This window comes from Pithys albifrons, chromosome 18 (assembly GCF_047495875.1).
Source record: "Pithys albifrons albifrons isolate INPA30051 chromosome 18, PitAlb_v1, whole genome shotgun sequence".
NCBI lineage: Eukaryota > Metazoa > Chordata > Aves > Passeriformes > Thamnophilidae > Pithys > Pithys albifrons.
The window spans coordinates 13,474,358-13,759,586 of record NC_092475.1 but is presented as its reverse complement, the minus strand read 5'-3'; the positions used below and the strand labels follow the sequence as shown (position 1 = coordinate 13,759,586).

The following is a 285,229-nucleotide window of genomic DNA, read 5'->3' as shown; positions in this document are numbered from 1 at the left end:
GTGCAGAACATCATTCGTGTGTGCCAAAATATTAATAATTCAGAAAACAGAGATGCTCTTTCATAGCTCCTTTCTGCAGAATTTTAGGGCTTCCTGCCTTGTTTAGAATCACAGAATCACAGAATGGATTGGGTTGGAAAAGACCTCCGAGATCATCGAGTCCAACCCTTGGTCCAACTCCAGTCCCTTTACCAGATTATGGCACTCAGTGCCACGGCCAAGCTCAGTTGAAAAACCTCCAGGGATGGGGAATCCACCCCCTCTCTGGGCAGCCCATTCCAATCCCTGAGCACTCTCTCTGCAAAGAATTTTTTCTCATCTCCAACTTCAATTTCCCCTGGCAGAGCTTGAGCCCATCGTGCCCCCTTGTCCTATTGCTGAGTGCCTGGGAGAAGAGACCAACCCCCACCTGGCCAGAACTTCCCTTCAGGCAGTTCCAGACAGTGCTGAGGTCACCTCTGAGCCTCCTCTTCTCCAGGCTGAACACCCCCAGCTCCCTCAGCCTCTCCCCACAGCACTTGTGCTCCAGTCCCTTCTCCAGCCTCGTTGCTCTTCTCACTTGGGTTGGAAGAGACCTTGGACATCATCAACCCTTGATCCAACCCCACTGTGATCACCAGCCCAGGGCACTCTGTGCCCTGGGCTGGTGATCACAGTGGGGTTGGATCAAGATATGGTGGATTCCCTGTCCCTAGGGATGTTTAAGAGGACACCCAGTGCCACATCCAGTCCCTTCTCCAGCCTCGTTGCTCTTCTCTGGCCCCGCTCCAGCCCCTCAATCTCTTGCCTCAACTGAGGGGCCCAGAACTGAACACAACACTCAAGGTGTGGCCTCCCCAAGGCAGAGTCCAGGGGAAGGGTCACTGCCCTGGGCCTGCTGGCCACGCTAGTTTGGATCCAGGCCAGGATCCCCTTGGCCTTCTTGGCCACCTGGGCACACTGTTGGCTCATGTTGAGCTTCCTGTCCCTCAGTCCCCCCAGGTCCCTCTGCCTGGCTGCTCTCCAGCCACTCTGTGCCCAGCCTGGAGTGCTGCAGGGGGTTGGGGTGTTTTCTCAGAGCTCTTACTCAGAACAACGTTTCTTTAAGGAAAAACAGTCACCCTGCACTTGCATTTCTAGAGAATTCTGACCCTTTGAATCCTGAGCTGTTTAAGTGCAAGTTCAGTAAAGCTTGTGCAGCTCTGCAGCCTCCCAGGCTGGACCATTTCATGGTCCTTCTGACCCTCACCACCTTCAGTCTCACATTTCCAATATGGTTTTTTAACTTCAGTTAAAATCAGAGATATAAAACAGTCCCTGCACAATTTCTCTGCTCAAAAGAGCGAGCCCATGCTATAAACAGGGCAGAGATGTTGTGTCATTCCATGTGGGAGTTTCCAGGGCCAGGTTGGAGCACCCTGGGGCAGTGGGAGGTGTCCCTGCCTGTGGCACTGGGTGGGCTTTGAGGTCCCCTCCCATCCAAACCATTCTGGGATTCCATGAACTGAGTTCACCACAGAGATGGGACAGGTCTCAGAGACTCCACAAATTGCCCTTCCTTTTTCCAAATAAAAAGGGAATGTTGAAACGATTTTCTCTACAGCTCATATTAAGTTTTTAGGTCCCAAACTGTCCCATGACCCTGGGAGGATTCTCTGCTCTTCGTTTGCCAACAGACAGCCCAGACAGCAGAGATTCCCTGGTGCTGCCAGCCCTGGTTGCTCAGGGGGTTCTGCAGTGCCCCCCAAAGCCCTCCCTCCCTCTCTGCCCAGTTTGGGGTCTGCAGAGCCTCCTCATCCTCTCCAGGGCACATCCCAGCTCCTCTGCTTCCCCATTTCCCAGCCAACAGAGGGATGAAGCCACCAGGCAGGGATGGCTTCTCCTGCATCCCATGTTCACTCATACAAATAGAGGGGACATTTGGCACTGAAAATGCTGGAATCATTCAGAAAAAGCAGATCTTGGCCTGACACTCACCTCTTTTATAGCCAAAGCAATCCAGGCAATCCTGTACAAATGTGTTGGACAAAGCAAATTGAGGTAGAATGCAATCACTTCCAAGCATCTTGATTACCGTCAGGAAGGGGCAGAAAAGCAAAGAACACAGAATATTGCAGCTGGAACTGGATCCAAATCACTAATCCTAATTAGTGCAGTGCCTTTATTAAGGCTGGTCCTTATGAAATGACAATAACTTTACATGTTGAAGTGTTTCTATTTAGAGACACAGCCCTTGCTACAAAAATCCATGATGAATAAATGAAACCACTCAAACCAGCCTAAAATGTTTCTTCTTCCTTCTGGAATTCTGTAAATCCCATCAATTAGTGAATATTCAAAAGCAGAGGGAGAGAATCCTGGGATAGATGAGGAGCCACCACTCGTCAGGGGGAATATGGACATTATTTTATCCCAAGCATTCATTTCATACAGACAGTGCTTATCACAGAACTCACACAGAGAATAAAGGGATCAAAATATCCTGACAGGTTGGGGGACTGGGAGGTGTCTCAGCTTTAACAGCCTTGCTCTGTTAGAGGCCCAGAAAAGCCAGTCATGGAATTTATAAATAGTTATAAACACACAGAAATATATATAGTGAGTCAGACATGGAATTTATAGATAGTTCTGAATACATAAAAATATACATAGTGATAAATAAATATAATAACCAAAGTTAGAGGTTCATGAGTGAAACACCTTCAAAAGTGATGTGTTCTAAATGAAATTGTGGGTGGAGAAGGAACAAAGAACTGCAAATGAAAGGTGGCACCACACACATGAAGAGCTTATACCAAACCAGCAAAGAGTATTTGCTTGTGAAAACCAGTGTACACTTCCTCATTCCTTCCAAAATGATGCATCTAACAGCACCTTTTGACAGAAAAAAGCACAGAATTCTAAAGACTTTTTCCTATTTTTGTGCATGGGTAGCCCATCTTTTACACAGGGGCCTCTAATTTTATTTCTCTGGAATTATTCCTTGTTTGCATCTACCAAGCAAAGTGGAAAAACACCCCCTAAAATACAGCCATCAGAGCTCTCCTGCTTGCACAAGCAGCAGAGACAACAGGAGTTCACACTGGGCATGAGATGAGATGAACACCTTGACTGGAAAACCTCCAGGGATGGGCTGGCAGTGCAGGTTCTCTGCCCTCTCTCACCCCAAATTAGGATGATTTCAATGAAACAACGTGCTGTGACATTGGTTTCATATTATGTTGTGTAATTCTCATTGAAGATTTAACCAGAAGATCCCAGAAGGTCAGCAGGAAAGAGGCAGAGAACAAGAAATCTTCCAAGGTAGGTGGTTGTTCTGAAAACTTTGTAGAATTAGAAGGGTTTGTTTCTTCTGGAGTTTCCCTCAGTGCATTCAGTTGCCAGTCCCTGAGTTAAATAATTTACACACAGCTTGAAGCTCCAAAAACTGTAAAAACACAGGTAAAATAATAATGGTGGAGAGAAAACAAGAAGCTGTGGCTCCTCCATCCCTTAAGATGTCCAAGGCCAGGTTGGATGGGCTGGTGGATGTGCTGGTTTAAAGGGAAACCAGCAGGAGAAATGAACCCAACACAAAAGAGATTATAAGGCAGAGTTACAATTTAATAACAATATTACAGTAAATGCAATGGCACAAAGAGAAATTGGGTTTAACCCACAACCCCAGCAGTGTAACCCAGCCCCTGGGGCACAAACACAGGGGGGTTTGGTGGCCCCTGTGCTGAGCCCCACGTGGTTCCTCCGAGTCCAAAGGAAAAGGAGGTGAAAAACCTGTTGGTGCAGATGATGGCACAGTCTGGTGGAGAGTGGGGGGCTCCTCCTGTCCAGGGTCTGCTCCTCCTCTGCATCCAATGAGTGGTTCCCCAAGTCCCAAACCCCAAGATTCTCTCCCCTCTGGTTTGGGTGGGAGCCTCCAGTGCCTCCCCCAGGGCAGGGAGTTCCACACTGGGGGATCTGACTCTGGCAGTCAGGGGGGATTTTGGAATCGTTGCTGGCCCATGGGCAGAGCTGAGCCCTCAGGTGGGTGTGGAGGTGCCAAGGACTCCCTGCAGGGCAGTTCTCCCAGCTCCTCTGCCAGGCTTCTTTCCCAGCCAGCTCCCAGCCTGAGGGCTCAGCTGTGCCCTGGGCAGCTGCTGCCAATGGGCCATTGGGAACAGTTGCTGGGCAATGGCAGAGAGGGTTTAGAATGTACAGCTTTGGGCACACCCACACAGGGAGAAACTGCTCCCACCTGCTGAACTGGGACAGTGGAAGGTGTCCCTGCCCTGGCAGGGACTGGGACTGGATGGGCTTTAAAGATCCCTTCCCATCCAAACCATCCCATGACTCTGACCTCTAAGGGTGCTCCAGAGATCCCTCCCAGGCACCCAATGGTCCCCAGTCACAGAGAGCAGCACTCCTTGGGGAGGCTGAGAGACCTTTTCCAGGTGACTCACCTGTGTGTGCAGTTTGGGATTCCCCTGGATGAGGAATCCCTCCCTGAGCTCCCAAGGCACCCTGACAGCGCAGCCACGTGAGGAGGAGCATTGCCAGGTCACCTCCTGCTTTCCAGCCCCCCAGCCCAGCAAACCAAGAGGTCCCACCCCACAGAGTGACAGTGAGGTTTCACTCTTGCTTTTGAAGAGTTTGGGGATCCTTAACTGTTTTTTCTGATAATCTCATCATCTCTGTATGTTTTCCCATTCCTTTCCTCGCTGCTGCCACAGTCGTCCCTACAGTGTTTTCCACCACTCTGTCCACTCATGGTCAAAACAGGAACCTCAAAGGTTTATCCTTCTGCTCAGGAGGTTGGTCTGAAGCCACCATTTCCCCTGACCCAGTGCCACCACACCCCTGCATTGCCAGTCCAGGCCTCACTGCCAGCCACCACCTCGTCCCCTCCAGTCAGACCCTCCCTCTGTTCCCCCTCTCCACCTCTGTGACCTCCCTCACTTCACCTTCCTGGGAATTCTCATGCTTTTGTCTTCCAGAAAAACGCCCAGCGCAAGCCAGCCCCAAAGCCAAGGCCCCCCCCAGCTGCCAACTGTGTGCCCACCTTCAAAGCCTGCAAGCCCCACCTGAGCTCCTGCTGCAACAACTGTGCCCTGTGCAAGTGCCGACTCTTCCAGGCCATCTGCCAGTGCCTGATGTTGAAGCCCAAGTGCTGAGCCAAGCTGGACACACCACAAGGCTCCTGCCTTTCATCAGCTCCCCAAGAGGGTATTTCAGATTGCCCCACTTGGGGAGCAGTCCAAGCAGAGAGCCTTGGAGTTTGGATTTGCCCCTCCTAAAATTTAATGGACAATTCTTTTTTTTATGGGGCTATAAAGCTTCCACAACCAGGGTGTTATTTCAGGGAACAGACAACCATGAGGACTGACAGCCATTTGGTATTTTCAGCAATAGAACTGTGCTTTAAGGTGAATTCTGGATTCTTGCTGCTTTAGGATTGTGTTTTGGGGATTTTGGCTTTTTTTTAAAGGATCCTATAAACCACAACTTGCAGAACCAGCACCACAAAATCTGGCCCAGTGACACCCAAATGCCACACTAAACCAGGACTGGTTAAGGCAGGGAGGGACTAGAGCTTGGCTTTGCCCACAGGGCCATTCCAGCACCAGCCAAAGTAACATGCTGAAAATGCAGGTTTGGGGGTTAACTCCCTTTTCACAAAGTCAACAAAAAATCAGGACAAGAATTTATGGAGGTTATTCTACTTGAAAAGGTGGACCCAAGACAATAAGCCATTTTTTCCCTCATCCTCAGCAGAGGACCTTCACCTTCAGGGTTTTCAGTCCTTGCAGTAACCAGCACTCCCAGGTGTAGAATGCACACTTGAACCCCAATGTGTCTGTGCCTTGCAATGTAAAGCTCAGAGGTTTTTCCCCAGCCATAGCCATGGAATCAGCTCCTCAGCCCTTCTCCTCCTGCTGCCAAGGATGTGGTGTATAAAGCCCAGGGGCAGGAAGACACCTCCACAGCTTGGAGGAAGAAAGGAAAGCTCAGCCAGAAATGAGTGTATATCCCACATGTCCATCCCAAAGCAAACCACTCCAAGCACCCAATCCCTTTCTTTGCACAGGCAGCTGCCAGCACCCAGCCCAGGGCTGAACTCAGCCACCAATCCCATGTGCTGCAGGCAGCCAGTGACCACAGGGGGAAAAGAACCCACAGCAAAGGCTGTAAAGGCCCCCAGACAGCTCGGGGGGTGTGGGGGGAGCTCAGGGCAGCAGCAAACAGGTGTCTAGAAGGCTTCTTTCTCTTGGTCTTGAAGCTCTTTGCCTCAGTCTCAAGGTATCCAAGATGGCACAGAAGGAAACCCCTCCTTGGTTAAACTGGCAGGAGAACAAGGAGGGAGCAGCCTCAGAACAGTCCCCAACATTGAAGACTCTTCATCTGCCAGACTCTAGGTCTTGCTTTTCACCTCCTCTGTTCTGTACTCCTGCTCCTGTATCCCTGCTCCTGTACACTCTTCTGTGGTACTCTTTGACTTTCCCTTCATCCCACTGCTATTCCCACAGGAGTCATGTTCCCTCCAGGGCTAAACCCACCTCTCCATGTTCTCTCCACCTGCCTACACAGGGGCCCTACCCAGGCCCTTCAGCTTTCCCAATCTCATGGTTTCTAACCATGAATTCTGAGTCCCCATCATGAATTTCCTAATCCTCTGTGCAGGTCTACTTGAGAGGAAATTCCTTTACTGATTTATTTCTAACCGCAGCTGAGGCTACAAAAGTCATCCAGGAAGGCCAAGATGATGCAGGTACACCTCAAAGGCTCAAACTTCATGAGGTTTTTTTCTTACAATAATCAGCCCAAAGCCCAGAATTCAAAACACAGGTCAGATGTTGACAGAAATTTTTGTTCAGTCAGGGACATAGAGATGACAGATTAATCCAAGAGAGAGCCCTAACGAGGCCAGGACATCACTCTGTCCCTTATCTCTTATAAAATACATCACTTGACAAGCTTGAATTCTTGTACATTTACAGAAGTATGACTTTGAATCAGCTCTCTTGGCTCAGGGATCTGTGAGCCACTCAGATAGGATAGAGAGGGGATGAGAAGGAAGAATGACATGTTACAATGGACTTAGAAATTTGGCCCTTTCTTTTAGTAGGTGAAGATTCAGGTTCTCATCAAGTTGTTTCAAAATTCTCATAACTACAAGAAACTCTCTTTGGCTGGTATTAAAACCACATCAATAATCACACAACTTCTCACGTGGAAACAGTCCTGAAAGTCCAGCTGGTCAGAAGAACTGTGTTTTACCAGGGTGGGGAGCAGCAGGAGGAGAGGGAAGGGAAGGAAGGAGAGCCAGAAAGCAGACAAACAGCTGCTTTCTGGACAGCAGCTCCCACTCCAGCTTTGCAGAATCATGGCATGGCTGGGGACAGCAGGAGCCTCTGGAATCCAACCCCCTGCCCAAGCAGGGTCTCCTAGACCTGTTTACCCAGGACTGTGTCCAGGCAGCTTCTGAGTTTCTCCAAGGAAAGAGACTCCCCCACCTCCCTGGGCCACCTGTCCTCGTGCTCAGTCACCCTCACCACGGAAAATAGGAAAAAAAAAAAGGTATTTCCTCATGTTAGACTCTCTCCAGTATGTCCATGTCTGCCTTGTGCTGGGGAGCCCCAAACTGGGCACAGCACTCCAGGGACAACCCCCCAGTGCTGAGCAGAGGGGCCACCCCCTCCTTGTCCTGCTGGTGCCTCCTCCCAGCACAGCCCAGGACACAGCTGACCTTCTCCTCTGCCAGGGCTCATGGTCACTTGGTGTCCTCCAGGTCCCCCAGGGCCTTTGGTGTCCCAGCTGGGTGTCCCCAGCCCATCCTGGTGCCAGGGGTGGTCCCTTCCCAGGGACTGCAGCACTTTGTGCTTCTCCTTGCCCAGGGGCAGGAGGTTCAGGCCATTTCTCCAGCCTGGCTCAGTCCCTCTGGCATTGCAGCCACTGCTCCCAGGCTGGGCACCAGGAAACCTTCCCAGGGAACCCTCTGCCCCATCACCCAGAGGTGCAGCACGACTTGGGCTGTCCCCAAGGGCTGTGGGAATGCCCAGAGCCACCTGAGGAGCCACAGCCATGGCAGCAGACCCAGCTAAGGGCAGGTTGGGGGGGTGGGCAGTGCCTTAAGGGAAAGGAAAGACTCTGGCAGACCATTGAGGGAATTTGTTTTTCAACATATATCCAGATATTTTTTAATATAGCATTTATCTGTAGTGCATTCTTAAATTTGATTTATTAATAAGCCTTCTCTGTAACAGGAATTCATTAGGAAGGTCTGGCTTTCTCTGCCTTTCATCTATCACACCAAAGAATATAGGTAATATATATTTTATATAACCAAGTACTCTGAAATCGTTATTAGCCTTTAGTGACTTGACTTCTCTGGGTAAAGAGCAAATTGCATGAGGTATTGACAGGATACAGAAATCAATAAAATATGTACACCAAATATTTGCTTAAGTGTATTTCGTTGGAACAGCTATTTCTGCTGGGCAAGAGTTGCCCCAGGGAGCACCTGAAAAGCCACCAGCACACAGAGGAGAGGCTTTATATGACAGGGATGGAGCTGTCACCCACCAAAATATCTCCTCTGAAGACTTGCTGGAATGCAGAGACAGCCCCAGTGATGCTCCATGACAGTCACTGTGCTCCTAGAGATTAATGGGAGTTTTATCCTAATTTCAGGAGGATTAAGCACAACTAAATCACTGTTTGCTTTTCTGAGTGTTGCCTGTCTTGTGTGAATCTAAAACAGATACTGTATTTTCCCATCCAAAGGTTGCTCATTGTCACACTCAAAGCCCATAAAATGCAAGTTTATCCTGGCAGAATTAACATCTTGATGACTCTACCAAAATAGTTTTAAACATGTCACAGTTACCCTGAAACTGCCTGGGAGACCCCAGAAGGAAACCCACCAACTCCCCATAGCAGCCTTTGGGAATTCTTCCAGAAGGAAGGATTTGATGGCAGGGAAAATGACTTTTCCAAGTTCTCTGGATGAGGCAGCACTATCTGTGGTGCTGCTGCAGCTGAGGGGGGTGAAACACTGGCTGAGGTCCCTCTGAGATGAGGACAGTGCTGACCTCACGATGAATCTGAAGAAAACCAGATGGAGATTTGTACAACCAAAGTGAGGAGCCAAGGAAGAGGTTGCACCAAAGTTGGTTCTGGGGGAGCTCCTTTGCCCAGGGCACAAATGACCTCGTCTCAGTCCTGCAGCAAACCCTCAGAGGACACACTCCTCCTGCAGCCTGGGGGTCACTCCCTGAGGGGATGTGGACATCAAATGGCACTCAAGGTCAATGCAAAAAAGCATTAAATCATTTTTCAACAGGGTATTTCCAGATTAATTAGACCATTCTGTGACCAGAAGTGACACACTAAATAGACTAGTTCAGCACTTTGTCCACATTTAGTGTCCTACTTAACACATGAGTTCAAGTTCAGAATCACAGAATATGCTGAGGTGGAAGGGACCCTCAAGGATCCTCGAGTCTGACTCCTGGCCCTGCACAGGCCCATCTCCAGGAGTCACACCCTGTGCCCCAGAGGATCATCCAAACACTCCTGGAGCTCTGGCAGCCTTGGGGCTGTGCCCACTGCCCTGGGGAGCCTGGTCAGTGCCCACCAACCTCTGGGGGAAGGACCTTTTCCTGATATCCATCCTAACCCTGCCCTGACACAGCTCCAGCCATTCCCTGGGTGCTGTCCCTGCCCTGGCACAGCTCCAGCCATTCCCTGGGTGCTGTCCCTGCCCTGGCACAGCTCCAGCCATTCCCTGGGTGCTGTCCCAGGTCCCCACAGAGCAGAGCTCAGTGCCTGCCCCTCCTCTGCCCCTCCTGAGGAAGTTGCACCTGCACTGAGGTCTCCCCTCAGTCTCCCCGTTCAACACACCAAGTGCCCTCAGTGTCCTCACATGCTGCCCCTCCAGGCCCTCCCCCATCTTTGTTGCCCCCTTTGGAAAGTCTCCAATGGCTTCAGCCCTTCCTTACATTGCAGTGCCCCAGACTGCCCCCCATTGCAGGTGAGGCTGCCCCAGAGCAGAGCAGAGTGGGACAATCCCCTCCCTCAGCCATGCTGGGCCTGATGCCCCCAGGACAGGGATGGCCCTCCTGGCTCCAGGGCACTGCTGACTCATGCCCAGCTGGCCACCAACCAGGACCCCCAGGGCCCTTTCCTGGCACTGCTTTCCAGCATCTCATTCCCCCTCTGTCTGCACATCTGGGGTTGCCCCATCCCAGGGGCAGAATCCGGCACTTGCCCTTGTTGCCCTTCCCATGGTTGGTGATTCCCAGCCCTCTGCTCTGTCCAGGTCTCCCTGCAGGGCCTCCCTGCCCTCCAGGGACTCCACAGCTCCTCCCAGTTGGGGACTTTGGCAAACTTGCTCCGTGTCCCTTCCAGTGCTGCATCCAAGTCACTGATGGAGGTGTGGAAGAGCACAGGGCCCAGGATGGAGCCCTGTGGAACCCCACGAGTGACAGGTCACCAGTCTGATGTCACCCCAGCCACTGTCACCTCTGTGCCTGACACATGAGCCAGTTGCTCACCCACTGCACTCAAGCCTGAAAAAGGAAATCACAAAATCATAGTATCATCTGGGTTGAAAGAGACCTCTGAGATCATCAAGTCCAACCCTTGATCCAACCACACTGTGTTTACCAGATCATGAGACTCAGTGCCATGTCCAGTCTCATCTCAAAAACCTCCAGGGATGGAGAATTCACCACCTCTCTGGGCAGCCCATTCCAATATTTAAACACCCTCTCTGTAAAGAATTTCTTTCTGATATCCAACCTAAACCTCCCCTGACAGAGCTTAAGCCCCTGCCCTGCAGGGGGGTCTCACCTGAAGGGGCAGAGGGGCAGAACATCCCTGCCCTGCTGCCCACACTGGGGCATCAGCCCAGGGCACAGGGGGGTTCTGGGTCCCAGAGCATGTGGCCACTCACTCTTAAACCTGTAAAACAGAGAAGTTTTACAACCAGAGAGAATTTGGTGGAATTGTCTTCCCCTTCACCAGCAAATTGCCCTGATCTGGGGACCAAGACAGCCACATGCCAGTCTGGCAGGATGGGCCAGTTTAGGTTCTTCTGCTCCCCGGAACCAAGTTATTTCCTGCCTCTTGCACAGTTACATTGAAGGGGGTGGGAGGAGGAAGATGACATTTTGTCCCTTGCCAAGTGACTTGCTGTCCCAGTTCAGCAGGTGGGACCAGTTTCTCCCTGTGTGGGTGTGCCCAAAGCTGTGCATTCTAAACCCTCTCTGCCATTGCCCAGCAACTGTTCCCAATGGCCCATTGGCAGCAGCTGCCCAGGGCACAGCTGAGCCCTCAGGCTGGGAGCTGGCTGGGAAAGAAGCCTGGCAGAGGAGCTGGGAGAACTGCCCTGCAGGGACTCCTTGGCACCTCCACACCCACCTGAGGGCTCAGCTCTGCCCATGGGCCAGCAACGATTCCAAAATCCCCCCTGACTGCCAGAGTCAGATCCCCCAGTGTGGAACTCCCTGCCCTGGGGGAGGCGCTGGGGGCTCCCACCCAAACCTGAGGGGAGACAATCTTGGGGTTTGGGGACTTGGGGACCCACTCATTGGATCCAGAGGAGGAGCAGACCCTGGCCAGGAGGAGCCCCCCACTCTCCACCAGACTGTGCCATCATCTGCACCAACAGGTTTTTCACCTCCTTTTCCTTTGGACTCGGAGGAACCACGTGGGGCTCAGCACAGGGGCCACCAAACCCCCCTGTGTTTGTGCCCCAGGGGGTGGGTTACACTGCTGGGTTTGGGGGTTAAACCCAATTTCTCTCTGTGCCATTGCATTTATTGTGATATTGTTATTAAATTGTAACTCTGATTTATAATCTCTTTTGTGTTGGGTTTGTTTCTCCTGCTGCTTTACCTTTAAACCAGCACAGTTGCACAAAAGGCCAGTGCCACCTCAGCCTCACCAGGAACAGCCATGCAAGGCTGGCAGATGGGACATGGCACCTTGGAGACCAGTCCCACCCAGAGGGCCACAGTCAGTCCCACCCAGAGGGCCACAGTCAGTCCCACCCAGAGGGCCACAGTCAGTCCCACCCAGAGGGCCACAGTCAGTCCCACCCAGAGGGCCACAGTCAGTCCCACCCAGAGGGCCACAGTCAGTCCCACCCAGAGGGCCACAGTCAGTCCCACCCAGAGGGCCACAGTCAGTCCCACCCAGAGGGCCACAGTCAGTCCCACCCAGAGGGCCACAGTCAGTCCCACCCAGAGGGCCACAGTCAGTCCCACCCAGAGGGCCACAGTCAGTCCCACCCAGAGGGCCACAGTCAGTCCCACCCAGAGATCCCCTCAGCAGTCCATGGTGCCTGCAGATGACTCTCTGAGGCAACACAAAGGTTTTCTTGGCAGACTTCTCAGATGATATGCAGATGGCCAACACATGGCCAAGACCCCTGCCAGGAGGAAAAGGAAAAGGAGGCTTTAGTCATTTCTGAAGGATTTCTCCAGTGAAATGAGAAACTTTGCAGTTGCTGCATGGCATATGCACACATCTTTCTGTCCAGGAAATCCTTTGAGATGAAACCCTGCCCCAAATCTGGGAGCCCACAATGGCTGTGTTAGTGTCATAACCCAAGGCACATGTGGTTTTTATTCCATACAGATAAAGGCAGGAAAAGACTAAAATACATCCCTTCCCAGTGATCCAGTCCTTCTGAATGAGGGAAATCATCTATTGACTTTAATCTATTGGATCTACCTAATAACAGTGTTCTTGTGGTGCCCTGGATATTCTGGGCAATTTCTTCAGCAAAAATGTCAGCTGGGATCTCCTCTGGGCTTCCCTTCCCCCTGCACAGCTGCCTCAAAGAGAGGGACAACAGTGTGACACAACAGGAGCAGCCAGAAATCCTCCCTGAGAATACACAGTCTCACTCCTCCTGGTGCTCCATAACAAACAAAGGTGGCATTTAAATATATTTATATAAAAATTAAAATAAAAATTCATCCAAGGCTAATGCTCTTCCACCTATCAGTGAAATGCAGCAATTCTTAAAGTCTTCTAGAATGGAAATGGGAGCAAATGCATTTAAATAATTGAGCAGCCAGGGATCCCTCCCTGTGAAAAGGCTCCACAAATACCTGACAGAGCCAGACTATTTTAAACTAGAAACTTTCATTAATTAAAAGATCTCCTTGGTGTAAAGCTGGGATTCAGTTCATATCCATTTCTCAAATTGGGAAGCAAATATTTGGAGCACTAAATGAGCAGATCAGAGGCTTTATTTTAACATCCTCCTTCACTGCTTTCTTCTAAGTCAGGAGTTTGCTCAGAGCTGTTGCTCTTTCTTTACAAAAGGCGTCTCTTTGGCAGGTCAGACCCCCAGAAAGGGTCAAAAGGAGTTTGTAACCTGTTGTTAATAATATACACATAGGAGAGAAGCTTTGGAGGGGAGGAAAAACAGAACCACCAAATGTTTGTTCTGAGTGGAAACAAGTCAATAATGCAAAGCAGAATCCCACAATAAGCCCTGGCTTAAACCAGAATCTGGGTGTGAGCCCCACTCCAAAGCATTTCAGGTGCTCCCAACATCTGCAGGGCTGTTCAGTCACTGCCAAAACACTGCTGCTCCACCAAGGGAAAGGGACTGTGGCATATTTAATATTCCCTGAAGGAAATAATTTTCCAGCTGATGAAACCAAACCCAGAGTGCTACAGAAAAGTACCAGGTTTGCTGAGAAGCGTCTACAGATGGAACAACAAACAAAAACTTTGCTACAGACTTTCTAAATGGCCTAAAGAATTTAATCCCTGCTCTGGAATCTCAGGGAATTAGACAAGCAGTCGAGGTGTCAGTCCCCATCCAGCACAAGGATGTTGCAGAACCTTAAACCCTTTTTGTTTTCACCCTCTTCACTTCTGGAAGTGTTTTTTTTTCACAGGCCCTTCATTTTTTTCCTTCTTTGTTGTTTTGTTTATTATTTGCTTTCCCTAAGCTGGAGTGCAAACCACAGGCACGAAGGGTGATTTTAATAAAGAAAAGAACTAATTGTAATTGATGCTTCTTACAATTGTGCAAAGCTGCCCAGTGGCAAACAGCTGCTGCAAACTCTGCTGGGGCTTCACAGGCTACATTTACTGTATTTGATGTGTCTTTAAAAGCCCCACAGGCTAAAAAACCACAATTAGCTCCTGAGAAACTTTGTAGTATCTGCAAGTAGAACGTCTGCAATGAAAACAAGCACAGCCATGAACCTCAAGGTGCATTTTTCCCTCCTCTGTTCTCTGCTGCAGTGCTCCCCACCTCCCAAGGCACTCCCTGCACTTCCACCCATCTCCACTTCCCAGAACATCCAGATCTGCAAAAAAACATAAAGAGCAGGGCCTGGGGAAAAATGTGTTGCAAACTGAACAATCAGGGAGTTCTGGTTGAGCTGAATGGAGGAAAATGCACAGCCCGTGCTCTCTTAGCACTTCTGACTCAAAAATGGGAGCAGGAGGGGCCATGTTTGCAAGAGGAGAGGATTTCCACTGGTAACAGCAAGGGCAGCATTGACAGAAAATTAATCTGAAAGGCTCTTAAGGAAATATCACAGAATCATAGAATGGATTGGGTTGGAAAAGACCTCCAAGATCATCAAGTCCAACCCTTGGTCCAACTCCAATCCCTTTACCAGATCATGGCACTCAGTGCCACGGCCAAGCTCAGCTGAAAAACCTCCAGGGATGGGGAATGTGGAAAGTTACAATTGTTTATCAAACAGGATATGCTGAGCTTGCAGCAAATGTCTATGACCTAAGAAAATGTTAAACTGCAGACTGGCTTGTGTAACTAACACGAGTTGCCAGTTTCCACAGACTGATTCCGAGAATCACCCCCAGCAGAGATAACCACATAAGGAAGGAGGTGTTCTAAAGACACTTGAGGAAGATTCCTGCCTTCGGCCTCGACGACCACGAAGAGGCAGAAAAGACCCCTTAGCAACAACAAAAACATGTGCAGAGTATTACAGCAAAACCACGAGCACGGAACTGAACTGCTGCTAAAAAGGAGGAACTCGGAACTGAAGGTGTGCCAGTTGGTGCCAGTTGGTGGAACAGACATTCCCCCTGGCCGCCCAGCGCTGCATTCTGCCTACTTGCTTGCTTGCTAATTACAATAAATTTTTATTGGCTTGAATAAAAGACATGTTGGTCTCAATTTATGACAGGGAATCCACCCCCTCTCTGGGCAGCCCATTCCAATGCCTGAGCACTCTCTCTGCAAAGAATTTCTTTCTGATGTCCAACTTCAATTTCCCCTGGCAGAGCTTGAGCCCATCGTGCCCCCTTGTCCTATTGCTGAGTGCCTGGGAGAAGAGACCAACCCCCACCTGGCCAGAACTTCCCTTCAGGCAGTTCCAGACAGTGCTGAGGTCACCTCTGAGCCTCCTCTTCTGTTCAAAACTTGGCTGGTTACTTGAGTGCCAATGATTGGGATCAAGGTCTTGATGCCGTGAGTGACCCCTCCCCCCAAAAACAGGACTCTGAGCCACGTTAGTGCAGGGTAAGATAAAAAGTGAAGGTCCTTTAATATCACAGGGCCTACAGCCCACAGGAATACATGACATGCATGTGCTCCAGTTCTTGTTTCCATGGCTTTTATAATAAGATCCCTCCAATCATTGCTTTACACATTTCTCAGTCCAGCCCCAGTCCCACCCCTGGTCCAATCCCCTGGAATTGGGTCTGGGGTCGTCAAGACCCTCTGTCTTCATCAGCTCCTCTTCCTCAGGCACACAAAGGTCTCTTGGAGCTCATCCAGTTCTGGCTTTTGGGTTACTCTGACCTGTGTTTATGTTTCGTTCTGTGGTCCTTCTGATATCCTTCAGCTCTACCTTGGAAAGGAGTCTAAACAAGATTAATTAACTAAAGGAATTTGAGCTCCCTGTTCTGGGACAGGGGTAGTGATAGAAAGGCATTAAACTGTTAGAAATAATAACCCTCTAAAAATCTACAACTACTGTGTTCCTAAAATCTAGAAACAGAAAATCAGAACAAAACCCCCTTTGGCATCAGTCTTTTTTATGGTTTTCCACAGGCTAAAGAAAGTGGCCATGCAAATAACATAGACCAGGCCATTCCCAGCACAAACTTAAGGACATTCTTGGATTTTAATATTGTAGATATTTGATTTTAGTATTAAGATGTAACTGATGTTGGAAACAGTAAGTTTGTATTTAAAGCACACTTTTTAGGTCTTAACTAACAATGCAGTTTTTAGTGTTTCAAATTCTCATCCAATAATTTTGTGGTTTCCCTGGCATTGGTAATAATGCAGTAATGAACATGTGATTACTTGTGGCCAAACCAAAGCTGTCTGAAGAGCAGGAGCACAGCCCTTCTTCAGTGATGGCATTTTGTCCCCAGGTGCCATCACTGGGCAGGGCCACACTGGCCAAGGTGATGGTGCTGAGCCCACCTGCACCAAAGGCAGTGGCTGCTGCTGGACTGGAAGGTGTTAAAAAACAAACTGCAATTGGCCACAGCAGCAAATTAAAACTCTTCCCAGTGTGGCAACCACGTCTGGTTTAGAACTACTTTACTGCTGAGGGGTTTTGCCTGAGCAAGTAGCAAAAAATAGCAGAAAAAGCCCTGCTAAATTAATGGCCAGGATTGGCTAATTTGAGAAGCAGCTGTTAATGAGGGTGCACTCAGACATTTCCCAGTTCTCAGCCAGGGGTTGCCGGTATTTGAGGGATAAAGGGGGTGGGAGGAAGCTGCAAATCTGAGTGAATTCCTGTTGTATGGAACAGAGCACACTCCCCCTCCCCACACTCGTGGGACACAGCCCTGCTTTCTGCACTGATGCAAATCTCACTCCTTCCATTTCTGCCCCTCAAATTGCTTCTGTTTTCTTCAAGGACTCCGTTGGAATTCCAGAACCAGGATGCAATTTGGGTTTGTCAACACTTGAAACCTGCTGTTGATTCATATTTGCAGTTATCCAACTCCCAGTGAAGGGGCTGTGATGAGAAAATCATTTAAGCCTCATGGCCATGTGTATCCCTCAGCTTCCTACACTGGCCTGATCACAACCTGGGACAGAAGGTGGCATTTCCACCTGTGCTGGTTTAAAGGTGAACCAGCAAGGGAAATGAACTCACCATGAGAGAGATTATAAGTCAGACCTAAAATTTAATAATAATATTACAATAACAACACTGACACAAAAGGGAAATTGCTTTCAACTCACAAAACCCCAGCAGTATAACCCAGTGTCCTGGGGCACAAACCCAAGGGGGTTTGTTTGCCCTTGTGCTGAGACCCCTGTGGTTCCCCCAAGTCCAAACCAAAAGGAAAAGAAAAAACCTGTTGGTGCAGGCGAGGGCTGTGGTCTGGGCGAGAGCGGGGATCTCCTCCTGTCGAGGTCCTGCTGCTCCTCTGGATCCAACAAGAGGTTCCTGAGGTTTTCTTACCCACCCCTTATGTACCCTCAGGGAGCACCCAGTCCCTCCCCCTGGGCGGGGACTCACACAATGGGTGATTAACTCTGGGAGCCAGGGGGTGTTGAACTGTTGATGGCCCATTAGCAGCTCCGCCCCCTCAGGCTGGGCGTGAAGGTGATAATGGCTCCCTGGGCAGCTGCTGCTAATGGCCCATTGACCTTGGGGAATGAATAGAGGGGGTTGAATACACAGCTTTGATCACCCCCACACAGGGTTAGCTGGTCCCTCCTGCTGAACTAGGACACCCCCAGCTCTGGAAGAGCTTGTTTAAGCTCTGCTATCATTCCTAGTCTTATCTCTGACATTTTTATCCACGTGCAACTTTCTGAAATATAAACATGGAACAACTAAGTAAGGATTTAGTCTTTGTTTAAATAGAAGCAACTAAAATGTTGTGTACACATGATGGTCTGGGTCAAACCTATTGACAAAGTTTCCAGGGTGAGATGTGATTCAAGAACTGTAACAATGCTTTAAATTCTTTTTGAACTCAATTAACCTTCAAGTGCAGGAAAATCTGAAGTGGAAAAAGGGACTTGTCTGCAAATGTTGAGTCTTGCAGGTGCTTTCTGCACCTCTGTAAGAGGAGCAAAGGCTGATGGAGAACAAGGAATATTGATCATGTGCAAAGGCAGAGTCCTCAGTTCCTGGGTGTGCAGGAGGAGCTGATCATGAACCTTGTTCTGGCTTTTCAGGACCAAACCTGCTTTCCCCTGCTCATTCTCATCCACATGTAGAGCTTGGCCAGGCCATGTGTTCATTTTCATGGCTTTTTAAATAGACAAAGGCATTTTCTCCCTTTTCCTCCTCCTTTCCACCTGTTTTGAAAATGGTACCTATCAAAAGCTCTGTCTGCTTTATTTCCAAATGGATTTTTTTCTCTGATTTTTGTCATGCAATGCAATAGGAGGGACAGAACCAGCTTTAGATCTCCAGGGAGCTCCCAGGCCACAGCAGGACGGCAGAAATCCGACCATAAAAGCTGCAATTCCCAACCTGAGCATTTCCCACACCCAAAGTGCTCCCTGAGAGGACACTCTGTGGTTACATTGAATCATAGAATCACAGAATCACAGAATCGATTGGGTTGGAAAAGACCTCCAAGATCATCGAGTCCAACCCTTGGTCCAACTCCAGTCCCTTTACCAGATCATGGCACTCAGTGCCACGGCCAAGCTCACCTTAAAAACCTCCAGAGATGGAGAATCCACCCCCTCTCTGGGCAGCCCATTCCAATCCCTGAGCACTCTCTCTGCAAAGAATTTCTTCCTGATCTCCAACTTCAATTTCCCCTGGCAGAGCTTGAGCCCATCGTGCCCCCTTGTCCTATTGCTGAGTGCCTGGGAGAAGAGACCAACCCCCACCTGGCCAGAACTTCCCTTCAGGCAGTTCCAGACAGTGCTGAGGTCACCTCTGAGCCTCCTCTTCTCCAGGCTGAACACCCCCAGCTCCCTCAGCCTCTCCCCACAGCACTTGTGCTCCAGTCCCTTCTCCAGCCTCGTTGCTCTTCTCTGGCCCCGCTCCAGCCCCTCAATCTCTTGCCTCAACTGAGGGGCCCAGAACTGAACACAACACTCAAGGTGTGGCCTCCCCAAGGCAGAGTCCAGGGGAAGGGTCACTGCCCTGGGCCTGCTGGCCACGCTAGTTTGGATCCAGGCCAGGATCCCCTTGGCCTTCTTGGCCACCTGGGCACACTGTTGGCTCCTGTTGAGCTTCCTGTCCCTCAGTCCCCCCAGGTCCCTCTGCCTGGCTGCTCTCCAGCCACTCTGTGCCCAGCCTGGAGCGCTGCAGGGGGTTGGGGTGGCCAAAGGGCAGGACCTGCACTTGGCCTTGTTGAACTCCATCCCATTGGAATCAGCCCATCTCTCAAGTCTGTCCAGATCCCTCTGCAGAGCCCTCCTGCCTTCCAGCAGGTCGACACTCCCTCTCAACTTGGTGTCATCAGCAAATTTGCTGATGATGGACTCAATCCCCTCACCTAAATCATCAATAAAGATGTTAAACAGGACTGGACCCAACACAGACCCCTGGGGAACACCACTGGTGACCAGCCCCAGCTGGATGCAGCTCCATTCACCAGCACTCTCTGGGCCCGGCCCTCCAGCCAGCTCTTAATCCAGGAGAGGGTACACTTGTCCAGGCCATGGGCTACCAGCTTTTCCAGGAGTATATTATGGGAGACAGTGTCAAAGGCCTTGCTGAAGTCCAGATAGACACACCCACAGCCTTCCCCTCATCCACCAGGTGGGTCACCTGATCGTAGAAAGAGATCAGGTTGGTCAGACAGGACCTGCCCCTCCTAAACCCATGCTGGCTGGGTCTACCAGGCAGGAAATTTGGGACACTGAGCTGTGACAATTGGGCTCTATTCACCCAGTTTTGGGGGGATTTTTCCAACTGGTTTGTTCAGTACCTGTTGAAAATGTCTGCAAAAACTGCCTTCAAAACAGCAAAGAGTGGGAGTAGCTGGGAGAAGAACAGCTCTGCCTTCCCCTGCCCCGAAACAGCCCCTGGAGAGTTCAAACTGCCCTTTATAGGGAAAGCCCAAGCGGTTTCAGCCCCAAACCTCTGCAGGTTTGAACCCACAGCTGCCTCATCCTCCAATGCCCTGGGAAAAAAAGATGCCCCGAGCCGCTGTGCCCCTCGGATCCTCCTTCCCGAAAAGGGGGCGGGAAAAGGGGGGAAAAAAACTCCCGGTTTATCAGCCCTGCGTTCTGCGCCTCTGCCACGAGGAATTCCGAGGCTCCGTGCCTGTGCCGTGGGGAACCCACGAGGAGTGCCGGGCACGGGGGATGCCCTGCCCGGCCCCTCGCTCCGGGCCCCGCGGGGTGCCCTGTCCCGGGATGCCCTGTCCTGGGATCCCCCTTCCTGATATCCCCTTTCCCGATATCCACTTTCCCGATATCTCCTTTCCCGGGGTGCCCTGTCCCGATATCCCCTTTCCCAGGGTGCCCTTTCAAGATATTCCCTTTCCCGATATCCCCTTTCCCGGGATGCCCTTTCCCGATATTCCCTGTCCCGGGATGCCCTTTCCGGATATATCCTTTCCCGGGGTCCCCTTGCCCCGATATCCCCTTTCCCGGGATGCCCTTTCCCGATATCCCTTGTCCCGATATCCCCTTTCCCGGGATGCCCTTTCCCGATATCCCTTGTCCCGATATCCCCTTTCCCGGGATGCCCTTTCCCGATATCCCTTGTCCCGATATCCCCTTTCCCGGGATGCCCTTTCCCGATATCCCTTGTCCCGATATCTCCTTTCCCGGGATGCCCTTTCCCGATATCCCTTGTCCCGATATCCCCTTTCCCGGGATGCCCTTTCCCGATATCCCTTGTCCCGATATCCCCTTTCCCGGGATGCCCTTTCCCGATATCCCTTGTCCCGATATCCCCTTTCCCGGGATCGGGGGTGTCTCCTGGGCGCGCGCGCCCTCTGGCGGCGCCGGAACGAGGTGCGGGCAATTCCCTGGGGATTCCTGCGCAGAAAGGATGGATCCCCAGGATGGGGAGTGCTCCGAGGAGGGTGGGATATCCCGTGCCTCTGGCGCTCCGGGCTGAGCCCACAGACTGTTGTGCCCATGGCTATTCCCGTGCCACCTCCTCACCGCAGCACCCCGGGGATCACGGGAGCACAGAGGGGTTTGGGTTGGGAGGGACCTTAAAGCCCATCCAGTGCCACCCCTGCCATGGGCAGGGACACCTCCCACCAGCCCAGGTTGCTCCAAGCCCTGTCCAACCTGGCTTTGGGCACTTCCAGGGATGGGGCAGCCCCAGCTGCTCTGGGCACTCTGTGCCAGGGCCCACCCACCCTCACAACCTGGAATTCCTTCAAAAATCCCATCTAATCCTGCCCTCTGGCAGTGGGGAGCCATTCCCCTTGTCCTGTCCCTCCATCCCTTGTCCCAAGTCCCTCTCCATCTCTCCTGGAGTCCCTTTGTGCCCTGGCAGGGGCTCTCAGGTCTCTCTGTATCCTTCTCTTCCCCAGGTGACCCTCCCAGCTCTCCCAGCCTGGCTCCAGAGCAGAGGGCCTCCAGCTCTTGGAGCATCTCCATGGCCTCCTCTGGACTCCCTCTAATACCTCCATGTCCTTCTTACTTTGGGGCCCCAGGGCTGGGCACAGGACTCCAGTGGGGTGTTCCAGGAGTGGAGTAGAGCAGGACAATCCCCTCCCCTGCCCTGCTGCCCACCCTGCCCTGGAGCCAGCCTGGCACACTGTGCCTTTTTGGGCTGTGAGCTCACAGTGCCAGGTCATGTCCAGGTTTTTGTCCACCAGAATGAGGAGTTTTGATGGGGACAGACTGACAGAGAAGCAGCACTCCAAGCAGGTCTGGAGATGTGGGTTTGGGGACAAGACATGTAGGTTGGCTCCTTGTTCAGGCCAACCAACCTTTCCCATCTCATAATAAATCTTGATACAGCCCATCCTTTTGTTAATCTCTCCATGGAGCTCATTGTTGGTGACACAGACAGAAAAGCTCCCAAGTGAGGAGGATGATGGACATTTGGTGTTCTATGTGCAAGGGACATCCCAGCCCCTGGCATGAGGTGGAGGGAAGAAAAAAATCATTGTATTTCTTGATTTACAGATTATTTAGGATTGGATACTGGAGAAGGTTCAGGGAATAAACCAGTCCAGGAAGAAAATGGCTTAAAGTGGGAATGATGATCACCTTGCTCTCTGTTTGTCTTCCCTGCCCAGAGCCCATAGCCATCACCCCCAGGAATACCAACAAGGAGAGATGGAAATCAACCCCTCAGGAGCTTAAGGAGATGTATCACTGCAGTCCTGGGCACAAGGGTTAGACCCCACTTAGGAGCAGAGTCTTTCCTGCAGGAAAACACTTCCAGTAAGCCCTTAAGAACTCCAGACTTCAGGACCAAGTCCCCTCAGAACTGTAGCTGGGAGGAACCTCAGCAGACATTTATGGCTGATGGTCATAAATGCCTCAAGGTGTGACCTAACATGCCATTGCTCCAGGGAGTAAACACATCCCTGGGCCATGGGAGTGGGGTCCTTGGGAACAGAGACTTCATATACAGCTTGATAGTGGCAGGCTTGGGAAATGAATCTCTGGTTTGGACAGAAATGCTTTGTGTACTGAAGCCAAAGGGAAATGGGGACCAGGAGGCTTTGAGAGGGCAAAGCAAGGCAAGGCTGGACTGGGAGGAGCACTGTAGGCTGCCTGAATCCTGGATTCCAGAGGGCAGGCATGACATAGTCCTGGGAGCAGAACTGCATCACAGATAACTGACTGGAACTCCAGTTTTTCCCAGCCTTTGGCATATTATTCTTCTAAGCTGTCAAATACTACAAAGTTCAGCTTTGGACTGTCACTCTTTTTTATGCTGCTTTTGTCTCTCTTTTACTCAAACAGCCCCAAAGTGACTATCTAATTTAAACCCATTGCTTAAATTGTGCCATGAGGCTCAAACCTCTGACTTTGTGTGCAATTTCCTGTGGTTGCAGCCCAATGTAATATTCCCTTAATTGCTTTAGGTTGTTTGAAAATGACTCTACTCTTTAATCCAGTCAGAAACAATGAGGAATCCTTTTTGGAGTGAAAAATGGATTTTTGGATGATTAATTATGGGTCATTCTGCTTCCTAATAAATAACAGTGCTTGGGGAGTTATTTCCCATTTTTCTCTCAAAACCCTGGTGAACAATCTGCCTCGAAAGAAGGTGAGTACAGATCTATTTTATTATTTAATAACAGAAGTCAATCATTCCCTGAGCTTCTCCAAGAGCACAGACCTGTTTGCTCCAGATTTTCATTGAGGGTCCTTCCTGCTGTTCCATTCTCTTTTGGTGGAAAGAGGGCTACAGTTCTCTCCTACAGATACTGTAAGCAGAGGGCAGTTGTTAAACCTGTGCCAGGAGTTTACACCCAGCTATTGACACCATTAATGCCACAGACTTTAGACTACACTTGTAAAAATGAAATTACTTCCTGAGGGCCAGAATTCAGTGCTATGAACAGACTTAGTAAAGACTAACACAAGACTTCAAGCAAAATCTACTCTAAAACTCAATATCCCTGTGCCTTACACCAACACTGTTGAAGAGTGAACTTCAGTCTGTGCAGATGTTTGACCATCATCCAACAGTGGCCAGAGTGGATTCCCCCCTTTGGCTCCCCAGGAAATCCCACAAACATAGCTAGGATGGAGCATTCCATAATCCCTCCTTAAGGTAGATGTGGTGCCTGCAGGTTTTGGCACTGTGTGATGATTGAGCACCACAGGGAGCTCCAAAACAGGGCAAGGCAAATTCCCAAGGTGTTTGTCTGGAGGGCTGGGGACACTGTCTTGGTTTGAGATAAGCAACTGCCAACCCCCCCAAGCACAGAGAGAAAAGCCTCCCTCCTAACACCAGGGAAAGGGAGGAAAAGAGAGGGGAAAGAAAAAAAAACACTTCAAACTACGTTTATACTAAAACTACATATATTTTTCACAGAAAGAAAGAGACAATTAGAAGAGAGTACAAATATACACTCACACAAGTCTGCAACAACAAAGTCCAGTTCCCCACCTCAACTTCTGAACGAACACACAAATTCTACTGTCTTAACTCCACATTACTTAAGAAGAAGCTTATTCCCCAGGGAGACAAACCCAAGGAGAAAGGAGAGACCCAGAACAACACATTTTACTTTCCTGAGATACCCTGTGAGCCAGTGGTGGGCCTGGTCCTCTCCATCCCCCCGGGACAGCATCGTGTGTCCTCCCAAGAGGAGGCTGAGAAGCCACTGCCTTAACCACTCCCACACTGGTTCCTACTGCCCTGGAGATGATGCCATGATGTGGGATGGAATAAAAAGTTACTGGCTAGAAGAGGTCAGCTGTTGGCTCAGCCCAGCTCAAGTCAGCTGACAGCTTCAGCCCAGTCCAGACTTCAGAGCCCAAATCTAGGCCCACCTGGGTGAACCCATAACAGACACTCAGAGGGAAGACTCACCCACAGCCCCCACAGGAGTGTTTATTGTGACTCTGATTTTCCCTGGGCCATTCCCCCAAATTCAGGGTTGCATCTGAAGTTTCTTCATCCCAGACTGTGATTGCTCAGCCCTTCACTTGGGTAACTGCACAACACTTCCAGTGCACTCAAGTTCTGAGCTTTAAGGATCAGAGTTTTAGTTTCTGAAGTTAAAAATCTACTTGACATGTTGCTTTATATCTCTTCCATATGTCACCATTGTTGCTCACCAATAAAATAAAGAAGAAATCTTTTAATCCGTGTGTTTCTGCAAGTTCTTTAACCCAGACTGTGCTTTTCTTACAAAAGCTCATGCAGGATTTTCTTCCCCAAATATCAGGTCAAAGACACAAGTTTGCTCCTGGCCAAATGTAATTAGTAACAACTAATTAACAACTAGTGCACTGGCACTCTTCAGTTTCTGGAACTTATTTAATTCACAAGGAAAGCACTGAAGAAAACAGGACAGGATAAATGCTGAATCCTGAACAGTTTGTTTGCACAGGAGGGGGAAAATTCAAAATAAGGTGATGTGCCCAATATGCCTTTGATTTGGTGTGTCTGTGACCAGGAGCTTCAAAGACAGCACTTGGGGTTCTATCTGGACATCAGGTGCAACTCCAGCCCAGCACTTCTGGCAGCTCCCACAGCTTTGGCACTGAAGGTTTCCAAATATTGTGTATCATGCACAACACTGTGTTATGGATTATTCATTGGGAATCTCATGGGGTTTGACCATTGGATATCTTGGAGCATTTGCCACCAATCATACACATGGTCCCCAAGTACTACTGACAAAGAAAAGAGAGCAACTTGTTCTAGAATGTGTTCACAGATCTGTCATGGGTGAGGCATCAGGGGAATCATCCAGCTGTGTTTGGCACTGATGGAAGTGCTGCACCCTGAACTTATGGAATAGGTACATAAGTGACTGAGGTGCAGGAGACAGCAATGAAAATGAGAACAAAAAGGTTGGAGGGGCTGGATTTGAAGCTTCTGAAAAAGGAGACTGTGTGGGCAGGATAAGAAGGGCACAGCAATATTCCAAAGGCCTGTGGGGTATCACACAGGGAACAGTGAGCTTGGGTGTCCTCAGGGACACTGCAACAGTCACAGGGAGAAAGGGGATGAAGTTTTGCTGTCAGGAACTTGAAGGGGCTGCAGAGGGAATGGATGATACAAAACTACCATTTCCTGTCTCAGGGCAGGAGGTTGGGCTAAGGGAGCTCTGGGCAGTGAGGAGGGTGTGGGGCAGTGCCAGTGCAGCCACCAGCAATCCATGTGCTCTGGCTCCATGCCAAGGAAAAGTGTCCCAGTGTGAACAGTCTCACATGACAGGGATAGCAAAGCAAACTCCTGCAGCAAAAGAGGGAAGAAGAATTTGGTGGGAGACCATTTTCAGTGTTACAGCAACACCCAACGTGTCTGCTCAGCTGGTCAACAGCGTCTTCTCTGTGGTGAGCAGTGACAGGACCTGAGGGAACAGCTGGAGCTGTGCCAGGGCAGGGGCAGGTTGGATCTCAGGGAAAGGTTCAAAGGTCCTTCCCCCAGAGGGTGGTGGGCACTGACCAGGCTCCCCAGGGCAGTGGGCACAGCCCCAAGGCTGCCAGAGCTCCAGGAGGGTTTAGATGATGCTCTGAGGGACATGGTGGGATTTTTGGGGTGTCTGTGCAGGGCCAGGAGCTGGACTGGATGGTCCTTGTGGGTATTTTCCAGCTCAGAATGTTCTGTGATTCTGTAATTAAAGTACAGCTGTCTGCAGTACCTGAAAATCCATGGAATCCCTGCAACATAACGTAAGAGAACATAACAAAGACAGAAATGGGACAAATATCGAGGGAAATGTGGTGGTACTGAGGCAAGAAAGAAAAGTAATTTCATGAGTTTAACAGAAAAATATTGTTGTAATCCTGGGAAAAGCTCCAAGTGCTCCTGTCCTGGTGCCTGCTATGTCTCCAAAGTGCTGGTTTGGCATCTGGAGTGTGCTGGGCACCCTCGTTACCAGCCGAGGAAGGAAAGGAAAGGAAGACCAAGAGGCAGTTGTTTCTTGCAGGGGGTGAGAAAGTGAAATGACACACTGTGCATAAACTCCCACAGGTTTACACCACATAATGGGAAGTTATTGCCTCCAAAAATCCAAAGGGTCAGGAAATATTAACATGTAGAGCCCCCTGTAACAATGTTTGGGGCCATGGCTTTGTCTGCTTCAACACCAAATCTGGCATGAAATGGATGACCTTGAAGATGCAGAGCTGGTTGGGAGGCAGAATTTGTACACTTTGTGGTAAATAACTCTTGTCATTAGTGCCGTATTTTTTATTAGGATGTATTAGGGAATGGAATGAGGAAGGTGGCCCTGCCCACGGCACAGGGTTGAAATGAGGTGATTTTTAAGGTGCTTCTCAACCCAAACCTCTCTCTGATCCTGTGACTGAGGGATTGGAGTACTGACACGAGAAGCTGAGAGAGCCTGGGTTGTCACACTTAGGGGGAGAAGGCTCAGGGGGATCCTATCAAAGCGTATAGAGGGGGCAAACAAGACAGAGCCAGGCTCTTCTGGGTGACAGAAGAGCAGCAGACACAGGCTGACATACAGGAAATCCTGCTTAACATAGAAAAAAGGTTTTATTGTGAAGATAGAATAGGTTGCCCAAAGAGGTTGTGGCAGGCACAGCTGCAGTGCCATGTCCAGCTCTGGCTCCTCAGCACGGGACAGACACGGAGCTCCTGGAGCGGGTCCAGCGCAGCCTGCGGAGATGCTGAAGGGCCTGGAGCATCTCTGGGAGCAGCCAAGGCTGAGGGAGCTGGGGCTGTTCAGCCTCCAGAGGAGACACTAGAGGGGACCTCCCCATGGCTGGCAGTGCCTGCAGGGAGGGGCAGAGCAGGGACTGGGCTCTGCTCGGGAGGCCCAGCCATGGCACAAGAGGAACAGGCAGGAACTGATGCCCAACAAGTTCCACCTGAACATGGGGAAGAACTTCTTTGCTGTGCAGTGACCCAGCACTGAACAGAGCCCAGAGAGGGTGTGGAGTGTCCCTCACTGGGGATATTCCAGAGCTGTGTGGACACAATCCTGTGCCATGTGCTCTGGGATGGCCCTGCTGGGCAGGGAGGGGGCACCAGATGCTCCAACCCGACCCTTGCGGGGCTGTGGCCCTGTGGGACCCTCCATGGACACTCCGCTCCCTCCGTCCCCTCGTGAGAAGTGTGAATGTGATTCGTGTCAGTAAAAACGAATGGGTTATTGAGGCTCCTATAGTGACATGAGAAAAAACATATGGCCAGCCAATTAAACAAAAATGCCAACGTACACCCACATGGAGAGATGAACAAGATGGTGTTAAATCACTTTATTTTCTATGACTTTGTCAAGGACCACAGGAATTGTAACAAGAAAGTTGAAGAGTTAAAACTTTCCCACATCTAAGGGGAACAGAATTTATGGTGTGGTTATCACTAGAGTTGTAAAAGTGATTTAGCTATAGTAGTATATGTTAAACTGCTTAACAAAGTACTTAAAATGTTTATGCATGAGTCGAATTAATATGTATGTAGAGACTAAATAAATGTTAGCGTTACACTGTGTTTGGTGTGTGATGGCAAAGCAATACCTGCGACCGTCACACCGAGCATGCTGAAATTGCTTTTATCATATAATAAATTCTAATAAAAAACCTATGACGTTGAGACGACGTTTCTCACGCCCTCAGCGCTCCCGCTCGTCCCCTCAGCGCTCCCGCTCGTCCCCTCAGCGCTCCTGCCCGTCCCCAGCGGGCCCTCCATCCCCTCAGCGCTCCCTTCGTCCCCTCAGCGCTTCCTCCATCCCCTCAGCGCTCTCCCCGCCCGGCCCCTCAGGGCTCTCTCCATCCCCTCAGCGCTCCCTCCATCCCCTCAGCGCTCCCTCCATCCCCTCAGCGCTCCCTCCATCCCCTCAGCGCTCCCTCCCGTCCCCTCAGCGCTTCCTCCATCCCCTCAGCGCTCCCTCCATCCCCTCAGGGCTCTCTCCATCCCCTCAGCGCTCCCTCCATCCCCTCAGCGCTCCCTCCCGTCCCCTCAGCGCTCCCTCCGTCCCCTCAGCACTTCCTCCATCCCCTCAGCGCTCCCTCCGTCCCCTCAGCGCTCCCTCCCGTCCCCTCAGCGCTCCCTCCCGTCCCCTCAGCGCTCCCTCCATCCCCTCAGGGCTCTCTCCGTCCCGTCAAGGCTCTCTCCATCCCCTCAGCGCTCCCTCCATCCCCTCAGCGCTCCCGCCCGTCCCCTCAGGGCTCTCTCCGTCCCCTCAGGGCTCTCTCCGTCCCCTCAAGGCTCTCTCCATCCCCTCAGCGCTCCCTCCCGTCCCCTCAGGGCTCTCTCCGTCCCCTCAGCGCTCCCTCCATCCCCTCAAGGCTCTCTCCGTCCCCTCAAGGCTCTCTCCATCCCCTCAGCGCTCCCTCCATCCCCTCAGCGCTCCCTCCATCCCCTCAAGGCTCTCTCCGTCCCCTCAGCGCTTCCTCCATCCCCTCAGCGCTTCCTCCATCCCCTCAGCGCTTCCTCCATCCCCTCAGCACTCCCTCCACCCCCTCAGCACTCCCTCCATCGCCTCAGCGCTCCCGCCCGGCCCCCTCGGCTCTCCCGCCGCCGCCCGGCGCATGCGCAGCGCGGGACGCGCCGCACTCACACGCGCATGCGCGGGCGGGGCGGGCGCGCGGCGCTGATGCAAGAGCCGAGCACGGCCTGACCCTGCGGGCACCGAGCGACACTCACCGCGATAGAGCGACAGAGGGACAGACAGACACACCGACACACCGCACACACACATAGCTCCGGCCGCCGACATGTCCGGCGACGAGGTGAGAGCCACGGCCCGCTCGCAGCCGCGCCCAGGGCCTGTGGCCGCGCCGCCATGTGGGCACCGGGCCTGAGGCCTGAGCGGGCGCGGCCTCCTCCCTGAGCCGGCCTGGGCTGGGCTGGGCTGGGCTGGGGGTCCTGCCGGGCCGGGCCGGGCCGGGCTGGGGGTCCCGCTGGGTTGGGTGTCCCGTCGGGCCGCGCTGTGGATCCCGCCGGGCCGGGCTGGGCTGGGGGTCCCGCCGGGCTGGGCCTGACTGGGGATCCTGCTGGGCTGGGCTGGTCTGAGCGGGGGATCTTGCTCGGCTCGGCTCGGCTCGGCTGGGCTGGGGGTCCCCCCGGGCCGGGTTGGGGGTCTCGCCGGTCAGGGCCGGGCTGTGGGTCCCGCTGGCCTGGGCCGGGCCGGGCCGAGCAGCCGCGGGGCGGGGGCCCGGCCGGGCCCTGAGCTCGGGGGAGCTGCCCCAGTGCCGCCCCCGGGCAGGAGGCAGAGGCGCCGCCGGCGCTGCCCTGGCCTGCTCCGTGCTCTTGCAGCGATACGCAGCGTTCGGACAGTTTGCTTAGCCCTGTCTCCGGAGCTTTAAATCTTGTTCCTCTTCCCAGAGGACTAAGTACCTCCATCTTAACAAGTGATAGCTTCGGACTTCCCGGGGCTGCTGGTGCTGGCTTGGCCTCCCTTCCAGGGGGGTAGACACGGCTGTCTCTGAGGAGTTTTTCAGGGGTGTAGTTGCTGCCTTTAGAATCACAGAATCACAGAATTGATTGGGCTGGAAAAGACCTCCGAGATCATCAAGTCCAACCCTTGGTCCAACTCCAGTCCCTTTACCAGATCATGGCACTCAGTGCCACGGCCAAGCTCAGTTTAAAAATCCCCAGGGATGGGGAATCCACCCCCTCTCTGGGCAGCCCATTCCAATGCCTGAGCACTCTCTCTGCAAAGAATTTCTTTCTGCTCTCCAACTTCAATTTCCCCTGGCAGAGCTTGAGCCCATCGTGCCCCCTTGTCCTATTGCTGAGTGCCTGGGAGAAGAGACCAACCCCCAGCTGGCCAGAACTTCCCTTCAGGCAGTTCCAGACAGTGCTGAGGTCACCTCTGAGCCTCCTCTTCTCCAGGCTGAACACTCCCAGCTCCCTCAGCCTCTCCCCACAGCACTTGTGCTCCAGTCCCTTCTCCAGCCTCGTTGCTCTTCTCAGTTGGGTTGGAAGAGACCTCGGAGATCATCAACCCTTGATCCAGCCCCACTGTGATCACCAGCCCAGGGCACGGAGTGGGGTTGGATCAAGACATGTTGGATTCTCTGTCCCTGGGGGTGTCTAAGAGGACACTCAGAGCCACATCCAGTCCCTTCTCCAGCCTTGTTGCTCTTCTCTGGCCCCGCTCCAGCCCCTCAATCTCTTTCCTCAACTGAGCGGCCCAGAACTGAACACAACACTCAAAGTGTGGCCTCCCCAAGGCAGAGTCCAGGGGAAGGGTCACTGCCCTGGGCCTGCTGGCCACGCTAGTTTGGATCCAGGCCAGGATCCCACTGGCCTCCTTGGCCACTGTGGTGGGGAGAAGGGCAGGGTTAGGTGTGGGAGGTGATAACTGTCTCTGGGGGAGCTGCCCTGGCCCAAGCCATGAAGTGGCTGCTCCTGCTCTTGTGTCATCTCTGGCTGTGTTCAAAATACCTGCGTGGCTTGTTTTCTTTAAAGCAAAGTGGTCACTCAGGCAGAAGGCAGGCAAGTCATGGTTTGTCCTACGTAATAAAGGAGAACTGGTGTAATTACTGACACTTCTAAAGGGAGCTGAGCCTGACTTACTCAGCTGCTTTAACGTGGAGAATGAATGTGCTGCATTTGTGTGCCTGGAGCTGCAGTTCTGGTGGCCTGGCTGTCCCTGCACTCAGCAGTGCTTGCATCAGGTGCCGCCTGACTCGGGTATCTCAGGAGCTGTTCATGTGGAGAGGCCTGGCCTGGGTTTAGTTTCGTGTCAGTAACACTGTTTTTCTTGCATAATAAATTTCCTGCAATCTGTAGGACAGTAAAGTTGCCTCTCTGAGTTGCCTTGTGTGCCAGACTGACAGAAATAAAGATGATGGCAGGTGACACAGTTGGACTGTCACTGGGAGTGCTTCAGGTTTGTGTATTTTCCACTCTGGTTGTTGGGAGCCAGGTACTTTGGTACTGAAGTTAAATTGGGGAACCTTTTTAAAGCCTGTAAAGTTGAGGAGGGTGAAGACAAATTCCACCATAAACTGGTGTAGATGGTACAAACTTCATTGTGTTCAAGTGTAGCTTAAAATCTTCAGAGCTGTGAACAAATAAAACTCCCTGGCAGGAGCATCAGTGGGTGGTGCCCAGAGCTGTGGCAGGTCTGGTTTGGGAGAGGAATCAGTCTGGTAACATCTGTGTGGTTTATTGAAGGTCCTACAATGTACATGATCCCACTGGAGAAAGTTTTGTGAAGCTCCAGGCAGTAATTTTAGAGATTGCTGTGTTTGGAGCAGCCAGAAAATGTAGTTGCTGATTTGTTTTAATAATTTTGCACCCCATCATAGACATAAGTCAGTGCAAGGATTGCTGAGCTCACTTGATCAGGGCAGGGTTCCTCTTTGCTTCCTGGACATGCCTGTGTTTGTTCAGACTGAGGAAATGGGATTTATTTGTGACTTCTCTTAGAATCCCCAGCATTTGCCACTGTCCCAGCAGCTCACAGGAAGGTTGGCTCCTGTCTTCACTGCTGCATTGGCTCCATGAAGTTGGGATACTTTTTTCCTCCCTCTGTTCTTGCTGATTTCTCTAAGTTGAGATTTGGACTGTAGATATTGGAAATAAGGAGCAGGTATGTGTGAGAAAGAACCATTTGGTCTACGGAGAAGAAAACCCCACATGGGAACGTGGCCCTGAGAGCAGAAGCAGGATGGGAATTTATAACCCTTTTTGCACACAGAGCATTGATGTTTGGTGTGTTTGGACTGGGGGCTGCAGTTCCTTCAGTAGGAAACTGCAGCTTGGTAGTTTCTCAGCACTTAAATGGCATCATAACTAAGGGAATGTACTGAGTAGAGAAAAGGAACAAAGAAAGTTCTGAAACAGTTCCAGACATGGAATACCCCAGTTATCAGGCCAGTTCATTTGTACTGTGCCTTGTCAAAGTGTTAACTTGGCTTCAGTGTGGTTGGGCTGGAGCCACAGTCTGTCCCTGTGGGCACAGCAGGTCCTGTGGGGTGGGTCAGGGTGCAAGATGTCCTTCACAGAGGGAAGGGTGATTTGAGGTGGGTTGACTGGTTCCTTGTTAAAAACCCTTAGATCTGATCAAAGCACGATCTTATCTTTGCTTCACATGAGGAAATAAAAGCCTTTTGAGGGGCTTGCAAAGCATCTTGATGGAAATGAGTCAGGCACTGTGCCTGTTCCCAGAGCTGGACTGCCATGGAGGCAGCTTTGCCTCTGTCCCAGCAGGCTGGGGAGGTTCCAGACAGTGCAACCAGTTGGGCATACTCTGATTTCTGGGCATGATTCACAGCAGTCTGAGGAAGCCTCAGGAAAGCCCCCTGGCAGAACTCTTGAGAGTGTGTGTAACTAAAGACACTCTTGAGCAGTTTGAAAGCCGTCAGTGTTCCATATATGTGAACACTTTTCTGGGGTGCTTCAGACACCCCTGTGTGCAGTTCACTGTCTCTAAGAGTCCTTGTGAAACATGCACTTTCCAGAAAACTGGAAGAACATCACAAGAATATCATGTGCAGGAGAATGAAAAGTGCAAGGACAAAATTGTTTTGTGGGGAGAGGGAAAGCACCAGACTTGCAGGGTGTAACTAAAGAAGTTGGAGATAAAGTGCTGGTACTTTCCTGATGAGGGTATTGGTGATGCTGAACTGTAACTATCTGTGAGAACACTCTTCCATCACTGGATGAGTCTCATTAAGTGTCCAGAGTTGTTTGTTGTGTTAAATACATGCTGTGGTGTGACTGTACAGGCAGATGTAACTGAAGTGGCCAAGAGCTCTGATGCCAACCTGCATCTGAGGTGACAGAAGTGACAAGCACTGATGTGTTGGAAAACTGGAGAGCTGGTGTGTAAAGTACCTCGGGTGTGCAGATGATGAATAGGTTAAAAGTGAATCTCTGAGGTCAGTGCCTTTCTCACACTCACACCAGGTGAATTAAGCTGCTTTGCTGGCTAAGGAGCTCATTACCAGCTTTTAATCCCTTGGTGTCTGAGGTTCAGCCTCTCACCCGTGGTGGGGAAGGCAGGACCTTTGCCATTTCGTGGTGTTGGGAGGTGATTCAGGTCTTGCTGTGTCACCAGCCCCTCTAGGTTTGCCCCCAGTGCAGGGTGTTCTTGTCAAGGGAGTTGTTGACAGGTCTGGTCTTTAATAAATCTGGAAATTAATGTGTCTCACAGGTGGGAGTGAGGCATGACCAGACTGTGCTGTGGGTGGGCTTCAGGTTTTTCTGATGCTGAGTGTGCACAGTCTTAGAGCAAAATTGGAGTCCAGAGTGGTAATAAAATGGAGCAGGAGCTTGTCTGTCAGAGCCACAGCTGGAGTGTGTGTTCAGCTGAACTCCCAACTGGATGGCAGGAAACTTAGACCGGAGGAAAAGGAGCAGAAACTGTAAACTCAGGCAGGTCTTCCCTTGCAAACAGCTGAGACTGGAGGCAAGGAGCAGTTTGGGAAGTTGAAGGAATGATGAGAGGAACTTCAAGGTGTTCTGAATATGAAGTGGGGAGGTGATTATTGTGCTGCTAAGGAACTCTTGACTTTTACAGATGATTTTTGATCCTACTATGAGCAAGAAGAAGAAGAAAAAGAAGAAGCCCTTTATGCTGGATGAGGAAGGAGGAGGAGACACACAAGCAGAGGAGACTCAGCAGTCAGAAACAAAGGAGGTTGAACCAGAGCCAACAGAAGACAAAGATGTTGAGGCAGATGAAGAAGACAGCAGGAAGAAAGGTGAGATGACTCTGTAGATAAACTCCACAGTGGCATTTGGAGAGTGCAAGGCCTCATTTCAGGAGTTTGGCAGCCCAGGGCCTGGTTTGTGCAGAGGTTTGGAGTGATCTCTGCTGCCTCTCTGGAGGGCACATTTGCCTCCTGCCTGAGCTCACGTTCACAGACACCCACCAGGCTCCCAGTGGCTTATGCAATGCCCATTTTCCTGACTCAGACACTCTTTTTGTGTGAGGCAGTGAAAAGAGACTCTCCAGAATGGTTGGGGGGAAGCTGTAAATGTTCCACATGCAGATGTTGCAGTAATTCCACAATTATGGCTCTTTTTCATTGGAATGATTAGGCAATAGTGTGAGTAACAGCAACATGGTTCAAAAGGTTCCCAGGTTTTGGATGTCTGAATGTGGTAACTCGAGTGTTCTTTGGAATCTTTCAGGAGTAAGTGTGAGATTGTGGCTATAACCTCACCTTCTAAATTGAGGCCAATGTCATTTCACAATGACCTGATTCAGGGAGTTCTGTTCACTTAAATCCAGTTTGTTGATAAAATTGGCTCCTGCTGGAGACCAAAGAAACAACACCTTCCTCCTGGAGTTTTCTTCTCAGTTTTTTCCAAGCATCTGTAATGACAAAAGTGACTAATTTCTCTTGTACAATATAAAGATTAAACTCTTAAAATATCAGAAAATGCAGTTAGAAGGTGCAGAAACTAAAACAGTACTGAGTATTTGGGGGCAGAGGGGAATGACCTGTAGGATATCCACAGGTCATGAGGAAGAGGAGCTGATGAAGACAGAGGGTCTTGACGACCCCAGACCCGATTCCAGGGGTTGGACCAGGGGTGGGACTGGGGCTGGACTGAGAAATGTGTAAAGCAATGATTGGAGGGATCTTATTATAAAAGCCATGGAAACAAGAACTGGAGCACATGCATGTCATGTATTCCTGTGGGCTGTAGGCCTGTGATATTAAAGGACCTTCACTGTTTATCTTACCCTGCACTAACGTGGCTCAGAGTCCTGGTTTTGGGGGGGGGTCACTCACGGCATCAGTTTGGCTGCAGGTCATTGCTTGTGTCTTACTGTGATGTTTTAAAGGTTTGGATGGAAGTTACAAGTTCTTGATGTCTGAACTGTCTCCTTTTTTAAACAATCTTTTGGTTTTTTAGATACAACAGATGACTTGGATGATTTAAACTTCTTCAATCAAAAGAAAAAGAAGAAAAAAACAAAAAAGATATTCGATATAGATGAAGCAGAAGAAGGTGTAAAGGTTTGTTATCTTGAGTGAGGCTGAAAACTTTCTTGCTTTCATTTTCCTGGGATTGGCAGTGCAGGAGTTGTTTCAAGTCTGTTGTGTTCATACTGAAACTTGGTGTCAAGAGCAGCTTCTGATGAACATGTTGCTCCTGCAGGGCTTTTGTCCAGAGGTGGAAAATCCTGACTGCTCTGCACAATGAGCAGGTGGTTCTGTAAGGCTTGGTTGGCCTCAAGGTTAGTTGTCTTTGGGGCTGCAAAAGCAAATGGATGTCAGAAGAGTCCTTAAAGGCCAGCCCTGCAAATCCAGTGCACATGTGTGCCAAGAAATCTGTTTTCCCTCTGGTGTTGCCTTTGGAAAGGATTGGCCCCTGTGCTGTGTTCCAGAAGGTGTATGAGATATTTTTACTCTTCTCGAGTTTTATTCCAAGCCCTGTTTTTGTATCACATGTCAGTGGAACTGGCAAGCCCAGAGAGCAGGAGCACAGAGAAATGTTGTGTTACATGCAAACCTCCTCTTTAGATTCTGCCTTTGGGGGAAGAAAATGTCCCTGTGATCCACCCAGACAGAAAAAATACTTGCTCTGTGTTCTTGCCATGTGCAGAACTGTGATAAAAAGTTGGAGTAGCTGCAGGTGGCAGGAGGGTTTTTGCTCCTTTATGCCCTCAAATGGCTGTTGCCTTTAAGTATAGTATGACCTTGTCCTTGCAGTTAGCCCAGAGGGTAAAAATGTGGCCCTGCTCTTGGCAGAGTGCAGGGCTCCCCTTAACATACCTGATTCCATTGTTCCCTGTTGCATTGCAGGGCTGTGGTGGATGTTACCAGGATTCACCAGGTGTTTCTGATGCTGTGCAGTGCAGGTTGGTGTTTTATGCCCTAAACTGTAGTCCTGTTTCCTTGCAGGAATTGAAAATTGAAGGAGATGTGCCAGAGACAGTAGAACCTGAAGATGACCTTGATATCATGCTGGGCAATAAAAAGAAGAAAAAGAAGAATGTGAAGTTCCCAGATGAAGATGAGATAATGGAGAAGGAGGAAGGTAGAAGTATAACCTAGCTCAGTGAGATGCTGCAAGTGAAATGTAGTCCACCTTGTAGGTGAATAAGTTCTGTTCTCAAGTGCCTTTTTTGTTCCAAAATTCACTTTATTGCCTTTACTATTAGCAGAAAAACGTTCTGTATAAGATCTTTATAAATTTCCCATAAGTGCTGGTGTCCCTTGCAGACAAACAGAGAAGACTTGAGGCCACATCTTAATGGAAGCTTCTTTGAAGTCCCTTTTAGAAACAGTGCAAACACGAGGTTAACCAATGTTTCTTTTATAATGAATCCCCAAAAACTTTCTTTACAGCATTTGAGGATGAAGACAGCAAAAAAGATGATGGCATTTCCTTTAGCCTTCAGTCAGGACCTGCATGGGCAGGCTCAGAAAGGGACTACACATATGATGAGGTAATTCTGCAAAGACTCCTGAGGAACATGTGCCATGTTGACCTGCATCAGTGGAGCCTGGTGCTCATATTGCCTATTTCTGACTTGAAGGACTTGTATTCATGAACAGAAAAATAACAGAGCCTGTGTTATGTCACAGTTAATGATGTGGGGCAATAATGGTGCTGATCCAGACCCCCCTGCAGGGGGCTGAGGGGCTGGGAAGTGTGGGGGTAATAATGATGGTTCAGACCCCCCTGCAGGGGGCTGGGAAGTGTGGGGGGCAATAGTGGTGATGGTTCAGACCCCCCTGCAACGGGGCTGAAAAGTGTGGGGGGCAATAGTGGTGATGGGTCAGTGGTTCAGACCACCCTGCAGGGGCTGGGAAGTGTGGGGGGCAATAGTGGTGATGGTTCAGACCCCCTTCAATGGGGCTGAAAAGTGTGGGGGGCAATAATGATGGTTCAGACCACCCTGCAGGGGGCTGAGGGGCTGGGAAGTGTGGGGGGCAATAATGATGGTTCAGACCCCTCTGCAGGGGGCTGGGAAGTGTGGGGGGCAATAGTGGTGATGGTTCAGTGGTCCAGACCCCCCTGCAGGGGGCTGAGAGGCTGGGAATTGTGGGGGGCAATAGTGGTGATGGTTCAGACCACCTGCAGTGGGGCTGGGAAGTGTGGGGGGCAATAATGATGGTTCAGACCCCCCTGCAATGGGGCTGAGGGGCTGGGAAGTGTGGGGGGACAATAGTGATGGTTCAGACCCCCCTGGAATGGGGCTGAGAAGTGTGGGGGGCAATAGTGATGGTTCAGACCACCCTGCAGTGGGCTGAGAAGTATGGGGGGACAATAGAGATGGTGCAGACCCCCTGCAGTGGGGCTGGGAAGTGTGGGGGGACAATAGAGATGGTGCAGACCCCCTGCAGTGGGGTTGGGAAGTGTGGGGGGACAATAGTGATGGTTCAGACCCCTTGCAGTGGGGCTGGGAAGTGTTGGTGGCAATAGTGGTGATGGTTCAGACCACCCTGCAGGGGGCTGGGAAGTGTGGGGGGACAATAGTGATGGTTCAGACCCCCCTGCAATGGGGCTGAGAAGTGTGGGGGGCAATAATGATGGTTCAGACCCCCCTGCAATGGGGCTGAGAAGTGTGGGGGGCAATAATGATGGTTCAGACCCCCCTGCAGTGGGCTGGGAAGTGTGGGGGGACAATAGTGATGGTTCAGACCCCCTGCAGTGGGGTTGGGAAGTGTGGGGGGACAATAGTGATGGTTCAGATCCCCTGCAGGAGGCTGGGAAGTGTGGGCGGACAATAGTGATGGTTCAGACCCCCTGCAGTGGGGTTGGGAAGTGTGGGGGGACAATAGTGATGGTTCAGATCCCCTGCAGGGGGCTGAGGGCTGGGAAGTGTGGGGGGACAATAGTGATGGTTCAGACCCCCTGCAGGGGGTTGGGAAGTGTGGGGGGACAATAGTGATGGTTCAGACCCCCTGCAGTGGGGTTGGGAAGTGTGGGGGGACAATAGTGATGGTTCAGACCCCCTGCAGGGGGCTGGGAAGTGTGGGGGGACAATAGTGATGGTTCAGACCCCCTGCAGGGGGGTTGGGAAGTGTGGGGGGACAATAGTGATGGTTCAGACCCCCTGCAGGGGGCTGGGAAGTGTGGGGGGACAGTAGAGATGGTTCAGACCCCCTGCAGGAGGCTGGGAAGTGTGGGGGGACAATAGTGATGGTTCAGACCCCCTGCAGGGGGCTGAGGGCTGGGAAGTGTGGGGGGACAATAGTGATGGTTCAGACCCCCTGCAGGGGGTTGGGAAGTGTGGGGGGACAATAGTGATGGTTCAGACCCCCTGCAGGGGGCTGAGGGCTGGGAAGTGTGGGGGGACAATAGTGATGGTTCAGACCCCCCTGCAGTGGGGTTGGGAAGTGTGGGGGGACAATAGTGATGGTTCAGACCCCCTGCAGGGGGTTGGGAAGTGTGGGGGGACAATAGTGATGGTTCAGACCCCCTGCAGTGGGCTGGGAAGTGTGGGGGGACAATAGTGATGGTTCAGACCCCCTGCAGGGGGTTGGGAAGTGTGGGGCAAACCCTGGGGCAAGCTGGTTACACTGACATTTCTCAGAGCACATGAGGACATGCTGATGGGCACAGACAGTGTGGTATTCCCTGTGACTGCTGTTCAGGTGTTCAGGAGCTGCTTCCTTTGGGAAATGCAGGTGCTCACCTGCTGTCAATCCCTTCTCTTGCAGTTGCTCAACAGAGTATTTAACATCATGCGGGAGAAAAACCCGGACATGGTGGCTGGAGAGAAGCGGAAATTCGTCATGAAGCCCCCCCAGGTCGTGAGAGTAGGGACCAAGAAAACATCTTTTGTCAACTTCACAGATATCTGCAAATTGTAAGTGTGCCCTTTGGGTTCCCCAGCACTAGCAGGAGGCTGCACTGCTCTGTGCTGTGTCAAGGGCTCCTTCTCTGGCAAACCACAAGTCGGGGGAAACTGTTCCAGTGCTCTGGGAGAAGATCTTTAGGAAAATGACTTATTTTATACTTAAATTATGTAAGTGATTGCTGTGTGGGCCTCCTGGACTGAAATCTTGTTGAGTTCATTGGCTCCTATCAAGGGTGGCCACCAGTGATACTTATTTGCCAGTGTTAAACAGGAGCGTGGGGAAAGTTTTCTAAATTGGGCTGACTACAAATACTGTTGTCTTGGTAAATGGTATGGAGGCCAGTAATGTTTTCCCACTGTTTTCTTCAGTGCTTTCTATGTCTTAATTATGTCTTGTGAAAGCAGTTCTGTTCTTTGTGAGCACTTCTGGGAATGCAGCTCTGATGGGTTTCATGTGTGCCAGAAAACAGTCCTGCTGAAAGCCTGGGGAGTGTACTAAAGGGTATTTTAATGGCAGCTTTAAGGGTATTTTAATACTTTTTTGAGGGGATGGGAGAGTAAGAATGAAAAATCTCAAATAGAAGACTTATTTTCATTAGTTACTGTAAGTGTGAGTTTGGTTTGGGGGGAAATGGTGGAGTTTTGGGGTTTTTTTGAACTGGTCAGGTTTCTTGTGTCCTTGTTCATTGTCTGTGCTGTTTGGTGCAGACCCTCTGGCACTGCCCCCATTTAAACTTGATAATTTTACCCTGCCAGTCCTGTATAAACACCACATTTCTCTGAAGGGGGAAGGTTAAACATCTTCTTACTTTGTTTTTAGATTACATCGTCAGCCAAAACATCTCCTGGCATTTTTGTTGGCAGAATTGGGTACAAGGTAAGGCTGCTGGGCTGTGTGTGTGCTCAGAGTTGGTGCTGATGAAATGCAGGATTTGGGGGGTTAGGTTTGTGTGTATGTGCTTGAACATCAGGCTTTTCTTCCCTGCACTCCAGTGCTGTGCTGGCTGATGGAAGAGTTGGATTTTAGTGAGGAGATGTGATCTTCAAGAAGATCATCTTGTTGTGGTGTGCTGTCCTTTCTGGTTATTTAGTCATTGCTTTGTTGTAGCCACAGAGAATCAGAGTCTGTTTGCAGTGATATGTAACAAATGCCCATTTGACTGGGGCTTTTGACTGCTCCAGATGACTTAAAAAATTAGAAACCATAATGTGAAAAAAACAATCAACTAAATCAGAATGCTTAGAAGATGATCCTACTAGTCATGTTACACCTTACTGGAGAGTTGTGTTGATTCTCAGCTCAAAGTTCTTCAGATTAGAAAGCTCAGCTAGGAGGCTGATCTGTGCTGGGGTTTGCTTTTGCTTGGGGAAACTTCCTGCAGGTTTTTAAATGCCTTTAGAATTTTGCATTTTTTTTCCTCCAGAGTAGTTCAGGCTCACTCTTACCACTCTTATCTTCCTTCCTGTTCCTGACTTGTTTTAATGCTTCACATCTTCTGCAAATCAAATAATTCATGTTTTTTTTCTTTTAAATTAGTGGCTCAATAGATGGTAACAACCAACTTGTAATCAAGGGAAGATTCCAGCAAAAACAGATAGAAAATGTCTTGAGAAGATATATCAGTAAGTAGAACTCCCTTTTGACCTGCAGATTTTTCTCATGTGATGATTCTGGGCTTAGAAACCACAGTTTTGGGGTTAGAATAACCACATGTCAGCTCTGTCCTGCCTTAAAACATGCCAAGGGACTCAGAGCATTTGAGAGGTGCTTGTTTCCATCTGAGCTTCCTTTCTTGGCTGTGATGAAGGCTGTGGAAAACACAGTAGTTGTTAATTTGGAAGGCTGTTGCACATGTTAATTAGCAGATGCAGCCTGTGTGTCACTGCTGGGCAGGGAACTCAGATTACATGGCACAAAACTGCTGCTTTAGTGCTGGGCCTGTCCCAGAGTTCTGACTCCTGGGAATGCTGCAACAGCAGAGGGACTCAGGGAACAACAGGGGGAAGCTTCAACTGGTTATCATTGTTCCTACACCAGTAACACCAGTGCCAGTGCATAATGTCCCCTACAAACCCTCACCTTTATTAACCTGGGAACAACAGGGGGAAGCTTCAACTGGTTATGGTTGTTCCTACACCAGTAACACCAGTGCCAGTGCATAATGTCCCCTACAAACCCTCACCTTTATTAACCTGGGAACAACAGGGGGAAGCTTCAACTGGTTATCATTGTTCCTACACCAGTAACACCAGTGCCAGTGCATAATGTCCCCTACAAACCCTCACCTTTATTAACCTGGGAACAACAGGGGGAAGCTTCAACTGGTTATCATTGTTCCTATACCAGTAACACCAGTGCCAGTGCATAATGTCCCCTACAAACTCTCACCTTTATTAAGTGGGAAGCTTAAAATGGTTATGGTTGTTACAATACCAGTGCATTATGTCCTGTATGAACCCTCACCTTTATTCACCAGGAACAACAGTGGGAAGCTTAAACTGGTTATGGTTGTTACAATACCAGTGCCAGTGCATAGTATCCATATGAACCCTCACCTTTACTAACCTGGGAACAACAGGGGGAAGCTTCAGCTGGTTATGGTTGTTCCTACACCAGTGCATTATGTCCTGTATGAACCCTCATCTTTACTAACCAGGAACAACAGTGGGATGGTTAAACTGGTTATGGTTGTTACAATACCAGTGCCAGTGCATAGTATCCAGATGAACCCTCACCTTTACTAACCTGGGAACAACAGTGGGAAGCTTAAACTGGTTATGATTGTTCCACCACCAGTGCATTATGTCCTGTATGAACCCTCACCTTTATTCACCTGGAACAACAGTGGGATGGTTAAACTGGTTATGGTTGTTCCTACAGCAGTGCCAGTGCATAGTGTCCATATGAACCCTCACCTTTATTAACCTGGGAACAGCAGTGGGAAGCTTAAAATGGTTATGATAGTTCCAAAACCAGTGTCAGTGCATAGTGTCCCATATGGACCCTCATCTCTGTTAACCTGGGAACAACAGTGAGAAGCTTCAGCTGGTTATCATTGTTCCAACACCAGTGCATTATGTCCTGTGTGAACCCTCACCTTTATTAACCTGGAACAACAGTGGGATGGTTAAACTGGTTATGGTTGTTCCTACACCAGTGCCAGTGCATAGTGTCCATATGAACCCTCACCTTTACTAACCTGGGAACAGCACTGGGAAGCTTAAACTGGTTATGATTGTTCCAACACCAGTGCATAGTGTCCAGATGAACCCTCACCTTTACTAACCTGGAACAACAGTGGGAAGCTTAAAATGGTTATGATAGTTCCAAAACCAGTGTCAGTGCATAGTGTCCCATATGGACCTTCATCTCTGTTAACCTGGGAACAACAGTGAGAAGCTTCAGCTGGTTATCATTGTTCCACCACCAGTGCATTATGTCCTGTATGAACCCTCACCTTTATTAACCTGGAACAACAGTGGGAAGCTTAAACTGGTTATGGTTGTTCCTACACCAGTAACACCAGTGCCAGTGCATAATGTCCCCTACAAACCCTCACCTTTATTAACCTGGGAACATCAGTGGGAAGCTTCAACTGGTTATGATTGTTCCAACACCAGTGCATTATGTCCTGTATGAACCCTCACCTTTATTAACCTGGAACAACAGTGGGATGGTTAAACTGGTTATGGTTGTTCCTACACCAGTGCCAGTGCATAGTGTCCAGATGAACCCTCAAGTTTACTAACCTGGGAACAACAGTGAGAAGCTTCAACTGGTTACTATTGTTCCACCACCAGTGCATTATGTCCTGTGTGAACCCTCACCTTTATTAACCTGGAACAAGAGTGGGAAGCTTCAACTGGTTATCATTGTTCTACACCAGTGCCAGTGTGTAATATCCCCTACAAACCCTCACCTTTACTAACCTGGGAACAACAGTGGGAAGCTTAAACTGGCTCTGATTGTTCCACCACCAGTGCATTATGTCCTGTATGAACCCTCACCTTTACTAACCTGGGAACAACAGGGGGAAGCTTAAACTGATTATCATTGTTCCTACACCAGTAACACCAGTGCCAGTGCATAATGTCCCCTACAAACCCTCACCTTTATTAACCTGGGAACAACAGGGGGAAGCTTCAACTGGTTATCATTGTTCCTACACCAGTGCATTATGTCCCACATGAACCCTCACCTTTATTAACCTGGAACAACAGTGGGATGGTTAAACTGGTTATGGTTGTTCCTACACCAGTGTCAGTGCATAGTGTCCAGATGAACCCTCACCTTTATTAACCTGGGAACAGCAGTGGGAAGCTTCAGCTGGTTATGATTGTTCCAACACCAGTGCATAGTCTCCCACAAACCCTCACCTTTATTCACCTGAACAACAGTGAGAAGCTTAAACTGATTATTGTTCCAACACCAGTGTCAGTGTGTAATGTCCCCTACAAACCCTCACCTTTATTAGCCTGGGAACAACAATGAGAAGCTTAAAGTGGTTATTACTGTTCCACCACCAGTGCATAGTGTCCAATACAAACCCTCACCTTTATTAGCCTGGGAACAACAATGAGAGGCTTAAACTGGTTATTACTGTTCCACCACCAGTGCATAGTGTCCAATACAAACCCTCACCTTTATTAGCCTGGGAACAACAATGAGAAGTTTAAACTGGTTATTACTGTTCCACCACCAGTGCATAGTGTCCAATGCAAACCCTCACCTTTATTAACCTGGGAACAACAATGAGAAGTTTAAAGTGGTTATTACTGTTCCACCACCAGTGCACAGTGTCCAATACAAACCCTCACCTTTATTACCCTGGGCACTGGGGGCAGGGTTTGGGTGCTCATTCTGAGTTGGCAGCCCCATTTTTGAGCAGTGTTTCGAGCCAGCTGCCAACCTACAGCTGAGGAGGTGGTGCCTTGCTGCTGTTGATGCCTTGCCTGTCCCTTGGTGCCCGCAGAGGAGTATGTGACGTGCCACACGTGCCGCTCCCCGGACACCATCCTGCAGAAGGACACCCGGCTGTACTTCCTGCAGTGCGAGACGTGCCACTCGCGCTGCTCCGTCGCCAGCATCAAGACTGGCTTCCAGGCTGTCACAGGCAAGAGGGCACAGCTCCGTGCCAAGGCTAACTAGGCTGCTCACCCACCCTGCAGCTGGCCCAGAGCGCTGGGCACGTGGCACTGGACAGGTTTCCGAGCGCAGCGGAGTGACCATTGTATTAAAACGAGATTGTAAAAAAAAACCGGCGAGAAATTTGGCTTTTGGTTGATTGGGCTGTGAAATTCTTGCAAGATGCAGATCCTCAAGCTGTTCACATGCATTTGCTCATTGAATCTCTTTTACCAACTGTAAGGGACGTGGTGGGAAAGGAAGTGCTTTTTAATCCGTTCAGACTTCTGTAAAACACAAGATAAATTAAAGATACTGTAACAGTGAGTGTCCTGCATTTGGATTTTTCCTTCCTTAAACACTGGGGGGAATGCCTGGTGTCTTGTTCTGGACATCATGTCACTGAACTATGTCCAAGACCCAGAATGAAATCTAAGACAGAGGTTATTTTGCTTTTCTATAACCAGCTGATTTTTAGTTAGGCTGTCATTAAACAGGGAGACCAGTCACAGAGTCACAGGGTTGATGTGCCAACGTGGGACCTGCTGGTGCTTTCACAGCCATGGGGGCACAGACAGGGACACCAGGACATGTTGGCACTGCTTCAGTAGGCACAGAGTAGGTCTGAGAGAATTCAGACAGCAGATTGATGCTGAATCTTAACACAGAATCAATAAACTGTACTGTAAGTTTTCATAATGGCATAGTACTAAATTTTGCAATTTCTAATAGAGAAATGTTTATATTTCTGAAGTCCTGCACTCTTCATCACTTTAAATTGAACCTAAATGCAGCAAAAAAAGAAATTACCTAGGTCTAGATGTCACTGTGCGATGGCTGCAACCCAGTCTTCTCTAAATCCTGAATTTACAGAGGATGCTGCCAAGTAGTTTGAGTTCCAAATTAACTCATTTTCCTTCTGGATCATCCCATGCCCTTCCCTCTGCTCTCAGCCTGTCAGGAGTCTGGGGACACACACTCAGTGCTGTCCTGGCTGGTTTTGCAGTGCTGTAGAAGGTTTGTTACAGCTGTCCAGTACAGAGAGCCAGGTGGGGAGTGAAGTCCCTCCTGGGGACCGTGAGGGGGACAGTTGTCACTTGATTGCCACAGGGTGAGGGGAAGGTGTCAGCACTCAGGACCTCAAGCACCCACCCCTGCAGGGGAGCAGAGCTGCCTCCTCCCCAGGGGAGAGGCTCCTTCTGAATGCAGCTCAGCAAAAATCAGGCACCTGAAGGGTTTGTACTGTTTTAACCTTTGTTAATACAGAGCACAGTCTTGCTGGGAAGTCACTCACTTGCTATTTGAGAACTTGACAGCACTGTAAGGCAAAAATCAAGGTGTTATGGTTGGTTTCCTAAAAGCATTTTGAATTTCAAGTGAGCTATAACAATGTTGGATGTATCTTAAAGTGAATAAAGCCAGGATCAGTGCCTCTTGTAACATTATTGGTGTATTCCTGTTTCTTCCTCTAGCAAACAGTCTCCTGTTGGGAGTAACACCCTTTGCAGAAGTGCTGGTTGCCTTTTTGTTTTCTTAACTTGCTCTTGGGACACACTGAAATAGCTGCAGAGCAATGATACTTTCTAATAACTTGCTTTTCCTGGGCCAAATACCTTTAACATACTTAAAAAAATACAGTGTGGCTTTGAGCTGGTGCTCTATTTTAGTGAATTAAATACAAAGTTTGGTTTCAGAACAGTTGGTTCAAAAAGGTTCAGGTTAATAAAGGAATAAATAATTGTTCAAACCTCTCAGTTGTGAGCTCTGGCTTGCAGGAGACCTTTAGAGGTGTATTTTATGGATGCCTTTTGAGTCTGCATGAAATCCTGAATCTGAGTGCAACATCTTGAACTGCAGGCTCTGGTTTGGCTGTGGAATAACCTCACTGATGCAGGAAGAGTTGTTTCTAGAGCAGATGTTAGTTGGGGTTTATCATTTTATAAAGAACTTCTTCCAATGTACATTCCAAAAGTGCATGGACACAAATGCCTCTTGCTTAATTCCTCATTCTGTAGGAAAGCAGGTTAGTTTTAAAACCTTTGTTGTTTCCCCCAGCCCTGCTCTGGGGAGTTATCCCAGAGTTTTCATGGATTTCTTTCTCCCCTGAGGGTGCAGCAGGGCTGGGTGATGGCAAAGCTGCTTGTCCCCTGACTGGCACCAGCCTCAGGTGACGTGGCTGGGTCAGAGTTCCAGAGTGGACTGGGCTGGAAGGGACCTTAAGGACCATCCAGTGCCACCCCTGCCACGGGCAGGGACACCTCCCACCAGCCCAGGGTGCTCCAAGCCCTGTCCAGCCTGGCCTTGGACACTCCCAGGGATGGGGCAGCTTCTCTGGGCACCTCTGCCAGGGCCTGCCCACCCTCCCAGGGAAGAATTCCTCCCCAGTATCCCATTTGACCCTGCCCTTTGTCAGTGGAAGCCATTCCCTTTGTCACTCCAGGACCTTGTCCAAGGTCTCTCTCCAGTTTTCTCGTAGGATCTTGGTGTTTCTAATGTGGTTTTACAGTCCTTTGCTGATAATTTTCATTTAGAACAGAAAAGGGAGATTTCTTGCCTTCAGCACAGGGAGAACACTTAGATGTGATCAAGTTTGAAAACAGGGCACAGAAGGCAAGCCAGACATTCCCAGTTGCTTGTTATGTGGCCTGCAATGTCCCACTCCTGCTCCTGGCCCTGCTGCAGGCCTTGGGCTGGGTTTTGGTTCAGCACCAAAACAGCCTTTTTTCCCACCACAAAGGTGGAAAAATAAAAATCAAGCTGAAGATGTTTCTCTTCCCTGCACTTCCCAACAGCCCCAGACAGCAGAGGGAGGAGGCATCGCTGTCCCTTCTCTTCTGGAGGGGCTGTGCAGACACTCTGGGCTTCTCCTGAGCTGCTGATTTGGGCTTGGGGCTGTTGAGGTTCCCCTGGTGGCTGCTTGGGGCTGGCTGGGGGCTCTCCAATATTTTTTATACATGACTGTTTTTCATTCCAAGCCTTCTCCACTTTCCCAAATCCATTTAAAGGGCATTGTTTCCCTCTCCACTTTGTTCTGGCTGAGGGAGGTGCCCACCAACCCCTGCCCCTGCCCAAGCCCATGCTGGGGTTTGAAGGGTTTTGTCTGCACCCCGTGGGGATGCTGTGGGCACAGAGGGGTCTCCTGAGCTGGCCCAAATCAGGAGACAGGATGCTTTGGCATTTTTGGATGCTTTTCCAAGCAATGTGGAGGGCCCAAGCACAGGGTGAAGATGGAGGAGGGGATATCCCATTGAGCATCTCCCCATGGATGGCTCAGGATCCCCCAGACAGTGGTTGGGCTGACCCCTCCTGCATCCTGAGCCTGGCACAGAAAATAACCCACTGGCAGCAATGGAAAGGTGCTGAAGTTGAGTGTTGGAAGGTGTTTTCTTGCTGAACTGGAACAGCACATCCTGGACTCGTGGCTGAGCCCTTCCAGCATCCTACTGGGTGTGTTTTCCTGGCAGAGCATGGACAGACTCCACCAGGAGCCCTTGGGCTTCCTGACTACATCTCCAAACGTTTCCAAAACTTTCTTGAGGAGAAAGATGGAATTAAATGTCCTGCAGATAACAGGAGGACAATGCAGGAGGGCTGTAATCACTGCTCCACAGACAGCAACTGGCTCTTGCCAATCCCCAGGGAATGTCCCATTGCAGCTGCAGCAACTGAAGTGGTTCCAAAGTGCTGCATGAATTGGGAGGGTGATGCTCATCAAAGTTAATTGAAGTTTAATTAAAGTCAGTGGAGGCTTTTGTTGCATCTCCTGACTCAAACTGAAGGATTACAGACATTCTGGCCCCACAGATTGTCTCTCATGGCCAGAAGCACATGAAGGGAGGAGCTGGGACTGCACTAACCCTGCTCTGCTGCTCTGACTGTCTCTCATGGCCAGAAGCACATGAAAGGAGAAGCTGGGACTGCACTAGTCCTGCTCTGGTGCTCTGACTGTCTCTCATGGCCAGAAGCACATGAAGGGAGGAGCTGGGACTGCACTAGTCCTGCTCTGGTGCTCTTGACTCTCCATGGCCAGAAGCACATGAAAGGAGAAGCTGGGACTGCACTAATCCTGCTCTGCTGCTCTGACTGTCTCTCATGGCCAGAAGCACATGAAAGGAGAAGCTGGGACTGCACTAATCCTGCTCTGGTGCTCTGCCTTTCTAGGCCAGCCTGTGAAAAGCAGACCCCAAAGCTTCCTGCACATCTGCCCATCCCACCCAGAGCAGCACCTTGCAGCCCAAAGTGTGGTGGCAACCTCAGACATTCCATCTTTTCTTTGCAAGGCTTTGAGACTTTGGGTTTGTGTTCTACTAAGCCTATGCTGCTCTTGCCACCAAACACTGATGGGAGGGCAACAAGCAGAGCAAGCAAATGTGAGGAACCAGGTGAGGTCCAGGACACCTGGAAATGAGATCTTCCCCCTGTGGGGTGCTGGGGAAAGCCTTTCACAAAGGGTTTTTTTTTCCCAGTTCACTCCATGGAAACTGTGTGTGTTCATCTGAGCTGCTCAGTTTGTGTTGGTCATTTGAATTCAGAAGAAGATGTTGAATTAACTGTTGCCTTCGGGGATTTCTGGGGAGAATGGCCTGGCCCAACCCTTGTCTTCCCACATCCCAGCAGGGCAGGGACAGTCTGCAGGGAGTGACTGTGGGGGGACAGTGGGCCATGGCAAAGGAGGTTGGATGCAGGGAGGGTGGGACCCCTTTACATTCATTCAAGAGCTAATGAGATCTGACACGTCTCTTTGTGCCATGGATATCTAAAAGGCCTTGGGCAGGACCACACATCCTTCTGTTAGCCAGGACAGTCCTCAAGGCTCTGGATGCTGCTGTCCCTCTGGGCCAAAAATGAGAAGATGGGAAAGGAAACTGGCCTGGCTCAGCATTTGGCTGGAACTGAGTTAAAGGTTTTGACCTTTGGAAGAAGGGGAGGCAACTCAGGAGGGCCACAGGGGTGTCATGGGGTTATGCAGGGACAAAATTAGAAGGATCAAAGCCCAACTTGATCTGGCTACTGCCATAAAAGACAATAAAAATGCTGCTGTAAATACATCAGCAACAAAAGGAGGGCTAAGGAGACTCTCCATTCTTTATGGGGTGCAGGTGGGGGTTGGTCTCTTTTCCCAGATAACAAGTGACAGGATCAGAGGAAATGGCCTCAGGTGGAGGTTTGGGTTGGAGATTGGGAAAAATTCTGCACTGAAAGGGCTGTCAGGCATTGTATCCCGAGGGCAATGGTGGAGTCACCTCCCCTGAAGGGATCTAGAAGGATGTGGCACTTGGACCATGGGTTGGTGGTGGCCTTGGCAGTGCTGGAGGAAAGGTTGGACTCAATGATGGCTTTTCCAACCTCAGTGACTCTGACTGTGCTCTTGCCAGGGGTCTGTTCTGTGCCAGCAGGTTTGGGCTGGGGGCATGAGGATGGGCAGGCTGTGGTTCCACCCCTGGGCTCTGAGTGCAGGACAGTGTCCCCCCTCATGCCCATGGGAGGGTGGGATGGGGAGCTGTGGAGCAGGAGCTGACAGTGCCCAGGCACACACCTGGACAGCTCTGGTGGCTTTGCAGCCTGTGTGTGTGCCCACTGTGAGTGCCCTGCAGCCCTTGCAACTCCCCAGCCCTGGTGCTTTCACCAGCCCTTCCCCAGGGCTCTGCCCTGTGCCTGTGCCCTGCAGGGGGACCTGCCCTCACCCTGCCCTCTGTCCCACCCCTGGGTGACACCTCCTGCCCCATGTCCCCTGCCCACCTGCTGGTGACACTTCCTGCCCCCTCTCCCTCTCCTGAGGGACCAGTGGAGTCAGGAGGAAACTCTGCTGCCAGTTCATGCCCTGAAGGGGTGAAGGGCTGGGGGTGTGTCCTTTTCCCACCCACTGGCTGCACTCCCACCTTCCTGTGTGGATCTCCTGGATAGTAGAGAACCCAAGGAGCACCAAAACCCCCAAACTCATTTTGTTGAGGCCCCACCTACAGCCAAGAGCAAAGTTAATTACCATCTGGGGCTGCCCAGGAGCTCCCAAAGTCCCTTGCTCTCCCCCCAAAATAATTAATGAAACCAAACCAGATGTTTGTTGGGAGACCTTGGCCATGCTCCAATGGCCTAAAGCTGGAGTGACCCAGCCCCAGGCTCCAGGTCCTGCCCCACAGCCACTCAGAGCTGGGGACACAGCCCAACAGGACTAAGGCAGGGCTGACTTGCCTCTTCTTCACAGCCATCTTGAATTCCTTTCCTTGTTTTTTCCTCCCCTCTGTCTTCCTCCTTCTTCCCTGTTGCAAAAACATGCAACCATTAGGCTGCTCCTGCTGCTGCTTTCCTCATCTTGAAGTGAAGGGGTGGATGGATGGATGGATGGATGGATGGATGGATGGATGGATGGATGGATGGACGGACGGACGGACGGATGGATGGATGGATGGATGGACGGATGGATGGATGTGTGGACGGATGGATGGATGGATGGATGGATGGATGGATGGATGGATGGAGGGATGGATGGGTGGAGGGATGGATGGATGGATGGATGGATGGATGGATGGATGGATGGATGGAGGGATGGACAGATGGATGGATGGATGGATGGATGGATGGATGGATGGATGGATGGATGGATGGACGGATGGGTGGGTGGATGGACAGGTGAAAGGAGACATGGATGGATGGATGGATGGATGGATGGATGGATGGATGGATGGAGGGAGGGAGGGAGGGAGGGAGGGATGGATGGATGGATGGATGGATGTTCAAACGTCCTCAGACTCACCATGATCTCGAGCAGCTGCAATAGGCAGCTTTGCCCTGCAGTGCTGAGTGACAGGTCATCCCAAACTCAGCAGAAAACCTTCCAGGACTCAAAATGAACTCTTCAAAAGCACTGAAAGCTTGGTAACAGCTGGATTCCACCTGGTCTGGTAGAAATTTTCCCTGCCCATGGCAGGGAGTTGAAATGAGATGGTCTTTAAGGTGCCTTCCAACCCAAACCATTCTGGGATTCCATGATCCTTCCCCATGGTGGTCACTGGCACCTCCTGACACTGCTCTCCATTGTGCCCAAGCATCAGTGGTACTGTTGGCTTGTGCAAACTGGAACAGCAGCCAAATTCTTCCAGCTGGACCAGTGCAAAGTCCAGAGATGAGAGGCCTGGATCTGTCCCCTGCTCTCCTGCATCAAGGGAGTTTGCAAGTGTGCAGGGGAAAAGCCCCAGAGCCCCTGTGAGGGCAGATGTTTGACTCAGCCCAGTGGGATACCCCATGGTAAGGGAAAGCAAATTCTGAGAGGAAAGCTGAGGCTTAGGAAGGGAAAGTCCTGTCTGAAATAGAAGAGAAAAAAGTGTGTGTGTGTGACAGAGAGAAAAGGAAGGGAAAACAAATTTGGTTTCCTTCTTTTATTATACAGGATTGTATGTACAAGGTCACCTTTCTCCCAAACATCAGCATCACAGTCAGTTCATAGCCAAAGCTGCAGCTCATCTCTCCAAGCCTAGAAACAGCTCTCCAGGGGCTCAGGACAACACAGTGCAGGCACTGCAGAGGGGTCAGAGTGGGGAAAGCACAGTCATCCCTTCCATCCCTCCCCAAAGAGCCCAGCTAGGAAATGCCAACCCAACCTTGTGCTTCACCAGCCATGGGGGCTGCAGTGTTGCCCCCTGGGCCTGTTTGCCCCTTCACCCTTGGGAGAGATGCCATGGCTGAGGTGGGAGCACTGGGAACCACCCGGGGCCATGCCTTGTGTGGGAGGGTTGGACCAGGAGAAGGGGGTGGGTTCCAAGCACTGGGGTGGGAGGGTGTGTGTGTTCTGGAGGGGAGGGAGGTGGGCAGGACACGCCAGACCTGAATAAAGTGCTGCAGTGAGTTCAGTCCCATCTACTCCAGGACAACTGGGCAAGCCCAGGAAGGAGGAACAAGAGGAGAAAGGCTGAGAGCTCGTGGGTGCTGTGGCAGGAGGAGCTTCCCATGCTGGGCCTCGTGCTGGCTATGCAGCCCCTGCTGGCAGGGCAGGGCAGGGCTGGGCTGGGAAGCAGCTGGGATTTGGGAAGCAGGGGAGGTGCTGGCACACCCACATGCATCGTGCTGGGGCATCCCCTGTGCCCAGCCTGGCTCACACTGTGCCCCTGCATGGGCACACCAGAGGTGCCAGGTCGGGATGGAGACCCAGTGAGACAGGCAAGAGGAGATGTGGGCACCCCGGGGAAGGGGCTGATGTCTCTGGCACCAGGATGCAGAGGTGGGTGCTCCACATCCCTCCCAGGGAGCAGCTGGTCCAAGCACAGGGTGTCACTCTGCAGGGACTGGCTCAGCCTTCACACGGTGGTTCCTGGTGGAGAACGAGGAGACCAAAACACTGACGGTGACGTGGGCTTTGTTTCTTCTGCTTGGGACCACTGGCTTTCCTGCAGCTTCCTCTGCCCTTCCCTCTTCAAGCAGCTTCCCACTGTGCTCCAGCACCGACTCCTTCCCAGCTGGAAGTGCCCATAGAGGAGCCAGGGCAGCTTGTGGGGCAGGAGCCAGGACAGAGGTGCCCATTCTGGAGGACAGCTCAGCCCACACCCTCCTCCTCATCAGCACCCCCAGTGCAGGAACACAAATCCTCCACACTGAGGCTGCACTTCTCCCTCAGTCAGGAAATCCTCTGGCTCTCACCAACGTCTTTGCTGGGTTGGGCTGCAAACAGCTCCAGAGCCCCCTGTCTCCCTGGGGACAGTCTCCTGCTGGATCTCCAGCCCGTGCTGGCTCTGGGCTCTGGGCTGGGCAGGTTGGGCTCCTGCCCCTGCAGGCTGCAGAGCTCCGAATCCACGGCAGGGGGAGTGGGATCCGCTGGGATGATGAGTTTTCCTTGTCTTTGCTTTACAGATGGATGGAGATGTCGGGCCATGTGTCTCCTTTGAATGCCAGGGAGAGGTGACAGCAGCACTTGGATTCAGCTTGTCTTGCTCAACGTGCCAGGACAGGGTTTAGCCTCGTGCTTTCCTCACACAGGTGCTCACTGCTGTTCTGAGCAGGCTGCAAGGAGAGAAGGGAGGGACATCACTGTCCTGGAATCCCAAAGGTTTGTCATCTAGGAAAGGGAGCGAGGGGCTGGCCAGGGAGCCAGCTGAGCAGCCAAGCTGCCTGCCAGGAAAACACAGAGGATCCATGGAAAAGAGCACCCTCTGAGGCAGGAACCCCCCATCCCATCCCATCCCATCCCATCCCATCCCATCCCATCCCATCCCATCCCATCCCATCCCAGCCCAGCCCAGCCCAGCCCAGCCCAGCCCAGCCCAGCCCATCCCATCCCACCTGGAATGGGGCTTGGGCTCAGGAGCAGCCCTGGAAAGCAGAGCAGGAGCTGTACCTGGTTACTGTAGTCTGGCATCCTCCACATCTGTGTAATGGCTGTTCTCCTGCAGGGCAAAGGGACCACAAACAGTCAGTCAGTCACCACGTGTCCCCCTGCCCTGCCCCTCCTGTGGGGACCAGCTGGTGCCCTGCTGGGGGACAGCAGTGCCAGGGTGCTCAGGAGCTACAAACCCACGTGCCATGGCCACCAGGTGCTGTGGCTGTGGCTTCTGGCACACAGCAGTGCCAGGCAGAACCAAAAACTTCCTCTGGCTCCTTACTGTAGAGTGGCTCTGCCAAGCAGACCTGGGATGTGTGTGATTCTCTCCTGGACTTTGAAGTGAGAGCATCACAGAATCATCTAAGTTGAAAAAGGCTTCCAAGATCATGAAGTCCAACCATTAAGTCAGCACCTTCATGTTCACTTCCCTGGGCAGCTGTTCCAGTGCCTGACCACCCTTTCTTTCAGGGAAAGAATTTTCTCTAATATCCAACCTAAACCTCTCCCTGGAGCAACTTGAGGCCTTCTCCTCCTGTCCTGTCCCTTGTTCCCTGGAGCAGAACCTGTCAGGTCATTGAAGAGAGCGAGAAGGTCCCCCCTGAGCCTCCTCTTCTTCAGGCTGAGCCCCTCCAGCTCCTTCAGCCCCTCCTGCTGCTCCAGACCCTTCATCTCAAAGGGACTGGGATGAAATCAGGCCCACTTTCCCCTGTGGGAGTCAGGGGGCTGAGCTGGGCTGCACCACAGGCAGCCCCTCCCCTGGACAGGTCTGGGGGCTGTGCCATCAGGTGCCATCAGGTCATGCTGGTCATGCCCAGCACCTCCATAAGGTTCCTGTGTGTGCCTGCACAGCTCATCCTTTGGGAGCACTGGAGAGGTTCACCTGTGAACCTGGAATGGCCTGGACCAGGGGCTAGGCATTCCCAGTGACTGGAATGGCCCAGAAATGCCAAGGGGCATCAAGTCCACAATGGCAGATCAGTGCAATGGCTCTGCTGTTGAACACAGGAACTGGTCCCAGTCTGCAGCAAAACTCCTCATCCAGAATGATAACCCTCAAAAAATACCTCCAAAGGCCACAGGAATGGTGCCTGGGGCCTGAAGTGCTCCCCTGGCAATGGGGGTGTGGAAAGCATGGCATGCTGTTGGATTTGAGCACCTTGGAAGTCTCTTCCAACCTTTATGGTTCTATGGGGAATCTCCTCCTGGAGCCAGGGCAGCATCATTAGAAGAACGAGGAGCTCAGCAGGAATATTTAACCTTCTGCACAGGCCAAATTGGGTGGTATTTTAGAGATGGCAATGGATCCAGGGCATGTCTGCAGGGGACACTGGGAAGCCAAAAGGAAAGGCAAGGGAGCCCAGCCCAGCCTGGCTGGCAGCAGGGTGGGTGACAGGGCACTGGGGGACATAAAGAGACTTTTACCATCAGGGAGACCACCAGGGGCTTTGCAGAGAGACCCCATGGGGGAAAAGCCTTCTCATGGGAGGGACAGCTGGAAACTGCTTCAAGGAGCTGGGAATGGAGGAGCTGGAGATGGAGACTGTGCTCCAAGGAGCTGGGGATGGAGACTGTGCTCCAAGGAGCTGGGGATGAAGGAGCTGGAGATGGAGACTGTGCTCCAAGGAGCTGGGGATGGAGGAGCTGGAGATGGAGACTGTGCTCCAAGGAGCTGGGGATGGAGACTGTGCTCCAAGGAGCTGGGGATGGAGGAGCTGGAGACTGTGCTCCAAGGAGCTGGGGATGGAGACTGTGCTCCAAGGAGCTGGGGATGGAGGAGCTGGAGATGGAGACTGTGCTCCAAGGAGCTGGGGATGGAGACTGTGCTCCAAGGAGCTGGGGATGGAGGAGCTGGAGATGGAGACTGTGCTCCAAGGAGCTGGGGATGGAGGAGCTGGAGATGGAGACTGTGCTCCAAGGAGCTGGGGATGGAGACTGTGCTCCAAGGAGCTGGGGATGGAGGAGCTGGAGATGGAGACTGTGCTCCAAGGAGCTGGGGATGGAGACTGTGCTCCAAGGAGCTGGGGATGGAGGAGCTGGAGATGGAGACTGTGCTCCAAGGAGCTGGGGACGGAGACTGCTCCAAGGAGCTGGGGATGGAGGAGCTGGAGATGAAGAGTCTGCTCCAAGGAGCTGGAGATGGAGACTGCTCCAAGGAGCTGGAGATGGAGACTCCCCAGAGAGGGAAGTCTGCAGGCTTGGGACTTCTGGCCCCAGAACAAAGGCTCCTTCTCTGCAATGCCAGAGCAGGCTGTGCCCTGGGAACAGGCTCTTCAGGAGAGCCAGGGCAGGTGGTACGTGCTCTGGGCAGCCAAGCTGCACACACTGACCCCAGGGAGCCTGGCAGTGAAACATTTCTGGTCTCAGCAGCACTTCAGGACCAGAGAGGTACAGAAAACAGAGATGGAAGGGAGATGCAATTGTCATCCTGTTCATCTCCCTTAATGAAGGCCAGCTCTTCCCAAACCACTGCCAGCAGATGTCTGTCCACTGTTGCCTTATCCCAGCACTGGCAGGAAGTCCACATTTTTTGTTGACAGGCTGTGTGCTACTTTATCTTCATTAACATCAGCAAGTTGCCCCCTAATTTCTCCCATCTGTTTCCCTTGGTGTAATTCAAACCATCCCTGTCCTAACTGGCCCAGAGCTCGAGCCTTTCCTCTCCCAGTGCCTGTTGTGATGTCTCCCCTTCAGCAGCTCTCCCAGGATTTAGCAGCAGGGATGGACTCAGCTGCAAGGACTCAGAACTGAAACAGCTGCAGGACCCTGCTCAGATCCCCCATCCATCCTGACTGAGGAAGGACAGAGCAGAAGAGCCCAAACCAGCAGTTCTGGGGAGTGTCTGGTCACTCCAGATCAGAGGAGGAGGAGAGGGATGCTGAGCTTCAGCCTCCCTTCTGCTGCCAGCAGGGCTGGGCTGGGCAAGGAGCAGAGCTGTTCCAGGGCACACTCTGTGCCCCTGCCATGCCAGCCCAGCTTCCCAAGGTTGTGGACCACCCCAGTACCCTCTTGCTCCTGACTTGGGTCTGGAGATCATAGAAGCATAGAATCAGCTGGGTTGGAAAAGACCTCTGAGATCATCAAGTCCAACCCTTAATCCAACCCCACTGTGATCACCAGATCATGGCACTCAGTGCCACATCCAAACTCAGTTTAAAAACCTCCAGGGATGGTGAGTCCACCCCCTCTCTGGGCAGCCCATTCCAATGCCTGAGCACCCTCTCTGTAAAGAATTTCTTTCTGATATCCAACCTAAACCTCCCCTGGCAGAGCTTAAGCCCCTGCCCTCTTGTTCTGCTGCTGGTTGTCTGAGAGAAGAGACCAACCCCCACCTGGCTACAACCTCCTGTTCTCATAAAATCTGGGATAAATGGCAGTGCTGCCAGTGGTGACACAGTGCCCTGTAGGGCCCTGTCACCCCCAAGCACAGGGCTCCCATCCAGAGGCTTTTTAGGCACACATTTGCCACTGGGTTTTCCAGGAACATCCTTATCAAGGGCTCAATTTTTGTGTCATGGAATAAAACCCTCTGGAGGGCAACTCTGGAAAGGAGTCTGGGGGGACAGAACAAGGGGAATGGCTTCCCACTTCCAGAGGGCAGGGTCAGAGGGGATATTGGGAAGGAATTCTTGGCTAGGAGGGTGGGCAGGCCCTGGCATAGGTTGCCCAGAGAAGCTGTGGCTGCCCCATCCCTGGAAGTGTCCAAGGCCAGGCTGGATGGAGTTTGGAGCAACGTGGGACAGTGGAAGTTGTCCCTGCCCATGGCAGGGGGTGGAATGGGATGGGCTTTGAAGTCCCTTCCAACTCCTGTGATTCCATGGATGTCTGGTCAGCTGAAAGGGCACTGTGAATGCACAGTCAGCAAAACACACTTAATTCAATAATTGTTTAAATCCACCTAAGAATGACCTGGGAGCAGAGCAATTTAGTTTAAACAATTAGCAGTTGTGCAATCAAGGATAAATGTGCTCTGAATTTCAAGAGCCAACCATGTTTCTTCAGCACCTCCACATGCATTTGAAAGGGCAGCAGAACAGTTTGGAGAACAAGCTGGGGACAATCACAGGATTTAAATACACCGACTTCCTTGGAGGAAGGAAAAACCTGTTTTTCCTGGAGACTTGGCAAGTTCCAGCAAAACTGTGGTGCACTGCTGAGCTGCTGTGGGTGGGAGGATGCATCTCCAACTCTCTTACCAGTTCATCTTCACCCTCCTCCCGTGCCAGCCCCTCCTCCTCGCCCTCGTCCCCGTTGAGCGGCTCCTCCGCGGTGGCCTCGGCCTCGGACGCCGTGTCCTCCTGGGCCACCTCACTCTTGCTGCTCTCGGCCTTCTTCCGAACCTCTGGGGGGGCAAGAGAGCCAGGCATGGGCTCAGGGGCTGGGGGGCACTGCCAGGGGCTGGGGACACCAGTCCAGAGGGGTCAGGGGCTGGGGGACACTGCCAGAGCAGTCCAGAGGGGTCAGGGGCTGGAGGGCACTGCCAGAACAATCCAGGGGGGTCAGGGGCTGGTGGGCACTGCCAGGGGCTGGGCACACCAGTCCAGAGGGGTCAGGGGCTGGGGGACACTGCCAGAGCAATCCAGAGGGGTCAGGGGCTGGGGGGCACTGCCAGGGGCTGGGGACACCAGTCCAGATGGGGCAGGGGCTGGAGGGCACTGCCAGAGCAGTTCAGAGGGTTCAGGGGCTGGAGGGCACTGCCAGGGGCTGGGCACACCAGTCCAGAGGGGTCAGGGGCTGGGGGGCACTGCCAGAACAATCCAGGGGGGTCAGGGGCTGGGGGGCACTGCCAGGGGCTGGGCACACCAGTCCAGAGGGGTCAGGGGCTGCAGGGCACTGCCAGGGGCTGGGCACACCAGTCCAGAGGGGTCAGGGGCTGGGGGGCACTGCCAGGGGCTGGGGACACCAGTCCAGAGGGGTCAGGGGCTGGAGGGCACTGCCAGAACAATCCAGGGGGGTCAGGGGCTGGTGGGCACTGCCAGGGCCTGGGCACACCAGTCCAGAGGGGTCAGGGGCTGGTGGGCACTGCCAGGGCCTGGGCACACCAGTCCAGAGGGGTCCCAAATTCACTGGGTGCATAAATAATGAGCTTGGGGAGTTTCTGCAAAGGGAACGTTTTGCTGATTCTGAGGAAAATGCCTGAGAGAGACTGGAGAGGGCAGAGCAGGTTCCACATCGCTCTGGGGAGAGTGGGAGTGAGATGGGATGGGATGGGATGGGATGGGATGGGATAGGGATGGGATAGGGATGGGATAGGGATGGGATAGGGATGGGATAGGGATGGGATAGGATAGGGATGGGATAGGGATAGGGATGGGATAGGGATAGGGATGGGATAGGGATAGGGATGGGATAGGGATAGGGATGGGATAGGGATAGGGATGGGATAGGGATAGGGATGGGATAGGGATAGGAAAGGGATAGGATAGGAAAGGGATAGGATAGGAAAGGGATAGGATAGGAAAGGGATAGGATAGGATAGGATAGGGATAGGAAAGGGATAGGATGGGAAAGGGATAGGATGGGAAAGGGATAGGATGGGAAAGGGATGGGATGGGAAAGGGATGGGATGGGAAAGGGATGGGATGGGAAAGGGATGGGATGGGAAAGGGATGGGATGGGAAAGGGATGGGATGGGAAAGGGATGGGATGGGAAAGGGATGGGATGGGAAAGGGATGGGATGGGAAAGGGATGGGATGGGAAAGGGATGGGATGGGAAAGGGATGGGATGGGAAAGGGATGGGATGGGAAAGGGATGGGATGGGAAAGGGATGGGATGGGAAAGGGATGGGATGGGAAAGGGATGGGATAGGGAAGGGATGGGATAGGGAAGGGATGGGATAGGGAAGGGATGGGATAGGGAAGGGATGGGATAGGGAAGGGATGGGATAGGGAAGGGATGGGATAGGAAAGGAAAGGGATAGGATAGGATAGGGAAGGGATAGAATGTGGATAGGGATGGGATGGGATGGGCTAGGCTAGAACACAGTAGAGTAGAACAAATTAGACTAGATCAGAACAATAGAACAAAAACACCAACTAAAAAAGGACAAGCTGCATGACAAAAGGAAAAAACCTCATCCTTTTCAAACCCAGCCTGGGGAATTCTGGTATGTAATTCTGGCCTGTGTTTCTCCCCTGGCTCCTGGGGGTGACCCCTCATCCCCAGAGCTGTGGTGCCCAGGGGCATGGCCACAGCCACTGACCTGCAGACACCTTCTGCTCCTCAGCAATCTGCTCCAGGCGGCCCAGCAGAGCGTCAATGTTGGATTTGATCTGTGTCAGCTCCGTTTTGATGGTCTGCAGCTCACTGCTCTTCACTGGGAGGGAGGGAGGAGGGAGACAAGGCAGTCAGTGCCCTGCAGACCACCCACACATCCTGCCCAGGGCACCTCGGTGGGCAGGGCAAGACCATAAGGAGGAACCCCATGCTGGAAACACGCTCCTCACGCCCTGCTGTGGCACTGCCAGGGAGGCTGAGGGGCTGCAGGGCACTGTGTGCACCCAAAGGGGCCTGTGAGCTGCTGCCCAGCAGCTGGTGGGAACTGACACCCACCTTTGGCACCTGCAGGTGTGCCCACCCCCTCCCCAGCTGTCAGGCTGCTGTTTCCAGCTGTGCTGGGCTTTGGAAGGCTTGCCCTGGGGGCATGTGCCCGTGGGTGGGTGTCTGGGGGTCCCTGGGCACCCCAGCCCACCCCCAGCACACACTCACACTTGAGCTTGGCCGAGCTGTTGGCGATGGCAGCCGACCTGGCGAAGAGCTTGACGGGCAGCGTGGCCTTGACGCGCCGCACCAGCGGGATGGTGACACGGGGCCTCTTCACTGGCACCACCCTGGGCACGGGGGACACTCTGCCCCGGTACTCGAAGAGCCTGAGGAGGGAGGGAGAGAGGGCTGCAGGGGGTGAAGCAGCCCCGCAGCACCCCCAGCCCTGCCCTGCCACCCACAGGGTGGTGGAGATCCAGGGCACCAGAGCCATCAGTGCCCACCACGGGGCTGGGCTGGACCACCCTGCCCCCACATCCCTGCCCACGCTGCAGGGGAGGTCTCACCCCCAGAAAGCCCCTGGGCTGATGCCTCCCCTCTCACCTGTCATAGAAGTCGTCTCTGTAATAGTCGTAGTCGAAGTCGTAGCCACTGCAGAGACAGAGCCAGGGCAGCACAGGTTAATCACTGCTGCCAACTCATTAGTGTTACTAATTACCTCATTTCCTGCTGAGTGCCCCCAGGTCATAGAATCATAGAATCAGCTGGGTTGGGAGAGACCTCTGAGATCATCAAGTTCAACCCTTGATCCAACCCCACTGTGATCACCAGATCATGGCACTCAGTGCCACGGCCAAGCTCAGTTGAAAAACCTCCAGGGATGCGGAATCCACCCCCTCTCTGGGCAGCCCATTCCAATGCCTGAGCACTCTCTCTGCAAAGAATTTCTTTCTGATCTCCAACTTCAATTTCCCCTGGCAGAGCTTGAGCCCATCGTGCCCCCTTGTCCTATTGCTGAGTGCCTGGGAGAAGAGACCAACCCCCACCTGGCCACAACTTCCCTTCAGGCAGTTCCAGACAGTGCTGAGGTCACCTCTGAGCCTCCTCTTCTCCAGGCTGAACACCCCCAGCTCCCTCAGCCTCTCCCCACAGCACTTGTGCTCCAGTCCCTTCTCCAGCCTCGTTGCTCTTCTCTGGCCCCGCTCCAGCCCCTCAATCTCTTGCCTCAACTGAGGGGCCCAGAACTGAACACAACACTCAAGGTGTGGCCTCCCCAAGGCAGAGTCCAGGGGAAGGGTCACTGCCCTGGGCCTGCTGGCCACGCTATTCTTGATCCAGATGGGGCTGTGTTACAGCCCTGCCCCCATGGGAGCTGCACATGTGACAGCAAAATGTGTGTCATCTCCATTCCCACCACTGTGGGGGATGCCCAGTCTTGTTCCCCTCCAGTGGCACCCCCTGGGCATCCACAGTGCCAAGTCCTGGGGAGGGTCCAAACCCACCCAGGGTGGGAGGGAGGATGTGCCTCCAAGATGCAAAGTGGGAGCTCAGCTGAGACTCCTGGGAGGTTTCCACAGATGGGCTGTGGGTGGTGGGAGGGCTCCTGGGCTCTGCTGGGTGTGCCTGTGCCACAGCAGTGCTGGCACCACCCAGGGGTGCCATCCCCAGCACACCTGAGTCTGAGTTGTAGGGTTCTCCTCATCCTTCTCACTTTTGTCTTCTTTTAGTAGGACAATTGGCAGTTCTCTCATGACTTCCCTTTTTACTACACCCACCCATAACCCTGATACTGATTTTAGTCTTTGCTTGCCAACACCACACCTCCTAACTGCTGACTCAGCACCCCAGACTGGCATCAAAACAATGAGAGTTTATAAATAAAACACATTTTGGGGCTCTTGTTATTTGGATTTGGGTTCTTGAACCTGCAGGGCACTCTTCAGACACCTTTTCAAGTTTTCTGCAATCACAGGAACAAGAAGTTAATGAGCTTCTCCCTTAATCCCACGACTCCAGAATGTGGGGCTTAAGTGAAAACCTTCACTTCTTCTGGACGTTGTGGCAAAGTCTGTAGAGCTGAGGGCTCATTTTGACACCCCCCAGACCTACTCAACCTCCCACTTGTCCCTCCCATTCCCTCTATCCCTTGGTCACTGTTCCCCAAACCAGGTTGCCTTGAGGCTTCCCCTGAACACCTCCTTGGTTCACCTCCAGTTGTCCCAGGGGCTTCCCACTTTCTTCCTTTCTTCTCTGCCTTTCCCTGCCATTCTTCTCCTCCTCTCTTTCCAAGTATCTTTCCCTGAATTGTCCCTGTTCCCTCTGCTCCCCCAGCACCCAGCTCTTCTGTGCCCCACTCCTGCTCCCTGGCTGGAAGTGCTGGGGCTCCTTTTGGTGCCACTCCTCAGGATCTCTGATGTGCCTGAAGCAGGTCCTGCCCACCCTTCTCCCACCAGCCCCAGGTGAGCCCATGCCCAGGCAGAGTCCCACAGGTGTTGGCCAACCTCGGATCAGCTGCTGCTGCTCTTGCTGGTGAGCACCAAGGGCACTGCCAAGGACCACGAGCCCTGGGGGCAGAGCTGGATGTGCAGCAGCATCCCAGGGGCTGGGGGTGGGCACAGGGAGCTTGTGGTGTGCCAGAGGACAAAAACCAACCCAGAGGCCTCCCTGCAGGGAGGTGATGTGGTGGAGACCTACCTGTACAAGGCAGAGGCTGCTCTCTTCAGCCCTTTGGGTCTGTTGGGTTTGGGCTCCCCAGCCATGTTGATATCTGCAAGGAAGGGACACACAGCTGTCACCTGGCATGTCACATGGCACATGTCATGCCTGTGGGCACCCACCCCTGCCCACGGAGCAAGGCAGGAGTGCACAGCCCTGCCAGGGCACAGACGAGCTCCTCCAGCCCTCCCAGCCTGTTGCCACCTATTTTGGCACGTCTGGGGGTCTGCTGGACCTCCTCAAGAAGGCATCTGGCAAACCTCTTCCTGCTCCTTTACAAAGCCACCCACCAGTCACTGCGAGGTGACCCTGCACTTGGTCCAACCCACACACACAACCTCAGGACAGCTGCTGGGAGATCCTGGTGCTGCTGTGATGAGGCAGCACAGAAACTGCTGCCTGCTGGTAACTGCTGGCATCCATCCTGGCCCCCTCTGAGTGACCAGGACAGCTCAGCACGGGCCAGGTGGGCACTGCTGTGGGTTGGGCTGTGGGTGCAGTGGTCTCAGAGGAGCATCTTCTGCCAGGGGAGGGGAATGAGCTCCTCTAGTCCACTGAGAAGGCTTCTCTCCTTGGCCTCAGAGCCAAACATTTTTGACATGAAAAGAAACCTGAGAATAATTGGAGAGAGGCATTTCACAAAGGTATGGAGTGACAGGACAAGGGGGAATGGCTTCAAACTAAAAAGAGAGCAGGTTTGGAGTAGATATTGGGAAGGAATCCTTTACTGGGACAGTGGTGAGGGACTTGGGTTGGAAGAGATCTTCCCTTAAAGCTCATCCAGTCTCACCCCTGCCCTGGGCAGGGACACCTTCCACCAGCCCAGGTTGCTCCAAGCCCTGTCCAGTCTGGCCTTGGACACTCTCAGGTATGGGGCAGCCACAGCTTCTCTGGGCACCTGTGCCAGGGCCTCACCACCCTCCCAGGGCAGTTTCTCAGTGATGCCCAATTTCTGGTGCCAGCAGCTTACATCAAGTCAGCTTTCAGCATATCAGGCCATTTAAACCCACACGAAATGGGGAGGAGGTTGGGCTTTGTCCAGTGACCATGGCAGGAGGAGGGGATGGTGTGGATCCAGTTGCCAGTGCAGAGCTCCCCTCAGGAATGGCACCTGCCCCCTGCAATGTGTCTGGAGACTCTGGAGAAGGCACAGAGGTTGCCAGGACCTGCCTGGCAGAGCAGTCCATGTCCCAGCACAGGAGGGGCTGCAGCTGTAGTTTCAAACCCCCCCGTTCTGTGATGCCTTCAGTGTCTTGTTGGTCAATCAAAATGCAAGTTTGATTGTTTGCATAACTGGTGACAAGTAAAAACAGGAGAACTGCTCCCAGACTCCTTGGCCTGAGAGCTGCCCTTGGCAGATGTGAGCCAGGAAGATGCTGCTTGCTCTGCCCACTCACTCTGGGATGTGCTGGAAACCAGCCCCTGAGGGACACGGGGTGGCACTGGGGACAGGTGACCTGGCACATCAACAAGCTGCTGCCCTAGTGCAGGGTGGGGGTACTTTGCCCCTGAACCAGGCCCTTGAGCCACGATCATGGTGGGCCACGACCCTCCTGAGCTCCTACCACACCAAACTGAGCCTGGCAGGGGTGGGCTGGAGCTCATCCTGAAGCTGGATGGCTGAAGCTCGTCCTGCTGAACTCACTGGCTGGGGCTGCCAGGGCAGAAAGCACTTCACCTTCCTGTGCCCACCTGGGCATCACCATCACCTCAAAGGACCCCCCCAAACCCTGCCATGAACAGGGGCAAGGAGAGTCTCTTCAGCAGCACCTCTGCCACCCCCAACCTGTCCTCCCTCTCCACAGTCTTGCATGACCATCACTCCTCCTTTCAGGGGAAGACTCTCAACCTTGATTTTCCAACCCCACTGTTCAGCTCCTCTCTGCTGGGATCTCCTGGAAGGGGAGAATCCCAGTGTTTCTACTACCCCATGGCCAGCAAAGGGAAGCCTGCTGAGCTCTTTAGTGCTCAGAGTGGCCCATGAAGGGAAGGCAGATGAATTCCCACCTCATCCAGGACATGGAGAGGATGCCCAGGTACAATCCAGTCCCTTGCCTTGGACTGCCAGACCTCTGAGACCAGCACAGAGAGGAGAAAGAGGTTCCTCTCATGACAAACTTGCACCTCTCTCTTCAGCTAAACGAGCCAGTGCTGCCTGTCTCCTGTACCTGTGTGGAGCATCACTGGGCCACGTTCATCCTACCTGCAGACTGCACCTGTGGGCATCACCTGGGCTGGCAGCATCCCTGGCACGCTGTGCTCCCTGGCACGGCTGCAGCTCCACTCTCTGGACCATCAGAGAAGCCAGAAGTTTCTCGTCTCCAGATACACCTGAGCTGGAGCAGCCCAATGTCTCAGGGAGCAGCTCCAGCAGGAAACGACTTATTCCCCCCTGCTGTGCCTGAAGCAGGGTGGGAATGGGCTGCAAATTGCTTTTCCTGCTGCCCAGTGCCCACTGCTGGCGGCAGGCTTGGAAATCATCATTTCCATTAAAAATACTGTCTCCAGTTCCAATTCACAGCTTAGAGCTGGTGACAAGAGTTCCTCAGCAGGTGACACTTCAGAGCAATATCCAAAGCAAGGCTGCAGCTGGGGGGGTTTGCTTGTTAGTTCTCATCCCACAGCAGTACAGACATGAGGGAGGAGTTATTTCATCTGTATCAGCTGCCTGAAGTTGGGCTGAGCTGGTCTGAGTTAGACTTAACAGCTCTCTTGACAGGTTAAGGTAAGGCCTGGCCCAGGAGGGGAATCACTGCATGGTTTGGGTTGGGGGCACCTTAAAACTCATCCAGTGCCATCCCTGCCATGGGCAGAGACACCTCCCACCAGCCCAGGGTACTCCAAGCCCCATCCAACCTGGCCTTGGACACTTCCAGGGATGGGGCAGCCACAGCTTCTCTGGGCACCTGTGCCAGGGCCTGCCCACCCTCACAGGGAGGGATTCCCTCCCACTATCCCACCTAACCCTGCCCTGTCAGTTATGAAGTCATTCCCCCTTGTCCTTTATTTCATACCAAGCAAGATCTTTTCCCACCCTTGCTCTTCCCCATCAGTTCCAGGACAAGGACATGGGATGATTCAGAACTGTGGTTCAGCTTCTACAACCACAGCCCACACAGAGGTTTGGGGCAAAGTGTCACAGCCCTGAGGGCACTGCCATGCCTGATTGGCCATAAGTAGCTTCTCTTCTGAACTCACTCCACATGGGAGCCTTTGACCCCTGCCTGGAGGTGCTGTGGCAGTGCTGGGCTCCAGCTCTGGCCATGGGTCCTGCTGCCCCTGCCCAAGACCTGCCCTATCACCATGACCCTGCTCCATCATCACTGGGTCATCTCCGACCTGCTCACCATCCCTGACCATGACCTGCAGATCCACATCCAAGCCTGACCTTGGACTGGCCATCCCTGACCATGACCTGCAGATCCACATCCAACCCTGACCTTGGACTGGCCATCCCTGACCACAACCTGCAGATCCACATCCAAGCTTGACCTTGGACTGGCCATCCCTGACCACGACCTGCAGATCCACATCCAATCTTGACCTTCGACTGGCCATCCCTGACCATGACCTGCAGATCCACATCCAACCCTGACCTTGGACTGGCCATCCCTGACCACAACCTGCAGATCCACATCCAAGCCTGACCTTGGACTGGCCATCCCTGACCACGACCTGCAGATCCACATCCAAGCTTGACCTTGGACTGGCCATCCCTGACCACGACCTGCAGATCCACATCCAAGCTTGACCTTGGACTGGCCATCCCTGACCACGACCTGCAGATCCACATCCAAGCTTGACCTTTGACTGGCCATCCCTGATCACGACCTGCAGATCCACATCCAAGCCTGACCTTGGACTGGCCATCCCTGACCACGACCTGCAGATCCACATCCAAGCCTGACCTTGGACTGGCCATCCCTGACCACGACCTGCAGATCCACATCCAAGCCTGACCTTGGACTGGCCATCCCTGACCACGACCTGCAGATCCACATCCAAGCTTGACCTTTGACTGGCCATCCCTGATCACAACCTGCAGATCCACATCCAAGCCTGACCTTGGACTGGCCATCCCTGACCACGACCTGCAGATCCACATCCAAGCTTGACCTTTGACTGGCCATCCCTGATCACGACCTGCAGATCCACATCCAAGCCTGACCTTGGACTGGCCATCCCTGACCACGACCTGCAGATCCACATCCAAGCCTGACCTTGGACTGGCCATCCATGACCACGACCTGCAGATCCACATCCAAGCCTGACCTTGGACTGGCCATCCCTGACCACCCCCTGTGGAACTGTGGCAGGAGAGCCTGCCCTGATAAGGCCTCAGATCTGGTCAGAGAATGCCAACAGTGCAAGGTCTCATGCCAGCTCTCTGTGGTGAGTTACTGCTGGTGCCAAGGGGCTGGGTTTGGTGTTGAATTATGCCAAATCCAACCTGGTTCACCAACTTCAAACACACATCCTGCTTTCTGAAGTTGGATGTCACAGATAAGCTGGTGACTGGTCTGGAAATGGGTGACTGTGAGTCAGTCACTTTATACTAGGAAAGTCCAGTCCCCTTTCACACAGGCAGGTTCTTCTGATATAATCCTTCTGGGGTGTGTGTGGAGATTCCTCCCTTGGCTGGGGATGCCCTCCAAGGACACTCCTTGAGGTTGAGAGCAGAAATCTCCCCACGAGCTTTGGTCTGGGTGAGTTACATCAAATTTCTACTTAATAACTATTTCTTTTTGCTGTCTTTAATATAATTGCTTCAATAATTATTTCAATGTAGTGCACTGTCCTATCTCACACTGTATTACTGGTAGTGTTAGCATTTATATGGTGGAGTAAACCATTCTGATTGAGATCTTTTGTGTGATCACTTGTAATAATAATAAATGATTCATTTTATCTAAATATTCTCACTTTGCCATTATGAAAACCTGTGGGATAAAACTGGTTCAATCTCACCTCTTGTAATTCCTCTTAAATTTAAACTGTTGACAAAATCCCAGGCTAAGATTGGATTCAGCCCCACTTAAGACTCCTCTCTGAGAAGGAGATTAGAAAGCCATGGGGTCCTTTCTTTCAGGGCTTCTTTAATTAATTCTGTCTAAGCCTTCCACTCCCCCCATGGCAGCAGCTTCTCTTCTGAGTCCATTCCCCACGGGAGACTTTGGCCCCTGCCTGGGGCTGCTGTGGGAGTGCGTGGCCATGGATCCTGTTCCTGCCCCTGCCCCAGCCCTGCCCTGTCTTCACAGCCCTGCTCCATCACAACTGTGTTCCTTCTGACCTTCTCACCACCACTGGACATGACCTGCAGACTCACACCCAAGCTTGCCCTCGAGCTGGTGTCCTGGTGCAGCAACAGGGACCACTGTGTGGGTGTGCCCAAAGCTGTGCATTCTAAACCCTCTCTGCCATTGCCCAGCAACTGTTCCCAATGGCCCATTGGCAGCAGCTGCCCAGGGCACAGCTGAGCCCTCAGGCTGGGAGCTGGCTGGGAAAGAAGCCTGGCAGAGGAGCTGGGAGAACTGCCCTGCAGGGACTCCTTGGCACCTCCACACCCACCTGAGGGCTCAGCTCTGCCCATGGGCCAGCAACCATTCCAAAATCCCCCCTGACTGCCAGAGTCAGATCCCCCAGTGTGGAACTCCCTGCCCTGGGGGAGGCACTGGGGGCTCCCACCCAAACCTGAGGGGAGACAATCTTGGGCTTTGGGGACTTCTGGGACCACTCATGGGATCCAGAAGAGGATCAGACCCTGGACAGGAGGAGCCCCCCACTCTCCACCAGACTGTGCCATCATCTGCACCAACAGGTTTTTCACCTCCTTTTCCTTTGGACTTGGGGGAACCACGTGGGGCTCAGCACAGGGGCCACCAAACCCCCCTGTGTTTGTGCCCCAGGGGGCTGGGTTACACTGCTGGGGTTGTGGGTTAAACCCAGTTTCTCTTTGTGCCATTGCATTTCTTGTGATATTGTTATTAAATTGTAACTCTGCCTTATAATCTCTTTTGTGTTGGGTTCGTTTCTCCTGCTGGTTTACCTTCAAACCAGCACAGTTGGCCATCCCTGACCACCCCCTTTGGAACCACCACCCCTGGACCCCTGGCACGGCGGAAGGTGCCACTCACCGAGGGTCTGGCCGGCCAGGACGCGCCCGTTCTCTCCCAGCACGGCGGCGCGCGCGTGCCGCTCGTTGGAGTACTGCACGAAGGCGTAGCCCTTGTGCACGGAGCAGCCCACCACGCGCCCGTACTTGGAGAAGATGGTCTCCACGTCTGACTTCTTCACCACGGCCGTGTTGAGGTTGCCGATGAACACCCGGGAGTTGATGGACTTGGGGTCATTCTTGTTCGTGATGTTGCTCGTCTGCACCTTCAACGACATCTTGGACGCCTGGAAGAACAAAGGGGGAGTCAGGAGGGTGTGCCAAGGGAATTGCCAGGGTCTTGGAGAACAGGGATGGGGGACAGAGCTCTTGGTGAGCCTGGAGGGAGAGAACCAGCTCCTCAACTTCAACTAGTCACAGCAGGGGCATCCCACCTCTGGGGGATGTCACCTCTGAAGGATCCCAACTCTGAAGAATCCCACCCTTGGGAGATCCCATTTCTGGAGGATCCCACCTCTGAAGGATCCCACCTCTGGGGCATCCCATCTCTGGAGGATCACATCTTTGGGGGATGCCACCTATGGGAGATCCCATCTCTGGGCGATTACACCTGCCAGGTGACTGGCACAGTCCTAAACTCTTCCTGGAAACCAACTGATCATCTGACACCTGGTTGGTCCTGTGCAGCATCAGCAGTTGGATTTCAATGACCCCTGTGGGTCCCTTCCAACTCAGGGTATTCTATGATTCTAAAGTTGCTTTCAGGGGAGAAAACAAGATTTAAAGCAATTTTGCATCTAAGTAAAAGCTTTAAAGTTACTATACAAAAGCTTTTACCTCTCCATACCTAATTACAACTCAAAGAACTGCTCTTTTTGGAACAGTTGGCATTCAGCACCTGGTCCATGCCTACTCTGCCCAACTCTCACCACACACAGGTCCAGCCTTGATCCCACAGACCCCCTCCCACACCTGGGAGAGGATTGCCAGGGTCTTGGAGAAGAGGGATGAGGGACAGATCTCTTGGTGACCTCTTGGAGAACCAGGTCTTCAACCTCAACTAGTCACAGCAGGGGCATCCCATCTCTGGGGGATCCTACCTCTGGGGGGTCCCACCTCTGGGGGATGCCACCTATGGGAGATCCCATCTCTGAGGGATCCCATCTCCAGGAGATTCCATCTCTGGGGCATCCCATCTCTGAGCAATCCCACCTATGGAAGATCCCATCTCTGGGGGATCCCATCTCTGGGAGATCCCATCTCCAGCACCACGGGTTCTGGGGCATCCCATCTCTGAGGGATCCCATCTCTGGGGCATCCCACCTATAGGAGATCCCATCTCTGGGGGATCCCACCTATGGGAGATCCCATCTCTGAGGGATCCCATCTCTGGGAGATCCCATCTCCAGCACCATGGGTTCTGGGGCATCCCATCTCTGAGGGATCCCACCTCTGGGAGATCCCATCTCTAGGGGATCCCATCTCTGGGTGATCCCATCTCTGGGAGATTCCATCTCTGGGAGATTCCATCTCTGGGGCATCCCACCTATGGGAGATCCCATCTCTAGGGGATCCCATCTCTGAAGGATCCCACCTCTGGGGGACGCCACCTCTGGGTGATCCTTTCTCTGAGGGATCCCACCTCTGGGGGATCTCACCTATGGGATCCCCCCCCCCCACATCTGGGAGGAGATTCAAGCAGCGAAGCAGCCGCCGAGCTCCTGCCCCACGTGCCACCTGCGCTCTGCCTGCACCCTGGGCTGGGCTTTGTGCGAACAGGAGGTGGCACTGTGAGCCTGGAAATCACGAACCCACCAGCTCAGCTGGGACTACTCTAACCAGCCTGTGTGGCTGCAGGGCATGGCCCTCCAAGCTTCTCGCCTCGGGTGTCTCCTGGGCAGCCCCTGAGGACAGGTTTGTGCTCTGAGGACTGAGGAGAGAGGGACAGGGCCGGAAGGTGTGTGACATTCCAGCTGTTCTGAGCCTGTCCTGCTGCCACCTCTGCAGCAAAGGCCGCAGCTGCCCAAAGAGATGGGCTGCATTTCCACCTCCCAGCCCCAGGGGCTGCCTTGGCATCGCTGCTGTGCTGCCAGCTGGGGGGGAGGGGGAGGTAAGGAAGGCGTTCTATGCTGCACATTGAGGTGCTGCTCTTGCCCAGCCTGTGCCAGCAGCACCCACAGGTGCTCCTACAACCAAGGGCAATGCCACCAGGGTGCCCTCAACTTCTGGAGGTCCCTGAGCCCACCACAGGGCCATGGTGTGCCCTCCCTGGTGCTCCCCAGTGGCTGCCCTGGCACTGGGCAGAGCTGAAGCCCTACCTGGCTTTAGAGTTGTTGCTTTCTGGGCTCAAAGCCCCAGGCTGAGCAGCTTGGCCCGAGCTGGGGACAGTGGCACCTGCCTGGCTGGAGAGGTGCAGCTCCTGAGGACCCTGTCCCTCTGTGCCCAAGCCCTGGCAGGCTCTGCTTGCCCCCAGCCCAGCCTGCCCAAGGCACTGGCACCGTGGGATGCTCTGGCTTTGCTGAGCCTAAGCCAGAGTTCCCTTTCCCACACTCCCCACCTGGCAGGCAGAGCCTGGCAAAAAGCCACAGTATTTTGGGGATAAATCCAACCCTTTCCAAACACCCTTAATGCTCCTTCTTCCTTGTCCTTTCCTGCACAGACCTTCCCACAGGATTTCTATCTCCTCTGAAACCTGTGAGGGGGCAGAACACCTTGACACCAGTTGCCAGGGGAGTCCCATCTCGGCTCCTCAGGTGATGGATGTTCTCCCAGCCCTTGGCACACCCAGCAGGGGCTGCTCCTGCCCACAGTACCCACACAGACAAGCAGCTCAGCACCACGGGCTCTGCCTTCCCAGGATTTGAAACTCCAGTGCAGGACAGAGACAAGGGAGACTCACCCCCCCCACCAGCCCTGAGCTCTGCACAGCCCAGCTCTGCCACCTGCACACCTCCACCTTTTCCATCTGGGAGCACAAAGATCTGGACACTCCATTCCTTTCATGGAATCTGGGAGCACAAAGAGCTGGACACTCCATTCCTTTCATGGAATCTGGGAGCACAAAGATCTGGACACTCCACTCCTTTCATGGAATCTGGGAGCACAAAGATCTGGACACTCCATTCCTTTCATGGAATGTGGCAGCACAAAGATCTGGACACTCCATTCCTTTCATGGAATGTGGCAGCACAAAGATCTGGACACTCCAGTCCTTTCATGGAATGTGGGAGCACAAAGAGCTGGACACTCCACTCCTTTCATGGAATCTGGGAGCACAAAGAGTTGGACACTCCATTCCTTTCCAGCTGCCACCTGCACACCTCCAACTTTTCCATGTGGGAGCACAAAGAGCTGGACACTCCATTCCTTTCCTCACTGAAAGCCACAGCACACTGGAGACCCCTGGCAAGTCTGAGCCTCTGTGTGAGGAGGATGAGACTCCACAGTAAATCTCCTCTCGTTCCAAACTCTGGGACTCCATTAACCTGCCACTGAGACTGGAAATAATCTTCCTGCTAAATCCAATAAAAAAAGGAGTTAGACTTTGTCTGAGTCTGGCTTGTTATATTTTCCCTTTCATGCTTATGGATTAAAAGAGCCAGAGACTTGGGTTTCATTGCCTTAAAAACAATTCCTGGCAGACAGAGTCTTCCTAAAAACACTGGGAAAAAGAGCCAAAGGACAGGACTTGTGAAGGAATCTGAGTGAATTCAATTCTCAACCTTTGGCACATGGTACCCAACCTCTTCGGGTCGCTCCAACTTCCAAACCATAAAACCACCCTTGTTTAATGGTCTCTGGAAGAGGTTCACAAAGGGAGTTGTGATTCCTGGTGCAGATGGAGAGAAATGGTGGGGTTTTCCATCAGTTTCTTCACTCGGAGTCCCCAGCTTGAGCCTCAAGGACTCATTTCACAGAAATCCCAAGTATCTGCACAAATGCCAGCTGGAGGCTGCTCTGGCATGGCCATTCCCCAGGGAATCTCCATCCTGAACATGCTGGGACCTGCAGAGAGCCTGCACACGTGGGGGGTATCTGCAGCCAGGTAGCCATGGGTGGTCTCTGCTAGCCCAAGGACATGTCAGGCCTGCTGTGAACCCCTGGCTGTCCCTGCCCTGGGGCTTCAGGGATGTCACACCACAGTGACTTCAGCACGTGGCTCTACACTTGGTGACTCCCAGGTTCCTGGAACTTTTGTTTCAGAGCAGTCATGCCTTGGCACCTCTTACACCCACCCCAGGCCACGCCACATGGACATCCTTGGCCTCTCCTGGCTGCCTCCCCTCTGGCTGATGCACTCTCACTCTGACATCCTTGCTTCTCTGCTGAGCCTGTGCCAGTCTCCAACCCATTTTGCTACATACCCATGACCTTCCTTTCCCCCAGTCCCAGTTCCTTGAGGAACTCCCCTGCAGTTGCCCTCTGGGCAGCCTGTGAGCCCTCCTCCCTGCCCCTGGAGCCCACCATCCACCCTGCACTGCTCTGGGAGCCTCCCATCCAGCCTTGCATTCCATCTGGAGGCCAGGATGCTGCAGGAGACCATGGCAAAAGCCTTCTTGAAGTTAGGGCAGACACCAACCCCATCATGTCCTTGGCCACACACTTTGCCACAGAAAGTGAGCAGGTTGGCCAAATCTGGCCTCAGCATTTCTGCTGCAGGCAGGAGGAAAGTTCTCCTCCTCAAAATCAAATCAAACACACCCCTGGCTCTGCCCTCACACCCCACTGCTGAAGAGCTTTACCGCTGCTCCCCCAAAGCAGACAAAGCCCCAACCCTTCCCAAGGACTGCCCAGCCCAGCTGGGTGTTTTTCACAACAGCCCAAGGCTCTGACCAGCTGTTTGCAGCTCCAAACTCCAGTTCCAGCAGGGACTGAGCTCCTCAAGCCTGTGTAGGAGGGGTGTGGGTTCAGCTGCCCCTGTGCCTGGGATGGAGCAGCCTGGCTGGAGGATTCAGGTAGGATGGAGGTGGGGGATGAGGGTATCAAAGTGTTTCCCCCCAGATCTGGTGGGCTCTCCCCTCTCAGTGGGTGCAGCTGTCAGTGGGGAGGTTTGCTTTAAAAATTAAAGACCTGGATGAAGTCCAGATGTTTCTCAGGTGGGCACAAAGGTACCAGATGGATCTTCAACTGGAAGGAAACCTCCTAAGGCACCTCCCAAGGTAAGACCTGTGTATCCTAACCCCTATCCCATATCAATGTCTAAAATTCTTTTAGTTATTTAGACTCTTTTCAGGGTAGAAGGTTGAAGAATACCAGAAGGCCTGCAGAGTGAGACAAACATAAGCCAACAACCTTGGGGTCTAAAGAATACTGGAAAAGCTCCAAGGGCCCCATGTGTGCTGAGGAAGATGAAGATGAAGAACAGAGGGTCCCACTGTCCCCCAGCCTCAAATACTGATTGGATGTGCCCAGGGGCAGGATGAGGCTGGACCGAGAGATGTGTGAACTGGTGATTGGGTGGACAATATTAACCCCACAGAAATCAGTGTTCAGGAGGGGTGTCATCGTGTATCCCTCAAAGCTCTAAGCCTAGACATTAAAAAATCTACCTCTTTATCTTATCCCACACTAACTTGGCTCGGAGTCTGCTCTTTGGGGTCTCTCAAGGCATCAGTGGAGGTGTGGAATGTGGGGGAACCTGCACCTCTCCTGGTCCCTGCTGCCCGTCCCCACCTCCAGGCCTGGTTCTTGTGACCTTCCCACACGCTCCCTGCAGCTGGAGCAGCACGTGCTGTGCCTGTTGCTGTGCTGTCCCATTTCCTCCCCACCTGAGGCACCAAGTGCTACCAACCCCAGCCTTCAGCTGCAGGTGTTGGAGAGGACAGAGGAGACTCTGGGTGATGGGGTGGGGAGCTCAGCACCCACCTCCCTGGCACAACCTGTCCTTGGCAGCCCCAGTGGCTCTGGGGCCAGCTGGGGACACGGCAGGAGCCGTGCCTGGGGTTGGTAGTGCAGGGACAGGGCCACCAGATGGCACAGCCAAGGTCAGGCAAGGAGAGGGCAATGGGAATGCTCTGCAGGGCCATCTGCCCACTCACAGCTGGCCCTGCCCAGCCAGGTGCCAGGCATGTGACAGGGGGACCTGGCACGGCCAGGGAAGGGAGCTGTGACTCTGGGCTGCCAGCACAGAACTGATCTGAGCTTTGGGGCACCAGCACTGCTGTCTCCCATCTAACAAGTGCCTGCCCAATTCTCACTTTGCACCTGGCAACCCCTTGGCACTGTGTGGTCCAACACCCTGTGCAAAGCCCTCTCCTGCTGCTCAGGCAAGCCCTGCATTCCCTGGAGAAACAGCCTCCCTTGTCTCCCGTCCTGGTTCAGCAACTGAGACCACTGTGTGGGTGTGCCCAAAGCTGTGCATTCTAAACCCTCTCTGCCATTGCCCAGCAACTGATCCCAATGGCCCAGTGGCAGCAGCTGCCCAGGGCACAGCTGAGCCCTCAGGCTGGGAGCTGGCTGGGAAAGAAGCCTGGCAGAGGAGCTGGGAGAACTGCCCTGCAGGGAGTCCTTGGCACCTCCACACCCACCTGAGGGCTCAGCTCTGCCCATGGGCCAGCAACCATTCCAAAATCCCCCCATGACTCACAGAGCAACCTGGGCTGGTGGAAGGTGTCCCTGCCCATGGCAGGGAGACTGAAAAAGATGATCTTTAAGGACCCTCCCAACCCAAACCATTTTGTGAGTCTATGGACTTAAAGGCTAAGTCAGGACTTCACTTATTTGTAGGGATTGGACAGTTGTCTCTTGTACTGTTGGCAAACCTTCTTCCCTTCCCACCAGCTCAGCCTCTCCCAGTGCCCATCCTTCTGCAATGCCATGCCTTGAATCCTTTCCACATGAAGGTTCCAGTGCAGTTTGGTGACTCCATGGAAGAAGCTCAGACAAGCCCCATCCTGATGAGTGGCCCTTTGCCCAGGCTGGCTCCAGGAGGGCACATCACACAGGCCACTTGCCCTCTCCTGGCCCACTGTGCCCACCAGCATCATCCACATTCTGATGGCAGCATTAAACTGGAAGACAAAATCCACCTAAGGAGTGATTGCACCTTCTTGCAAGTGGGCAGCAAGATGAGTTTTGGGGAGTGCCAGGGCAGTTCATGTGCCCCAACACAGACGAATGGGCAGGGCTGTCCCACAAGGAGCATCTCCCTTCAGGGGCCACCAAGCCAACTGCTTGGCTCTGAGGGGGTCAGAAGAATCACAGAACCATGGAATGGTTTGGGTTGGAAGGGACCTCAAAGCCCATCTCATCCCACCTCCTGCCATGGGCAGAGACACCTTCCACCAGCCCAGGTTGCTCCAAGCCCCATCCAGCCTGTCCTTGGACACTTCCAGGGATGGGGCAGCCACAGCTTCTCTGCCCAACCTATTTTCTGACTAAAACAGTCCTTTTAGCTGAAAAAAGGGCACTTTGAAAGTGAAACAAGAACTACAAGCCAAAGGGACCTCCTGGTGGCAGTGCCCAGCACCACTGACAGCACAGAGCTGCACATGCCCTCAGAATCACGTGCCCTGCCAGCTTCAGTGCCAATCATTGCTCCCCAGAGAGCCCCCAGTAATTTGCTGGTGAGTCCCCAAACAGCAGAGCCAGGCTCTGATATGTTAGTTTAATAACCAACACAAACCCTGCAATCTTTTTAATAACTTCTGAGTCCCCAAGTCCTGCCCAGAGACCCTGAGGGCTCAGCTCTCCTCATGGAGAGCAAGAGGACCCTGCTCACTGCTGGGCTTCAATAAATAGAATAAACCAGAGGGAAAGCAGTTCTGGGCTTTTCTGGGAAAAAAAGATCCAATTCTACCAAACATGACTGGGAAAGGACCAGCAAGTTATTAAAGAAAGGGGACAGACAAAGATGTCACAGTTATTAGGCTGGTTCTGCAGGACCATGGGGAAAACTCTGCAGTGCTGAGAGCTGCAGATGAGCTCAGCAGGACCAGGCTGAGAAACTGGGGGGGCCTTTGCAAACCTTGTTCCCCCTGTGAAATGCAACCAGGCACAGCCCAGCAAGGGGGGATCCTTTCCCTGCAGAGGGAGAGGCTCCTCAGCCCCCCTGAGTGATGCTTTGGGCTGTCCCCTCTCCCTCGTCCTGAGTGATGTTTTGGGCTGTCCCTTCTCCCTCGTCCTGAGTGATGCTTTGGGCTGTCCCCTCTCCCTCGTCCTGAGTGATGTTTTGGGCTGTCCCCTCTCCCTCGTCCTGAGTGATGTTTTGGGCTGTCCCCTCTCCCTCGTCCTGAGTGATGTTTTGGGCTGTCCCCTCTCCCATCAGACAGGGGGTTCTTGTACAGGCTCTGAGAACTTTTCCAAATGCTTCCCAGGGCTCCACCTTGAATCATCAAGGTTGCAAAAGGCCTCTAAGAACATCAAGTCCAACCATCAACCCAGCACCACCAAACCACATCCCAAGTGCCAATAGGACACTCCCAGGGCTGGTGATCCTACCACTGCCCTGGGCACCCTGTCCAAATGCTTGACAACCCTTTCCAGGAGGAATTTTTCCCTAAGATCCAACCTAAACCTTTCCTGGCACTGCTTGAGGCCACTGGTATCCCTCCTGACTCAGCCCAGCCCTGTCCTGGCTGAGGCTTTGTTGGTGGCAAGGACTGATCTCCACCCAGTGCAGAGCTCCCTGCTCTGAGCAGGTAGCCCAGTTCCAGCCCAGTTTCCACTCTGAGTTTTCCTGGGAAGTGATGCCTAAAGGGTTTTTGATTTTTTTTATTTTTTTTTCATTTTTATAGATTTTAGAAGTACTTGTAACTGTAGTAAAATGTAGATTTAGTGTGCTGATATTTCTAACAGCTTAAGTCCAATGTTTATACGTGCCAACCTCTGCCATTTATCAGTAGCTCAAATTCTTTTAGTTGTTTAGACTCCCTTCAAGGCAGAAAGCTGAAGAATATCAGAAAGGCCTGCAGAATGAAACATAAACACAAGCCAACAACCTTGGGTCTAAGAACACTGGAAAAGCTCCAAGAGCCCTGTGTGTGCTGAGAAAAAAGAGAATGATGAAGACAGAAGGTCCCACTGACCCCTGACTCAAATGCTGGCGAGGTGTGACCAGGGGCAAGAAGGGGCTGGGCTGAGAGATGAGTGAACTGAGGATTGGGTGGACCATATTATAAGAACCATAGAAATCAGTGTTCAGGAGGGGGGTCAACATGTATTCCTGTGGGCCCTGGGCCTGACATTAAAGGACTTTCACTTTTATCCCACACTACCTGGGCTCAGAGTCCTGCTTTGCTGGGTTCTCCCATGGCATCAGAAGAATGAAATGTTGTTCACACCTGAGCTCAGGGAGACCCCACTGCTGTCCCAGCTCTGGCCAGGCTGGAAGGACACAGGTGGTGATGACTCTGCACCCCCTGCTCATGGGAGAACACCAGACAATGCTGCCTTTGCAAGCACCTGGAAAGCCTGAGGAACTGGGACTCCCAGCCCTGGGTATAACCTGAGCTCAGTGTCTGCTGCCCAGCCTGGTCCCCTCCCCCTAGTCAGGTACAGGATGTGCAAATTTGCTGCTGACACCAAGTTGGGAGGGAGTGTTGACCTGCTGGAAGGCAGGAGGGCTCTGCAGAGGGATCTGGATGGACTGGAGAGATGGGCTGATTCCAATGGGATGAAGTTCAACAAGGCCAAGTGCAGGTCCTGCCCTTTGGCCACCCCAACCCCCTGCAGCGCTCCAGGCTGGGCACAGAGTGGCTGGAGAGCAGCCAGGCAGAGGGACCTGGGGGGACTGAGGGACAGGAAGCTCAACAGGAGCCAACAGTGTGCCCAGGTGGCCAAGAAGGCCAAGGGGATCCTGGCCTGGATCCAAACTAGCGTGGCCAGCAGGCCCAGGGCAGTGACCCTTCCCCTGGACTCTGCCTTGGGGAGGCCACACCTTGAGTGTTGTGTTCAGTTCTGGGCCCCTCAGTTGAGGCAAGAGATTGAGGGGCTGGAGCGGGGCCAGAGAAGAGCAACGAGGCTGGAGAAGGGACTGGAGCACAAGTGCTGTGGGGAGAGGCTGAGGGAGCTGGGGGTGTTCAGCCTGGAGAAAAGGAGGCTCAGAGGTGACCTCAGCACTGTCTGGAACTGCCTGAAGGGAAGTTCTGGCCAGGTGGGGGTTGGTCTCTTCTCCCAGGCACTCAGCAATAGGACAAGGGGGCACGATGGGCTCAAGCTCTGCCACGGGAAATTGAAGTTGGAGATCAGAAAGAAATTCTTTGCAGAGAGAGTGCTCAGGCATTGGAATGGGCTGCCCAGAGAGGGGGTGGATTCCCCATCCCTGGAGGTTTCTAAACTGAGCTTGGCTGTGGCACTGAGTGCCATGATCTGGTAAAGGGACTGGAGTTGGACCAAGGGTTGGACTTGATGATCTCGAAGGTCTTTTCCAACCCCATCCATTCTATGATTCTATGATCCCACGCCCTCAGACTGCATGGAGGGCATGGAGCAGGAGGCACAGAGAGCAGTCAGGGCAGGTTCCCTGGGGCACATCTGCACGACACCAGCAAATAATCCAGGCTGGCACCAGGAGCCTGTGGCAGCTCTGCAGGAGGAGTGATCCACCCTGATGCCCTCCACAGGGAATGTTCACGTCAGTGCCACCCCTCCCAGAGCAGCTCTGGCACATGGGCTGATGCCACCTCACCTGGAGCCTCAGGACCTGCAGGGAGGGGACGCTGCTGACTCTGCCCACAGCAGAAAGAATTTTCTTGACCTCTCTAGAGGACCTCTCTAGACTAGTTTTCTTTGAGGGATGTTCTACAATTTTGGGATTCTCCCCTGGTTGGGATTCTCTTCTGGCTGGGATTGTCTCCTGGTTGGGATTCTCTCCTGCCTGGGATTGTCCCCTGGCTGGGATTGTCTCCTGCTGGGATTCTCTCATAGTTAGGATTCTCTCCTGGTTGGGATTGTCTCCTGCCTGGGATTGTCCCCTGGTTGGGATTGTCTCCTGTTGGGATTCTCTCATGGTTAGGATTCTCTCCTGGTTGGGATTGTCTCCTGGTTGGGGTTCCCTCCTGGTTGGGATTGTCTCCTGTTGGGATTCTCTCATGGTTAGGATTCTCTCCTGGTTGGGATTGTCTCCTGCCTGGGATTGTCCCCTGGTTGGGATTGTCTCCTGTTGGGATTCTCTCATGGTTAGGATTCTCTCCTGGTTGGGATTGTCTCCTGCCTGGGATTGTCCCCTGGTTGGGATTGTCTCCTGTTGGGATTCCCTCCTGTTGGGATCCTCCCCTGGTTGGGATTCTCTCATGGTTAGGATTCTCTCCTGGTTGGGATTGTCTCCTGGTTGGGGTTTCCTCCTGGTTGGGGTTCTCTGCTGGCTGGGATTATCTCCTGGTTGGAATTCTCTCCTGTTGGGATTCTGCCCTGATTGGGATTCCCTCTTGGTTGGGATTGTCTCCTGTTTGGGATTCTCCCCTGGTTGGGATTCTCCCCAGATTGGGATTCTCCCCTGGGAGCTGCAGGTGCTGCTGCCTCCTTGGGTGGATTCTGAGAGCACAGGATCAGCTTCTCACAATCTGCCCTCAACTCTCCCCTTGCTGTGCAGAGCCTCCTGGTTTTTAATTTTTAATTAAAACAAGTCATTCTGAACTGGAGAAATCCTGCCAATCCTTTGAAAAACTGGCTCTGGTTTCAACTGCAGTGCTACTGAAATCCTTCATCAAGCAGCCATAAATAATCAATAGCTGCTTTAATAAGTATTTAATCAGCTGTTAAAGGTGCAATGGTCACAAAGTCCAGCAGGTCAGCACAGAATTTATAGCTGTGACTCGTTACCATCTGTCCAACATATTATTCATGGCTGTAGAAGAATCAAAATCTATTCATTAAAGCCTTAAATCCTTGCCAATAAGTGTGTTAAGGGGATGACCTGGAGGTGGCCACTGAGAGCCATCAGGCAGCCCCAGAGCAGCCCCCAGAATCACAGAATTATAGAATTGATGGGGTTGGAAAAGCCCTCCGAGATCATCAAGTCCAACCCTTGGTCCAACTCCAGTCCCTTTACCAGATCATGGCACTCAGAGCCACATCCCTGTCTGTCCCCACAGATCTGGGGCTGCTCAGCTCAGTGCACACTGCTGGGTCATGCCAGAACTGCTCATCTCCATCACCTTTGGAGGGGGTGTTTTATCCCAAAGAATCCTGGAAGGGTTTGTGTTGGAAGGGACCTTTAAAAACTGACCTGTCCCAACCCCCTGCCATGGGCAGGGACACCTCCCACCAGCCCAGGTTGCTCCAAGCCCTGTCCAGCCTGGCCTGGGACACTCCCAGGGATGGGGAGTCCATCATCTCCATCTGCTTGGTGAGGCTGAAGTCTCTCTTTGGGCCACATCAGAGCCACATTGTCCCACCAGCAGAGCACCAGGACAGTGAGGAGCACCCCAAGTGCCCCTGAGCCTCAGTCCTGCCCTCCTCTGAAAACCAGGATGTCTGTCACCCTCTGACAAGGATAATCAGGCAGGGATCAGCCTTGGTGGGTTCAGGTTGTGTCTCCAGTCCCACACCATCAAAATTGCATTAAAACATGGCAGGACATGAGGCCAAAAAAGAGATCCCACTGGCAGTATGAGCCAGAAAGCAGAATTCAGGCATCATCTTCTTCCAATGGATCAGCTCAACAACCCCCTGCAGCACCACAGGCTGGGCACAGAGTGGCTGGAGAGCAGCCAGGCAGAGGGACCTGGGGGGACTGAGGGACAGGAAGCTCAACAGGAGCCACCAGTGTGCCCAGGTGGCCAAGAAGGCCAATGGGATCCTGGCCTGGATCCAAACTAGCATGGCCAGCAGGCCCAGGGCAGTGACCCTTCCCCTGGACTCTGCCTTGGGGAGGCCACACCTTGAGTGTTGTGTTCAGTTCTGGGTCCCTCAGTTGAGGAAAGAGATTGAGGGGCTGGAGCGGGGCCAGAGAAGAGCAACGAGGCTGGAGAAGGGACTGGATGTGGCACTGAGCGTCCTCTTAAACACCCCTAGGGACAGAGAATCCACCATGTCTTGATCCAACCCTACTGTGATCACCAGCCCAGGGCACTCTGTGCCCTGGGCTGGTGATCACAGTGGGGTTGGATCAAGGGTTGATGATGTCCGAGGTCTCTTCCAACCCAAGTGAGAAGAGCAACGAGGCTGGAGAAGGGACTGGAGCACAAGTGCTGTGGGGAGAGGCTGAGGGAGCTGGGGGTGTTCAGCCTGGAGAAGAGGAGGCTCAGAGGTGACCTCAGCACTGTCTGGAACTGCCTGAAGGGAAGTTCTGGCCAGGTGGGGGTTGGTCTCTTCTCCCAGGGACTCAGCAATGGGACAAGGGGGCACGATGGGCTCAAGCTCTGCCAGGGGAAATTGAAGTTGGAGATCAGCAGAAAAAAATTCTTTGCAGAGAGAGTGCTCAGGGATTGGAATGGGCTGCCCAGAGAGGGGGTGGATTCCCCATCCCTGGAGGTTTTTCAACTGAGCTTGGCCGTGGCACTGAGTGCCATGATCTGGTAAAGGGACTGGAGTTGGACCAAGGGTTGGACTTGATGATCTTGGAGGTCTCTTCCAACCCAATCCATTCTATGATTCTGTGATTGTATGAACTCTCTGGGTTTCACCCCCTCAGAAGGAGCTCCTCAACAGTCCCTTGAGTGTCTACTTGAACACCATCTCCCCATTCACACTGAACTTTTCTGGACTCTTCCATGAAAATTGGTTTTAAGTGAAGGCACTTTTCCCCTACTAGGATCATCCTCTGATTTCAGAATATGCAACAAGTGGAGTTTCCAGGAGTCTCTGCTTATAATCGCCTCGGAAATCTCTCGTGAACAGACCAACATTCTTTTTGACAGCAGCAAAATAAATTTTAAAGGTCAATTGAATCTGATAAGCCCAGCCTGGCAGCCCTTTCAGATGCAGAATTCCATGGATAACATTTAGGTTATGTTCTAGAACGGAAACAAAATCCTTTGGGGGAAAGAATATTTAAAAGAAAAAAAAAAAAGAAAGGAATAAAATGAAAAGGAAACAAGAGTTAATGGAGAATGTCACCCCCAATCCCACTGGTGCAAAGTCTGATGATTGCCCAGAGGTGATGGACAATGCTACATGTATTAATCTAATTAATGGCCTTTTTTACAGGCATCTGAAGGCAGCTCATTAGTGTGTTACTGAGATGCTCATTAATGGCTGGCCATGACTAATTTCTTGAGAATTCTTCTTTAATTCTTTATCACTCACAGCCTAACAGGAAAACACGATGTTTCCATCCCCCTCCCCCCCGTACCCAGTGGAGAAAGGCTCTCATCAGCCACCCATGGGCTTGATGCTCCTTAATGAACAGCCTCCCCAGCAGCCCCCTTGTTGTTTTAACAGCAAATGATTTATTTATGAGGAAAAACAAGTGAAGTTGCTGGGAACTTCCTCAGCTGGTAACGGACTGGCACCGTGTCTGCTGCTTTGGGCATCTGCTGCGTGTGGAGGGGGGAGATGGAGGGCTGGGAGAGCAGCACTCCTTCCCACTGTGGCCACAGAGGAGCCTCGTGGCCCAGTCCACAAGCCCAGGGCTCTCCTCCTCATCCCAAACCCCTCTGGCCCTGTCCCAGAGCCCTGCCAGGCTCCAGCTTGGGGCCATGTCCACCCCTGCTCAGGGCATGGAGCACCTTCCTGTGGGAAGGACACGTGGGTCTCTGCCCATGGGGCACCACTGGGGGCTCCAGGAGGAACCCCATTTCATGCTGCCAAACCACCCCTGGTGTTGGGATTCCTACATTTTCAGGCCAGCAAACCACAGACAAGTTTGCAGGTGCTGCTGAGATAAGAATGGAATTTGTCCAGAGACCTTGAGCTGGTGCAGAAGCAAGAAATGAAGGTGCAGAAAACCCACAGAGTAACATTAATAGAGCTGTTTTATAAAGTCAAAATAAGCTGCATTAAGACTGTTTAGATCTAGCAATTTTTGGGAAATACAAATTACTTGATAATTAGCTATAGCTGGGTGATGTTGGAGAGTTTGGGTGGTGTGTGTGGGATTTAAGATTGTGTGTAACTGTGTGAAAAAGCAGCTCTGAAACTTAAATATCCCTCCTGAAACTTGAGTATTCTTGCATAAGAATAGTTTAAATATTGTTAGTGTGAACATAGTTGAGTCCTTGTCCCTTTTTCCCTTCTCCTGCTCCTCTTGCCTTCTCTCCACAACTACTCATGATGAAGAGGACTGAGAAATAAAACAGTATAAAGAGTGAAACCCACATAAAATGAGCTGCAGTCAAGTGACTTATTTAACAACAGGGGTTGAAGCCCCTGAAAAGCCCCTAAAAGGCTCAACTGAGAACTGTCTGTGGGGATCAGGAGTCGTGACAACCAAGTTGATTTAGTCCCCTGCCAGAGCCACCCAGCTCCCAGAGAGGAGATGGAGCAGCTCTTACTGAGCCCTGCTGGTGTCTTAAATGAGCACAGAATCCTTGAGGCTGGAGAAGACCTCTAAGATCAACAAGTCAACCATTAACCTCATCTAAACAGCTCCATCATGATGCCACAGCTTCTTTAACACACCAGTGCTGCTGTTCCAGCCAAACTGGTCCTGCTCATCCCCCAGGCTGGGTGAGGACAGTCCTGTTCCTCCCAAGCCATGGGGGCTGTGGCTGGTTCTTCCATCAGGGATTTCCACCTCACCATGTGGCTCCTGCCCCTGGGGATTTTAGCAAAGCCCCAAGTGCCAGGAGACTCAGCAAGGTCCTGAGCTGAGGAGACCTGGAGAGCAGATCCAAGGGGTCCCTGGGACCCAGCCCACACTGCTCCTCCAAAATGCTTGTCCATGTTTTCCAAACCACCTGACTGTCCTCCCACTTGCTAAAGGGTTTATGTCATGGGTGCCACCACAGCCAGACACTGCCAGAGGTTGGACTGGTGGCAGTGGGAGCAGGATGGGGATGAGGAGCCTCAGGGGGCACAGGCAAGAGGAAGCTGCAGGTCCTTGGCACACCAACCAGCTGAGGGCTCTGCCATCCCCCTTTCCTCTCTCTGAGTTAATTATCAGCTGTTTGCCTTTCAGAATGATTGCAGCCACATTCAGCACACAGAATGACATCAAGGATGAAGACACAGATCCCTGCAGAGCTGCTGGGACGTGCCTCCCACTCCTCCTGTGGGGGGATCTGCTGAGGTTTGGTTGTCTGAATGCCACCTCTGAGGCTCCACAGGGGTTGGGGAGGCACCCTCTGCCCAGGGAAAGCACCCCAGATGGGTTGCAGCTGGCACTGATGGGACAGGGGGACCTGGAGAGCAGCTGAGCCGCTCGAGGTGCCAACTACAGCGAGACCTACACTGGCAGCAACTCCTTTTCCTCCTGGGAAACAACAAATCTGCTCCCTATTTCCAGGGTCTGTGCCTCCCCAGCTCTCCATGGATGCCAGGACTAAGGGCAGCCTGGTTCTGTGGAGGGCACAGCTGCTCCAGGGGGCTGTGCCACCCTCCAGCCCATGGTCTGGGGATTTCCCACCCACGTCAGCAGGCGCTGGGCCAAGGCTGCCCATGACGAACGTCATCTGTGCCCTCATCCTCTCCATCAGCATCAGCCTGCCAGTCGTGCATGCCAGGGGGGTGTGGCATGGCTCAGGACTGCCAGGACTGTCTGTTTGCATCCCTTTCCACCGTGACAGCCCTTCCCTGAGACAGCATCACTTTCCCTTCCCTGGCACAGCATCACCTCACTTCCCTGGGACAGCATCACCTTTCCTTCCCTGGGACAGCATCACCTTTCCCTTCCCTTCCCTTCCCACCGTGACAGCCCTTCCCTGGCACAGCATCACCTTCCTTTCCCTTCCCACCCTGCCAGCCCTTCCCTGGCACAGCATCACCTTCCCTTCCCTGGGACAGCACCACCTTTCCCTTCCCATCCCTTCCCACCCTGCCAGCCTTCCCTGGGACAGCATCACCTTCCTTTTCTTTCTTTCCTTTCCTTTCTTTCTTCTCTTTCTTCTTTCTTTCTTTCTTTCTTCTTTCTTTCTTTCTTTCTTTCTTTCTTTCTTTCTTTCTTTCTTTCTTTCTTTCTTTCTTTCTTTCTTTCTTTCTTTCTTTCTTTCTTTCTTTCTTTCTTTCTTTTCTTTCTTTCTTTCTTTCTTTCTTTCTTTCTTTCTTTCTTTCTTTCTTCTTTCTTTCTTCTTCTTTTCTTTCTTTCTTTCTTTTTCTTTCTTTCTTTCTTTCTTTCTTTCTTTCTTTCTTTCCTTTCTTTCTTTCTTTCTTTCTTTTCTTTCTTTCTTTCTTTCTTTCTTTCTTTCTTTCTTTCTTTCTTTCTTTCTTTCTCTCTCTCTTTCTCTCTCTCTTTCTCTCTCTCTTTCTCTCTCTCTCTTTCTCTCTCTCTTTCTCTTTCTCTTTCTCTTTCTCTTTCTCTTTCTCTTTCCTTCCCACCCTGCCAGCCCTTCCCTGGGACAGTATCACCTTTCCTTTCCCTTTCCCTTTCCCTTTCCCTTTCCCTTTCCCTTCCCTTTCCCTTTCCCTTTCCCTTTCCCTTTCCCTTTCCCTTTCCCTTTCCCTTTCCCTTTCCCTTCCCACCCTGCCAGCCCTTCCCTGGCACAGTATCCCCCTTCCTTTCCCAGAGTTTGGCTCCCACACAAGGGGCTGAAGACACAGACTCCCCTGCTAATAACAGTGAGATCAGTAGCCCATCATTGTTTGTTGATTATGGTCACTCTTTTCTGTAAATGAAGTTCAAAAGTCATTCAAAGATTTGTCAGCTGTGACTCAGGAGCCGTTCCTGCTGCAGGGGAGTGAAGCAGTGACAAATCCCCTCCAGGGCCATCTCATCTGTGGTGTGGGAGGAGTTGCCACGTTCCAATCACCGGGACCCACCGAATCCATAACCAAAAAGCAGCAGAAATCCCCTCCCAGCTGCTGGGGCCCAGAGTCAGAGCTGGAGGGTGCACTGCCACAGCACCAGGCTGAGGGCCTTGGGCACAGCAGGCACTTTGCATGTGGCTTTCTCAATGTTAATGAAGCCTTGGGCCCACCCTTAGGGAGCTGGAGCATCTCCTGGCTCCCCAGGCAGGAGAGAGGGCTGAAGGGCTGCAGGACCCGAGGGCTGGGACCAGTGGACAGGACCAGCATCCCTCTCCTGAGGAGGAGGAGGATGGGGCACAGAGAGCCCCTGTTTGCCAGGAGAGCAGCTGGGGGTGTACCAGGGCACCTTCTCACCCAGCCAGCAGCACTGCCATGGCCTGTTGGCTCTGCCCTGGGAGGGGGGTGGCTCCCAATGGATCATCCTGATGGAGACACCCACTTGAAGTCAGATTTTCCTGCCAGGGGGGCACCAAGCACTGCCTGGCTCTGTGGGGACCCTGCAGTTCCTCCCCTTGCCCTTCCCATGGGATGCTGAACAGCTTCCCTGCCCCAGGCAGGCACTCCTGCATAAGTGCTGTGGGGAGAGGCTGAGGGAGCTGGGGGTGTTCAGCCTGGAGAAGAGGAGGCTCAGAGGTGACCTCAGCACTGTCTGGAACTGCCTGAAGGGAAGTTCTGGCCAGATGGGGGTTGGTCTCTTCTCCCAGGCACTCACAATAGGACAAGGGGGCACGATGGGCTCAAGCTCTGCCAGGGGAAATTGAAGTTGGAGATCAGAAAGAAATTCTTTGCAGAGAGAGTGCTCAGGGATTGGAATGGGCTGCCCAGAGAGGGGGTGGATTCCCCATCCCTGGAGGTTTTTCAACTGAGCTTGGCCGTGGCACTGAGTGCCATGATCTGGTAAAGGGACTGGAGTTGGACCAAGGGTTGGACTTGATGATCTCTGAGGTCTTTTCCAACCCAACTGATTCTATGATTCTGTGATTCCTTCTGCTCCCACTCCCACCAGGCTCCCAAAGACCACAGGGAAAGCCAGGCCACTGGCCCTGAGTCATGGCAGGAAGGTAGAAGCTCTCTAGGCTTCTGCAGCACCTTATCCCATCTTCTCCCTAATCCCTGCCCAGGGATCAGCCCCAGGGTGGGGGTTACAGGCAAGGCTGATGCCCACCAGCATCTCCCAGTGCTCTGCCACAGCTGGGGAAGGGCACACACCACATGGTGTCAGGGGACAACACACAGCATCTTGAGAACACAAGAGCTTCTCAAATCAATTAGATCCCATTAAATGGCAATTTGGCCCTCATCACACACTCAGCCTCCTCTGCCAGAGGGGTAATGGCCCGTGGATATTCACTGCCTGTTTGGCTTTAATTAGCTGGGCCTGGTGGAGGGAGCTTTCCCAGTGGCAAACTTACCATTCCCAGACAATAAAGTGTGTCACTAAACCCTCGAAGATGAGCTGTTCTCCAAGCTTTCCTCCACCAGACCCCACTAAGGTGCCCAGGCAGAGCCACTCCAGGGGCAGGGATGTGGCACTGCAGCCATGGGGCTGCCACCACAGACCAGACTGCCCTGCCAGGAGCTCTGTGTGCTGCACTGGCAGTGGCCAATGACTCACCAACCCCACCAGAGGTGGAAAAGAACATCCTGTGTGTGCCTGCCATGCTCATGCCCCAAGGTTCGTTGTCCTCCATCCAACCTCCTGACCACACATGGGAAGCAGGCAGGGGTTTATCCTGTGTCCCAGTTCAGCAGGTGGGAGCAGTTTCTCCCTGTGTGGGTGTGCCCAAAGCTGTGCATTCTAAACCCTCTCTGCCATTGCCCAGCAACTGTTCCCAATGGCCCATTGGCAGCAGCTGCCCAGGGCACAGCTGAGCCCTCAGGCTGGGAGCTGGCTGGGAAAGAAGCCTGGCAGAGGAGCTGGGAGAACTGCCCTGCAGGGACTCCTTGGCACCTCCACACCCACCTGAGGGCTCAGCTCTGCCCATGGGCCAGCAACGATTCCAAAATCCCCCCTGACTGCCAGAGTCAGATCCCCCAGTATGGAACTCCCTGCCCTGGGGGAGGCACTGGGGGCTCCCACCCAAACCTCAGGGGAGAGAATCTTGGGCTTTGGGGACTTGGGGAATCACTGGTTGGATCCAGAGGAGGAGCAGACCCTGGACAGGAGGAGTCCCCCACTCTCCACCAGACTGTGCCATCATCTGCACCAACAGGTTTTTTACCTCCTTTTCCTTTGGACTCGGGGGAACCACGTGGGGCTCAGCACAGGGGCCACCAAACCCCCCTGTGTTTGTGCCCCAGGGGGCTGGGTTACACTGCTGGGGTTGGGGGTTAAACCCAATTTCTCTTTGTGCCATTGCATTTATTGTAATATTGTTATTAAATTGTAACTCTGAGTTATAATCTCTTTTGTGTTGGGTTCCTTTCTCCTGCTGCTTCACCTTTAAACCAGCACATCCTGTCAGCCCCATTTCATCCTGTTTAACTCCATCAACCCTGATCCTCTGCCAGCAGAACTGGCTGCCTGGGCCTGTGTGTCCCACCAGTGACCCCCAGAGCTGTGGGCACTCAGCCCAGCTCTGTTTGCCCTCCTGGCTGTGCAGGGCACCTCTGACTGGCACCGAGGGCTGTGAGCAGGAACATCTGTCTGGGAGTGGTGGCTCCACAATTATTCATCTGAACAGCAGCAGTCATTGGAGAAAGCAAAGGGAGAAGAATGATTTCATTTTCATAACCTTGAGCTCCCCCTGCCCTGCCTGGATGGGTTTGCCTCCATTATTCTCGTCCCCCAGGGGCGCAGACACCACGGTGCTCCTGCTCCAGAGCTCACTGTGTGTCTCCCACACTTGCTCAAGGCTTGGGCTCAGCTCTCAGAGGCCCAGGGCTTGTTCCAGTGTGATGGATGAGGAACCCCCCAGGGAATCTCCTGGCTAAACCCTGAGCTCCCAGCCCACACTGGCTCCTGTGTGACTGCTCATCTGCAAGTGCCAAATGAGCTGCCTGTGAACTGTGTCCTCCAGCTGCCCCTCGTCCCAAATGCCAAGGGGGCTCCTGGCACCCCTGTGCCCACAGCCCAGAGCCAGCACTGGCTCTCTGATGAACTGAAGCTGATGGAGTTAAAGGGGAATTCCAGCTGGTTCATGAACCTTTGGGGCTCACTGTGCTGGGGTTTCACCCTCCACTCTGCCAGGGTGTGCACAGAAACATCCCCCCTGCTACACCCACAGACTCTTGGGGCACCCCAACTGCTCTGGGGACAGTCTGGGTCTGGGAAAGGCAAGGAGGCTTCACAATGTGAAGTATTTCTACTTTACAGAGGAGTCAGACGTGCCAACCCCTCTACAACATGTGGTTCTTGCTTAGGAACTCACTACTACACAATACCAACAATAGAGACAGAAAAATCCATTTTTAAGTGTTTTCCCAACACTCCTTCACCCATCAGACTTTGATTTGTGAGGTCTCAGTGACAGCTGCTTGGTACTTTGCAGGTGGAGTCTGGAGTGGCAGTGGGGCAGACCTTGGCACTCCCATTTAATGACTCTACTGGGAACCCCCTGGTGCCCAGCACCTTCTCCTGGCACCAGGTGATACTGTGAAACCTGTTCTGAATTTGCAGACCACAACTCCCACAATGCCTTTGCAGTGGAGAACAGCAAAGGTACCCCAAACACTTTAGAATCTTAAAATCCCAGAATTACTGGAGTTGGAAAAGCCCTCCAAGATCAGGGAGTCCAATCATTAACCCAGCACTGCCAAGTCCACCACCAAACCCCGTCCCTCAGCCACGGCAGGAATAAAGGGAGGGGTGTTCATTTTAAAAATGCCCATTTCTTTACAAAGCAAACTAGTGAAGAGGGTGAGGGAGGGAAGGTCTGGCTGCTGAGTTCATGGGCTTGGCAAGAACTCTCTGCATCTGCTGCTGTGAGGCAGGTGATCTCCAGGAGTCTGCAGAAACCTCTGGGAAGAGGCTGGATGGGTTCAGGAGACTCTCCATCACCTACTGAATGTGTTGGCCCTCAGGGGCCCTGAGGGAAGTGGTTCCCCACAGAGACCCCCTGGTTGAGGATGTCCCACCCATGGGATGTCCCATCCCATCCTGCCCCATGGGAGTGTTGGGATGGACCAGAGCTGTGATGGGCAGAAAATGATGCCTTGTTTTCTGCCACCTGCAGCTCATGGGGCACCACCTCACCTTTAGCACAAACAAAACATCTGTTTTCCAAAGGAAGAATTCCCAACAGTTGTGTTTCTCTTCCTGGCTTTGCAGAGTGTTTCCCACAGCACTCCATGCCCAGATGACCTCTTGCTCCTGAGTGGAGAGGAGTAAATGTCACTGCACCACCTCCTCCAAAGTTATTAATTTCTCCTCTCTGTGGCTCACAAATATTTTCTGTCTCTGTCTGGCTGCCAGTTTGGAAGGACAGCTGAAACTGGGAGGGCTCAGCATGATCATCCTTCATGGAAAGAGGTGGAAACCTCACCCTTTGGGGCAGCCATGGGAGCACCTTCCATGGGAAGTCTGGCAGAAATCCACTTCCTTTTATTATGATCTGTGACCTCCCTGTGCCACAGTCCCCATGAGTTGCTTTCTGGGTTCAGAATAAAGTCATGGAGATTTGTCCAGGGCTGTGAATCACCTGAAAAGCCACCTGTAAATGCAAGTGCTGACAGGGATATCTGCCCTAGATAAAATCTGTAAGACCACTCATGGCAGTCCCCTCACACACATCTTGTCAAGCCAGGAGAGATGATTTGACAGCAAGATCCCAGGCTGGGGTTATGGAGGTAGTAACAGTGTCAATGAGCTTGGACTCCTTTAAGATGTTTGACTGAGGGCACAAGATTTCAGCATGAAAGGTGAGCAGTAAAACACCAGCCTGGAGAGGGAGGTGCCCACCCAGTCACCCCACCAGGGAGGCACCTGCTTTGGGGAAACAGGACCTTGAGTCTGCTGTGGGAAACCACCACAACTTCTGAGCAGCAGCTCCATGTCTAAGCCATGGATGAGACAATTCATGCCACCATCACATTTCAGGTCTACCCTTTTTGAGCAATAAAACACCTCTGGAAATTGCACTGCTCACTCTATTTAATTGATCAGTCTAAGCCTCTGGGAAATGAAATGCAGCTGAATGAGGAGGAGATGGGCAAACAGCAGCAGTAAATAGGCCCAGATGTGAAAGTTGCAGTCAAGCTCACATTTGACCACCTTGATGCTCTGCACAGACTGTGCCTTGAGCTTGTGCCATGGGGTTTGCCCTCTGCCAAGGGCAGCACAGCAGCACTGCCCCTGTCCCTGTGTGGTGTGGCAGTGAGGGAGGGGATGGTCCAGCCCAAACGTGCTGTGCTGGAGATGGCTAAAGCTCCCAGAAGGTGGCAGAGGGTTTAGAACGAGATCCCCTTTGTTCTTAACCAGCTTTCAGCTTCTGGAAGCATCACCCACAGCCTGGGCACTGCCCTCCTGTGACCTCCCTCCCGCAGGTGGGCAAAGTGTGACCTGGGGCACGGAGCAGGAGGGCATTACACGGGCATCCTGTGCCATCCCCACCCCTCCACAAAGCTCCCTGCTGCCTGAACGTCTCCTGACTAGGAAGATTAAAGGGATTAGCAGCTTAGGAACGATGAGGCAGGGAAGTGAGGAGCTTTAACAAATACCCAGGTCTTGATTTACAAAGGGTGTTTCAAAACGAAGGGAGTGAGGATTTGCTCCCACAGGCAAGTGGGAAAACAGTATCCTGGAAGGAAGGTCATTTGTCCAGTGAAATGGTTGGCCCATCCCACGTGGAAGCACTGATGCTATGGTAGGTGGTGCAGAGACAAAGCATCTCTGCTTTGCTCCCTTGTACATGAGGTGCAGAGAGGGCATGGGGTGTTGGGCCAGCAGAGAACATGGTTTAGGGGCACAGCAAACAGAGCACTGCTGGATAAAGCTGGGCAAACATTTCCATATGAGTGGCTCACTGACTAAAACTCCTATTTTGGGGCAGGCTGAACACTGCTCTCAAAGCATGCAAACAGTCCCACTGGAGCCCCTGCAGAAGGAATAAAGTGCAGATCTTATTTCCACAGCCATTTGGGCAGTGTGTTAGTTCAGCACTGGCAACACCCTGCCAAGCTCTCCCCTCTCCCACCTCCCTGTGCTTTTTCCCACACTAACTGGTGACTCAGGTTAGTTAAACATCCAGTCCTGGGAGTATTGCTGTGAATTCCCACTAATTCTTCTCTGCACAGCTGCAGAAAGGAACCACAGAAAAATCATGGAATATGCTGAGCTGGAAGAGACCCCAAAGGATCATCCAGTCCAGCTCCTGGCCCTGCACAGACACCCCAACAATCCCACCCTGTCCCTCAGAGCGTTGTCCAAACCCTCCTGGAGCTCTGGCAGCCTTGGGGCCGTGCCCACTGCCCTGGGGAGCCTGGTCAGTGCCCACCACCCTCTGGAGTAAAGCTGGGAAAACATTTCAGAATCACAGAATCACAGAGTCAGAATCCCAGACTGTTCTGAGTTGGAAGGGACCCACAAGGATCATCGAGGCCAACTCTTAAGTCAGTGGCCCACACAGGGGATTGAACCCATGACCTTGGCATTATTACAACCAAGTTTTAACCAACTGAGTCCATATGAGTGGCTCACTGACTCAAACTCCTATTTTGGGGCAGGCTGAACACTGCTCTCAAAGCATGCAAACAGTCCCACTGGAGTCCCTGCAGAAGGAATAAAGTGCAGATATCTTATTTCCACAGCCATATGGGCAGTGTGTTAGTTCAGCACTGGCAACACCCTGCCAAGCTCTCCCCTCTCCCACCTCCATCCCTGCCCTGGGAGGGTTGAGCTTCTTCCCACACTAACTGGTGACTCAGGTTAGTGAAATATCCAGTCCTGGTTAAATCAAAATTTAACTGAGCCTGTAAAAAGCAGGTGGGGAAAGAACTCGTGGAAGCTTTTCCAAGCAGGGTTTGCAAGTCAAGATTATGTTTTTCCCTCTCCATTCTCCCCAGGTGCAGAGAAGGGAAGAGGAGGGTGGTGGTGCCACAGAAGCTGCAGGACCCTGGCTGGGTACCAGCTCCCTGAGATGTCCCTCCCCAGGCTTCTTTCTACCCGTTTCTCCTTGGCCCTGAGTGCAACTCCTGCAGAAGGAGAAGCAATTCCCAGTGCAGGTGCTCTTCTGTGCTGGCTCTTTCAGGCACAGAGTTCTCAATCTCCACTGGCTCATGAACTTCAGATAATTGTGCAAGCCCAGGAAGCCCAGCAGAGTGTGTGCCACCCCAGTGACAGCCTCATGCCTGGAGAATCACAGGATTCCTGAGCTGGAAGGGACTCCCAGGGATCATCCAGTGCAGCTCCTGGCCCTGCACAGACACCCCAACAATCCCACCCTGTCCCTCAGAGCGTTGTCCAAACACTCCTGGAGCTCTGGCAGCCTTGGGGCCGTGCCCACTGCCCTGGGGAGCCTGGTCAGTGCCCACCACCCTCTGAGGGAAGAACCTTTCCCTGAAATCCAACCCAACCCTCCCCTGGCACAGCTCCAGCTGTTCCCTCTGGTCCTGTCACTGGTCACAGAGGGCAGAGGTTGGAGCTGCTCCTCACAAGGAACCTGCAAATCCTGATGAGGTCTGATGTCAGTCTCCTCCAGACTGAGCAAGCCAAGTGACCTCAGCCACTCCTCAGATTCCTCCAGACCCCTCCCCATCTTGCTGGGTTTGTGGAGACCATGCCCAAATGCCCACCAACACTGCAAACACTGCAGCACTCCTGGAACCCCTGTCAGACCCCAGCACCAAGAGGGACTCACAGCAGGACCCCTCCCTGCAGCACTGTCCAGACACTCTGGAACAGCCCCAACCTCTGCTCTGCTGTGCCTCAGGTATCAGAGAACCACGGAATGGTTTGGGCTGGAAGGGACCCAAAGATCATCTCCATGGGCAGGGACACCTCCCACCAGCCCAGGTTGCTCCAAGTCCCATCCAACCTGGCCTTGGACACTCCCAGGGATGGGGCAGCCACAGCTTCTCTGGGCACCCTGTGCCAGGGCCTGCCCACCCTCACAGGGAAGAGGATGGTCACTTCTGCCAGGGGCACTTCTGCCCACGGTCCCAAGGGTGCTCCAGCCCTGCACTGGAGGTGCAGAAGGGTTGCTTTGGATTTGCTGTGTCCACCATCACCCATGAGCACAACATCAAAGCACACGAGGCCTCCTTCAGGGCAAGGAAAGGTGATGAGAGGAAGAGTCACCCCCCCAGGGCTGAAGAGCCTTCCCTACAGGTGACCTGTTGTCCCTCTGCAGTCACCAAGGCAGAGCTGACAGACAGACAGGAGAATGCACCCTGGGAGATGCCAGGGGGATGGGTTTGGGTGGCTGAAGGGCTCTTCCCCTAATGCAGGTACCTCCCTGAGCCATGGAATAGGTTGGTGCAGCTGAGCCTGGGCCAGGCTGGTGCCTCAGTGCCACAGGGCAGGTGGTGCCAGGGCAGGGATGGCACTGGGACCATCCACCATTCCTGAGTTACCTCATGGGCTGGAGCAGGGGCAGGAGGGGTGGCATGTGATGGTCAGGCCAAAAGCCATTTGAAATGATTTTGATGGATCTGTCTGTGACCAACTGACCTGTCACAGAGCAGAACTGGAGTCACACACTCCTCCTGCTCCTGAGATCCACTCAAATTCCAGGTGCTCTGGTGCAGAGCAGGAAGTAAACATGACATGCAAAGGGAAGGAGCAAGTCTCAGAATCACAGAATCAACTGGGTTGGAAAAGACCTCCAAGATCATCAAGTCCAACCCTTGGTCCAACTCCAGTCCCTTTACCAGATCATGGCACTCAGTGCCACGGCCAAGCTCAGCTGAAAAACCTCCAGGGATGGGGAATCCACCCCCTCTCTGGGCAGCCCATTCCAATCCCTGAGCACTCTCTCTGCAAAGAAGTTTTTTCTGCTCTCCAACTTCAATTTCCCCTGGCAGAGCTTGAGCCCATCGTGCCCCCTTGTCCTATTGCTGAGTGCCTGGGAGAAGAGACCAACCCCCAGAAGTCAAAAGGGTTTGGGTGTCTATAATGAATTTCTCAAAGGCTGACAATGTGAGATGATCAGAAGAGTTTCTAAGCTGATTCAGGAGTTTTGTTTCAACACAGACACAGCCTGATTTCCACCAGACAACACCTCCATCCTCAGCCTAGACCAGCCAGTCTCTCCCTCCCCACGTGGCTACCACAGCATCGAGTCTCCTGTTCTGTGCAGTCCCACCAAGAACACACCTGGCCATGGATCACAGAATCACAGAATCACTAGGGTTGGAAGAGACCTCTGAGATCATCAACTCCAATCCTTGACCCAACCCCACTGTGATCACCAGATCATGGCACTCAGTGCCACGGCCAATCTCAGTTGAAAAACCTTCAGGGATGGAGAATCCACCCCCTCTCTGGGCAGCCCATTCCAATGCCTGAACACTCTCTCTGTAAAAAATTGCTTTCTGATCTCCAACTTCAACTTCCCCTGGCAGAGCTTGAGTCCATCATGCCCCCTTGTCCTACTGTTGGTTGTCTGAGAGATGGTCCCTGAGAGCCCCAACACTGAGAGCAACAGCAGAGCTGAGCCCCAGCTGGTTTTGCCTCTTGGCTCCCAGCTTGGACCACCACAACCAGCAAACTGGTAGTTCAGGTTGTTTGAAAGCAGTAACAGGGGTGCAGATGGGTGTAGATCCTGCCACAGATATTTATGGAATTCAGCCAAAAACCACACAAAAAACAGGCCCATGCCAGAGGGTGTGAACTGAGTATTAAACCTGTTAACCTACTTACACTTCAAAACCCCTGTGCAAACTTCAGTTAAGGCAGATTAGGGCTGGTAATGGAATTCAGAGGTTTCAGATGTTTCAATTAAATTCCTAAATCCCACTCACAGAGGCGAGAAGGTGAGCAGCAAGGATGCTCCACAGGGGTTTCCAGCTCCCAGCAGCCTGACCATGACTGTAAGGGCTTTGGAGACACATTGGCCCTTGGAAAAACACTATCCCTTGGATCCACATTGTCCCTTGGATCCACATTGTCCCTTGGACACCTGCACTATGCCTTGCACAGAGAGGCTGTGTTTATATTTGGTGAGGCCACACCTTGAGTGTTGTGTTCAGTTCTGGGCCCCTCAGTTGAGGAAAGAGATTGAGGGGCTGGAGCGGGGCCAGAGAAGAGCAACAAGGCTGGAGAAGGGACTGGATGTGGCACTGAGCGTCCTCTTAAACACCCCTAGGGACAGAGAATCCACCATGTCTTGATCCAACCTCACTGTGATCACCAGCCCAGGGCACTCTGTGCCCTGGGCTGATGATCACAGTGGGGTTGGATCAAGGGTTGATGATCTCCGAGGTCTCTTCCAACCCAACTGAGAAGAGCAACGAGGCTGGAGAAGGGACTGGAGCACAAGTGCTGTGGGGAGAGGCTGAGGGAGCTGGGGGTGTTCAGCCTGGAGAAGAGGAGGCTCAGAGGTGACCTCAGCACTGTCTGGAACTGCCTGAAGGGAAGTTGTGGCCAGGTGGGGGTTGGTCTCTTCTCCCAGGCACTCAGCAATAGGACAAGGGGGCACAATGGGCTCAAGCTCTGCCAGGGGAAATTGAGGTTGGAGATCAGAAAAAACTTCTTTGCAGAGAGAGTGCTCAGGGATTGGAATGGGCTGCCCAGAGAGGGGGTGGATTCCCCATCCCTGGAGGTTTCTAAACTGAGCTTGGCCGTGGCACTGAGTGCCATGATCTGGTAAAGGGACTGGAGTTGGATCAAGGGTTGGACTTGATGATCTCAGAGGTCTTTTCCAACCCAATCCATTCTGTGATTCTGTGATTTCCTAATCTGAACTGTGGTTCCCTTCTCCATAAAAATCCATAGTCACTGTAACCATTCCCTAGCAGTGCCCTGCTCTGGCTCTCCCTCATTACCCTTATTTGGAGGTGGAAGGACTCTGCTGCTTTCTGAGAGTTGCTTGTGACTTATACCTAAGGTTGTCATAGAATCATCACAGAATCAGCTGGGTTTGAAGAGACCTCTGAGATCATGAAGCCCAACCCTTGGTCCAACCCCACTGTGATCACCAGATCATGGCACTGAGTGCCATGTCCAGTTTATCAGCTCTGGTGTGTCCAGCAGGACCAGGGCAGGGACCACTCCCTGTGCTGGGCACTGCTGAGCTACCTCCAGTCCTGGGGGCAGTTTTGGTACCCTCATGACAAGAAGGACACTGAGGGGCTGGAGAGTGTCCAGAGAAGGGAATGGAGCTGGGAAGGGGCTGGAGAACTTCTGAGGGAGTTGGGTGGGCTCAGCTGGAGAAAAGGAGGTTCAGAGGGGACCTTCCGGCTCTCTCTGCAATCCCTTCCAGGAGGGGAGAGCCGGGGGGGGGGTTGGGCTCTGCTCCAGGGAACAGGGACAGGAGGAGAGGGAACAACCTCAAGTTGCTCCAGAGGGAGATTTAGGTTGGATATTAAGAAAAATTCTTCCCTGAAAGGGTGGTCAGGCATTGGCACAGACTGCCCAGGGCAGTGGTGGTGTTCCCATCCCTGGAGGTGTTCAGAAGGTGTGTGGCTGTGGCAGTTTGGGACATGGGGCAGTGGTGGCCTTGGCAGTGCTGGGGAATAGTTGGACTCGATGGTCTCAGAGGTCTTTCTCAAAAACTAAACAATTGTGTGATTCTCCTGCTTTTCAGATGCTCTGCAGCAGCCTCAGAGGAGTGGCTGGTGGCCCCAGGGGGCACAGGGGTGTGAGGGCAGTGCCCCTCCACCCTGGGCACCAGAGGGCTCTGGCTGCAAAGGGGCAGCTCCTCCACCACACCACCAACAGGGGTGTCCCTGTGTCAAGTGCCTGGTGGCACCGACCACCCCTGGCTGAGGGCAGAGTCCCCCTGTGTGGGTGCAAGAACTGGGGGTGCTTCTTGTACCCCTGGCTCTACCTGTGCCCAGGGTGTGCCCACTGGGGACCAGCAGTGCTCAGGATAGAATCACAGAATGGATTGGTTTGGAAAAGACCTCTGAGATCATCAAGCCCAACCCTTGCTCCAACTCAAGTCCCTTTACCAGATCATGGCACTCAGTGCCACGGCCAAGCTCACCTTAAAAACCTCCAGGGATGGGGAATCCACCCCCTCTCTGGGCAGCCCATTCCAATCCCTGAGCACTCTCTCTGCAAAGAATTTCTTCCTGCTCTCCAACTTCAATTTCCCCTGGCAGAGCTTGAGCCCATCGTGCCCCCTTGTCCTATTGCTGAGTGCCTGGGAGAAGAGACCAACCCCCACCTGGCCAGAACTTCCCTTCAGGGAGTTCCAGACAGTGCTGAGGTCACCTCTGAGCCTCCTCTTCTCCAGGCTGAACACCCCCAGCTCCCTCAGCCTCTCCCCACAGCACTTGTGCTCCAGTCCCTTCTCCAGCCTCGTTGCTCTTCTCTGGCCCCGCTCCAGCCCCTCAATCTCTTGCCTCAACTGAGGGGCCCAGAACTGAACACAACACTCAAGGTGTGGCCTCCCCAAGGCAGAGTCCAGGGGAAGGGTCACTGCCCTGGGCCTGCTGGCCACGCTAGTTTGGATAAGCTATTTTGGATTGCCCAATCTGAGCAGAGAAACGCTGATGGTTCAGAGAGGAGGCTGAAAAACTCCTGCTTTGGGCTCCCCAAACCACAACAGTGACTTGACAGAGCACTCCTGAAACTTTGCAGACTCTGGGGGAGATTTACAGAGCACAGGGAGGAGGGAAATATTTCTTGTGGAGCAGCAGCAGCGAGCCCAGAGAAGGCAGGACATGGGCAGGAAGCAGCACCATCCATCAGCAGGGATGGGCACGACAACTCATCTGTTTGCTGCAATCCCACTCCCAGCCAAGAAAAATGAGCCATCCTAACAGGAATTATGTGTGGCAGGGAAGGACAAACTGCTCTAATCAGATCAACAGGGGCTCAGATAACTCCTGGGAGAACCTTGGCACCCAGCTCCATGTGGAGAGTGATGCTGGGCTGGGAGGATGCTCCTGGTGGGACATCAAGGCACTGACACTGCACACCCTTCCCTCCTCCAGGGGGCATAAATAACTCCTCAGAGAGCAGCCAAAGCACCTCCAGAATGCTGATTCCCTGGGGCTAATATTCCCTGGCTCCCTGCTGGAAAGCCAAAGCCATTTGATTTAAGCCAAAACATAAATAAGAAGTTCCCCGGTGTCGGGTGAGGTGAGGCAGAGGATGGTGGGGAGGAAATATGGAAGCAATGAAAGCTAAAGCTAATAATGCAAGTTGCTGAGACTGACTGGCTCCCAAAAATGCCTCCTGAAGGCAAAGGTTTCATCTGGGTCTCCAGTGTACTGTTATTTTCCTCGAGTGAAGTGTGAACTTTGGGGTCAACAGCATCACCTTGAGCTCCTCTCAATTTGCTGACTCCAGAGCAGCAAAAAACTTCTTCTACTGCTGTGTTGGCACAGATGAAACCCCACACCCAGAGAGGTGTTTGTCTTCCAACTCCTGGGTCCCCCAAGACAAGAAGAACATGGAACTGCTGCAGCATGTCCAGAGGAGGCCATAAAGACGCTTTGCGAGCTGGAGCTCCTCTGCTCTGGAGAAAAGCTGGGAGAGTTTGGGATGTTCAGCATGGAGAAGGCTCCAGGGAGACCTCAGAGCCCCAAGGAAAAGACAAATACACTCAGTCCAGGAGAAACAGGGCCATGATTCCAATGGGATGAAGTTCAACAAGACCAAGTGCAGGTCCTGCCCTTTGGCCACCCCAACCCCTGCAGCGCTCCAGGCTGGGCACAGAGTGGCTGGAGAGCAGCCAGGCAGAGGGACCTGGGGGGACTGAGGGACAGGAAGCTCAACAGGAGCCACCAGTGTGCCCAGGTGGCCAAGAAGGCCAAGGGGATCCTGACCTGGATCCAAACTAGCGTGGCCAGCAGGCCCAGGGCAGTGACCCTTCCCCTGGACTCTGCCTTGGGGAGGCCACACCTTGAGTGTTGTGTTCAGTTCTGGGCCCCTCAGTTGAGGCAAGAGATTGAGGGGCTGGAGCGGGGCCAGAGAAGAGCAACGAGGCTGGAGAAGGGACTGGAGCACAAGTGCTGTGGGGAGAGGCTGAGGGAGCTGGGGGTGTTTAGCCTGGAGAAGAGGAGGCTCAGAGGTGACCTCAGCACTGTCTGGAACTGCCTGAAGGGAAGTTCTGGCCAGGTGGGGGTTGGTCTCTTCTCCCAGGCACTCAGCAATAGGACAAGGGGGCACGATGGGCTCAAGCTCTGCCAGGGGAAACTGAAGTTGGAGACCAGAAAGAAATCCTTGCAGAGAGAGTGCTCAGACATCAGAATGGGCCGCCCAGAGAGGGGGTGGATTCCCCATCCCTGGAGGTTTTTAAGGTGAGCTTGGCTGTGGCACTGAGTGCCATGATCTGGTAAAGGGCCTGGAGTTGGACCAAGGGTTGGACTTGATGATCTTGGAGGTCTCTTCCAACCCAACTGATACTATGATTCTATGAGGATTGAAAGCCCCTCCTGTCAGAGGTTTCTCTGGCTGCAGGTCCTGCCCAAGGGAGGAAGAAGCCAAGCTTTGCCCACACAGGGTGTGCCAGACCATGCCCTGGCAGCACTGCCTCTCCCTGCAGCATTCCCTGCTCCTGTGATGTACAACATGTGGGAACCCTCATCTATCCACTGAGCAGGCTCATTTATACAGGGCTTGAAAAATAGATGCTGTATGAAGTGCAATTTGGTGTTTGTAGCAGAGCTCTGTCCCCCTCGGGGTGTCAGGGCATTTGATTAAAGCCCTTTTATGGGAAATCAATATTTTCCTCATTATAACTTTCATTCTCAGACCTAAAAACGACTGAGATGGACTTGTAAGATGCTGCACTACATCGCTGCTCACAGCCCTGTTCATTAGGGGAGGGATCCCACAGCAGCAGGTTTTCTTCCCTAAGCACTGCCAGAGGTGAACAAGCAGCCAGGGATCTCTCTCCAGGGGTCAGGCACTGGTGCAGCAGGGATGGGAATGTTTCCTGCTGGGTTAAAGAATCCCACCTGGAAAAACTGGCTCAGCTCCTCCCAAGAGCCCAGGCAGCACCTTGGACAAAACTTTTCCAAGGCCAGAACAGCCTAAAGCTTTGAGTTACATCCAAGGGCAGCAGCTGCTCTGCTCTCCTGAGACCCCACCTACCAGTTCTGGGGTCCTCAGCATGGACATGGAGCTGCTGGAGCAGATCCAGAGGAGGCCCCAGAGATGCTCCAAGGGCTGGAGATCCTCTGCTCTGGAGCCAGGCTGGGAGAGCTGGAGGGAGGGGGTGCATCTGGAGAAGAGAAGCTCCAGGGAGAGCTGGAGAGGGACTAAGTGCCTAAAGGGGCTCCAGGAGAGCTGGAGAGGGACTGGGGACAAGGGATGGAGGAACAGGACAAGGGGGAATTGCTTTCAGCTGAAGAAGAGCAGAGTTAGGTGGAATATTAGGAAGGAATTCTACCCTGTGAGGGTGGGCAGGCCCTGGCACAGGTGCCCAGAGAAGCTGTGGCTGCCCCATCCCTGGAAGTGTCCAAGGCCAGGTTGGACAGGGCTTGGAGCAACCTGGGCTGGTGGGAGGTGTCCCTGCCCATGGCAGGGGGTGGGATGGGATGATCTTTAAGGTCCCAGTCCAAGCCATCCTGTGATTCTATGACACAACTCTGTGCTCAGTGGAATGGGATAAAATGAATACAGCACTGACTGGAGATTCAGGAGACACAGAAATGACTTCTGGTCCTGCCTCTGCCCCCTGCTCTGAGCTTTGGTTTCCCCTCCTGCACATTGGGGGCTAAGGACACTGTCCCCAGTGGGGTGACAGCAGCACACAGACATCCCTCAGGAGCTGGAACAGGGTGGGTTGTGCTGGGGTCTGGCACAGAGTGTTACCAGGGGCACAACCCACCTGTACCCCCGTGGGTGCTGCCCAGTCCCCCCTGCAGCAGCCACAGAGGCAAAACAAGCAGCAATAACAGTAAGGAACAATATTTACTGATCCTTTCCCCTGATTTAGGTCTAGAGGTTGCTTTGACTCCATAGTTAGTGCTGAAGACATGGGAAGAAGGTGCTCCTCAGGGTATGGACCCACCATGCACAGCACCAAAGGAGGTGGGGATAGGATTGTCCAGGACAAACTGGGGCCAGAAGAGACACTCTTACCAGAGAACTGGCCCATGTTTGAATCTAATTCAAAATAATAGAATTATTGAGGCTGGAGAACCCCTCTAAGATCACTGAGTCCAACCATTCCCCAGCACTGCCAAGGCCACCACGAACCATGTCCCCAAGTGCCACACCACATCCACATGTAAATTCTGATCAAATTATTGTAAAACCAATTTCCTTTCTGCTTTACACCAAGGAGTAACACAGACTTGTCCAGCACTGCTTCTCTTTTCAATTTTAAATTTAAAGTACCACATTCCAGTTGATTGTTGGTTATTGGTTATGGTGCTTTTGGGAGCCACAATGAGGGATGTGAAGGCAAGATGAGGCATAAGGAGAGGCCAGGCCCTGTCTCAGTGGGCTGAGAGTCTCCAGAGCTGTGCTCCTTGCTCTGGACCACTCAGGACCTCCAATGTGAACTCCTCAAAGACCAGAGGACACTTTAGGACCTTCTGTTCAAAGCAGTTCCACCAGCAGAGACAGCAAAGTGACAACAGGACAAACTCCTCAACGAGGTGAAAGGAAAAAGAGACTGGAGATGGCAGAAGGAAGAGGCAGAGACCCAGCATCAGCTGGGGGAAGAAATGTTCCTATTTCCTATTGTTTATTTAAAAAAAAATAAATTCATTAACAGTTAAATTAGTTCATAAACATTTAATTAAAGGACTGAATATTTACTGCTTGCTCCCCAGGGGTTTGGAAGTGGGGAGGAAAAGTTTGCAAACACTTCCCAACTCTCCCATTGTTTGTTCTTGGAGAAATGTCAGATGCTCACAATGTATCTGAGGGGTTGGTGCCCAACCAACCACAGATGGATAATGATGCTGCTCTGCAGTGGGATGTGCATGAGGAATGACTCCATTGAGAGGAAATCCAAGTGGGTTGGGATGAATGGGAACAGACAAAGGGATCACTGTAGGGACCCAGCTGGTTATCTGGGGCCAATCTCCCTCTGGGTGAAAGCTGGCAGGGCTCAGATGGGTACCAGCTGCTGGAGGCAGCCAACAGCAGCCTGGACCTGCTCTGATGCCCATCTGGGCTGTGGATCTGCCATGGCACTTGGCTGAGTCAGTCACACAGAGCCCAGGAAAGAATTAATTGGTCTGGGTAAAGACACCCAGACAAGGAATACACAACAAAACCAGCCATCACTGCTCCAAGGGACAGAAAACAACACCCCCAAAGATGTTCCTCAGGTCAGCCTTGTCTCTGTGTCCACATCCAGGAGGAAACACCTAACACTGGGATGGTGAGGGGCAGCTCTGCCTTCCAGAGCCCACGTGGCCAATGGCTTGTCCTCCAGGGGCAGGGACATCCATCCACCCATCCAAGAGGCAGAAGAAGCCCCTGGTGCCTCTGACCCTGCCCCTGTGATGTGCACAGCCCCTCACACTCCCCTGCCCCAACCATTTTTGGATTTGCCATGGAGGGATTTGCACCATTTTGAGAAGCTCAGGCACCAGAAGGAGCCCTGCTGCTTCCCAGCCCAGGCAGCATTTACAGGCAGGGGTAGGGCAAGGAAACTTTAGGAGATTTATGCACTTTTTTCCTTTTCATAAGTGTCATTTTCTATCTCCTGACCTCAGGCTCACTTTGGCACGTGCCCTCCCAGACACCAGGCTGGAGGATTAGTGGCAAGCAGCAGGGTGGCTTTATTGCATTTTAAAGGTATTAGGAGTAAACACAAAGTCTCTCCTGAGTGCCCCAGTGCCATGTGCCCATCAGGGTGCCCCCAGCACTCGGGCCAGGCACACCACGCTGAGGGCATCCTTCCTGCCAGGGCAGCTCCTGCAGGGACAGGGGGACATCAGGGGCAGCCATGGGTAGGACACCCAACACATGGCCCAGAGCAAACACCCACCTGAGCCCACCCTCCTGGGCTGGGTGGGATGTGTGCCCCCTCAGCAGCTGTGGTGCCACAGGGTGGGGCTCTCTGGGGCTGTTTCTCCCTGCGTGTGCAGTGTGAGCCGTGGCACAGCTGAGGGAAGTGCAGGTGACACCTCCTGCCTTGCTCAGCCCCCACACCTGCACTGGAGGGTCACCAGGTGATGGGAGATGTGTCTCCCCAGGGTCTGGGTGGGTTTTCAGGGACCACTTCTCTTCTCATCTCTACTGTATGTAGATTAGGATGGTTCCCAGGACCACCTTCCAACATTCCACCATTCCCTTTCCCTGTTCTCCTGGGTCATCTCAGAGATCCCTGAGGGCTGGGGAGTGCAGACCAAGGCAAAGAGGGCACTCAGTTCATCTGACTCCTCTGCAGCCTCTGTTTCCAGCCCCCTCTCTCAGTCAGCACCAGGCCCACATCAGCCTTAGTATTCCTCCTCTTATCAATGTTATTGATGTTTTTATAAAAGCCCTTCTTGTTGTCCTTGACACCTTTGGCCAAGGACACCACCCCTGGCCTCAGGACAAGGATGAAATGCAGGGCAGAAGGATGAGACTGGGGCAGTGTGTGTGTTCCAAACCTGCTCCTGACAACCCTGAGAGCTGCTCATGCTGCTGCACTTCAGGGGTGAACTCCTCTCAGCTCCATGAAGATGAGAACACCTCTAAGAAGGTCTTAACAACCCTCTTGGGTAAGACTGTACCAGGAGCACAACCCTTTTCAGATATCAGAGGAGACATAAGAGGAAGTGGGAGGTTCTGAACAATGCAGGTGCAGAAAAGCTTTCAGCCCAAGTTCATTACACATGAGAAGATCCATGTCTCAGTCGGACATTTCTCCTGCCCAGACTCTCTGGTGCCTGGCAGGGTGTGAGGTCTGAGCCCCTTCCTGCCATTCCAGCAATCACAGCTCATGCTCAGATCCACCACCATCAAGGAGGAGCTCAGTCTGTGCTGAAAGTTTGGCACAATGGAGAATCCAGGGCCTGAGAGCCAAAGCTGCTCTGCAGGAGCTTCAGCAGCAGCAGCTGCAGGTGGAACTCCAGGTCCTGCCCTGCCCTTGCAGAAGTCAATTAACTCTTGACTTCAGTGCAGCAGGATTAGTCACAGAATCATCATGGAATCAGCTGGGTTGGAAGAGACCTCCGAGATCATCAAGTCCAACTCTTGGTCCAACCCCACTGTGATCACCAGATCATGGCACTCAGTGCCACGTCCAGTCTCACCTTAAAAACCTCCAGGGATGGGGAATCCACCCCCTCTCTGGGCAGCCCATTCCAATGCCTGAGCACTCTCTCTGCAAAGAATTTCTTCCTGATATCCAACCCAAACCTCCCCTGGCAGAGCTTGAGCCCCTGCCCTCTTGTTCTCCTGCCTGGGAGAAAAGACCAACCCCCAGCTGAGTACAACAACTCTTCAATGAGTTGCAGAGAGGGAGAAGGTGAGGGAGAAGGTGAGGGAGAAGGTGAGGGAGAAGGTGAGGGAGAAGGTGAGGGAGAAGGTGAGGGAGAAGGTCTCCTCTGAGCCTCCTCTTCTCCAGGCTAAACAACCCCAGGTCCCTCAGAGGAAACACCAGGATGACTTCAGTTGGTTTCATTCACCCCCTGGAAGACACGGGCAGGTGACAATGCTCAGGCAAGGAATTCCTCCAGAAGGATTTCCAAACTACCAAGGATTTATAAACCTTTGGATTTGCAGGATGAGGGAAAACTCTGGGTCTGAATTTTAGGCACCTTCTCCAAAATGCCCTGTGATATCAGGGTGACACATGGCACCCTGGCACACACAGGGGTTGGGTGGGTGACACATGGCACCCTGGCACACACAGGGGTTGGGTGGGTGACACATGGCACCCTGGCACACACAGGGGTTGGGTGGGTGACACATGGCACCCTGGCACACACAGGGGTTGGGTGGGTGACACATGGCACACACAGGGGTTGGGTGGGTGACACATGGGATACACAGGGATTGGGTGGGTGACATGTGGCACACACAGGGCTTGGGTGGGTGACACGTGGCACGCACAGGGCTTGGGTGGGTGACACGTGGCACGCACAGGGCTTGGGTGGGTGACACATGGCACCCTGGCACACACAGGGCTTGGGTGGGTGACACATGGCACACACAGGGGTTGGGTGGGTGACACATGGCACCCTGGCACACACAGGGCTTGGGTGGGTGACACATGGCACCCGGGCACACACAGGGCTTGGGTGGGTGACACATGGCACCCTGGCACACACAGGGCTTGGGTGGGTGACACATGGCACCCGGGCACACACAGGGCTTGGGTGGGTGACACATGGCACCCTGGCACACACAGGGCTTGAGTGGGTGACACATGGCACGCACAGGGGTTGGGTGGGTGACACATGGCACCCTGGCACACACAGGGGTTGGGTGGGCGACACGTGGCACACACAGGGGTTGGGTGGGCGACACGTGGCACGCACAGGGGTTGGGTGGGTGACACGTGGCACCCTGGCACATACAGGTGTTGGGTGGGTGACACGTGGCACCCTGGCACACACAGGGCTTGGGTGGGTGACACATGGCACCCTGGCACACACAGGGGTTGGGTGGGTGACACGTGGCACCCTGGCACACACAGGGGTTGGGTGGGTGACACATGGCACACACAGGCGTTGGGTGGGTGACACGTGGCAACCTGGCACACACAGGGGTTCTGTGGGTGACACATGGCACACACAGGGGTTGGGTGGGTGACACATGGCACCCTGGCACACACAGGCGTTGGGTGGGTGACACATGGCACCCTGGCACACACAGGGGTTGCTGCAGCTGCTGCTAATGGCCCATTGACCTTGGGGAATGAATAGAGGGGGTAGAATACACAGCTTTGATCACCCCCACACAGGGTTAGCCGGTTCCTCCTGCTGAACTAGGACATTATGAAAACATTTTCTTGAACAAGTTGCTTCCATCACCAGGGCTGTGCTGAGGGTTTGCTCTGAATGTCCTGAAATTTACTGTCTGTGCACTCAAAGCTTCAGTTAAAACTCTCACTCAAAGGTGATTTAAAAAAATTCTCTTCTATTTCTTAATCTGGGGTTTACTGACATATCTTTTTTTTTCCTTGTATTATCTGATATTTGTAGAAAAGAAGGTCTTCAAAGTATAGAATTCCACAGAATCCCACTAAGTCACCAAAACCTGTGATTCTAAGATGTCAAACTGATTGCTCCTAATTCTGGAAACTCCTGAAGCTCCTGAGAGGATAAACAGATTTAATAAACACCTTCCACTCTCACAGTCTGAGTATTTCAGAGCAGACACATTCCCAGCAACACCACAACAGCTTTGTTAGGAAGATGCTGATTAGGTGTCAGGCATAAACTGCAGATGAATGATGGCAGATCCTTAATGAGTTCAAAGTCCATGAAATCATTTTCTTCCCTGGATCAGCTCGAATTTCAAAGCAGAATTCCTATGGGACCAATTTACTGGGAGTGCAAAGAGGCTTTTGTTCTGCATTTCCCAGACACTGCACAGGCTGCCTGACCCAGCCTGTGTTTGCTCAGCCCTCATTTCCTTACCCACAGAAGATGCTGAATGGCTCAGCTGGAAGCTCTGGGGAGCAGCTTTCTCCTGACAGCCTGATAAGACACAGTTTGGTGCTATTGCTTACAAAAGAGAAAAGAGAAATGTCCTACCCAATGAGCACTTCCCACTGACTTCTCAGGCTATCCAGGGATTTTTGCAGGGCTGTTCAGTGTAGTCTGGATATGGAAAGCTCTTCCTTTTTCTATGTGTCCCAGTTCAGCAGGTGGGAGCAGTTTCTCCCTGTGTGGGTGTGCCCAAAGCTGGGCATTCTAAACCCTCTCTGCCATTGCCCAGCAACTGTTCCCAATGGCCCATTGGCAGCAGCTGCCCAGGGCACAGCTGAGCCCTCAGGCTGGGAGCTGGCTGGGAAAGAAGCCTGGCAGAGGAGCTGGGAGAACTGCCCTGCAGGGACTCCTTGGCACCTCCACACCCACCTGAGGGCTCAGCTCTGCCCATGGGCCAGCAACCATTCCAAAATCCCCCCTGACTGCCAGAGTCAGATCCCCCAGTGTGGAACTCCCTGCCCTGGGGGAGGCACTGGGGGCTCCCACCCAAACCTGAGGGGAGACAATCTTGGGCTTTGGGGACTTGGGGAACCACTCAATGGATCCAGAGGAGGAGTAGACCCTGGACAGGAGGAGCCCCCCACTCTCCACCAGACTGTGCCATCATCTGCACCAAGAGGTTTTCCACCTCCTTTTCCTTTGGACTCGGGGGAACCACGTGGGGCTCAGCACAGGGGCCACCAAACCCCCCTGTGTTTGTGCCCCAGGGGGCTGGGTTACACTGCTGGGTTTGTGGGTTAAACCCAATTTCTCTTTGTGCCATTGCATTTCTTGTAATATTGTTATTAAATTGTAACTCTGCCTTATAATCTCTTTTGTGTTGGGTTTGTTTCTCCTGCCAGTTTACGTTGAAACCAGTAGAATATGGGATCATTCCTGGAAGAGCTACAGAGCAATCACCCCACTGCCTTCCCTACTGTGGACCCAAAGCACAGAGAACATACCAGGTCTCCAGGCCCTGTGTAAACCAAACAACCCCAGAGAAGGTGGCCCCAGGGGCAGGATCCATGTGTGCATCCATCTCCCTGGGCTTCAGAAGGAACTCAGAGCTGCTGTTGAGTGGCTGTTGTTGGGTGGCTGCTCTGGGATCATAGAATCATAGAATGGATTGGGTTGGAAAAGCCCTCCGAGATCATCAAGTCCAACCCTTGGTCCAACTCCAGTCCCTTTACCAGATCATGGCACTCAGTGCCACGGCCAAGCTCACCTTAAAAACCTCCAGGGATGGGGAATCCACCCCCTCTCTGGGCAGCCCATTCCAATGCCTGAGCACTCTCTCTGCAAAGAATTTCTTTCTGATCTCCAACTTCAATTTCCCCTGGCAGAGCTTGAGCCTCCCCTTGTCCTGTTGCTGAGTTCCTGGGATGGCTGCTCTTGGGTGGCTGCTGTTGGATGGCTGTTGGGTGGCTGCTCTTGGGTGGCTGCTGTTGGATGGCTGTTGGGTGGCTGCTCTTGGGTGGCTGCTCTTGGATGGCTGTTGGGTGGCTGCTCTTGGGTGGCTGCTGTTGGATGGCTGTTGGGTGGCTGCTCTTGGGTGGCTGTTGGGTGGCTGCTCTTGGGTGGCTGCTCTTGGATGGCTGTTGGGTGGCTGCTCTTGGGTGGCTGCTGTTGGATGGCTGTTGGGTGGCTGCTCTTGGGTGGCTGCCTTCAGCCCCCCAGAATTCCAGTGGGAAATAACCAGCCAGTTCCAAACCTCTTGGAGGAACATGACGCCTCCTCCTTGCTCCATCAAGCACAGGAACACCCAAGGTGCTGGCCCAGGTCCAAGCAGAGATCCATCCAACCTGCCTGGGTGGTGCACAGGGCAGGTGTGTGCAGGGTGACACCACAGAGACACAAGAGGGCACCTGAAGAAACACAGCTGAGGAACATTCCCATGCCTGGAAGTGTCCAAGGCCAGGTTGGATGGGACCCTGACCAATCTGGGCTAGTGCAAGTGTCCCTGCTCATGGCAGGGGGTTGGAGCAAGATGAGCTTTGAGGTCCCTTCCAGACCAGACCACCCTTTGGGGACATGGAACAGGTTGCCCAGAGAGGGTGTGGAGTCTCCCTCACTGGAGATATTCAAGAGCCACATGCCCACAATCCTGTGTAATGTGCTCTGTGATGACCCTGCTTGAGCAGGGAGCTTGGTCAAGATGACCCACTGTGGTCCCTTCCCATCTTATGATGTGATTCTGTGATTCTGAAACGTGGCAAAGAAGGTGGAGCAGGGAACTGCAGCCCTGCCCTGCTCTTTCTGCTGTTCTCCTGGCACCAGAGGGGCAGGGGAATCCTGGCTGGCACTGAGCCTTGGGAGGACCCTGGGCATCAGAATACACAGTCCAGACCAAGGACCTGCCCTGCAGTTCAACCAGGGCCAGATGCTGCTGTGCCACAGAACCCATCCTACCCCAAACAGCTTCTGCCAAACCCACCCCTGGCTCAGCAGGATGCACTGAAGATGAGGACATTCATTCTTCCCAAACTTCTGTGCATGTCCTGCAACTTCCACACTAAGACTCTGCCCCAGACTCAGCCAGAAAACAATGGGCTCAAGTGCTGCTTGGTCCAAACCTCTCCCTGGAGGTGTGAATGCCCAGAGTTTGGGTTTTCCTGCAAGGCAGAAGGGCTCTGCCCTCCAGCTCAAGGCTGGAATGCCCATGGTGGAGCACAGAAGTGGCTGACACCTTCAGAGCTGCCATTTGCAGCCCAGAGTGTTTAAACTGGCATTCATTTCCATGGCTTGGGCAGTGCCAGCAGCTCAGCCTGTGGCCTCATTCTGGCCTCAGGATGTTCTGTGATGAAGCATCTCAGCAGCTTCAGCTTTCCCTCAGCTCCTCCAGGGGAACCACTCAATAGGATGGGGTCTCACTGACTGCTGTAAGCTGGTCCTTGCTACCCACAGGATCATCCTGGTGCTCCTTGGAATCCTGAGCTCAGCTGGTTAAAACTTGGCTGAAATAATGCCAAGGTCAGGGGTTCAATCCCCTGTGCGGGCCATTGACTTAAGAGTTGGACTTGATGATCCTTGTGGGTGCCTTCCAGCTCAGAATAATCTGTGAACCTGTGAATCTGTTCATCCTCATCCACCCACCCAGCAGCACCCCCCAAAGCTCTCCTGTGTCCCACATGTGCTCACTTCATGTCACCTCCCTGACCACCAGACTCTTCCCAAGGCTTTGCACCAGCAAATGCACCTTTCAGCTGCCCTGTTCCCCACAGGCATTTTGGCAAACATTTCCACAGAACTTCCACTAAAACCAAGACAGGCTTCATTTCCTGCACTTTCCGTATCTCCCAGAGAGTGAACAGCTCATGGAACCAAAAAGTGAGCAGATTTATTCACACCACTGGGTAAACACAGACTGGAACACACTCACAATTCTATTGCCGTGGTGCCAACCACCCACCACAGGGCACTGAACACCCTCCACGGGGCAGGGAGGAAATTCCAGGCCCTCTGATCCAGGCTGGATGCAAAGCACAGCTCCCAGAGGTTTGGGATGCTGGGAACTGCTGACAGAGCCAAGGTGGGATCTCCAAGATCATCTCCTGCAGTCCAATAGCAGGAGCTGAGGAAGGAGCTGGAAACATTCCCTGTGGCTATTGCTGTGGATTCCCAACTAATTCTCCTTCTCTCCATGGCTGCAGAAAGGAACCACTGAAAAATCATGGAATATGCTGAGCTGGAAGGGACCCCAACCTGGGGACTGGGGGGGACTGGGAGGGACTTGGAGGGAATTGAGGGGACTGGGAGGGACTGAGAGGGGTTTGGGAGGGACTGGAAGGGGATTGGGGGAACTGGGAGAGACTGTGAGGGGATTGGGGGGACTGTGAAGGGATAGGGGGGACTGTGAAGGGATTGGGAGGGACTGTGAGGGGATTGGGGGAACTGGGAGAGACTGTGAGGGGATTGGGGGGACTGTGAAGGGATAGGGGGGACTGTGAGGGGATTGGGGGGACTGTGAGGGGATTGGGGGGACTGTGAGGGGATTGGGAGGGACTGTGAGGGGATTGGGAGGACTGGGAGGGGATTGGGGGGACTGGGAGGGGATTGGAGGGACTGGGAGGGGATTGGGAGTGACTGGGAGTGACTGGGAGGGGATTGGGAGGGACTGGGAGGGGATTGGGAGGACTGGGAGGGGATTGGAGGGACTGGGAGGGGTTTGGGAGGGACTGGAAGGGGATTGGGAGTGACTGGGAGTGACTGGGATGGGATTGGGAGGGACTGTGAAGGGATGGGGGGACTGGGAGAGGATTGGGAGGACTGTGAGGGGATTGGAGGGACTGGGAGGGGATTGGAGGGTATTGGGACAAACTGGGTGTCAGGGTAAGGGGGTGAGTTTGTTCTGGCTGTCAGAAGAGGTCGAACCAGGTTCAAGCAGCAGCAGAAACGAGAACTAAGAACTTGATTTTTAGTTACAACTTCACTTTTAGCTTTGCTTGTGCTTTTCTCTTGGCCACACCTCTGTGCTGCCTTGCACCATGTCACACACTGGCAGCACTGTCCCTTCCAACACACCCTAAATTCTGGAGCTGGGCAGAGAAGAACAGAAAGTGTCTCTTGCCTTCAGAAAATAAAAGACTATTTTGGATGGAGCAGCAACATTGTTGTTCCCCCCAAAGCACTGGGAGCCTTTCTCCCTATGCACACACATGCACAGAGCTGCTCTCGGTGCTCTCAGCAACCCTCTGCCTGCAAACAGGGCAGAAAAACTCCTCAGGAGCCAAGACAGCCACCAGAGATGATGATTAGACCAAGAAACTAATAAAAAGAAACCTCTCACAAGTGACCAAGGCTGTGATTCAGAGGCAAAGCTAAGCTTCAGGATTATCCCACTTAGAGCTTCAGAAGAAAATTCAATTAAATTCCAGTCCACCCTGCTTGCCACCTTTGTTGGGATGCAATGGGCATACCAAGGAGGGCCTGTCTGAGTGGGGAGAGGAGCAGAGTGGGAAGGAGAAGTGTCCAGGGATGGGAGACAGGAGATGTGTCACCTAGAGCAGATCCTGGAGCAGCTGGAACATACCAGTTGCAGGAGGCAATTTAAAATAAGGAATTATGAGATAGAGAATGCAAATCTAGAGAAACAAAAGCCAGAAATTCATTCCTTTCAAAAAGAGAGGGTCAGACAAGGTTAGCAGCAAGTGGTGCCCAGTGAGGTGGGCAGCACAGCCTGGCCTGGCATTGAGCTGGGCAGCACTGGCAAGCAGAGCTTGAGAGTCAGTGGTTCCGGGAGTTTGCCCCTTGGAATGCCCCTGTGCTGCTGGCATGGGGCTGACAGAAATGGGGGGCACAAACCCAAAGCAGTGACCCACCTGGAAACACCTCCCTGAGCTCACTGCCCTGGAGGCCTCCCATCACCAGCTCTGCTGTGCCCTGGGTGCTCTGTGCCCTCCCCTCCTAACCCAGGGTGTGTCTCCCTCCAGGAAAGCTCCTTGGGGAGCATTGCTCTGCCTTGGCTGCACAGTGTCCTTGTTGAACAGCCCACAGCTGCCTGGACACCAGAGCAGTGTGTGACCCACAGGGCCAACATTCCAGAAGGGACCTGTTCCCACCTGGACACCTGTGTGGCCATGGGGGGACTGGCTCTAAATGTCAGACAGGTGGAAACACTGAAGCTTCAACTGGAGGTATGAAAAGCATATTGGCATCTGACAGGGGGCTCCTCGTTGTGCAAACACATGAAATACTCTATCAAACGTTAAAAGACCCAATCAACAAAAAACCAAAACCCCAACAGGCTCCTCCAACATTCCAGACAGAATTCTTGCTGGTCATGAAGTGCTGCCTCCTAAAGGTACAGGCAGTCCTTATTAATGTCCCAGTTCAGCAGGTGGGAGCAGTTTCTCCCTGTGTGGGTGTGCCCAAAGCTGTGCATTCTAAACCCTCTCTGCCATTGCCCAGCAACTGTTCCCAATGGCCCATTGGCAGCAGCTGCCCAGGGCACAGCTGAGCCCTCAGGCTGGGAGCTGGCTGGGAAAGAAGCCTGGCAGAGGAGCTGGGAGAACTGCCCTGCAGGGAGTCCTTGGCACCTCCACACCCACCTGAGGGCTCAGCTCTGCCCATGGGCCAGCAACCATTCCAAAATCCCCCCTGACTGCCAGAGTCAGATCCCCCAGTGTGGAACTCCCTGCCCTGGGGGAGGCACTGGGGGCTCCCACCCAAACCTGAGGGGAGACAATCTTGGGCTTTGGGGACTTCTGGGACCACTCATTGGATCCAGAGGAGGAGCAGCCCCTGGACAGGAGGAGCCCACCACTCTCCACCAGACTGTGCCATCATCTGCACCAACAGGTTTTTCACCTCCTTTTCCTTTGGACTCAGGGGAACCACGTGGGGCTCAGCACAGGGGCCACCAAACCCCCCTGTGTTTGTGCCCCAGGGGGTGGGTTAGACTGCTGGGGTTGTGGGTTAAACCCAATTTCTCTTTGTGCCATTGCATTTATTGTAATATTGTTATTAAATTGTAACTCTGACTTATAATCTCTTTTGTGTTGGGTTTGTTTCTCCTGCTGGTTTATCTTTAAACCAGCACCATTAACCAGCAACTGCAGCAGAAAACTCGAGTGACAACCGAGCTCAAGAGGGAGAATCCCCCTCAGGGACTGTTCCCAGCGAGGTGGGACCAGGAGGTTTGCAGCAATCTGGTCCTGCTGAGAGAGGGTGAGGGACATGCAGACACTGCCTGGGCTGTAACTTCACCAAGCAGAGCAGTTCAGGTTAGCAAAGCTCTACTCAACACCCAAGCCTTCAGATTCTGACTTTCAATCAAGTGCTTAATTAACAGAGCCCAGAAAAGTGGGGGTCTGAAATTTAATGAGCCACTCAAGGCAGAGCTAAGTGCTTGAGATATCCAAGCTTCAAAAGACATGAGAGAGTGATGAAAAAGGGAAGACTGTGTAAATATAACCCCTCCTGGGGTCGACTGTAAGGTCTGCTGGAAAGAAACGAGGGTGCACCATGTCTGGAATGGCTCTGAGACAGGGGTAGGAATGTTTATTAAGGGGCTTGATCCTCAAGGGCTTCAGAGTCCCACAGTTTCTCTGCTGTCAAGAGGATACCCCAGATTTCCATCTGCTGTGAAGGCTGTCTCCTGCTGTCCCCTTCCCTGGGTGTCTCACCATCAGGACAAGGTTCCTCTCAGGGGAACCAGCTTAAAGGTGCAGGGAGGTGGCCAACAGCTCTGGTGGAAACTTCAACAAGGTTTCAGAAAACTGAGTCACTTTGGGTGACTCCTTTTCTGATGGGAGGATCAGAGAGACAAATCCCCCCCCCAGCAGAGCTGGAGGTGCTCTCAATGCTGGTGGCCCTGGGGACATCCCTCTGAGAGAGCTCCTGGGTGAACAGCTCCTCACAGGCACTGCCCACCTGACCCCACCCTCAGAGCACAGCAATGGGACAACCAGGGAAAGGAGGGACAGCATCAGGGAGCAAGGGCAGGAGAAAGCAACTTGAGATTCCTGGAAATGTCTGTGTGCACCTGCCTTCAGCCTGAGCCTGGGCTGGCCTGTCCAAGAGGGGTTAGAGATGTGGCTGGAGAGGTTGGTGAGGCTCCAGCTCAGGCTGCTGGCTGAGGAGAACTGCTCTGGGCAGTCTCCTGCTCCTCATCTGAAAGGCTGATGGGTGTGATCACGTGATAAATCACAGAATGAATCCCAGAATGGTTTGGGTTGAAAGAGACCATAAAGACCATCTCATTCTACCCCCTGCCATGGGCAGGGACACCTCCCACCAGCCCAGGTTGCTCCAAGCCCTGTCCAACCTGGCCTTGGGCACTTCCAGGGATGGGGCAGCCACAGCTTCTCTGGGCACCCTGTGCCAGGGCCTGCCCACCCTCGCAGGGAAGAATCTCCTCACAATATCCCACCTAACCCTTCTCTCTGGCCAGTCCCTGTGTCCTGTCCCTCCATCCCTTGTCCCAAGTCCCTCTCCAGCTCTCCTGGAGCCCCTTTAGGCACTGGCAGGGGCTCTCAGGTCTCCCTGGAGCTTCTCTTCCCCAGCTGAACCCCCCCAGCTCTCCCAGCCTGGCTCAAGAGCAGAGGGACTCCAGCCCTTGGAGCATCTTGGTGACCTTCTCTGGACCTGCTCCAGGACATTCACATCCTTCTAATGTTGTGGCCCCCAGAGCTGGACACTGCTCCAGGTGGGGTGTAACCACAGCGATGGGTCAGTGCTGGGCAGTGGGGCCAGATCCTGATCTCAGCAGGAGAGATGCCACAGGGACCTCCTCAGTGGTGCTTGGGTGGCTCCAGGGATGGAGTGCAGGATTGTCCCTGCTCACTGTGGGGCTGCCAAGCAGCAGAGCTGAGAAGGACCACCTGGCAAAGCCACAGCCAGGGCTCATTCCTGCTCCATAAGGGGGTGGCCAGCAAGCCATGGCAGGTGGCTGTGACCTGGGGCAGAGCTTTGAGCAGGGCTGGCTTGAAGGTGTGGACCCTGCTCAGACCCTGCTGCATCCTCCTGCCAGCCCTGAAGATCCTGAATCCCAGGAATTTGGGAGTTCCTGCTCAACAAGCATCTCCTGGGGGGTCTGGGCAGGGCTGGGGGTGAACAGTGGAGGGTGAGGTTGTGGGCATGGGTTGGTCTCTCTTGGCAGGACTTTTGCACTTCTGATTTGAAAACTAAAACACCCAATTCAACATCCAAATTTCACAGATTAAAAGAAGTACAGCATGGAGCCAAAAAATGATTCAAGGGTTGAAGAAAACGCTTGACAAAGAGAAATTAAAGACTTTGTTCTGTTTATCTTATCAAAAGGGATCTGAGGAGGTGATGTGATTACTCTGTGGAAGAACTTTCATGTGCAGACAATACCAGATATGAAAAGGCTCTTTTTAATCAAAAGGCTAAAGGCAGAACAGGAATAAATGGCTGCAGGTGGAAGCCCAAGCAATTCATATGAGATAAAGGGCACAATTTGTAACAGGGAGATGATTAACCACTGGCACAAGTGGCAAGAGGGGCAGGAGGGTCTGACTGGTGACATCTTAACTGTGTATGTGTTTGGAGACACTTTAATCCTGCCCGGGTTGCCAGTCCCTGAGCTGGCCTGGGCAGTGAGGGACCCCCAGGAGGCAGAAGGGATGTTGGAGTGATGGTGATGGGCTGATCTCAACACCTGTCCCAGTTCAGCAGGTGGGAGCAGTTTATCCCTGTGTGGGTGTGCCCAAAGCTGTGCATTCTAAACCCTCTCTGCCATTGCCCAGCAACTGTTCCCAATGGCCCATTGGCAGCAGCTGCCCAGGGCACAGCTGAGCCCTCAGGCTGGGAGCTGGCTGGGAAAGAAGCCTGGCAGAGGAGCTGGGAGAACTGCCCTGCAGGGACTCCTTGGCACCTCCACACCCACCTGAGGGCTCAGCTCTGCCCATGGGCCAGCAACCATTCCAAAATCCCCCCTGACTGCCAGAGTCATATCCCCCAGTGTGGAACTCCCTGCCCTGGGGGAGGCACTGGGGGCTCCCACCCAAACCTGAGGGGAGAGAATCTTGGGGCCTTGGGGAACCACTCATTGGATCCAGAGGAGGAGGAGACCCTGGACAGGAGGAGCCCCCCACTCTCCACCAGACTGTGCCATCATCTGCACCAACAGGTTTTTCACTTCCTTTTCCTTTGGACTCGGGGGGAACCACGTGGGGCTCAGCACAGGGGCCACCAAACCCCCCTGTGTTTGTGCCCCAGGGGGTGGGTTACACTGCTGGGGTTGGGGGTTAAACCCAATTTCTTTTTATGCCATTGCATTTATTGTGATATTGTTATTAAATTGTAACCCTTACTTACAATCTCTTGTGCTGGGTTTGTTTCTCCTGCTGGTTTCCCTTTAAACCAGCACAACACTCTACAGACCCTCCAGGCTTCTCAAGGAAATCCACCCCCAGGGAACCCTCTGGGTTAACACTGCACTGTGGGACATGACTCTGGGATGTTCCTGGTGCCCCCCAGCCCAGCCAGATGCCACCTCCCGTGCCCCTGGGCTCCACCACACACTCTGCAGAAGGGGCTGGAAGCGCTTGCCTGTGCCAAACTGCATCAGGTGAAATGTTTTATTTGCTCCCTTAAATCACAGCCCTGGGTTTTTTATGCTGCTCCCAACACAACCATCTGGAGCTCAGCTCTATTATTTGCAGCATTTCACACCCCGAGAACACACCCTGCCAATCTCTCCTGGTTCTGCTCTTTAAGTACAGCAAACAATTACACTCAACTGCGCTCATCAGGCAGCGCTAATGAGGCTCGTGGCCACACTCCGCTGGCAGCAGCTGCTGCACATCATGGCATGGAGCTGAGAGCTCCAGGGCCCTGCAAAGCCTCTGCTGGAACCCAGGAGAGCAACTCTGGGGTGGTGCTGCAGGGGGAGCCCTGCCCAGCGCTGCCCCTCTCACCACCACACACCAACTCCTGGTGGGCCCCAGCTGGAGGTGCCAGGAGGACCCCACTGAGGGCAGGGCATGGTCAGCACCTGCTCCTGGAACTCACTGTCCACCACACAACCATGGAATCCTGGAATCATTAAGGCTGGAAAATACCTCTCCATCCACCCAGCATCACCACCATCATGTCCCACCACACAACCACGGAATCCTGGAATCATTAAGGCTGGAAAATACCTCTCCATCCACCCAGCATCACCACCATCATGTCCCACCACACAACCATGGAATCCTGGAAGCAAATAGCTCTCTATTAACCCTGCACCACCACCATCATGTGCCCCCTGCACAACCATGGAATCATTAGGGCTGGAAAATAGCTCTCCATCAACTCAGCACCACCATCATGTGCCCCCCACACAACCATGGAATCATTAGGGCTGGAAAATACCTCTTTACCAACCCAGCACCACCATCACCATGTCCCCAAGTGACACAACTATGGAATCCTGGAATTATTAGGGCTGGAAAACAGCTCTTCATCAACCCAGCACCACCACCATCATGTGCCACATCCCCATAGTTTTTGAGCACTTCCAGGGATGGTGACCCACCACCATCATGTGTCCCCCCTCACAACTATGGAATCCTGGAATCATTGGGGCTGGAAAACAGCTCTCCATCAACCCAGCACCACCACCATCATGTGCCACATCCCCATAGTTTTTGAGCACTTCCAGGGATGGTGACCCACCACCATCATGTCCCTCCACACAACCATGGAATCCTGGAATCACTGAGGCTGGGAAATAGCTCTCCATCCACCCAGCATCACCACCATCATGTCCCACCACACAACCATGGAATCCTGGAATCATTAAGGCTGGAAAATAGCTCTCCATCCACCCAGCATCACCACCATCATGTCCCCAAGTGACACAACCATGGAATCCTGGAATCATTAAGGCTGGAAAATAGCTCTCCATCCACCCAGCATCACCACCATCATGTCCCACCACACAACCATGGAATCCTGGAATCATTAAGGCTGGAAAATACCTCTCCATCCACCCAGCATCACCACCATCATGTCCCACCACACAACCATGGAATCATTAGGGCTGGAAAATACCTCTCTACCAACCCAGCACCACCACCATCATGTCCCCAAGTGACACAACCATGGAATCCTGGAATTATTAGGGCTGGAAAACAGCTCTCCATCAACCCAGCACCACCACCATCATGTGCCACATCCCCACAGTTTTTGAGCACTTCCAGTGATGGTGACCCACCACCATCATGTCCCTCCACACAACCATGGAATCCTGGAATCACTGAGGCTGGGAAATAGTTCTTCCTCAACCCAGCACCACCACCAGGATGTCACCCCTCTCACAACCATGGAATCCTGGAATCATTGAGGCTGGAAAACACCTCTCTACCACTCCAGCACCACCACCATGTCTCCCCTCACAACCATGGAATCCTGGAATTATTAGGGCTGGAAAACAGCTCTCCATCAACCCAGCACCACCACCATCATGTGCCACATTCCCATAGTTTTTGAGCACTTCCAGGGATGGTGACCCACCACCATCATGTCCCTCCACACAACCATGGAATCCTGGAATCACTGAGGCTGGGAAATAGTTCTTCCTCAACCCAGCACCACCACCAGAATGTTACCCCTCTCACAACCATGGAATCCTGGAATCATTGAGGCTGGAAAACACCTCTCTACCACTCCAGCACCACCACCATGTCCCCCCTCACAACCATGGAATCCTGGAATCATTAAGGCCAGAAAATAGCTCTCCCTCAAACCATCGTGTCCCCAAGTGTCACATCCCCATGTTTTTTGAGCACTTCCAGGGATGGTGACTCCACCACCACCCCAGGCAGCCTGTGCCAATGCTGGACAACCCTTTCCATGAAGACATTTTAACTAATAACCAACTTAAACAGTTCCTGGTGCAATGTGAGGCCATTACCTACCCCTGGGTAAGATCCTGCCCGCTGGTGCCACCCTGCACCCAGTGATGAACTGGGAATGCCACAGACTGACACAGGTGAGTGGCTCTGGCCCCTCTGGGAGCCCCAGTTCAACCAGTGAGGTGTCTGTTCTGGGGGTTCTCTCCTCTCCAGACCATTGCCAGGGGCAATGCAGCCCCAGAGAGTTCTTTCTTGGGGGCTGAAGAAGCAAGGGAGGGTTGGCACATTCCCTGACCCCCAGGGACAAACATCACCCAACAATGTCTGTGTGTGGCTCTGGGGGCAACTGGGGAGCCCAACCCTCAGCTGGCACCCCACAGCTGGTGGGGGCACAGCCTGCCCTGCCCTGCCCTGGGCTCCTTCCTGCAGAGGATGTGCCCTGCCCCTGGAGTGCAGTAACACAGTCCCTGCTACTCACTGCTCTGATAATATTTACCCACAGGCTGCCAAGAGCTTCTCCACAGAGCAAATATTTGTGTGTCACACCCTGCCAGCACCACTAACCCAGAGCAGGGTCCTTGGGAGACAGATCAACAGGGAGCTGAACTTCTGAGAGTGCTCCTCAACAGCCAGAGCCCCAGCAAAGGCCACCAGCTCCTCTTCCACAGGTGTGACAAGGGGGACATGCCTGGGACACCTCAGGGTACCTTCTCTGCTGCCACACAGCTGGCCCTGAACCAAAGGATGCTGCTGAGATAGTCTCAAATCCAGCCCTGAGCAGAGAGGACACAACTAATGTCTAACAACTCCCTTGTGGAAAAGCCCAGCACAAAGTGGGAGGCTTAAAAAATTATTTCTGTCAGCACAATCCATGAAACCTCCTGGGTTTGGCTACTTGGACCAGGAGACAGCAGGGTTTGGGGAGGTCTCCAGTGAAGCCAGTTGTTGCCACTGCTGGGAAGTGCCAGAGGGCACTGCTGGCACTAGTGGGATCCATCCCCTGTCCCTATGGCTGGGAGTGTCCTGCCCACTCCTGCAGACCCCAGAGCTGCTGGATTTGGGCACCATGGGCTGCCCCACATCACTCCTGCCCACAGGGACATGAAAGCCCATGCCTGGATCCAGGGAAAACTCCAGCCCAGGCTCCCCAGAAACAAAGCAATTACTGCTAATTGGGAGGTGGACAAATAGAAAATGGTTGAGAAAGGCTTTTGGGCCATAGGCTGGCACCGAGGATGGAGGGGAGAGGGTGAACCACCACCCTTTCAGGGAACCAAGGCAAACATCTTCAGCATCTTAAGGAGGACATTTAGTAAGTGATGTGCCAAAGTGCAGTGCCCTGGTTGTGTTTCAAGCCAGGAAAGGCTGGATATTTCCCCAGCATCAAAGGCCCCAGGTTTATTCAAGTTTATTCCCCACGTGCCAATTTGTCACCCTTATCTGCAGCAGCCCACACTGGGCTGGAAAGCACCTTTGGCCCTTGAGGAAGAAGCCTGTGCTGTGAAAGGAGATGCAGCTGTCCCAGTTCAGCAGGTGGGAGCAGTTTATCCCTGTGTGGGTGTGCCCAAAGCTGTGCATTCCAAACCCTCTCTGCCATTGCCCAGCAACTGTTCCCAATGGCCCATTGGCAGCAGCTGCCCAGGGCACAGCTGAGCCCTCAGGCTGGGAGCTGGCTGGGAAAGAAGCCTGGCAGAGGAGCTGGGAGAACTGCCCTGCAGGGACTCCTTGGCACCTCCACACCCACCTGAGGGCTCAGCTCTGCCCATGGGCCAGCAACCATTCCAAAATCCCCCCTGACTGCCAGAGTCAGATCCTCCAGTGTGGAACTCCCTGCCCTGGGGGAGGCACTGGGGGCTCCCACCTGCACCTGAGGGGAGACAATCTTGGGCTTTGGGGACTTGGGGAACCACTCATTGGATCCAGAGGAGGAGCAGACCCTGGACAGGAGGAGCCCCCCACTCTCCACCAGACTGTGCCATCATCTGCACCAACAGGTTTTTCACCTCCTTTTCCTTTGGACTCGGAGGAACCACGTGGGGCTCAGCACAGGGGCCACCAAACCCCCCTGTGTTTGTGCCCCAGGGGGTGGGTTAGACTGCTGGGTTTGTGGGTTAAACCCAATTTCTCTTTGTGCCATTGCATTTCTTGTAATATTGTTATTAAATTGTAACTCTGCCTTAGAATCTCTTTTGTGTTGGGTTTGTTTCTCTTGCTGGTTTCCCTTTAAACCAGCACAGCAGCCAAATGAGATGCACGAGGGGAGCACGGAATGGAAGAGGCAGAACTTTGGGAAGAGGGGGCAGAGCAGCCTGGGTGAGGAGGAACAGCTGCCACAGGGAGGGGCTTTGCCAAGGAACCCCCTCACTTCCATTGGAAAATCACCCCCTGCCTGCAAGGGCTGGAGAGCGGCTGGAGAGGAAGGGCAAAGGTTGTCCCTGAAATATGTGGAATGAAATGACAGAGCTTATAGGAAATGAGTATCAACCATGGCCTTTTCTTAGATTCACAATTCCCTCTTTCTCAGTAAATGTTACAGCTTTCATGCTTTTATTAAAAATGAGGCAGCTCCAAAATAAGATACTTTCTATGACAATTGTCCCATCCCTGGGAGTGCCCAAGGCCAGGTTGGACAGCGCTTGGAGCAACCTGGGCTGGTGGGAGGTGTCCCTGCCCATGGCAGGGGTGGAATTGGATGAGCTTTAAGGTTCCTTCCAACCCAAACATTCTGTAATTCTGTGATCTTCAAGGTCCCTATCAACCCAAACCACTCTCTGATTCTGTATCAGTTCTCACTGAAAAAGTAATTTATAATGTGAAATACTTGAATTAAAACTCACTCTTTTTTAATTTTTCTTCTGTAGGATAAACCCTCCAATGTTACTGTTATGGAGAGCTGTGGAATCTCTAAAAAGTGGCCCTCCCACCAAATTCTGGGATCATGGCATTCTGGATGTATCCCACTCCCCAGGACTTCCCTGCAAAGACACTCTCAAGTGCTGATTATCTGCAGTGTTGGGCAGCAAAGTGCAAAGTGATGGACTCTTGGCTGTGCTGCTTCCCAGGAGAAATAAACAAAAGTGCTGCTTTGCCCTTTGTGGCCTTGATTAGAGCTGGGTAAAAGAAAGAGGAAAAAAAGAAATCACAGGAGGAACTCAGAGTTGCTCCTCAAGAAAACCCCAGCCCAGGGTGGGAGGAATTCCTGTTAGTGTTCCAAAGGCTTGCAGTGGGATGGGGAAGGTTTAGGAATTCCTTATGGTGCTCCCAAGGCTTGCAGTGGGATGGGGAAGGTTTAGGAATTCCTGATGGTGCTCCAAAGGCTTGTAGTGGGATTAGGAAGGTTTAGGAATTCCTGATGGTGTTCCAAAGGCTTGCAGAGGGATGGGGAAGGTTTAGGAATTCCTGATGGTGCTCCAAAGGCTTGCAGAGGGATTGGGAAGGTTTAGGAATTCCTCTAAGTGTTCCAAAGGCTTGTAGTGGGATGGGGAAGGTTTAGGAATTCCTCTAAGTGTTCCAAAGGCTTGCAGAGGGATTGGGAAGGTTTAGGAATTCCTGATGGTGCTCCAAAGGCTTGCAGAGGGATTGGGAAGGTTTAGGAATTCCTCTAAGTGTTCCAAAGGCTTGTAGTGGGATGGGGAAGGTTTAGGAATTCCTGTTAGTGTTCCAAAGGCTTGCAGAGGGATGGGGAAGGTTTAGGAATTCCTGATGGTGTTCCAAAGGCTTGCAGTGGGATGGGGAAGGTTTAGGAATTCCTGATGGTGCTCCAAAGGCTTGTAGTGGGATTGGGAAGGTTTAGGAATTCCTGTTAGTGTTCCAAAGGCTTGCAGAGAGATGGGGAAGGTTTAGGAATTCCTGATGGTGTTCCAAAGGCTTGTAGAGGGATTGGGAAGGTTTAGGAATTCCTGATGGTGTTCCAAAGGCTTGTAGTGGGATGGGGAAGGTTTAGGAATTCCTGTTAGTGTTCCAAAGGCTTGCAGAGGGATTGGGAAGGTTTAGGAATTCCTGATGGTGCTCCAAATGCTTGCAGTGGGATGGGGAAGGTTTAGGAATTCCTGATGGTGCTCCAAAGGCTTGCAGTGGGATTAGGAAGGTTTAGGAATTCCTGATGGTGCTCCAAATGCTTGCAGTGGGATGGGGAAGGTTTAGGAATTCCTGATGGTGCTCCAAAGGCTTGCAGTGGGATTAACACCCTGTGGCAGCAGGAGAAGCTCTGCCCCAGCACCTGGAGGCAGGAACAGCCTGAAGGACCAGGGCAAGGGAGCCCAAAGAGACAACTTGTCCCACAAGCTGCTGAGGGAGCAGAAGCACTCACTGCAGGGAGCAGCATCCTGGGGAAGACCAGGAGCAACCCTGGTGGCCTCTGCCACCCCAGCCTTGGCACAGGACCCACCCAGAGAGCTGTAACTGTGACCTTCCCCACAGGCTGACCAACCTACAGGCTCTGCCCAGAGAAGCTGTGGCTGCCCCATCCATGGAAGCATCCGAAAACAGGTTGGATGGGGTTTGGGGGGCAACCTGGACCAGTGGGATGTGTCCCTGTCCATGGCAGGGGGTGGGCAAGATGGCCTTTGAAGGTCCCTTCCAAGCCAAACCATTCCATGATTCTATAGTTTTATCCTGCTCCAACACCACCATCCCTTCTGCACTTCCAAGCCCTTAAAGCTCCAGCAGCCTCAGAGCCCAGAGACCACCACAGACCCCAGGATCACTTTCACTGTCACCAGGACAGGAGATGGTGAGGAGGTGGGGAGGGCACACACCTGATCTCCTGGTGCACTCAGCAGACCACAGGTTTGAGGTGAGAACACCTGCACCACAGGGAGAGGCAGTGCAGGCAGGACAGGCTGGCGGGACCTGCCAGACCCACATGGCACACAGGAGTCTTTTAGTGAGGAGACACCAGGAGGCAACTGCTCTAGAGGGACAGCAGTCAGGAGATCCATGTTTTATCCATGCACACCTTTCCCTTGGCTGTTCTGCCCACCTCCCAACATGCCCTCATTTCAGTGCCATCCATGCCCTGCCATGCCCTTACACCCATGCCCTGCCATGCCCTTACACCCATCCCTTGCCATCCATCCCCACCCCCTGCCATGCCCTTACACCCACCCCCTGCCATGCCCTTACACCCACCCCCTGCCATCCCCACCCCCTGCCATGCCCTTACACCCATCCCCATGCCCTGCCATGCCCTTACACCCATGCCCTGCCATTCCCATGCCCTTACACCCATGCCCTGCCATCCCCATGCCCTGCCATCCCCACCCCCTGCCATGCCCCTGCACCCACCCCATGCCATCCCCATGCCCTGCCATGCCCTTACACCCATCCCCCTGCCATCCCCATGCCCTGCCATGTCCTCACACCCACCCCCTGCCATCCCCACCCCCTGCCATGCCCTTACACCCATCCCCATGCCCTGCCATGCCCTTACACCCATCCCCATGCCCTGCCATGCCCTTACACCCACCCCCTGCCATCCCCATGCCCTGCCATGCCCTGCCATCCCCATGCCCTGCCATGCCCTTATACCCATGCCCTGCCATCCCCATGCCCTTACACCCATCCCCTGCCATCCCCATGCCCTGCCATCCCCACGCCCTGCCATGCCCCTGCACCCATGCCCTGCCATCCCCACGCCCTGCCATGCCCCTGCACCCACCCCATGCCATCCCCATGCCCTGCCATGCCCTTACACCCACCCCCTGCCATCCCCACCCCCTGCTATGCTCTTACACCCATCCCCCTGCCATCCTTGTGCCCTGCCATGCCCTTACACCCATGCCCTGCCATCCCCATGCCCTTACACCCATGCCCTGCCATCCCCATGCCCTGCCATCCCCATGCCCTGCCATGTCCTTACACCCATACCCTGCCATCCCCATGCCCTTACACCCATACCCTGCCATCCCCATGCCCTGCCATCCCCATGCCCTGCCATGCCCTTACACCCATGCCCTGCCATCCCCATGCCCTGCCATGCCCTTACACCCATGCCCTGCCATCCCCATGCCCTTTCACCCCTGCCCCCAGCATCTTCCCCTTCTCTCTGATGGAAATGCTGATCCCAGACAGCTGTGGCTCCTCCTCCCCAAAGAAATCCTGTGCCAAACATTGTGATTCATCACCTGAGTAAGAGCAGAGCCCTTCTTAGTCCAAATGTTGATCTTTAATCTCCAGAGGCTTCTGCCACCTGGAGTGTGACTTCACTCCTAATTAATGGTGTTAACAAGTCTGTCTGCACTAACAAGCTTCCAGAGGGTTTTTTTCCAAGAGCTCTGTGGGAATGGCACCAGCATCACATTCCCTTTCTGAGGGGAACTGCTTTGGAGAGCAGAGACCACCTCTCTGGGCTGAGACACATGCCTGTTATTCCCTGGAATTAGGGCTATTCCATGGCATTCCATGGCTCTGGAGACCTCACCACCTGTCTCCAGAGCTGTGAGCTGGTGTCATGGTTTCCTTCCCTGGGCTGGGTTTCTCCTCCTCCAGGGGGCAGGGAACACAAGCTGCTGTAGCCACCAGAGATAGTCTGGAGTTTCCTTTTCTGGGAAATCCATGCAGGATAGGAGGAATCACTGCTTTCATCTACCCACTGGAGGGGCACTGTGGGTAAGTAGGTCAGCCTTTAACCTCTGTTTTTTAGGAGAGATCATGGAATCACACAATGGTTTGGGTTGGAAGGGACCTTAAAGCCCATCCACTCCCACTCCCACCCATGGGTAGGGACACCTCCCACCAGTCCAGGTTGCTCCAAGGCCTGTCCAGCCTGGCCTTGGACACTTTCAGGGATGGGACAGTCTGGGCAACCTATGCCAGGGCCTGATCATCCTCAAAGCCAAGAACCTCTCCCCAGTAAAATGTCCCCTCTGGGAGCTTCAAGCCACTCATGAATCCCAAATTAATGCCTGCAGCCAGAAACCTCCTCTGCCCCAGAGGGCTCTGCCCACATTCCAGAAGGGAACATGCAGTAGGCTCAAGCCACCTTGGCTTGGAGATCCTCTGCTTTTCCTTTCTGAGGTCTGGACCCCCAAACCTCCCTGCTGCTCTCCCTGCCCATGGCACCACCAGCCCCATAGTCAGCCCATCTCTGCCAACAGCAATCCCTGGGCAGAGCTCCTGGTTAGTCTGAGCTTTATGGAATATAGATCTGTGTCCTGCCCAGCTCCGAACTCTGCTGACTCAGAGGAAAGGGATCTTTAATGAGCCCCCAGATAGCTGTATTTTTCTTACCTAAGTGCTCACAAATTGCATGCTATGACCAATTAAACAGACAGTCTCTCATTTTTACACAACAAACATAATTTGTAATTCCAGAATGTCAATAAAGAACCCTTCCTTCCTTTTCATATTCCACAGCATCTGCAGCTCAGCTCGGTAATTTTGAAGTCAATAATTAAAAAGAGGGGCAATTAGGGTATTAATTGGGAAGCACAGAGTTACTCCACAGAACATATTCCATATTTCTGCCTTGCCTGCTCTGCCCTGACTGCTCTGAGCACACTGAGTGCTGCTCCAGCTGCAGAGCTGGAATTTTCAGAGCAACACACCCCTCCCTGCCCACCCTTTCATCTCTGCTGGGCTCCTGGAGATAAACACAGAGCCAAGAGATGCAGCTGGTCCAGGGAGGGGAGGGATGGACCCTGCAGGGATGAGCAGCATTTACCTTGAACTGAGCTGTGTTTGCTGTTTGGAACGAGGTGGGGGAAAACCCCTGTGGGGAATTACACTGGGAAAGGGGGAAAAGAATTTTCTAAAGAATTGTTGTCCACCACAACCATTCAGTTCCATTTTATACATTAGACATTTTGTTTCCTGCCTCCTGCCCTGGGTTATTTATGGAACTGAAAAATGGATGTGGCCCAACAGAGAGCAGGTTCTTGGTACTAAACATCAGTGGTCCAGTCACCAGCTCAAGGCTCTGTTCAGACATCCATGTGTTCCCTCCACTGGGAGGAGGATCTGGATACAGAACTCCTGAGCCAGGCTGTGGTTGGTGGGGGGTCCTGACCCTCCCCAGAGTCCAACCCTTCCGCAGCACTGCCAAAGCCACCATGTGCCCAAGTGCCACAGCCACACACCTTTTGAACACTTCCAGGGATGGGGACTCCACCACTGCCCTGGGCAGCTGTGCCAGTGCCTGACCAAACTTTCCATAAAGAAATTTTCCCTGATATCCAGTATAAAATACCTCTGACAAACTTGAGGCTGTTCCCTCTCCTCCTGTCTCTGTGCCCTGGAGTAGAGCCTGACCCCCCTGACTCCCCCCTCCTAGCAGGGATTGCAGCAAGTGAGAAGGTCCCCCCTGAGCCTCCTTTTCTCCAGGCTGAGCCCCCCCAGCTCCCTCAGCTGCTCCAGCCCCTTCCCCAGCTCCACTCCCTTCCCTGGACAGGCTTCCCATGCTGAGTGTGCCCATGAGTTGTACCCACAGAGTGAGATGACCAGGAATTCCCTCACTGCAACATCTGAAAAACAAAAATCAGAGAAGAACCCAAATCCTACACTGCTCCTGAAAATTCCCAGCAGCTCCAATTGGGGCTGCTCCATGTCCAGACCTTATGTCCCAGTTCAGCAGGTGGGACCAGTTTCTCCCTGTGTGGGTGTGCCCAAAGCTGTGCATTCTAAACCCTCTCTGCCATTGCCCAGCAACTGTTCCCAATGGCCCATTGGCAGCAGCTGCCCAGGGCACAGCTGAGCCCTCAGGCTGGGAGCTGGCTGGGAAAGAAGCCTGGCAGAGGAGCTGGGAGAACTGCCCTGCAGGGAGTCCTTGGCACCTCCACACCCACCTGAGGGCTCAGCTCTGCCCATGGGCCAGCAACCATTCCAAAATCCCCCCTGACTGCCAGAGTCAGATCCCCCAGTGTGGAACTCCCTGCCCTGGGGGAGGCACTGGGGGCTCCCACCCAAACCTGAGGGGAGACAATCTTGGGCTTTGGGGACTTCTGGGACCACTCATGGGATCCAGAAGAGGAGCAGACCCTGGACAGGAGGATCCCACCACTCTCCACCAGACTGTGCCATCATCTGCACCAACAGGTTTTTCACCTCCTTTTCCTTTGCACTCAGAGGAACCACGTGGGGCTCAGCACAGGGGCCACCAAACCCCCCTGTGTTTGTGCCCCAGGGACTAGGTTAGACTGCTGGGTTTGTGGGTTAAACCCAATTTCTCTTTGTCCCATTGCATTTCTGGTACTATTTTTATTAAATTGTAGCTCTGATTTATAATCTCTCCTGAGCTGGGTTCCTTTCTCCTGCTGCTTTACCTTTAAACCAGCACACCTCAATTCCTCTCTGCACTCTGCACACAGGAGGCACCACTCAGGCTTCCTTTCACCAAGGTCCTGCAACAACAAGGTTCTTCCCCAGCCCTCCTTTCAGAGGGTCTCAGCAGACTTTCTACAGCCAGCAAAGGCAACTGCAGCTTCCTGCACCACCCCCCAGTCCATCAGTTCTGCCAGTCCATCAAGCCTTGACCCCCCCGGAGCACCAACTCCATCATTTATACTCAGCTGGTGAGCATGAGAAAGGAGAAGCTCACTGACAGGCTTGGCTGGTCCTTCCTCAAAACTCTCCATCCATTCCATGCTTTCCTCTCAGATTAATGAAGAATATCCCCTGCTCTGACAGCACTGAAAAATGAACATCCCACAGAGCAGCATCACTGTGTGCTCCTGATTCCTGCCCAGCCCTGCCTTAGAGAATCCCTGCCCTGTCCATTTGTGTTTCCAAGGCACAAAGGAGAAGCTCCAGTGCAGCTTTGCACCCCCTGCAAAGACAGATATTGCTGTTTATTTATAGCTCCTTGGTTGCACAGAGCCTGTGGAGAGGGAAGAGATGTCATTCCCAGGCGAAGGCAGATGTATTGGATCAATCCCTACATGGAAGGGCCTGGGGTGTTTCACAAAAGAACCACAATTCACAAGAGAAGATAAATTATCTGAAGGGATCCAAACACATCCTTGTCTGTCAGTTACTGTCTTGGAACAAACTTCACAAAAAATAAAGCAGAAGCTTCTTTTTTAGGTCTAGCAGCAAAGCACAGCTTTCTTCTCCAGGTTTTAGGAGAAACCTGGGGCAGGGACAAAGGGAGTCCCAGTTTCAATCTCAGCTCTCCTTGGCTGTATCTCTGACACACCACCCAAATGACCTCCAGCATCTTCAAAAGTTTCCTTTGGTAGCTGGGAAACAACAGCTCTGCTGCAAACTGCTGTACCATGGAATCAAAGAATGGTTTGGGTTGGAGGGACCTTAAAGCCCATCCAGCGCCCCCCCTGCCATGGGCAGGGACACCTCCCACCAGCCCAGGGTGCTCCAAGCCCTGTCCAACCTGGCCTGGGACACTCCCAGGGAAGGGGCAGCCACAGCTTCTCTGCCCAACCTGTGCCAGGGCCTGCCCACCCTGCCAGGGAAGGATTTCTTCTCAATATCCCACCTAACCCCACCCTCCTTCAGCTTAAAGCCATTCCCTGTCACTCCAGGCCTTTGTAAAATGTAGGGGAGGGGGGAAATGGGAAGGATGGGGAGCTGCTCCTGCATTAAAAAAGGGTATTTCTGCATCTGCAGGTGGAGGGAAAACAAAGCTGGTCTAAATTTCCAAGCACTGACAGGGTCAGCACCCCACAGACTCCCACAGACACCCCCAGACTCTCACAGACACCTAAAGACACCCCCAGACTCTCACAGACACCCCCAGACTCCCACAGACACGCCCATACACCCACAGACACCCATAGACACCCACAGACACCCACAGATACCCACAGACACCCATAGACACCCACAGACACGCACAGATACCCACAGACACACACAGACACCCAAAGACACCCCGAGACACCCCCAGACACCCCCAGACACCTACAGATACCCACAGATACCCACAGACACCCAAAGACACCCTGAGACACCCACAGACTCCCACAGACACCCTCAGATACCCACAGACACCCTCAGACACCCATAGACACCCCCAGACACCCCCAGACTCCCCCAGACACCCACGGACACCCCCAGACACCCATAGACACCCACAGACACCCCCAGACACCCAAAGACACCCCCAGACTCCCCCAGACACCCACAGACATGCCCAGACACCCCCAGACACCCATAAACATCCCCAGACACCCACAGACACCCCCAGACTCCCCCAGACACCCCCAGACACCCCCAGACTCCCACAGACACCCACAGACATGCCCAGACACCCCCAGACACCCATAAACATCCTCAGACACCCACAGACACCCCCAGACTCCCTGACAGCACCAGGGACTGCCCCACCTTCAGGGCTCATGAGGTGACCCTACCCACAATATCAAACCCAAATGAGGAAGGAAGAATGGAGAGGATAAAGGAATTAAAGAGATTTATTAGAATAAAATCAGTGGAACGAACAAGTCCAGCAACAGGCTGTGGCTGAACATGGAGGGTGTGCCTTTGGCTGGAGCTGAACCCCCATGTCTCCTGCCATCCCACCCCTGTGCTGAGGGCAGCAGCAGCTCCCCAGGGCACAAACAGCTGCAGGGCCACCCTGCCCAGCTTTTATTGCCATGCTAAAGCCAACTGTGCCAGTACCTCCCTGTGGAACCACAGGTGTTGAAACCAACCAACCAAACCAACAGACCCAACTCGTTCCTCTGAGCCTGTCTGAGACCTCCTAAGCTTCACATGACCCAAACAGAGCTCTTTGTGTTCCCTCATTTGCCATGTGGGGATAATATCCCAGGGCTGTTGTACTTGAGGGATTTGATGGCCTGGGAGTCAGGAGATGGAATCATAAAATCATGGAATATCCTGAGCTGGAAGGGACCCACAAAGATCATCCAGTCCAAGCCCTGGCCCTGCATAGACACCCCAACAATCACACTCTGTCCCTGTCCCATTGTCCAAACACTCCTGGAGCTCTGGCAGCCTTGGGGCCGTGCCCACTGCCCTGGGGAGCCTGGTCAGTGCCCACCACCCTCTGGGGGAAGAGCCTTTCCCTGAGATCCGAAGGATGGGACCCTGAGGAGCCTGGTCAGTGCCCACCACCCTCTGGGGGAAGAGCCTTTCCCTGGGATCCAAAGGATGGGACCCTGGGGAGCCTGGTCAGTGCCCACCACCCTCTGGGGGAAGGACCTTGTCCTGAGACCCAAAGGATGGGACCCTGGGGAGCCTGGTCAGTGCCCACCACTCTCTGGGGGAAGAGCCTTTCCCTGAGATCCAAAGGATGGGACCCTGGGGAGCCTGGTCAGTGCCCACCACCCTCTGGGGGAAGACCCTTTCCCTGAGATCCAAAGGATGGGACCCTGGGGAGCCTGGTCAGTGCCCATCACCCTCTGGGGGAAGGACCTTTCCTTGAGATCCAAAGCATGGGACCCTGGGGAGCCTGGTCAGTGCCCACCACCCTCTGGGGGAAGAGCCTTTCCCTGAGACCCAAAGGATGGGACCCTGGGGAGCCTGGTCAGTGCCCACCACCCTCTGGGGGAAGAGCCTTTCCCTGGGATCCAAAGGATGGGACCCTGGGGAGCCTGGTCAGTGCCCACCACCCTCTGGGGGAAGGACCTCTCCCTGAGACCCAAAGGATGGGACCCTGGGGAGCCTGGTCAGTGCCCACCACCCTCTGGGGGAAGGACCTTTCCCTGAGACCCAAAGGATGGGACCCTGAGGAGCCTGGTCAGCGCCCACCACCCTCTGGGGGAAGGACCTTTCCCTGAGATCCAAAGGATGGGACCCTGGGGAGCCTGGTCAGTGCCCACCACCCTCTGGGGGAAGAGCCTTTCCCTGAGACCCAAAGGATGGGACCCTGGGGAGCCTGGTCAGTGCCCACCACCCTCTGGGGGAAGGACCTTTCCTTGAGATCCAAAGGATGGGACCCTGGGGAGCCTGGTCAGTGCCCACCACCCTCTGGGGGAAGGACCTTTCCCTGAGATCCAAAGGATGGGACCCTGGGGAGCCTGGTCAGTGCCCACCACCCTCTGGGGGAAGGACCTTTCCCTGAGATCCAAAGGATGGGACCCTGGGGAGCCTGGTCAGTGCCCACCACCCTCTGGGGGAAGAGCCTTTCCCTGGGATCCAAAGGATGGGACCCTGTGGAGCCTGGTCAGTGCCCACCACCCTCTGGGGGAAGGACCTTTCCCTGAGACCCAAAGGACATGAAACATCCAACCCTGTCCTTTGCTGGAGAGTTTCAAACCCACCCTTTGTACACTCTGGTCCTTCACCAGCTCAGTCACAAACATGGAAGTCCCATATCCAAGCACAGCTCTATCCAGAGTATTTTTTAGCACAAACAGCTCAAGGAACTGTGCAGATAATCCCAGTCTGGAGCCACAGCATGCCTTGTGCTGTGGAAACCAGGGAACAGCTCGGGATTTTGCCTTGCTGTGTGTTTTTAACATACCTATGGTTCCCATCCTCTGCCCTCTCCCACTTCTGGGCTCAGCTGGCACACAGATAGAGATGACAAAATAACTGTGGATCTGCACTAATGTGCTTTCCAGACCCACTGGGGTAATGATAGGAACTGTCTGTCAGTAATGGACATTTCTGGGTAGTACATAAGAGCCCTCAATTGCTCATAACCACGAGGCAAAGCTGGGGGGCCCCTCTTTGTCTGAGCCTGTGCACACCCAGCTCAGGCACAGGGCAGCCAAAAGGCACAAGGAAAGTAATTTCTTCCTTCTCCTCTCCCACAATTTCCTCCCTATTTCAATGCAGAGGTGGAAGAAGCCTCAGAGCAGCAGCAGAGCTGGGCTGTGAGCAGGGAGGGCTCTCCAGGGCAGGTTCAGCTGCACCTTCCCATCTCCAGGATAATAAAGGGCAGGAATAAAGGGCTGCTGAGAGCACACACAGCTCTCCTTGGCCACAGCTGCAGCCTGGTGGAGTCTGTGCCCCCAGGGGTCCATCCCTGCCCATGGAACACCCTCCTGCCTGTGGGAAGCTCAGCAGAGAACCCACACCAGGTCATGGCCATCAAACCCCTTCCATTTGGAGAAGGCTCCTTGGAAAAGGACCTTTTCCTTATCCCTAAATGGCCCAGAGTGACCCCAAGGGTCCATCCCTGCCCCTGAACCCCCTCCTGCCTGTGGGAAGCTCAGCAGAGAACCCACACCAGGTCATGGCCATCAAACCCCTTCCATTTGGAGAAGGCTCCTTGGAAAAGGACCTTTTCCTTATCCCTAAATGGCCCAGAGTGACCCCAGGGGTCCATCCCTGCCCCTGAACCCCCTCCTGCCTGTGGGAAGCTCAGCAGAGAACCCACACCAGGTCATGGCCATCAAACCCCTTCCATTTGGAGAAGGCTCCTTGGAAAAGGACCTTTTCCTTATCCCTAAATGGCCCAGAGTGACCCCAGGGGTCCATCCCTGCCCCTGAACCCCCTCCTGCCTGTGGGAAGCTCAGCAGAGAACCCACACCAGGTCATGGCCATCAAACCCCTTCCATTTGGAGAAGGCTCCTTGGAAAAGGACCTTTTCCTTATCCCTAAATGGGATGGGAATTACCCAGAGTGACCCCAGGGGTCCATCCCTGCCCCCGAACACCCTCCTGCCTGTGGGAAGCTCAGCAGAGAACCCACACCAGGTCATGGCCATCAAACCCCTTCCATTTGGAGAAGGCTCATGGGAAAAGGACCTTTTCCTTATCCCTAAATGGTCCAGAGTGACCCCAAGGGTCCATCCCTGCCCCTGAACACCCTCCTGCCTGTGGGAAGCTCAGCAGAGAACCCACACCAGGTCATGGCCATCAAACCCCTTCCATTTGGAGAAGGCTCCTTGGAAAAGGACCTTTTCCTTATCCCTAAATGGGATGGGAATTACCCAGAGTGACCCCAGGGGTCCATCCCTGCCCATGAACACCCTCCTGCCTGTGGGAAGCTCAGCAGAGAACCCACACCAGGTCATGGCCATCAAACCCCTTCCATTTGGAGAAGGTTCATGGGAAAAGGACCTTTTCCTTATTCCCTCAATGGGATGAGAATTACCCAGAGTTAATGTTGAGACACTTGGGGTAGAAACCAAGCATGAGCAAGGGGGTGACCCAACAAGCAGCAAACCCAGCCCTGTTGGATCAGGAATTACAGGGCAGCAAGGTCAGGAATGGGGGTGGAAACTCATCCAAGCAATTCTGAGGGGCAGGGAAGGGCAGGAGATGGTGCTGGTGAGATCAAACTGGAGAAATCAATAATGGCAGAGGACAGAGGGGGCTGAGGGGACACGGGAAGGGATAAATTAAAGGCTTGCCCAGGTGTTATGATGGCTAGTGAACAATAAATTAAATCAAAGAGGGCAACAGGGACAAGCAAGGCAGTGTGAAAAATTAATTAAAAGGAAGAGAGGCATAACCAAGGCATAAAACATGGGTGCTGGAGGAAAGATTAGAGGGCCAGGCAATGCAGAGCTTTGGGAAGTGTAGAAAGAGCCAAGGCAGAGGCTGGGAAGGCTGGAAGGGCCAGATAAACAAGGCAGCTGCATTTTCAGGACTCCAAGAAGCAGGAAACCATGGGAGAAGAAAGGAAGCATCTCCCAGCCAGAGGCAGCACTGCCAGGGTAGGGGTGGTGGCATCCCAACCTCCAATCCTCAGCTTTTGGAGCCAAAATGCAGCAGCAACAGTGACTCCCCTCACCTGCCTGCTCCTGGTCCCCTTCCACCAACCCAGAGGCCCAAGGGAGAGGGCACAGGGGCTGCTGCAGGATGGGGCACTGCAGGATGGGGCACTGCAGGATGGGCTGTTTGAGTTGGGTCTCTCCCATGGGTGTCTGCTGAGACACAGGAAAGGGGTGAACAGCTCAGACTCCATCTGGCTGCCTCCAGGACTCCCCTCTGGCTCTGACAGGAGCCCACTGAGTCCCTGCAGCCTTCCCTGCAGGCATCCCCATCTCCCAGCAGAATTCCCCTACACCTGAGCTGTTGTGGCCCATTTAGCCCATCCCAGGGGTGGATGCACCTTCTCCAGGCTGCTGGGCCATCAGGGAGGGTGGAATGAGACGAGCTGTAAGGTCCCTTCCAACCCAAATCATTCTGTGATTGCATGAAACAGTTACATGGATATTTTCTGGCTCTACAAGTGTCCCAGTTCAGCAGGTGGGACCAGTTTCTCCCCGTGTGGGTGTGCCCAAAGCTGTGCATTCTAAACCCTCTCTGCCATTGCCCAGCAACTGTTCCCAATGGCCCATTGGCAGCAGCTGCCCAGGGCACAGCTGAGCCCTCAGGCTGGGAGCTGGCTGGGAAAGAAGCCTGGCAGAGGAGCTGGGAGAACTGCCCTGCAGGGAGTCCTTGGCACCTCCACACCCACCTGAGGGCTCAGCTCTGCCCATGGGCCAGCAACGAGTCCAAAATCCCCCCTGACTGCCAGAGTCAGATCCCCCAGTGTGGAACTCCCTGCCCTGGGGGAGGCACTGGGGGCTCCCACCCAAACCTGAGGGGAGACAATCTTGGCCTTTGGAGACTTGGGGAACCACTCATTGGATCCAGAGGAGGAGCAGACCCTGGACAGGAGGAGCCCCCCACTCTCCACCAGACTGTGCCATCATCTGCACCAGCAGGTTTTTCACCTCCTTTTCCTTTGGACTTGGAGGAACCACGTGGGGCTCAGCACAGGGGCCACCAAACCCCCCTGTGTTTGTGCCCCAGGGGGCTGGGTTAGACTGCTGGGTTTGGGGGTTAAACCCAATTTCTCTTTGTGCCATTGCATTTCTTGTAATATTGTTATTAAATTGTAACTCTGCCTTATAATCTCTTTTGTGTTGGGTTTGTTTCTCCTGCTGCTTTACCTTTAAACCAGCACATCAAGTCACAGGGGGAAAGAAAGACTGGGCCAAGTCTGGCTCCCACCTGCTTTGAAAGCAGCTTTCTTTGCACTGAACAGGCTGCCTGGGTGCTAAGAGGATTATAAGCACAGACACCTATGCCAGAGGAGGGAAGAAGGAAGAATAAAGGCATTCAAAGCTGTGACAAGCAAGTGGATAATAAAAGAATGCAGGAAACTCTTTGGATGGAGCAGGAAGAGCACAAGGAAGATCAAGGCACAAGGAGCAGATTCAGAGTCAACCAACCCAGAAGAAGCACAAGGACTTTCACATGTCCCAGTGGACACTGATCAGGCAGGGAGTGCTTTGTAAGGGAAGTAGGACAAGAAGTAATGGATAATTAACAACATCAGAGAGCTCAGAGCCCCACAGACCTCCCTGTGCCCTAAGAAACTTCTCCTTGGCTTCTGAGCAGGATTGTAGGAGCCAAGGGATGTTCTTTGTACCCCACAGAGAACAGGGAGCAGGTTCTGTCCAAGGGAAGCTCTGATGTGAACAGAGCAAGAAAAGGGTGAAGTTCTTTTTTCTCTCTGCAACTCCCTGCCAGGATGGGGCTGGGCTCTTCTCCCAGGGAACAAGGGACAGGACAAGAGCAAACAGCCTCAGGTTGTGCCAGAGGAGGTTTAGCTTGGATATCAAGGAAAATCTCTCCCCTGAAAGGGTGGCAGGCACTGGCACAGCTGCCCAGGGCAGTGGTGGAGTCACCATCCCTGGAGGTGTTCCAAAGGTGTGTGGATGTGGCACTTGAGGACACGGTCAGTGGTGGATCTGGGAGTGCTGGGTCCTTCCCAACTTCAGTGATTCCACATTCTGTGAGGAGATAACCCCTGGGAGGTGAGCAGGGAGCAGGCACCACCTCCTGCTTTCCAGTATGGCAAACCCAGGCCTTTAGGGAGAGATGTGGAAGAATGAAACAAGGTTTGATGGTAAGGCTCTTCTCCAGTGTAATGGGAAAAACAGCCAAGAGACCAAGGCTCTCATGGGCCCTGCTTGTCCCTGTCCTGTGAAAGGGGCAGGAACAGCCCAGAACCAAGGGCTTGTCTTAAAAAAAACACAGGAGCTCCTGAGCTGGAAGGGACCCACAAGGATCAGAGTCCAACCCCTGGCCCTGCATAGACACCCCCACAATCCCACCCTGTCCACCCTGAGCTGGAAGGGACACACAAGGATCAGAGTCCAACCCCTGGCCCGGCACAGACACCCCAACAATCCCACCCTGTCCACCCTGAGCTGGAAGGGACCCACAAGGATCAGAGTCCAACCCCTGGTCCTGCACAGACACCCCAACAATCCCACCCTGTCCACCCTGAGCTGGAAGGGACACACAAGGATCAGAGTCCAACCCCTGGCCCGGCACAGACACCCCAACAATCCCACCCTGTCCACCCTGAGCTGGAAGGGACACACAAGGATCAGAGTCCAACCCCTGGCCCTGCACAGACACCCCAACAATCCCACCCTGTCCACTCTGAGCTGGAAGGGACACACAGGGATCAACCCCTGGACCTGCACAGACACCCCAACAATCCCACCCTGTCCACCCTGAGCTGGAAGGGATACACAAGGATCAGAGTCCAACCCCTGGCCCTGCGCAGACACCCCAACAATCCCACCCTGTCCACCCTGAGCTGGAAGGGACACACAAGGATCAGAGTCCAACCCCTGGCCCGGCACAGACACCCCAACAATCCCACCCTGAGCTGGAAGAGACACACAAAGATCATCCAGTCCAGCTTCTGCCCCTGCACAGACACCCCAACAATCCCACCCTGTCCACCCTGAGCTGGAAGGGACACACAAAGATCATCCAGTCCAGCTTCTGGCCCTGCACAGACACCCCAACAAACCCACCATGTCCACCCTGAGCTGGAAGGGACCCACAAGGATCAACCCCCAGACCTGCACAGACACCCCAACAATCCCACCCTGTCCACCCTGAGCTGGAAGGGACACACAAAGATCATCCAGTCCAGCTTCTGCCCCTGCACAGACACCCCAGTAATCCCACCATGTCCACCCTGAGCTGGAAGGGACACACAGGGATCAACCCCTGGACCTGAACAGACACCCCAACAATCCCACCATGTCCACCCTGAGCTGGAAGGGACACACAGGGATCAACCCCTGGACCTGAACAGACACCCCAACAATCCCATCCTGAGCTGGAAGGGACCCACAAGGACAATTCAGTCCAGCCCCTGGCCCTGCACAGACACCCCAACAATTCCACCCTGTCCCTCAGAGCGTTGTCCAAACACTCCTGGAGCTCTGGCAGCCTTGGGGCTGTGCCCACTGCCCTGGGGAGTCTCTGCAGGGCTCACCCACCAGAGGAAAGCTGGGACCCAAACCAGCCCTCCAAGTGACCCAGCACATCCCAAGGTCATCCTTACTGATCCTGCATTTTTAATGGCACCTCCAGCCTCAGCAAGAAATGCAGAAGAAAGGATTTTAGCAGGGAAAAAAAAACCCCACCCAACCTGAGACAGCTCCTCATGAACAGGGTGTGTGGCACCATCCCACACCCTCTGGATGTCACAGCCCAGCCCCTCCAGGCAGCAGCAGGGCCCTCACATCACACAGCCTGGCAAAGGTCACTGCCTCAGGAAGCAGCACATCTGCTAATGAAATGCTGCAGAAAGGGGATGGTGAAATGAGCAACTTTTTGGCTCTTTTCCTGCAATCTCCTGCTCAGGCCAGGCTGGAAGCAAACCTGGGGCCTGGATTGGTATGGATGAAGGAATCTGGCCATCTCTCTGCTTGTCTTCTCTGCCTTTCTTGCCAACCCTTCTTGCTCTCCTTAGAAACCAGCATTAAAATCCATGCTCACACGTCACATTTGATGCATCTGCCAAGGTCAGAGCCATCAGATCCCATCAGGCACATCCAGCCCTGCAAAGGGAGGCCGAGGGGAGACGTGCACAGAGACATCTATTTTTGTATTTTCATTTGAAGGCATCCCCTTGACTTCTGCTTTCTGACTCATGTTGCAGCTCCAGTGCTCAGGGAAGCAGCCAGAAAGCAGGAGGTGGTCAGGAGAGGACAGGGGGAAGGAGCAGCACTGAGGTGGCCCCTGTCTGCTGTCCCCAGTGTCCCAGCATGTCCCAGCAGCTCCTGGAGCAGCATGTTCATGGGAATAACACCATTCCAAGCTGGAGCACAAAAACTATTCCCTTTGGGGCTGAGAACTGAGAGCCTGGGGAGTTCCACTGATTGGAGGGGAGGGGACACTTATGCTTATTTTACTTGCATTTTTTTATGTTTTGTGGTGGGAAACAACACATAATCCATGAGTTTCCAGATGAGAGAATTATTGTATATAACACAATCCACAGACTATTCTGAGTTGGAAGGGACCCACAAGGATCATCAAGTCCAACTCTTAAGTCAATAGTCCACATAGGGGATTGAACCCATGACCTTGGCATTGTTACAACCAAATTTTAACCAACTGAGCTGATCTCAGTGGTCACTTATGCTTATTTTACTTATACTTATTAATTGATAATGTTATTATTGATATACCTGTCATAGAACTTGCTTAATCGTATGAAATTCACTGTATAAGACACAGTGAACTCACAAGGTACAGACCTGTCCTTGAAGGTGCCACACCAAGAGGCCCCAGAGCCTCTCAGACCAATTAAAACAGCCAGAATACCCCATGAAACGAAGATAAATCAGAAAACATGTCAAAAGAACAAGAGAAGTCCAATTAGACCAGCTACAGTTGGCAACAAGTCCAGTTTGAAGCAGTTTTGAGCAAAAGGTAAAATGTTGATGACAAGAAGAGTGCTGACTTTATCCCCAAAGACCATCAGGGACCCTTGCCCTGAATTCCCAGGAGGAAAAGTGCAAGTGCAAGAAGTGACACGGGGTGGAGAAAATGGAAACCAGTTCTTGAAACTCAGTATAATAACCCTGCTTTTTCTAAGAGAATAATGTTTATGCATGAAAGAAAAATAAATATGTATAACATAGTTGTGTATAAACCAGTTGTTAAGTCAGACAGGTGTGTTTTTTGGAGGAGCTTCCCCTGTGCACCCGGGCCTGGGATGAACATCCCTCTCTATAACCTCACTGGATAGAGAGTCTTCTTTCTGCAAATCACCACCTGGGGACATGGGTTGGTGTTGGGTTGGCAGTGTTGGGTTAATGGTTGGACTTGCCCTTAGAGGGTTTTTCCAACCTTAAAGATTCTGTGGTTCTCAATCCAGGCCCAGCTCCTCAACCTGCCTTGGATGGCTGGAGTCACTGACCAGGGAATCTGGGAGATCACGGAGGAGACCCTGACCCCTGAGGCAGACACTTCCACCAGCATTACATCCTGTGCCCTGCCCTCTCTCTCTCCAGACAGTGGGCAGAGTCTGAGTCTTGCCAGGAGAAAACACCTTGCAGGTGATGGGGAAGACAAGACAGGATGAAGAGGAACTGGTGGCTCAGCAAGAGGAGAAAACCCGTCAGCAAGAGGAGAAAACCCATCAGCAAGAGGAGAAAACCCATCAGCAATGCCTCTGCCCATCAGCTTGTCGATCTACAGGATTTAAGGTGTTGATAAACACAACCCCATCCCATTAGAATCCCAGAATCATAGTCAATTAGGTTGGAAAAGACCTCCAAGATCAGCAAGTCCAACCCTTGATCCAACCCCACTGTGATCACCAGCCCAGGGCACTCTGTGCCCTGGGCTGGTGATCACAGTGGGGTTGGATCAAGATGTGGTGGATTCTCACTCAGTGCCACATCCATAGAAACACAGAATCACAGAATGGATTGGGTTGGAAAAGACCTCCAAGATCATCAAGTCCAACCCTTGGTCCAACTCCAGTCCCTTTACCAGATCATGGCACTCAGTGCCACGGCCAAGCTCAGCTGAAAAACCTCCAGGGATGGGGAATCCACCCCCTCTCTGGGCAGCCCATTCCAATGCCTGAGCACTCTCATTCTCACTGTGAACACTCCCTTGAGCTCCTTACAAACCCCCTCCAGGTGGGTTCCCATTCAGGGATGCTCCTGTGGGACAGGGCAGCTCTGACATTCCCTCTGCAGCAACTCAGACACTTCTAAGGATTCATTCTGCAAACATTCCCACCCCAGTTCTGAGCACAGTTTTCCTCCCCCAGAGCAAGAGGAAGGGCTGGTGTCATCATCTCTCAGCTGCTGTTTACACAAGCAGGTATTTGGGAGAAGATTTGGCACTTTCCCTTCACACACTGCCTTGATCTGAACTACCCTTCAAGTCTTGAGAACCTCTGAGAAAGAGAGAGTTTCAAAAAGCAAATCTAGAAATGAAAAAAGAACAAATGCCCCCAATCAGGTCATTTAAATCGACATCACATTTGGATAAGATCAAGATTTGCAGGAAACTGAGTGTTCATTATGAATCACTTGCTCAGCTCTTGAAAGAATCAAACACTCTGGTTGATCACAGGGAGCCAGCTCAGCTCCAGACATGAATTGTTGGCTCAGAAAGGAGTTGTTAACCCGTGGCTTTCTTTAAGCTTCAGTGTTTTGACTGAATTTCCAGGTTTGACATCACACACGTGCTGGAGTTTGTGGTTCCTCCAGGTTTCACACCCCAGAGCAGCCACAGGGCAGTGCACAGGACCCTGTTTGTTGTGTGAGCACAGCTTTGGTTTCAACCACACCCAACACTCTGCTCTTCTCAGAAACCAAGAGACAACTGAGTTACAGGACTTTTTGTTGGCTGCACCGTCAGCTGGAGGCAGATCCTGAGCAGGAGGCTCTGCCCATGGCCTGTCTTGCCTCCATCACTTGACATCTTTCCTATTGTCTTGGCAGAGCAACTGAGAGCTCCAGAAAATTAATTTGCTTATTTAAAAGCCCAGGTAGCCACAGTGACAGAGCCATGAGGCTGTTAATGAAGGGTTAATTAGCATCTCCTCTTCCACTCACTCCCCCAGTGTCCATCTCTGAAGGCTCCATGTGAAGAATGGCAGTTCAGTGTGACAGGACTTGGCTATCCCTGGAAAACCTGATCCCACTGACACCAGCCAGGCCCAGCTCCACCACAGAGACCTCCAGAATTGGCTGGGACCAGGAGCTGAGCCTGCATACCCCACTCCTGGTGCTTGGAACTGCTAAACCACCCCTAATCACAGAATCATAGAATCCATTGGGTTGGAAAAGACCTCCGAGATCATCAAGTCCAACCCTTGGTCCAACTCCAGTCCCTTTACCAGATCATGGCACTCAGTGCCATGGCCAAGCTCAGTTGAAAAACCTCCAGGGATGGGGAATCCACCCCCTCTCTGGGCAGCCCATTCCAATCCCTGAGCACTCTCTCTGCAAAGAAGTTTTTTCTGATCTCCAACCTCAATTTCCCCTGGCAGAGCTTGAGCCCATCGTGCCCCCTTGTCCTATTGCTGAGTGCCTGGGAGAAGAGACCAACCCCCACCTGGCCAGAACTTCCCTTCAGGCAGTTCCAGACAGTGCTGAGGTCACCTCTGAGCCTCCTCTTCTCCAGGCTGAACACCCCCAGCTCCCTCAGCCTCTCCCCACAGCACTTGTGCTCCAGTCCCTTCTCCAGCCTCGTTGCTCTTCTCTGGCCCCGCTCCAGCCCCTCAATCTCTTGCCTCAACTGAGGGGCCCAGAACTGAACACAACACTCAAGGTGTGGCCTCCCCAAGGCAGAGTCCAGGGGAAGGGTCACTGCCCTGGGCCTGCTGGCCACGCTAGTTTGGATCCAGGCCTGGATCCCACTGGCCTTCTTGGCCACCTGGGCACACTGGTGGCTCCTGTTGAGCTTCCTGTCCCTCAGTCCCCCCAGGTCCCTCTGCCTGGCTGCTCTCCAGCCACTCTGTGCCCAGCCTGGAGCACTGCAGGGGTTGTTGTGGCCAAAGGGCAGGACCTGCACTTGGCCTTGTTGAACTTCATCCCATTGGAATCAGCCCATCTCTCAAGTTCATCCAGATCCCTCTGCAGAGCCCTCCTGCCTTCCAGCAGGTTGACACTCCCTCCCAACTTGGTGTCATCAGCAAATTTGCTGATGATGGACTCAATCATCTCATTTAAATTATCAATAAAGATGTTAAACAGGACTGGACCCTACACTGACCCCTGGGGGTCAATCAAAAGCACCCCAGACATGTTGGGAGTGTCCAAGACCAGGCTGGATGGGGCTCTGAACTCTGAACACCTGGTCCAATGAAAGGTGCTCCTGCCCATGGCAGGGGGGTGGGACTGGAGGAGCTTTAAAGTCCCTTCCAACCCACGCCACTCTGTAGTTCTCTCCTCTGCTTTCACAACAGACTAAGAGCCAAGAGCAAGGCTTCTCTAGCCCCAAATCCACCTGCTTCCTGCTGGGAGAAGTCATGGAGTGGGGGCTCTGCATGAGGACAGTGCTCCTCTCACCTGCATCTCCCAGCTGGGCTCCACAGCCCATCCACCTGGGCAACTGTGAACCTGCTCCACACAAAATCCCCTCCAGATGGTAGGGAACATCCTCCAGCCAAGCCCTCAGAGGGCACAGGCCAATAGATCACACCCAGCCCAGACAGGCCAATCCCTGCAGAGAGCCTGCTTAGAAAGGAGGTTTAACTGGCTCTTGGCACTTTCTCACAGTAGATAAAGGTTGGGGAGCATCAGCCCTGCAAGGACTTTGTGTCTGTGTCCTCCACAGCCCAACCTCTGATGGTTCTGATGGCTCCTGGCACCTGGGGAGCTTCTGGAATGATTCCAACACTACAGTGAGACCTATGAGTGATGCCACCACCCACTCCTTTCCCTGGGAAAGGCATCTCAGGCACCTCAGTGCCCCAGTTTGGCTGTTGCAGACTGGACCATGAGCCCAGTGAGGTGCATGTCCTGCAGCCTCCTCCCCCCTGGGCACTGCCCAGCCTGCCCAGCCCCTGCCCCACTGGCCACTGCCACCTGCAGCCTCCTCCTGACCTGACAGCCCCTCTAAATTAGGAAACCTCTTACATCCTTCCTTGGCCCACAAGGTGCTAAAAAGGTCACTCCAGATGGCAGCTTAAAGGGCCACCAAGTGCCACCCTAATCCTGGCAGGACAGGACAGGACCTGCCAGGGCTCAGAAAGGCCCCGAGCAGGTGATTAGAGTCGGGATTGATTTGTGCTCAGACATGGTGATGCCCAGCTCTGCCACTGCCCCTGCCCAGGACAGACACAGAGTTTCAGCCACCCAGGGTCTGCACTGTCTGGAACTCCCTGAAGGGAAGTTCTGGCCAGGTGGGGGTTGGTCTCTTCTCCCAGGCACTCAGCAATAGGACAAGGGGGCACGATGGGCTCAAGCTCTGCCAGGGGAGGTTTAGGTTGGAGATCAGGAAGAAATTCTTTGCAGAGAGAGTGCTCAGGCATTGGAATGGGCTGCCCAGAGAGGGGGTGGATTCCCCATCCCTGGAGGTTTTTAAACTGAGCCTGGCCGTGGCACTGAGTGCCATGATCTGGTAAAGGGACTGCAGTTGGATCAAGGGTTGGTCTTGATGATCTCAGAGGTCTTTTCCAACCCAATCCATTCTTTGGTTCTGTGGATGTGGCACTGAGTGAGAATCCACCACATCTTGATCCAACCCCACTGTGATCACCAGCCCAGGGCACAGAGTGCCAGAGTGATCACAGTGAGGTTGGATCAAGGGTTGGATTTGATGATCTGAGAGGTCTCTTTCAACCCAACTGAGAAGAGCAACGAGGCTGGAGAAGGGACTGGAGCACAAGTGCTGTGGGGAGAGGCTGAGGGAGCTGGGGGTGTTCAGCCTGGAGAAGAGGAGGCTCAGAGGTGACCTCAGCACTGTCTGGAACTGCCTGAAGGGAAGTTCTGGCCAGGTGGGGGTTGGTCTCTTCTCCCAGGCACTCAGCAATAGGACAAGGGGGCACGATGGGCTCAAGCTCTGCCAGGGGAAATTGAAGTTGGAGAGCAGAAAGAAATTCTTTGCAGAGAGAGTGCTCAGGGATTGGAACGGGCTGCCCAGAGAGGGGGTGGATTCCCCATCCCTGGAGGTTTTTAAGGTGAGCTTGGCCATGGCACTGAGTGCCATGATCTGGTAAAAGGACTGGAGTTGGACCAAGGGTTGGACTTGATGATCTCCGAGGTCTTTTCCAACCCAATTGATTCTATGATTCTATGGCTGTGGCACTGAGTGAGAATCCACCACATCTTGATCCAACCCCACTGTGATCACCAGCCCAGGGCACAGAGTGCCCTGGGCTGGTGATCACAGTGGGGTTGGATCAAGGGTTGGACTTGCTGATCTTGGAGGTCTTTTCCAGCCCAATTGTTCTATGACTTTATGATTCTATCAGGAGGTGTCCTCTCATAATGGGACACTCCCAAGGCTGCATGGATGGACTCAAGAACAGGTATTTTCATGGCCTTCCCTATATTGCTGAAATAATGGGCATTTTCATCAGCCTCCCTCCAGTTCCTCTCAGGGTTCTTCTCCAAACGGTTGAATGACAGAAATTCCCACAGTTTTTAGTGCCCCTCCCAGGAAACAGGAGTTTTATTAGTCAGCCTTTACTCTGTGTGCCACCAGTAACTGGAGGGAGAAGTGAAAAACAGAAAAGCAAATCATCAACCAGCAGCATTCAGGAGTTCAGGACTCCTAAGCCAAGAACTCACCAGAGAAAAGTTTCCTCCCCTTACACCAAATGCCTTGGACAGAAAGAAGGCTCCACAGTTCAAAGCATTATTTAATATGCCAGCAGCCCAAACAAAACTTTTTAACACTTCTGGCAGTGCTCTTTGTAAGAAAGAACGTCATCAATACTAAATAAATCATGTGTTTCTTCATCCACACTGAATCCCTTCATCTCATTTGCTGAGTTCAACCCTGGGCTGTGGAATTAGGGCACAGTAGTTGTCTTATTCATGCAGAAAAGGGGTTTTAGCCAGTTCAGTTGTTTAACATATCTGTATGCCAGGACTTTTTTGTCCTACTTTGTGTCAAAATACTCCCCCTACCACCATGGGCAGATACACTGAGGTAGAGCAGGAAATGGTTTGAGACAAATCAAAAGCAAACCCAAGTTCCCTTTATAGAATCATAGAATGGATTGGGTTGGAAAAGACCTCCAAGATCATCAAGTCCAACCCTTGGTCCAACTCCAGTCCCTTTACCAGATCATGGCACTCAGTGCCACGGCCAAGCTCAGCTGAAAAACCTCCAGGGATGGGGAATCCACCCCCTCTCTGGGCAGCCCATTCCAATGCCTGAGCACTCTCTCTGCAAAGAATTTCTTTCTGCTCTCCAACTTCAATTTCCCCTGGCAGAGCTTGAGCCCATCGTGCCCCCTTGTCCTATTGCTGAGTGCCTGGGAGAAGAGACCAACCCCCACCTGGCCAGAACTTCCCTTCAGGCAGTTCCAGACAGTGCTGAGGTCACCTCTGAGCCTCCTCTTCTCCAGGCTGAACACCCCCAGCTCCCTCAGCCTCTCCCCACAGCACTTGTGCTCCAGTCCCTTCTCCAGCCTCGTTGCTCTTCTCAGTTGGGTTGGAAGAGACCTCTGAGATCACCAAATTCAACCCTTGATCCAACCCCACTGTGATCACTCTCGCACTCAGTGCCCTGGGCTGGTGATCACAGTGGGGTTGGATCAAGACATGTTGGATTCTCTGTCCCTGGAGGTGTTTCAGAGGACACTCAGAGCCACATCCAGTCCCTTCTCCAGCCTCGTTGCTCTTCTCTGGCCCCGCTCCAGCCCCTCAATCTCTTCCCTGAACTGAGGGGCCCAGAACTGAACACAACACTCAAGGTGTGGCCTCCCCAAGGCAGAGTCCAGGGGAAGGGTCACTGCCCTGGCCCTGCTGGCCACGCTAGTTTGGATCCAGGCCAGGATCCCCTTGGCCTTCTTGGCCACCTGGGCACACTGGTGGCTCCTGTTGAGCTTCCTGTCCCTCAGTCCCCCCAGGTCCCTCTGCCTGGCTGCTCTCCAGCCACTCTGTGCCCAGCCTGGAGCGCTGCAGGGGGTTGGGGTGGCCAAAGTTCCTGATTTTGCCTTGAAGAAATTCAGGTGAATCTTCACATCTCTGCTATTTCCAGGATCAGATTTCCAAGTAAAGTCAGCAGTGTGAAGCTCCTGGATCCTTATTTGCTGTCCAAGGTATCTCCTCTCCTGAGGTCCATCACACAGAGCTCCCAGCTGTGTGATAAAGAAGTTTGACCTGATCACACTTATTTTTTTTCCCTTCTTATATAAGTTCCCAAGTTAAAAACCAGCTGGGATACCAAATAAACCACCAGGACTATAAACCCTGCTGAGCTGGAAACTGAAGATCCCATCCCTGGAAGTGTCCCAGGCCAGGTTGGACAGGGCTTGGAGCAACCTGGGCTGGTGGAAGGTGTCCCCGCCCATGGCAGTGAGTGGCACTGGATGGTCTTTAAGGTCCCTTGCAATTCAAAACATCCTGTTAATCTGTGATTCCTGCTTTCATCCATCTGCCTGGGAACTGGAAGGGAAAGTCATGGAATCATAGAATGGATTGGGTTGGAAAAGACCTCCGAGATCACCAAGTCCAACCCTTGGTCCAACTCCAGTCCCTTCGCTAGATCAGTCCACTGTTGAGAACATTCCACCACTCCACCTTCATGCCTGAAAACTTCATTCACCCTCTGCTGGAGCAAACTCCAGGTTTTCTTCCCCTCCAGTCCTGCTACTCTGGTCCCACCAAACCAAAGCTCCCAGCAGACCAGAGATGTCCCAGCTCTGGTTCTCCTGGACCTCAGGGCTCAGGAAGCACAGCAAGGTTCCAACAGCCACAGTCTGGACCATGATTTCCCAATCCTCAGGTCATGCTGAGCCCTAAATCCTCTCATCCTTCCACCAAAGCCCTTCTTCACAGAGGTGCTTTCAGCTCAGCCTACCTGGCCAAGCTGGGCCTGGGGCACATCCAAGATCATGTCCTTACAGTGCCATGGCTGGTGGCACTCTGGAGATGGGTCTCTTCCTGAATTGTGCCCAGAGGACACTGCTGTACCCACTGAGGATGGGGAGCTCCTCTGTCCTGACCAAAGCACTAACCAACAGACCCGGGGCACCACCCTCAGCCTGCCCCTGCCACCCCATGTGCCACAGGGTGCCCTGCCCGCCCTGTGCAGACACACCCCCGGGGCACCACCCTCAGCCTGCTCTGCCACCCCATGTGCCACAGGGAGCCCTGCCCGCCCTGTGCAGACACACCCCCGGGGCACCACCCTGAGCCTGCCCCTGCCACCCCATGTGCCACAGGGAGCCCTGCCCGCCCTGTGCAGACACACCCCCGGGGCACCACCCTGAGCCTGCCCCTGCCACCCCATGTGCCACAGGCACCACCCTGAGCCTGCTCTGCCACCCCATGTGCCACAGGCTGCCCTGCCTGCCCTGTGCAGACACAGCCCCAGGGCACCACCCTCAGCCTGCCCCTGCCACCCCATGTGCCACAGGGAGCCCTGCCCGCCCTGTGCAGACACACCCCCGGGGCACCACCCTCAGCCTGCCCCTGCCACCACGTGTGCCACAGGCTGCCCTGCCTGCCCTGTGCAGACACAGCCCCGGGGCACCACCCTGAGCCTGCCCCTGCCACCCCATGTGCCACAGGCTGTCCTGCCTGCCCTGTGCAGACACACCCCAGGGCACCACTCTCAGCCTGCTCTGCCACCCCGTGTGCCACAGGCTGCCCTGCCTGCCCTGTGCAGACACACCCCAGGGCACCACCCTGAGCCTGCCCCTGCCACCCCGTGTGCCACAGGCTGCCCTGCCTGCCCTGTGCAGACACACCCCAGGGGACCACTCTCAGCCTGCTCTGCCACCCTGTGTGCCACAGGCTGCCCTGCCTGCCCTGTGCAGACACAGCCCCGGGGCACCACCCTGAGCCTGCCCCTGCCACCCCATGTGCCACAGGGTGCCCTGCCCGCCCTGTGCAGACACACCCCCGGGGCACCACCCTCAGCCTGCCCCTGCCACTCCGTGTGCCACAGGCTGCCCTGCCTGCCCTGTGCAGACACAGCCCCGGGGCACCACCCTGTGTCTGCTCTGCCACCCCATGTGCCACAGGCTGCCCTGCCTGCCCTGTGCAGACACAGCCATGGGGCACCACCCTGAGCCTGCCCCTGCCACCCCATGTGCCACAGGAACCACCCTGAGCCTGCTCTGCCACCCCATGTGCCACAGGCTGCCCTGCCTGCCCTGTGCAGACACAGCCCCAGGGCACCACCCTGAGCCTGCTCTGCCACCCCGTGTGCCACAGGCTGCCCTGCCTGCCCTGTGCAGACACAGCCCCAGGGCACCACCCTGAGCCTGCTCTGCCACCCCGTGTGCCACAGGCTGCCCTGCCTGCCCTGTGCAGACACAGCCCCAGGGCACCACCCTGAGCCTGCTCTGCCACCCCATGTGCCACAGGCACCACCCTGAGCCTGCTCTGCCGCCCCATGTGCCACAGGCTGCCCTGCCTGCCCTGTGCAGACACAGCCATGGGGCACCACCCTGAGCCTGCTCTGCCACCCCATGTGCCACAGGCACCACCCTGAGCCTGCTCTGCCACCCCATGTGCCACAGGCTGCCCTGCCTGCCCTGTGCAGACACAGTCCCAAGGCACCACCCTCAGCCTGCTCTGCCACCCCGTGTGCCACAGGCTGCCCTGCCTGCCCTGTGCAGACACACTCCAGGGCACCACTCTCAGCCTGCCCCTGCCACCCCATGTGCCACAGGCACCACCCTCAGCCTGCTCTGCCACCCCGTGTGCCACAGGCTGCCCTGCCTGCCCTGTGCAGACACACCCCAGGGCACCACCCTCAGCCTGCTCTGCCACCCCGTGTGCCACAGGCTGCCCTGCCTGCCCTGTGCAGACACACCCCAGGGCTGTGCCCAAGCTGTGGGCACCAGTGCCTGCATCAGTTGAGTGGGGTTCTCCAGGTCCCAGACTTAGCCCATTGCCTAGAGGGGTGTGCTCCCCCCACTGTCCCCCAACCACGGGGCCCCCAGGGAGCCCTCAAGGACCCAGACACAGAGACCACAGGAGAGAGAGAGTTTAATGCTCAAGGGTGAAGGTTGATACGGACCTTGGAGGGACCCAAAACGTACCAATAGGAACCAAAGGGGGTTTGGCTCTGGGCCAGTAGGAATAAGGGGGTTACAAGCAATAGAAAGGGGCACATAACATCCAATCAGAGCACTTTTTGTAACTTACAGACCCCCTGATACATTCCTGAGGGGTCAGTAACAGTTCTCTCAAGGAATTTTGGGAAGGAGAAGCAGTGACTTTGCCAAAAAGCCAACAGAAACCATTTTGTACATTTAAACAACATTAAAACCCTCAGTTGTTAAGACATAAGAAGTGGCTTCTCCATTTTCTTCACAGGTCCACTTCTGACAGGGCTTTTCCCATTGCAGACATTGTAAGTGGAATGCTGCCTGTGCCCACAGCAAACCGTGTGTCTGCCCCAGGCACAATGCTCCCCCTGGGAAGCACTTCCATCCACTGCTCCTGGCAGTGCCCTGCTCTGGGATGGGCACAGCAGAGTCCACCTCCAGATGGCTCAGAAGTCACACTCAGATTCACCTTCGCCACAACAAACCGCAGGTAGAACTTGCAGAAGCAATTCAAGCCATGAATCAGAAGGTCAAAGACACCAAAACCAACTGTGTCCAGAAGGACCAAACCTGCCCTGCAGGGTGTCATCAAAGCAATCCTGTCCCTGGCACTGACAGCACTGAGGGCCATGGCAGGTGCCCAGCACAGCCATGAACTTCTAACTACCTGAAGACCCACCCCAGGGCAGAATGAGCCCAGTGCCAGCAGGGTCATGGGCACAAACCTCCAGCCCGGCCCCACAATGGAGCCACTGGCACAATCCATCACCTCTGTGCTGCCCCAACCCACTGGTGCCACACACAGCTGGCAAGGGCAGGGACCTCTCCCACTGCTCCTCACATCAGAAAGGATCTCTCCCATCTGAAAGGACCTCTCCCACCACTCCTCACATCTGAAAGGACCTCTCTGACCATTCCTCAATCTGAAAGGAACTCCTCCACCGACCCTCATATCTGAAAGGATCTGTCCCACTCCTCCTCACATCTGGAAGGATATCCCCCACTGTTCCTCACATCTGGAAGGACCTCTTCCACCATTCCTCACATCTGAAAGGATCTCCCTCACTGCTCCTCACATCTGAAAGGACCTCTCTGACCATTCCTCAATCTGAAAGGACCTCTCTGATCATTCCTCAATCTGAAAGGACCTCTCTGATCATTCCTCACATCTGAAAGGATCTCCCTCATTGTTTCTCACATCTGGAAGGATCTCTCCCACTGCTCCTCACATCTGAAAGGACTCTCCCACCATTCCTCAATCTGAAAGGACTCTCCCAACATTCCTCAATCTGAAAGGATCTCCCTCATTGTTCCTCACATCTGGAAGGATCTCCCTCATTGTTCCTCACATCTGGAAGGATCTCCCTCACTGTTCCTCCCATCTGAAAGGACTCTCCCACCATTCCTCAATCTGAAAGGATCTCTCCCACCATTCCTCACATCTGAAAGGATCTCTCCCACCATTCCTCACATCTGAAAGGATCTCCCTCACTGCTCCTCACATCTGAAAGGACCTCTCTGACCATTCCTCAATCTGAAAGGACCTCTCCCACCATTCCTCACATCTGAAAGGATCTCCCTCACTGCTCCTCACATCTGGAAGGACTCTCCCACCATTCCTCAATCTGAAAGGACCTCTCCCACTGTTCCTCCCATCTGAAAGGACCTCCCTCACTGTTCTTACATCTGGAAGGATCTCCCCTACCATTCCTCACATCTGGAAGGATCTCCCCTACCACTCCTCACATCTGAAAGGATCCCCCACCATTCCTCACATCTGAAAGGATCTCCCCTACCACTCCTCACATCTGGAAGGATCTCCCCGACCATTCCTCACATCTGAAAGGATCCCCCACCATTCCTCACATCTGAAAGGACACAAGGACACCAAAGGACACCCAGACACACTTACCAGGACTGGTGGGCACTGGGGGTCTGTCAGTCCTGCCGTCACCGTGCCCGGAGCAGAGCCCCTCTACGCTCTCAGCCTCACCCTGCAAGAAGCAGGACACAGAGGGGTGGTAAGGGCAGGTCCCAGCACTCTGTGCCCTCAGCAGGGCAGGGAGGGCAGAGCTGGGAGGCAAAGCTGCTGGGTGTCTGCAGGATCAGAGCCAGGACGTGCCCAGCTAAGACTCTGAGCTGCTTAGCACGGAGCTGGAAGTGGAGCAGACAGAGGTGGTTGGGTTTGCTGGGCACTGGGGGACCTGCTGGGGGTGGCTCAGGGTGCCCTGGGCACCAGAAATGCCCAAAAACTGCTGCGTCAGCTTAACCCGGGCAGAGACAAGTAAATCAGCAGGCAGGAATTTAGGATGATCATGACTGAGATTTGCTCAGGTAAAAGAGAGTTTCTTCCACCTGAAATATCCCACAGCAAAACTTGCTTGTGGTTTTATTTATTGTTTGGTTTTCCTTATGGAAAATGTGGTTAGAATGTGAAGAGTTTGCTTTGGGTTGGACAAGCCTGAATTGAGCTGTTCTGTGGATGGAACTGGGATTGCTCAGCCTGGAGAGGAGAAGGCTCTGGGGTGACCTTATTGTGGCTTTTCAGCACCCAAAGGGGCTTCAAGAGATCTTCCAAGACAGGGACTTTGGACAAGGCCTTGGAGTGACAGGACAAGGGGAATGGCTTAAAGCTGAAGGAGAGCAGGGTTAGATGGGATATTGGGAAGGAATATCCCACCCTGTGAGGGTGGGCAGGCCCTGGCACAGGTGCCCAGAGAAGCTGTGGCTGCCCCATCCCTGGAAGTGTCCAAGGTCAGGTTGGACAGGGCTTGGAGCAACCTGGACTGGTGGGAGGTGTCCCTGCCCATGGCAGAGGATGGGACTGATGATCTCTAAGGTCCCTCCAACCCAAAACACTCTGGGATTATGAACCTATTCCATGATGCTCAGATATTTAGGCTGACTGATGCCATGGGAGGGCGGGAGGGCAGCAAGGGCTCCTGCCAGTCACCACAACCGTGCTGGTGAGCAGTGCCAGCTCCTGCCAGCCTGCCAGGAGAGACCCTCCAGACTGAGAGGCTCAATTCAGTCCCAGCTTTGCCACAGCACTGCAGAAGGTCGGACTGCAATGAAGCTTTTAATTACAACAGAGGAAGTACTAAAGAGACACAAACAAAGTGCTGGGCACCAAACAACACCAAGGGCACACCATCCAATGAGCTGCTCAGAGGTGACAGAGTGGCCTCCACACTCAGAGGATAATCCCTCCTGCACAGCGGGCACAGCTCTGCATGGCAAAGCCACCACAGTGCCAGAGGTTAAAAGCAGGGGAAGCTGCCACGAGGCCACATTGCCTGTGACCCAAGAACCCCCAAAGCAATCAAGATCACAGAATCATAGAAACAGTTGGGTTGGAAGAGACCTCCAAGGTCACCAAGTCCAACCCATGGTCCAACTCCAGTCCCTTTACCAGATCATGGCACTCAGTGCCACGTCCAGTCTCACCTTAAAAACCTCCAGGGATGGGGAATCCACCCCCTCTCTGGGCAGCCCATTCCAATCCCTGAGCACTCTCTCTGCAAAGAATTTCTTTCTGCTCTCCAACTTCAATTTCCCCTGGCAGAGCTTGAGCCCATCGTGCCCCCTTGTCCTATTGCTGAGTGCCTGGGAGAAGAGACCAATCCCCACCTGGCCAGAACTTCCCTTCAGGCAGTTCCAGACAGTGCTGAGGTCACCTCTGAGCCTCCTCTTCTCCAGGCTAAACACCCCCAGCTCCCTCAGCCTCTCCCCACAGCACTTGTGCTCCAGTCCCTTCTCCAGCCTCGTTGCTCTTCTCTGGCCCCGCTCCAGCCCCTCAATCTCTTGCCTCAACTGAGGGGCCCAGAACTGAACACAACACTCAAGGTGTGGCCTCCCCAAGGCAGAGTCCAGGGGAAGGGTCACTGCCCTGGGCCTGCTGGCCACGCTAGTTTGGATCCAGGCCAGGATCCCATTGGCCTTCTTGGCCACCTGGGCACACTGGTGGCTCCTGTTGAGCTTCCTGTCCCTCAGTCCCCCCAGGTCCCTCTGCCTGGCTGCTCTCCAGCCACTCTGTGCCCAGCCTGGAGCGTTGCAGGGGGTTGGGGTGGCCAAAGGGCAGGACCTGCACTTGGCCTTGTTGAACTCCATCCCATTGGAATCAGCCCATCTCTCCAGTCTATCCAGATCCCTCTGCAGAGCCCTCCTGCCTTCCAGCAGGTCGACACTCCCTCCCAACTTGGTGTCATCAGCAAATTTGCTGATGATGGACTCAATGAAAACACCCTCTGATTTCCCCAAAGCCACAATTCTGTACCAGTTGGGAACTGCTGAGGGCAGAGGAATTGCAAACAGATGGTCTTTTGGGAGGGTTTCCAAGACGTGCCATTCCTGCACACCCAAGGGCTTCAAGGGATGGATCCATGGCATCAAGGTGCCCCTCTTACCTCCCCAGGGCTGTGCCACTGGCACCAGCAGTGGCATCAACTAAGGAGTCCAGGAAGAGCAATGAGGGACCAGCCTGGCGCTGGAGAAGGCACACAGACACCTGGATGTCACCTTATGTGGTGACCTGGCATCCTGATATGGACATTGCCACTTACCTGAAACATTCCCCACAGCCCAGTATTCTGGAGACTCTACAAATCAGCACCGATTTGCTGCTAATAAACAAGATCACCTTTAATTTTGCAGGCACCTCCTACTTCATTAAACCTGAAGATCTCGCTCTCCAGGGGTTTGCTCCTCAGCAGGGGCAGGAAATGAAAAGGCAGAACATGCAATTTAATTGGGGATGAAGCTCCATCTCTGCACTGCCTATCACAGTTATGTGTCATTTAAGACAAGAGTGGAGCAGGTGGGAAGTGGCACCAGCTCAGGATGGGCATCAGAATGGGTGACACCAACAGCACGTCCCAGGTGGAATCAGATGGTGCAACTTCAAAACTTCTGTTCCATTCGGGTTCTTTCTTCCTTTGTTCCCTCAAACTTCTCTGAACTATTCAGTTTTGAAAAGGGTGAGAAGAAATGGCACCTCTGCAAAGCCAAGGGGTTTGAAGGGAGCAGAAGGTTGTGGCAGCACCATGTGGGGCACAGCAATGGGGCAGGGCTGGTGTTGGTGGTGGGGAGGATGGGCCAGGGGTGTCCATCAGCACAGCCACCAGTGTTCAGGTGACATGGGGTGGCACTGCTAAACCTGCTGCCCCTGCTTCTTCCTCTCTGGGCACCACTTTGCCTCCCTGTGCTGTCCTTGGGTGCTTGGAGGTGACACCACCATGGAAAGGAATCACAGAATTATAGATTATCCTGAGTTGGAAGCGACCCACCAGGATCATCCAGTCCAAGTCCTGGCCCTGCACAGACACCCCAACAATCCCACCCTGTCCCTCAGAATGTTGCCCAAACCCTCCTGGAGCTCTGGCAGCCTTGGGGCTGTGCCCATTGCCCTGGGGAGTCTGGTCAGTGCCCACCACCCTCTGGGGGAAGAGCCTTTTGCTGAGATCCAACCTGAACCAACCCTGGCACAGCTCCAGCTGTTCCCTGGGTCCTGTCACTGGTCAAGTGCCCTCAAGGTGCTGATACTTGCTTTAGGAGCTGGGTTGGGTGGGAGGTTTCTGCTTTCCCTCAGCTCTCCAGCCCCTCTCTCCATGCTCCAGCACCAGGAGGAAGAACACAGTAAATCATTTTCATGAAGTTGAGGGTTTCAGTCAACCTTTTGCAGAGAGCAGAGGCAAAGAAGAGTAAGGAGAGCCCATGGATGGGTTCTGCTGGTTGTTACATGGTAAAGGAGACCTGGACTTTGATTCTGCAGCTGCTGGGGAGTGTTTGTGGAATTTAAGGCATCTCAGTTGGCTCAAACCTTTCCAAACCAGCTCCCACACTGAGGCTTTGCCATCTGAAGCAGCTCAACATCAGAATCCTCACATGTTCCTCCCTGTTGAGAACTTCTCCAGCTCTCCATGCTGGCTGGGAGGTTGGACCAGCTTGTGCCCCAGACGCTTTTCTGCACCAGACCAGTGGGTGAGTGGGAGCTGAGTGATGGGACAGACCTGGCAGGACACCTGGAGAGACCAACCCATTTTCCAAGGCAGAGTAGTTCAACTGGGAGGAAGGGGCAGCACTCCAGGCTCCTGCTCTGCTGCTTGGTTGGACTGAGGGACTGCTCATCCCTCCTGCAAAAGAGATGCCTGAACTGTGAGTTTGAGCAGAAATCTCTGCCCTTCCTGCTCTTCCAGACGTTCTCAGTAACAACCTGGATTGATTTAAATCTATTTTTCCAACAAGCACCTTTTCTATACCTGGTATGATGGGAGATAAAACAGGAGGGACCCCTTTAACTGCTGCACTTTAATTAGTTCCTGTGGCTGTCAAAGCCCTGCTCTCACATTCTCATGCAAATGCACAGCCTTTCATTCTAAGCAATGCCTCAGTTTGCCTTCAGCCTTCCAGTGAACCTTAAATGTCATATTTTCTCCCCAGAGAATCAATATTCAGAGAATCCCAGAATGATGTGGGTTGCAAAGGAACTTAAAAGATCTTCTCATTCCACCCCCCTGCCATGAGGGGGATCTTCAGACCCTCTAATTGTCCCTGACCTGCTCATTTGCCTTGGGTTGGGTTTCTTCAGACACTGAGCAGATCGGACACTTTTTCTGGCTGAACTTTTTGGCCAGGATGCTGCTCAGGGAGTGCACTGGGAACTGGCTCTGCTCCCACCTCCCTCTCACACCTTCCTGCTCCAAAAGCCACAGGGCTCCCAAACATGGGCTTGGCAGCAAGACCAGGCCAGAGCATCTTCTGCAGCAGAGACATGAAACCCTAAATCCCATCCTAGCCCAGGATGGGAGCAGGGGCAGGAGAGTTTTCCTGTTCCTCTTCAAGAGGCAAAGGCACAGCTCCCCTTTGTTCCTGATTTTACATCATGACATCTCCACCTCCTGCCTGTAGGTTCTCTCCTGCTCTCAGAAGGTCACCAGGCCAGTTGGAGAGACATTTTTCACCCCCGTGCCAACCCAGAGGCACCTGGCTGGCTCCTGCCAACAAAACTCATCAGTGGGCAACAGCACTGGCCTTTACAGGAGCAGCCAAAAATTCCAGGGCTTCAGGAGCAGCTCCTGGTGCTTCCCCAGACTCCCTTGGGCTCCAGCTCTGGGTTCACCCCCTCTCCCTGGGGCTAACAACACTCCCAGGTTATTATTCCCCTCCCAGGTGGCCATGCAGATAAATGGAGTGATGTTTAGAAATAATCCATTACGATGGGCACAAGGGCTGGCTCAGAAAGGAATGGATGTGCCTTCCCTGCATCACCACTGGCTTCAGGGAACAAAGCCAAGCATGGCTGTCACCTGGCAGGGACAGAGCCAGGATTTTCACCACACCTGTGCAATAGCTGGGCATCCTCACAGTGTCTGGGCTGAGCAAATTGAGTGCAATAGAGTGCCCAGAGGAGCTGTGGCTGCCCCAGCCCTGGAAGTGTCCAAGGCCAGGTTGGACAGGGCTTGGAGCAACCTGGGCTGGTGGGAGCTGTTCCTGCCCAGGGCAGGGGGTTGGACTGGATGGGCTTTAAGGTCCCTTCCCACCCAAACCATTCTGGGATTCTGTGAAATGTCCGGGGCCAGGCAGGTCAGGAGGGATCAGCTACTCCTCACTCAGCTGTTTTGTTATCTGGATGGGGGAAACCCTCTGGAGAACAGTCCATGGGTCAACACCACTCACTTTTAGGAATTTAGGAATTAGGAACTACAGAGTGCCCTCCCCATCCCAAACACCAGCACAGGCATCCCCTGGAGCCCATCGCTCACCCAGCACTGCCACTGTGCCCCTGCCCATGGCTGTGCCAGCCCCTGGACATGCCCACAGCACCCCAGCTCTGGGGAACTGGGATAACCCCAGACAGATGGCAGAGGGAACAGAAGCCCTGAGCTGCCCGTCCAAACCTCAGCAGGGCAGACAATTCCTCTGTACACATTTCTCCCTGTCCCAGTTCAGCAGGTGGGAGCAGTTTCTCCCTGTGTGGGTGTGCCCAAAGCTGTGCATTCTAAACCCTCTCTGCCATTGCCCAGCAACTGTTCCCAATGGCCCATTGGCAGCAGCTGCCCAGGGCACAGCTGAGCCCTCAGACTGGGAGCTGGCTGGGAAAGAAGCCTGGCAGAGGAGCTGGGAGAACTGCCCTGCAGGGACTCCTTGGCACCTCCACACCCACCTGAGGGCTCAGCTCTGCCCATGGGCCAGCAACCATTCCAAAATCCCCCCTGACTGCCAGAGTCAGATCCCCCAGTGTAGAACTCCCTGCCCTGGGGGAGGCACTGGAGGCTCCCACCCAAACCTGATGGGAGAGAATCTTGGGCTTTGGGGACTTCTGGAACTATTCATTGGATCCAGAGGAGGAGCAGACCCTGGACAGGAGGAGCCCACCACTCTCCACCAGACTGTGCCATCATCTGCACCAACAGGTTTTTCACCTCCTTTTCCTTTGGACGCGGGGGAACCACGTGGGGCTCAGCACAGGGGCCACCAAACCCCCCTGTGTTTGTGCCCCAGGGGGCTGGGTTACACTGCTGGGTTTGGGGGTTTGTGGGTTAAACCCAACTTCTCTTTGTGCCATTGCATTTCTTGTAATATTGTTATTAAATTGTAACTCTGACTTATAATCTCTTTTGTGTTGGGTTCATTTCCTCTGCTGGTTTCCCTTTAAACCAGCACACTCCCCACCCCCAATTACCAGCTCAGTCCAGTGGCTGATTTTACCCCACTCAGGTCCAGCAGAGCTGCTGCTGCTGCCCGTTGTGTGGATGCCACCCAGTCCCTAAATCACTGGCAGTGCCCCTCTCCCCGTGTGCCCTCCCAGTTCATGCCAGCCCCAGCAGCACCAGGGCAGGCTGCAGATTGGCAGGAGGTGACATTTCTCTTTGGAGTAATTTGCAGTGCCTTTCTTGCCCGTTTGATGTAGTCATTTTGTTCTCTGCGCTGATGTGACATTAATTATTGTTAAATATTCTTATCTGTTACACACAGCTCTGTTTGGATAAAGGGCAGTGCATGAACCCCTGACAGTGCTCGTTGCTGCCATGCTCCAAAGCCAATTTGTCATCCTCTCCCTTCAATACCCTCAGCTTAGTTTCACTCTATTTTGCCATTAATTCAGGCACAGTAGAGGGCCATTAAAAATGCAGAATCTCTCAGCTGTTCATCTCAGCACTGGGACAGGGAATCTGGGGAGCAGCAGTTGCCCAGGGAGAGCAGGCAGTGATGCCCATGGCAATCCAGCAGCAGGAGCTGCGTGGCTGACCCCCAAAGATGCCCAGAGTTCTGCTTTAATGTGAACAGCTCCACCTTGTACAGCCCCCAGTGCTTCCCCCAGCCTGCTGTGCAGTGGCAAACAGCAGAATCCAGAGGCCCTGGCACAAATGCCCAGAGCAGCTGTGGCTGCCCCAACCCTGGGAGTGTCCAAAGCCAGGTTGGACAGAGCTTGGAGCACCCTGGAATACTGGAAGGTGTCCCTGACTATGGCAGGGGGTGGAACGAGATGGGCTTTAAGTTCCTTCCAGCCCAAATCATTCTGTGATTCTGTGAAATTCAAGTTGGCTACATAAGAAAATGTTTTCCTGAATAGAGTTGATTCCAGCACCAGGGCTGTGCTGGGGGTTTGCTCTGAATGTCCTGAAATTTACTGTCTATGCACTCAAAGCTTCATTTATATTTGATAAAACTTCCCTCAAATTTGATTTTAAAAAATTCTCTTTCTTAATCTGGTGTTTACTGCCATATCTTTTTTTTTCTTGTATTATCTGATATTTGCAGAAAAGAAGATTTTCAAACTACAGAATTCCACAAAAGATGGAATCCCACAAATTGCCCCATCCCTGGGAGTGTCCAAGGCCAGGCTGGACAGGGCTTGGAGCAACCTGGGCTGGTGGGAGATGTCCCTGCCCATGGCAGGAGGTGGGATGAGAGGAGTTTTGAGGTCTCTTCCAACCCAAACCACCGTGGGATTTGTGACTCTATGCTGAGCCCACACCACCCTCTCTTGGCAGAGGACAAGAAGGACAAGCTCAAGCTTCCAGCATGGAAGCAGGTGGCATCATGATCCATCTTCCCAAAGCCCTGGGAAGCAGCTGGACTGGCACCAGCCTGCCCACAGCAGGCAAAACCTGCACCTGCACCTGTTCTGCCTTGCTTTTCATCCCTCTGCCTGCAGAATTCCCACCCTGGCACTGCTTCCCACAGAAGGTGGGGATGGGATAGAAGGGCACCTGCGTGGCACTCGCCTTGGCAGCCCTCGGAACAGCATTCCCACAGTAAATCCTGAGCAGGGTGTGGAGCTCTGGAGCAGCCCATGACCTTGGGTGGCTCTCCCAGGGCACAAGGTGGTCATCCAATCCTCCAGGGGAAAAGGTGGTCATCCAACCCTCCAGGGGACAAGGTGGTCATCCAATCCTCCAGGGACAAGGTGGACATCCAATCCTCCAGGGACAAGGTGGTCATCCAATCCTCCAGGGGACAAGGTGGTCATCCAATCCTCCAGGGGACAAGGTGGTCATCCAACCCTCCAGGGGACAAGGTGGTCATCCAATCCTCCAGGGACAAGGTGGTCATCCAATCCTCCAGGGACAAGGTGGACATCCAATCCTCCAGGGACAAGGTGGACATCCAATCCTCCAGGGACAAGGTGGACATCCAATCCTCCAGGGACAAGGTGGTCATCCAATCCTCCAGGGACAAGGTGGACATCCAATCCTCCAGGGGACAAGGTGGTCATCCAACCCTCCAGGGGACAAGGTGGTCATCCAACCCTCCAGGGGACAAGGTGGTCATCCAATCCTCCAGGCACACACGTCAGCACGACACAAACACCGGAGCTCAGGGCACACAGCCTGTCACAGGGAGGGCACGGGGCTGCCACGGCCCTGGCACAGGCCCCAGCTCATCTTCCCCTGGCACAGGGAGCACAGGGAGTCCCCAGGGCCTGAGCAAACCTGTTCTATCTCCTGAAGCTCCTGCACTTTTATGCCTCCATGCAGCCAAGTGCTTAATGCCAAGGACCCAAACAGCCTTAATGCCACCCAGGGAGTCATTCAGACACTTAAACTGGATTCCAACCTAAGCCAGAGCCTGAGTGAGGACTTGGAGAGCAGACAGAGGGAGCAAAGAGGATGAAAAGAGCTGAGCCCACAGGCCAAGCAAGACAGGGATGAGGGGATGCTCACACATGGCAAGAGGCTCCCAAAACAGGGCTCAGCTGGCTGGAAAGGTGCTGCAGGAGTAGGGAAGGATGCAAAGGTGGATTCAGCAGGACTGAAGGAGTGCACCATGAATCATGTGCTCCTTCCAGCACTTGGCAAATGGAAGAACATCTGATCCTTTATTCAAAGTGACATTTAATTTTGCATTGTGCTAAATCATTCTGCACTTTTGAATAAAAGAGAATAAACTCCCAAACTCATCCCCCTCTCAGTGAAACACAAAGAAACAGTGCTTGGTGCTGAATGTGATTGTGTAGAGTTTTTTCCCCTTCACTAAGAATCACAGAATAATTAAAGTTGGAAAGGACCTCTGAGATAAATGAGTCCAACCATTAACCCAGCACTGCCAAGGCCACCACTAAAGCACGTCCCAGGCACCACATCCACGTGGTTTCTGAGCACTTTCAGGGGTGGTGACTCCACCACTGCCCTGGGCAGGCTCAGCCAGGTGTTTGTTCATCCTTTCTGTGAAGAAATCTTTCTTAATTTCCAATCTAACCCTCTCCTGGCACAACTTGAAGCCATTTCTACTTCTCCTGTTGCTTGAGTGAAGGGACAGACCCATCCCTGACTCCCCCCTCCTGTCAGGGAGTTCTAAAGAGTGAGAAGGTCACCCCTGAGCCTTCTTTTCTCCACCCTAAACAACCATCTTACTCATCCCAGCCCCAAGAAGCTCCAGGACAAATGGATATCCACCTCCCAGGTCCCCAGCTCGGCCACACTGCTGAAGTTGGGCGCAGGGGAGGGTCAGAGCTGCCTTCACACTCCTGCAGAGGGGTGAGGAAACACAGCCCCTCTCCAGCCCTGGGACAGGCTGTCCTGCAGCTAAAAATACAGACACGAGCCAAACAGCCAAGGCCAGCAAGAGGCACTGGTGGGGTCACTGCAAACAGAGCCTGGTTATTTCTGGAGCCAGTGCCCATCCCTGGGAGGGCAGAGCTGCACACAGGTGGTGATGGACACGCTCCTGCAGCTGCAGGGCTCTGGTTTCTCACACACCCAGGGCTTCCCTCCCCAGGGCAGCCTCACACTTTCCTGACATTATTCCCTTCCTACCTGAAGGGAAGTTCTGGCCAGGTGGGGGTTGGTCTCTTCTCCCAGGCACTCAGCAATAGGACAAGGGGGCACGATGGGCTCAAGCTCTGCCAGGGGAGGTTTAGGTTGGAGATCAGGAAGAAATTCTTTGCAGAGGGAGTGCTCAGGCATTGGAATGGGCTGCCCAGAGAGGGGGTGGATTCCCCATCTCTGGAGGTTTTTAAACTGAGCTTGGCCGTGGCACTGAGTGCCATGATCTGGTAAAGGGACTGGAGTTGGACCAAGGGTTGGACTTGATGATCTCGGAGGGCTTTTCCAGCCCAATCCATTCTCTGATTCTGTAATTCTATTTTTAGCTGCTGCCCAAAGCAGGGGCAGGGGCAGGGCCACAGGGAAATGGGAATCACTGCCCTGGTGAAGGCTCTTGGAGCCCCAGCAGGGAGCTCAGGGTGCAACGCTCAGACCTCAAACCTGCCCAGGGCTGGTGGGATCCAAGGTGGGAGTATCTCCCCTCCCAAAGGCTCCACCAGCAGCCTGAGTTGGGTGGAGGTGCCCAATGCCTGGTGCAGGCTGGGGCTGGGGGGTGTTCCCCAAGGCACCCTCCCCAGGGCTCCTGCCCTGCAGCACACCTGGCACCTGCCACACCGGGGTCTGGCTCTGCCCTGGCAGTGCCACTGCTCAGGACACCACTCTGGGGTGTGTGCTCAGCACTGCAGGCACCTCTGCACTTCGGGGGCCAGGCTGGGTTTGGGAAGGGGGGTCTGACATCGCTCAGGATGAGCAGTCGGGCTGACCATCACTTGCTTTGGGCCATTTTTGTATAATCATGATTATTATTTGTCTTTATTACTGTATTTTACTTTGTTTTCAATTATTAAACTGTCCTTAGCTCAACATACAAGTTTTATTTTGAGTCACCTCCCCTGAAACCAACCCTAACCCTGACACTAACCCTGACCCTCTCCACTGGAGAGCACGACAGACTGACCCACAGCAGAGCAGACTGACCCACAGCAGGGCACACACGGACCCACATCAGGGCACACGGACCCACAGCAGGACACACTGACCCACAGCAGGACAGACTGACCCACAGCAGGGCACACTGACCCACAGCAGGACACAGTGACCCACGGCAGGGCACAGTGAGCCACAGCAGGGCACACACTGACCCACAGCAGGGCACAGTGACCCACAGCAGGGCACAGTGACCCACAGCAGGACACACTGACCCACAGCAGGGCACAGTGACCCACAGCAGGGCACACAGTGACCCACAGCAGAGCAGACTGACCCACAGCAGAGCACACTGACCCACAGCAGGACAGACTGACCCACAGCAGGGCACACTGACCCACAGCAGGACACACTGACCCACAGCAGGGCACAGTGACCCACAGCAGGGCACACACTGACCCACAGCAGGACAGACTGACCCACAGCAGGGCACACTGACCCACAGCAGAGCACACTGACCCACAGCAGGACAGACTGACCCACAGCAGGGCACACTGACCCACAGCAGGACACACTGACCCACAGCAGAGCAGATTGACCCACAGCAGGGCACAGTGACCCACAGCAGGGCACACTGACCCACAGCAGGACACACTGACCCACAGCAGAGCAGACTGACCCACAGCAGGGCACACTGACCCACAGCAGGGCACACAGTGACCCACAGCAGGGCACACACTGACCCACAGCAGGGCACAGTGACCCACAGCAGGACACACTGACCCACAGCAGGGCACACAGTGACCCACAGTAGCACACAGTGACCCACAGCAGGGCACAGTGACCCACAGCAGGGCACACACTGACCCACAGCAGGGCACAGTGACCCACAGCAGGACACACTGACCCACAGCAGGGCACAGTGACCCACAGCAGGACACACTGACCCACAGCAGGGCACACAGTGACCCACAGCAGGGCACAGTGACCCACAGCAGGACACACTGACCCACAGCAGGGCACACAGTGACCCACAGCAGGGCACAGTGACCCACAGCAGGACAAACTGACCCACAGCAGGGCACACTGACCCACAGCAGGGCACACAGTGACCCACAGCAGGGCACAGTGACCCACAGCAGGACACACTGACCCACAGCAGGGCACACTGACCCACAGCAGGGCACACACTGACCCACAGCAGGGCACAGTGACCCACAGCAGGGTACACACTGACCCACAGCAGGGCACACACTGACCCATGGCAGAGCACACTGACCCACAGCAGGGCACACACTGACCCACAGCAGGGCACAGTGACCCACAGCAGGGCACATAGAGTGACCCACAGCAGCACACAGTGACCCACAGCAGGGCACACTGACCCACAGCAGGGCACAGTGACCCACAGCAGGACACAGTGACCCACAGCAGCACACAGTGACCCACAGCAGAGCACACTGACCCACAGCAGGACACACTGACCCACAGCAGCACACAGTGACCCACAGCAGCACACACTGACCCACAGCAGGGCACACACTGACCCACAGCAGCACACAGTGACCCACAGCAGGGCACACACTGACCCACAGCAGGACACACTGACCCACAGCAGGGCACAGTGACCCACAGCAGGGCACACACTGACCCACACCAGAACACACTGACCCACAGCAGGGCACAGTGACCCACAGCAGAGCACACTGACCCACAGCAGGGCACAGTGATCCACAGCAGGACAGACTGACCCACAGCAGGGCACACACTGACCCACAGCAGGGCACAGTGACCTATAGCAGGACACACTGACCCACAGCAGCACACACTGACCCACAGCAGCACACACTGACCCACAGCAGGACAGACTGACCCACAGCAGGGCACACTGTCCCACAGCAGGGCACACAGTGACCCACAGCAGCACACACTGACCCACAGCAGGGCACACACTGACCCACAGCAGGGCACAGTGACCCACAGCAGGGCACACTGACCCACAGCAGGGCACACTGACCCACAGCAGGGCACACAGTGACCCACAGCAGGGCACACTGACCCACAGCAGGGCACACAGTGACCCACAGCAGGACACACTGACCCACAGCAGGGCACAGTGACCCACAGCAGCACACACTGACCCACAGCAGGGCACACACTGACCCACAGCAGGGCACACACTGACCCACAGCAGGGCACACTGACCCACAGCAGGGCACACACTGACACACAGCAGGGCACACACTGACACACAGCAGCACACAGTGACCCACAGCAGAGCACACTGACCCACAGCAGGGCACAGTGACCCACAGCAGGGCACAGTGACCCACAGCAGGGCACACTGACCCACAGCAGGACACACTGACCCACAGCAGGACAGACTGACCCACAGCAGGGCACACTGACACACAGCAGGGCACACACTGACACACAGCAGGGCACAGTGACCCACAGCAACACACACTGACCCACAGCAGGGCACAGTGACCCACAGCAGGACACACTGACCCACAGCAGGGCACACTGACCCACAGCAGGGCACACTGATAAACACCAGGATTTAATATGGGTTTCACAGCCAAAGTTTTTGAAAGTCCCAGGAGTGTTTCTGGGACCATTTTCTGACTGATGGGGGGGCAGGAGTGGAAGGGGGGGGCCTCTGTTTATTTTACTTAGGGCTTATGATGCTTATTTTGTTTATGCTTATTCTACTTCTGCTCCTTTTGTTCATGCTTATGTTGTTTATGCTTATTTACCTGGGCTTTATGATGATGCTTATTTTCTTATTTTACTTCTACTTTTCTACTTATCATGGAATTTGCTTAGTAGCATGAAATTACTGTATAACATGCAGCAAAACTCACACACTGTCCTTGAAGCTGCCACACCAAGAGGCTGCTTGGACTAATTAACACAGCCAGGATACCCCATGATAAATGAGAAAACATGTCAAAAGAACAAGGTAAGTCAGTTCTGGGTCCCTCAGTTCAGGAAGGATATTGAGGTGCTGGAGCGGGGCCAGAGAAGAGCAACGAGGCTGGAGAATGGACTGGAGCACAAGTGCTGTGGGGAGAGGCTGAGGGAGCTGGGGGTGTTCAGCCTGGAGAAGAGGAGGCTCAGAGGTGACCTCAGCACTGTCTGGAACTGCCTGAAGGGAAGTTCTGGCCAGGTGGGGGTTGGTCTCTTCTCCCAGGCACTCAGCAATAGGACAAGGCGGCACGATGGGCTCAAGCTCTGCCAGGGGAAATTGAAGTTGGAGATCAGAAAAAATTCTTTGCAGAGAGAGTGCTCAGGCATTGGAATGGGCTGTCCAGAGAGGGGGTGGATTCCCCATCCCTGGAGGTTTTTAAGATGAGACTGGATGTGGCACTGAGTGCCATGATCTGGTAAAGGGACTGGAGTTGGACCAAGGGTTGGACTTGATGATCTCAGAGGTCTTTTCCAACCCAATCCATTCTATGATTCTGTGATTCCTTCATTAACCACAGGGAATTTACACCTGAGACAGCACTGAGGAAAATCAATTATCTACCTGTTTAACCTCACTGCCCTGCTATTATTCCCTCTGTCCCATGTTTGGCTCCACTCTGCCATCTGACAGGAATCTGGGCATGACAATGCCCAGGGAGAGGATAATGTCACAGGTTCTTTGCAAGTGATTTCAGCAACAAACCACTGCAAAAACATGACTAGAAAACACCAGAGCTGTAAGTGCAGCTGTTCCCTCTGCAACTGGAACCCAACATGGATTAAGGTGTGAGAAACCATGTCCTGATGTCCTAGTTCAGCAGGAGGGACCAGCTAACCCTGTGTGGGGGTGATCAAAGCTGTGTATTCTACCCCCTCTATTCATTCCCCAAGGACAATGGGCCATTAGCAGTAGCTGCCCAGGGAGCCATTATCACTTCACACCCAGCCTGAGGGGGCGGAGCTGCCAATGGGCCATCAACAGTTCAACACCCCCTGGCTCCCAGAGTGAATCACCCATTGTGTGAGTCCCCGCCCAGGGGGAGGGACTGGGTGCTCCCTGAGGGTACATAAGGGGTGGGTAAGAAGACCTTGGGAACTTCTCATCGGATCCAGAGGAGCAGCAGGACCTCGACAGGAGGAGATCCCCGCTCTCGCTCAGACCACAGCCCTTGCCTGCACCAACAGGTTTTTCTTTTCCTTTTGCTCTGGACTTGGGGGAGCCACAGGGGTCTCAGCACAAGGGCAAACAAACCCCCTTGGGTTTGTGCCCCAGGACACTGGGTTATACTGCTGGGGTTTTGTGAGTTGAAAGCAATTTCCCTTGTGTGTCAGTGTTGTTATTGTAATATTATTATTAAATTTTAGCTCTGACTTATAATCTCTCTCATGGTGAGTTCATTTCCCCTGCTGGTTCACCTTTAAACCAGCACACCTGACAGGAATGCTGCTGGACCTCTGGGATAAGCAGGTTCTTCATTTTCAAGGTCATGCTTGGAGCAGCCTGGCCTAGTGGAAGCGATGGATCAAGATGATCTGGAAGGTCCCTTCCAACCCAAACCATTCTGGGATTGCAGGCACCGAGCTGGAGCTGAAAGGAAGATCAGCTGAGCAGGACATGAGGCCTGAGGAGCCACCTGGCCAGGAGAGCAGCTGTCTGCTCACTGCAGTGCTTTGTGCTTCATCTCACTGCTGATGGCAGAGGCACCTCCTGGGAACAGGAGCTGAGAAGTTCTCCCCATCAGGCTTCCCTCACACAGATGCTGTTGGCTCCAGGCACTGCTGCAGTGCTGGATGCTGAGAAGAAAATATCTCCAGTGTGGGATAATTAATTTTTTTGTCCTACTTTGGTCTCTGGGAGCACATCAGATCAGGTAGAACTGATGTGGACATTAAGGAAAGGTGCCTCTGCTGCTCCACAAAACCCACCAAGAAGCCTGGAGAGTTGGTCATGGTGCCCAGACCATGGTCCTTCAAAGCTCTGGGTGGTTGGGAGGGTCCCTTCTCACCCCCATTATCACAGACAACCCCTGAGAACCTCCCCACAAAGGAGCCAATGTTGGCAGTGCAGCCTCCACGGGACCTCCAGGCATGTCCACCCCTCCCAGCACTCACCCAGCTCCAGCCAGAGGTGGCTGTTAATTCTGCACTGAACTGGGGGGTTGTTGTACACAAGCAATTCCTTTTCTGTAATGAAATGGGTGTATCATTCTGATTAGGCACAGTCGTTACATCCAGCCTTTAATTAGATTTGTGTAATTAGAAATTCACTGAGTTACTTCACACAGTGGGATAGAGTTTTATGAGATGGTGACAGATCTCTCTGTAGCTCCCAGAGCTCATTGACAGCATGAACCCAATGACACCTCCAGCTGTGGGACGTTCCTGGGGTGTGCAGAATCAGAGAATCATGGAATGAACTGGGTTGGAAGAGACCTCTGAGACCATCAAGTCCAACCCTTGATCCAGCCCCACTGTGATCACCAGATCATGGCACTCAGTGCCACAGCTAAGCTCACATTAAAAACCTCCAGGGATGGGGAATCCACCCCCTCTCTGGGCAGCCCATTCCAATCCCTGAGCACTCTCTCTGCAAAGAAGTTTTTTCTGATCTCCAACTTCAATTTCCCCTGGCAGAGCTTGAGCCCATCGTGCCCCCTTGTCCTATTGCTGAGTGCCTGGGAGAAGAGACCAACCCCCACCTGGCCAGAACTTCCCTTCAGGCAGTTCCAGACAGTGCTGAGGTCACCTCTGAGCCTCCTCTTCTCCAGGCTGAACACCCCCAGCTCCCTCAGCCTCTCCCCACAGCACTTGTGCTCCAGTCCCTTCTCCAGCCTCGTTGCTCTTCTCTGGAGCTGTGCAGAGTGATGAGGTCTCTCCCCTCTGTAACATCAGCCTGACTTCGCAGGGCTGAAAGGCCCCAATCAAGCAAGAACACGTGGAAAATACCATGACCAGCTCCTGCCAACATCTTCATGTCCTGCAAAGACACTCACCTGCCAACCAGCACAACCAGGAGGCTGATGCTGATGTTTAACTGCACTGGAGGCACCACAGCAGCCCCAAACACCCAGCTGGGCTCAGCACCAGCAGATGGAATGGCCCCAGGTCACCACAAGGGCTTGGGCACAGGAATGGGACATCACTGGAGGCACCACAGCAGCCCCAAACACCCAGCTGGGTTCAGCACCAGCAGATGGAATGGCCCCAGGTCACCACAAGGGCTTGGGCACAGGAATGGGACATCACTGGAGGCACCACAGCAGCCCCAAACACCCAGCTGGGTTCAGCACCAGCAGATGGAATGGCCCCAGGTCACCACAAGGGCTTGGGCACAGGAATGGGACATCACTGGAGGCACCACAGCAGCCCCAAACACCCAGCTGGGTTCAGCACCAGCAGATGGGAATGGCCCCAGGTCACCACAAGGGCTTGGGCACAGGAATGGGACATCACTGGAGGCACCACAGGAGCCCCAAACACCCAGCTGGGTTCAGCACCAGGAGATGGAATGGCCCCAGGTCACCACAAGGGCTTGGGCACAGGAATGGGACATCACTGGAGGCACCACAGCAGCTCCAAACACCCAGTTGGACTCAGGACCAGGAGATGGAATGGCCCCAGGTCACCACAAGGGCTTGGGCACAGGAATGGGACATTCACATACCAAATGCAAAGTCATTTGGAGAAATCCTAATGGATCAGAAGGCTTTTCCAAAAGGCCACACAGGCAGAGGGGGTGCAGACCCACAGGACTCAGGTGCAGCTCCACTGGGAAGCCCCAGTGGGACGTGGCAACCAAGTTGGTTGTCCATTTTTGGCTGGTTTCTCCCAGGAAATGGGAGGTGAGATGGGAGAAGCTGCTTTCCACAGGGTCAAGCACCAGGTCAGGTCAGATGGAAAATCCTCTGAACTAAAGACAGACTGTAGCCCAAACCCTCCATTACCAGAAGCTTTGCACCAGTTTTCTGAAATGCAGTTTATCATTTTGCTCAGAGTTTCAACAGACAGGAATTTTTAAGGAGATAAAAAGGCTCCTCTAGTTGTGAACCTGAGCTGGGCAAAGACACGTCAGATGGAGCCACACAAAGTTTGCTGAAAGCCTTGAAGCCATTGCAGAAGGCAGAGACTGTGCCAAAGGAGAGGAGGAAGAGGAAGAGAAGATGAAGATGGGGGTGTTTTAAGACCTGTGACTCAAATTTGGGAGGGATGCCAGGGGCATGGTGAGGGTTTGGCAGTGCCAGTCTCAGGGTTTTTCTTTTCAGAGCCGATTTTAGGCATCAAGACTGTCCCACACAGAGATCACGGAATGGCTGGGGGTGGAAGAACCTCATTCCAGGAAAGGATGCCACCCACCAGAGCAGGTTGCTCCAAGCCTGACCAGGTGTTCTTCTCTCCAGCCAGGTGGGGACACTGAAACCCAAAGCTGTTTTAATTCACCCCAAGCAACTTGAGGCACAGTCAGAGCAGAGTCTGGACTCACCCCCTGGCACTGCAGCTCTCAGAAGCTCCCTGAGCTCCTCCCTCTGTGGTGGCTTTGGCCCAGCACTGCACCAGGCCCCCCTAATGGGCTGAGTGCTCCCTCACCCACAGCAAAACACACCAAGCAGCCAGGAAAGCAGCAAGGAAAGGCTCTCCTGAGAGACCTGAGCCTGAGTTCTTTCCATCAGAGCGTTTTTCCAGATGGGGAAATGAAGCAGAGACAAGAAGTGGCTCCCAGGGGTGGAGTTATCTCCTGGTAAGTGAACAGAACAGCTTCACCACCAGGTTCCCACACAGCTCCCTCACAATTCTGAGTGATATTTGCACCTTGAGGAGCTCCTCCCACTGAAGCAGGACAGTGTGGCACAGGAGGGCTCAGCTCAAGGACAAGGTGGCCACTGAGGGGATGAGTCACACCTGCCCTGGGCTGGGCCAAGGGTGGCCAAAGGGCCCAGAGCTTCTGAGAAGGTAAAACCTACCCTAGCTCAGCCCCCAGGCTGTGACAAGTTATGGCAGGATTTGGAAAAAAGCTGGAAGAGAGAGAAAACAGGAGGTCTAAAAGCAGAGGTGACAATGTTCCAAAACTCATGGCTTCTTCTGAAGAGCTTTTCCCATGATCTGCTTCTCCAGCAGCAGCTCTGGCAGGTGGGAAAGGGGGAAGCAGCTCCACCACCAACTCACTCACAAGGACATTAACTTTTGATTAAGGAGCTCCAAAACTCATGGCTTCTTCTGAAGAGCTTTCCCCATGATCTGCTTCTCCAGCAGCAGCTCTGGCAGGTGGGACAAGGGGGAAGCAGCTCCACCACCAACTCACTCACAAGGACATGAGGTTTTGATTAAGGGGCTCCAAAACTCATGGCTTCTTCTGAAGAGCTTTCCCCATGATCTGCTTCTCCAGCAGCAGCTCTGGCAGGTGGGACAAGGGGGAAGCAGCTCCACCACCAACTCACTCACAGGTTTTTGATTAAGGGGCACTTTAAAGAAGGTGCTTGACAAACATCTGAAGGACCCTCAGACATGTTTGTGTCTGGAGAGAATTTAAACAAAATGTTTAATTGCACAGCCAGGTGAGAGTCAAATCCTGCAGTTTGTTTGGTTCCCCTTCCACAGCTGTCCCTCAGGTGGTTCCTGCTGCTCCACCTTCTCCAGACCTGTGTTGGACTGAACCTTCTCTCTCCACCTGCAGTCTGAGCTGCTCCTCTGCTCCTGCAATCACAGCCCCAAGGGACTCTCAGGAACTCTCCACCTTCTCAGGCCAATCACAAACAGGCAGCACAGCTTGAGTTTCAAACACTGCTTAAGGTTGAACAACTCTGAGAGCTCTTCATCAAAACCACTTGAAGGAGCTTGGGAGAAAACTCATATCTGGTGCAGCAGAGGAACCTGAAGCCACCAAGATCTACAGCACTCAGGAATATTGTTTTCTTCAGGGTTTTCTTTATTTTTATTTCTGTTGTTGTTGTGATGGAAACAAACTGTCCCTGGCACTTCCCACAGCTGAGGAGCTCTCACCGCTCCCAGGTGAGTTCATCCCTCAGGTTTCTCCCTGTCTTTCTCCCAGTCCCAGGATCCAGAATGATGGACCTGCTGCACATTGTCCAAAGGGGATGGGCAAACTGAGTGTTGCCTCCGGAGTTCCCAGGTGGTGGGTGAGGAACCTCAGAGCTCTGGACATGCTCTGTCTGCCTGGAGGGATGTTCCTACACCCCAAAGGAGGGAAAGGGAAGAGCTCAGAGGGAGGTTTGGGGAAGGAATCCTTGGGAAAATATCCCATTGGGATAGGGAAACCTGATGAGGAGCAATCCATGGGGTCAAGCATGAGCAGCCCCTGCTGGGAAACACCAGCCCAGCCCAGCCAGGACCACTGACCTCCAACACCATCCCCAGAGCTCCCTCTACTCCTAAAACACCTTCTTCAGCTTCTCCACTCTGAGACTGGATTAGGGACCTCCAAAGGTCCCCTCCCATCTGACCTGCTCCATTCTAGAGCTCAGGAGGACTGTTGGGATGGCAGGACTGTCCCCTTGGCCATGGGGTGCCTCAGTGAGGGCACCCCCAGGCTGCAGAACAAGGGGCAAAGACATAGGGAACTGGAACAGTCTGGAGCTAACTGGAAATGGCTGTGCTGAGGGGCAGGAACACCCCCTGCCTCCTGACCAGCCTTCTGCTGGAGGTGGGGAGTGACAGACCTCTGGAGGAAACCTCAGCCCCTCCTTGAGCCCTCCTTCCACCCCACCACGTGTGCTCTGGGTAACACCAGCCCTGCTTTGGGCATGGCTGGAGCTCCCCTGTCCTGCCTCCTGCAACTCCAAACTTCCCCAAATCCAAAGCATGACCCTCCAAACATCTACAGAATCCAAAGCAGGAGCTGCAACTTCACACTTCCCCAAAATCCAAAGCACGACCCTCCAAACTCCCACAAAATCCAAAGCATGACCCTCCAAACTTCCACAGAATCCAAAGCATGAGCTCCTTCTGCAGCTCCAAATTTTCCCAAAATCCAAAGCATGAGCTCCTTCTGCAACTCCAAACTTCCCCAAAATCCAAAGCATGACCCTCCAAACTTCCCCAAAATCCAAAGCATGACCCTCCAAACTTCCCCAAAATCCAAAGCATGACCCTCCAAACTTCCCCAAAATCCAAAGCATGACCCTCCAAACTTCCCCAAATCCAAAGCATGACCCTCCAAACTTCCACAGAATCCAAAGCATGAGCTCCTTCTGCAACTCCAAACTTCCCCAAATCCAAAGCATGACCCTCCAAACTCCCACAAAATCCAAAGCATGACCCTCCAAACTTCCACAGAATCCAAAGCATGAGCTCCTTCTGCAACTCCAAACTTCCCCAAAATCCAAAGCATGACCCTTCAAACTCCCACAGAATCCAAAGCATGAGCTCCTTCTGTAACTCCAAACCTTCCCAACTGGGCAGGGGCCAGTCTGAGCCAACATCTGCACACTGTGCTTATCCCACCCCAAACTGGGGCCAGTCTGAACTGCCATCTCCTGGCAGCTCCCAGATCCCAGACTGAGCAAAGAGCCTCCCAAATTTTGTGCTGGAAACGCTCCCCAACATTTTGCCTTTGCTGACGGAGCAGGTTTGGTGCAGCCTCTCTCTCCTCAGGCACAGGCAGCTCTGTGTCTAAAGCCATCACTCCTCCTGCTCCCTGAGCTCCTGCCAAGCACTGCCCAGGCTCCCCAGGGCAGTGGGCACGGCCCCAAGGCTGCCAGAGCTCCAGGAGGGTTTGGATGATGCCCTTGGGCACAGGGTGTGACTCTTGGGGATGGGCCTGTGCAGGGCCTGGGGTTGGACTGGAGGATCTTTGTGGTCACTTCCAGTTCAATCACGGAATATCCTGTGACAGAAACAACCAGAAGTTGGTCCCTGGTGCAGGGCTGGGCAGTGGTGCCACTCTGCTGCCCCACAGGGCTGCCCCCAAGGGTGTGCTCTGACTTGCCACCATGCACACAGGAGTTATTTGGATCTTCAAGCACGTGGCAGTGCCCCAGGAGGTGGGAATCCTGTGCCCCCTGCCTGCTACACTGTATTGGCATCACACACTCAGAACCAGGAACTCCTCAGAGCCCTTTGCTCCACAGTGCTGGGCCACATCTAAAACATGGCCCTGGCACAGCCAAGCCCATCTGGGGGCAGCTCAGATCTGGGCAGCCTGGAATTAATGCCCTAAACAAGGTGTCTGCTGTCTCTTCAGCAGAGCCTGAGACTCCTTCAGATGAGAATATGACCCTGTGGGATCTGATCTGGCCCTTGGAATGGGAATTATTTGCTGCCTGATGCCAGCAGTGCCTCTGGCATGGTGGCATTTGGCTGCAGATTAGCAGGAGTTTCTTGGTTTGAAGGAAGGCAAAGCCACATCCCAGCCTGAGCAACTGGACCAAACTTTAGCTGTGCTGCAGGGACAGAAAGGGGCTGCCCCAGCCCAGGCTGGAGCTGGCACTGCTGGGGCTGTGGGTGGCACCCCGTCCTTGGCACAGGGCTCAGGGGGTGGGAGAGGTCCCATTCTGTGCCTTGGCAAGGGGGAGAAAGGTGCTGGTTTCTGGTGACTGAGGGGTGTCATCTGGGGAGGGCTCAGCAGGTGACACTTCAGCAGGAGCTGCTCTGCACATCTGGGCTGGGTCTGTCACTGCTGCACATCTGGGCTGGGTCTGTCACTCCTGCACATCTGGGCTGGGTCTGACCCTGCTGCACATCTGGGCTGGGTCTGTCACTGCTGCACATCTGGGCTGGGTCTGTGACTCTGAACATCTGGGCTGGGTCTGTCCCTGCTGCACATCTGGGCTGGGTCTGTCACTCCTGCACATCTGGGCTGGGTCTGTCACTCTGAACATCTGGGCTGGGTCTGGCACTGCACATCTGGGCTGCTCTGGCACTGCACATCTGGGCTGGGTCTGTGACTCTGAACATCTGGGCTGGGTCTGTCACTGTGCACATTCCCCCTGCCCTGGAGGACAGCCCAGCCCAGCCCAGCCCAGCCCAGCCCTTCCCCAGCTCCCTCAAATACACCCAATTAATTAGAGGCCTGAATTCATGGGGTTAGAGCCAATTAGCTCCATTTGACCCAGATGCTGTAAGCAAAGTTTTTCTAATATATTTGAGCTCGTTATCACACAAATTCATCTTGGTGCCAGGTGAAAAATGAGCTGTCTCAGAGCAGCTGTGACCTGTGACCCCATGGGATGAATTTTCATCCTTTCTGGGGGTGCCAACGTGCTCAGCAGCCAAGAGCCAAGGAGGAGAGCCCAGCCTTGTGTCTGCAGCTCCTCCAGCCAGGAGCAACCTCTGTGTGTCCACAGAGATGTACACACACCCATCACCTCCTTCCATCCATCTGCTCCAGGCAGAACCTCCTCAGGAACAACCTTTGTGCCTCCACAGAGATGCACACACACCCATCACCTCCTTCCATCCCACCAGGCAGAACCTGCTCAGGACACAAGCTGAGTTTCATGATGGGATCCTGGCCTGGATCCAAACTAGCGTGGCCAGCAGGCCCAGGGCAGTGACCCTTCCCCTGGACTCTGCCTTGGGGAGGCCACACCTTGAGTGTTGTGTTCAGTTTGGGCCCCTCAGTTGAGGCAAGAGATTGAGGGGCTGGAGCGGGGCCAGAGAAGAGCAACGAGGCTGGAGAAGGGACTGGAGCACAAGTGCTGTGGGGAGAGGCTGAGGGAGCTGGGGGTGTTTAGCCTGGAGAAGAGGAGGCTCAGGGGAGACCTTATCACTGCCTACAACTACCTGAAAGGATGTTGTAGCCAGGTGGGAGTTGGTCTCTTCTCCCAGGCACTCAGCAATAGGACAAGGGGGCACGATGGGCTCAAGCTCTGCCAGGGGAAATTGAAGTTGGAGATCAGAAAGAAATTCTTTGCAGAGAGAGTGCTCAGGGATTGGAATGGGCTGCCCAGAGAGGGGGTGGATTCCCCATCCCTGGAGGTTTTTCAAGTGGCACTGAGTGCTGAGGTCACCTCTGAGCCTCCTCTTCTCCAGGCTGAACACCCCCAGCTCCCTCAGCCTCTCCCCACAGCACTTGTGCTCCAGTCCCTTCTCCAGCCTCGTTGCTCTTCTCTGGCCCCGCTCCAGCCCCTCAATCTCTTGCCTCAACTGAGGGGCCCAGAACTGAACACAACACTCAAGGTTTGGCCTCACCAATACAGAGTACCTTTGTGTGCCTGAGGAAGAGGAGCTGATGAAGACAGAGGGTCTTGACGACCCCAGACCCAATTCCGGGGGGTTGGACCAGGGGTGGGACTGGGGCTGGACTGAGAAATGTGTAAAGCAATGATTGGAGGGATCTTATTATAAAAGCCATGGAGACAAGAACTGGAGCACATGCATGTCATGTATTCCTGTGGGCTGTAGGCCTGTGATATTAAAGGACCTTCACTTTTTATCTTACCCTGCACTAACGTGGCTCAGAGTCCTGTTTTTGGGGGGGGGGGTCACTCGCCATCAGTTTGGCAGCAACCTCAGCAACTGGGGGTTGGAAAAAAAACAAAGAACCCTCAACAAAACTTCCCATGTTCCTGAAGAAAAATGTACAATTACAGGGCTTTTTTCTTCCTAATGGGAAATGTGAAAGCCAAACAAAGGTTTGATCTTTTCTTTTTGTCCCTTTGAACCAGCATCAAAAGCATCAAAATAACCACCAAAACAAACCATGTCTCATTTTATTGCCATTCCCAGCAATGTGAATGGAGCTGCAAAAGTTCTCAGTGAGGGGAAAACCACCAAATCCTCCACATTTGGTTTTATTCCATGAGTCCTTCTTTCAGTCTTTTGGATGTTCTTGTCAAGATGTCAGATATTGAAGCAGCAGAATCTCTTACAGATGATTTCCCACCTCCAGGAGCCCCCCACAGCCATCACACCTGAGCAGCAGCTTCAGGGCACTGCTCTGGGCTGCAGGACAAGGGCACAGAGATCACAGAATCACAGAACCATAGAATTGATTGGGTTGGAAAAGACCTCCCAGATCATCAAGTCCAACCCTTGGTCCAACTCTAGTCCATTTACCAGATCATGGCACTCAGTGCCACATCCAAGCTCAGTTGAAAAACCTCCAGGGATGGGGAATCCACCCCCTCTCTGGGCAGCCCATTCCAATGCCTGAGCACTCTCTCTGCAAAGAATTTCTTTCTGATCTCCAACTTCAATTTCCCCTGGCAGAGCTTGAGCCCATCGTGCCCCCTTGTCCTATTGCTGAGTGCCTGGGAGAAGAGACCAACCCCCACCTGGCCAGAACTTCCCTTCAGGCAGTTCCAGACAGTGCTGAGGTCACCTCTGAGCCTCCTCTTCTCCAGGCTGAACACCCCCAGCTCCCTCAGCCTCTCCCCATAGATGCCTTCAAAGGGAGCCACAAGAGAGGAGAAAGGTCCCCCTCTACACTAGAGGACATTCAGCCTCCAAATTCCTCACTGCAGGTCCAAACAGTTGGGTTTCTTAATGACTGGTAGACCACAAGCCCCAGGAGGTGTCACAGTGAGAGGATCATGGATGGATTTAGGTTGGAAAAGATCATCTGGTCCAACCATTCCTCCAGAATTGCCGAGGCCACCACTGACCATGTCCCCAAGTGCCACATCCACAGGCTTTGAAATCCCCCCCAGGGATGGTGACTCCAGCACTGCCCTGGGCAGCTGTGCCAGGGCCTGACCCCCCTTTCAGGGAAGGAATCTTCCTTAGCACCCAATTTAAACTCCCCCTTGGGCTGTTTCCTCTGGTCCTATCCCTGTTCCCTGGGGGCAGAGCCTGACCCCACCTGACTCCCCCCTCCTTGGCAGGGATTGCAGAGAGCCCTGCAGGCCCAGCAGGTGTCACAGCACTTCCTCACACTCACCTGGCACTTGGGGGCAGCAGAAATCCCTAATCACAGGGCTTGGGGGCTTGAGATCCCCTCTTAGGGCTTCCCACATCACCCCAAGACGGGAAGGATCTTGTGTCTCCCTATGACTGTGCTGGGGAGACCTCCTGAAGAGTGGAGCATCCTCCCCACAGCAGCAGCACCCACCACGTGGGACCTCACTGGGCTGTTGCCTCCGTGTGTGCCCACAGGAGTGACACAAGAACCGTGGAGGTGTCCAAGGCCAGGCTGGACAGGGCTTGGAGCAACCTGGGCTGGTGGGAGGTGTCCCTGCCCATGGCAGGGGGTGGGATAAGATGAAATTTAAGGTCCTTCAACCCAAACCATTCTGGGATTCCATGATCAGGGCCAAATGTCCTGCTTTTACCACCTACAGACAAGGTCATGTTGGCTTTGCCGCCCAGGATGAGCCCAAACCAGCTGACTGGCTGGGAAGCACCAAGCTTGGCTCATGTGGTAGAACACCCTGAGGAATTATCTCCCAAGGTTTCCCCCTGGGCCATGGAACTGATGGGCAAAGATTCTCCTGACACACTCCCTGGCAAGGATCACAGTCACAGAATATCCTGAGCTGGAAGGACCCACAAGGATCATCCAGTCCAAGCCCTGGCCCTGCACAGACACCCCAACAATCCCACCCTGTCCCTCAGAGGGTTGTCCAAACACTCCTGGAGCTCTGGCAGCCTTGGGGCTGTGCCCACTGCCCTGGGGAGCCTGGTCAGTGCCCACCACCCTCTGGGGGAAGGACCTTGTCCTGAGATCCAACCTGACCCTGCCCTGACACAGCTGAGGGCTGGAGACACCCAAACCCCACACACCCCCCCATGCCAAGGATGCCCTGGGAGGTGCCAGGCTCCCTGCAGTGTTCCCTATCCCTGGCTGCCTTCCAGGCTCCCACGTGCCCACGGACACTGCTCAGGAATTACACACTTCATCTTCTGTCATCCTCTGCCCCGGAGGAAGCAAGGCTCTAAATTGAATTATCACAAAGAAATCAATTCCAGATCAAACCTCTGTGAAATTCTAATTGCTTTAATGATCTGCAGGCTGGAAGACACAGGGCCCAGGGAAAGCATCCTACACTTTCCCTCTCCAGTTCACAGGGCTCCTCTAGGAATCAGCCTTTGTTCACAGGGAGCATTAGTGTTTTCTAATTATGTATTAATTTAATCTACTATTAATTTTCAATTATTGTTATTACACGGGAACTTCCTTTTTCCCCAAAGTGGCTGCTGTGTGACAGGCTGAATTCCAAACAGCTCTGACAGGCAGCAGCTCAGCCTCTGAAAAGGCATAAAAACCACCTTGAACAACCAATTCTGATGAAGACATTCCGACCAAACAAAAATATATGAAAAAAAAAAAGACACACTCAAAGCTTTCTGACTCATCTGACAATGCTCCCAGCAGCCTGTTTAGCCTAAAGGCTTAAATCACTCAGGTACAGCAAGTCTGGGGAGATTTTCATTAGAATTGACATTTTGACAACTGCAAAAAAAAACCCTCCACAACAACCCCCACTCACAACATGATGGGCAGTTAAAAAATCATCCTCAAACCCAAGGAAAGAGCTCCACCCAGCTGCCAACATCTCTGCCCCACCAAAGCCCTGCTTAGCACAGAGCTCAGCTCCACCACTCCTGGGTAGTGAAACCAGAAGAATTGCTCCCAACTCACACCAGGGTATCAGCAAGCCAAGGTCACCCCATCAGTCATACAAGTGTCTTGGTATGGAAAAGCCACACAGGGAATAAAATCTCCTCATTGCAAGAGGTACCTTGTTGTGTGCTCCCCATGCCAACATCACCCGACAGCAGCTGGGCAGAGAATCACAATCAGAATCCCAGACTATCCTGAGCTGGAAGGGACCCACAAGGACCAACTTGAGTCCAACTCAAGTCAATGGCCCACACAGGGGATTGAACCCATGACCTTGGCATTGTTACAACCACGTTTTAACCAGGGGGTCTCAACCCCTTGGGGATGGGCAAACATCTACTACACCCCCAGGGTAGGCAGCAAGGGCTGGAGACAGCACAGTCCCCCTGGAACACCACCAGGGCTTGTCCAGCACACCAGAGAGACGTGAGGGTCACATCTGGCCTGGAGACTGCTCTGCCCCCATAAAGATCAAGAACTCTGCAAGGTTTGAAGGCAAACTGGACAGTCAGAGAGATAAAGACAACAGCTTGGGACATCTTCAAAGACCTTCCAGCACCTTCCAGTGCCTGAAGGGGCTCCAAGAGAGATGGAGAAGGACTTTGGACAAGGGCCTGGAGAGACAGGACAGGAAGAATGGCTTCATATGGGCTATTAGAAAGGAATTCCTGGCTGTGAGGGTGGGCAGGCCCTGGCACAGGTGCCCAGAGAAGCTGTGGCTGCCCCATACCTGGAAGTGTCCAAGGCCAGGTTGGACAGGGCGTGGAGCAACCTGTGCTGGTGGGAGGTGTCCCTGCCCAGGCTGCCCCAGCCCTGGGAGTGTCCAAGGCCAGGTTGGACAGGGCTTGGAGCAACCTGGGCTGGTGGGAGGTGTCCCTGCCCATGGCAGGGGGTGGGATGAGATGAGCTTTAACGTCCCTTCCAACCTAAACCATCCTGTGATCCTCTCCAGACAGCACAGCCAAATCCAGCTGGGAGCAGAGACCAGGAGTGCCCACAAGGTGTGAAAAGACACCTCACACTGAAGCACGTTGGTCCTACAGAGTCCATGGTTGAGATGCACCTCCACAACACCCCAGAGCTTCTCAAACACCAGTTATGGATTTTTTTTTAGTATCTCCCATAATCATTTTCCCTTTGCTGCCTTTCCCAGATCATTTCTGCAACACTACACGAGTTTACAGTAGATAGAAATTAAAAAGCACTCAAGAGAGGAGCAATAAGGAACTTCAAGGATTTTATTGGCTTTTGGGACCCAACTCAGAATATAATTTAAAAAAAAATCCCATGCCTTTATCAGGTGCAAGGATGCAGCACAGGATTTTAAAGAGAGCAGCAAGAACCTGGGAATTGCAGCACAGCCTCTCCAGACATGCAGCACAGGAGCACCAGCTCCCACCACCTTCCAAGACTGGCACTGTTTATTATTGGGTTCTTGACCCTTTGGGCTCCCAAGGTCAAGCAATGTGAAATCCTGAGGTTTTTGAGGGTTTTTTTTTCCTCTGGTCATCTTGCTGAAAGAGCTGCAAGAATAAATCTTGAAAACAACATCCCTGGAGAAGTTCAGGCAGGCAAAGGTGGAGAGGAGAGAAAAGTGCAACACTCAAAAAAATAATACAGAATTTGAAATCATGAGAACACTTGTTATTTGGGGAAAATTTATCTTGGGACAGAAAAAGGTAACAAAAAACCAACAGGAATGTAAAGATGTGTCTATGGAGAGTAAAAGTTTAATGGAAGATATTTTACTCAGGGAATACCACAAGTAGGAGGAATAGGGGTTTGATTCAACTTTGGAGCTGGTTGTGCCAATTTATTCCCTTGAAGAGAATGAAATTCCACCCAAGGGAAATGTGCAGCAGAGACAGACCCAGCCCAGAAGTCCCCTGCTCTGCTCTCTGCTTCAAACCACCCCACCCCAGCCCCTCTGTCCCTACATGTCCCAGTTTAGCAGGTGGGAGCAGTTTCTCCCTGTGTGGGTGTGCCCAAAGCTGTGCATTCTAAACCCTCTCTGCCATTGCCCAGCAACTGTTCCCAATGGCCCATTGGCAGCAGCTGCCCAGGGCACAGCTGAGCCCTCAGGCTGGGAGCTGGCTGGGAAAGAAGCCTGGCAGAGGAGCTGGGAGAACTGCCCTGCAGGGACTCCTTGGCACCTCCACACCCACCTGAGGGCTCAGCTCTGCCCATGGGCCAGCAACGATTCCAAAATCCCCCCTGACTTTATCCCAGAGTCAGATCCCCCAGTGTGGAACTCCCTGCCCTGGGGGAGGCACTGGGGGCTCCCACCCAAACCTCAGGGGAGACAATCTTGGGCTTTGGGGACTTGGGGAACCACTCATTGGATCGAGAGGAGGAGCAGACCCTGTACAGGAGGAGCCCCCCACTCTCCACCAGACTGTGCCATCATCTGCACCAACAGGTTTTTCACCTCCTTTTCCTTTGGACTCGTAGGAACCACGTGGGGCTCAGCACAGGGGCCACCAAACCCCCCTGTGTTTGTGCCCCCGGGGGCTGGGTTAGACTGCTGGGGTTGTGGGTTAAACCCAATTTCTCTTTGTGCCATTGCATTTCTTGTAATATTGTTATTAAATTGTAACTCAGCCTTATAATCTCTTTTCTGTTGGGTTCATTTCTCCTGCTGCTTTACCTTTAAACCAGCACAGCCCCTTCATCTCTGCTCACCTCCTGCCCAAACCAGCCTAACAGATTTCCCAGTTGGACTCTCCTGACTCACCAGCACATTTTCCTTTTAAAGGTCAAAACAAATATGTTGTGACAACAGGGATTTCATTGGTTTCCTCTTAGTCTCAGTTGACCAGCAGGGATTTAAGAGCTTGGCTGCACTCTGGAGCTTCCCTAACAAGGCACTTCTCAGCTTATTTAGGAAGGAGGGAAGGAGCAGCCATGGGAACATCTCATCCCTGGATTTCCTGCTCAGCACAGCACCAGAGCCATTAGCAAGGTGGTCCCTCCAGCAGAGACATCTGCCCTGAGGTGTCCTCACACCCTCCCTGCACACACTGAGAATCAGGATTGCAGCTGGAATTCACACACAGAGGAGCAGGATTGCAGCTGGAATTCTCACACAGAGGAGCAGGATTGCAGCTGGAATTCTCATACAGAGAATCAGGATTGCAGCTGGAATTCTCACACTGAGAATCAGGATTCCAGCTGGAATTCTCACACTGAGAATCAGGATTCCAGATGGAATTGTCACACAGAGAATCAGGACTGCAGCTGGAATTGTCACATTGAGAATCAGCATTCCAGCTGGAATTCTCACACTGACAATGAGGATTGCAGCTGGAATTCTCACACAGAGGAGCAGGATTACAGCTGGAATTCTCACACAGAGAATCAGCATTCCAGCTGGAATTCTCACACTGAGAATCAGGACTGCAGCTGGAATTCACACACAGAGATTCAGGATTCCAGATGGAATTTACACACAGAGAATCAGGATTGCAGCTGGAATTCACACACTGAGAATCAGGATTGCAGCTGGAATTCACACACAGAGAATCAGGATTCCAGCTGGAATTGTCACACAGAGAATCAGGATTGCAGCTGGAATTCACACACTGAGAATCAGGATTCCAGCTGGAATTGTCACACAGAGAATCAGGATTGCAGCTGGAATTCACACAGAGAGAATCAGGATTGCAGCTGGAATTCACACACTGAGAATCAGGACTGCAGCTGGAATTCACACACTGAGAATCAGGACTGCAGCTGGAATTCACACACTGAGAATCAGGATTCCAGCTGGAATTCACACACTGAGAATCAGGATTGCAGCTGGAATTCTCACACTGAGAATCAGGACTGCAGCTGGAATTCTCACACAGAGAATCAGGATTCCAGCTGGAATTCTCACAGGATGGGACAGACACTCCAATTTCCCTTCCAGTGCTCCAGTACTGCTCTTTTCCATGCAACTTTGGGGAACTCTGTGAAGCCCAGAGCCCACCTCCTCACACTGGAACCCATTCCAAGGCTGATGCTCCTAAATCCATGGACCACTCACAGCCAAATCAGCCTTGGGAGTGCTCCACCTCCCACAGTTCACTGCCCAGGTCACCAGGATGTGCTCGATGCTCCAAGAGGTCCCAAAGTGCTGGATTGCCCCAGGACTTCACACCCCCCTGCAGTTCTCCGGGGAGGATGGTGGTCCTTGTAGACAACCATTGCTTTGCTGAAGGAGGAGCTCTGGCTGTTGGTCATTTGCTAAAGGAGGAGGGGGCAAGTGGAGCCCTTTTTTCATTTCAAATGTTTCTTGGTAGATTTTTAGAGCAGACAGAGAAGTTTTAATACTGGAAATATCTTCCACTCTGCACTGGATTGCACAAGGACATTTATACATCCATCTCATCTGCTCTGATCCCCCTCTTTTGATTCCACTGCTTCAAACATGCTGAATTCCAAGGGCATCTCAGCTAAGGTAGAATAATTTGGGTAGCAAAGCCAGTTCTCTCTTCAGCTTTAAAATAAACCCTAGATCCTCTGTTTATCTGATTTTAATGGATGCTTCGAGATCCACTTCCAAGTTTGGCCTCCACAAAGCTCCTTCTGGGAGAAACAAAGTTGTTCCATCACCACAGAACTGCAAGATGAAGCCAATGGAACTGCCCAACATGGAGAATTCAGCTAGACTTGTTTAGGTCACTGCTTCAGGGGCTGGGGTCAAACTAAGGAGCTCAGAGGACCCTGAAGAGTGGGTGCATTAGATCAGAGGACACTGAGGAGTTGGGGGATCAGCAGGAACCACATCTTTGAGCCCAACCAGTTTCACCATCTGTCCCAGTTCAGCAGGTGGGACCAGTTTCTCCCTGTGTGGGTGTGACCAAAGCTGTGCATTCTAAACCCTCTCTGCCATTGCCCAGCAACTGTTCCCAATGGCCCATTGGCAGCAGCTGCCCAGGGCACAGCTGAGCCCTCAGGCTGGGAGCTGGCTGGGAAAGAAGCCTGGCAGAGGAGCTGGGAGAACTGCCCTGCAGGGACTCCTTGGCACCTCCACACCCACCTGAGGGCTCAGCTCTGCCCATGGGCCAGCAACCATTCCAAAATCCCCCCTGACTGCCAGAGTCAGATCCCCCAGTGTGGAACTCCCTGCCCTGGGGGAGGCACTGGGGGCTCCCACCCAAACCTCAGGGGAGAGAATCTGGGGCTTTGGGGAACCACTCATTGTATCCAGAGGAGGAGCAGCCCCTGGACAGGAGGAGCCCCCCACTCTCCACCAGACTGTGCCATCATCTGCACCAACAGGTTTTTCACCTCCTTTTCCTTTGCACTCAGAGGAACCACGTGGGGCTCAGCACAGGGGCCACCAAACCCCCCTGTGTTTGTGCCCCAGGGGGCTGGGTTACACTGCTGGGTTTGTGGGTTAAACCCAATTTCTCTTTGTGCCATTGCATTTCTTGTAATGTTGTTATTAAATTGTAACTCTGACTTATAATCTCTTTTGTGTTGGGTTTGTTTCTCCTGCTGGTTTCCCTTTAAACCAGCACACCCTCGTAGAGCATCTGCCACAGGACCAAACACAGCTGCGTCTGAGGCCACGTCCATGGAGCAAAGGGAGACTCTCAGCTGCTTTAAGAGGTGTTAGATCAGATCCCTCTCTTGCTTCTGGGCAGGACAGATTGCCTGTTCTCAGCTCATTTTATCCTCCACCCCTGCCAGAGTCAGAAGAGGTCAAGAAACAGCAGACCAGGATTGGCTGGGGGGGAGGGAAGGGGAGGGGGAGCTATTTGCATTTTAAGAAATACAGCAACAGAAACACAGGCTTGGGAGATTAGGAAACAGGCTTTTTAGTCAGAGCAAAGCAAGAGGCAGCTACTGGAGGAAGGGCAGGGAAGCATTTAGCATTTCCAGCTGCAAAACTAATCTGATATGACACTGCATCAACCCTGGGTGCACAGCTCAGATCAATCTTCCCTCAATAAAGCTCCCTGTGACAAACCTGGGGCACATGACAGAGCCAACCCACTGCACCTGCACACAGAGCCCCCATGGGGTGTTCCCTGAGGACATTCCTGCTGGAGCCAGCACGAGAGGTGGGTGCTCCTCCCTCTCTGGCTGCAAAGAGCAAACGCTGTCAAGTTTAGTCTTCGTAAAGCGGCAGCTCCACATGTGACCTACATAGAGAGCACAGATGTGATGGGAGAGGAGCCTCCACACCCCACCCCACAGATGGGGTTTTTTTTTTAATGCAGGAAGATGAAGCACCACCTGCTTTGCCTGGGAATGTTCAGGAACACGAGGCAGCTGTGCCCAGGAGTGCTGCAGCAGGATTCAATCATAGAATGGATTGGGTTGGAAGAGACCTCGGAGATCATCGAGTCCAACCCTTGGGCCAACTCCAGTCCCTTTACCAGATCATGGCACTCAGTGCCACGGCCAAGCTCAGCTGAAAAACCTCCAGGGATGGGGAATCCACCCCCTCTCTGGGCAGCCCATTCCAATGCCTGAGCACTCTCTCTGCAAAGAATTTCTTTCTGCTCTCCAACTTCAATTTCCCCTGGCAGAGCTTGAGCCCATCGTGCCCCCTTGTCCTATTGCTGAGTGCCTGGGAGAAGAGACCAACCCCCACCTGGCCAGAACTTCCCTTCAGGCAGTTCCAGACAGTGCTGAGGTCACCTCTGAGCCTCCTCTTCTCCAGGCTGAACACCCCCAGCTCCCTCAGCCTCTCCCCACAGCACTTGTGCTCCAGTCCCTTCAGAGGGACTCAGCAGCACCATGTCCATCTTTTTGTTTAAATGCCCCTTCCAAGGTTGCCCAGAGAGGTTCCCTGAAGTGTTCGAGGTCAGGCTGGACACCAACTTGGCCTGTTGGGATTCCTAAATTTTCAGGCCGGCAAAACAAAGACAAGTTTGCAGGTGCTGCTGAGATAAGAATGGAATTTGTCCAGAGACCTTGAGCTGGTGCAGAAGCAAGAAATGAAGCTGCAGAAATTCCACGGAGTAACATTAATAGAGCTGTTTTATAAAGTTAAAATAAGTTGCATTAAGACTGTTTAGATCTAGCAATTTTTAGGAAATATGTATTACTTAATAATTATATTAATAATTTTTTAAATATATGAAAATAATAATTACATTAAGATAATGTTAAAATATAATAATAGCTGTGTGATGTTAGATAGTTTGCAGGGGGGGTGTGGGATTTAAGATTGTGTGTAACTGTGTGAAAAAGTAGCTCTGAAACTTAAATATCCCTCCTGAAACTTGAGTATTCTTGCACAAGAATAGTTTAAATGTTGTTAACATAGTTGAGTCCTTTTCCCCTCTTCTCCTTCTGCTCCTCGTCCATTCTCTCCACAACTTCTGTAAGTCATGACAAAGAGGACTGAGAAATAAAATAAAAAACGAGTAAAACCTCATGAAATGAGCTGCAGTCAAGTGATTTATTTAATAACAGTGGTTGAAGCCCCTGAAAAGCCCCTAAAAGGCTCAACTGAGAACTGTCTGTGGGGATCAGGTGTCCTGACACTGGCCCAGGGTGGAACAAGATGGTCTTTAAGGTCCCTTCCCACCCAACCAGCTCTAGGATTGGATGATTTTCAAGACTAAGACAGAGCTTTTGTTGCCAAGACTGCAAGCCCTGTAACCCTGGGTAGGAGTGTGAAGGACTGACATCTGTCCCACCACCAGCACTGCTGCAAACAGCCTCTTCACTGTCAATAACCTGCAGCATCCAGGTGACCTGTCCAAAGTCCAAGGCCACTGGACAGGTTGGGGTTGGTCTCTTCTCCCAGGTAACAGGCAACAGGACAAGAGGAAACAGCCTCAAGTTACACCAGAAGGGTCAAGGTTGGATATTGGGGAAAATTTCTTCACTCAAAGGGTGGCCAGGCCCAGGAACAGGCTGCTCAGGGCAGTGGTGGAGTCACCACTCCTGGAAGTGTTCAAAAAACACGTGGATGTGGCACTTGGGGACGTGGGTTAGTGGTGAACATGGTGCCAGGTTAATGGTTGGACTTGATGACCTCAGAGGTCTTTTCCAACCTCAATAATCCTGTGATTCTGCCTGAGGAGAACCCCAGGGTTTAACCCTGAGACAGAAAAAAGGGAGGAAAATAAGTAGATGCAGCAACAGGAAACAGAATCCAGGGAGGAGCTCAGAGAAGGGGCATCTCCTCCCAGGCCAACACCAAGCCCTGCCAAACCGGCTGCTCCGTGCCAGCACCGGGGTGAGGATCCCATGCCAGGCATGCCCCAGATGCCAGGCCCTCCAAGAAAACCAGCTGTGCCACGGCAACGCCCCAGGAATGGCATGGGAATGGCAGGGAATGGCAGGGGAATGGTATGGGAATGGCATGGGAATGGCATGGGAATGGCAGCAGAATGGCATGGGAATGGCAGCGGAATGGCAGGGGAATGGCATGGGAATGGCAGGGAATGGCAGGGGAATGGTATGGGAATGGCAGGGAATGGCATGGGAATGGCAAGGAATGGCATGGGAATAGTATGGGAATGGCATGGGAATGGCAGAGAATGGCAGGGGAATGGTATGGGAATGGCATGGTAATGGCTGGGAATGGCAGGGAATGGCAGGGAATGGTAGGGAATGGTATGGGAATGGCAGGGAATGGCATGGGAATCGCATGGAAATGGTATGGGAATGGCAGGGGAATGGCATGGGAAGGGCAGGGAATGGCATGGGAATGGCATGGGAATGGCATGGGAATGGCAGGGAATGGCATGGGAATGGAATGGGAATGGCATGGGAATGGCATGGGAATGGCAGGGAATGGCATGGGAATGGTAGGGGAATGGCAGGGGAATGGCAAGGGAATGTAATGGGAATGGCATGGGAATGGTATGGGAATGGCATGGCAATGGCATGGGAATGGCAAGGGAATGGAATGGGAATGGCATGGGAATGGTATGGGAATGGCATGGGAATGGCATGGGAATGGAATGGGAATGGCATGGGAATGGCATGGGAATGGCAGGGAATGGCATGGGAATGGCATGGGAATGGCAGGGGAATGGCAGGGGTAGGGCATGGGAATGGCAGGGAAAGGGCAGAGAATGGCAGGGAATGGCAGGGAATGGCAGGGAATGGTATGGCAATGGCATGGGAATGGCAGGGAATGGCAGGGAATGGTATGGGAATGGCATGGGAATGGCAGGGAATGGTATGGCAATGGCATGGGAATGGCAGGGAATGGCATGGGAATGGCATGGGAATGGCAGGGGAATGGCAGGGGTAGGGCATGGGTAGGGCAGGGAAAGGGCAGGGCATGGCATGGGAATGGCAGGGAATGACAGCGGAATGGCAGGGGAATGGCAGGGAATGGCAGGGAACGGCAGGGAATGGCATGGGAATGGCATGGGAATGGCAGGGAATGGCAGCAGAATGGCAGGGAATGGCAGGGAATGGCAGGGAATGGCATGGGAATGGCAGGGGTAGGGCATGGGTATGGCAGGGGAATGGCAGGGAATGGCAGGGAACGGCAGGGAATGGCATGGGAATGGCAGGGAATGGCAGCGGAATGGCAGGGGAATGGCAGGGAATGGCAGGGAATGGCATGGGAATGGCAGGGGTAGGGCATGGGTATGGCAGGGGAATGGCAGGGAATGGCAGGGGAATGGCCGGGCAATGGCATGGGTATGGCAGGGAATGGGAGGGAATGGCAGGGGAATGGCAGAGGAATGGCAGGGAATGGCAGGGAATGGCATGGGAATGGCAGAGGAATGGCAGGGAATGGCAGGGAATGGCAGGGAATGGCAGAGGAATGGCAGGGCAATGGCACGGAATGGCAGGGAATGGCAGGGAATGGCAGAGGAATGGCAGGGGAATGGCAGTGGGCACCCAGCACGCGGTGCCCGCTGCAGGGCAGGGCTCTGCAGGCAGCTCTGGGGGAAGGACAGAGCTCAGAGCAGGGGGAGCAACGTCCGAGAGAGTGAACCGGGAGCTGGGGGCCTGGCTCTGTGCCCAGCTCTGCCTCTGCCCAAGGTCAGGCCCAGTCACATGCCCTCCTACCTGGTATATATTTAGAGCACCAACTCCAGAGCCACAACTGCTGCCCACCAGCTGCAGAGCTCTGAGTGCCAGTGCCATCACACCACGAGGGGAGGCATCAGGATGGGCATGAAAGTCCTCCAGATCTGTTGTATTTGTTAAAAAATTAGATTTTTTTTTTCAGGGAGAGGACAGAAGGACTCTGCAGGGTGGGAAGCCTTATCTGTACCTTCTGGTCACTTTTATTCTTACTAGAAAAGTTCCAGCAAACAGAATTCAAGGGATAAACAAGAATTCAGGGCAGTGGGCACAGCCCCAAGGCTGCCAGAGCTCCAGGAGTGTTTGGACAACCCTCTGAGGGACAGGGTGGGATTGTTGGGGTGTCTGTGCAGGGCCAGGGGTTGGACTGGATGGTCCTTGTGGGTCCCTTCCAGTTTTATATTTCTAATAAACTAAATCAATTGTTTTATATCAATTCCATCAGTTAGTCTTTAGTCTACTTGCCAAAGATTCCCCTTCCTCATGACTGTGAGGCTCTGAAAGGGAAATAAAGAGTTGACAAACTTCAGGGTAAGAAAAAAAAAGTCCAGAGGTATTGCCTGATTTAACCTGGAAGTTCATAAAGCTGCACAAATGCTCCCTGCACTTGGGGATGGGCACCTGGGCAGGGCCAGCAGCCCAGCCTGGGCACAGGGCACCAACTTCCAAAGGCAGCAGCTTCCAAAATCATTTGCTTTCAACAGCCATTCAACTTTGCCACCACGAGGCTCTCTCAGTATCACATCACTCACTGCAGGTTTTGGGGATGCTCAGTAATGCTCCCCTCCTGTCCCAACCCAGAGGAGAAATCACAACGTCCTGTATTTAGGAGATATTGCTGGGCTGCTTTGGCCAACTGCATTTTGCCCCAGGACATGACACCTACTCAGCCTGAGCAGCCTCTTCGGGAGTGGTTCATCCTCTTTTTTGGGACTTGGAGGGAAGAGGCTTTGTGTAAACATGCCATATTTACTGCCCAACATGCTGTAGGTTGGCAAAGCAGCTGGGCAGACTTGGGGCAAGCCAGGATTGAAAGGGTAAAAGCCTCTGACTTGCTGCATCAATACATCTTGAGAAAATAAAGATGTTTATGTTACACATATTGCTAAAATCTACTCATTCTGAAGCCACAAAACACTGTTTCCCCCCCCTCAAATCAGGATGTGGAAAAGCACATCCCATCAGCACACAGACCTGGAGAGGGAATCTGCAAATTGAACTGCAGGAGGAGATTGGAACGAGATGAGCTTTAAGGTCCTTCCACCCCACACCAGTCTGGGCTTCCATGGGATGATAAATGACAACCAAAGCAATGAATGCTGAGGCCAGCCTGGCTCCCAGATCCACACACAGCCTCTCTCCTCACTGAGCACAGCCCTGCAGCCCAAGCTCTGCAGGACCTGCCCTCCCCTGTACCTTGGCACATGCACCAGGAGGGAGGATGATGCTGCACCTCACTGACCATGCAGTGAGTGCTCCCTCCAGGGCAGCTCAGGGAGAGGTCACTGGGAGCTGAGCCCATCAAAGTGGGAACAAAAAGAAGTGGGAGCTCAAAGCAGCATCAGGAACACACCCCAGATGATTTATCAAACCTTCCCTCCTGTTCCAGCTGTAGCTCCTGGGCTTGCAGAATCACAGAATCATAGAATGGATTGGGTTGGAAAAGACCTCCGAGATCATCAAGTCCAACCCTTGGTCCAACTCCAGTCCCTTAACCAGATCATGGCACTCAGTGCCACGGCCAAGCTCAGCTTAAAAACCTCCAGTGGTGGGGAATCCACCCCCTCTCTGGGCAGCCCATTCCAATGCCTGAGCACTCTCTCTGCAAAGAATTATTTTCTGCTCTCCAGCTTCAATTTCCCCTGGCAGAGCTTGAGCCCATTGTGCCCCCTTGTCCTATTGCTGAGTGCCTGGGAGAAGAGACCAACCCCCACCTGGCCAGAACTTCCCTTCAGGCAGTTCCAGACAGTGCTGAGGTCACCTCTGAGCCTCCTCTTCTCCAGGCTGAACACCCCCAGCTCCCTCAGCCTCTCCCCACAGCACTTGTGCTCCAGTCCCTTCTCCAGCCTCGTTGCTTTTCTCTGGCCCCACTCCAGCACCTCAATTAGCCACCTCACCTGAATTAGTCACCTCTGCTCTGTCCTGCCTGGTTTACACCCAATAAATGTCTCACTGTCAGGAACAATTTTTCCCAGGTCTCAGTGCTCAGATGGGAAAAGAGGAAAACCCCAAAGTTTTTTTTCCAGCTGCCAGTGCCAGGCATCACCTCCCCACTGCACCCCATGGCATCACCTTCCCATTGCATCTCACTGGCATCACCTCCCCACTGCACCCCACTGGCATCATCTCCCCACTGCACCCCACTGGCATCATCTCCCCACTGCACCCCACTGGCATCACCTCCCCACTGCACCCCACTGGCATCACCTTCCCATTGCATCTCACTGGCATCATCTCCCCACTGCACCCCACTGGCATCACCTCCCCACTGCACCCCACTGGCATCACCTTCCCATTGCATCTCACTGGCATCATCTCCCCACTGCACCCCACTGGCATCACCTTCCCATTGCATCTCACTGGCATCACCTCCCCACTGCACCCCACTGGCATCACCTTCCCATTGCATCTCACTGGCATCACCTCCCCTCTACACCCCACTGGCATCACCTCCCCACTGCACCCCACTGGCATCATCTCCCCACTGCACCCCACTGGCATCATCTCCCCATTGCACCCCACTGGCATCACCTCCCCATTGCACCCTGCTGGCATCACCTCCCCTGTACACCCCACTGGCATCACCTCCCCACTGCACCCCACTGGCATCACCTCCCCACTGCACCCCACTGGCATCACCCACGGACCTCTCCCAGCCCTTCCAAGAGGAAAAGGTCCCACTGCTGCAGTAAGGGGAGACAAAGCTGGATTTAACCAGGATTCTGCTCCCCAAATGGAGCACTGGCAGATTCTGCCTCGGAATTAAGTCCTTTGGCTTTGATCTTCCCTGGAATTCCTGCTGCTTTGCAGACCAGGCTGGAAGGCAAAGCCTGGAGAACTGGGAGCAAACATGGGAGCAGCTGATTTTACACTTGGGCTGCAAGAGCTTTAACTCTCCCGGACCAGACACACAACCCGTTCATTTGGGGGGAAAAAAAAGAGGTCATTTAAAATATCTTTCCTAATGTCTGCTGGCAGAACACAGAGGAAGGACTGTGAGAGATGATCAGTGTTGAAGCCCATCTTCAAAGCCATTTGGGGAGCTGCTGAAGATAAACATGCAATTGGGGCCCAGGAGGTGCCAGAGGAAAAGCTGACAGAGAAATTGCTTTTTTTTTCCAAGGCAAAGAGAAGGCAAGGAACGGCTCAGTTCAGAGAGGCTGTGCTCACTCTCCTCCCAGCACGAGCAGGGCCAGAGACCAGGTTTCATTTCTTCCTCACAACTTTAATTTACATCATCTCAGCCCTCCCTGCCTCTCTCCTGCCACGAGGTGTGGCTCTGCTCACAGGGGGCATTAACCAATGCCAGCTTATCACGGTGCCCTCCCTGGAGATGCTGGTTGTGCCCCAGCTGGGGGAAGCCCTCGCTGCTCAGGAGGAAAACACACAATCCCACCTTTGCTGTGGATCAGGGGCAGGAATCATTCGGGCCCAGAGAGTGCTGGTGAACGGAGCTGCATCCAGCTGGGGGCCGGTCACCAGTGGTGTCCCCAGGGGTCAGTGTTGGATCCAGGCCTGTTTAACATCTTTATTGATGATTTAAGTGAGGGGATTGAGTCCATCATCAGCAAATTTGCTGATGACACCAAGTTGGGAGGGAGTGTTGACCTGCTGGAAGGCAGGAGGGCTCTGCAGAGGGATCTGGATGGACTTGAGAGATGGGCTGATTCCAATGGGATGGAGTTCAACAAGGCCAAGTGCAGGTCCTGCCCTTTGGCCACCCCAACCCCCTGCAGCGCTCCAGGCTGGGCACAGAGTGGCTGGAGAGCAGCCAGGCAGAGGGACCTGGGGGGACTGAGGGACAGGAAGCTCAACAGGAGCCACCAGTGTGCCCAGGTGGCCAAGAAGGCCAAGGGGATCCTGGCCTGGATCCAAACTAGCGTGGCCAGCAGGCCCAGGGCAGTGACCCTTCCCCTGGACTCAGCACTGGGGAGGCCACACCTTGAGTGTTGTGTTCAGTTCTGGGCCCCTCAGTTGAGGAAAGAGATTGAGGGGCTGGAGCGGGGCCAGAGAAGAGCAACGAGGCTGGAGAAGGGACTGGAGCACAAGTGCTGTGGGGAGAGGCTGAGGGAGCTGGGGGTGTTCAGCCTGGAGAAGAGGAGGCTCAGAGGTGACCTCAGCACTGTCTGGAACTGCCTGAAGGGAAGTTCTGGCCAGGTGCGGGTTGGTCTCTTCTCCCAGGCATTCAGCAATAGGACAAGGGGGCACGATGGGCTCAAGCTCTGCCAGGGGAAATTGAAGTTGGAGAGCAGGAAGAAATTCTTTGCAGAGAGAGTGCTCAGGGATTGGAATGGGCTGCCCAGAGAGGGGGTGGATTCCCCATCCCTGGAGGTTTCTAAACTGAGCTTGGCCGTGGCACTGAGTGCCATGATCTGGTAAAGGGACTGGAGTTGGACCAAGGGTTGGACTTGATGATCTCGGAGGTCTTTTCCAACCCAATCCATTCTATGATTCTGTGATTCATTCCCATTGCACTGGAGATGCTCCACAGTGTTACTTCCACACAGGGCATCCTTCCAGGGGGATGTACCCTGGCATGTTTCTCTCCGTCAGCACCTGTGCCCTGTGGGTGCCAAGATGCCACCAGAGGGAAAGGATGGGCACTGGTACAGCACAGGAGCTGGACCAAGGATTTTGCAGTACTTTTGTAACTGCCTGCAGGGATGTGGGGAGGTTTGTCCTAGACTTGGCCACCAGGCTTGGGGAGAATATATGAGACCCTCTTGGTTCCCAGCACAGGAAGGACATGGACTTGTTGGAGCAGGTCCAGAGGAGGCCATGGAGATGCTCCAAGGGCTGGAGTCCCTCTGCTCTGGAGCCAGGCTGGGAGAGCTGGGGGGGCTCACCTGGAAAAGAGAAGGCTCCAGAGAGACCTGAGAGCCCCTTCCAGTGCCCAAAGGGGCTCCAGGAGAGCTGGAGAGGGACTGAGGACAAGGGATGGAGGGACCGGATAAGGGGGAATTGCTTTAAGCTGAAAAGAGAGTAGGTTTAGATTGGATCTTGGGAAGGAATTCTTCCCTGTGAGGGTGGGCAGGCCCTGGCACAGGTTGGGCAGAGAAGCTGTGGCTGCCCCATCCCTGGGAGTGTCCAAGGCCAGGTTGGACAGGGCTTGGAGCAGCCTGGGCTGGTGGGAGGTGTCCCTGCCCATGGCAGGGGCTGGAACAACATGAGCTTTAAGGTCCCTCCAACCCAAACCATTCTGGGATTCTCTCAAAGCCATCACAGATAAGGGCAAAGTTTTCCTCCCCTCTTGAGATGTGGGAGTGTCAGGGTTACACACTAAGCTTTAGAGCAGAAGTTCAAAAATATAAATAAAAAATGAAGTTACTGGAGGAGCTCAAGAGGATTTTTGCAGAGTTTGTAGCTCTTACCAACTCCAGAAAGAGTTTCAGGAGCTGTAAGAGCTCCAGTCACTGCATTTTGCTGCAGCACCACCACTCACAAGCAATACCTGTTTTACAAGCAGATCCAGCTCCAAGATAGAAAGCAGGAGCTGCTGAACCACCAAAGCCCCCCAGTGCTGCCCTTGAGCAGGAACAGCCTTGGCCAGGCCAGGCAGCACCCTCAGCTCTGCAATGGCTGTCCCAGGGCAACCACAGAGGGTTTTCTACATTTGAAACAACACAATGATGGTTGAGCACCAGCCCCCTGGAAAGTTCTACCCTGGAGCCACAACTCAGTCCAGGAGAGTCACCTTGATCTCCAGGAGCAACTGGAGGCCAGGACAAAGGCACAGTGAGCACTATGGGCACTGCCACAGCTGACTGTCACAGGACAGCCACAGCAGCAGTTGTCACTGTGAAACCCCCTGTTGCTGAGGTCCAAACCTCTCCATTGGAGCACCAAATCATTCCTATTTCTTCAAGACTGGGCTTCACCCACCAGTCAGGCTCAAGCACCTTGGCCCTGTGCAGGAGAGCTGGCAGGACAGTGCTCCACTCATCCTGCTGAAGGAACCACCTCTCTCACAAATGCTCCCTAGACAGTTTTCCAAAAAATAGTTTGCTAGAGACAGAAGGAAACCACAAAATTTAGACTATAATAAAGACATCAAGAGCCCAGGTAGGGAAGATCTGCAACCCCTTCTCTGTCCTTGGGCTGCCCAGTGCTGCCCTCAGGATTCACACACCAACATGAGCCTCGGTGATTCCAGAACGAGCCTCCAATGCCACCATTGCCACACCACCTTCTCCTGCAGTTTCTGCCTCTGCCATGTCAGCAGGAAGAGCCCCAGCTGAAGGATGTCCTCCCTCCAGGGAAGGGGGGACACAGCAGGAGCCACTCAATCCTGCCACAGCAGGGGAAGGAGCTGCACTGCCTCCCTTATTGCTCCTGCTCACACATTTAACCTGCCCATTCTTATTCTCCTTGTAGTAGCAATCAGAAAATGAGTTCACATTCATTCCCACCGGGGCTGCTTTGTTGGAATTTAAGCTGCTTGCAAAAGCATCAGATAAAGCTGTGGCTCTTCTCAGCACCTTTTGTTTGGCACCATCACTCCCCACACTGAGGAGATGCTGCAGACATCCCCTGGGAATCACTGAATTCTCACAGACATAGCCCAGGGGTGTTCATCTCTTTACCTCAGTCTTGTTAGGGAAAAAAAAAAAACAAAACCGACTGGCATTATGTTTTCTATTTTAAAATCCCATTTTTTGGAACTGAAATTAAAAAAAGACAGTTGGGCAACATCACCAGCAAAGCCAGTGGATGTTCAGTAAAGGAAATCCTCTGCTGCAGGTGCAGAGATGCTGCTGGAACAGAGCTGGGCATCCTGCAGGGCACATCCTGCTGTGCAGCTCCAGCAGCAGAGGAGAAGCAAAAGCTCAGAAGCCCTTCAATCAACTGGGGACCTTCCCTGCAAGGGCAAGGCCAGGCCTGGCCTCAGAGGCTCCTCCCCAGCACAACTTGCTCTCCATCAGTATTTGGTTGCAACACATTCTCAAGCCTTGGTTTACAAAAATAAAATACCATGATGATGAGGTGCCAGTGGAGAGCTGCACTACTGTCCCAGTTCAGCAGGTGGGACCAGTTTCTCCCTGTGTGGGGGTGCCCAAAGCTGGGCATTCTAAACCCTCTCTGCCATTGCCCAGCAACTGTTCCCAATGGCCCATTGGCAGCAGCTGCCCAGGGCACAGCTGAGCCCTCAGGCTGGGAGCTGGCTGGGAAAGAAGCCTGGCAGAGGAGCTGGGAGAACTGCCCTGCAGGGACTCCTTGGCACCTCCACACCCACCTGAGGGCTCAGCTCTGCCCATGGGCCAGCAACGAGTCCAAAATCCCCCCTGACTGCCAGAGTCAGATCCCCCAGTGTGGAACTCCCTGCCCTGGGGGAGGCACTGGGGGCTCCCACCCAAGCCTCAGGGGAGAGAATCTTGGGCTTTGGGGACTTCTGGAACTATTCACTGGATCCAGAGGAGGAGCAGACCCTGGACAGGAGGAGCCCCCCACTCTCCACCAGACTGTGCCATCATCTGCACCAACAGGTTTTTCACCTCCTTTTCCTTTGGACTCGGAGGAACCACGTGGGGGCTCAGCACAGGGGCCACCAAACCCCCCTGTGTTTGTGCCCCAGGGGGCTGGGTTAGACTGCTGGGTTTGGGGGTTAAACCCAATTTCTCTCTGTGCCACTGCATTTCTTGTAATATTGTTATTAAATTGTAACTCTGATTTATAATCTCTCTTGCGTTGGGTTTGTTTCTCCTGCCTGTTCACCTTTAAACCAGCACAACAACCCCCCTGCTTGGGAAGCAGCTCAGCAGGTCCTCCTGCACAGGGGCCATCCACTCTCCCATCTCCTCAGGGTGGACAACACAGTGAGCAGAACAAACAGGGCTGTTTGTGTGGAACAGTGTTACACAAGAGCCAAAAAGTGACTCACCCTGCCCTTCCAGCCCTTGCCCGGTTCCCCAGGGCCATGCCAGGCAGGGCTAATGAAGCAGCTGGTTCTCAGGGCCAGGAGAGCTCCAGGGACACCTCCTGTCCAGGTGACACAGCTCTGGGCACCAGAAATGCAGCCAACGCTCCTTTGAGACGGTCTAATTTTAAGAGACTCGGATATTAAGCCAAAAATTCTTCTTGTTTTCTCTAAGAAAAGGAAACCTTTCCAGCACTGCCAGGATTTCACCTTCTCTGGCAAGGAGGACCTTGCTGGGAGCTCCCACCACCCCAGGCTGCAGGCAACACACTCTGCCACATCCATTCTCCAGACCCAGCTGTGCCATCCTGCACAGGATGTGCCAGCTCAGGCTCTGCAGAACCAGCCCCTCTCGTTTGCCCACAGCCTGGCAGCCCCAAGGGACTCTTTCTCATTGTTTGAAGCTGCAAGACACATGAGAAGCCCCAAGAAAAGCTTCAGATTCCCTGTGTGCATCTCCAGGCAAGCTCAGAATTGCCCAAGACATGCCAAAGGAACAGCCTTTGCTCATGGGTACAAGCCTTGGCTTTGATAGTTCCAGCATCTTAAATCTTTAAGCCAGACCCAGACAGATGTTAATTCTGCAGAACACCCACCTGAGCTGATCTCTGCCCTGATGTCCCTCAATTCTGCCTCTTATAAAGCTCATACAATTAATTTTATATCAGAGATAGAGCTTTGAGACACCTGACCCTCTAATTAAACCCAGACTTGGAGGCTGGACTCCCCCTCCCCTGTGTGATATCACTCACTGAATGAAACAGGTACACCAGGCCTGGTGGCAAAAATAAAAATAGCCCCAAGTTCTCACAGCACAGAGGAAGGCAGAGCCTTCTGTGCACAACAGCAAAATCAACTTAATCACAAATGACAACTTCTGAAAGCCTTTACTTTGGATTCATCCTTGGCATTTTTCTAGGCCAGCTTGAAAACAAAAGCTTTGTCTTCTTAAAATGCAATTGCCTGAGGCACCTCTAAAAAAAGTGACATAACTCAGGTTTGAAAAATGCCTCCTGGGTTTCAGATCCTCCTAAGAGCCTCTTTACTATTCAGCTTGATTCAGATTACCCAGATCAGCATGAACTCTGCAGCTTTAGCCCCAGTACCAGCACAGGTATAAAAAGCACACATTTAGGATTATTTTTTTAAACTGCATGATTAAGGCTCTACAGTTACCAAAAAAAAAAAAAAAAAGAAGTTGTTATTGATCTGGATGGTTCCTCCCTCCCTTTTCTCCAGCAGGTTTATAAACACTCTCTGATGACAGTTTATTCTAAATTTCACTCTGTTCAGCTCATTTCAGATTTTTTTCTAGCCTGTTTTTCTTGCTGGGTGTTTTCAACCTTTCCATCACAAACCTCAAGCTGTGAGAAGAATGAGCGACTTGTTTTGGAATCAGAACTTGAGCTTCAAATTTGATTCCTATTTCTTCTCCCCCTCCACAAACCGACTTTTGTTTCGGTAATTCTGCAGGCAGGGACTTCGTGCTTGGGCAAACCCAGGAGCACAGGGGGGAAAGAAGGAAAACTGCAATTCTCCAAGACAGACACAGCGACTTCCAATGCCTGTAATTAACATCTGGATAACTCCACAGCATCTTTAGCACAGCACAGATTTTTATATCCATAAGCCATTTTCTCTGAGCAGATGCAAGTTTACTTCTAGGTCTGAAAACTCCTTATTCAGCCACCAAGAAAGAACTCAAATCAAAAGAAGTTCTGTTGCTTTTATTCAATAATTTGGGACAGGGAGAGCTGAAAGCTCTCTCGGTGATGAGAACGTGGTAGTCGTTTTTTTTTCCTGAATGATCAAGTCCCATCACTTATTCCACATAAACTGTTCTCTGTCAAGAGCTTTAATCCTCCCTTTTCAATCCCTAAATAAAACATCCTCCCCAAACTCACTGCCTATTATCTGCCTTTTCTAAAGAACGTGGTCCTTAAGAGACCCACCTTGTCTGCTTTGCCATTCCCCTGAAATCCGTCAAGATAATGTTGTGGATGGAAGTCAAACCCCAGCAATGCCCCAGGGCAGAGGGAGCTGAGCGAGTGTGTGAACAGCCTCAGCTCCGGGGGAAAGGTCTCACTCGCAGCCAGACCTTTCACTGAAAACAGAGTCACAAAAAGGCTCCCAGGAACGTGAGCAATAAACCTTGTGACAGGTTGGCACCGAGAGCGGGCACCCGCAAAGGATTATCCTGCTGTGCCATAACCTGAGCTTTCCTCGTGGCACAGCATCCTGTGCCTTACCCTGAGCTTTCCCAATGGCACAGCATCCTGTGCCTTGCCCTTTCCTCATGGCACAGCATCCTCTGCCTTACCCTGAGCTTTCCCAATGGCACAGCATCCTGTGCCTTACCCTGAGCTTTCCTCATGGCACAGCATCCTGTGCCATAACCTGAGCTTTCCCAATGGCACAGCATCCTGTGCCTTACCCTGAGCTTTCCCAATGGCACAGCATCCTGTGCCTTACGCTGAGCTTTCCTCGTGGCACAGCATCCTGTGCCTTACCCTGAGCTTTCCTCGTGGCACAGCATCCTGTGCCTTACCCTGAGCTTTCCTCATGGCACAGCATCCTGTGCCTTGCCCTGAGCTTTCCTCATGGCACAGCATCCTGTGCCCTGACCTGAGCTTTCCTCATGGCACAGCATCCTGTGCCATAACCTGAGCTTTCCTCATGGCACAGCATCCTGTGCCTTGCCCTGAGCTTTCCTCATGGCACAGCATCCTGTGCCTTACCCTGAGCTTTCCTCATGGCACAGCATCCTGTGCCTTACCCTGAGCTTTCCTCATGGCACAGCATCCTGTGCCTTGCCCTTTCCTCATGGCACAGCATCCTGTGCCATAACCTGAGCTTTCCTCATGAAACAGCATCCTGTGCCTTAACTGAGCTTTCCCAATGGCACATCATCCTGTGCCATAACCTGAGCTTTCCCAATGGCACAGCATCCTGTGCCATGACCTGAGCTTTCCTCATAGCACAGCATCCTCTGCCTTACCCTGAGCTTTCCTCATGGCACAGCATCCTCTGCCTTACCCTGAGCTTTCCTCGTGGCACAGCATCCTGTGCCTTGCCCTGAGATTTCCTCATGGCACATCATCCTTTGCCATAACCTGAGCTTTCCTCGTGGCACAGCATCCTGTGCCATAACCTGAGCTTTCCTCGTGGCACAGCATCCTGTGCCATAACCTGAGCTTTCCTCATGGCACAGCATCCTGTGCCTTAACTGAGCTTTCCTCGTGGCACAGCATCCTGTGCCTTGCCCTGAGCTTTCCTCATGGCACAGCATCCTGTGCCATAACCTGAGCTTTCCTCATGGCACAGCATCCTGTGCCATAACCTGAGCTTTCCTCATGGCACAGCATCCTGTGCCTTACCCTGAGCTTTCCTCGTGGTACAGCATCCTGTGCCTTGCCCTGAGCTTTCCTCATGGCACAGCATCCTGTGCCCTGACCTGAGCTTTCCTCATGGCACAGCATCCTCTGCCTTACCCTGAGCTTTCCTCGTGGCACAGCATCCTGTGCCATAACCTGAGCTTTCCTCATGGCACAGCATCCTGTGCCATAACCTGAGCTTTCCTCATGGCACAGCATCCTGTGCCATAACCTGAGCTTTTCTCATGGCACAGCATCCTGTGCCATAACCTGAGCTTTTCTCATGGCACAGCATCCTGTGCCTTAACTGAGCTTTCCTCATGGCACAGCATCCTGTGCCATAACCTGAGCTTTCCTCATGGCACAGCATCCTGTGCCTTGCCCTGAGCTTTCCTCATGGCACAGCATCCTGTGCCATAACCTGAGCTTTCCTCATGGCACAGGCTCCTGAGCTCCCCAAAACCAGCAGTTCTTCCCCCATCAGTGCAGGCTCCTTATCCCAAGGCTCTGCACTGGCTTCACCTGCAAACCAAACCCAGTCCCTGCCCTTTGGAAGGAAATAACACAAAGAGCCCAAACCTGGGCAAAAAGCAGAATAAAGGACAGGACAAAATGAAAGGGAAGGCACCACCTCCCCCTTAACTGCTAAAAGGAGACCGAGAGTGGAGGCTCCTGTGGAAGAGCACAGCCCTTCTCCTGCTCACAGCAGGGACAACCAGGAGGTCCTGTGACATCCTGTGACAGCTCCTCCAGTGACGCTGCCAAGGAAAACAGGATCTGGGTGCTGAGATCCACAGCAAATGCCAGGCTGAAGGCTTGTGCTGTCCCTGCCAGCTCGGGGAGAGCTGGCAGCAGTGGCCAACCTGCTGCCATCCCAGCTCCCTCCGTGCCCAGCCAATGCTGACACCAGCCATTGGTCACCACACGGGATTTACTGGCAAAGGAAAAACAACGATTTCTTTAGTATGAAATCAGAGGGTCTTGTTTTTCTGGCCTTGAAAGTAAGCTCAGGTCAGTTATGATGCTGCTGAATTCAGTCTCCTCCAAAGCCAGAGCTCCCAGAGCCCTGAGCAGCCACTGGAGCCACAGCTCAGTGTGGGCTGGTTCCACCTCAGCCCCACAGCCCAGCCCTTCCCCATGCCAAAAGCATCCAAAAATTACACTCAGAAGTGGTGGAGTCACCATTCCTAAAGGGATTTAAAAGATGTGCAGCTGTGGCACTTGGGGACATGGGTTAGTGGTGGGCTTGGCAGTGTTGGGGGGATGACCAGACTTGATCTCAGAGGGCTTTTCCAGCCCAGGTGGTGGTTCTGGGGTTCTGTGCTGGAGAATTGCAGCAGCCACGACCGAGCTGGGGCGTTCCTGCAGGTGGGCTCTGGCTCTTCAGGAGCAAGTCAGGAAAACAAAGGGGCACATCCACACTGTAATCCATCCCGGCAGTTTGTGCCTCAGCCTTCCGTGCTGTCTGACGAGAGGAATCAGTTTTTGGACACTCTCCCAAAGGCACAGCCAAATCTGATTGTTTCACACCCACCAAAGCCCTTCTGGCAGAGCCGGGACTAAGACCTGGAGTTCCAAACATCACCTCAAATCCCGGAATCATCAGGGTTGGAAAAGACCTCCAAGACCATCAAGTCCAACCTGTAAGTGCCTCCATGCCCACTAAACCGCATCGCCAAGTGCCACATCCACTCGTTTTTAACCATTCCAGGGATGGTGATTCCACCGCTCCTCCGGAGAGCCTGTTCCCAAACACAGACACCGACGGAAACCAGCAACGCAAACACAACCGCGACAGAGAAGGCTCCGCAGGCTCCAGCACCGCCCGTGGGCTCCGCACGGCCCCGCAGGGCTGAGCCCGGGCACCACCCGCGCTCTCCGGGGCTGCCAAACCCACCGCTCGGGCTCGATATTCCGGCTTTTCATCGCTCCGGAGCCGCTCCCGCCGCCCGAGGTCCCTCCCGCAGCGCCCCGGAGCATCCCCGCGGTGCGGGGGGCACAAAGTAACTCGCGGCCATCGCTGCCATCCCTGCCCTGCACGAGTGTGCGGGACGCGCGGGGCTCAGCCCCGGAGCCACCCCCAGCGGGACGGGACCCACTGGCAGCCGCTCCCACGCGTCTCGCATCCCGCGGGACGGGCTCCGGCAGCCCCGCGCTCCTTCCCCCTTCCCGGGGCAGGGTGGGGGGAACACCGAGCCAAGAAAAACCAGCGGGGAAAGAGAACGTCGAAAACGAAAAAAAAAAAAAAAAAAGGAAGAAATTAATTAATAACGCGGCGATAAGTCCCAGGCGGGGGAGCAGCCGCGCTGCCAGCGGCGCGCCCGGACCGCACGCTCCGCACGGCGGGAGCAGCGCGGGGGAAGGCGCGGCAGCACTCACCGTGCGGGGCGGTGCCGGTGCGGAGATGCGGTGCCGGAATGCGGTGTGGGGATGCGGAGCCGGGATGCGGTGCCGGGATGCGGTGCCGGAGCGGAGCGGACGGAGGGCCCGGCCCGTCCCGCCTCGCCCGCGGGAGCCGCCGGCTCAGTGCCGCGCACCGCCCCGCGCCGCCGCTCCTTCCCACCGACCGTACCACGGCCCCGCGCCGGGGGGGACGCGGAGACAGCACCGAGCGCTCCCGGACAGCCCCCGCCAGCCCCCGGGGCCGCCGCGGCTCAGCCCGCACCGACCCGTCCCGACAGAGCCCTGCGGGGCTGGGCAGCACCGCCGGGACTCGACCGGGGCAGCTCCGCCGCTCCCGCGGCCCCCGCGCCCTCCCGCACAGGAGGACGAGCGGTGGAAGAGTCCAGAGCGGGGCGGGGACGGGCGGGGCCGGAGCGCGGGGATGCTCCGGGCGGCGGGTCCCGGTGCGGGGATGGGAGGGATGGGAGGGATGGTGGGTACCGGTTCCCGTGTCGGTGACGGTGGGTCGCGGTCCCGCAGAGCTCACCCCGGAGCTGCAGAGCAGCCGCTCGCACCGGCCCCACCGGGCTCGCGTTCTGCCCGCCCGCGGTTCCCCCGAACCGAAGCCGAAGTTCGCACCCGCAGCGTCCCCGGTGGGCGCGGGAGGAGCGCGGGGTCCGGTCCAGGCAGTGCAGGGGGTCCAGCCCGGACAGAGCGAGGGGTCTGTCCAGAGCAGAGAGTGGAGTCCAGCCCGGGCAGAGCGGGGAATCCGGGCAGAGCGAGGGGTCCAGCCGCGGCAGAGCGGAGGTCCAGCCCGGGCAGACCGGGGGTCTAGTCTGGGCAGACCGGGAGTCCAGTCTGGGCAGACCGAAAGTCCGGCCCGGGCAAAGTGAGGGTCCAGCCCTCCCAGCGGGGAGTCCGGCCCGGGCAGGGAGGGGGGTCTGTCCAGGGCAGAGAGGGGGGTCCAGCCCGGGCAGACCGTGGGTCCAGTCTGGGCAGACCAAAGGTCCGGCCCGGGCAAAGGGAGGGTCCAGGCCGGGCAGAGCGGGGGGTCTGTCCCGGGCAAAGCGGGGGATCTGTCCCGGGCAAAGCGGGGGGGTCCGACCCGGGCAGAGCCGAGGGGGGGGGGGGGGGCGGCCCGGGCAGAGTGGGGGGTCCAGCCCGAGTAGAACGGGGGGTCCGGCCCGGGGCAGACCGAGGGTCCAGCCCGGCGCTGCCCCCGCTGCTGTCGGTAACAGAGCGATCCACAGCTCGGCTGCTCCGTTCCGTGTTCGCTCCTCGCACTCACCGGGAAGGGGACGATTCTCATGGGAATCTGATGTTTCCTGACCGAAAGGAACGTCCAGCATTTCGTCCCTGCACACACGCGTGGGATGCCCGCGCTGGGAGCGCTGGCACCGGGGGACGGGCACACGCAGCGCTGTGCGGGAGCAGCGCGGGCACAGCAGCACTGGAGGTGTCACACGCGTTCCACGAGTTCCCACTGTGTGGTCCCAGCGCTCGGGAACGGTGTTCAGGTCACAGACATTTACTGCAATTAGTTTTGTGCAGCCGCTGCCTGCAGCGTTAGTGAACAGCGGGAGCTCAGCGGCGGGAGTGACCCCTCACAGTGGTGCACAGAGCCATAAAATCATGGAATCACAGAGCCAGTAACGCTGGAAAAGCTCTCTGAGATCACTGAGTCCAACTGTTCCCCCACTGCTGCCAAGCCCACCACTAAACCATGTCCCCAAGTGCTGCACCCACACACCTTTTAAGTCCCTCCAGGGGTTGTGACTCCACCACTGCCCTGGGCAGCTGTGCCAGGGCTGGACAGCCCTTTCCATTAAGAAGTTTTTTCCTGTTACAACATTTCTGGGGTAGTGCCACAGCACAGGTGATTAATTGGCAATTGAAGCAGAGGCAAACCCCCCCTTGAGTTTTCCCCCCTGATCCCAACAGAACTGTGGTGGTGTTAAATGCTCAGTTACACAAAACTACCCAGCAAGGTGGTTGTTCCTGGTGAGACTGGTGGGAGTGCTGAGGTGCTCAGAAGATACCTCTGAAGGCTGGATTGGTCACTAGTAGGAGACCCCTTAGTGAGGTGATCTCTCTTGCCAACATCAAGACCTGCCTGTGGGCTCAAGGCAAGATCTCTGGGTACCAACCAGCCCAAGTGTGAGGAATTAACTGGGCTTTTCAGATTAATTTTTCTTGGGCAATCCATGGCTTTCCACTGACAAGGCAGGGTTAGGTGGGATATTAGGAAGGAATTCTTCCCTGTGAGGGTGGGCAGGCCCTGGCACAGGGTGCCCAGAGAAGCTGTGGCTGCCCCATCCCTGGGAGTGTCCAAGGCCAGGTTGGACAGGGCTTGGAGCACCCTGGGCTGGTGAAAGGTGTCCCTGCCCTTGGCAGGGGTGGAATTGGATGATCCTTAAGGTTCCTTCCAACCCAAACCATTCCATGATATCTCTTCCAAGCTTCAGTTTTTCACCTGAAGAATGGGCTTCCCATGGAAGGGTTGAAAGCCACATCAGCTTCCCAGAGGAATACATTGTTTTCTTATGAAATCCAAATACTCCAGTTCTCAGAGAACAATGTCCACTTTGGGTTTGGCTTGCCACAATAAACCCTCCCTCAGAGTGGGGGGAGACAGGACAGCACAGCAGAGCTCCAATCAGGGTATGTCCTGGGCAAGGCAGTCTCCTGGTTTCCTTCTAGAAGGAGCATCAAGAGCCACCACATTCCAATTCCTATGGAACGTTGCAACAGCATTTCAGAAACGTTTAGTGATATTTTTCCAGTGTCGAGACATTCAGAGCTTTGACCAAAATTCCCCACCCACCAAAGCCCCAGGAACGTCTGTAAACTTGTGTAACAGCAGGTGCTTCTCTTATTAGTCCAGAACTAAGTTTCCATCAGACCCTGATTTTCTTTAAAGTCTTATTTATTATTGCTTAACAATCACTTGAAAGTCTATGGTTGGGAAGCAATACAAAAGCATCTTTCATTATTCATTAAGGACAAGTGATGCAGGGCTTTTGGAAGGGAATAGAAAGTACACAGACTTTTCTGCATTAAAACAATTATTTCTTATTAATAACCCTGCAGAAAGGTGCCCCGTGGAGATGTGCAGTTTGGGTGTTTTGAAGTTAAGTCTCTTGATCACAAAAAGAATTTTTCTTCCCCTGTGACACTCCTCAGCAGAGATCCTGGGAAGTGTTTTGTCATTTTCATTTTTTAAAAAATATTTAGATGATTATTTTGGGGGATGTCCCCTTTGTTGGATGGAAAATAATGCCCTGGTAATGGTGGAGATCAAGACCTGTGACAAGAATAAAAAGATGCAGCTATGGAGCGAAGCTGCAGCATGTGGGAAGAGGATTGGGGAGCCACAAGATCCCAGGAGAGCCCAGGTTGGAAGGGACCTTGGGGGTCTCATTTTGAGGGTGTATTTTGTCCCCTTCCCAGGTCATTGCTATGGCCTTGGGACAGGTCTCAGCAAAACCCCCTGAGGGGTCTTTCCCATGGTAAGGAGAGGTCTTGTCCCTTGTCACTGGCATCCAGGTAGAGTCCAACCCACCCCTAATCTCCCCGGAGCCCAGGTATTCAGCCAGTCTTTCCCAGTTTTACAAAGCCACCCATCTAGACTGTGATGTCCTCACTTGGATGCCAGGGTGCTGTGGGAGCCCCTAGCAAAGCCCTTGTCAGCACCAAGGCACCTGTGGTGGTGTGGCATTCCAGGTAATGAACCACCCACCAATGATGTTTCTTGTCCACCTCCACAGCCAGGACAGTGCTCCTTGTCTGCCTCATCCCAGGAAAGGGTGGGTGGGAGCTCCAGCCTGCAGAGCTGAGGATCTGCTGTTCCAAGTTGTCCCAGTTCAGCAGGTGGGAGCAGTTTCTCCCTGTGTGGGTGTGCCCAAAGCTGTGCATTCTAAACCCTCTCTGCCATTGCCCAGCAACTGTTCCCAATGGCCCATTGGCAGCAGCTGCCCAGGGCACAGCTGAGCCCTCAGGCTGGGAGCTGGCTGGGAAAGAAGCCTGGCAGAGGAGCTGGGAGAACTGCCCTGCAGGGACTCCTTGGCACCTCCACACCCACCTGAGGGCTCAGCTCTGCCCATGGGCCAGCAACCATTCCAAAATCCCCCCTGACTGCCAGAGTCAGATCCCCCAGTGTGGAACTCCCTGCCCTGGGGGAGGCACTGGGGGCTCCCACCCAAACCTGAGGGGACAGAATCTTGGGGCTTGGGACTTGGGGAATCACTCATTGAATCCAGAGGAAGAGCAGACCCTGGCCAGGAGGAGCCCCCCACTCTCCACCAGACTGTGCCATCATCTGCACCAACAGGTTTTTCCCCTCCTTTTCCTTTGTACTCGGGGGAACCACGTGGGGCTCAGCACAGGGGCCACCAAACCCCCCTGTGTTTGTGCCCCAGGGGGCTGGGTTAGACTGCTGGGCTTGGGGGTTAAACCCAATTTCTCTTTGTGCCATTGCATTTCTTGTAATATTGTTATTAAATTGTAACTCTGCCTTATGATCTCTTTTGTGTTGGGTTCATTTCCTTTGTTGGTTTACCTTTAAACCAGCACACAAGCCCACAGTCTGTGTGCCCTGAGCAGCAGCCACATGCTGTTCCTGAGGCTGGAGGACTACACAGAGCAATTTTGCTGTGGTTCCACTGGTGAGAAAGGGCTCCAGGGCATGGCCCAGCTCCTCTGGCTGTGCCTTCCCACAGGATCTGTCCCTCCAGACCTGAAAAGGTGTCCTTGAGGCTGCAGACTGGAAAAATCCAAGGGGCTGTGCACAGCCAGCTGCAGAGAACCCCATTCCCAATCCCACTGGAGGGAAGGAGGCCCTTAGAGCCCACCCGAGCATATGTGTGGTGGGGAGCTGCTCCTGGGGTCCCACATTCACCAGAGCCTTTTTGTGCCTCTGTTTCCCTCATCTTGTCCTCTCCCCACCACCTCCTGCCCCTGCCTCTCTGCTTGGAGAAATGGGACAGGGCAGACTAGAAGGGAAGTCTGTGGGAATTTGGGGCCAAATGGCAAGTGTGGGTGCCAACCTGTTGGAAAAGGGGTGTGTGGGGATCTGCCAGGCTTGGAGAGCCTGAAGGGGAAGTCCACAAGGAGTGGCTGAGGGCACTTGGCTGGTTCAGCTGGAGAAGAGGAGGCTGAGGTCAGACCTCCTCAGGGTCTGAAGCACCCTAAGAGATGCAGAGGAGGGGCAGCTCCGATCTCTGCTCTCTGTGACCAGGGTCAGGACCCAGGGAACAGCTGGAGGGTTGGGTTGGATCTCAGCAAAAGGTCCTTCCCCCAGAGGGTGGTGGGCACTGACCAGGCTCCCCAGGGCAGTGGGCACGGCCCCAAGGCTGCCAGAGCTCCAGGAGGGTTTGGACAATACTCTCAGGGCCAGGGTGGGATTGTTGGGGTGTCTGTGCAGGGCCTGGAGCTGCACTGATGATCCCCGTGGGTCCCTTTCAGCTCAGGAGATCCTACTCTGTGATTCTGTGAGAGCAGAGCTTCTGCTTGAGGATCTCCCCAGGACCATGTGCAGCTCCCAGGGCTGCTCTGAGGGGTCCCTGCCTGCTGAAACATCCCAAAGAAAGCAAGTCCTCCTGTGAGACCCTTCCCTGACTCCTAATTTGATGGTGGAACCCTGTGAAGGAGGTGACAGGTCCTTTTTATTGGCATGTTTGTCCAGGACACTGCATGTGTGGCTGTGAATGCTTCAGACTTTTAACCCTCTCACCCTTCCCTCCCCATCTCCATGATTTCAATCTTATACACTTGATTTTTGTGCCAGGAGATAGAGAAATGCCATGGGTTTTTTTCCTTTTTTTTCCCCTTCTTCTATGTTTTTAATAAATTTTTCTTTTTGTTCCACCAGAACAGAAAGAATAACAAGGAAGCAACAGTGTCAACACAGAAAGAATTTTCTCCAAAGTCACACGGTGTGGCCAATCTGCAGCAGCAATAATAGAATTTGTGAATCCTACTGAAGAGAATCAGCAGTGGAGGGTGGGGAGGGAGGAGGGGGAGCATCTCAAAGGCTCTGAACTTATTTGTGCTTTCCACACCACGAAGCCCTGTTGTAAGGAGCTGGTTAAAGAACAAGAAGGGAAAAAAAGAGCATTCTGCAGGAGCAGATTTCTAATAGCACAGGAAGAAAAAATAGCACAGGTGCATTGTGAGGTTTAAAGAAAATAAGTTGCCTTAAAAGGCAGATTTCTCCTCCTGCTGTGGGAGATGGGCAAGACTCTGCCAGGGGCTGGGACCACAGCTGGGCTGGACAGGGCTGGGAATTGGGCTGGCTTTGCTGTCCTGCCAGACTCCTGTTCCAGTACAGGTCTGCTTCTCAGTCTGAGCAAGGTTCTCTTTCTGTATTTGTTGTTCTTTCCAGGAGGTGTTAACACCAATTTAGGAGCTCAGTGGGATGACAGAGCTGGGTGAGCGGCGCTGACCTTGGAACTCACCTCTCTTGGATTTCTTTTCCTGCCCTCTCTCAAAGTCAGTCTAAAAGCAATAAAAGGATGCCAGAGGGGGAGAGCCAGGGCTCATCCACTCCATGTTAAAGGAGAAAAATTCCGTGGACATGATCCAAGAAAGCAGGTGCCTGTAAGGAGGCACCGCTGTTCTCTCAGGAAGGGTGTCCTGACAGTCTCCTGCTCTCTGCTGCTTTCCTGAGGGCAGAAACACCTGTTAGGGAATCACACAATCATGGAATCATGGTGTGCTGGTTTAAAGGGAAACCAGCAGGAGAAATGAACCCAACACAAAAGAGATTCTAAGGCAGAGTTACAATTTAATAACAATATTACAAGAAATGCAATGGCACAAAGAGAAATTGGGTTTAACCCCCAACCCCAGCAGTGTAACCCAGGCCCCTGGGGCACAAACACAGGGGGGTTTGGTGGCCCCTGTGCTGAGCCCCACGTGGTTCCTCCAAGTCCAAAGGAAAAGGAAGTGAAAAACCTGTTGGTGCAGATGATGGCACAGTCTGGTGGAGAGTGGTGGGCTCCTCCTGGCCAGGGTCTGCTCCTCCTCTGCATCCAATGAGTGGTTCCCCAAGTCCCAAACCCCAAGATTGTCTCCCCTCAGGTTTGGGTGGGAGCCCCCAGTGCCTCCCCCAGGGCAGGGAGTTCCACACTGGGGGATCTGATTCTGGCAGTCAGGGGGGATTTTGGAATGGTTGCTGGCCCATGGGCAGAGCTGAGCCCTCAGGTGGGTGTGGAGGTGCCAAGGAGTCCCTGCAGGGCAGTTCTCCCAGCTCCTCTGCCAGGCTTCTTTCCCAGCCAGCTCCCAGCCTGAGGGCTCAGCTGTGCCCTGGGCAGCTGCTGCCAATGGGCCATTGGGAACAGTTGCTGGGCAATGGCAGAGAGGGTTTAGAATGCCCAGCTTTGGGCACACCCACACAGGGAGAAACTGGTCCCACCTGCTGAACTGGGACAGTGGGACAGAATATCCATGCCCACTGCCCTGGGTGTATCCAGGTGCCATTTCTTCCAGAAACAACACACTACATGCAGCTGAAGGTGGGCTGACAAAACCTCTGCTTATTTTCTTATGTTTTCTTGGTGCTGTTACAGTGAGGAAATCAAAGATTCAGCCTTAAGCACTCCCTGCCCCTCACCAGGGTACGCAGCAACTCCCAGGCTGTGAGGGGGCACAAACAGGACTCTGTAATAAGAAAGAAAAACAATTAACATGGTGGGGAGGGGGAAGCAGCTAAAGAATGTTACTTCCAAGGATCATTCCATATGAACCTATTTGTCTGAATTGTGGTGGTTAAACAGCCCTGGCACAGGTTGGGCAGAGGAGCTGTGGCTGCCCCATCCCTGGGATTGTCCAAGGCCAGGTTGGACAGGACTTGGAGCAACCTAGGCTGGTGGGAGGTGTCCTTGCCCATGGCAGGGTCTGGGAATGAGATGATATTTAAGGTCTGTTCCAACTCAAACCATTCTGTGATTTTCTTCCTGAAAACAACAGGTTGCTTGTGAAGGTGCTTTTTGGCCCAGAAACGCTGCCCAGCTCCAGCAGTGACACTGTTATCAGGTGACTGCTGTAAATGTCTATTCTGAGGCAAGGGAGCAGAGATGCTGATCCCTCAGGGCAGCACCTGCCCAGGAAGCTCCTCCATGCTGGGGTGGTGCCTGGGCACAAGCACTGATAAATCTGCTGTCTGGGTATCAACAGCATCTCCCAGACAGACATTTCCTCTGTTTGGTTCAAGTGCTTGACAAATGAAGGAAGCACGAGAACAATAAAGACTAAATCTTATCTTAATAGTCCTTCATTATTAACTGTCTCCAGCTTTATTCATCACTCAGGGAGGAGAGAGAAGCCAGTCAGCTCTGGTGTGAAGGCAGGCAAAGTTTCTGGCTTTCCCAAGCTGTCTGGCCTCCATCAGTGAGATCTGGGGTTTGTTTCTCTGTCAGTGCTCACTGTGGGGACACACTGGCCTCATGCTGCTCCCACCATCTGCTCTGAGCCTTCAGGTCCTTCTCCTGTCCATGGATCCCCCTGGTGTGGCAGAGGCAGGGTCCAGCTCCTTCCCTCTGTGCTGCCCCAGAGGTGAGGGCACTGGTGCTGCCCAGGGAGCAGCTGGAGAAGAACAGTGAAGACCTGGATAATTTTATTCCCCATCAGCTTCTTCCTGCTCCAGGAAGGGAATGTGGATGTGCTTGATCAATGCTTTTGTTTCACAGCCTTCCTGTACCATCACCTACCAGTGAAACCTGGTGTTCCAAAGGGTTTCTGTGCCAGGAAAGCCAACGAGGTCCTGCTCACTGGGGGGGGGGGCACTGGTAAAGGGACCCAGCCCCGTGGGAGCTGCTGGGCATGGGGGGAAGCACCAAACGTTCACCTGAATAGAAATGAGGAATGTGGGGCAGTGGGTGAGAAGGAGGAGGAACCTGCCAGCACAGACAGATGCTAAAGCTGCCCAACAACCCTGCTCAGCTGCCACAGCCTCTGCTGAGGGCCTGCAAACAGCAGCAGCAAGAGGAACATTCAGAGAGGCTTGGGCTGTCCAAATCCTTTGCAAACCCAGCTCCCAAACCACACAGCAGTTCTGCTGCTGGAAGAGCCTGATTATTTTTCTAGTCAGATCAGAATTTGTGTGTCCTTTAGCACTTTTCCCTAAAAAGCCCCAAAAGGAAAACTTCTGCTGGAGTTGCCATCGTGGCATTCCCCTTCTCAGCTGGCCCACATGCCCTTCCTGAGCCCTGCTGTCATTAGGCGCCCAGCTGAGATCCCACTGACATGCTTTAATTAAAATGGACATTAAGAGCTCACTCGTTCAAGCCAAAGAACATTAGGAGGAATTTAAATGAAGAGATTTTTAAATCTGTGACATTTGTTCTAATGAGAAAACACTTTCTAATCCTGAGTGTCTCCTAATTCAAAACAGATTGGAAAGACTGCAAGTAAAAACAATTTTTTTCTCCTCCCAAAAACATGTCCTGTAATTAGTAGACCTAACTGGCAAATAACACTTGTCTTTTCCCTGCAGATTCCATATCAGCTTGGAAACAGGAGGTGAAAAGCAGCACGTGGATGCACCCACACAAGTCTGTATTTTGTGTTAGGGCAAGTAACAGAACTCATGGAAATATTCATCACATCAATCCCAGTATGTGGAGGGGGAAACCAGTACAAAGGGTGCAGGATGCTCCTGACCCACCTAATGAAAGGGCTGGGGATGCTGGGCAGGGGCAGGGGAGCACTGGGTTTGCAGCAGGGGAAAAACACCCATCCAGAGGCACTATTTTCAACTGAAAATGGTGAGCTAATGAAATATAAAATAACAGCAGAAAGAAAAGTGTGAAGCCTCAAACGAGAGTAACTTGGAGACCAAGCAAACCATTTCAGGGGGATTTTACACAGATGCCAGAGAGGTGAAATGCAATTCCTCCTTGTGGTCTTTTGGGCATTGGAAGAGAAGACAAGAAAACTTTAGTCTCTTTAGTTTTCTATGTGTTTCACAAACAAAAGCCCTGCATAGTGTCCTGCCTCTCCCTTGGATGTCTTTTGTTTGGGAATATTAACCTCAGCATGAAACAGCAAGGCAGGAAACCAGCTGGACACTACTACTCCTCTCTGGAGTCCCAGGTATCTGTGGTCCTGCTGGGCACTACTACTCCTCTCTGGAGTCCCAGATATCTGTGGTCCTGCTGGGCACTACTACTCCTCTCTGGAGTCCCAGATATCTGTGGTCCTGCTGGGCACTACTACTCCTCTCTGGAGTCCCAGGTATCTGTGGTCCTGCTGGGCACTACTACTCCTCTCTGGAGTCCCAGATATCTGTGGTCCTGCTGGGCACTACTACTCCTCTCTGGAGTCCCAGATATCTGTGGTCCTGCTGGGCACTACTACTCCTCTCAGGAGTCCCAGATATCTGTGGTCCTGCTGGGCACTACTACTCCTCTCTGGAGTCCCAGATATCTGTGGTCCTGCTGGGCACTACTACTCCTCTCTGGAGTCCCAGATATCTGTGGTCCTTAAGGACTTTATTCTTTTCCCAAAGAAAACCAGACTCAACTGTAGCAACAGAAACCCTCGCAGTGTCAGCAGCCCACCAGTTCTCCTGGTGTCTTTGTGCTGGGACAGTGATGTCCTCGTCCTGTCCTGTCCTCTGCAGGTCCAGCAGGGATGCCCAGCCCTGTCTGGGTGTGAGCAGCATCCTGCCCTGCTCCTCGAGGCTCTCACTGCTCTGCTCCTTGTGCTGGGAGCAGAGGCAGAGCAGGAGTGTCCTCAGGGCATTCCTGAAGGGGGCTCTGCTCTGGTGTGTTCAGCAAACTGGACAGATGCCGGCCTGAATCCAACTCCCCACCTCCTGCTAAAATTTACCTCTCTAGTGGGACAAATTAATGAATCTGGGTAGAAACCCCCAAAGTGTGAAGTCTGGGTGGGGCTGTCTGTGGCACATGCCCATCTTCAGTTTGATGCTCAAGGTTATCTGCCTTACCAAAGAGTGTGGCTGCATGTGACATGGTCCTGTGGAAGTGCCCTGTGCTGGTTCAAAGGGAAACTGGCAGGAGAAACAAACCCAACACAAAAGAGATTGTAAGTCAGAGTTACAATTTAATAACAATATTACAAGAAATGCAATGGCACAAAGAGAAATTGGGTTTAACCCCCAACCCCAGCAGTGTAACCCAGCCCCCTGGGGCACAAACACAGGGGGGTTTGGTGGCCCCTGTGCTGAGCCCCATGTGGTTCCCTCGAGTTCAAAGGAAAAGGAGGTGAAAAACCTGTTGGTGCAGATGATGGCACAGTCTGGTGGAGAGTGGGGGGCTCCTCCTGTCCAGGGTCTGCTCCTCCTCTGGATCCAATGAGTGGTTCCCCAAGTCCCCAAAGGCCAAGATTCTCTCCCCTCAGGTTTGGGTGGGAGCCCCCAGTGCCTCCCCCAGGGCAGGGAGTTCCACACTGGGGGATCTGACTCTGGCAGTCAGGGGGGATTTTGGACTCGTTGCTGGCCCATGGGCAGAGCTGAGCCCTCAGGTGGGTGTGGAGGTGCCAAGGACTCCCTGCAGGGCAGTTCTCCCAGCTCCTCTGCCAGGCTTCTTTCCCAGCCAGCTCCCAGCCTGAGGGCTCAGCTGTGCCCTGGGCAGCTGCTGCCAATGGGCCATTGGGAACAGTTGCTGGGCAATGGCAGAGAGGGTTTGGAATGCACAGCTTTGGTCACACCCACACAGGGAGAAACTGGTCCCACCTGCTGAACTGGGACATGCCCAGAGCTGGCTGGCTGCTCTAGGGAGGTGGGTGCTGGTGCCAGGGGGTGCAGATGGACTGTGCTTGCCTTGCTCCCTGCTGGGTCTCTGCACACACAGGAGCAGCAGTGCCAGCCCTTGTTCCCAGGAACAGCTACATTTCAGTTTGCATCAGCAACTCTCTGGAAGTGTCTTTGAATTCATCCTCCTGAGTGTTCACTTCAGAAACATGAAACACTTTCTAAGTCCAATTAAGACAACTTAGGCTTTCAAACTTGGGTACTTGTAGCCACTTTCTTGAAAGAATAATCCTGTGTTGGCATAAATGGACATAAAGCAATGAAGATCAAGGGAGTGACACCCAGTCCTGCTCACTGACAACCCATCTTAGACCTTACTCAGTAAATCATCTCAGACACAGTGGAAATGCTCAGAACTGTCCTGAAATGTGTGCAAATACACAGGCAGGAAAAGCATTCCTTATTTCTGGGGAAGTAATTTGCTGGAAATACAGAGCTCCTCAGGTTCTGGGTGAAGAATCTAAACATGAAGCATTTAAAATAATTTGCCAGTTTTGAAAATGGGTCCCTTAATCCTGACTGTCCCATCTGCATCTTCAGGCAGCTCCGCTGCTGGTCTAATCTTTCCTCCTCTTCTTCCTTTGACTTTTTATCACTGTGGATGACCCACCATGAATAAAAGATTGGAATGTGTCAGATTCAAATGAAACCTTTGCTTGTGGGGTCACAGCTCCAACTTCTGAGCTGCAGGACAGGAAAGATGCAAAGCCCAAAGTGTCCAGCTCAGGTCTGTACCATGGAGGTGCACCTGGAGTCACCTCCTACTCCAGGCTGAGAAGATAATGCTTCATCTGTGAGACCTGGTGGGGCCAAGGCTGTCAATTTTAGGGCTGTTTTCCCAGAGATAACAGGACATGTCACCAGCAAATCCACAGGAAGAGATGAAGGCAGTAGATGATGGATAAAGGCTCAAATGTTGGCCAAAGGAGAAAGTTAAGGATCTAAACTCTGAATGTCGTGGCCCATTCTGCGCCAACCCTGCACCTGAAAGCACGGAAGGGGTCAGGCTGTGCCAAAGCAACACTGGGCAGACTCTCTCCCTGGATGTCTGGTACATCCAGTGGGATTTTACTCAGTTGTTGCCATGGGGTTACACTTGGTTCAACTTTGGGGGGGTCAGTGAAGGGGAAGGTGCTGATCTCCTCTCTCTGGTGATAGGACATGTTGGAATGGAATGAGGATCAGGGAAACTTCAAATTGGGTATTAGGAGGAGGTTCTTCCTCCAGAGGGTGCTCAGGCCCTGACCAGGCTCCCCAGGGAAGAGGTCACAGCCCCAAGGCTGCCAGAGCTCCAGGACCACCCAGACAATGCTCTTAATCATATGTTTAGTTCTAGGTCGACTTGTGAAGAGAGTGGAGTTGTTGATCTTTCTGTGTCCTCTCCACCTTGAGTTAACCTGATTCTACCTGACTAAGGAATTCACCTCGAGGAGAAGGTATTGAGAGGAGGTCTTAAAGCCACCATTTTGGCCACTCCTGATGGTTAATCTCACTTTTAAAACACTGTTCAGCTTTTCTCTGCTGTGTTGAAGGGGCCTCCAGCACCCACTGCTTTCTCCCCCAAGAGCACTTCCCACCACAGTCGGGTTCTTCTCAGGCCTGGCCACATCCCAGACTGACAGGCCATGACAGCCCCCACCTCAGGGCACATCCAGACATTTCTCCATCCACACTCTCCCCTCCAACAGCCTTTTACACCCCAGGTTTGGTGCTGGTTTGAGGCTTGCACACAGACTGAACTCACCCTGACTGCTCCCTTTTGAAACATCCACACTGTGAGTGGGTAAGAACTGATTTGGAACCAACTGATTTGGAACAAACTGATTTCAAACAACCTGATTTCTAATCAGTTTGGGGTCCAATTCCCCCCTCACGCTGCTGTCTGATGCTTCTCTCTGGAAGCAGCTGGGCCAGCTCAGGGGCTGTGGTGGCACTCCAAACAAACAGGGATGGCAGAACTGGGGCTGCTGGAGGAAGACAGAAATGAATTCACCTTCCAGCACTCACTGCAAGTGAAGCTGATCTGCATCTCTTATACCCAGCAAAGGCTACAGCTCCGATGCTAATTTTATCTCGCTGGCTTTGCAGCGTCCTTGATCTTCAAGAGAATTCAGAATAACAGGGGGCAAATGGATAACTAAGTCATTTTAAAGAAGCAACTGCAAAGTGCATAACTCTGCTCAAGGGGAAAGAGCTTCTGTGCCAAACACAGGGTATGAAATGGCACAGTGAACAAATGGGCTCTGTGCTCCCCAAGGGGCTGCTGGGGCACACCAGGGAGCTCAGTGTCCATCTGCACCACAACCCCACCTTGTCCAGGAAGGCCAAGCCCCTCCTCCCAATGGCTTGTGACAGTGTGGTCCCTGTGCCATGGCCATCAGGGCTGTGCTGTGCTAAACATCAGACATAGGTAATGGAAGGTGCCTCTCCACCTGGGTGTAACACCCAGCACTGTGAGGGGCAGGGGGGGCTGCTCCTCCCTCCCAAGGCAGGAGACACCCCTGGGATATTCTCAGCCATCCCAGGAGAAGAGGAGTGGGGAAGCAGACAGCGTGTGCTTGCCTGGCTGGGGCATTTGCACTGAGAGGGGAAGCACGAGCCCAGGAGAGGTGGGCTGGAGTGCTTGAAGCCCTGCCAAGCTGTCAGTGCAGCTCCCGTGATCAAAGGCTGAACTTCCCTCCCTGCAGAGCTCCAGCTGAGGCAGGACTTCAGCAGGAGCTTCAGGGCTTCATGCTCTGCTCCCAGGAGCAGCAAACTGTGCTAAACTGGCTATCTGGCCACATCTGCTGCAATGGTGGTTTTGGAAACAACATGGGCTGGTCCAGCTGAACGTGCCAGGACACAGGCAGAGGTCAGCTAAGAGCATGGGGCATCCTTGTCCCCCAGTGCAGGAAGAAATGAGGGCTCAGACACCAGCCCTGCCCCTCAGACAGCACTTCCCAGGACAGTGCCTGCCCCTAAGGAATACTGAACTATTCCCCGTGGAAAGCCAGGGCTTCTTCCAGGCTGCTCTCCAAGTGTAGGCCCTGATTATCCTCAATAATCCAAATAATAATTCAAATCAGGCTACAGGTGAGTTGATGCAGAGCCTGGTTTGCCAACCAGCAGCTTCAAACCCCTTCCCAGGAGCAGCCACAGCTCTCCCAGTGTCACACTCAAATTATTTCCTTAGTCTGTACCAGGCTGGCAGGGAGGGAAAAGGACAATTCTGAGTGCCACAAGGAACCTTTCTTGTCTTGCCCTGGTGCCATACTCCAGAGAAGTCCCTCTTTCCCAGGTGAGAGGTGCAGGAGCTCTGGGAGCAGCACTGCAGGGCTGGGCTGTCTGTGCAGGGCCAGGAGTTGGACTGTGTGATCCACGTGGGTCCCTTCCAGCTCGGGATATTCTGTGATTCTCTGGGGGGTTTTGGCCATTGTTCTTCCCTCTTAGCCAGCACTGAGCTCTCCCAGCCCCACCATGTGGACCTGCCTCCCTGGGGAAGGGTCCTGGCCAAAAAAAGAGAGCTGGGTCTTTGTGGAGGTGAATACAGGGAAGGATTTAACCTGATGACAGCACAACTAATCCCCCAGCCCTGCAGAGCTGAGGTGCAGCTGCAAACATCTGCTTCATGAGTGCAACCAGGACATTTGCCAGGGAGCTCACACTCTGTTCCCTGCCTCTATTTTTTCTCTAGATGGAGATAAGTAAAGTGGGAGAAAAAAAAAAGCCTGGAGAAGCTGCTGAATTGAAAATAAGAAACCAACTGAGGTATTTGTTTTCTTTGCTTGGCTTTAATAATCCTTGGAATAAAGAACTGAGAAGCAGAGAGCCTGTTCCTGAGCTCCCCATGCCTTCCCACTGCTCAGCTCTGGGATGTGCTTTCCTGGGAGTCCCTGTCAGACAGATGCTGAAGGTGAATGAGGTGCTGAACTTCTGCCTTCCGTGAGCACTCTTGGACTCGAATCCCTTTCTCCACCTTCTCAGTGCTTAAGTAGTTCCCTTTTTTTCAAAGCAGGTGCTCGTTCCCATTCTTAATGAACCTCCTGCTCACTTGTAAACAAGCCCTTTATTAGCTCCACAGGCATACCTTGGGTTCTATTTATACCTTTTCCATATCAATATTTGAAAGCACACTCCCCTCCCCTGTATTCCTTCTCTGTGCCCTTTTCCATCCCTGCTGCCTTTCCCACCTCTCCTTTCTCTCCCAGGTTTATCCATGCTGATAAAAATCAAGCCTGCATTTCACATTTCCTTTGTTGGCCTGAATTAATAATTGGGACATTCCTTTCTGAACGATTTTCATTGACAGGAGCTCTCCATGTCCCTGGAGTGCTTTGTGTGAACTAGAAACTGGTGGGATGTGAACACCTACATCCTGCAGGCAGACTTCTCAATGCCTGCTGCCCTCCTGGCTCTGGGGGAAGCTCCACACCTACTTATTTCCTGGATTTATGGGGATGGAGCACCTCTCCTAGGAGGGAAGGCTGAGGGAATTGGGATTATTGGGCCTGGAGAAGAGAAGGTGTTTGGTGATGCAATTGTGGCCTTTCTGTGGCTTAAGGGGCTCCAGGAGAGCTGGAAAGAGACTTTGGACAAGGGCATGGAGTGACAGGTCACAGGGAATGGCTTCCCACTGCCAGAGGGCAGGGTCAGATGGGACACTGTGAAGGAATTCTTGGCTAGGAGGGTGGGCAGGCCCTGGCACAGGTGCCCAGAGAAGCTGTGGCTGCCCCATCCCTTGGAGTACCCAAGGCCAGGTTGGACAGGGCTTGGAGCACCCTGGGCTGGTGGGAGGTGTCCCTGCCCATGGCAGGGGGTGGGATGAGAGGAGCTTTAAGATCCCTCCAACCCAAACCATTCTGGGATTCTGTGCTTCTGCATCTTGTATTTTAAATTATCATCTTATTAGTGTTAAGAATTAATGTTGTAGTGTTAAACATGTGAAACCAGGGTGGTGCTTCCCCTCTCCCAGCTGCATCCAGGGACAAGACTTCAGCTCCTTCACCACAAGTGCTGGGAATAGCTTTGTAATGTAAATAGGCACTTCTGGTGTTTTTAACAAGCACCTGCTTTATCCTCTGCCTAATGAGGGGCTGGACAGAAATGCAGTGAAAGCAGGGGAAGGTAACACTGCCATTTGAGCTAATTAACAGCAAATTAAATTAAACTGACACACACATATATTTTGGGCTTCTGCATCTAACAGGAGGGAAGGCTGCAGACATTTCATTATTCACGTTTCCCATCACCTGCTTTTTCTTCTTTTTTCCCCCCAGCACCTTCCTACCCAATTACCTGGAGAAGGAAAAGGGAGAAAGATACCAAAGCCAATAAGATAATTCTCATTTGCATAAAAATTTTTCTGGATTGTGTTTAATAGTCTGCGAGTAACTGTAGAAGAATATATAGTCCATTCTTTAAAAAGCTCCAATGCACTAATTGAAATTAAATTACATGGAACTCAGTGTCTGCCTTCTGCTCATTGGGAGATAATATGCAAGCCCCAGTTTTATGTGTTATTATTAATATTGATGGATGAAGCAGAGTAGTCACCACAGAGCCACTTCCCAGATGCCATTCCCCTTCCTTCAGCTTCAGGTGAGCCTGAAATGATGTTTTTTTCCCCATTAAAATGCCTCATTTGCTACAGCCAGGCCTGGGCTCCTTTAGCATTCTGGACAGCCAGCACTGCAGGAGGGGTGCCTGTGCAGCTGTAACTCTGGGGGATGCACCTCCATCCCTTCTTCTCCTTCCTTTGCATCTCTCACAGCTCAGTTAATGTGCCTCCATCACAAACATGTTTGTCCCAGTTCAGCAGGTGGGCCCAGTTTCTCCCTGTGTGGGTGTGCCCAAAGCTGTGCATTCTAAACCCTCTCTGCCATTGCCCAGCAACTGTTCCCAATGGCCCATTGGCAGCAGCTGCCCAGGGCACAGCTGAGCCCTCAGGCTGGGAGCTGGCTGGGAAAGAAGCCTGGCAGAGGAGCTGGGAGAACTCCCCTGCAGGGACTCCTTGGCACCTCCACACCCACCTGAGGGCTCAGCTCTGCCCATGGGCCAGCAACGATTCCAAAATCCCCCCTGACTGCCAGAGTCAGATCCCCCAGTGTGGAACTCCCTGTCCTGGGGGAGGCACTGGGGGCTCCCACCCAAACCTGAGGGGAGACAATCTTGGGGATTGGGGGACTTGGGGAACCACTGGTTGGATCCAGAGGAGGAGCAGACCCTGGACAGGAGGAGCCCCCCACTCTCCACCAGACTGTGCCATCATCTGCACCAACAGGTTTTTCACCTCCTTTTCCTTTGGACTCGGGGGAACCACGTGGGGCTCAGCACAGGGGCCACCAAACCCCCCTGTGTTTGTGCCCCAGGGGGCTGGGTTAGACTGCTGGGGTTGTGGGTTAAACCCAATTTCTCTTTGTGCCATTGCATTTCTTGTAATATTGTTATTAAATTGTAACTCTGCCTTATAATCTCTTTGGTGTTGGGTTTGTTTCTCCTGCTTATTTATCTTTAAACCAGCACAACGATTTAAGGGAATTTCATGCTGAGTTGGGAGACCTGGAAAGCTCAGCCTGATCTTCCCTGGGACAGGCAAAACATCAGGACCTGCTTTCCCGACTTCCCAGCCCACACCAGGAGCTGCTGGGGTGGGAGCTGGGTCTTGCTGGGGAGATCCAGGCTGGTGGATCTCACTCCTCCCCTCCACTCTGAGCTGTTAACGAGGGAGCCAATTAGCGCCAGCTGTGATGGGAGCACTTTTTTCCACCAGGAGCTGGATGGAAACCTTTAATTCATTTTGCACAGGCAGAGACACACAAAATGTTCAAGCATGGATAAAATCCACACATTCACAGGGTTTAGAGTATCCCCATGGATTTCTGTCTTTGTTTCAGACTTCCAGCTTTCATTAAAAAAAAGAGAGGGGGAAAGAAAAAGGGAAAGGTTTCTTGCCCTTTAGATGGTGAAACTCATTTGCTTCATCCAAACTAATTCCAAGCCTTCCTGAGTCACTTGTGCTGAAATGGGCTTTCTCCCCCTGGTCATGTGAGACCTTGGAATAACAAGTTGCCAAGGCTGGACATCAATCCTTGCTGCTGCTGACACCAGTGACAGCCTGCCAGGTCCTGCCAGGTCCTGCCAGCGTTTCCTGACATTTCCCAGCACAAAGCAGATGAACCAAAGAGCTCTGCTGTTGTCTTCCATCTCTTTAAGATCCAGAGGGGACAGGATGGGACTGAAGAGTCCCTCCATCACTGTCTCTGTCCCAAGGGGCCCAGCTACACCCCAAGCTCTCAGCAGGGTTTGCCAAGGAGTGCCTGGTCCTCAATTCCATCACATTCCAACATGGGAAGGACACTGAGCTGCTTCTTGGCATTGGTGCTGCCTCTTGCTGGGACCTCTGCAGGGTTAAAGATAAGACAAACTGACTCTTACCCTGTTCTCCCTCCCCTGTGATTCTTCCCCTGAACTCTGCCTTGGGGAGGCCACACCTTGAGTGTTGTGTTCAGTTCTGGGCCCCTCAGTTGAGGCAAGAGATTGAGGGGCTGGAGCAGGGCCAGAGAAGAGCAACGAGGCTGGAGAAGGGACTGGAGCACAAGTGCTGTGGGGAGAGGCTGAGGGAGCTGGGGGTGTTTAGCCTGGAGAAGAGGAGGCTCAGAGGTGACCTCAGCACTGTCTGGAACTGCCTGAAGGGAAGTTCTGGCCAGGTGGGGGTTGGTCTCTTCTCCCAGGCACTCAGCAATAGGACAAGGGGGCACGATGGGCTCAAGCTCTGCCAGGGGAAATTGAAGTTGGAGATCAGAAAGAAATTCTTTGCAGAGAGAGTGCTCAGGGATTGGAATGGGCTGCCCAGAGAGGGGGTGGATTCCCCATCCCTGGAGGTTTTTCAGCTGAGCTTGGCCGTGGCACTGAGTGCCATGATCTGGTAAAGGGACTGGAGTTGGCCCAAGGGTTGGACTTGATGATCTCAGAGGTCTTTTCCATCCCAGTCGATTCTATGGTTTTATGATTCTCCCCCAGGGCTTCTCCAAGACCTGGTTTTTCAACTGGAGATGGACTTTTGCTCTTGGCTGATGCCAGAGGAAATCCCCTGAAACTGTAGAGAACTTTCCCAGGAGGTGGTTTATCCCACCCACACCCAAGGAATGCTGCCGGTGGTCCAGCAACACCAGGCAGCTCCAGGTGCCAAGCACAAGTCTCAGGGACTGGCATGAGATGCCTTGCCCAGCTCCTACCCCAGAGCTTGGGAGCATCCCCAGACTTGAGGAAGTCTGAGCTTAGTTTAAATCCCTAAGTCCTGCCCTAAAGACTGAAGATCTTCTAGAAGGATGAAATATCCTTTCAAAAGCACTGATCAAACAGTGCTCCCAGAGCAACAGGAGGGTATCATTTTCACCCAGGGAAAATGGGATGCAGACTCCCCCCTGTGCTTCAGGTGAGTCAGCAGGAAAACGTTCCTGAAACCTCCTGTCAAAGAGACTTTACATTAAAGGCAGCATCAAACAGCAGAAAGTGTTTTTCTCAGGACATGTATTAAGTTCTGCAGCTAATTAATCCCTGCATTTGCTAAAGAAATGCTTGACAGTGCACACAGTTCAACAGTGTCCAATAAATGAAAGGGAAGATCAGATCAGGAGACCCACACAGCTCCTCTGGAACAGATCTCAGCAGCAAAGCCCAGGAAGAAACTTCTCTCTCTTTCCCCTCAGGTGAAATCCTCTGTCTCAAACCCTGTGTTTTTTCTCAGCCCACTGAGCTTGTGAGGGTGAAAGCCCTGTGTAAGAACTCCATGTTCTGCACTGCTGCTTTCACCAGGAATGCACCTGGGAAAGACCATCACCCTGTGCAGATCCTGGTGGAGATGCAGAGGGTTTGGGTGAAGAGAAGTGCAGAACCTCCTCCTCAAACACACAGAGCTGTGCTCAGGGATCTCACTGCTACCTTGGAGTCTGACTTGTTTATAGTTCTCTGTGTCTTCTACATTTCCCTTTTTAAAGTGGGGGTTGTATTCCCCTTTTCCCAGGCATTGGGAGCCTTACCTGACTGCCAGGATTTTCCAGCTGTGTTGGATGATGGATTGGCAACTTTGTCGGACAGGTCCCTTGGTGGCTCCTTGGAGGAGCTGATCTTGGGTTCAGACTGGAAGAGAGGAAGTTTAGCTTAGATATTAGGAAGGAATCCTTCCCTGGGAGGGTGGGCAGGCCCTGGCACAGGTGCCCAGAGAAGCTGTGGCTGCCCCATCCCTGGAAGTGTCCAAGGCCAGGTTGGACAGGGCTTGGAGCAACCTGTGCTGGTGGGAGGTGTCCCTGCCCATGGCAGGGGTGGAATGAGATGATCTTTAAGGTCCTTTTCAACCAAACCATTCTGGGATTCTATCTCAGACACACACCAGATGTTCTTGGGCACCTGCTGGCACAGGCTGAGGAGGATGTGACCAGCAGGATGCAGCACTGCTGCCTGGTGCACTGAGGGCCACCTCCTGTCCTGGGTGTTCACACCAGCTTCTCGTGGCTTTTGGGGCTATAGCACAAGATCCTCTGCAGGGCTGAGCCCCTTCTCCTGGGGAGGAACTCCTGGAAGAACTCATGGGTTGGAGACACCCTGCAGTCACTGGAGATGATGCCTTTGCAGAGGAGAGAAAGGGAGATGGTATGGAAGTGTCTCCAAGAAGAAACAGACCCATAATAAAGGACAGGGAGAGGGTTGGTGTGAAATGAAACTGGGGGTCTCTCCATGTCACAGCCAGTTCCACAGCCCTGAGACATCCCAGCATGGCCCAAAGCTGTGCCAGTTCAGCCAATTCTCCTGGAGATCCTGAGGGGCTCCACATCCAGTAAAGCCTCTTACTGTGCAGGCATCTCTGGGCATGGGGAAAGGTGGCAGCTGTTGTGTTCTGGGGCAGACCAAGCTGAGGATAACAACCCCCTGGGAGCAAACAGACACTCAGCTTGGAGGGGAAAGAACAGAGGCTGTAACAGGCTGGTGATTTAAGAACCATCAGCAGCCACAGTGTAATCCCAGAGCTCTGGGGTGAACAGAACTGCTCCTCAGCTTCTGCACCAAGCAGGATTGTGCCCTGTCTAATTCTTTTCCAGAGTGTAGTTGGGAGTCAAATTATATTAATTGTTAGTTGTGATGCCAAAGGGGTTTTTGTTCTGATTTTCACATTTTGTAGATTTTAGGAACACAGTAGTTGTAGATTTTTAGAGGGTTAATATTTCTAACAGTTTAAGTTTAATGCCTTTCTATCACTACCCCTGTCCCAGAACAGGGAGCTCAAATTCCTTTAGTTAATTAATCTTGTTTAGACTCCTTTCCAAGGTAGAGCTGAAGGACATCAGAAGGCCCACAAAACAAAACATAAACACAGGTCAGAGTGACCCAGAAGCCAGAATTGGATGAGCTCCAAGTGACCTTTGTGTGCCTGAGGAAGAGGAGCTGATGAAGACAGAGGGTCTTGACGACCCCAGACCCAATTCCAGGGGTTGGACAAGGGTGGGACTGGGGCTGGACTGAGAAATGTGTAAAGCAATGATTGGAGGGATCTTATTATAAAAGCCATGGAAACAAGAACTGGAGCACATGCATGTCATGTATTCCTGTGGGCTGTAGGCCTGTGATATTAAAGGACCTTCACTTTTTATCTTACCCTGCACTAACGTGGCTCAAAGTCCTGGTTTTGGGGGGGGTCACTCACGGCATCAGTTGCCTGGTTTTAGGGGGCTTCTGTATGTTTAATCATTCAGTTTATAGCTGTGTGATGCCACTGTCAGTGAATGAGGTGATTTACAGCACTCTGGTGTGGCTGTGTGGGGTTTAAAAGCTGATGAGACATGAGGACAGTGGGAAGGGTTACACAGCCCCCCGAGCCCTGGCACAGGGGGGTTCCTTCTCCACCATCAGCACACTGAGTTCCCTGGCAGTGTTTCACCTCCCAGCACTCCCATCTGAGCCCCAGGCTCAGCCCTGATGGGATCCAGAGGGAATGCAGTGTCTGGTCATCCAACAGCCTGGGAAAGGGCCCCTGCTGTCCCCTGTGCCACACACACTGGTGCTGGCTGAGGGCACAGGCTGGCCCTGGCACTTCTGCTCCACATGAGCCAGAGTTTCATTGCAGGGAATACATCAGAAGGCCAGAGGGAGTGCAAAAATCCCTTATGTCACTATGTTATGTCCGTGCTTCCATGTGCCAGCTCTCAGGGCAGCATTCCCGTATGGGACAGAGCTCCTGGATTGCTCCTGCAGCCCCTCTAACCTCACAGTGGGGCTGCACAGACACAGACACCGGGCCCCAGGGAGCATCCAGGAAGGCAGGAAAAGGAAAGCCTTCTGCTTGTAACTCCTTGAATTCATCCCTGACACCGTTATGGTTGTCAAGCTACTGAATCTTCCTTTTTAGCTTCCCAGAAACACACAGTCACATATAACATTTGCTTGAGGAAACACTGACTTCCCCTTCTCAGCAGGAGAGTAAATATGGAAAAGATAAATTGGAGAAGATATCAGTCAGCTGCTGAATGGATTGAAGAAGGAATTAATCCAGTCTTGTAATTTCTGTGGTCAGAAAAGACCCAGAAAAACCCCCTGGAGAAGCACAGAGGTGCTGGCCAGCACATCCCCCTGGGTGCTCCTTGTGCTGTGAGTGCAGTGTGACCTCCTGGGGCAAGGGAAAGCTGCTCTGGTGCATCCCGAGGTCACAAAGAGTTCCTGAGATCAGGGATAGGGCTGTCAGGGCTCTGGCTGTGCAGGGCTGTACCTTGAGGGGCTGCCTTTGACACACAAAGCTCAGTTCACCTGGTGCAAGGCAGGAGCTTCCAGGAGCAGCTGAGTGCCCTGAGACCTGACACATCATCTCTCCAGAAAGACCTCAGCAGGTGGGGGGGTAGGACACAGAGGGGATCTCAGATTATTCCAAGTAGCTTAATTATTTCATAACAACATCTTTAATGCATCTGAGAAGCGTGGAAGGACTCCTTTCATGCCTAATTGCAAGGCTTTCTGAGAAAGCAATCACCACTCAGAGATATTTTTTCCAAGGATTTTTCTGCCTTTCCCTTTGTACCATCAGCAAAGCAAACCCTGTTCAGCAGTCTCTGTTCTCTGGCTCCCTTTTTAACCTCTCCTGTAAAACCATCCGACATTATTATCCTTGCCCTATTTGTTCATGTCTTCTGAGCACAGATGCTTATTTGGGGCTTGCATTAGTGCACTCACCAAACAAAGAGGAGACATGAAAGGAGCAAAGGGAGCAGTTAAGCTGAAACTCTCTTGGAGGGGCTTGGAAGTTGTTACCAAACCAGAAGCAACGTTTCATCTGCCTTCACCTGGCACTGTTCTGCAGGGGAGGAGCAGGGCAGGGATGCAGCCAGGGGTGAGGAGCCTCTCAAACAACTCCAGGGAAAAAAAGGCTCCCTCAGTGGGTGTGTTTGAACACTTTATCCCTGGGCTGCAGCACTACAAAGACTCGTGCTGAGCAGAGGCATTTTCACCATGTGGAACACTTGTCCTGGCTCCCAGAACAGTGAGGTCACTGTAACACCCCCACACAGCCCCTGCCTGGAGGGCTCAGCACCCACAGGAGCCACCACAGACCACCTGAGCAGTGGCAAGAACAGGTTCCTGTCATGTCAGATCACCCCTACACAAGGCAGAGCAGAATGAGGAGAACCAAGAGGAACCTCAGGCAGGTTGTGGGAGTGTCCCTGTGCTCAGCCAGGACATGGTGTGCTCCATCCCTCAGCCCAGAGTGGATCCACAGACCTCCTGGGAGTAAACCCACAGCAACTGTGACCTTTAGAAGTGATCTGCCACTGAGAAATAGTTCTCTCTAATCACACAACCATTAATTGTTTCATAACAAACACATTGCCCAGTGGGCAGTGGGGGTCGGTCGGACACAACGGCTCCAGTGCTTCGCTCCAGCTGTTCTGTGCTACTGACCCCAGAGACACCCTTTAAAAAGAAGAACTCTTTAAAAAGAAGAATTAAAGGGGACAGGGCTTCTGCATCTTACATTTCTGGTGTGCCAGGGGACATTAATTCCCCTCCCAATCAGCTGAATTCCTCTGCATTTCGTCTGGAAAGCCAACCAGTGGCTCCTCACAGTATTTCAGGAGGCACTTACTCCAGCTGGGGCAGAGATACCCAAGGAGCTTCTCTTAACACCTGACCCATTTGTTCACTGCCCTCAGGCCCACAGAGGAACCTGGGGATGATGTTGTGCTGGGTTAAAGGGAAACAAGCAGGAGAAACAAAGCCAACAGAAAAGGGATTGTAAGTCAGAGTTACAATTTAATAACAATATTACAAGAAATGCAATGGCACAAAGAGAAATTGGGTTTAACCCCCAACCCCAGCAGTCTAACCCACCCCCTGGGGCACAAACACAGTGGGGTTTGGTGGCCCCTGTGCTGAGCCCCACGTGGTCCCCCGAGTCCAAAGGAAAAGGAGGTGAAAAACCTGTTGGTGCAGATGATGGCACAGTCTGGTGGAGAGTGGGGGGCTCCTCCTGTCCAGGGTCTGATCCTCCTCTGGATCCAATGAGTGGCCCCAGAAGTGTCCAAAGCCCAAGATTCTCTCCCCTCAGGTTTGGGTGGGAGCCCCCAGTGCCTCCCCCAGGGCAGGGAGTTCCACACTGGGGGATCTGACTCCGGCAGTCAGGGGGGATTTTGGAATCGTTGCTGGCCCATGGGCAGAGCTGAGCCCTCAGGTGGGTGTGGAGGTGCCAAGGACTCCCTGCAGGGCAGTTCTCCCAGCTGCTCTGCCAGGCTTCTTTCCCAGCCAGCTCCCAGCCTGAGGGCTCAGCTGTGCCCTGGGCAGCTGCTGCCAATGGGCCATTGGGAACAGTTGCTGGGCAATGGCAGAGAGGGTTTAGAATGCACAGCTTTGGTCACACCCACACAGGGAGAAACTGGGCCCACCTGCTGAACTGGGACAGATGTTCAGTCCTGGTACCATCAGGGATGTCACTGGTTACCATGAGCAAACCACACTCTCCATTGCACATGAACCACAGATCCTTGTTGGGTTACCAGACGAAAGGCACAGACAGTCAGGGCATCCCAGGAGGTACCAAAACCATGGAGGATGACACTGATTTTGCCTCAGTCCCTGCAGGGGACCTGGAGAAGTGAGAGGCACTTGGTGGTTCTGCCCCAGTTGAGGGTCTCCCTGACAAAGCCTGTCTGAAGCTCCCACAACACTCCCCTGCTCTGGAGAAGTGGAGATGGTGATTTCCTTCTGACAAGGAGGGGAGGAAGCACCAGGAATCATGGCCACCCTCAGATAACTCCTGTGCATTTTAAATCCAATTTTACAGTAACAAGTCAGGCATCACTTTCCCAGCTACATTTTGTTCCATCATTCTGGAAAGATAAACAGCAAAGCAAAAAAAAGGACACAGAGATTGTCAGCACATTTAGATTTCCCTTTGATCTGGTAAACAGGCCCCAGATCAGCTGCACAAGGTGTCTGTGTGCTCGTCTGTCACACCAAACCCACAGCTGGCACCTGCAGCATCTCCTGAAACCTCACCCAGAGGGGTGTTGGGAGCCCTTTTAGGCTCTCACAGACACAGCTCAGAAAGCCAAGCCCTCTGAGAAGTGGGGAATAACCACAGATCCAAGCCCTCTGAGAAGTGGGGAATAACCACAGGTCCAAGCCCTCTGAGAACTGTCCTCAGGGGAATAAACACAGGTCCAAGCCCTCTGAGAAGTGTCTTTATTGGAATAACCACAGGTCCAAGCCCTCTGAGAACTGTCCTCAGGGGAATAAACACAGGTCCAAGCCCTCTGAGAAGTGTCTTTATTGGAATAACCACAGGTCCCAGCCCTCTGAAAAGTGTCTTTATGGGAGTAACCACAGGTCCAAGCCCTCTGAGCAGTGTCCTCATGGGAATAACCACAGGTCCAAGCCCTCTGAGAAGTGTCCTCATGGGAATAACCACAGGTCCAAGCCCTCTGAGAAGTGTCCTCAAGGGAATAAACACAGGTACAAGCCCCCTTAGAAGTGTTCCTATGGGAATAAAGGCAGGTCCAAACCCTCTGAGAAGAGTTCTTATGGGAATAACCACATGTCCAAGCCCTTTGAGAAGTGTCCTTATTGGAATAAACACAGGTCCCAGCCCTCTGAGAAGTGTCCTCAAGGGAATAACCACAGGTCCAAGCCCTCTGAGAAGTGTCCTCAAGGGAATAAACACAGGTCCATGGAGTATTACTAGTTTAAATTTGATGAGGGACTGTTGATGCTGTTCCCATTGTCCATCACCACCTAATTAGGTGTCCTGGCCATCAGATCCCTGCCCAGGCCTGGAGGAACATCCCTGGAGACAACCATTGCCATCAGACCCAACACTGCTCATTCCCAGGGCTTCCCAAGTGCTGCTGCTCTAAAACCCAAAGGGAAGGGGCTTTCTGGTTTGGAGTTCTTAGTTCTTGTCTCCCTGTTCATTTGAGCCCAGGAAGGAGACAGATTCTTCTCGTTTGTGCTGTGAACAGAAAGCAAACCAAGGTTTGCCCAGGTCTCCATTCCACAAGGAACGTGGCAGTGGCAGCTCCAAAGGCCTTAAGACTTCACAGTTACTCAGGAGCAGATTTTCATATTCAAAAGGTAGACTCTCTTGGGATGCTTCTGGTGGCTTTGTCAACATCTCCCTGACACTCACACACTGTCCAGGGGTTGAAATAACACCAGATAGAAGAATTAGATTTAAGTCAAGGAACAGGGTGCTGTCATGCAGTGAATCAAAGCTTTCAGTTATGAGGCCAGAAATATTTGCATCAGAGGGAGCTCAGAAGAGAAGTGAAGCATCAAAGATTTTGGCCACTGGAGCACCACAAAGATCCACCAAGCCTGATGTTTTCACAGCTGATTTTCACAGCCAGGTCTCAGTATCTTTGCTGTGACTCTGCAGTCAAAGCACATTACACAGACCCTTCCTACAGGTCCATCAAGGGCTTTGCCTGGCCCAGCTCCAGGAGAGAAGACCCACTAGTCTGGTTTTGGAGAACACACAGTTGAGCAATATCTGTGCAAAGCTCTCCACTTATATCAGTGCCATCCTCCACCTTGATAACAACTAAAAATAAAGTGCTGCAATAATCTACTAGATTGACTAAGACAGATGCTGCTTTTAACATGTGTACTGTAATTAACTCACACAGGGCTAGAAAGCTCCATCTCAGCCTCTTCCCACAGTGGAGGAAGTTTGGCTTTCTAATAATAGGAGCTGGTAACACATGTTGAATTATAAAGTAATGAAAGTTGGTTTTGGCAGGAACACTCCTGATTTGTCGTGCTTCCATTTAATCTCCAAGTGTGACAGGCACTCTGCTCCCAAGGGACCTGCTGCTTTTCCTGGAGTTCCTTCTGGATTTCTTTCCTCTGGCATAAGGTAGGGCACGAATCCTTCACGAGGGGAGAGGGGGCTGCTGTCTCTGACTGTCTCTTGACAATGCCTGTGCTGACTTGCTCTCACGTGCCATATGGTTTGCACACACCAGTTAGCACCACACACACACACACAGGGAGTGCTGGGTGTGCACACCCACACAAAACCTGGCCCAGCCACAAGCTGTGCCTTCCCCTGGGTGGCCTCCCCCTGAACTCTCACAGATGGCATTGCACAGCACTGTGTGAGCAGCACAGAAAAGCTGCTTCGGTGCCCTCACCCATGTTCCAGCCTGCACCAGGCAGGGCTGTGCCATGTCCTCCCCTGCCTTGGGCTGCTGCTGACAGACATCCATCCTGCTGGGACACAGCCTCGACTGTAAGTGTTAGTTAGCACTTTCTGGGTCATTCACTTCCATCAAAAATTCTCTCCTGGTCCCAGTTTTCAGATCCTGACTCTGATCAGTCTTAGTGCAGTTCTTGGAACCTGCTGTGGTGGGATCATCGCTGGTGTCACCAGTTTCCTCCTGCATGCCTGACCTTCTCCTCCCTCTGCAGCCCCTCAGCTGCCCTCTCCTTCCTCCCTTGGCCAGATCCCCCCTCTTGGCAGGGATCTAGCAGGAATGCAGCTCAGGCAGCTGGTGCCCTGCTGGCTTTGATGTCACCAGCCCAGCTGCCACCCACAGGAGCTCAGTGACAGCGGGGCCTTCTAAACCCCCAGAAGCCATCCTGGATGTTAATTCTGCTTGATAGACCACGTCCTCAGTCTTCTTGCTAGGTTAAGAAGCCCACCATGCCCTCATATCTCCAGCTTGCCATGTGAAGATGCCCCTTCACCCCCCAGTGTGTGCAGAGCACCCTGAGGTGACCCAGACACTGCCCCTCGTCATCTCACGCTCCAGACCAGCGATAACTGAGCTCGTTCTTCTCCTACACTTGCTGCCTGCATTTCCCTGGGCTCTTAGACTTGCAGAGCCATTTATCCTGGCTGGACTCCTCCTTCCACACCCAAACCCACCCCCACAGCAACGTCTGTGCACTGTTTGGGTGGGTGTGTGCAGACATCTGCTGCCAGTCTTGCCTTGTGGAGGGGCATCTCCAGCATGGCAAAGCAGGGCTGTGATGGGCCAGGACTGCACTTGGGCAGGTGCAGTCAAAGAGTCATCTTTCATTTTGTTTTCCCCTAGTCATTGAGATGTCAGAGGAAAAGCTTTTGGCCATGTCCACACCATGTAGCATTGCCTTGGCTTCCATCTGCCTCCTCTGGCTCCTGGGAAGGTGCAGAGAGCTCAGGATCCACCAGGCACGGATGCCCTGGGTGGACAAAGGCAGGAAAGAGATTCCCTGACTGCTCCAAAGAAGATTTCACAAGTTCAGCCCTGAATTTTGTGTAAGACCTGCCCTATCTCTTGCCACATTCTATTTGTTTCCTGTGTTTGGCTTGTTACACAAAGCAGGGGTCACCCCCAGCACAAAGAGGATGAGGTGAGTGCATCAGTGTGGCTTTCCTTCCACTGAACAAGGAGAAGGCAGAAAGCAGGGAAGCATTTTTGTCCCAGGAGAGAAGGAACCATAAAGAGAAGATGGAGAGGTGGCTGTCACCGTGGGAACTACACAGGGCCTACACAGGTGACTGTCCCTCATCACTGTCATCCCTGTTGAGCTTCCTATGAGCAAATGGGACTTCACTTCAGCTGCTGCCAGTCAGGTTTGCTCCCTTCTGCTTGTGTGGTAACACCATAACAGGAGGTCATGGCCCTGCTGCCCTTGTTGGACGTGGCTTTGTTAGCCCTGGGTGACTTGTGTGTGCTGCAGGGACACATCCAAGGGAGATGGTTCAGCAGCAGATCCCAAACACGCCTAAACTGTGGGAGAGCAGCACCATGAGCAGGTTCAGGCATTCCAGCTCCCCCTGCAGCCCCTTTGCTCCCTTGGCTGCAGCAGCTGTGCTGGGGGACACCTCAGAGGAGCCAGCTGTGCCACCTCAGAGGAACCAGCTGTGCCACCTCAGAGGAGCCAGCTGTGTCACCTCAGAGGAACCAGCTGTGCCACCTCAGAGGAGCCAGCTGTGCCACCTCACAGGAGCCTGCTGTGCCACCTCAGAGGAGCCTGCTGTGCCACCTCAGAAGAGCCAGCTGTGCCACCTCAGAGGAGCCAGCTGTGCCACCTCAGAGGAGCCAACTGTGCCATCCCAGAGGATGCAGCTGTGCCACCTCAGAGGAGCCAGCTGTGCCACCTCACAGGAGCCAGCTGTGCCACCTCACAGGAGCCAACTGTGCCACCCCAGAGGATCCAGCTGTGTCACCTCAGAGGAGCCAACTGTGCCACCTCAGAGGAGCCAGCTGTGCCACCCCAGAGGAGCCAGCTGTGCCACCCCAGAGGATCCAGCTGTGTCACCTCAGAGGAGCCAGCTGTGCCATCCCAGAGGATCCAGCTGTGCCACCTCACAGGAGCCAACTGTGCCACCTCAGAGGAGCCAGCTGTGCCACAGGGGTGCCCAGCAGGGTGACATCTCATAGAAGAGAGGCGTTGTGGGGAGCCCCTCACAGCCAGAGGACCCTCTGGTTTGTGATCCAGTGCCCAAGCCATGTCTTGCAATCTGCTGCCGTGCTCTCCCAGGGCTTTATCTGCAGCTCTGCTCCCCACCAGGGGAGTGCCTGGAGCTGTGCTGCAACTCTGATGGGGAGAAGAAGCCTCTTGAGCACTGGGATGGTCAAGCAGCTGGAGAAAGAGGTAAGGGAGGAAGCAAACAGTGCCCTCACAGCACTGTCAGTGCCAGAGAGTTCCATTTCAGGGCATGTTTGCAATCAAACACAAAGCAAGATGCTTTGACTCCATAATTAAGTCTGAGTCCTGGTACTCAGCTTGTGGAAGACAATGAAATCTTGACAAGGATAATTTTTTATGTCCTAGAGGTCACCTGTTGCAGAAAGTCCAATGTGCTGGACCCTTCTGGCCTCCAGCAGCACTCACCTCAGGCAGCAAGCCACCAGCATTTGTTGTGTCCCAGTTCCATGATCTCCCAAGGCTTGTATTTCCCTTGAATCAAAAGTTTACATCTAAACATGCAAAGTCTTCTCAGACAGACACATGTAATGCAAATGTAACTCCCTCAGCTCTCTTCCAATGCAGAAGAGAAGAAAAACATCTCAGTTTCCTCAGGCTTGTGCCTTTGGACCAAGGACTAAGAATAACCACATTCCAGCTCTTCCAAGGGGAAGTTAGATCCATAAAACCAAAGGTGAGATGGAAACACAAAGTAGAAGCTCTGGCTTCTGAAGGGATGCAAATGGTTCCAGGTAGGAAACAGTGCCCTGAACATCTCAGTGACTTGCAGGACAGCAAACAGTTCCAGGTAGGAAACACTTCCCTGAACATCTCAGTGGCTTACAGGAGAGAATGCAAATACAATCCACACAATCATAGAATCATGGAATCAATTGGGTTGGAAAAGACCTCCGAGATCATCAAGTCCAACCCTTGGTCCAACTCCAGGCCCTTTACCAGATCATGGCACTCAGTGCCACGGCCAAGCTCACCTTAAAAACCTCCAGGGATGGGGAATCCACCCCCTCTCTGGGCAGCCCATTCCAATCCCTGAGCACTCTCTCTGCAAAGAATTTCTTTCTGATCTCCAACTTCAATTTCCCCTGGCAGAGCTTGAGCCCATCGTGCCCCCTTGTCCTATTGCTGAGTGCCTGGGAGAAGAGACCAACCCCCACCTGGCCAGAACTTCCCTTCAGGCAGTTCCAGACAGTGCTGAGGTCACCTCTGAGCCTCCTCTTCTCCAGGCTGAACACCCCCAGCTCCCTCAGCCTCTCCCCACAGCACTTGTGCTCCAGTCCCTTCTCCAGCCTCGTTGCTCTTCTCTGGCCCCGCTCCAGCCCCTCAATCTCTTGCCTCAACTGAGGGGCCCAGAACTGAACACAACACTCAAGGTGTGGCCTCCCCAAGGCAGAGTCCAGGGGAAGGGTCACTGCCCTGGGCCTGCTGGCCACGCTAGTTTGGATCCAGGCCAGGATCCCCTTGGCCTTCTTGGCCACCTGGGCACACTGGTGGCTCCTGTTGAGCTTCCTGTCCCTCAGTCCCCCCAGGTCCCTCTGCCTGGCTGCTCTCCAGCCACTCTGTGCCCAGCCTGGAGCGCTGCAGGGGTTGGGGTGGCCAAAGGGCAGGACCTGCACTTGGCCTTGTTGAACTCCATCCCATTGCAATCAGCCCATCTCTCCAGTCCATCCAGATCCCTCTGCAGAGCCCTCCTGCCTTCCAGCAGGTCGACACTCCCTCCCAGCTTGGTGTCATCAGCAAATTTGCTGCTGATGGACTCAATCCCCTCATCTGATTCATCAATAACGATGTTAAACAGGACTGGACCTATCACAGACCCCTGGGGACACCACTGGTGACCAGCTGGACACAGCCCCGTTCACCAGCACTCTCTGGGCCCTCCAGTCGCTCCTGACCCAGCAGAGGGTACACCTGTCCAGGCCATGGGCTACCAGCTTTTCCAGGAGTATATTATGGGAGACAGTGTCAAAGGCCTTGCTGAAGTCCAGATAGACACATCCACAGCCTTCCCCATGAAAATGGCAAATGAACATTTACCCACCCACGTCTTGGTTGGACTCGATGATCTTAGAGGTCTTTTCTGATCTTAATGATTCCCTGACTCTGACCCTTTACAGTAAGTAACTGTATTTCCCCTCATGCTTCTCACTTCTAGTTAGCAAGTGCAGCAGGAGTCAAGCAGCTGAGCAGGACAATGGGGCAGTTGGGGAATTTTATGCTCAGTGAGAGATCCCATTCCCCTTCCAGCAAGAGAGAAATGAGTAAAATCTACTCTGCCTGGCCCAGGCTTTTTCTGGGATGAGCAGAGCCAAGAGCAGCCCTGGCTGCCAGTCTGGGAAGGAACTTCATTGGCAGAGAGAACAGAGTCCTGAACAGGCAGGGACAGCAAACAGGCCATGGAAGGGAAGGTGTTTGCAGCACAATGGGAAAGGAGGTGCAAAAAATGAGTGGTGGGCAAGAGAGTGAGGAGTGGGTGATGTTTAGGGAACAGAACCACTAGAGATGATAAAATACCCTGTAGGGCCAGAACCTGGACAAGGACAGGTTGTTCTTCCTGGAGTCCCACGTTCCAGACCCTTACTGAGAGCTCTGGTGAAAGGTGCAATTACAACACTGAGAAATGCCAAACTTCTACTCACCGAGCCCTGCTGCTGCCATGGCATCTCCATGCAAGAGGGAAGAGCAGGGCACAGCCACACTCTGCTGGTTTAAAGGTAAACCAGCAGGAGAAATGAACCCAACACAAAAGAGATTATAAGGCAGAGTTACAATTTAATAACAATATTACAGGAAATGCAATGACACAAAGAGAAATTGGGTTTAACCCACAAACCCAGCAGTCTAACCCAGCCCCCTGGGGCACAAACACAGGGGGGTTTGGTGGCCCCTGTGCTGAGCCCCACGTGGTTCCCCCAAGTCCAAAGGAAAAGGAGGTGAAAAACCTGTTGGTGCAGATGATGGCACAGTCTGGTGGAGAGTGGTGGGCTCCTCCTGGCCAGGGTCTGCTCCTCCTCTGGATCCAACGAGTGGTTCCCCAAGTTTCCAAAGCCCAAGATTGTCTCCCCTCAGGTTTGGGTGGGAGCCCCCAGTGCCTCCCCCAAGGCAGGGAGTTCCACACTGGGGGATCTGACTCTGGCAGTCAGGGGGGATTTTGGAATGGTTGCTGGCCCATGGGCAGAGCTGAGCCCTCAGGTGGGTGTGGAGGTGCCAAGGAGTCCCTGCAGGGCAGTTCTCCCAGCTCCTCTGCCAGGCTTCTTTCCCAGCCAGCTCCCAGCCTGAGGGCTCAGCTGTGCCCTGGGCAGCTGCTGCCAATGGGCCATTGGGAACAGTTGCTGGGCAATGGCAGAGAGGGTTTAGAATGCACAGCTTTGGGCACACCCACACAGGGAGAAACTGGTCCCACCTGCTGAACTGGGACACACCCCAATATTCTCTGCCACCTTCTCACCCAGGTACAGCCACAAGCCCTGAACATCAATTTTCACCAGAATTACCTTTCATTGCAAGATTACAGCATGCAGCAGATCTGAGCACAACCAAATCCTTCTGGCTGCTTTTCCTCTGACTCTCAGCTCTCCAAATGCAGTCAAAGCCACTCTCAGCCAGTTTCACTTACACAAAGTCTGGCAAACCTGCGAGTTTTACACAAAACGCGAGCCTTGGAGCATCAAAGCTTCTCTGGGAGGGTTGGTGAACTTTAGCAGTGCCTTTGATGAAAATGGTCTGAGTTTCAAGTGTGTAATGAAACCCCAAATCATTCAAGTTTCACATGGTTGCAAATATTTCTCCCAGTGCTGATCAAAGGTATATTCAGCAGGGGAGAAGCTTTGATTTTGCAGTACAGGGGACGTGCTGGAATTTTCAAAGCCAGGCCTTGGGATTTAGCTGAGCAGTTCTTCTTGGAAGCAAAACAGCTAAACTTAGCAACATTTAGGGAAAGGGATGCCAAGGTGCCAGGTTTGGATTATTCCTGTTGCCCCATGGAGAAGCTTTAATGCCCCCACGATGCCCAGGAGACTGCACGACCCTGCAGCACCTCTGGGCTCCAGAGCTGCCCTCCTTCCACAGTTCTTTCCACTCCTCTTCCCTGACTCGACTCTCCTGACTGCTGACATTGCTGCTCTGTAGCACAGCCCTCCAGAGGCAAAGCTGGAGTGTTTGGAGGAGGAGGAGGAGGCATTACTGCTGACCCACATTCCAGCAGGCAGACCCTGGGAAGGGCTCCCTGGATCCCACCCTGTGTCTCCCTGGCCAGCACCACCCTGGGCAGAGCAGGAGAGCAGCAGCATCACTCCCTGTGCTGGGTGAGGAGACCCAAATCCCCCCCGAGCCTGAGACATATGTAAATGTCTGCCTTTAATGCCACTGCCTTGCTGTGAAGTCTTCATTTGTGACAACCATTGCCATAGCAACAGACCGAGCTCGCTTGCAGGACTGTGGTCCCCTCGGAAGAGCAGGTGGAAGGAGGGAACAGAGAAAGCACAAAATGCCATGGAGAAACAGATACAAGTATTTATCACAGAATCACAGGATATGCTGAGCTGGAAGGCACCCACAAGGATCATCCAGTCAAATTCCTGGCCCTGCACAGGATCATCCCCAGGAGTCACTCCCTGTGCCCCAGAGCCTCATCCAAACACTCCTTGAGCTCTGCCAGGCTTGGTGCCCTGGGGAGCCTGGTCAGTGCCCACCATTCTCTGGGGGAAGGACCTTTTCTTGAGATCTAACCTAACCCTGCCCTGACACAGCTCCAGCCATTCCCTGGGTGCTGTCCCTGGTCCCCACAGAGCAGGGCTCAGTGCCTGCCCCTCCTCTGCCTCTGCTGAGGAAGTTGGACCTGCAATGAGGTCTCCCCTCAGTCTCCTCTTCTGCAGCTGAACACACCAAGTGCCCTCAGTGTCCTCACATGCTGCCCCTCCAGGCCCTCCCCCATCTTTGTTGCCCCCTTTGGAAAGTCTCCAATGGCTTCAGCCCTTCCTTACATTGCAGTGCCCCAGACTGCCCCCCCATTGCAGGTGAGGCTGCCCCAGAGCAGAGCAGAGTAGGACAATCCCCTCCCTCAGCCATGCTGGGCCTGATGCCCCCAGGACAGGGGTGGCCCTCCTGGCTCCAGGGCACCCTGTAACCAGTGCCAGGCCCCAGCAGGGCAGAGCTCCCAAAGAAAGGGGAGTCACCAGGAGTCTGGAGCAGAGGATGCTGTGCAGGCGTCAGGCTGAGGCTCAGGACACACAGACTCTGCACAGATCTCTGCCCACCTTGATGTGCCCAGGCATGGCACAGGGATGCCAAGGCCGCCCTCATTTGCTGTGCCACCTGCCCTGTCTGAAGGGACACACTGCAGGCACCTTGGAGACAGAGGAGCACTTTTGGATGCTGCAGCCCTGCAGGTAAAGGTGAGGAGGGGATGGATCTCACCCAGGCAGCAGGTGGGAGCTCTTCCCACAGCCAGAGGTTTGCTCTGCCCCCAGCTCACCCTGCAGCCTGGCTGTGCCCTCCAAAGGCAGCAGCCAGTGGCACCGACCCAGCAGCCCAGGCTGGAACCAGCCACAGACTAAACAATGCTCAGATGTTGCCTTTGAACCGCAGCAATTTGGCACTGTGGGAATGCAAAGCTTTGTCATGCTGATGGATACAACTCTGGGACACCAAAGATACACTGCAGAGTCTGTGTTTCCCCAGAAAAAAACATTTCACAGGCAGCCTGGCGTGGTACAACTGCTCATTCCCACACCCAGCTTCCAACCAGGACAAATAACATGCACAAGAATTACAGAGCCATCCACTGCTGCCCAAGGGGCAGGAACAGTGTCTGCTCAGAAAAGGGCTGCAGCAGCCAAGGCCTCTTTTAGGCAGCAGCAAGTTTTTCTGACTAATGTGTTTTGCTTCTTGCTAATTTTGCCATTTTCCCTGAGATATTACAGGAAGAGGCCTGGTAGCCCCTTGTGATTCCATCAAATAAATCACATCAGAGCAATTTACCCGCAGAGGTGGCACCTTTGCCTGGCACATCTCACTGCAATGTGCAATTTACCCACAGAGGTGGCACCTTTGCCTGGCACATCTCACTGCAATGTGCAATTTACCCACAGAGGTGGCACCTTTGCCTGGCACATCTCACTGCAATGTGCAATTTACCCACAGAGGTGGCACCTTTGCCTGGCACATCTCACTGCAAGGTGCAATTTACCCACAGAGGTGGCACCTTTGCCTGGCACATCTCACTGCAATGTGCAATTTACCCACAGAGGTGGCACCTTTGCCTGGCACATCTCACTGCAATGTGCAATTTACCCACAGAGGTGGCACCTTTGCCTGGCACATCTCACTGCAATGTGCAATTTACCCACAGAGGTGGCACCTTTGCCTGGCACATCTCACTGCAAGGTCCAATTTACCCGCAGAGGTGGCACCTTTGCCTGGCACATCTCACTGCAATGTGCAATTTACCCACAGAGGTGGCACCTTTGCCTGGCACATCTCACTGTAATGTGCAATTCACCTGCAGAGGTGGCACCTTTGCCTGGCACATCTCACTGCAAGGTCCAATTTACCCACAGAGGTGGCACCTTTGCCTGGCACATCTCACTGCAATGTGCAATTTACCCACAGAGGTGGCACCTTTGCCTGGCACATCTCACTGCAATGTGCAATTTACCCACAGAGGTGGCACCTTTGCCTGGCACATCTCACTGCAATGTGCAATTTACCCACAGAGGTGGCACCTTTGCCTGGCACATCTCACTGCAAGGTCCAATTTACCCGCAGAGGTGGCACCTTTGCCTGGCACATCTCACTGCAATGTGCAATTTACCCACAGAGGTGGCACCTTTGCCTGGCACATCTCACTGTAATGTGCAATTCACCTGCAGAGGTGGCACCTTTGCCTGGCACATCTCACTGCAAGGTCCAATTTACCCACAGAGGTGGCACCTTTGCCTGGCACATCTCACTGCAAGGTGCAATTTACCCGCAGAGGTGGCACCTTTGCCTGGCACATCTCACTGCAAGGTGCAATTTACCCGCAGAGGTGGCACCTTTGCCTGGCACATCTCACTGCAAGGTCCAATTTACCCGCAGAGGTGGCACCTTTGCCTGGCACATCTCACTGCAATGTGCAATTTACCTGCAGAGGTGGCACCTTTGCCTGGCACATCTCACTGCAAGGTGCAATTTATCCACAGAGGTGGCACCTTTGCCTGGCACATCTCACTGCAAGGTCCAATTTACCCACAGAGGTGGCACCTTTGCCTGGCACATCTCACTGCAATGTGCACAGAGGCATTTCTGCAGAGAGCCCTGCAAAGGCAAGGCAGGATTTTTCCCCTCCAGCCTCCCTAACTCCCTATTTAGTTGTCTTTATTGTCCAAATAAGAGGCTACTGTAATAACAGGTTCAAAGACTGGAAGCTCAAAGGGGAGAGAAGGTCCAACCTCACAGAAAACTTCAGTAGCTTTAGTATGAACTGACTTAACAATTCACCCACCACCACCCAAACCCATCATTGCTGAAGTCCAAGGCTAATAAAGGTCCTGGTGCTTCCTGAGGGACTGACAAATCTGCTGAGGAGCTTTTCTTGCACAGATTCCCTGGATGGTTTCCTTGCTGAAGGCACCATCAGGGGAAGAAGTGGAGCTCTTTCCTTTATTAAAACCAGTCAGGGATGTCCCAGGAAGACCCAGTGAGTTCTTAGGGTTTAGCAGGACTCTGTGGGTTTGGATAGTCATCAATAATTCCTACATACAGTCATTTTTATTGCAGAACCATCAGCCTATTAGAACCACCCCTTTGCAGCTCATATCTCCTACCCCATCCTTCCCACATCAGAAAGTTGAGTTAAAGGGTGCCAGGAAAAATAAATAAAATAAAGGGTGCCAGGAAAGATAAACAAAATAAAAGGTGCCAGGAAAAATAAACAAAATAAAAGGTGCCAGGAAAAATAAACAAAAAAACCCCCAAAAAACTCCAAAAAAACCCCCAAGCTCCCTGAAGTTCAGGGAAAAAGCTGAAATGTATAGAATTACTTCCCAACCAGCCCACACCATACCTGAATCCTCTTCTCCAACAAATACCCTGAGCAAAACCCCATGCTCTCCTCACAGCAGCACATCACAAGGATTTCAGGAGCCAACCTTTTATTCCTGGGGAGGGTAAAGCTCAACTTCCTTCCTGATTTGCTGAACTGGGTGTTTTCTGCCCCTTCATGCAAAGGAGCAGTTAATTATTTACAAGCCTGTCTGTAATGCTCTGGTTTACACGCTGGAATTTACATGATTTATTAAACAAAATGGCATTAAAAAAGAAATCCTGTCATAGATGTGTCATCCTTAAAGGAGACTCAACTTTTTTTTTCCGAGGAAGTAAATAAATTGAGGAATTGCTGCACGTGGTTTCCTTTGTTTGCAGCTGAAATCAGGTCCCTCCTCCCTTCATTGGCAGGTTTGGGGAAGCCTCATTAGCTGACTAACCTTTGTGAGGAAGCAGGAACAGCTTCATGAGGAAGATTATTCATTAATCATGAATTCCTAAAGGACTGGCTGAAAAATCTGGGAAGGTCAGCTTGAACTCTGTGTTCATTAGTGGCCCAGAGAATGCAACAGTGAGAAATTAAAAGTGTATTTGACCCTTGCAAGGGTTTTTTTTTTAAATTTTTAACCCAAGCCTGAGGTTTTTTTCTTCTCTGAAAATCTGGTTTTGTCTGACAAAACATCTGATAGTGACTGGGGGATTGTTTGGCTAAAAAGCTTTACAAAGGTTCCTATTTCAGTTTCTTTTTTTCTTGAAACAATGTGCCATTTAGAAGGAAACTGCTGCTGCATATTCCTGATGTTATTCATTGCAGAGACAGAGTGTGATGTTGCAGAGCCTGACTAATTCCTGCCTGGGAATTACTCCATGGCTGGACCTTCTCGAAGCTCAGGCAGAGCCTCCAGGTACAATGAGCTGAGCTCTGTCTCCCTTAAGTGGAGATAATCCCTAATGCATTGACGGCTGAGCCAAAATTATTGGAACTGAGCTTCAAATAATAAACATATCAATCATTTTCCCTTCATTGCATCAATCAGGATCTTCACAACCACCCCTGCTCCGAGGATCAACGTCCTTGCACTTGGCACGGGCCACCTGCACTCTCTAACTCATCTTTTGTCACCTAAAATGCCTTCTAATTGCCTTTTTCTGACAAGCAGCTACGATCCATCACTGCTGGAACAGTGGGGTCATTTGTTATTGCAGGAAATGATGCAACTGAATAAAAGTTGCCCTGTAAAATCTGTAAATAGCAGGAGTTTGGATGTCGGGAAAATACTCAGGTAGAACTAAAGTTCACTTTTGGGCAGTGGCAGTTTTTAAATCACTGAGAGCTGGATTTGGAGGCTTTTGAACTGAGGTCCAGTGTCCTTTTCAAACACTCAGTTCTGCTGCCAGTCACTGGCTTTGATGTAGAAATCCTGGGGGGAGCTTTGGGTTATCAGTGAGATCAGGCTCCATAACCACAGTGGTCTGTTCTGGCCTTGAAATCCCTGGGCAGCTGCAGCAGGGAGTTTTTAACCCTGGCACTGATGGCTCCCTTCCTTTGCCCAGCTGAGCTCTGGGAACACACTGGCCAGCAGTGGAACCAGCACAGGGTCTGGGGGGAGACACTGAGCAAGAGGATTGGGCGCTGTTGGATTGGGTGCTGTTGGACTGGGCACTGTTGGATTGGGCAGTGCCTCCCATGGTGCTGGGGGTGGGATCAGGGGAGTGGGTTCCTTTGGAACACTCCTCACAGCAAAGGAGTGCTGCCAACCCTCCTGGGGCTGCATTCCCATTGGATTGTATCTGTTGGAAACAGTGGGCGAGAGGATTGGGCACTGTTGGATTGGGCACAGTTGGATTGGGCACAGTTGGATTGGGCGCTGTTGGATTGGGCACTGTTGACTCCCATGGTGCTGGGGGTGTGCTCAGGGGAGTGGGTTCCTTTGGCACACTTCCCACAGCAGGGGTTGCTCCAGCCCTCCAGCCTCATTGGACTGGGGGCAAGCTGGAATTGGTGGCATGGGCTCCTTTGGTCCACTTCCCACACTAAAGGAGTGCTCCCAACCCTCCTGGGGCTGCATTCTCATTGGATTGTATCTGTGGGAGACACTGAGCAAGAGGATTGGGCACTGTTGGATTGGGCGCTGTTGGATTGGGCACTGTTGGATTGAGCACTATTGGATTGGGCACTGTTGAATTGAGCACTGTTGGATTGGGCACTGTTGGATTGGGCGCTGTTGGACTGGGCACTGTTGGACTGGGCACTGATGCCTCCCATGGTGCTGGGGCTGTGCTCAGGTGAGTGGGTTCCTTTGGCACACTCCTCACAGCGGAGATGTGCTGCCAACCCTCCTGGGGCTGCATTCCCATTGGATTGTGTCTGTGGGAGACACTGAGCAAGAGGATTGGGCACTGTTGGATTGGGCACTGTTGGATTGGGCGCTGTTGGATTGGGCACTGTTGGATTGGGTACTGTTGCCTCCCATGGTGCAGGGCGTGTGCTCAGGTGAGTGGGTTCCTTTGGCACACTCCTCACAGCGGAGATGTGCTCCTGCCCTCCTGGGGCTGCATTCCCATTGGATTGTGTCTGTGGGAGACACTGAGCAAGAGGATTGGGCACTGTTGGATTGGGCACTATTGGATTGGGCGCTGTTGGATTGGGCGCTGTTGGACTGGGCAGTGCCTCCCATGGTGCTGGGGGTGGGATCAGGGGAGTGGGCTCCTTTGGCACACTTCTCACACCAAAGGAGTGCTGCCAACTCTCCTGGGGCTGCATTCCCATTGGATTGTGTCTGTGGGAGACACTGAGCAAGAGGATTGGGCGCTGTTGGATTGGGCACTGTTGGATTGGGCGCTGTTGGGTTGGGCACTGTTGGACTGGGCAGTGTTGGATTGGGCGCTGTTGGATTGGGCGCTGTTGGACTGGGCACTGTTGGATTGGGTGCTGTTGGATTGGGCACGGTTGGATTGGGCGCTGTTGGATTGGGCACGGTTGGATTGGGCGTTGTTGGATTGGGCGTTGTTGGATTGGGCGCTGTTGGATTGGGCGCTGTTGGATTGGGCACTGTTGGACTGGGCGCTGTTGGATTGGGCGCTGTTGGATTGGGCGCTGTTGGATTGGGCACGGTTGGATTGGGCGCTGTTGGATTGGGCAGTGTTGGATTGGGCGCTGTTGGATTGGGCGTTGTTGGATTGGGCGCTGTTGGATTGAGCGCTGTTGGATTGGGCGCTGTTGGATTGGGCGCTGTTGGATTGGGCGCTGTTGGATTGGGCAGTGCCTCCCATGGTGTTGGGAATGTGCTCAGGGGAGTGGGCTCCTTTGGCACACTTCCCACAGCAGGGGGGTGCTCCCAATCCTCCAGGGGCTGCACTCCCACTGGACTGGGGGCAAGCTGGAATTAGTGTAACTCATGGAGGGACTCCAGGCTTTCGTGAGTGTGATGAAGTGCAACTCCAGCCCCAGGGGATGCAGAAGGTGAGTCATGTTTTCCTGTAGTCTCCCAGTCCAGGAGAAAGGTGTGTGCTAATCCCAGCTGAGGACATCCATCTCAAGTGAGACTGGAGCACTCTCCAGGTTGATGAGATAAAGCTGGGACTAAACCTGCTCTTGGCTGTCTGTTGAACCCAGTTAGTGATGGGCCCAAGAGCTCCAACAGCATCAGAGGATGAAGAGCCAGAGCTGTACAAGAGATGTGAGGTGGGAAAGACAAACTTTCCTGACATGAGTCCCTTCTGGATCGTGACATGGAGTGCTGCCACCTGCCCCTGTTCCCAGTTGAATGAATATTCCCTGAACAAAAGCATGAGCAAATCATGATTGGATGAGGCAAGAAAATGAACTCAAGACACAGTCATTTTCTTCCCTGCCCATGAGACTGGAGTTAGACTTTTTGGTAAGGAGGAGAACAGCAGGAATATGGAGCATGAATTTGCACTGTGAGCCTCAGCTGTGACCTCAATGCTGGCATCTTGGGCACAACTAGTTCTCAGCTGGGCACCAGGGATGGCAGGCAGGCCACCATTTGGGATGTTGGGAAAGCTGAGAACACCACAATATACTGGTGACACCAGTGAGTGTAGGGATTGAACAAAGAGTAAAGGGGACAAATTGAAAGACAAAATTTAGGGTAGATTTGAGGAAGAAACTCTTTGCTGTGAAGGTGGTGAGACACTGGCACAGGTTGCCCAGGGAGATGGTGGATGCCCCAACCCTGGCAGTGCTCAAGGCCAGGTTGGAAAGGCCTTGAGCAACCTGGTCTAGTGGAAGGTATTCCTGCCAGTGGCATGGAGGGATAGGACTTGATGGTCTTTAGGGTCTCTTCCAACCCTTAACATTCTGTGACTCTATGAATGGTGGATGAGCACCCAGAAAAGGACATGTGGCCATCAAACACTCTAAAGAGTCACTGGGAGCTTTTCCACCAATCCCAGCAGGCACTGGATTAGATTTTTAGGGTCTTAACTCAGATGCTTCCTGCAATCCCCCTCAGGATGGCCTGTGGGCCCTGAGCAGGGCTCAGGAGAAGCTCTGTGGGCTCAAACCCTTGGCTGACCCAGAGGAGGAATGACCAGAGATGGGAAAGCTGAGAAATCCCTGTCTCAGTGTTACAGCCCTGAGCTCAGCACTGCTGGTGCTTTGCTCATCTGGTGACCATATGCTTTGCCTTACAAAGGTGGCCCCACCTCTCCTTGGCAGCCTCACCTCTCCTTGGCAGCCCTTTATCCTCTTCCTTGATGCCCAGTCAAAGGATCCGCCTCAGAGAGGCTTTATATGGGCTTGGCTTGTCAGACTCTGCCTGCAGCACCCTGGAAGGAAAAATTCTCTGAGAGGTGAGGATGAAAGTTCCTCACACAAGGAACATGGAGAGGCCATCAGAGTCCCCAGGACATTTAGGGCCAGGTGTGTGGCTTTGAGAGCAGCTTGTCCAAAGCATGTATTCCTCTGGGATGCACTCCTGAACCAAGGCTGTCCTGCTTTGTACATCCCTGTGGAGCAGCTCTCACTTCAGAGAGGACATTGAGCTGGCAGAGGGGGAGAGAAAAGGTTTAGACAGCAGCTTCTAACTCTGTCCTGGTGCTGAATTCTCCTTGTCCCTGGAAACTTGGCTTGATTTTACACAGGCCCTCCTGATGCTCCCTCTCATCTGCTTCAAACATGGGATTAAGCAAAGCGCTCAGAATTGATGACAACCACCCAACCCCTCCCCCCGAGCCACTGACTAGACAAGCAGAGGCCTTCAGAGGGTGAAATCAATTCCTGCTGGCATTCTGTGCAGTGCAACAGGAGCAGTTCTGCTCAGCTCTGCCCTAAATGCCACTGGATGTCACACTTGGCAGAAACTGATAGTGCCATTTTCAGCTCATTGATCTCCACTTAAAGCAACGACTTCGAGCAAGTTCACCTGCCCAAAGCACAGAGCAGCCCTGAGCTCCCCAGGGTGCAGCAGTGGTGGGTGGAAAGGTCTGGAAATGTAGCTGGAGCTGTGGGAGCTCACCTTGTGCTGCTCACACAGGTGGCATCGCCAAGCTCCAGCACAAAAAGGGGTGTCTCGCTTTGTTCCTTCAGGAGATCATTCCTGTAGCAGTGACCAGAGGTCCTGTCTAGCAGGAGCTTGGGCAGGAGCAAGGGAATGTGCTCCCTGTTCCACTGCCAGCCTGCCCACTTCACCCTTGGGCAAAGCCTGGGCAGCCCAAGGACAGTGGAGAGGAATTGTGTGGGGACCTGCTGGAGTTCCTTGGAGAGGCTGAGGGTGAAAGGCTGGAGGGTGGATGAGATGCTCTGCTGGAAGGGCAGCTCCTGGCAGGGCCATCTTTAAAGCTCTTTTGTGGCCTGGAATCCTGTCCCATCCTTCAGGAACTGCTGTCAGCTCCTCAGGAGAGGAGACCCAATAGAGTAAGGAAGACACTTCCATGCCCTGGAGGTGCCCAAGGCTGTCAGGCCTTTCCAGATGGATTGCAGGGGTGAGACAAGGGCTGGCATTGTGAGGAGCACTGGAACTCACCCACCTCCTGCCCCCAGAGCCAGGGGCACAGCAAGAAATGGGATGTACAAGTGTACAAGGGGTCTCTGTGCTTTGGAGCACCCACTGGTGTCCTGACAGAAGGAATTACTTGGATAAGTGAAGTACCTCATGAGGAAGCTGCTCTCCCTCCTGCACTGGACACACTGGGCAGGAAACACAGCAGGTAGAGAAGAGAGTGCAGCACTTGCATGAAGTTCTCCAGCTGCATTTGGGATGGCTGAGGTTCAGTCAATGTGTGTTTATGCCCTTCATTCACATGCCACTGATGCTGTGATGGGTTGTATTTATTAAGCTCCTTTGACAGTCCTTTCTGAACTTTGACCATCAATCTCTCTCCTTTTACCTGCTCTGAGCTGTCCCATTTTTTAAGATCAGTCTGCCAGAGGAAGGAGCTCTGCAGGAATTTGTCACCTCCCTGTAGTCACACCCCTTTGAAGGTTCTGCTCTGCCTCTGATCTCTGTGAGCTCCTGGGGACAGAGCAGCCTCCTGGAGGGTGAAGCCCCTCTCTGTGTGCTGCCCTGGGCTCTGCCCATTCCTTAGGGCACAAACGGGGCAAGAGTGGTTTCCATGGGCTTAGGGGAACTTCCAGAGGAGTGTTTTCCTATTGGTGTGTCACAGGAGGTGTCCTGGGAATTGGGCATCCCAGAGAAGGGAATGGCTCTTTTCCTAGTTTCAGAACTGTGCTGGTTTAAAGGTGAACCTGCAGGAGAAATGAACCCAACACAAAAGGGATTATAAATCAGAGTTACAATTTAATAACAATATTACAATAAATGCAGTGGCACAAAGAGAAATTGGGTTTAACCCCCAACCCCAGCAATGTAACCCAGCCCCCTGGAGCACAAACACAGGGGGGTTTGGTGGCCCCTGTGCTGAGCCCCACGTGGTTCCCCTGAGTCCAAAGGAAAAGGAGGTGAAAAACCTGTTGGTGCAGATGATGGCACAGTCTGGTGGAGAGTGGTGGGCTCCTCCTGTCCAGGGGCTGCTCCTCCTCTGGATCCAACAAGTGGTCCCAGAGGTCTCCAAACCCCAAGATTGTCTCCCCTCAGGTTTGAGTGGGAGCCCCCAGTGCCTCTCCCAGGGCAGGGAGTTCCACACTGGGGGATCTGACTCTGGCAGTCAGGGGGGATTTTGGAATGGTTGCTGGCCCATGGGCAGAGCTGAGCCCTCAGGTGGGTGTGGAGATGCCAAGGAGTCCCTGCAGGGCAGTTCTCCCAGCTCCTCTGCCAGGCTTCTTTCCCAGCCAGCTCCCAGCCTGAGGGCTCAGCTGTGCCCTGGGCAGCTGCTGCCAATGGGCCATTGGGAACAGTTGCTGGGCAATGGCAGAGAGGGTTTAGAATGCACAGCTTTGGGCACACCCACACAGGGAGAAACTGCTCCCACCTGCTGAACTGGGACAAGAACACAGACTCAGATCTTCAGAAGCAGTCCAGCACTGTGCCAGGGAAGACAAAACAAGGAAAAACTGTGGGCTTCCAACACCCAGGAGCACATGGAGCAGGACCCCCTAAGGCCTTGTTGGATGAGATGTAGCCTGAAAATGCCTGTGCAGCTGACGTGGCCTGAAGCAACACTGCTGGGAGGGTGTGTGACATCCAGCCTGCCACGTCCCTTCACAGGGACTTTGCACTGCTCCAGCTCTGGGAGTGCTCTTTCCTTGGCACAATTTTGCTCCACAGGCATCTTCTCATCCCTGCACGCACCCCCTGAGCCCTCCTCACTCTGCCACTTCTGCATGGCAATAAGGGATGGGCTGAGAAGCACAGAGATTTTTTACTAAATCATAGAATCACAGAATCATAGAATGGATTGGGTTGGAAAAGACCTCCAAGATCATCAAGTCCAATCCTTGGGCCAACTCCAGTCCCTTTACCAGATCATGGCACTCAGTGCCACGGCCAATCTCAGTTGAAAAACCTCCAGGGATGGGGAATCCACAATCAGAGAATCACAGAATGGGTTGGGTTGGAAGAGACCTCCGAGATCATCAAGTCCGACCCTTGATCCAACCCTGCTGTGATCACCAGCCCAGGGCACTCTGTGCCCTGGGCTGGTGATCACAGCAGGGTTGGATCAAGACATGGTTGATTCTCACTCAGTGCCACATTCACAGAATCACAGAATTGACTGGGTTGGAAAAGACCTCTGAGATCATCGAGTCCAACCCTTGGTCCAACTCCAGTCCCTTTACCAGATCAGAGCACTCAGTGCCACGGCCAAGCTCCGTTGAAAATCCTCCAGGGATGGAGAATCCACCCCCTCTCTGGGCAGCCCATTCCAATGCCTGAGCACTCTCTCTGCAAAGAATTTTTTCTGCTCTCCAACTTCAATTTCCCCTGGCAGAGCTTGAGCCCATCGTGCCCCCTTGTCCTATTGCTGAGTGCCTGGGAGAAGAGACCAACCCCCACCTGGCCAGAACTTCCCTTCAGGGAGTATGAAAAGCATCTCTGACACATTTGTTGTGTTCTTACACACCTGCCTTCTGCAAAACCCCAGCTCAGCTAACCCAGTTTCTCTCTACATCCTGGATAACACTCTGAGGGACAGGGTGGGATTGTTGGGGTGTCTGTGCTGGTCCAGGGGTTGAACTGGACGATCCTCCTGGGCCCCTTCCAGCTCAGGATATTCCATGATTCTGTGATTTTTGACAAATTGCAGGGCAAATAGTTTATAAACAAGTGCAACTTGCACAGTGGGGATTAGACCTAAGAACTTTAATCTGCCTGGTCTAGTTCTTGGGACCAGGACAGGTACAAGTATGTCCCCTACAATGGCTGCTTTGCTGTCCTTCTTGCCATGCTCTGGAATATGGTGGGGAAGTCTTAAGGTAGGTTGGAGCTCTGTGCCTTGGCACTGGTGTGGGTGACAAGCTTGAACAGCCCTGAGCAGCTCACAAGTCGAGCCCAAAGCTGAAAGCTCAGAGAAGATTCAGAGTGACAAATGAAAATATTACAAAATTGAAGCTGGAAGTGATTTCCTCCTTTTCTGACCTCTTGTTAATGCAGTTGTAGGGGAAATGGCAAACTCCACTGCTCTGATCTTGGCTTGTAACAAGCTCTGCAGCACCTCTGCAAGGAATTTTATTTTAGCTTGATGGGTTTTAGAGTTTAATTTTCAGTGGTTTAGAATTTGTGACCCTCCAGCTCACCTGAGCTCATGGAACACAAAAGCATTGGCTGCTTCTCCTCACCACCCAGAAGGACAGTTCCCCAAATTTCCCTTGTAGATCTGGATATTTGGGGTATAAAGCAAAGAAAGTCCTCATGAATATGAATCTGAAAGAACTCTGCATGCTCCTAGAGCTGGGCTTTGGAGCTTCCCCACCCAGTTGCTGTGGAAGGTGGGGTTTGTGTTTGCAATAAAGTTTAGCCAACACAGAAATACCCTGAGTAACTGGAGTCCTGTTGCACCTCCATGGCAGCAGATCACACTGCTGGATCCTGGGAGTTGATTCCAACTCCTCGTGGACAAGAGTGACTGGATAGGCTTTGCAGAGCACAGTGGACTCTTAGGCAGACAATTGGCTGAAGCAGAGGGGTGAGAACCCCCATTTTACTGGGTTTAGAGCAAGTTTTCCCTGGTCCACACCGTGTTCCCTATCCATGCTCTGAGCTCTCCATTCTGTCCCTCCTGGGCAGGGCTTGGGAGGACATGGTGGAGACACAGGGCTGAGGGATCCCATTCCCTGGGCCAGCACCTCCATGGGCAGCACCTTGTGCTGCCCATTTCCCCCTGGAAAGGGTTCATCTGCCATAGGAGGGTGGCACACAGCCCAGAGGAGGCTCCACAGACCAGCTGAGCCCAGAGCCCCCTGGGTGAGGATGAGAATGAGGGGGAAGAGCTCCCTGGCAGGGACCTTGTTGCCACCAGAGCTATTCACAGGTCCAGCTTTCCTTGGCATCTCCTGCTGAGCTGTGCCTGCTTCCTGGATCCCAGCTGCCTGTGGGAAAGGTGACTGTGGGGCTGACAGAGCTCACTGGCAGCTGCTTCTGGGGAAGAATCACAGAATGTTCTGAGTTGGAATGGACTCACAGCGATCATGGAGTCCAACCCTTAGTCCTGCACAGGTCCATGCCCAAGAGTCACACCCTGTGTATCATCCAAACATTCCTGGACCTCTGGCAGCCTTGGGGCTGTGCCCACTGCCCTGGGGAGCCTGTTTAGTGCCCATCACCCTCTGGGGGAATAAACTCTCTCTAATATCCAACCTAACCCTGCCCTGACAAAACTTCAGGCCACTCACACAGGTTATGTCACAGAGAAGAGTTCAGTGCCTTCCCCTGCTTGTCCCCTCCTGAGGAAGTTGTACCTGCAATGAAGAGGAGGAGCAGGAGGAGGAGGCAGCCATGTGAGTCCATGCCCAGCCCCAGCACAGGGTCTTCTGCATGGGCTGTACCAGGACAGGGCAAGGCAAGGCTTGTCCTAAGTGTGGGCTGGGCTGAGGAAGGCTGGGACCAAGAGTCTGCTTCTCAGTGCTGCAATCAGAGAGCACCAGCTCCTTCCCCATACAGTAGGATTTTCCCCCATGCCATCCCCATTAGCATGAAAATGGCTGTATAACAGGTGGTGGAAGCTTTTCAATATTTGCTGGCCAGGTTTGAGGTTTGCTTTTCCTCCTCCACCACTGTTGTCCAGACCTTAAGCACATACCAGGTGCCTCTGGAGCAGGAAATGCCATCCCTGCTCTCACCCTCCTGCAGGGCAGGCAAGGCAAGGAGCAGAGCCCAGCCCAAAGGTCACCCAGCCCAGTGGAAAAACCCCTTCATCTGCCCATGTCCCAGTTCAGCAGGTGGGACCAGTTTCTCCCTGTGTGGGTGTGACCAAAGCTGTGCATTCCAAACCCTCTCTGCCATTGCCCAGCAACTGTTCCCAATGGCCCATTGGCAGCAGCTGCCCAGGGCACAGCTGAGCCCTCAGGCTGGGAGCTGGCTGGGAAAGAAGCCTGGCAGAGGAGCTGGGAGAACTGCCCTGCAGGGAGTCCTTGGCACCTCCACACCCACCTGAGGGCTCAGCTCTGCCCATGGGCCAGCAACCATTCCAAAATCCCCCCTGACTGCCAGAGTCAGATCCCCCAGTGTGGAACTCCCTGCCCTGGGGGAGGCACTGGGGGCTCCCACCCAAACCTGAGGGGAGACAATCTTGGGGTTTGGGGACTTGGGGAACCACTTGTTGTATCCAGAGGAGGATCAGACCCTGGACAGGAGGAGCCCCCCACTCTCCACCAGACTGTGCCATCATCTGCACCAACAGGTTTTTCACCTCCTTTTCCTTTGGACTCGGGGGTACCACGTGGGGCTCAGCACAGGGGCCACCAAACCCCCCTGTGTTTGTGCCCCAGGGGGCTGGGTTAGACTGCTGGGGTTGTGGGTTAAACCCAATTTCTCTTTGTGCCATTGCATTTCTTGTAATATTGTTATTAAATTGTAACTCTGCCTTATAATCTCTTTTGTGTTGGGTTCATTTCTCCTGCTGGCTGACCTTTAAATCAGCACAGCCTGGCAAAGAAAGAGGCCCCCAAGCAGTGCCCAAGCCCCTGTGCTGGTACCGAGGTGGGATGTGCTGCAGGATGGGCCGTGTTTGGCTGAGCTGATGCTAATCCAGGACTGGCAAATCTGCAGTAAAATCCAGGAGTGGCAAATCTGCAGCCAGACCAATTACTGTGGCTGCACTACAGAGTTCTGGGGAGCTTGGAGAGAAGCTGATGAGCAGCTCCCTGATGGGCTGATGAGCAGCCTGGGAGCTCTCCATCAGCTGGGAGCTGGTTGGACATCCCTGGGATGGTACAGGAGGAGAACGTCCGGACTGGGAAAAGTCCCAATATGGCACTAAAATCCAGCAGGAGCTGAGTGAGAGCTTGTGCTCAGCACGTCCATAAAGCAACTTCCTCCTTCCAGGCACGTCAGCACTGCCATGTCCTCCAAAGGGCTGTGCTTGCCTTACAGGAAGCACAGGGAACAGATTAAATGTATATTTAGGAGAGTCATTTTAGACTTGGAGCTTCTGGGTGGCTGGAGGCAGCTTTTGTTCCAGATAGTGCAGGGAGCTGCCAACAAAATCAGCCTCCTGGGGCTTGATTATCGAGGAAGGGTAGAGAGAAAGGGAGAATAGATCTGCATGTGAAAAGCAGGTAGCAGAGGTGGAGGTGATTTGGGAGGAGCTGCTGAGGATCACAGAGGAGATGGGCAGGGGCTGAGGAGGACTTTAGGGAGAGAAGTAACCAATGCACCTGGAGCTGGAGCCATTAATCAGGCATTTATCTCTGCTGTCTAGTAAACAACTGATAATCAGCATCTCCATCCCTCTGTCCTGGAGGTCCATGAGACCTCCAACAGCTTCCTACTGCTCCTCATTACAGCTCAGCTGAAGGACTCGCTGTGGGTCTGAACATCCAAGTCCTGCTGATTAAAGGTGTGAGAAATCAGCAATGCTGAACTGTAGGATATTTTTATCCTTCTCAGCTTTTAATTTTTGTAAGAATCCATGAGCTGGGGGCATTTGTAAGCTGGCAAAGCCAAGATCTCAGAAGTTGGGTGCTGTCTGTACATCCCAAATTCACCTCTCTGGCTCTGCATGGTGCAATCCATTGGAATGAACTGTGCCTGCCAGGGCTGCCCTGCACCTGCCTGTGCCACCTCCTGCCAGCACAGGCCCTGCAGGGCTTTGCTTCTCAGCTCTTCCCTCTCAGCTGCTTTCAGGAGGTTGCCTGGCTGGTTAACTGAGGTTCCAGGTACCTCTCCCTGACTGGCAACTCTTTCAGCATGTGCTAAGCTGTGTTTGGGAATTGTGTCCCAAAATAGGTTTAGATTGGAGCCCCAGGGGATGTAAAGCAACTTGACATTCTCCAGGGTGAGGAAAAGAGCTGCTCTCTAGTTATTCTAGAGATGATGGAGGAACATCTGTCAGGACAGCCCATGTCACAACAGCCTGCCCAGCCACAGAAGTGCTGATGATCTTTCTTAATCAACCTCTAATTTCTTCCTTTCAACTCCATCCTCCTGCACAGGTTCCTTTCCTCCTGAGGGATCCCTCAGAAGCCTCTGATGGTGTGTTAGGAAGGGAGAGCCGTGCTTGGAAGGGGCTGGGTGATGGTCTCAGAGGGATGTAGAGCAGGATTGGGGATTTTGCAGGGTGGCTCTGGAAGTGATAACCCAAACTCCACACCAATGAGAGGCTGCAGGCAGCAATCAGCTCCTGCCTGTTGTGCTTTGGGTGAGGGGAGCTGCAGTGCCTGGGAAGCAAAACTCCCTGTGAGTGACATATTTTGCTTCAGCTGCCAGAGGAATAAGTTCCTTCAGTGCCAAAGCTGAGGTGTAATTATTGCTAATGGTGTCATGTCGACTTACTGCTTGTACTGCTTGGCAAAAAGGTGTTTCAGTAAATACAGGAGACTAAACCCAATTAACAATAAAAAGGATGATTTCTGCAAGTGTGTGCCTGAGTGAAGAGAGTGAAGAGGTGCCTGTGAACGTTTATTCCTGTCAGAAAAACCCAAGTTTTCCAGCATTTTCTGATCCTTTCCGTCCATTCCTCATCAGCATTCATAGAAGTAAATCTTGTTTGTGAGAAGTTCTGTGGGAAAAAGGAGCATTTGAATATTAATGGGAATTACAAGAAATGACATGCAAGTGTATGTGCAAAAGCTGGAGGAGAAGCACTGGGGCACCCAGCATGTGATCTTGGTGGGTTTGGCACAGTTTTGTGACATCTGTAGTTACAAAAGTGGGTGTAAATGTAGTCCCAGTTGACTGATAAAGCTCCCTGGGCAACAAACAGCTGATATTCCAACTGAATGAGCTCTGGAGAAATCTTTGGCTTAGATCTCTTCACCTACAACATTTAGTTCAGGAATAAATAAATTCATAAATAAATATATTTATTAGGTTATTAGGGTAGGCAGTGGGAAAAATCACCTACTGACTCCAGCAGTGCCAGGTTTTCAACTTAAACTTTTCAAGCATAACTTGTGAGCTCAGTTTGTGAACAAAGCAGAGCTAAATTTATTAGTGCTGTGGCTGAACAACCGTGTAGAATGTTCTGCTGGGGTCAGGGGCTGCTGCATCTGCTGCTTTCCAGCAGAAGAGGAACCAACAACAAACAGGGCAAAGCAAAGACTCTCTGAATGGAGAGATATATATTAATTGGAGTATCAAAATCAACTGTTTAGGATTCTGGGTTGTCTCCCTGGTTTGCAGGAATACAGATCTCAGCTGGTGGGATGCCAAGGTGTTGGGATTCCTCCCTCTCCCACAGTCAGGGAGGGGATCATGCCAGCACTGACTGAGCTGCTCTTAGTGCTTGTATTACCCATCTCCCTGTTCTTAATCCTTTTGCCTGAAGTTTCACTCAGGCTTGCACATGATTCCTCCTGAGTTTCTAACTGAATCTGAATTACAGATGAATTTTTTGTGAGATCTCTGCTTAAGCACCCTGGGCTGCTCTTTTATCTTTTTGCTTATCACAGAATCCCAGAATGGTTTGGGTTGGAAGGGACTTTAAAAATCATCTCATTCCATCCCCTGCCATGGACAGGGAGACCTCCCACCAGCCCAGGTTGCTCCAAGCCCTGTCCAACCTGGCCTTGGGCACTCCCAGGGCTGGGGCAGCCTGGGCAGGGACACCTCCCACCAGCCCAGGGTGCTCCCAGCCCTGTCCAGCCTGGCCTTGGGCACTCCCTGGGATGGGGCAGCCTGGGCAGGGACACCTCCCACCAGCCCAGGTTGCTCCAAGCTCTGTCCAACCTGGCCTTGGGCACTCCGTGGGATGGGGCAGCCTGGGCAGGGACACCTCCCACCAGCCCAGGGTGCTCCAAGCCCTGTCCAACCTGGCCTTGGACACTCCCTGGGATGGGGCAGCCTGGGCAGGGACACCTCCCACCAGCCCAGAGTGCTCCAAGCCCTGTCCAACCTGGCCTTGGACACTCCCTGGGATGGGGCAGCCTGGGCAGGGACACCTCCCACCAGCCCAGGGTGCTCCAAGCCCTGTCCAACCTGGCCTTGGGCACTCCCTGGGATGGGGCAGCCTGGGCAGGGACACCTCCCACCAGCCCAGGATGCTCCAAGCCCTGTCCAACCTGACCTTGGACACTTCCAGGGCTGGGTCAGCCACAGCTTCTCTGGGCAGGTTTGTTTGCTTTTTAACTCCTGCTTGTCCTTGACCTCTTTAGCTCACTTTGAATGACAAAGTATTTAAAACTGGTTCCTTTAATTTTCAAGCAGTGCAGGAGCTGATCCCCATCACTGTTCGTGCTCCTCTATTGCTTGGCCCCCACTCCTTGGATTCTCTGAGCCTGCAGGCTCCAAACCTGCTGTCTGTGCATGTCATCTGAACTCTGGGTGAATAAAGCTGCTTGTAAAGTGCTCCTAAATAATAATACTAATTAAAAAATAACCCCCAACCAACCTGTGAAAGGAGAAAATGTTAATTTAATGGTGTGTAAGTTCATGGGAACATTTGCTTGACTCCAAAAGCTGCGGTTTGTGGGTCCTGTTCCCTCCAGCACCTTGGGAAACAGAAGCAGGATGGGGGAATTGTCAAATTAAATTTTAAAGGGTTTCAATTTGTAACTGGTTAGGCTGCTGCCACCTTTTGGTACAAAATTAGGGAGACTGTTGCCACACTGCTGTGGGGGGATAAAACCACCTTTTCAACAACCTTTTTCCTTGCCTGTTGTTCTCCCCAGAGGGCTCCCCACTGCTGTTTGTCATACCCCATGATGAACACAGCCCCAAAGGATGCTCCCATGCTCCTTTTGGGTGGAGCAGAGCCTTAAATCAAAGCCATGGAGCAGCTGAGAGGGTTGCAGAGAATTGCTTGACACAGAGCAATGCCTTTTGTCAAAGTGCAGCTTGTCTTCTGGCCCTGTGGAGAGAGGCTGGGAGTGGGGCTGGTTTGTCAGCTTGGCTGGCAGTCAGTGGTTCTGCACAATTAAATGTTTCTGGGGAAAATTTAACCCACAGGAGGAGGCAGACACTCTACAGGCAGTAGGAAATTCTTTTCAGAAATGGTTTTTTCACTGTTGGAAGGACATGGCACCAAAATGGAGATCTTGTTTTCTTTTAGAAGTAAATTTCTTGGAGAAATGCCATCTAGAAACGCTCTTAAAATAAATTCCCAGATTTTGGGATGGGAGGTCAATGCTGAAGTATCAGTGGGGATTAGAGGATCATGGAATGGTTTGGGTTGGAATGGACCTTAAAGGTCATCCAGTTCCACCCCCTGCCATGGGCAGGGACACCTCCCACCAAGCCCAGGGTGCTCCAAGCCCTGTCCAACCTGGCCTGGGACACTCCCAGGGATGGGGCAGCCACAGCTTCTCTGGTCACCTGTGCCTGATCACACTCACAGTCAGGAATTCCTTCCCAATGTCCCATCTAACCCTGCCCTCTGGCAGTGGGAAGCCATTCCCTGTGTCCTGTCTCTCCAGACCCTTGTAAACAGTCTCTTTTCATTATTCTTGTAGGCTCACTGGATCTAATCCCTCACTGCTGGGCCTTGTAGGAATGGAGGCAGCTCCTTAATCAGGACACGGCTGATGTCCCCACAAAGCCCCTGTGCAGCACCACACAAGGATCTGTGCCAGGGTTAATCCTCCCTGGAAAAATGCCCTGGAGCTGTCAGGGTGTGCTGGGGCAGTGGCTCTCCCTGGCAGGGAGCAGGAGGCTCCAAGTAACCAGGGGGTGCCTAAAGGATTTTAATAACCATTCTCAGGGTTGGTAATGACAGTCATATATTATGAAGAGAAAAAGCTCCCCATTTCCTTACTCTGTAGGCTCCAGCTTATAACTGAGAGTTAAACAGCACTATAATTCTACTTTACACTACATTGCAGAGCTGTTTTTACAACCTTGAGTAGTACTTTCTCCCAGGAGGAGATTCCTTGACTTTAAAGACACGGGTCACATAAGCAAAGATGCAGGACCTCTTCTTACACCTGCAGAATGTAATTATTGGGTGCTGTAATTATTATTTCTGCCCATGTTATGAAGATGGTGTGATTGCCTCTGTCCCAGGGTAGGAGCAACCTGGGCTAATGGAAGGTGTCCCTGCCCAAGGCAGGGGGTGGAATAAGATGATCTTTAAGGTCCCTTCCAACCCAAACCATTCTGTGATTCTGTCATTCTATGATTTTACGGTGAATAACTGAGGAGAAGCTACAAAGGAAACTTAGTGAAATGCAAAACACAAGATGTCAAGATCTGACATTCGTTGCTGCTTACAAGAAGACATCTAATAACTCATAAGTGAATGTAAATGTCATATCACTCCTAAAACATTATGTATTCTCTATCAACCAGAATAATGACTGATTATAAATGTTCCAGAGCACAAAACACCAACAAAACAAAAGCCAAGCATGAAATGAAATTAAAGAACTAAAGCAGAAAATAACAGTAATGCTGCTCTACCTGGCCCTATTAATACCCATGTCCAAGTTCAGCAGGTGGGAGCAGTTTCTCCCTGTGTGGGTGTGCCCAAAGCTGTGCATTCTAAACCCTCTCTGCCATTGCCCAGCAACTGTTCCCAATGGCCCATTGGCAGCAGCTGCCCAGGGCACAGCTGAGCCCTCAGGCTGGGAGCTGGCTGGGAAAGAAGCCTGGCAGAGGAGCTGGGAGAACTGCCCTGCAGGGAGTCCTTGGCACCTCCACACCCACCTGAGGGCTCAGCTCTGCCCATGGGCCAGCAACCATTCCAAAATCCCCCCTGACTGCCAGAGTCAGATCCCCCAGTGTGGAACTCCCTGCCCTGGGGGAGGCACTGGGGGCTCCCACCCAAACCTGAGGGGAGACAATCTTGGGGTTTGGAGACTTGGGGAACCACTCATTGGATGCAGAGGAGGAGCAGACCCTGGACAGGAGGAGCCCCCCACTCTCCACCAGACTGTGCCATCATCTGCACCAGCAGGTTTTTCACCTCCTTTTCCTTTGGACTCGAGGGAACCACGTGGGGCTCAGCACAGGGGCCACCAAACCCCCCTGTGTTTGTGCCCCAGGGGGTGGGTTAGACTGCTGGGTTTGTGGGTTAAACCCAATTTCTGTTTGTCCCATTGCATTTCTTGTAATATTGTTATTAAATTGTAACTCTGACTTATAATCTCTTTTGTGTTGGGTTTGTTTCTCCTGCTGGTTTCCCTTTAAACCAGCACAACCCACCACATGGGGGGGGGTCTCAGGGCTCTGTGGGCAGGGTGGGAGCTCCTGGGTTCCTCTCCAGACTGACCCCCCATCCACTAAGGCTCCCACAGCACTTACAGGTGGCTGCTGGCACAGGGCAGGGCTTTTTTAATTCTCTGTGGACTTGCAATGAGGCTGAGGTCGAATTCTGGGGGAAATGAAATACTTTTGGAAGGTTTCTTTGCAGTTGCAAGCGCTGGGAAGTGAGTGTTGGCAGCAGGAGCAGCATTTTAAACCACAGGACTGCAGGAGCTGGATCCTGCAGTGCCTCCTGTGCAGTGTCCTACTGGGGGATCATCCCTTTCCTTAACATCTCACAGCTTTTCTACAAGAGTAGGTGGAAAGAGGAACATCCCAATTTCTTAGTTTTTCTTATTTCTCTCTTTCTGTGGTCAATATTCTTGACCAATATTTTTGTCTCTTCTCTGCCTGAAATGTCCATGGTGTCATTTTTACCCTTCCTTTTTCTGCCCATTTCTACTTGTCTTTGGGGATTTGGGTAGAAGACACAGTTGCTGCTGTTATTTGATTTATTTGGGATTATTTACTCAAATGCTGAATTGTTTGGGTTTGGTTTTCCTTGGTAACTTTGGAAAACATTCATCTGCAAAGTGTGTTAACAGACATTTGGGTTCTATGAAAAAAGGGTGGGTTTAAAAATTGTTCTTCAGAAGCTCAGATTACAGTAACCAGTGGGTCGATTGCCTTTCCCATCCTCTTGCTGAGCTGTGCTCCTTTTAGAAAGCAACAAAGCCAAGTGGTAGGTGGGAAAATAGTCTGTGTTTTAGAGCTCACATAAAGGCAAATTCAGAGACTACACAGAGGCACCATCAGCCTGTCTGCTCCTGACACATGGTGGGATTCTGGTGCCTCACTGCAGGTTGCCTTTAAAACCCTTCTCCCTCACCACACATTTGAAGATGAGTTTTTCTTTCAGGGCAGCAGAAACTGGGCTAAGCTGGTTTCAGGGACAGAGCAAGGGGATCATTATACACATTTCAGCAAAAATCAGCTCCTGGAGCCTCTTCCTTGGGGGCCTTTCTTTGGAACAAGCACTCCCTGGGTTGGCAGCTCATGTAAAATGAACAGAGCAGTCACCTCAGGTCCTGCAGGGGCTGGGCTGGTGCTCTCACACGTGGAATGCAGCTGCCAGACAAACAGTGAGTCAGGGCCTGGAAAGGGCAAAGCTGTCCCCAGGTGGGTTTCTGGCAGCTCCAGCATTCGTGGGGTGTTTGCTGGGGGGGTAAAGGGGGAATTGTACAAGCCTGGCTTAGCCTGAGGCTGCTCCCTGATGTTGTCCTGTCATAGGAATAGCAGGGAAACTCTACAGAGCATAAATTCTGGCCTGGCTTCTCCAATGATATTTGCTTCCAACCCTGCCAGTTCCTTTGAAATGAGCAATCCACCCCTTCCTTCAGCTGTTTGTGTGCCCATCATCTTCCTCCCCGATGCTCTTCTCCCATTTCTGTGGCTGTCACCATCAGAAGACATTTCCTCCTATCCTGCTTTTGCCTTGTGAGGTCACCCCTTCCTTCTTACACAGAATCCCAGACTATTCTGAGTTAGAAGGGACCCACAAGGATCATCAAGTCCAACTCGTAAGTCAGTGGCCCACAGAGGGGATTGAACCCATGACCTTGGCATTATTACAGCCAAGATTTAACCAACTGAGCTGATCTCAGGGTCTTAGCTCCTTCTTTCCTCCAGATCCATGGAACCCACTGTCCTAACCCCCTTCTCCTTCAAGAGAGGAGGCTGCCTCCTTCTTTGCACTTCCTTAATGCCAGCTGGCTACAACTTCTTGCCTGTCCAAGGAACACTCACCAGGGGCTGGCAGTGCCAAGCTCTTTGGCTTCCTGTCCCAGAGCAGGAGGAGGAGACACACAGTTGGGAAGGGTAGAGGGGAAGGATTGCAAAATTCCTGCTGGCAAGCCAGAATCCAGAGAAGTGAGGAAAGGCAAGGCTTGGAGATCAGAGCAGCCAGCAAAGCCCAGAGCTTTGCCTTGCAAGTGCCCTGTGACCATAAGAATCTGTATTTTGGGATCCTGCCCTGAGTTTTCTGAAAGCAACAATGACTAATTGTGATACAATGCTGTCTGAGCACAAAGAGCAGGGTGGAAATCTCTTTGCAAGCCTCAGCTGTTGTGTTCCCTGCTCCTGCAAAGCCCATGCCCTGGTCACTCAGGCTCTCTGCAGCACTGGCAGCACGGGGTGACTTGTAAAGCCATGGAAACCTGTGCCCAGAAATGGGTTTTTCAGTGATGATCTCCTGACAAAGGGACAATTTCTGGGAGCTCATGCCTTGCTCAGGAAACCCATTTGGAGACTGATTTTATCCCCCATGATATTTCAGGAAAATCCTATGAGGAAAGGCTGAGGAAGCTGGGGGTGTTTAGCCTGGAGAAGAGGAGGCTCAGAGGTGACCTCAGCACTGTCTGGAACTGCCTGAAGGGATCCCCACTGCCAGGTGGGGGTTGGTCTCTTCTCTCAGGCAACCAGCAGCAAAACAAGAGGGCACAGGCTTAAGCTCTGCCAGGAGATGTTTAGATTGGATATCAGAAAGAAATTCTCTACAGAGAGAGTGCTCAGGGATTGGAATGGGCTGCCCAGAGAGGGGGTGGATTCCCCATCCCTGGAGGTTTTTCAACTGAGCTTGGCCGTGGCACTGAGTGCCATGATCTGGTAAAGGGACTGGAGTTGGCCCAAGGGTTGGACTTGATGATCTCGGAGGTCTTTTCCAAACCAGTTCATTGTATGATTCTATGAAATCCATCTGTAGCATTTCAGAATCACCCCTAAACATGTTCTGTTAAGTCAAGCAGGATTTTAACACCGTTTATGCAGAACGTGGTTTTTGTTGGTTCTGAGTTTGTTCTCTTCTTCTCTGCCATGAGATGAGGAGCCCAGTGATTAAGGCCAGAGCATCCTGCCTCCAGTCCAGCTTCTATTTTTAGTCCCTCCTCAGCTGTTTTTTGCTCAATGGATTGATCACAGGCAACAGGCAGGGTCTGTGTCCTCATCCCACGCTGGGGCTGCTGAGTCACAGCTCTCCTGCTCCCACACCCCCTCAGCAACAGGACCATTGGCAGGCTGAGATGTGCCACCTTTGCCCCCCGAATGACCAGCCCCACTCTGAGCTGCCCACAGATGCCTGTGCACACATTGTGCAGCTCGTGGCAAGGGGCATTTTATTTTTACCCAAGAGCTGGTGCTGACACAAGCTCCCAGCATGGATTATGACTTTAATAAACCCACGTCATTTTTCCAGAAGAAGCCCTGCAACAGCATCTTGACCTCGTTCCTTCGCCTCACACGGGGAGCTTTTTCAGAATTCCCTCTTTATACCTGCTGGGAACTTGTTCTAACTAATGAACTAACCTTTTGTGGAAACTCCTAAGCAGACAACAGCGTTTAGAAACAGAAATTACAACATCAACTAAATCATTACAAATGAAATCCTTAGTACACCCAAGGAAGTAAATGCATTTTATTGTTGCCTCATCATAAATGCCTGTTTGCTCCAAGCAAAGTACAGCATATGCAGATATAAATATTAGATACCTATTGCAGAAGCCTTACGGGAAGAGGGACAGCCCTGCAGATGAACCACGTGCTGTAACTTGGGTGGCAGAGGCTGCCAGAGCCCTCACTGTGCACTCATATTTATTGAAGATGATGCTTTTCTGTTACAGAGACTGAACTCAATGCCCTGACCTCGATTTCTCATCCTGATGCTGGGCAAGCCCTTTGAAAAGAAACACAAAATTGTATTGATTATGCAAAATGTTCATAAAGCATATTTTTATGAGGGAGACCTGGGTGCACTAGAACAGCAGCCTGCTGGGATTTAGCTGGAAGCTGGAGCATGAGGGGGTGGTTTGGAGTTGGGATGGCAGATGTGGAGCTGGAGTTCAGGCCTCCCATGCTCTTCTCTCCTGCACAAGGTTAAACAACAGGCTGCTGGGATTTAGTTGGAAGCTGGAGCATGAGGGGGTGGTTTGGAGTTGGGATGGCAGAAGTGGAGCTGGAGTTCAGGCCTCCCATGCTCTTCGCTCCTGCAGGTCAATGTTAAACAACAAGCTGCTGGGATTCAGTTGGAAACTGGAGCATGAGGAAGGAGGAGGGGGTGGTTTGGAGCTGGGATGGCAGAAGTGGAGCTGGAGTTCAGGCCTCCCATGCTCCTCTCTCCTGCACAATGTTAAACAACAGGCTGCTGGGATTTAGTTGGAAGCTGGAGCATGAGGGGGTGGTTTGGAGTTGGGATGGCAGAAGTGGAGCTGGAGTTCAGGCCTCCCATGCTCTTCTCTCCTGCAGGTCGATGTTAAACAACAGGCTGCTGGGATTCAGTTGGAAACTGGAGCATGAGGGAGGAGGAGGGGGTGGTTTGGAGCTGGGATGGCAGCAGTGCTGCTGGAGTTCAGGCCTCCCATGCTCCTCTCTCCTGCAGGTCGATGTTCTCCACTGTCGGAGGAGACCAAGTGGATGAGGACTTTATTAAATGGCAGAAATATTACAAGCGCTGGGTGGATGAGGACACGGAGGTCCAAAAACCTGGAGAACCCCTGAAGCAGCTGAATCAGGACTATGGGGGCTTTAGGAGTTACATGGACATTTCCCCAGTTTGATTGTCATGTACCCCAAGATGGCTACCCTAGTCATTTTTCCCTTAGTCATCCCTGTCCAGGTTTCTCCTTCCCACAGACCCTCAGGGCATTTTCCCGCCAACCCTCTCCTGATTGGTCCCTGTTTGGTGCAGTGCACCATATTCCTTACAAGGTTATGTTTGAACCCAGTTCTCCCATTGGTTCTTCCTTCGTTCCTCCCCCTAATTTGCATGCTGACCAATGTGGTGTGTCGCTCCTCCCTGTCTCCTCCCCTCACTCCGCCCCTGTTCTGGAAAGTCCCATGCTCCCCTATATAAGTCCGGGCACCCCAATAAACTTCGCTTCTCTTCGTGGACTCTTGACTCGTGTTGATCTCTTCCTTCGGGGAATCATCGCCGGGTTGGGGGTGGGAGGAGCCTCTCCTAAGCTTCAAAGGAGCTTGTCCTTCGAGAGCACAAGTCCTTGCTCTTCGAGCCCTGCTCCTGGGAGCGCCGTTCCTATTCACCGTATCGGTGGCCAACAATAATCCACCGATAATTGGCACCCAACGTGGGGCACCACCGATAATCCACCGATACTCCACCAGCTGGTGCCCATCAGTGAGTGGCACAGGGCAAGGATGATGTGCTGGGTTGTTGGCAGGGCAAATGGGCTGCCCTGGGCTGTTCCATCAGCTGCCTTCCATCCCTCTATCCCATGAGGTGTCATTTGAGGAGTAAAAATTTTATGGCCAAGAAGAAGCTTCTGGTTTTTCCTTCTGGAAAACAGAGTGTTCGTGGAAGTGCAAGTGCCAGGCCAAGTGCTGGTGCTCTGGAGGGTAAAGGCTGTTCAAGAGGTCTGTCCTTTCCTTTGCTATTCCCACTGGAGAGACTTCCACCACGAGCTGGGGAACACACTGGTGGTGTGTGTAGATGTGGAGAAGGGAAAGACCTGTCTCCTGGAATGCCACAGCTGCAGTGGGCTGGTTGGTGACTGGCAAGCCTGTCCCTGACTGATTTGTAGTGGTTTAGTCTGGAGTCTGTTGTTCTGCTTCACTTCAGTCAGGACCTAATTTTTGGGGGGAATAGGAACAGATTTCATCCAACATTCCTTGTGGTAAATACCAACCTTAGGACATCTTGTTGGTAACTTCCAGTTACCAGGAGGGACACAGGCACACCAGAGTGGCATGAACAGTTCAGGGGCATCCAGTGACATAAACACAGCTTCCAGCTGCTTATGTGCCCCAAGCCAGTGCCCCATTCCCAGGGCTTAGCCAGGAGCTGGGGCTTGCTGGCAACCTGTGAGTGTTGCAGCACACCAATGGACAGTCCTTATAGTGCTAAAACAACAATGCACTTATGGATTCTGGTTTTTGGAGGGGAATTTCATGGCCAGGCTCTCAGTTCTGTGAATTGAAGTTCATCTGATACATATTTGGGTTTTTTTCCCCTTAGATGTCTCATGTGCTTTAATGAAGAGAACACTTTGCACCCTCTACTCTGCTCTGGTGACACTCCACCTGCAGCTCTGGAATCCTCAGCACAGGAAGGACATGGAGCTGTTGGAGCAAGTCCAGAGGAGACCATGAAGGTGCTCTGAGGGCTGGAGCCCCTCTGCTGTGGAGCCAGGCTGGCAGAGCTAGGGGGTGTTCACCTGGAGAGGAGAAGGCTCCAGGGATAGTTGAGAGCCCCAGCCAGTGCCTAAAGGGGCTCCAGGAGAGCTGGAGAGGGACTTTGGACAAGGGATGGAGGGACAGGACAAGGGGGAATTGTTTTAAGCTGAAAAGAGGGTTGTTATAGTTGGGGGAGGCCCTGGCACAGGGTGCCCAGAGGCTGCCCCATCCCTGGGAGTGTCCAAGGCCAGGTAGGACAGGGCTTGGAGCAACCTGGGCTGGTGGGAGGTGTCCCTGCCCATGGCATGGGGTGGAACTGGATGACCTTTAAGGCCCCTTCCAATCCAAACCATTCTTTGATCCTATAATTCTAGGAAAGGTTATTTTCCATGATGCTCTTCCCTTGAGGCCACATTACAGGGTGTAGAAACACTGAAGCTTTTCAAGCCTGGTTTTATTGTGAGTCTCCAACATCACTCTGTGCCTTCTCACTGTCCCTTCCAGCCTCATCCTCCTGACACCTCCAGCACTGTCCATCCTGGGGCTGTTGGCTGGTGCTGGGAGCCTGTGCACCAGCAGGGCTCAGGTTTGTTGGCTTTTTCCTTCTTCTTGATGCAGGATAATTTTGAAAACTCTGGGAGTTGAGGAGAGCAGCATAGTAAGAGCTGTGCTAAAGGTTAATACAGGAGTGTAGAACCTTCTGTGTTTGGAATCAAGCCTGGAAATTGCCTCCTGGCTACAAGGATCATTATCAAAGGGAGGTTCATTATGGAGATCTTCATGGTTCTGTGGCATAAAAAGATAAACAAGTCCTGATAAAGTTCTCTTTGCTCTCCAGTGCAGAGGTTTCTTTACAAAATTGCTCTCGGGAGGGGCAGCATCAGATGAAATAAGATTATCATTAAAATAAAAGACAAAATTTAATTTTAAAAAACAATTTTCAAAAGCTCATGGTTAGCTTTGGAAGTGATTCTGGGAAGCAGAATTCCATGCCACAAAATAAAAAATACACTGGACACTGTGCTTTTCAATAGCACTTCCTGAGGATCTCTGTCAGACTTTGGGGATTGCAGCAGCCCCCACAAGCCAATCCTCCCCTGAGGCTGGTGTTGGGTTACACACCTGGGGCTGCTGCAAAAACTTGAGGTGGCCCAAAATATAAAGGTTTAATCCTTGGAAAAGCAGGTGTGAAATGACACCTCTGAGAACACAAAGCTGGGATAAGGGAAGGTGGTTGAATGAAGTAAGTTATGGAGGGGCTGTGCTGGTTTAAAGGTAAACAAGCAGGAGAAACAAACCCAACACAAAAGAGATTATAAGTCAGAGTTACAATTTAATAACAATATTACAAGAAATGCAATGGCACAAAGAGAAATTGGGTTTAACCCACAACCCCAGCAGTGTAACCCACCCCCTGGGGCACAAACACAGGGGGGTTTGGTGGCCCCTGTGCTGAGCCCCACGTGGTTCCCTCGAGTCCAAAGGAAAAGGAGGTGAAAAACCTGTTGGTGCAGATGATGGCACAGTCTGGTGGAGAGTGGTGGGATCCTCCTGTCCAGGGTCTGCTCCTCCTCTCGATCCAATGAGTGGTTCCCCAAGTCCCCAAGCCCCAAGATTCTCTCCCCCTCAGGTGCAGGTGGGAGGCCCCAGTGCCTCCCCCAGGGCAGGGAGTTCCACACTGGGGGATCTGACTCTGGCAGTCAGGGGGGATTTTGGAATGGTTGCTGGCCCATGGGCAGAGCTGAGCCCTCAGATGGGTGTGGAGGTGCCAAGGAGTCCCTGCAGGGCAGTTCTCCCAGCTCCTCTGCCAGGCTTCTTTCCCAGCCAGCTCCCAGCCTGAGGGCTCAGCTGTGCCCTGGGCAGCTGCTGCCAATGGGCCATTGGGAACAGTTGCTGGGCAATGGCAGAGAGGGTTTAGAATGCACAGCTTTGGGCACACCCACACAGGGAGAAACTGCTCCCACCTGCTGAACTGGGACGGGGGGATCTCTATCACTTTTTGCCACAGGCCTCCCCTGTTTTCTCTTGTGTGCTGGCCTTGGCAGCAGCATCCCAGCCTGCACCCAACAGGAACCTGCTGGGGAGAATTCTTGGTCTGCTCTTTGGTCTGAGAACACACCTTAGATGACGATCTGCCTTTAATTGTGCTTTTGTGAAGCCCTTTGATAAGGGTAAATTAGCTTTGATCTCCAGCTGCTCAAAGAAAGGCTTTTGTCTGGATAAGGTGGAAAAAGATCTCTTAAATAAGCAGGATGAAGAGAAAAACAAGAGTGACAGTAATACTTTTTATATCAAAGTGATAGAAACACAGTAAATCTTCAGTGTAAGAAGACCTGTCCAAACACTGAGGGGAGGGGTCTGGAGTGAGACCAAACCTCAGTGCAGAACCTGAAATGATAATTGCAGAACAATTACTGTTGATAATCATTTCAGTATAAGCTGCATTTCTGACTTTGCTATGAGACAATGCAAAATAGTGGCCAGACTTGTTTATCAAGGACAGATGGAGTGGCCTTTCCTGGCTCTTTCCTAGTTTGCATCCTCACTGACCTGGCCTGCCTGAGATCAGATGAGCTTCTGCTTTTCCTCCCCCTTGGTTGCTTTAGTTCTTTTTCCTCTTTCTTGTCTCAGTGCCCATAAATCGGCCCAGCAAAGTGCGTGTGTTGATGTCACTGGTGCTTTAATTAATTCTGCTGATTGCTGGGAGATTAATGGGACTGAGGCAAATGTGTTGGCTCACAGCAAACAGGCAGCTCAGTGCAAGGAGAACACTGAGGATGGGGAGTGTTGGACATCTCTGATGGTGTGGAGCAAGATGTGAACCAGGATATGGAAAAAGCAAGTTCTTTCTCTGACCTGCTTGAGGTTCTGCAGTTTGGATGGGCAACTTCAGGAGCTTAAGGACTTCTAGAAGTACTTCAAGAAGCAGCCTCTTAAGAGCTATTTAGTTTTTCAGCATGCCTGGATGTGGGCAAAGCCCTGTTCTCCCTTGTGCCCTACCATCCTCTGTCCAAGCAGAATTCAATCAGAGGACATTCTTGTATCAAATACAAATGTATACATGGGAGACAGTCACCTGACAGTGGTCATAGGGGGGAGGGTTTAATGAAATCAGATGGAATTTGGCTTTAATAAAGTTTTCTTTCACCTTGGTCTTACCTGACGAAGTCTCTTGGTTTCATTCTGGCCCCCCATCTCAAGCTGCCCCTTCTTCTCCCCCCACTCCTCAAAGCAGAGTAAAGGAAAGGGGAAAAAAACTTGAAAGAAGCTGAGCCAAGTCAGTATATATGTATATCTATATATAGATAGATAGATATATATGGAATATATATATATATAATATATATATGGAATATATATGTATATTCTCTAAATGTCTATAATTATATGAATACAATTTGCACCCACAATAGAGAGAGGGAAAGGGGAGAGGGAAAAAAAGGGAAGGGGAAAACAGGGCCAACAAAGAGGCAAAACAAAAAGCAATGGGTACAAAAACACCCCCACCCACCCACCAGATAAACCAGAACAACACAATCCCACCAACCACTCCTAGAAGGAAACTAGCCCCTTTCTCTCACGTGGGGGTCTCACTCATGTCCTTTCCCTGGTCTGTGTTACTCTGATAAGGGACTGAGCAGCAGCAGAGAGCTCCCTGCACTCCACTCTCACCAGAAACTGAAGAGACCCTAAACTTCCTATTGATGCCATGAATGACCCTTCCCCCCAAAAACAGGACTCTGAGCCACGTTAGTGCAGGGTAAGATAAAAAGTGAAGGTCCTTTAATATCACAGGCCTACAGCCCACAGGAATACATGACATGCATGTGCTCCAGTTCTTGTTTCCATGGCTTTTATAATAAGATCCCTCCAATCATTGCTTTACACATTTCTCAGTCCAGCCCCAGTCCCACCCCTGGTCCAACCCCCTGGAATTGGGTCTGGGGTCGTCAAGACCCTCTGTCTTCATCAGCTCCTCTTCCTCAGGCACACAAAGGTCTCTTGGAGTTCATCCAGTTCTGGCTTTTGGGTCACTCTGACCTGTGTTTATGTTTTGTTTTGTGGGCCTTCTGATATCCTTCAGCTCTACCTTGGAAAGGAGTCTAAACAAGATTAATTAACTAAAGGAATTTGAGCTCCCTGTTCTGGGACAGGGGTAGTGATAGAAAGGCATTAAACTTAAACTGTTAGAAATATTAACCCTCTAAAAATCTACAACTACTGTGTTCCTAAAATCTACAAAATGTGAAAATCAGAACAAAAACCCCTTTGGCATCACTATCTCCAGTCTTATATTTTCTTTTGTCCCATGGGAGGGGAAAGAATGGGTGAGGCAAACCTAAGAGACAAGCCCCTCTCTAGTTACATCTGGTTACCAGGAAAAAGCCTGGATCAGACTGTCACATCAAGGCTAAGAGCTTCTTTCTTCCCACCTTTGCATCAAATAATCACTTTTTTTCCCAGGAAAATGCTTCTACTTAGTAAAGAAGGGTGTTTTATGGTGGGAGATGGCATCTGTATAGACTGCATATTAGCTGCCCAGATAAAAGCCACACAAATACTGAGGGAAGGGGAAGTTGTTTGCAGGGCAGAAAGAACTGATTAACAACAAAAGAATCAGGTTATCAAGTTACCAAGTGTGATGGGCTAAACCAACAGCTTTTATTGAAGCCTCTGTAGGATCGGGGATATTCCTGAACTTGGACCTTAACCATCTCCTGGCTTTGTATTTCAGGAAGTTAATGAGGCTTCATTGCAGCAGCTGGCCCAGGGTAGCGTGGCCGAGCGGTCTAAGGCGCTGGATTAAGGCTCCAGTCCCTGAGGGGGCGTGGGTTCGAATCCCACCGCTGCCACTACTGTTTTAATGCCCACAGGGAGGGGCACTGGGGGCACCTGGACCAGCCCCACAAGGAGTTTAAGGGCAGTCCCGTGGTGTAAAGGAGAGCACTCTGGACTCTGAGCCCCAAGGGCCTGAGTTCGAGTCTCAGTGGGACCATCCCTGGCAGTTCAATCCCTCCCTGCCATCCCATCCCATTCCCGGCAGTTCAATCCCTCCCTGCCATCCCATCCCATCCCTGGCAGTTCAATCCCTCCCTGCCATCCCATCCCATCCCTGGCAGTTCAATCCCTCCCTGCCATCCCATCCCATCCCTGGCAGTTCAATCCCTCCCTGCCATCCCATCCCATCCCTGGCAGTTCAATCCCTCCCTGCCATCCCATCCCATTCCCAGCAGTTCAATCCCTCCCTGCCATCCCATCCCATCCCGTCAGATCTGGGATGCTGGGCAGGGTCAGCCCCGGTCAGTTCTGGGGGCTGTGATAGTCCAAGGACTTCCCTGTCACTGTCCAAGCTCACTTGGCCGTGGCAAACTGACCCTTAGGACTTAAACAGTGGGGCCAGTTCTGCACACGCTGGGCCTTACCTAAAAAATCCACTGCAGAGGCTGAAAGGGCACGTGGGGAGAGCCCTTCCCAAATCTTCATTTGTGAAGTCTGGCCATACATACATACATGCAACAGCTGGAAAGGGCAACACTTGGAGTCATGTTCTAGGTGAACTGACTCCAGCTGGAGCACGTGGGTCTTGCTTGAGCACCTGGAAATCCACATTCCAGGTGTCTTGTCCCTGCTCTGCTCAGCAGGGCCCAAGGACAGCAGCACCAGCACTGTGCCTGTGGGACAGCACACCAATGAGCCTGTGTGTTGTGCTCCTGGACAAGCAGCTCAGCATCTGAGCTTTGCTTGGAGTAAACCTCGAAGCAATTAAGCCAACATCAGGTTTTTAATTGCCTCGGTTAAGCTGGTGCAGCCCTTGGCGTGTGTGCTCATAAATGAATTTAAATGCAACTTGGAGGGCAATCTGCATTAAAGCAGCACTGCAGGGAGCTGACTTGGAACCCAAACCAAGGAGCACAGGGGGACAGTTGTGGGTGACCCTCTGCAGGCTCCCTGGCACCCACCACATCGCCCCAGCACAGGCTGTGCCCTCCTGAAGCTGCTGCTGCCACGCCTGGGTGTGGAATCGGGAGCGTGGCTGTGCCTGGAGCGAAGGGACCTGAGAACTGGTACAATCATAGAATCACAGAATGAACTGGGTTGGAAGAGAACTCTGAGATCATCAAGTCCTACCCTTGACCCAGCCCCACTGTGGTTTCTAGATCCTGGCACAGAGTGCCACTTCCAGTCTCATCTTAAAAACCTCCAGGGATGGGGAATCCACCCCCTCCCTGGGCAGCCCATTCCAATGCCTGACCACTTTCTCTGTGAAGAATCTCCGTCTGATATCCAGCCTAAACCTCCCCTGGCAGAGCTCAAGCCCCTGCCCTCTTGTTCTGCTGCTGGTTTCCTGAGAGAAGAGACCAACCCCCACCTGGGTACAACATCCTTTTCGGGTAGTTGTGGAGAGTGATGAGTTCTGCCCTGAGCCTCCTCTTCTCCAGGCTGAACACCCCCAGCTCCCTCAGCCTCTCCCCACAGCACTTGTGCTCCAGTCCCTTCTCCAGCCTCGTTGCTCTTCTCTGGCCCTGCTCCAGCCCCTCAGTCTCTTTCCTGAACTGAGGGGCCCAGAATGAACACAAGGGAAGCCCAAGCCCTGGGCAAAGGGCAGAGCTGCTGCTGAGCCCCAGAGGAGCAGGGGTGGGCCCTGGTGCCTGGGGAGACCTCAGGGGCAGGAGCTGTTTGCAGGGGTTGCTGAGGGGTCCTGGCCAAGGTTCCCTCAGCAGTGGGACAGGGGCCACCACAGGGGCTGTGCCCCAAAGCATCCCGTGGTGTCCCACCTTGTTCTACCACACCCAGCCTACAAGAAGGTGTTCATCCCTGACCATGCCAGCTTTGCCTGAGCCACCTGCAGATTAACTTTCTTCCCCAAATCCTGATGCTTTCACCTCAAGTCTCTTGTAAGTCCAGCTTTGCTTCAGTGGTTTTATTCTCATGAGATTTTCTGGATGGAAAGGGGAAAAACAAGACTTTCTTCTCTGTCACATTCCATTAACTTAAATCTCCCTGCATGAGGTTTCTCTCTCAGTCCCCTCAGCCCACCTGCTCTGCAGACTGAGGGGCTTCTCATGCTCCTTGGGGAAAGAAGAAAATGCTTCAAAATTAAGAATAAAGCCATGCCTAGTCCTGGGAGGAAGGAAATAGGACTTGTTTGTTCCTTCTCCCACCTGCAGAGACTCCACGTGCCAACAACTGCAATGGGCACTCTGAGTGAAAGAGCCTCCCCAGGCCCCACAGTTCTCACTCTTGCTCTAGTTACTGCTTTAATTTGGTTTTCAGGTTTTTTTTTTCCAGATGGGAAGAAGCAACAGAGCCACAACAGCTCATGAAATCTTTAAGCCGTGGCTGTAATGCCACACTGCTCTTGCTCTTGGGTGAGGGGAAGGCTGTGGGTGTGTCTATCTGGACTTCAGCAAGGCCTTTGACACTGTCTCCCATAATATACTCCTGGAAAAGCTGGTAGCCCATGGCCTGGACAGGTGTACCCTCTGCTGGGTTAAGAGCTGGCTGGAGGGTCAGGCCCAGAGAGTGCTGGTGAACGGGGCTGTGTCCAGCTGGTCACCAGTGGTGTCCCCAGGGGTCAGTGTTGGGTCCAGTCCTGTTTAACATCGTTATTGATGTCTGAGATGAGAGGATTGAGACCATCATCAGCAAATTTACAGGAGGGCTCTGCAGAGGGATCTGGATAGACTTGAGAGATGGGCTGATTCCAATGGGATGGAGTTCAACAAGGCCAAGTGCAGGTCCTGCCCTTTGGCCACCCCAAGCCCTGCAGCGCTCCAGGCTGGGCACAGAGTGGCTGGAGAGCAGCCAGGCAGAGGGACCTGGGGGGACTGAGGGACAGGAAGCTCAACAGGAGCCACCAGTGTGCCCAGGTGGCCAAGAAGGCCAATGGGATCCTGGCCTGGATCCAAACTAGCGTGGCCAGCAGGCCCAGGGCAGTGACCCTTCCCCTGGACTCTGCCTTGGGGAGGCCACACCTTGAGTGTTGTGTTCAGTTCTGGGCCCCTCAGTTGAGGCAAGAGATTGAGGGGCTGGAGCGGGGCCAGAGAAGAGCAACGAGGCTGGAGAAGGGACTGGAGCACAAGTGCTGTGGGGAGAGGCTGAGGGAGCTGGGGGTGTTCAGCCTGGAGAAGAGGAGGCTCAGAGGTGACCTCAGCACTGTCTGGAACTGCCTGAAGGGAAGTTCTGGCCAGGTGGGGGTTGGTCTCTTCTCCCAGGCACTCAGCAATAGGACAAGGGGGCACGATGGGCTCAAGCTCTGCCAGGGGAAATTGAAGTTGGAGATCAAAAAAAACTTCTTTGCAGAGAGAGTGCTCAGGCATTGGAATGGGCTGCCCAGAGAGGGGGTGGATTCCCCATCCCTGGAGGTTTTTCAACTGAGCTTGGCCGTGGCACTTAGTGCCATGATCTGGTAAAGGGACTGGAGTTGGACCAAGGGTTGGACTTGATGATCTTGGAGGTCTTTTCCAACCCAATCCATTCTATGATTGTATTCTATGATTCTTCTCCTCTGCCCATGCCCCAGAGTCTGCCAGCCCCTGGCACAGCCCTGCTGGCAGGGGCAGGGGGAAGGCAAGAGCAAGAGGAGCCTGTGAGGGGCATCACTGTGCTCACCTCTTTTTCATTTAGGAAAGAAGTGGGGCAGAGGAAGTTTTCTTCTGAAAAGCTACAGAAGTTTCTTAGGGCAAACTCCTGTGTGGGAACTGCTCATCAGTGAGGGATTCTAATTAATATCTTATGGCTCTGCAGTTTATTATTATACAGGTGTATTATTTGCCAACAGCTTTTTCTCTATTAATCCTAGTTACATAAACAATAACTGCAGAAAAGGACACAGAGTACAACCTTCCATTCTCTGAGGTCTCCAAGGCTGGAATTCCTACAGCTGGGAAGCAGCTACAATGACTCCTTAATTCTTGTGATGCTCAGCTATGGGATCAGGGAATGATCATTTAATAATGCACTTCTAATACCTCCTATGATGACATAAAACTGCATCCATCTGTTCTGGAGAGCACACAAATGAGCTCCCAAATGATGTGTGAGGTGAGAGCAGAAAGGGTGGTTGGAGCTGCACAGTCCATGCCCCTCTGCTTGGAACTTCCTTGTGGGAGTGATCCCAGAGCCAACTCCCTTGGAACACCCATGGTAGGGGCACAGACTGGATTACCAGAGGAAATTTAGTTCTGCATGGAGAGTGCTTGGATTAGGAGCCACTGCCTTGAGGGCTGAGCTGGGCTTTGGAACATCCTGAGGATCCTGGAGGTGGTGGATGAGCTATTACAGATCTGCCAGATTTGCTCAGTTGGCTTTTGGGTGGGAGCTGGTGAGTGAGGATGCACTGGAGGAGGGTGCCAGTCCCACCAGCTGTGCCAGCCAGCAGGAGCAGGAAGGGAGAGCTAGAACAGAGACCTCAGCTAGAAAATGCAGGGGGTTAACTCATTACAGCCTCCTGACTCACTTTTAGACTTCTCTGAGGTGTCACTTCATTCTCCATCAGCCTTTCCCTTCTGTTTTCAGACAGTTATTTTAAGGTTGGGGCTGCACCTGCACTTTGGGAAGGGGGAAGCTCCATTCATGTGAGCACAGCAAACATTTCCCAAAGCTGGAGTGTGACTCGACTTGTGCTGGTCCAAAAGGAAAGGAGGAAGAGGCACCTCAAAGAAATGAAACCTCTGGGTTGCAGGAGGTCCTTGTTGCACACAGGAACCCGTGAGAAGCTGCAGGTGAAGGGGGACACTGTGCAGAGCTGCAACTCAAGGAGTTTATCACAAAGCCATCAAGCAACTATCTTTTATATTGATATCATATTTGTACATTTTTTTCCCCTTCTCCCCCCTTCCCCTTAATTGGATGTCAGCCACGTGGCAAGGTTATTCTGTTAGACAAGCTGGGAAATGACAATGACAGCATTATAATTAAGTGCCAGGACATGCAGCCAACACAATTACCATGCTGTTATTACACTGGATGATGTGCTAAAGAAGCTCATAAAAATGCTGTAAAGAATATAAATCATGGGACATGTACACAATTGAGGAAGAAACTGTTTCCCCTTTTGCTAATTCCCACCAGTGCGAGATAACCCCAATGCAAGAGTTGCTTCCTTGCTCTGACAATGTTCCTGCTCTCAAATGGCTCTAGGAGCAAACAGGGCTTCTTTTTTAGTTTTTTTTCAGCTTCAAGGCTGTGCTTCTTTGCTTTTTCTTTTTCACCTTCAGGTGCTGCAAACCTCAGCAGTTTTGAAGCTGGTGCTTCCCCCTCTGTTTTCAGCCATGGCCTTGCTTTGTGCCTGCACCACTGACCTGCCTGGCCAGGTCTTTGTTCTTCTCAGGTTTCTCTTGGTTCTGTGCAGGCACCTGCCACTCCTGTCCTGTTCTGCTGATTTTCTTGCTTGTCTTCTTGACAAAGGACTTAAACCAAAGGCTGAGTCTTCTCACCAAAGGCAGAAGACCCAGGGAGATGCCATGAAAGATGCCCCTTTGTTATGGGTTCACAAAAAATTTACCTCCATGCCTTATTTTTAATCATTTCTCCTTCAGCTGAATGGTGAATTTGAATTTTGTGCTTGTCAACATCTACCTGGAGCCCAGAAATCTTGACATTCTGTACCAAAGAGAAGCTGATCTATTAGTCAGGTCCTTGCCCTTTCAGACCTTGGGGCTGGAGTTGAACTTCTGTGAAAAAGCCAACTCCCTAAAGCAGGGCTGCCCCTGCCCAGGGGCTCTGATGCTCCTCTAGCCAGAGGCTGTTCTGCTGCAGCTTTGCCTCATTGCTCTTTGGATAACAGTTTTGCTTCCAATCATCTTCTCCTCAGAAAGCTGCCACTCTGATATCTTCAGAAAAAATGACAAAACCCTTTTTTTTTTTCATCTTTTAATTGGCATGGCTTGGTGCTGCACGGCACAAAGCTCGAATTTCAAATGGTCAAACTTTATCAGCTTGAAAAACCCAGCTCTTTGAAATGAAGTGTAAAAGGAGTTAAATTGTCTCCACTGTCTGTTTTGATGTTTGATCTAAACATTCTGGTAATTTGAACCATTTGAGGATATTTAGGGGGTTGAATCCTAGGCTAATATGCTTAATTCACAGCCCTTGAACTGCTGGTGGTATCTCAGATCTGTTCCCAGCACCTCCAACCCCCTGATTCCTTTCAAGGCTGATCAAGGAGAGCTTCAGGCTGAATGAAGATGGTTCACTAACTCTGCAAACACCCCGTGCCCCTCTCGAGCAGCATCGTGGGATCAGGCCCTGAGACCTTCCTGCTGGAATTCCATCTCAGTAAACTGGAATAAAAGCAAAGAAAGGGCCTTTCTGCCAAGTCTATATTGGTGCAAATTTGGAAATATGGAGCTGGTGAGTTTGATTTACTGTCCCAGGGGCTGGTAATTAGCGTGGCTATTTGTAAACATTGTGCTGCCTGATCTCCACTCCTGGGACTCTCCTCAGTTGAGTCTTGCCCAGATCATTGGCAGTTCCTCTTGCTCTGAACTTCCCTGGTGTGTGTTTTGGGAGCTCAGTCTTAGCCAACCCATGGACACAGTGCAGCTTGTGGGACCACAAGAGCTGCTGTGGTGGCCCAGGGATGCAGTGGGGTCTCTGAGAAGGGCTTGGTGGAAGGTTTTGGTAGGTCCCAAAGGCCACTGGTAAGGTCCTGTTGCCTCTGGCTGGGTTTGACTTTCTGTAAATTCTTTTCACATTCAGCCTCATGTAAGTGAGAGAACTCCAGAGATGACAGGGCTTTATTATTGCTTATTATTATTTTAAACTTACTCTTTTGCAGCAGGCAGGATGAGAGGCTGCTGCCTGACATTTCACTCCATTCCTTTATTTCATATTTTAAAGCATAATGAAGAGCCTGATGCACTGAGTGGCAGCTGCAGGAGAGCATCTTACTCATCAAAAGGTGGGAATATGGAGTTGGACAAGGGCCTGGAGGGACAGGACAAGGGCAATGGCTTTAAACTGGCAGAGGGCAGGGTTAGATGGGAGATTGGAATGGAATTTTTCCCTGTGAGGGTGGGCAGGCCCTGGCACAGGTGCCCAGAGAAGCTGTGGCTGCCCCATCCCTGGAAGTGTCCAAGGCCAGACTGGACAGGGCTTGGAGAACCCTGGGCTGGTGGGAGGTGTCTCTGCCCACGGCAGGGGGTGACACTGGAGGTTCTTTAAGGTTCCTTCCAACCCAAACCACTCTGTGATTCTGTGATACAGCCAGGGGTTGTTTTTTTTTTTTTTGTTTTAATTTCTCTGCTGCCCTCCAGACATGGAAAGGAGTGGATGGGACAGAGGAGCCAGGGATTGTCTGCCCATAGAGCTGCTTGGCCAAAGCCAGAGGTGCCTCAGGAAACAAACCCTTCCTGCAGCCCCCTGTACCTTTTGTTTTAATTTCTCTGCTGCCCTCCAGACATGGAAAGGAGTGGATGGGACAGAGGAGCCAGGGATTGTCTGCCCATAGAGCTGCTTGGCCAAAGCCAGAGGTGCCTCAGGAAACAAACCCTTCCTGCAGCCCCCTGTGCCCATCTCAGTGGCCCCCCATGCTCGTGGTTCAGCAGCTTTGCTGCCTCTGGTTGCCAGCACAGCTCCTCTTGCAGGGCCCTGTTCCTGCTGATGCTGCTCCTTCTGCTCGGGGCTATTTCTGGCTCTGGGTGGCCGAGTGGGTGAGCCAGGCTGCTTGTGGCAGCAGAGAGGGAGGGGGAAGCTGCCAGGCTGAGCCAAGCAGGGCACAGAGGCTGCCCTGGCCCTGCCCTGGGCACTGCTGGCTCCACAGGGCTTGCCTGAAACACTCAGCTCTGGAGCAAGTTGCATTTCTAGTGGGGTTTCATTGAAAGCCATCAATTGATTCTGTATCTGGAAGACTTTGCCCAGCAGTGCTGCTCCCAGGAGCACTGGAGCCCAAACCATCCCTGGGTCTGCAGGACGTATTCCAAGGGGTTTGTGTGAAATACAACCTTTGGAGGAGTGTCATCAGCCCTGTTCATCTCTCTGCAGAACTTTTCCTTCTCTTTCCATGTCTCATCCCTCGGAAATGAGATTAAGTATGAATTTTCTTATCATTATCCATCATATCAAGTTTTCCTGGTTGTATTTGGATGTGATATTTGCAAATTCTCCATTGCTCTTCCTTTTTATGCTTTTTTATGATTTCTGGACAGTGAGTGTAGGCAGATGTTGTGTGGGATCCTTTCCCTTGGACAGGAGTTCATATATATGTATTGATATATTAGATAGATCTCTGTATCTCCTCAATTAGCCCATGTAGCAATGTGGGCCTGCTGTGCTCAGATGGTGCCTCTTGATCTGTGAGCATCAAGGTGCTCAGCTCACCCTCCTGCCTGCTGTCTGTGCCACACAGCCAGGAACAAAGGGAGCAGTGATGAAAGCAAGGGGAAGCAGGGACCTGGATTCAAACAGGCCATTTGAAAGTTTGCCTTCAAAATTTTCTGTTGGGGTTAGGCTGGGAGGTGTCTAGAGGGACGTGGTAAGGGCTTGGCACGTGTGGCAGCTGACCCTGTGTCCCAGTTCAGCAGGTGGGACCAGTTTCTCCCTGTGTGGGTGTGCCCAAAGCTGTGCATTCTAAACCCTCTCTGCCATTGCCCAGCAACTGTTCCCAATGGCCCATTGGCAGCAGCTGCCCAGGGCACAGCTGAGCCCTCAGGCTGGGAGCTGGCTGGGAAAGAAGCCTGGCAGAGGAGCTGGGAGAACTGCCCTGCAGGGAGTCCTTGGCACCTCCACACCCACCTGAGGGCTCAGCTCTGCCCATGGGCCAGCAACCATTCCAAAATCCCCCCTGACTGCCAGAGTCAGATCCCCCAGTGTGGAACTCCCTGCCCTGGGGGAGGCACTGGGGGCTCCCACCCAAACCTCAGGGGAGACAATCTTGGGCTTTGGGGACTTCTGGGACCACTCATTGGATGCAGAGGAGGAGCAGACCCTGGACAGGAGGAGCCCACCACTCTCCACCAGACTGTGCCATCATCTGCACCAACAGGTTTTTCACCTCCTTTTCCTTTGGACTCAGGGGAACCACGTGGGGCTCAGCACAGGGGCCACCAAACCCCCCTGTGTTTGTGCCCCAGGGGGTGGGTTAGACTGCTGGGTTTGTGGGTTAAACCCAATTTTTCTTTGTGCCATTGCATTTCTTGTAATATTGTTATTAAATTGTAACTTTGCCTTATGATCTCTTTTGTGTTGGGTTTGTTTCTCCTGCCAGTTTACTTTTAAACCAACACTCCTTGTTTTCAACTCATCCCTGACCCCAGAAACTTTAAGTTTGAGAGACAAGGGATTTTGTGAAGAGTTGTGGTGTCCAAGGGGCAGACTCTGCCTTGGAGAAGTTCAGGGAGGTTTTCTCCCTTCACACCTCCTGCCATCAGCTGAGTCTGACAAAGTTTGTGTTCCTTTTATTGTCATGTCAACAAATACAGAATTGACAGTGAGACAAGAGGTGTCAGTGGGATGCAGTGCCTGTGTTTGCCAATCAGAGGGGACTCAGGGTGTCAAACACCAGATCTGAGTCCTTTTGGAGAGGAAGAAGCAGTTGAGAATGATGGAGAACTGATCCTCAGTGTAGCTTGAGTTTTACATCCACAGCACTGCTCTGGTTTCAGTGCTGAATCAGAAAACCATGGCTGAGATTTGAGCCTTTTACTTCTCTCTTTCTTTTACTCTCTCTCTTTGTTTTACTCACAAAGAGTCAGAAAACCAGCACCAAATGTATCCACTGACCACACTAATAAGCTGCAAAACTGACTTCAGGGGAGTGAAAGAAGACACTCCTTTGAACCACAGGGTCTGCCCCTGTGTGTCCCCTGGGATTCCTGCTGCTCAGGGACAGTGGGGCAGCTCCAGGGTCTGGCCCTGGTGCAGCTGCACAGGAGGAGGAAGGAGCCCTGGGAAGCAGGAATGGCCTCCTGAGCTGTGGGAGCTCTTTGAGTGTCCTTCAATAGATCTCAGAGGAGGTGGGAAGGACTTGGAGAAGAAGAGAGGAAATAGTAAGGGATGGATGGGGGGATTGTCCTTCTGTGTGCTGGAACCCAGGGAGATGGTGCATGGTGGAACATGGGGGTATTCAGACTGAAGAGACCACCTCAGTGCTATCCTCAAAAGGGATCTAAATCTGGAATGTCAGAAAGGTCTGAATGAAAGAACGGGCAGAATAATTATTGAGGGTATTCAGGAGGGAAACTGGGGTGAATCCATCACACCCCACCCGAGGGTGCTGCCCCAGGACACCTGCTCTGCAGTTGGCTCCTCCATGGCCCAGCACAGCATGTGCAAATCTGAGACAGATCTTTCTTGATTCTTTTTTTCCTGGCTCTGCTCAGCACTTTCCCCTTCATCTCCTGAGAGCAGATGTGCAGAGGAAAGGTCAGGAGAAGCTGTGCTTGAATCCTTCCCCAGCCACCACGTCCCTCTGTTGCTCTCTGTGGGTGATGTGCTCGGGATGTGATGGGACAGATGTCACATCATCACCAGCCCTTGCACTGATCTCCTCTGGAGAAGCTGAGCGTGCTCTGAATGTCACTGATGCAGCACAAGGGTAATGCTGTGATTTCTGGGCATTTTAAGGAACCTGCAGCATGTTCCAGGCTTGTCTGGTGTGCTGGAGGTGCTGAGATAACTCCCAGTGCCCCCTGATGTATTCCCACTCTGCACTGGCACCTTTGGGCACTGTCCCTCACTCAGGATGTCTCCTGGCACTGCTGCTCCCCTCATTTGCTCATGGGCAGGCTCTGGGAGGGTGTCTGTGGAGATGTCCATGAACTGACAGAGCACAGAGCTGGCAGCAAAGAAACAGAGCCCAGGGAGGCTCTGCAGGGCACAGCAGTCACCCCTCTGCTGTGCCAAGCCTGACTCTGCCCTGGGCTTTCAGTCTTAAATGACCTGATGGTCACCAGGAAATGAGAACTGCTTGGATAGAGGGGCTAAAAAAGGCAGGCAGCAGCAGCTCTACATCTCATTTTAGGTTGCCCTTTTCTTCAAACCAAACCAGGCAGTGCTGAAATGAAGTGGGTTTTGGTGGGAGTGCCCAGAGCACAGTGGCACTGAGCAAATCTGCTTTTCTCACACGGTGCTGGCCACAAATAATTTGCTTCGTGGTTGCATCTAAGGGATCAAAACTGATACAGGAATGCAACTGTAAAAGGTGCCTTGCAAATTAACATAACCAAGGAAGGAACAGAGGAATTGCCAGGCTGGATCAAACCCTCCTTGCTTAGGTTATGCTGTGATTTAAAACTAAAATTAAAAGTAGCTGCTTCTTTAGAGCAAAGTATGAGAACTTAATGGAAGGACTCACCCACACGTTGTATCTTCCCTGTCTTCAACCATTAACATGGAGTTCCAGGCCTGATGAACAAAGCTGAGCTCCCTTCCACAGTGTTCCTGCTGTAACTGATACCTCTAAGTACTCTTTCTATTAAAGGAAATGTCAGGAGTGCTTTCCCATCCTCAGGTTTCTCCTGCCTTGGTGAGTGCTGGCTGTGCTCCAACTCACTCGGGACAAGATATGGAAACGGGGGCTCTGGATTCCTTTTGCATCCTTTAGAATTCCCACCTGTGACTTCCTGGACTGTTCTCTTTTCTGGATATCAATCAACAGAACTCCTTTATTTTCCTAATGTACTCACCCAAAGCTTGCTTGAGACAAAAATATTTACAATTAAATTGCTTGTGTCTCACACAACCCCATTCATTTTAGTTTAAATTTAGGAGCATTTCCTACGTCTTTTATTGGTCTCGGAATTTGGCCTCTGTTTTGAGCCAGACTGGGCACTGATTTGAGCCAGCCTGGGCACTGGTCTGAGCCAGGCTGGGCACTGGTCTGAGCCAGGGTGGGCACTGGTCTGATCTAGGCTGGGCACTGGTCTGATCTAGGCTGGGCACTGTTCTGAGCCAGGCTGGGCACTGGTCTGAACTAGGCTAGGCACTGGTCTGAGCCAGGCTGGGCACTGGTCTGATCTAGGCTGGGCACTGTTCTGAGCCAGGCTGGGCACTGGTCTGAACTAGGCTAGGCACTGGTC

The 285,229-nt window shown here is 52.9% G+C and overlaps 3 protein-coding genes and 1 non-coding gene across 8 annotated transcripts in view; 3 read left to right on the top strand and 1 right to left on the bottom strand.

Moving 5' to 3' along the window:
- The window catches only part of ASIP (agouti signaling protein), a 44,711-nt gene extending 36,310 nt beyond the window's left edge, over positions 1 to 8,401 (top strand). For all 3 annotated transcript variants that reach the window (XM_071572772.1, XM_071572774.1, XM_071572775.1), the window contains 2 exons: positions 3,221 to 3,282; positions 4,950 to 8,401. In XM_071572772.1, coding sequence (XP_071428873.1) covers positions 3,221 to 3,282; positions 4,950 to 5,126 — 239 coding nt within the window. In that variant the 3' untranslated portion in view covers positions 5,127 to 8,401. The remainder of the gene's footprint in view (positions 1 to 3,220; positions 3,283 to 4,949) is intronic.
- Positions 8,402 to 29,050: 20,649 nt separating this feature from the next.
- On the top strand, positions 29,051 to 44,669 carry EIF2S2 (eukaryotic translation initiation factor 2 subunit beta). Its single transcript, XM_071572879.1, has 9 exons — positions 29,051 to 29,221; positions 33,967 to 34,150; positions 35,316 to 35,419; positions 36,308 to 36,443; positions 36,755 to 36,855; positions 39,077 to 39,225; positions 40,037 to 40,093; positions 40,754 to 40,839; positions 44,190 to 44,669. The coding sequence occupies exons 1-9, from the start codon at positions 29,207 to 29,209 to the stop codon at positions 44,363 to 44,365; spliced, it is 1,008 nt and encodes a 335-aa protein (XP_071428980.1). The 5' UTR covers positions 29,051 to 29,206; the 3' UTR covers positions 44,366 to 44,669.
- A 7,036-nt stretch (positions 44,670 to 51,705) lies between these two features.
- RALY (RALY heterogeneous nuclear ribonucleoprotein) lies at positions 51,706 to 206,448 on the bottom strand. Of its 3 annotated transcripts, none has more exons than XM_071572658.1 (10): positions 206,389 to 206,448; positions 153,436 to 153,517; positions 68,980 to 69,244; positions 62,825 to 62,897; positions 60,734 to 60,781; positions 60,356 to 60,516; positions 59,850 to 59,963; positions 57,842 to 57,987; positions 53,664 to 53,712; positions 51,706 to 53,329 (listed from the first exon to the last, which is right to left on the bottom strand). In XM_071572658.1, the coding sequence occupies exons 3-9, from the start codon at positions 69,233 to 69,235 to the stop codon at positions 53,668 to 53,670; spliced, it is 843 nt and encodes a 280-aa protein (XP_071428759.1). In that variant the 5' UTR covers positions 69,236 to 69,244; positions 153,436 to 153,517; positions 206,389 to 206,448; the 3' UTR covers positions 51,706 to 53,329; positions 53,664 to 53,667. The 3 variants fall into 3 exon arrangements, with proteins under 3 accessions (XP_071428759.1, XP_071428758.1, XP_071428760.1); XM_071572657.1 differs by lacking the exon at positions 206,389 to 206,448 and adding an exon at positions 205,098 to 205,179; XM_071572659.1 differs by lacking the exons at positions 153,436 to 153,517; positions 206,389 to 206,448 and adding an exon at positions 205,098 to 205,232.
- Positions 206,449 to 272,979: 66,531 nt separating this feature from the next.
- On the top strand, positions 272,980 to 273,061 carry TRNAL-AAG (transfer RNA leucine (anticodon AAG)). The gene has a single exon. It is a non-coding gene; the product is annotated as a tRNA-Leu (tRNA).
- The last annotated feature ends 12,168 nt before the right edge of the window (positions 273,062 to 285,229 follow it).

What these genes read in the sequence shown, in the direction of transcription:
- EIF2S2 (XM_071572879.1), top strand. An exon ending in AGAAGACAGCAGGAAGAAAG is followed by an intron (nt 34,151 to 35,315) that starts GTGAGATGACTC and finishes TTGGTTTTTTAG; the next exon opens with ATACAACAGATGACTTGGAT. An exon ending in GATAATGGAGAAGGAGGAAG is followed by an intron (nt 36,444 to 36,754) that starts GTAGAAGTATAA and finishes CTTTCTTTACAG; the next exon opens with CATTTGAGGATGAAGACAGC.
- RALY (XM_071572658.1), bottom strand. Translation starts at nt 69,235, where the DNA reads ATGTCGTTGAAGGTGCAGACGAGCAACATCACGAACAAGAATGACCCC. An exon ending in AGAGACGACTTCTATGACAG is followed by an intron (nt 60,517 to 60,733) that starts GTGAGAGGGGAG and finishes CTCCCTCCTCAG; the next exon opens with GCTCTTCGAGTACCGGGGCA. An exon ending in AGGAGGGTGAAGATGAACTG is followed by an intron (nt 53,713 to 57,841) that starts GTAAGAGAGTTG and finishes TTTGCCCTGCAG; the next exon opens with GAGAACAGCCATTACACAGA.